Source organism: Amblyomma mixtum, chromosome 2, assembly GCF_055824585.1.
Source record: "Amblyomma mixtum isolate Tamu chromosome 2, ASM5582458v1, whole genome shotgun sequence".
NCBI lineage: Eukaryota > Metazoa > Arthropoda > Arachnida > Ixodida > Ixodidae > Amblyomma > Amblyomma mixtum.
In genome coordinates, this window is record NC_143013.1 from 302,858,412 (window position 1) to 303,142,407 (window position 283,996).

Below are 283,996 nucleotides of genomic sequence, written 5' to 3' on the forward strand. Positions count from 1 at the left end.
AATGTATATCAGAGTGGTGAAGAGAGGATTTCGCAATTTTTACGGCTTTATAATTACTACCGCAAGCTACTTTTTTTATAACGTTATTTACTACCTTAGGGTAAAAGGGAGTTGGGAAGGTAAGAAGAACAAAAAAGTTACTTTTCTTCAGTTTGGTGGCCGAGGCACAATAAAACCGGTACTAATTTTTCTTCCGCCGCCAAGTCATCTTTTCTCACCTTGAAGTGAACAACAGACGTATTTTTAATGACTTATGGCAACCTGCACGGAGTGCCTTTATTCATCGCTGCAGGTTCCCGCAGGTCGACCGTGATTATAAGAAGGCCAAGGAAACCCCTTCACTCCCGCTTCATCGTCGCTCGTAGTACCTTTTGTTGTTTGCGCTTGGGATTGAGCCTGACAGGTAAACCCAGCGAGGTAACCACTGGTTGCTCCGGTGCTCCGCTAAGCACTTTCCCAGTCTTCAGCTATACTCCGCCCCTACACCTCCTGCACGGCGTTTTTCAGGGTGCCTAGACATTGTTCATTGCGCGTTATGCTCATTAGAGCATTATTATGAGGTTGCCTGCATTTTGCGGGCCCTTGCTGTTAACTGGTGAAATCGTCGGTGGCAATGCCAGCTTTGGGCAGTATCGGTAGTAATGAAATTCGCGATTCTCGCTCGACTTGCTTTTTGTCATCATCAGCAGCAGCCTAACCGAGCCCACTGCAGGACAAAGTCCTCTCCCATATCTCTCCAGTTAACCCTGCCCTGTACAGCTGAGGCCGCCTTATCTCAGCAAACATTTAACTCAGCCTCCTGCCGCCCCTTTCCTTTTTCCCTCCAATCCCCATTTCCTGGAATCCAGTCCGTTACCCTCAACAACCACTGGTTACCTTGGCTTCGCATTACATGCCCTACCCATGCCCATTCCTTTTTCTTGATTGCGGCTAGGATATAATCACTCGCCTTTGTTCCTTGATCAATTCTGCTCTCTTCCTGTAGCTTAACGTTGTTGTTGAAGTTGCCTTGGTCGCATGGCACATACCCACGACGGGAGATAGGCCAGGGTTCAGTGAGGAGAGCCAAAAGAAGGTGAAGCTTAACGTTAAATCTATCATTTTGCTTTCCGTAGCTCACTTCTTTGTCCTCAGTCTGTCAACCCTTCTTGTTAACCTCCACATTATTGCCCCTTAGGTGAGTACGGGTAAGATACAGCTTTTATATACTTTCCTCGTGAGGGATGCTGATAAAATGGCGTTCATGATTTGAGAATTCGTGCCAAATGTAATATCCACCCCAGTTTTATTCACCTAGTTATTTCACTATTCTAGGTATCTTGGTGAGTGAGTGTGCGAGTTTTGTTTTTTAATAGGGGAGATAAGTTTCCCCCGTTTAACCGCGTCTGAGACAATTCTATACCGCCGGGACCCGACCCCGTCATCGCGCACGCTACCGAACGCACGCCGACAATTTGCCCTGAGGTATCAAAGGAACGACACTCTGGCTGACACAAGGCATGTATTGCGACAACAATAACGCCAGATAGCAATGTCAGCTAGCTACGTTTGCGATGGTTCGACCTCATGCCTCTTTTTTTTTTTTTATGGAATTGTGGGTGCATGTTCCACGGGATGGGTGAGACTGACTGTCTGTCGCTCGTAGATGATCATGAACGTCAGCTGTCTCCTTGATTTTGCGGAGCACTTTATGCCAACGTCTGGTGAAACGCTAGTGGTTTCTCTTATTCCCCAGCTTTAGGTGCACTTGAGAGAGCACGGCCGAGATGTTTAATAGGGCCTTAGTGACCTTTTCTCTCTCTTTAGTCCTTCCTTTGGCGCATGTGCCCAACGAAGATGGCACCAACTCGACTTTAGCCACAGGTGCACTTGAACTAAATTAGGGCTTCTTTGCGTGTTCAGCATCGGAGTTTCTCCTGCATATTTGTTTCGTTGAGATCTAGGGTTCCTGGATGCTCAGAATCACCCTTTAAGGGTCGAGATAATAACGGTATTTTGTTCCGGAAAATACTGCACCCCCCCAGAATTTCGTAATGCCGCATGTCTAGAGCTAACTTCCACGAAGCTATGCAGTTCTCCTGCCCCGAAGAGTAATCTTAAGTGGACATTTAGACGTTTCATGTCTGCAGCAGTGGTCCATGTAATTTTAGTGCTCCAAGTTTGCGTATACCAACCGGACATTCTCTGTCAGCACCCTGAAAAGCAGCACTGGTGAGGAAACCCTACATGAGGATGATTGGGCCCCCTAGGAGCAGGGAGAAGCAGCGCCACCTTGTGATAACGCGGGTAGTGCTGATAACCACTGATAACAGCATGAGTTTTGTTTCCAATGGCGTGGGAGGGAGGCGGTGTAGGCGAAGCACAGAGGTAGAGGGAGAGAGAACATTCGCAGCGCCGCGTGTCCTGTGTATGTGCAGGTGCCTCTTGTTCACGCTTTGTCCGCGCTGTTCTCCATCAAAAATCTCAGTACATCACTGTCGTGCCGACGCCTTCTTTGGGCTCGCATTGGTGAGAATAAAATCATCCATTCATTCTTGAGGTCACCTTGTGCCATCCTTGCTGACTTTCCGACGCTTATCCTGCCTGATGGCTTAGCAGTTCGGCTGTTCTGTTTCTAAAATCAGGCGTGTTAACTACAGTCGTCGTCGGATATTTTCAGTGAATCGCACTTGAACAAAGATTTTCAAAAGCAGCGTTAAGATTAACGAGGAAGAGAGAAGGTCAAACGACGTTACAGGATGGCCAGTAATGTTATGTAGTGCGAAACAAATATTCAAAATTTTATGCTTTCTCATCTGAATGCAGTGTAATGGCTTACCAGACATTTGCCGATGCGCGATCTTGTGTTCTGCGCATGCGCAACGGTACAGTGCACGAACTTACGGTAACACCTCCCAGCTCGTCTCTCAAGCTTTTTTAAGGCTGAATTTAGCTCCAGAACATCTCAGAACGCAACCTGAAAGGTAACACACATTCCCAATGCAATGGTGCATAATTTTCGTGCAGGTAATTGTTGTTTAAATGGCAACTCCGAGGGTTTCTTTCAACATTTTGAGTTAATGATCGGATTGCATTCTTCGGAGTCCCCTGTCTCCGGCACAGGAAACCGTCTTTCAATATACCAAGTAGCCGCCGCGGTGGCTGAGTGGTTATGACTCGGCTGCTGACCTGAAGAAGCCGGGTTCGATCCCAGCCGCAGAGGTCGCACTTCGATGGAGACGAAATGCTAGAGGCCCGTCTACTGTGCGATGTCACAACCACACGTGGTCGAAACTTTCCGCAGCCCTTCACTGCGGTGTTCCTCTTAGCCTGAGTCGCTATGGGACGTTAAATCCCCTAAATCTAATACGCCAAGCGGAACCATTTAAAAACAAAATCAAACAAATATTGTTCGTGGCCGGAACGGTGCTCTTATTGACGCAGTGATGACGCCGTGTACAATCTTACAAGGATACGCATATACACGTTGAATGGCTGAAGCAGCGACTGGAAACGAAGAAACAGTTCGTAAAATGCCTAAAAAAACTTAATGCAAGCCTCAAACTTTCTTCATGCGAGGAACCGAAGGAGCGGGTAATAACGTAATGTTTGACTTCGCAAACGCAGTGTCGCCCGCAGAAATCAGTTGAACTGAAGCCACAGTAAAGGCCAACCTCAAAATCGATTAACGCATAGATGGATTGCCGCACAGCTGCAAAACTTGGCGGAAATAATCAGGACGTGGAGGAAAAGCCCCCGTCTCCGAGGAATAGAAGACGGGGGCGGGGAGCGCAAAATTTATATTGAGTGGGTGGATTAAGCAGTGATTTTGGCTCAAAAACATTTCATACTGCAACATAATAAATACGCACCCCAGGGATGAGTACTAAATAAGTTGCGTGCTGTTAATGCTTCGTAAAAAAATAAAAAGAAAGCAAGGAAAGGTACATCAGTACATTCCGTACTCTGACCACCACTGTCCTGCGTGTTCAAAAACGCAACACCGATCCATTGCGCCACGACTTTTTTTGCCTGTGCGCAGTACAGCAGACCGCGCACTGGAAGAGTACCTCGTCAATGGCTTGTAGGAAAAATTGATGTTGGCATGTAGTTGAGATTCTAAGGTGGATTTATTTATCTGTGTTTCATGTCTCACCAATATTGGGCACAATTGTGAAGGTCACAGCTGGAGTCGGCAGATCAAGGGCTGTGCTCAATTTTAGTAATTGCCAATTTAATTTTTAATAGTGAAACGAATGCAAAGCTAGAACAAGAATTTGATACAAAACGCTTTCGCTCATCAGAACGGCCTGTGATATGCCGCTGTGCTAACTGCAGCACGTTAGGCTATCGCAAGTGCCAAGGCCTCTGGTGCAAGCCAACCACTAACAGTTTTAAAACCCGGAACTTTTCATGTTCGCTTACACGAGTTCCCGTTGAAACAAACTAGTGGACGCACGCTCGCAACGGGGGCCCGTGAACGCAGTAGCCGTTCATAGGCGACAGGGGGTTAACGAAGCGTCGCATTGAGTTGTGAAGCTCCAGCCTTTAGACCGCCTTGATAAAAAAAATAGAAAACAAGGCAAAGTATGTAAGTACATTCCGGAACCACTTAGAGCGGAGTCATCTAAGAATTCCCCTCTATGCTAATCTGCCGATGAGCCCAGCATGAGCCAGTCTGTCCCCGCTATCGGGCTGGAATGCGGCGCGGATATGCTGAGGATGGTGTGCTTAGACTGTCAGTAGACTACAGTATTACGAGCGAGAGTTGCGTCTGTTCCCTCTCATCGAATGTGATGCCGCCGCGGTGGCTCAGTGGTGCTTGGCTGCTGACCCGAAAGACGCGGGTTCGATCCCGGCCGCGGCGGCCGAATTTCTTTGGAGGAGAAATTCTAGAGGCCCGTGTACTGTGCGATGTCAGGGCACGTTAAAGAACCACAGGTGGCAGAAATTTCCGGAGCTCTTCACTACGGCGTCTCTCATGGCCTGAGTCGCTTTGGGACGTTAAACCCCATAAAACAAAACCAAATCATCGAATGGGATCACTGATCACCAATGACAGTGCCTGTAAAGCGTGCATTGCTTCAACAACTGGGCGTAATGAGAAGAAGCCAAATAAGAGTTCTCATCTTAACACAGCACGAAACACGTCACAGAGCTGCTTCAGGGCGCTGCGCTGTTAAGAGCTGTGTAGTGTACGTGTGGCATTAACGCAGCAAGCTGCTAGCGTCCCGCCTTCTCGAATCGGACTGGTTTGTACGCATTTACTGATGTGCGCTTCATTTCTGGCTCACGCTAATCTTACACGATTCGAAGTTCCGAGCGCGAGTACTCAGGGCTCACGCGAAGTTATCAGATGCGCTCGCTACACTGAAACTGTAGCCTTGCAGAAACGTATAGTATTTTCCGAAGTCACCTTGGTAGAATGTCTGATGTCGAGGGCAAGCGCTACAGATACCATGGTGCTCTTCCAATTACAAAGACTCACAAGTACAACAGTGAAGAATGAGGTTTCAAGCGAAGGTAAACATTAATCAAAAACCGAGCAAGAGTCATGTTTTCGGTCAGGACATCAAGCCATCTGCATCTGGGTGTCTATGTTAAGATTTCAAAGATTGGTCTCCGCAGGCGAAAGCTGCATTTAAAACTAAGGCGTTTTGCGCAGCTAAATACGTTAGAAGCATTTTTACATACTTTGCTCCTCAATGTCGTAAACTGAATGTGGGCACCGGTTCCGCATAGTTTTTCCTTCAACTAACAGACTAAAGTGCAATACACGCATAGCATATCTGACATGCGTTGAACATAGGTTTCACTTAATTAAGTGCAGTGGTATCTGATGTGAAAGCAGCCGGCCAAAAATGCATCATGTGTCTCACACGTTCACGACATGAGTGATTCCAGTGATGTCAGCGCACACAGGAGGGCATAGCGATGATTCCAGGTGACCGTTAAGCTTGCAGATTATTCTTGCGTCGCCTCATTGACATGTCCTTGCTCACAGTGGCACTATCTTCAGCAACCTTGGAGCCCGCAACGCCCTCCTCTTTCACGCGGGCGTCGGTAGACCTTTCATCGACTGTTGGTATGGCCGGGATAATGTGCGGAGTTTCTTGGGCAGCGCTGGTGGCCCCTTCCTTTGGCGTCTCTATGCTTTGTGTCTTGTTGGCTTGCTCGACAGCTGAGACCGCTGTATCCGGTGACCTGGCCCTGGACACCCTGGAACGGTTGTTCCTTGGTCCCCTTGAGCCGTCCTTGTCAGCTTTTGCTCTGCCTACCTTTCTTCTTGCGTCGACGTCCCTATCCACGCTGGCGATGCCTCCTCTTCCCGAGTCTCTGGAAGCAACCTTGGAGCGCTTTGGCTTGGCGCGCTTCTGGCGCCTCCGCTGCGGCTTGACTCCTGGAACTCCGGGGGCGTCGTCCTTGGAAGATGGTGAAGACGGCGTCTGCAAGCCCACCGCTACGTTCTGCTCTTCAGGCGCCCGGGAAGATGACGACCTGGTATCGCTCTCGATTTCCGCGAACTCTGGCCCGAACAACGCTTCGACGGTTTCGATCTCTAGAGGTGCCAGTTCCTTCCGCACGCTGCTTACGTCCGAGTGAGTCGTGGGACCTGTGAGACTCGAATGACTCGGGAAGATGGTCACCAGATTGCCCCCTTTCACGATGGTCCTGGCGGCACCTCTCGAGTTGACGGTTTCCACAGTGTGTCAGTCGTAGTGGCCTCCGGGCACGAGGTCGACCGTGCGCTGCGCGTCACCCACCGTTGACCTCTGGTCGCACGGCGTCACGAAGCATCGCCAGACGTCGAGGTGCTCGGGAATGAGCTTGAACCGGAACGCGGCAGCTGCCAGCGCCGACGTCACTACTGCGGTGAACAGGCTGAACAACATGCACAGCGTGCGGAACGGGAACTGCTGGCCCCGCTGGCTGTCGTAGAGAGGAAGGCGGATCGTCACCGGCACGTTCACGTTGGGCTCACCGCAGAGGGCGCGCAGTACGATGCCGGCCACGAAGCCTGCATCAAGACAGACAGAAGTTGATTCGCCGGCTACGTTTTCAAAAGCGGAGCTGATCAAAGGCAAAAATGCAGAGGAATAGATAGAGATAAGAAACATTAAAAAAATATACATTGTAACGGATGTCATTTTTTTTTGTTTGGGTCGATGGGGCTGAAGATCCTGAAATTTTCAGTACAAGGCAGTACCATACTTAGGTTGGGGCGGAGCTCACCTAGCTCATTTATGTTATAGCATGGTACGGGATGTTTGTGTATGGCGTGGTAAGGTATGGTACGGCACTGTATGGTATGGTATGGTATGGTATGGTATGGTATGGTATGGTATGGTATGGTATGGTATGGTATGGTATGGTATGGTATGGTATGGTATGGTATGGTATGGTATGGTATGGTATGGTATGGTATGGTATGGTATGGTATCAGGCACGTTGCCAGTTTTTTTCCGGTGTCCTTCTGCCTTTTGAATCAAGAGCGAAGGAGCGCAAAACCATCCCTGGGCGCTGGACGGGTGCGACATCACAGGCGTGTTCGCCAGAAGAAAGAAGCATAATGAGCGAACTTACCGACGAAAGCGCCGTACGCGTTGCTCTCGTTTCTGAGGAAGAACAGGGAGACGAATTGCGGGAAGAGCAGCACATAGACCAGGTCCGAGGACAGAGTCCACAGCGAGAACACGGAGTCCACTCTCAGCGCCGTGACTGTCGACACGGCGCTCACGAGGCAGAGTGTGAAGGGCAGCACCGCTGCTACCTCTCCGTCAGACGCCTGCGGCCGAAAGCCCCAAGGGGAATCCTCGCTTTTTAGCGATGTCGGTTAACTTTAAACAGCGAAAACTAAATAAGTGCTATGTGCAGCTCAAAGAAATTTTGCGCACAGCGAAATATGCAGGTGCCATACATGTGCAAATGGGCATGTGTTCTGGGAATTAAAACGGTAAGCTACTAGGCCTCTCATATGCATCATTTCTGTTATATTCCTTTCTTCTTTATAGTGCCGGTTCTTAATAACTAGCCACTGGAGCCTAAAACCGTTGCGAACATGCCTACATTAACTTTTCATTCAAGCGCTGCAGACGCAGCCCTCTTTTTGGAGCAATAGTTTTTCGGAAACACCGCACGCAAGTAGGAAAGTGGAACAAAAATTTGAGACAAATGTTCGAGGGAATCCCCTAAAGTGGAGTAGGTTTGTAATAAGGGAGTAATTACAGTATATATTTCCTTTGTAACCGTATGGATGTGCTTGGGTGGACGTCATTGAGTAATTACTCCCTTATTACGGGCAAAAACTACTGTTTTATGCACAACGTTGTTTGTTCATTGTGCTCGTACGAACAATTCTATTAACAACACATACCTGTGAGACATTATTATTAAATTATTGCTGAATTACTACTGGAAGAAGATGAGAAAATAAAAAATAAGCAGATAAATTTAGAACAGGATTTATGTCGAACAGCCCCCTCCACATGTGGCACAACTCGACACAAAGCCATCCAGGAAAGCGTTGACCAAACGGGACAGCCTGAGGAAGCATTCCTAGGCACTTGAGATCGTTGTGAGGGGAGGGGAAGTACTTAAACAAAGGCACAGAGAGCGAAAAGAAAAAAAGGAAGTAATGCCGCCAGGGAAGTGGCTGCGGAGGATAGGGTGTGGAAGAAGGAAATGAGTGAACGAAAAGGAGGCTGAAAAGGATTGTGAGAAAGGAAAAGGTGAGAAGCAGACGAAAAGCATGAAAACTTAGGCATGACGGCTGGCTAGGTTCGTAGAAAGCGACGTATCCCTGTCTGAGAATGATGGAGATAAGTCTGACGTAGTAGAGTATAGCAGGAATAGCTTGAAAGGTTTCAGTTATACCTCTGGTGAGGCGTTTTCTGCTTTTCCTGAACTCGAAGACTTTTTAAAGAGCGGCAAGTCACCGTAGTCCCAACATTGATCATCATCATCAGCCTGGCTACACACACTGCAGGGCAAAGGCTTCTGCCATGCCTCTCCATTTAACCCAGTCCTTTGCAAGCTGCAGCCAACGCATCCTCGCGAACTTTTTGTCTTCTTCGCCGAGCTGGCTGGCTGTCTGCCGACCCCTGCTACGCTTGCCTTCTCTTGGAATCCACTCCGTTACCCTTAAGGACCACCGGTGGTTATCTTGCCTATGCATTACATATCCTGCCCAAGCCCATTTCTTCCTCTTGATTTCGACTAGGATGTTATTAATCTGAATTTGTTCCCTCACCCACTCTGCCCGCTTATGGTCTCTTATTCGTCCAACACGAGTGTCCTTACCGTGGGCCTCAATATGAAGTGGTAGATGTTGCGGGTGATGAGAGACGACGCGCTGAGCATGGACGAGTCCACGGACGACATGACAGCGGCGATTATGGCTGTCATCCCGAGGGTAGAGACCGAAGGCGGCGTCAAGTACTGGATTGCGGTGGCCAGGACGTCCTTGCGGTGCTCCCGGTGCAAGTTGTACGGGCCGGGATAGCCAGCCGCTGTGAAGTCTGCGGGAAGGACGCGAGCATAGGACACGTCCCTCCTATAGTGTCTTAAACAAATGACGGAATTCATTTGGAAAGTCTTTGTGGCGATAACTTGGGGTCGCAAGTTATTTTTCTTTTTGTGATCATGTTGAGCGCACGCAACAGCTCACAGAAAGGCACTCGCACAGGTGATCCAGCAACGATGTAAAAGCCATTGTACAAAGCGATGTTCATTTTTTATAGCCACAGCTGTTAAGCGCCCGTTATTGGGTTTCGGGTCGTAGTAGTAGAAGTATGCTGTAGTAGCCGGCGTAACCAGGGAGTGCGTTGCCATGGGAACCACTCGGATGGTGGTGATCATGGAAGGAGGATGGTATGAGGTCAGTGGAGGAACCTGTAACCGGCCGGTGGTTCAAAATGGTTCAAGATGAGAACACGTCACCAGCGGACCTCGCCTTTGCGCTGAGCGTCCTTTTGAGTTGCATTTTTGTGGAGGAAAAAAAAAACACTGAATAAACTTGCGGTGTAGGGCTTTACAGTATGGCATTTTGCGTCCATAGGCTCAGCTTGTTTCAAAAAGTGGTATGGCATCGTCTTGTTCGTTGGTACTGACTCACCATTGGCCCTAACCATCAGACTGTGGTAATCAAAAAGTATTTGTACTGCTTTTAGCTGCTTAGTTAGTATGATAGTATAATAACTGACGTCCGCCGCAGCTGAGTAGGAACTCAGCCACAGAAAGCATGTGCAGCGATCGCACTATGTGCGAAGGATCGCGATAGCTGCACACGCTTCCTGTGGCGCTCAATCGTATATGCAATTATGCGTGGCTGCCGATAAGGGCGATTTGGCCGGGCGCTGTACGTGAAATGTTCTGTGAAATTTGAGTCGCTGAAAGTTGGATAAGCGTTGCGAATTAGCATTAAGGCTTTTCATGCGGGGAGCGTGTAAAACAATAGTGTAACAACACATATATTACTAGTAGTCTTGGCAATGGCTCCAATGACGACGGGTGGCACCGCAAGCAACAGGCAACCGATGGCGGCCAAGTAGGAGAGCACCTGGGCGCTGAAGACGGTTTCAGAGCCAAGCACTCGCTGGAAGTACACCTGCGTCCAGTTCGAAGCCACTGCTGAATAAACCTACTTGACCAGGAAACTTTAAGTGTTGCTTCGGCGTTGCCCCAACAATAACCGCTGTTCTAAGACGTCCAGGAATTCGCATATGCACCGCTTCAACGGACTATAGTTTAAATTTAGTTGCAGATTAAACATTGACAGAATTCTATCACGACGTGCATTGAGTGTGGTATGCGTATATCAGTGCACGTTAAAGATCCCCAGGTGGTCGAAATTATTCCGGAGGCCCCCACCATGGCACCTTTTTCTTCCCTTCTCTCAATCCCCCCTTCCTCCCTTCCCTTACGGCGCGGTTCAGGTGTCCACTGAGATATGTGAGACAGATACTGCGCCATTTCCTTTCCCCAAAACCAATTCTCTCTATCAAACATCTTTTTTTTCCTACAAAAGTTGTCTTGTTCCAAAAGTGCAGAGGATGATTCAATGAAAGCCTTGTGTTTGTTCTGGAACGTATGAATGAAGAAGCCGTGATGAACTGATCGAGAAAGGAAATATTGTGACTCTTTTGCTAACATTTTCTTCTTTCTCTGCAGTTTACAGTGTCATTTTATTATTTCTCTCCGCGTACATAACCGCCGCAAACGCAACGCAAAAAATTAGTTTTGATCGCAGTTCGCGCAAATTGTTTTTGAAGGCACGAATCGTTCTGTAAGAGTGCGTGCATCATCAAAGCGATTGGGCAGCGTTATGACTGCACCATAGCACTGCATTTTAGCCAGCTGCGCACTGTGGCCCGTATACGTACCTGCCACGGAATGCCCCCGAAGATGGTCATGCACAGCTGATCGACAATCTGGATGAAGTCCATATTATCGATGACGCCAATCCAGTCGCCCTTCGGAGGCTTGATTTGTCCTACCGCGCTGTTCGTCAGGCAATAGGGCATGCAGGCCCACTGTATGGGCAGAGCCAGGAAATTAAAGTTTCAATCCTTTGCCTTAAATGTCCCTAATGATCGCCAAGGCTTGACGAGAATCTATGTATCAAAACACTGACGCTTATAACACGTGTTGAGATTATAAATAGGTGACGGGAAGTAAACGGTAAAAGTCCATGTCTTGCGGGTGGTATTATATAAGGCGGGAAAAGTTGTTGCAGCAATCAACGAACAGAAGAAACAGGTAGCGCTCAAGTGGTACAGGACCCGTTGGTAATGAAGTATTAAAATACGCACTTGCTGCAGAAACACGGTTAAGAAAACACTACACACAAAAGGGGCATGACTGAAGCGGGCAAAAAGCAAACGCTCAGCTATTTGCTATATTTAAATGGTGTGCATTTTAAATAAGGCGATACCCTTCATGACATCGAATTGTATGCAGCAAGAATTTAACGTTAAGGGAGTTAGTTAGGACCGGTTAGGTTGATTACGTCAAGCCCTGTTCGTGTACCGCGTCATCAGATGATGACACGCGTAGTTCAAGTAGAGCTAAATAAAATTAGATTGAATTGACTGGAAGAATCCTTGCTGCTTTTGCATGAAGTGGACTAGAATCGGCAGATGATGAGCGAGGCGACGGTAATGAAATAAAGTTATCGTTCTGCATGAAGACGAGCGGGATTCAATGAAGCCAATGAGCGAAGTCAGGGAGACGACTTGATGGCAACGAAACTGATCTGCAATCACGTGCGGAAATGAGCTGGAATGTATGATTCAAATGGCCTTGAGAGAGAGTGGGTGCTTCACTGTTTCCCCTACTCAGGTTTCTTGAGTTAATTTATGAATGGGAAATGGAGATGTTGCCTCATTCAGATAATAACCTACGTTGCAACTATGCTGATTTTAAGAGCGAGATCAAGCGTAGTCCGGAAACACTATTTCAAAAATCTTCGCAGGTAGCAATCGCTATAGTCATGTTCGTGCTTAAGGGCGGCCTATAGTCTACAGTCGTTGCCAACCATTTCTCTTCAGTGATGCATTTTTATTTCTCCATGATTTTCCAGGATAAAAAAAAAGCCAATATCCTATAGCTTAAATGGCTTTTGGGAAGATGTAGAAAATGTCGTCGAAGAAACAATTTTGCAAATGGCCGCTGAGTGTCCTTTTTACCGGCCACTTCAAATGCCAGCGTAAAGTGCGCTTTCTTCAGTAATGTCCATTTCGTACCGCATTTAATTTCAAGTGCTCCAAAACGCTAGCGCCGTTCTCGTTGCGCGTATGCATACCCAAAACAATATGTGTAGCTAAAAAAAATCAGGAGAAAATTAATTCTGAAATAAATGTGAGGAGCATAATGGCGTCAATCATTTGAATATTGGATTTTTCTTGATTCTTCCTCAATCTACGGCGTAATAGCTTCCAGATTAACTTTCTTGGTTCAGAGATGAGCTTGTGGTATATGCTCCATACCGCAGAAAAAAAATAATGTAGGACCTTCCCTTGTGCTCCCACGGCTACGTGAAAGATTGCAGGTTGTCGCCGTTTTCTAAGGCGCCTACTCACCAGGCCAATGAAAGTGCTCATCAGCTGGAACGCGTCCGTGTAGACGACAGAGTAGTACCCGCCTAGCAATGTATATAACAGGACGAGCGACGCGGACACAATGATGCTTACAGCGCTGTTCACCTCAATCAGTGACTGCGCCGTGTCGCCTGCGAGAAGCAATTCATTGAGGTCAGTGCTTTTTCTGTGCTCTCGAAAAGCACAAGCACCAACGCGAGCACACTTTGAGGAAAGGGCTTTGAGGGTTAGCGCTTATAAATGTTCACAGAAGGAAATGAAGTTCATAACAGAGAGTCGAAAGTCAATTTTTTGTTGTTGTTAAATATCATCTTGTGCCACATCGAGACATGGTATGAATCCTGAGACCATGCGGTATCGTAAAACCCAAGAAAACAACGATTCGACTTGCGTAAGTTCAGACGCCGAACAGGGCAAGACGTTACGTCAAAGAACAATGTTTAGAGTGTCACCTGCGTGTGGATTCAGTGACAGGGGGGCATTATTAGAGCCGTGCACAATTCTGGTCTGAATGACCACGTCGCAAGAACTAAGCATTGAGAATTTGTGTTCCTCCTTTCCTCCTCTGCGCATACGGCAATCAGACACTGCCAAGAGCCTCAAAAGCAATCAAGTGTACAGGTAGGAAGAGTATAAACTTCGCTCTGTCAACTACTAGCATTATTCGAAACAACAGCAGTGTACGGAGCACAGGAAACTGTCTTTATATAATTTTTTTTACGATTGAAGCTGTTCCTGGTATAAAGTGCTACTCTGCTTCGCATTATATACGGACTCCTCCAAATCAAAACGCAAAGGCTGACTTCCGCGCCGCGTTGATCCTCACCTAGAGCGGCCAGAATGGAGGCCATCCACAAGACCTCTCCGCAGACGGCGGGCAGGCAGAGCATGACGGCTATCCAGGGCCCGTAGTGCTGCTGGAATGGGTCCAGCATAGTCAGTGCCCTGCTGAACCGCATCTTGCCGGCGAAGAAGCGTCCCCCTGCAAGTGCGAGCACAAGGCTTGCGTCAGAGGAGGGTGAGGGGTGGAGGGGAGAGAGAGAGAGAGAAAGAGTACATGATTTCCGTTTAGCAATGAGTGATTGCTTGCAAGTCCATCAGTGGTTGCGCAGGATACTGTTTCTATGAAACAAAGTTCCCGCGGAGCGATCAAGTGGTGGCACAAGCATAATTTCACGGCAGTAAAGCATCCGCGCAGCGAAGCACTCACCAATGAACAGGCTGATCGCGTAGCCAAGCGGTGCGTGGCACCAAAGGATGCCATAGTTGAAAACTGCTTCCGCGCTTCCGTTGAGGTAGCCACCTCCTACCCAGGTAGCTGCGCGATGGAAGCAAACGGGTTTTCCATTTTAGAAAGCTCGTAATGCCGCAATGACAACTGGAGATCACTAAAAAAGATCCTAGATCAAGAGTCCACTGCAATCATTTTGAATTAGCGGCTGAAATATGAAGACCAACGCAGCGGTGCACTTTCCATTTCTCGCAGCTCTCGTCTTTGCCTCGTTGTATGGTAGAACACCAGAAAAAGGTTAAGTGCCACGCAGTGGTGCGTTTGAGTTTTGAGATATTTGGATCCAGTCTACAAAGTGTACTGCGCACACAAAAACAAGGACGGGAAGGTACACACAACAAGCGCAGACTCGCGACTGAATTCATATTAAAGGAAACACATATGCCTTCAAGCGTCATATCTAGGACAATGCGCAGTTCAGATATCTGCCTTCTTTTTGACAAAGGTTAATCGAACGGTCACTTACACAATCATCCCCACGCTCGCCGATAAAAAACGCCTCGGCAAGTTCACGTGCCGCCGCGGTGGCTCAGTAGTTATGGTGCTCGGCTGCTGACCCGAAAGACGCGGGTTCGATCCCGGCCGCGGCGGTTGAATTTCTTTGGAGGAGAAATTCTAGAGGCCCGTGTACTGTGCGATGTCAGTGCACGTTAAAGAACCCCAGGCGGTCGAAATTACCGGAGCCCTCCACTACGGCGTCTCTCATAGCCTTAGTCGCTTTGGGACGTTAAACCCTATAAACCAAACCACCAAACCAGTTCACGTGCGACCTGATCTCTGCTTATCTTTAAAATTTTCGTTAGCAAAGGTAGGCACGTCTTGTCGCGTGTAGCCTCCGGGCAAGCGCCGGAGTGCAGGGCTAAATTCCGTCTGACCGATGCAGCCCTGCACTGAGGCGCTTGCTCGGAGGCTACACGCGACAAGCCATGCCTACCTTTGCTAACGAAAATTTAAAAGAGAAGCAGAGATCAGGTCGCACGTGAACTTACCGAGACGTTTTTCATCAGTAAGCGTGGGGATGATTGTGTAAGTGACCGTTCGATTGACCTTTATCGAAAAGAAGGCAGGTATCTGAACTGCGCATGGTCCTAGATATGACGCTTGAAGGCATATTATGTGCTCCTTTTAATATGAGTGCAGTCGCAAGTCTGTGCTTGTTGTGTGCACCTTCGCGTCCTTGTTTTTGTGTGCGCAGTATACTTTGAAGATATGTCTGACCGACTCGACCAACAACGCACTCTTTTAAACTTTGTATCTAGTGTTTTCTTTGAGCTAAACTTCGTCGACGTTTAACGGCTGGCCGGTGATAACGTTATCCAAGAGCGTCTCTTCATCCTTGCAGGACAGAACTCTTGATGGCAGAAGCCGCAGAAAACACATGCGATCGATATTACCAAACTCGAGTAGTCTTAAAAAAGCTGCTATGGAACTGCACCAGCACCCGGAACTGAAGCCTATAAGTTGCAGGTAAATGAGAACAGCCCCTAAGTATACGTCATTGAATGTGTCAACGGACCGTGGGCTAGACACTTAACCCGCTTAAGGCATGGAGCTCTGGCAAGCGCTTCTATATACAGAACATCTACTACAAAAAAGATCCACTACGCGCCGCAGGTGGTATCATAGCCTGATGAAGAGGATATACCACCGCAGAGTCAAAGGATGGCCCTTGATCTCCCCAATTCACTCCCTTTCTTAAACAGCTGCACCTCAATGTTCGTTCTGCTCCAGGCATGAGTACTGATGGGCGGAAGCAGGAGCAGATGAGCTCCGACACCAACCTGTCATTGATATTGCGCTCATGAACAGCGGAACGCTTCGGTTGGCGACGAACAGCTCGACGAGGTAGCCGGAACCCTCTGCCTCTCTGAGTATGCTGGTCGAGAGGCCGGACCTGGTCTGCCAGAGCTCGGAGCGGCTGGAGTGCACCTTGCGTCCTGCCCTGATGCCGAGGTAGACGACGGTCAGGTAGTAGGTGACCACGGTGAGCGCTCCCAGCAAATTCAAGGCCATGTCCCCAGAGCTGCTCCTTCGGCAACTGCCTAGAACTCCGGCTTGCACGCTCTACGCCAGCTGAAGATGATGATGATATCCTCAGGCTTAATGGAAGCTCGTGAAGCGCGGAGCATGAGCAGGAGCTTCGTCTTCTTCTACCATGATGCAGCTCTGTGATTCGAAACTTCGTTTGAAAACCTCTTACAACTACACCTTGCTCATCTTGCAGTGTAGATGCGATAATTAGCATAAATAAATATTGGTCTATAGACTAAGCTGGCGCAAAAGTCTCTCGCTGACTGGTTTAGTGGTGATGAGGTCTCCCGAAACTCAATGATTGCAAACTTGCTACTTGAAGATTTACCATGTGGCATAACGTGAAGTTGGATGTTAATTGAGTGAATAAGTGTATAGTACTACTTTCTGCGGAGACAACTCAAAGTCTCTCGATACGATGGTTTGTCAAGTGCCTATGACCTGTATTCGACTGGTGCGTGACGGCGAAATCTTGTGGAGAGTTTTCTCGGCTTCGTTTATGGGTAGAATCGAACTATAGATAAGAATCATCCACACTTCAGAGATGGAAACGCAGGCAGGCAGGCAAATTTGTCGTGAAGGAAAACGATAAACGCTGGTTGCTTAAATTAGCGCAGGCATAAAGGCATGCAACCATATGCCTTTTTAATTATTATTAGAAAGATCTGACAGTGACTACTGCGTTGTGGTCGGAATCAACTGCTGGCATGGAAGAAATTACGCATCGTCGCTTGATACTCAGCTGAAGCTGCCAGGCGCGATTCATGTACGTAAAAATGTAAACCACGTACATAAAAATTAAAGGTCAAATACGCTGTATACGAAAATCTGGACATAGCTATGAGTTTCAGTTTGGTTCTTTCTGATCCTAACTATTTCTGTCTTGCATTTCTGCCCGTGTGCCCGTTTTGAAGGGCATGCCAGGGTTCGGTATATGTTTTTGTTCTCACGGCCCAGTTAATTCGCGCTTCCATCTGCTGTTAATAATTATATTCCGCGCACTTCTTTATCGTCTCAGATATTAGAGTCACAAATTAATTGTATTCGCTGCTGGCGAAAAAAAAATCGAGTAAATAAAAAGAGCGCTACATTGTGGAGCACATCATAGGAGAATGGAATTAATACACTAACCAAGAAAGTTTCACTCAAGCGATTTTCTGCCGCCTTCACACTGGGAACACTCACCTTACACACAGCTTTATTCTCGCAGAGCAAGAGCAAACTGCACGCGAGCACGCATCTGGTCATGAACCAAACTCGAGAAACTAAGGAAAAATCATTTCTCACGGTTTTATGTCCGAAGCATCCTTTCTTACCCTAGCCTGTTACTTCTCGGAGAAAGTGCATTTGTTGACAATTCCTTTCTTTTACATTTTCAAAGGAAGCAAACTTTTTAAGGAGCTATAACATTAAAAAAAAAATCATTATACATTTAGCCGTGCGTTTGGCGCATGATAGCCTTAGTCGCTTATGCGCCATAAAACACAACACACGGCACATAAAAGAAACGCTGAGACCGTTATAGGAAAGTACTTCTCTAAAGAATTCGCTTGTTTATTTTGTTCGATTCAAAACCAACAAAATTAGCGCGTTATTATCAGAACCGTTATTGCACTAACACGGTGACTTGATTACTTTCCACTTTTTTTTTTATTTCATTCTTGTCACTGAACGATTTTCCAGTTATGCTCGTGCCGACGTAAGCTTGTAGCGTAAATAGACGATCACCTGGCTTAAAGACGGACGTGAGTGATCATTGTCTGCGCAAGTAAAATTCGTGGGGTACAGTGTTACGGCAGTTATTTTAAACATTGTCACCATTTCTACCGTACAAGCAACGCTCGCTGTCGTACAAAAACAAAATAGAAAATAGCGCGAGAATTAATAAACAGCTTTACGTGTCCAGCATGGCGCATATTTTCATGACAACGTAATGTGGATTGTGTCAAACCATGTGTCAAACGAGGTTGAATTCAAATTTGTAAAGCGCGCCAAAAGTTTAGTACAGACATTGATCAATAATGTTCGTCTTGAATTGTTAACACATGCTAATATAGAGGTAGTTATTTCCGCGCGCCGTTAAACTTTATTTACTCTGCAGAAAAAGAAACACCAGGTTGGCGTGCGATGAACGGCAACGCCAATAAAACGATGTTGCTAGTTCCGAGCTCCGCCGAGCACGAGCGGCGGCGCGGCAGTTCCGCAATCACTAGCAGCGCCGTGTCGCGGGGCTCTTCGCCGCTCGCTGGCTTTGCGTTGTCGGACGATCATTATCCTCCCGTCACAGCCCTTCCTGCTGCGATGGAGGAGAGGTCGATTACCGAGTACCTCAGTTCTTATTCGAATGTGAACAGCCCCGATAGTCCGGAGGACGGGGTTCAGCACCGCAATGGTCACCAAGGAGAGCGCACCATCGACCCGGAGGACGTGGAAGCGGAAGTTTTCGACTGGGTGCTCACCCACCTCGAGCCCAGGTAAATAGACGAGCGCGCCTCTCCGATCTCTTCGATGCAGCAACAACGCCGGCGGCGCGCAACACGGGCGTTCTGCAGCTGTCAAATCGCCGTGCGTGCGGCGACACACACGCGTGTATATACACACAACAAACTGCGTGCCGGCTCAGCACGCACTTCGCTAGTTTTTGTCTCGCGGCCTTTGTGCCGGCCCCGGTTCGGTTTGCTTTGAAGCGGCTGCTTTGCCGGCGCGATAAAAAGCGAGGGAACGATTAGCTCTTTCCCGCCAGGTCTAAACTCAAGTGGGCTGGATGTAAGCGAAAGAAAGTTTTGATACGCTACACAGTCTGTTAACGTTACCACTACTCTTTTTCAGCTGAAAGGATTGTGGTTGGGGCATGTGTTGCAAAGTTTTGTTTATGTGGATGTTATGAATAGTGTCGCGTTTTCTGCAGGCAATGATACTGCGGTAAGAAAGGTGTTAATGTATTGCAGTGCTTAGTTGCTGCATGTGGCTAGGCATGTGCGCCGTTTGTGCTGCTGTATGGCTTACCGTCGTCAATCACGTAAAACCCTGCTTGGAGCAGTCCTGCTGGTCCCACCTAAGTAATTTCGTCTGTGCAGTGAGTGACATGGGGCGTGGCTTGGGAAAGTCTTCAGCTGCTTTTGTTTCCGACACATTCGTTGCTCGTTTTACTGATGCATTGCGAGCAACCGGTTCTCGCAGACCCTTCGTGGCCATGAAAAGCCTTTTGGTAATTATACTCTGCTCCGCTTGATTCGCGATGTGTAACGCCAGTTCGTGCAAGTCAGTCAGTTCTTGTGGTACCTTTTCACAGCCAGCTACGGTGCTGCCGCTAGCACTCCATTCAATTCACGGTAACAGCAGGAATGCCGCTGTATTTAAATGTCTGGCTTTCGGGGAGCGGTCCCTTGCCACGCCTTAATTTAAAAGCCACTCGTTCTGCAGCTCTTCCTCGAATTTTTTTTTTTCGTTTACCTCGCCGACGTTGCTGGTTGCTTCGAACAGCTTCCCTGCACAACTGCTTCGTTGATTGCGTGTAACTGAAGTTGTTTTGGGGTCTTTCTTTGCCTGCTTCTTTTTTCAGTAGGGAGCTCGGAAAATGCGGAAATGACTAGATGCCTGCCGCAACACCTATCCAGTGAGGCGTCACTTAAGAGATAAAAAGCCTTCCTGACGCCTCCTCCTTGCCGCTTTTCGTCTTTATCTGCCTAGCCGCGCATTATTCGGGCGCCCGTCTGTGTAATATGCTTTTTCTTTCCCTTGTGGCGTTTCTCCCCTCTAGCCCCTTGCCAATCTCAGCGTGACCGGTCGTTATCCTTTCTGTTAGTGGTGCGGTTCTTTTCTTTTCTTTTTTTCCTCCGTTCGTGTTGGCGTCGCTGTGCCTCGCGCGGCCTGTCAGGTGCGTAGTAGGGAGTGGCGGGCACGGCTCGGCCGGCCATCCCGCTTGGCTTCTTGCTTCCCGGTTCGAGTAGACACGTCCCGCCGGTCAGCCGGGCCAGCTCGAGCTGAACACTGGCAGCAGCAAAACCGGCCTGATGCTGCTGCTGCTTCAGTCCGTGCCTCTCTTAACAGTGCCACTCTTCTTCGCGGCCTCTTGCGGAGGCACGCAACCTCTCATCAATGCTGTGCTCGCCGGGATGTTCCTTGTATTTTTCTTAAATCCTCGTCTTTCGCCCCCCTTTCAGCCCGCTGTTGATGCGTTCACGCGCTGGATCCGAGCGGCCGGTTGCTGTTGCTGCTGCTGCTGTTTCCGCGCTACGCTGACCACGCCGCCCGTCTTCTTGTGCTCCTGATCTTAGTAGCTCCGCTTGTTTTTCTTTATTTTTTTTTGGATACGCTGCGCGAACTTCTTCGCCGCTTTTCCTTTTCTTCTTAGCTGGCGGGTAGGCTAGATAGTGCGGAGCGTTCTCCCTGAATGCGGTCTATTGTCGGCCGGTTCGACATTGTTGCGCATCGGGCGCCGATCAAGTTTGGTGGGAGGCGGTGGCACATAACGCGGGGCCGCATCTTCGCCGCTCGGACGTTTTCTGGAGAGGAGCCTCGATCGGCGTGCGATCTCGGCGCTTATAAATCTTGTATAAGCGGCGCGGCCGCCTGGCCCAGCCGGAGCAGTTTACACATCCGGGCGTGGGTCTCCTTGCAGAGGCTGCTCGCTCGCTCGTCATCTTTCGTGGTTGTGTAGTTCTTTTCCGTCGTTTTCTGTTAGCTGCACCTTTTTTTTTTTGCGTTTAACGCTGTGTTCTTTATTCTTCTCCTGGGACCTTTCCTCCTCCTCCGCCTCGGAATTTTGCTGAGCGTACGCTCCCTCCGGAACGTGCGGAGGCGACTCTGGAGGGAGTGCTCGCTGCTGGGGACGGGAGGTTTTTTATAGCTTCGCTGTCTCCCCGAGCTCTCCCTCCTCCTTGCGGGGCGGCGCGATCTTGGGCCGACGTCGGCCGCTGTAGCGCCTCCTCGGGATGACTTGGCGGCCCGTCGCGTGCGTCTCTTACGTAATCGTTGCAAGGGCAAGCTTAAGTTTGCGCGATCGCGCTGTCTACGCGCCGAAAGCGGGATTTGGGGAGAAGGTTTAGAGCATTACAGAAAACCCTTTCCATTCTGATGTTACGGAAATTGCGACCAAGGACTACGGTCGCATTACTTTGTGTGCAGAAGTTAGCCTGGACGGTGTGCGGAATCTGACCTGCGATTTTGTGTATGTGCGTGCGTGTTAGGATTATATTCATACTTTAGCAAGCCTGTGGCGGCCTCTTTGGGCGTATCTTTGGTCTGGCCGTAAGCGTTGGTCTTATGTTGCGCAGTTTCGCTTGGAAGCAACTCTAGGTGCGCGCATGCTGTGGAGGCTTCTGCTTCGAACATCGCATCAGTCGTCAGTGGCATGGTTCATGCATAAAATCATCTTACCGTCGGCAGCATTAGAACGGCGCCACGGGCGTAATGTTCTTGATGCCTCGATCACCTAGGTATTGTCTAAAAAGTTTCAGCAAAATTTGCGTTCGAAGCGGGCGTTTTTTTTTTTTTTTTATGGACGGCATCTCTTTACGTCGCTGCTAGTTGTGCAGCTCACTCTCTAACCGCCCTTGTTAAGCGTTTAGATTGCATTGCTTGTTAGTATACCGGAATGTCGCCATCCAAGCACCGTTTCAAAGCTAAAATGTTTTTACGCCATTGCGCACCACTGTTTTACGGTCCATACTATGTGTCATGTAGGTATGCATCGCCTTTTGCTCTCGACTTTGACTGCTTGTTGAGCTTGAACATAGTTTAGTTTTTCAAACGATTGGTACGTTTCAGTGAAAAATGAATCGTGAATCCATATCGCTTCGTCAGTGACAGTCGGTCAAGGGCTTTGTGGAATTCAGATGTATTCTCGCAGGAGTGACGGCGTTTCGGCCTAAACTGCGTGCATAAATTAGGCTGCTCCTGCTTGCGAAAAACATGGGAGGCAGTCTGCGCCATGTCCCTCGTGTGTGGATGCCCCGAAACAAGATTTATGGCGACAAATTTGTATTTGCGACTCCGACAAATATGAACGGTAGAAGACAAATGTAACGACACTTAGTTGTCTCTCTTCGTTCCATGCTTCCGGGGTCTGCTGTATGACTAGCGTAAAGTGCCAACTAATTTAGATACATCCCGCTGATACATCCCGCTTTAGCCTAGACTAGCCTTGTCACTGTTCTGTTAGCAAAGAGCTGCGAAAGATTAAAAATGCTACAAGGACGCCAATTAGCTTTGAGGACCTCAATACCCTGAAATCATCCGTAATTTGCCCCGTCCAGGTGTAGGGAATAGTTCTCAATCTCCTGTCGGTGCCGAGGGCCGGATCCGCCCGTCTCGCCTTGGCGTCGGTTATTTGGCGCATGTACACCCTCCGTCAAAAGTACGCAGCCCAAGGTGTTTGCTTGGAAGGCTTGCCGTGCCTCGTTATGCACCCCCAGCGACCGTAATCTCTCCAAAGAGGAATGAATGACTTGGATTCCTCTCTCTCCGAGCTTGGGACTGCTAAATGAACTAGGGAGAGCTACTGAATAGAAGCAAACCACTTGGGCTGTATACTTTCGACGGGGGCTGTACGTACTGTCTCGCGCTCTTGCTGTCCAAGTTTGCTAGATTCGCGGTCACTACCGTTTGCGGTGACATGCAGCTTGCTTCTTGTTGACGCGGCCAAAGCCGAAATATCAGCGGTTGGCGGAACGATAATCAGTTAGCTAAGTGAAGTGTGTTCGTGGAAGCGGTGGCGAAAGAAGGCGCTGCGAATGACACTGACGGAATGACTTGGTGGGCCTTGCTCTACACTTGACGTGGTTTCGATCCCGGCCGCGGAGGTCGAATTACGATGGAGGCGAAATTCTAGAGGCCCGTGTACTGCGCGATGTCGGTGCACGTTAAAGAAACCCCATGGGTGGTCGAAATTTCCGGAGCCCTCCACTACGGCGTTCCTCATAGCCTGAGTCGCTCTGAGACGTCAAACCCCTATAAACCATAAACCTTATTCTACACACAGTCTCAAGCCGTCTATTTTGTTTGTTTGTTTTTCTTGACACGGACTTCAAAACAAGCTTGTACCGAGATATCGGTGCACCCTGAATGAGCCAGCAGTGGTCGAGATTGGTAGGAATCTAATTGCAAGTCGTAGCCCGGGCCTGGGGCAGCAGGTTCGGCGCTCAAAGGCGTTTTGGCTGCTTTATCGGAGGCTTATAGCGGCGGCGTGGCCGCATCCAAGTACCGCCGCCGGCGACGTCGTCGACCGCGTGGTTCTGTTTTGGCCGTCGTCGCAGTGCACCTTTTGTGCCTCTTCCGCGGCGGTGGGGACGACGACGCGTGTCGGCCGGGGACGGGAGGGCTGCTATTTTCAAACCGGCGGCGGCGGCGGCTTTTGTTTTGCCTTAATTGCTGGAGACGACGCCCGCGCGCACGCCTGCGCAGCTGTTGCGCCGCACGCTGCGCGCGTTATGTGAGCTGCGTGTGTGTGTTCGTGTGGCTGTGGCCTCCTGCGGGGTGGATCGCGGGCTCTCGTGCTCTAGCTCCCCCTCCCTCCTTCACCGCGCATGTCTCTCGGCAGCCTGCGAAGAGGATCGCGGTGTGTTGTTCACTGGCTTCGTTGTGGTCGCTCGGCTCCGTCTCTTCTGGAGTGCGAAGATTGTAATCTGATGGCAAGGAGTCACCCCCCCCCCCCCCCTCACCTTCGCGGGTCGCGATCGCTGGCTCTCCGAATGCGAGGAGCGGTTTGTACGGGATGTGCGTTGCGTGTGGCCGGCAAAATTCGGCGTTTATGCCTTGCCGCGACTGGCTCCCTGTCTTTTGACGTTCAACTGCTGAGAAGGGCTGCTTCGGGTCGATACCGGCCGCAGCGGCCGCGTTTCATTCGAGTGGAAGTGATTTTGCTGTTATTTCATTTTCCATTCGCCTACAATATTGCTCGAACATTAGACAACCCGAACCTTCAAGCTTAACCCGGTGCTTTTAAAAGCGCGTTGTTAGATCGGACAGCGCCTCGGCATATGTGCGTTGTGTTCACTTCGTTTCAGGGGCATCGTTTAACCTGGCGCTCTACACAGCAGAGTGGATTTTAGTGAGCGTGGGGAGCTTCAATTGGCACGAAAAAGTGTTCTATTTTTAGTTGTACGTAAGTTCTAAATCATGGCTCTCGTTTCTGTGAAATGTTTATGCTTACGTCGGCGGGCCTCCTCGCTGAATTTACCAGATCTCTGCTCTTGAGTTCAGGATAGCGGTGCTGCGATCCAGGATATCAGTGGTAGTCAGAACTTTATCGCTGAACAACATGAAGCACTGACAGCTAGCAGGCCACTCGGTCTCTTATTGCTTGCAAACCCCTGTCACTACTAGTATTAGAGCCAATCGAGGCCATACATCTAAATTTGTTCTTTCCGCAGGCATCCGTTTCCTGTCATCTCCCCCTTTCAGAGGAGCTGTATCCAGTTTGCCGTCATCGAAAGTCGCTACACATCGATTTTTTAATGCTTATGCTGACATTCCGTACACAGTAGCGAGCAGTCGGAAACCCTGCCTCAGCTTGGACGCTGAGATTTAGCACTGAATTCACAATAGCGACTCGCTTTCTTTTCAACCCTTTGCCGCGTGCTGTCAACCGCGGGACCTTCATTCATTGTTTTTTTGTTTTTCCACGCCGAGCAGATGTTTTGGGGCAACGGCGGCGGATAGTAGTAGCGCGTGGTCGCCGTGTTGTTGCGTCCCTGTTTTCATTTTTTCACTCTCGGGGCAGACAGAGGGCGTTGGCGCGTCGCGTGTGAGTCACGGGTCGTGTGTGTCGTAGGCCTCTCTCCGGGAGACGAATGCGTGTGTCGTAGGGAAAGCCCGGATCGTTCCGTCGCTTGCCGCTGCTTCTGCGGCCTCATCCTTGGCCGTCTCTCTCTCTCTCTCTCTCTCTCTCTCTCCTGTTCCTCTCTCCCTTTCGTCTCCTCGATTCTCGCTCGCCGCTGTGACTCACGCCGCCGTCGAGCGCGACGTCAGCTTGCATCAGCGTTTCAGCTGCATTAGCTGCCGCTGTTGCGCGAATAAATGCGCGAAGCCTTTTCGGGGTAGGCCCTTGCTTATTTTCATTTTTGTTTTTTTGTCGATCGCCGGACTGCGTTCCCGAACCATTTGGCCGCGCACGCCACTCTGGGCGCTTACTGTTTCTTGCTACTTCTCCGCTCCCACTTTGTTTTTTTCTGTTCTTATTTTTTACGAGTTGGTATTTTTTTTTTTCTTTTCGCTGGTCAGCGCCCGGTGACTCGGATGTGCTTATGGCGCGGGGAATAATTGCGAGCTCGGCGCGCTGCGTTGGCGCCTCAGTTACTATTTATTGCGGGTCAGTTTTGCCGCCGGCTCGGCGCTTCTTGCGTATGGTGGGAAGCAACGTTGCATAGTTTCCCGCGTAGCTTTCAGTGGACGTTCGGCGTGGCCTTTCAAGTTTGTTTTTTCGGTACTCCTGCAACGTTGGCGTTGTTTTACTTGTGTGTGGGAAGGAGAGGGGGGGGGGGGGGGGGGCGCACGATACTTCCTCGGTAGCTTGGCTTTGTTCTATTTCTTGAACGCGCTTCACCATTATCCCATAGACGATGTATCTGCAAGGTTCCATTGCTTGCAGGGTGTCGGAGCAAAGCGTGGCTGCGCTGATGTTGACCGCGTTAATAACCAGCTTTCTGGGTCTTTTTTTTTTTTTTTTTACTGTAGTACTACCGTCAAGTCGTTGGGAAATTCCTTGCGGCGCTTCGTAGGTGGCGTTGCCGTTTCGGGGCCGCCGTTGTACTAGACTCAAGAACTGTGTGAGGAATGCGTGAGTTCTTTGACTTAGTATAGAGTGTATCTTTGTCATTTTCTTTTTATTTTGCTTTCCTTCGTTGCGTGTGCGTTATCCGACCCCGCACTGCTGGCGTAGATAAGAATACTGGGTCAGCGCGCCGAGTGTTCCGCTTCAAAAATAGCAGCTGCTGTTTCTTTTTCTGTTTTCGTTGGTGTCGATATCGCCGACAGGCCCATTGGACGTCAGTTGCTTCGAGCCATGCAACCGCAGATTCGTTGAGTTTAAGTGTCACTCGCGCTGCCTAACCGGACGCGTGATGAACCAGTTCAGGGGCTTAGTTTCGTTTTTTTAACTGGCCACTTCCGCTGAAAGCGCTTTCGATACCCAGTGCCAAACACGCTACCGCTTGGATCATTGTGTAGCATGTTCAGACCTCGACATTTTTCTCCGCGTTTAAATGATTGCCACATGCACACAATTATGTTCACTTTTGACAAGCGTGTGTATAGTCTGTAGCTTTATTACCGGCTTGCGCGGCTGGCTTTGTCGAGCATATTCCATTCGCTCGTTACCGTTACATATACGCACTTTTCTTTTCTTTTGAGAAGGAAGCTGGTCACACACGGAAGGCAGGTATGCTTCTGTCTTTCATTTCCGCTCGCGTTACTGTGAAGCATAGCCACTGGAGCTCGATTAGCACACGTGCACGAGAAAAACTGTTTTCGTGTCGTGGTGTCGCCTCGTTCACTGTTCGTAACCCAGTGTTTGTTTTGGTTTTCTTGCTCACTTCCATGCAACGTGTACTCTCTTAAGGCGTAGGCCAGCGGTGCTGACCTCGCAGGTCACGAGTGCGACAATACGTATGTGCTGCAGCTGTGTCCGAGGCTTCGGAAGAACTGCGCCCTAATTCCACTATATATATATATTTTTTTGCTGCTGGTTACTCCCGTTGCTCGTATTCAACTTCGCCAGTTTTAGTTGAATATAGACCTTGGTTTGCTGCTTGCACATAATTTCCATAATTAGTCTGGCCTTGTGCAGCTGTCATTTCTTAGTGTATTTTTTTTTTCCATAGCGGTATAGTCTAACTGGAAGGCGATTCGCATCATCCCTCAGCTCTGAGGTTTTTATTTTTAATGCGAGAGCATTGTATGGCTCTGTCGCGTCAGCAAAAAAGTGTCCGCAAATCTGTCCGCACAATTACGTCGTTCTCTGAAGATAAATGTGTGAGTGTGATTGTGACAGATAGTGTGTGATAAAATGTTACCGTGGAGAATATTTGGTTGATGAGGTATAATTAGTAATTAATTAAACCTGAAAAAATACTTAGACGTCAAAATAGTCATGGACGTCGATATAGTACACGGACGTGAGAACAGCTACGGACGTCGATATAGTATGTGGACGTTTTGGTTTCGCATTGTTCCCGTGTGGGTCGCCGCAGTGATCTCAAAAAAAAGTTTGTTTCTCTGGTATATCTCTCGTCTCTTGGGGCGTCCTCTTGCCAATATAACCAGTTCATTCGTGGTGCATGAACTTCAAAAGTAGGGTTGGGGAGAGATAGCCGTACGCCCAGTGCCGTCAGCCAGCCCTTCCCGCGGCCTGGCGCCCCATCTTCGTGCGCCCTTCGGTGAAAAGGGCGTCTCGGCGTTTCCGGCTGCGGGTCGGCAGCGGATCGCAAACACGCTTTGTGCCCGTCACTCGGCGGCGACAGTGTCGCCCAAGATCTCGCCACATGGCCCACCCTCTCGTCTGCTTCTTTTTGCGGCCGCGTCTCGCAGATAGGCCGCACCCCGCGGCGATCTCTTTGCGAGCACTGTCCCGAGGCCACGTGTGGGCCGCTAAATGCTTCATATGGGCTGCTGCGCGCGAGTGCTGCCATCTTGTGGGTGCTGTCGGCTCCGCTCATGAGCCCGATGGCTCGTTAGGTGAAGTTTGGTCAAGGTTCGAGACGTTTGTGGCTGTTGACGGGAGGCTCGTTAGCGCGCCACTCGGTTTGTGTAGCTGACGCGCCGTGGAATAAGCTTATGCAAATTGCGGGCGTAATGAGCTCGAGGCGCGCGCGACTATCGCGATGAGAGTTAATTCACGAGCTCCTGTTCGCCAGGGGCTACGCTTGAAAAGTGTGGAAAAAATATCTAGTTATATAACAGTCACGAATTTTGCAAAATTTGGACGTCGTCTGTGGGCAATTAATGCGCTGGAAGACCTACTAGGTAGTTCACCGGACTGTAACTGATAGTTCTTCGTCTGTGTGCACTAGTCTGCGCGCGGCATTTTGAGCTTTTGTGCCTTGGAGAAATTTCGTGACAGATATGAGGAAGTTCCAATCCTAACGACATCAGGACGAATGTGGCTTTTGCATTGGAGAAGGAACGTAGCGCCACACAGGTTTGCTTTAGTGGATGCGAGGTTGACGTTTTGGTGGTTTGGTTCAGCGCGTGCAGCTAGCAACGTATGCGCAACCCCGCTGGTATATATAGAAGTACAATACCTGTCTGGATATGTTCTGATCCTTCGTTTTGCTTCCTTATTTTGTTTTTATTTAAATAATTTTATTTTTCTTTGTCACGCCCTAGCGAGGCGCGAGCTGACCACTCAAAGAGATACAGAACAGCGCACTTATAATTTGATTGTGAGGAGGTTTGGGACCCTTTCTTTCTCGAGCTCGCTAACAAAGTATGTGAGTACGTGCCGCTGAAGCTGTCCTCCGTGTTGTTTTGTTTTGTTCGCTGGCTTTGTCACGTCTGGTTTCGTAGAAGATGGCGTGCGTCAGTCTCGGTGGGGGGAAATCCTCGTAGTGACGCAATATATGGCTTGGCGCGCGTGTGATCTCTCGCCTTTGTCATTTTCGAAATTGCCAGGAAGCGCTTTTTTCCGTGCTTTTCAGAGAACATTGAGTGGAAGCATAACTGGCAGGAGCAAAGCACGGAGGACTTAGTGCAGTAGTCACGTTGTAGAGTTGAAGATTATATGCGTTTTTGCGAAGGTGCGGAAAACTCGGCTGTTTTTAATTTTTCTGATTATCTACTCTGCCATGCAACCACTCATTGACGAGGTTAGCTTTCAGAGACGTAAAGAATCGCGATTCCCTATCCGTTCTGCTTGATTACTAGAGGCTGGATTTTTAGGCACTAAAAAGGACGTTTTAGGCGCCATAAGTAGGCGGCTAAAATTGCAGTTTAGGCACCTAACGGAGAAAAGTAGGCACTATAAACTTTATCAACAGTGCACACAGTTCCGAACTTCAGCGCGCAATATCTGCCGTAAAATTAAATAAAAACACAGCAGGAAAGATTTGGGACCTTAAGCAAGGTGCTAATATTTGAAGCCGTTTTTTTAAGGCTGTCGCGCAACTTTTCATACAATACAAATGCTTCAGCAGAGCAAAAGGCACGGTTACCAACCCTTTTAAAACACTTTGGTGTACCTCGAAACAAACAATTCGCTTCTCGTGTACAAACGTAGAAACAATGGACACCTTAACAGGAGGCCGTGTATTTAGAAATTGATAGAAACATTGTCAAATCAAAGCATCTGACAAATGAGTTCAGTCTTCGCTCACACAGGAATTGAACTTATTTATTGCAGGCATACACGATGCTTCAACATTAACAAATATGTTGTCATTTGAGTAAACATGCAGTGTTTTATAGTTTGTGGCTTCACGTATCAGGAGCCACGCGGCTATCAAATGGTGCTTGCCATTAGAAGGGCCTGGAAACCATAAATACGAGATACTAGAAAATGTTACACACAGTGCTGCGTGATGCTGAATATGCCAAAAAGGAATCATAGTTCAGCACGGGCCTACGTACATCCACGAGGATCCATGGTAAAATAAACATCGTCCATCTAGAAATCACTGTTAAAGCTATGGAACAGTAGCAGACAAGCACCATCTCCAAGTTGATAGACTCAAATCTATGCCGCTTATCAGTAAGAACGCTGAAAAGGAACGCCCAGCATCAACGGATGTTACAGGAGCGTGCTTGTACTTAGGAACATTTGATGGCTTTACACTGTTCGTTATCATAGAATGTTCACCGGTAAGTACTCCTCAAATTTGCTTGAGGACTGAGAACCACTCGTTTTTGTCCAAGATGGACTGCAACTTTGCGCGGATTTTCTCGGCAACTTCTCCGCGAGGATGCGCAGCGATTCGTTGCTGCACACTCTCAAGTATTCCAATGTTGGTAGTGAGCATTACACCCCCACATTCCATTTTTTATTTATAGTGCTCGCAAGAAAAGTGAAGTTAGCGCACAAGTACGCGAGGTAGTCTTGGAGGTTGTCCTGAGAGAAGGCAGCTTGAGCCCTCCTTACTATAGCACTCTCTTCACCTGAGAAACTGTTTATGACGGTCTTTCAGGTCAGAAAGGTGGTCAGCCAGCCGACGAGGTCATCTAATTTGCCACGTGTCTGTTCTACTCAAAACCGAAATGGATTCGAAAGCAAACAGAATCTGAAAGCAAAACGACGGCGTATTTGTGGCCCGTTTTCTGTAAAATAGGGCCTTTTTAGGCACCGGCGTCGTAAATAGGCATTTATAGGCACTGACACCCAAAATAGGCATTTATAGGCACTATAAAAAGAGTATTAAACATATTGTCAACACCTAATTCGTGCTCATAATGTAAAAATGGTGCGCTTACGAAGCGTTGAAAAAAATAGGCATTTGCCTAAAATCCGATCTCTATTGATTACTTTCGGCTTCCACTCAGCAGCTCAAGATTTAGGGAACAGTCCCTTACTCCCGTGCTGTGCTATATATGTGTGTACTTCATTCGTTGTCGCAAAGCGTGGATTGCGGAGTAACTATCGATCTGAAGTCCTGTGCTGGCTTGTAGAATGCTCGGGTGTCAAGCTGCTGCAAGATGTAGCATTTTTATAATCAAATTGTTCCTGTTCGATGAAGTGTAAGGGAGAGTGGGGGTGTCGGAATTAGGCGCTTTGCCACAGCGAGAATGATGCAGGTGTGCCAATGTTCTGCATTTTCTATCCGCAAAACTTCGCTATCGTGATCACTTAGTGCCTTTTCCGCACAAATCGCGTCCTATATTCATAGTTCTTACCACACGGTCGAGCTGCTAACAAATGCATACCAGACGAATCCTGCACTGAACATAGTCTTCACAAGCCCCCTCACTTCTCATTACATCCGGGCCGCCGCGGTGGCTCAGCGGTTATGGTGCTCGGCTGCTGACCCGAAAGACGCGGGTTCGATCCCGGCCGCGGCGGCTGGAATTTCTTTGGAGGAGAAATTCTAGAGGCCCGTGTACTGTGCGATGTCAGTGCACGTTAAAGAACCCCAGGTGGTCGAAATTTCCGGAGCCCTTCACTAAGGCGTCTCTCATAGCCTCAGTCGCTTTGGGACGTTAAACCCCATAAACCAAACCAAACCATCATTACATCCGGAATAGATAACGTAGAATGAACAAGCTCGTGTGAAGTGTGATGCTGCAGCTTATTCAGACAGCTGAGCCATATCTGGGTGCCGCGGTGCATGTCGCGAATGTCTACGAGGATCAAGGAGTCCCGCAATGTGCATTGACTGGTGAGAGCTTTTAACTTTGGATACGGTTCTCTCTGTTAGTTGACGGGGCATGAGGCAACACCAGCAGCCGTGTCACGTTTGTCACAGTGGTGACCGAAACGATATCCTGGCTCATTGTCGGGGTGCTCCCTCAGTAAGATACATTTTTACAAAATTTACCGGTTGGCTGACCAGGACGGCTGACTGGCCTTCCATCGACAGCCCGAATCTTGTTTCCAGAGCTCAAGGGGGACCATGTAGTCCTAGCAGCTTGTTTGTCACGCCGTCTAGCATTACAATAGAAGTATCCAGGCATGGTGCTTATGACCTCACCTACTTTTTTTCACTTTCTTTGAGCATCGACACACAACGACGTTCAGTGGCAAGTGCAGTGGACCAGGAATTCGTTCACGTAGTGTTTTGTATTTATTTCCAAAGCGCTGCGCTAGAGAGGAAGGAACCTTGGAAGGATGACCCAGCCTGTCCAGGACAGCCGACCTCCTGGAAGTTGTAGACCGCCTCTGACCACGGGCGAATAGTTAGCCGCAGCGGCCCGTCTGACAGCTTCCGCCACCGGAGTGGCCTGCCGCCGGGCGGACACAGTCGTCCGCCCTGCCTGCGTGGCGCTCGACTCGTCCCTCTCGCCCGCACTGCGCTTTTCGGCGGCGGTCGTTGTCCACCCTGAGCGCCGGTCATTGTCTGCCCGTCTGGCTGGCCGGACTGGGCCGGACCGCGTAGCCGCCGCCGGCCGCGCTCCGAGCGTTGCCCCCTCGCTTCTGCTGGCGCTGACGAGCCGGCGTCTTCCTTTGTGCGGCTCGTCCGTCGCGCGCTTTGGCCCTTCGCGTGCGATTTCGGGAGGCCGAGCGAGAGGACTTCTCGCGTCCCTCCTCTCCTTTTCGCAGCGGCCACGCAGTCCATAGCGATCCGTGCCCTCCGGCGGAGAAGCGGTGGGAGGCGTGACATTGTCTCACTTAGGACTCCTCGCCCCTCTTCCTTTCTTCGCACCGCCGATGCCCCTGGCGCCAGGAATGCGTTTGTGGCGGCGGTGGCGTGGACGACGTCCGCGACCAAGCCGAGCCCGGGCCACGCCCCCTTCCTATTTATTTCGTTGTTTGTTGGCCCCTCTTGCGCGGGTTTGCGTGTGGTTGCGTCTGCATTGTCTCCGTTGTCCGCTGGACTGCGGCCGTCCGCGGAAGGCCTCTGTGGTGGGCCGCGGCTGGTCACCGGCAGGTTTGGTTATAGTAGTTAAGCGCCGGACAGCCCAGCCGTGAGGAACGATGAGGTCTGGACGGTGGGCGGTCTTAAGAAACAGCTGTCAACCGTCTGGTGTTCTCTTTTTGGGGACGTCGTCTTTATTCTTTGGTTTTACATTTCTCAGCAGAACCAGTCTTTCCGCCAGAAGAAAGGTCAGCTGTAGACCGCTGTCATCTACAGGCCTGTCATGATGCTTAATGGGGTTCCATTGCGAGCCGCTTCTTTGCTTGAAGGGCGCAGTGCAAGGGCGGCAGCAAAATTCCGTCGGTTTATCGGGTTCGCCCTGCTGTCTTATCTTCTGCGCTGCGCTTATCTTTCGCGGGAAAACATTAGTGAGGGTTGGACTGCCACGACTCTAACGGTCAACGGCACTAAATCCTCGCCTCTGCAGCGACGGCGATATCACGCAGCACAGCTGCAGTTTTCGTGGGCAAAACGTAAGCAGTTGGTTATTAACGTTGGTTCAGGGTAAATGTAGTGACTACTGATATCGATCCGGTTTATGTCGTGGTGCAACTTTGGTGGCGGCCGGTTCTGCATGCAGTGTCGTTTGTTGTGCTGGTTCCCGTTCTCAGCTGTACAGAGTAGGTGTCACTCACATCCAGAACTTGCATCGCTTTGGCTCTCTAGGTTGTGTATAGTTAAGATAGGAAATGGTTGTGAAGCTGAGCCGTGGATTTTATCGCGTGTAGAGTGCGGACGCCGTTCATGTTTAAGCCCTGTACAAGGTTTGCAGCTAGTTAAGTGCGCGGTTACAGGCGGGACGCGCGGCTAGTTGATGAACGTGTCGTGCCCCCTCTCGTTGCGAGTCTTGAGGCAGCAGCACTTGTAGAGGATGATCTCGACGAGGAATCCTAGCCAGGCGCAGCCCTGCGACACGAGCATCATGTAGAAGATGGCCGCGAAGTCCTTGAAGTTGAGTGGCTGGTAGTCGTGCAGGTGGTCCGGGTGGAACCGCGTCCAGCACGGACCCGGGTCGGGCACCAGGTCTTCGTGCCAGTACAGGTTGAGGCCCGTGTCCATGATCCAGCGCACTCGCCGGAATATCTCCTCCTGCATCATCATCATGCGTATTTTTTTTAAACGTGACGTCTGGAGGTATGGTTTAGCTCTGGAACCGCTTTTGGTTTACCGGCGTCCGCCGTCAACAACCTGCGGTTCTCCCTATTCAGACGCCCAGATCAAACCACGCGTTACAGTATATTACACTAATGTGAGTCGTTTTTTTTTCATCGTGTGAGCGAGGATCAAATTCTTACATCATTATGCAAGTCACACTCACTCTTTTTCCCTCAGGAACTGTGGCCATTTATAGGGGTTTTCATCTTATTTGCTAATGAGCATGGCATCAAACCTAACAAGTATACTAAAGGAAAAATCGCTTCTTCAGCATAGTTCTGTCATGGCCTACCACTGACAAAGTATGCCATTAGATGGCTAGCTTCAAGGAGTAAATGTGACTGCGAGGCTGCATAAAAACTCTCTGCTAAATTTTAGTTGCATGTGTTAATTCCGTTATTTAATTTTCGCCTTCGTGCGCAATGTCATGCTTGAGCATTTTGCTTTAAACCTAGGCGGGGACCTAAACCGCTGGATTCTAATTGACCAGATTAATTCTTGAACTCGAATTTCTGCATTTTTAATCAGCTCGAACCACTACCGGCTAGTTTCCTAGAGCCCGGAACTTTCATCCCCATTCTTCGTGGTCTGCGCAGTACAGGGTTATTACTTACACCTGAACTACGGTGAGCTCTTCATTGCCTGACTACTGCATAGTTTTTTCCTTTGATTGCAGATCACCTGTCTTTCGCACTTGTGGTTGCTCTGTTCTGCACTAAGCGACACAGCAGCTGTTTGTTTTGAATGTGTTTTGAATTAGAAATAAAAATAAAATTGACAATCTCCAAGTGCTTGCGGCTAACAATTTTTCATTTCGTTCTGACGCGTAGCGTTATCGCTAGTTTCCGCTTGAAATGCACTCGCAGCATCGAATTTGTCGGAGGCGACGATGTAATTTATTTACGTGATACATAGGTAAATGTACAGGTGCCGTCAAAAGTAAATGGAAGGCAATATTAACGAAAAAATTTAATCATTGCCCGCTCAATTCATGCATCCTTGAATACATATGTGCAGACTAATTGTGATTGTGCGAATTGCACTGTGCACCAACAAACATGGACCGTTGTACTTTAGATTTAAAGAAATTAAATTTTTTTGACAAAGTCGCCTTCCATTTACTTTTGACGGCGACTGTACACTATCTCGTACACTCGTGCAGCGTTATGGTATAGAGAGACTCAAACATCTTGCAATACAACTTACTGAAAACAGGGAAGGAAACATGCAGCATGAGACAAGGCCGTAAGATTGCCTGTTTAGGTTATATTGCAAGGATCGCAACAAATGCTGTCAATCTATAGAGCCGCTCGTAAGCCGCTATCACTCTGTTCGACGACCGCTGACGGCGGATGTCAGCGCGACGCCGCTGTTGAAGTTTTATGTCCTCCTGCCTGGGGCACTGAACAGGTCGTGTATCGGTGTGCATAACCGCGTAGACACCTTTCGCTACTTAGCCCGTCTCGTAATGGCCGGAGTCCCGCGCTGACGTGCCGCGCGTAGACGGGGGCCTAGCTCTGGCGGGCGCTGTCATATTTACGGATCGCGCGGTTCGAAACAGCTGCGCCGCGTCTCGAGGGGGGCTCGCGGCGGCGCAAAAATAGCGCGTTGTGAGTTGGGTCAAGCGAAGCAAATAAATCTGGTAGCTTGGGACGCAACGTATAGGGCGCCGTATGCACGCAACTTCGTAAAGGTGGCGTATGACTCATCAGAGTTAACTGTCCTATATGTCGCATATGTCTACATAATGTACACTTTGCGTTTGTCATTGTGCTGGGCTGTCTGGCGGTTGGAAGGTATGTGCTCCCTCGTGACGTGTCGGAGGGGACGGGGGAGTGTGTGTGTGTGTGTGGGGGGGGGGGGGGGGGGTAGGGAGGAGGGATGGGTGCGTACACCTATCGTTTTCACCTCTCCAGTAGGGGGCGGAAATTTCAGTTTTTTCTTTCTGAATTTTAAATCGTTCAAAAACCAGACGTCTTCACCGAGGCCAGTTTTTGTCTCGACAGTGCCGTCTAGCACCCAGTAGTAGCGTGCGGTGGAAGCGTTCCCACATTACTGCGTCATGGGAATGCAGTCAGCTCCTGCGTCGTGTGAGGCGTCTCCTGGTGTTTATCTTTTTTTTTTTTTTTATCTACATGGTTAGAATGCCTGCTGCCTCCTCAGGGAGTTCAAGCCGCCAGCTGCAGCGGTCTTCGCATATACACGGTTGGAGCTGCTATGTGCGCCGCGTTCCAGCGCTCGTTCGTTGCGAGGACCACCTCGAGGAAGTTGATGCTGCAGACGCGTACTCCGCGATTTAAATACTGGCACGGAAGCGAGGAAAACGCCCGAGCGGACTACCGTTTCCCAGGGACAGTGCAAATTGCTCCCGCCGACTGCACTTTTGGCGCTGTTTTGAGGCGGCTGGCTGGCGCCATACTTATGCAAAACGTGGCGCGTATTGTGTATACCACTGCAGGCCCGCGCGTTCTCGCAATTAGTGCCTCCTGCGGTCTCTTTTTTTTTCCCACCGCGGTACCCGAGTGCCGGCCGCGAGTGGCGTTGGTGGTTACGCACTAACGCCGTTTCCTAGCTGAATGAGTCCCGGATGGGCACCTCATTTTTTTTTTTTTTCGCGTTTAGTCCTGTAGCGGTGGTGTTGCTTTAGTCGCGCGCGCATCTTCAAGGCTGCCCGTGCCGCGTTGCATCAGCACGCCGCGCGTGGAGATTGCCATCTTGCGTGCTTTGATGCGCCGCTGCGCGGGCCTGTAAGGTGCTGTTGTAGGAACCCTTTGTTTTTTCCTTTGCAACTGTTTCTCCTCTTGCCCGATTGCCGGCTCGTGTTCGAATATGGCCCGGTTGAAGGAGGAAGTCTTAAATTTTTCGTGACTGGTTGTCAGCTGGGAATGGGGGTTGTACTTGATGTCTGCGGCGAATTCATTGTTAGCGCCAGCAAGATTACGTGGCTGGCGTGACGGTGATTCATTGAGACGGTTCGATTTTAAACGTCTCTCGACGTCAAGAGATCTGCACATCTTTCTGTGGGTGCGGCGAGCGATTGTTTTCGAAGTGGCTTCTGTTATCTTCCGCGGAAACCATGCTTGACTGTAACGCACTGCCTGATGCGCGTGCACGATTCAGATCCGCTCATAGTTTCTAACGGTTTCTGACTACGTAAACTAGGTGCATAGTGAAGCTGTTTTTGTTTTTTCCTCAACCGCCGCGGTTACTTGGTCCCTTGTTTCCAACGTCTCAAAACTTATCATACAGCGGCCTTCGTATTCCCAGGTGAGCAGTGTCTGCACGTCGTAACGTGTTGCTATCTAGAGCCGTTTATGACAGTGTAGCCGGGGCTTCGCGGCGCCCTGCGATATACAAATTCGTTATCTGGTCAAGTACTTAAGCAAACTGCGTGATAAGACGTGTCCCCTCTGAAATCTCCGGGAAGTAATTTATCTCAGAGTTATGGCAAGAGCTATTACGGCTTCGATGGGTCGAAGCCACAGCAGGCCGTGGTTCTACTTATTCTACTTACGCACCTCATAGGTTACCGCGGCACGACTTCGACGAACGAAGTAATATGGGCGCCGCTAAAATGTATCATTACGCTCTTGTGAATGTTTGTTGCAGTGTGCGGGAAAGTGCAAGAAAGCGCACTGTCGATGTCCGGTAATTGCGATTGGACTGTGGTTTTGAGGGAAAGGAATTGGGGCAGTTATCGTCTCTCATCTCTGTGGACTCTTGAAACGGGGCGGAAGGTGGGAGGAAGGGGTAGGGAGGAAGGTAGGAGTGAAAGAAGAGAGAAAGAGGTGCCGTAGTGGAGGGCTCCGGAATAATTTAGACCACCCGGGGGATTTTTAACGTGCACTGGCATCGCACAGCACACCGCTCCACCGGAACGCGGCCGCTGCGGTCAGGTTCGAACCCGGAAACTCCGGCTCAGTAGCCGAGCGCCCTAACCACTGAGCCACCGCGGCGGGTCACTGGCTCCTGCCATGCATTTGGCGCCAACGCCGCCTACCTGCAGCTTGGGCTCCAGGGTTTTCCGCACGTAGAAGACCATCTTGATCTGCAGGATGCGCTCCCTGCCCAAGTGGAACAGGCCCTGCCCCTTGAGTTCCACGTCGTAGCAGTGCTGTGACACCCTGGCGAGCAGCGAGATGCGCTCCATGAGGATGGCCGCCTCTCGCCGGAGCACCATGAGCAGGTAGGGGGGCGTGAACAGCTCCTCGCCATGCACCTCCTCCTCGGCCTCTCCCTCGCTGAACTCCTTGATGGCCTGCAGCACCTTCTCGAACGCGTAGCCCTCCGCCTCCTGCGAGGGCCACGGTTTGATCCCATGCATCGTGCGGTTACAAAGCACATACAAGATGGCAATCCTCACGCGCGGCGTGCTGAAGCGACGTGGCACGGGCACAGCGTTGAAGGTACGCGCTCAATTAATGGCACGATTTCGTTATCAGTCTTTGTCAAAAGTATACACACACGAAGGGTTCTACTTCTGAGCCCCGCAGCGCGGCTCGTCTTGCTCGCTCGGGGACCCTAAACTCGCGAAGGCTGGAGGAACTTAAGTCCTCAACCCTCCTGTCAAATGTGCTAAAGAGTCCTGCTACACGGCGCAGAAGCAGACAACTTTGGCTGTATATTTTTGAGACTACATGCATCTGGGCAATGTCTCTGTGTTACGCTATCAGCCGAACAGAAATCAGTAGTCGAACTCACGCAGTGCACCTCTGCTCAATTTTGCCTTGTGTTGCTTCGGCTGAATGGCCTTGCACTGGCACTCGAGTCCAGTAACGTTCCTTACTGGACCTGAGTGTGCCGGTGCACACTTACAAAAACTTTCCAGACAGTCTATAGACTATCTATAGACTTCTGTCTATATAGTCTGTGGACAAATCCTAGATTAGTCTATAGGCAGTACAAATCCTATAGTCTATAGTCAATCTATAGGTTTATGGCGACACGCTTTTAGTAGACTTGTCTCTATAGTTTATAGACAATGAAGAGACTAGTGGAAATATCTATAGGAAGGCAGTAGTCTATAAGAAGGCTATAGACCAGTTTTATAAAGGCAAGGTAATCGAATTCGTTACTGCATCTGAGTGTATCAGTGCAAGCTCATCGGAGCATTCGGTCACAGAAACGTAAGGGTTTACGCAGTGCTGGGTGAGCGAATAAAGTCAGCAGAGATATCTGTGTTAAACACTGAGCATCCCTAGTGTGGACTGGCCACGTAGCGCGTAATCGCCGCACAGGTTACCTCGATGATCTTGAGGAATCCGGCGGCCTCGAAGACCATGGGCCGCACCTTGGGGCTGAGCGCCAGCTGCTCGATGGTGTCCAGGCGGTCGGTCTCCTCCTTGAGCATGAGCGAGGACTCCATGTAGCCCACGAAGGTGTTCATGAGGATGACCAGCATGAGGAACCAGCTGCCGAACAGCACGCGCTGGGAGTGGCTCATGAAGCGGAACGTCGAGCTCTCCAGGAACATGGACGCCATGTAGACCCAGAAGATGCGCGACAGACGTTGTCGCTGCTGGCGCAGGTTCAGCCTTGTGTCGGGGAGCTGCGGGTGTGTACGGTTGTGGTGGATAAGGCTGTGTTTGTTTATTTAACAAATACTGCAGGCCCTAGCAGGAAGGGCGAAAAGAATAGTGTTGTGGATATGAATTCATCGCAAGAACACGACACTAGTAAAATACAATGAGACATGTTCAACTCTAACAAGCAAACACACAATACGAAGCACGACTATAAAAAAGACTCGAACCATCTGTCAATAGAATCAGGGGACATGATCGTATCAGAAGGCAGCTTGTTCCATTCCTCAATAGCACGCGAATAGTAAAAATACTTAAAGGCATTAAAAGGTTTTACGATTCGCCATTTCTAAATTTCGTCTGTTATTACTAGGTTGTACGAACTTTTTTTGTCGTCTACACCACCGATCACTTTCCGCATTTTGCAAAACTCCTCAGAAAACTTTTCCTATACCTTGTGCTTGGCGCATGATGGCCTTGGCTACCTATGTGCCAATAAACCCAATAAAATGCAATACGTAAAGACATTAAGGTTTGCTTGATAGAGAGTAAAAGAATGTGCATGATGTCTTTTGGGCCTTGTAAGGGTCGCAAGGTTAGGTTCAGAATTGGTGGAAAGTTTGTTTTTCAGCAAAGGTAGAAGCTTTAGTCTCTGGATTTGGTGGGCATACACCAAATACTTGTTCTACAACGTTAGGCTCGGTGCTTAAATCGTTCCCACTCCCTGCCGGCCTCGCATGGCATTGCTTCGCTGGCCGAAAGAGAGGGAGGGGGCATAGGCCAGCTGTTGGCGAAGCTGCCGTTTGTTTGCCTCAGCTGCCGACACGGGGCCAGATTGAAGTACGCACCACTATTTCGGCGATCGCTGCTACGCCAGCGACGACAACCAGGAAGCAGAGGAGCACCATCCACACTTGCAGGTCGAATGCCCGGATGTATCCGTACACGTTTGACTTGTGCTCCTTCTCGACGCCGCTCAGAATGACCATGTCCTCGTCGGTGTACGCCGGTGACGGGTTCGCCACCATCGCCTCCTTTTCGGTGAGCACGAATGGACCCAGCGCCAGGTCCGCCTCCTGCGCACGCAGAGTTCGCTTGGCCTGCACCAGCTCTGTACTGGTCCGCGTTAGATTCACGCCCACGAACTGCGCCTTCGGCTGAGTCGAAAGCAGAAGCGTTCTCTCGGCGTGAAGCCCCCTTGCCTATAGCTTGTTAATCTCAATCTCTGAGGCTGCAACGAGGTATACTTGGAGTAATGAATGACCTGTCATCAGCCCGCTTGCATTCAGTACACGAGGAACAACTCTGGCAGTGATCTCCAGTTTGCTCTGCCCTGCGCCATCCACGACCGATGTAATCCAGCAGTTGTCCTAATCTGTCCTCAGATTTTGACTTTTTGCCGGTACCGACTGTTGTACTGTTAGCCCCGATGGACATTAACGTAGCCGTCACTTGTGCTCACAGTATAACTCCCTGAACATCCCCGCAGGAGGAGTGAAAGCTGCCTTATTTCAACCTTTTCGCTAAGCGGCGCACAGTGGCGGCCCTCACCTCTCGTTGCAGTTGGCCCATCATTCCCGTCCACCTTCCGTCCGGTCTCAGCTCTCCCCATTCGTTGTCCAGCGGCTCGACCAGTTCGTACCTGCGCGCACAACCGGTGGCAAGCAAAGTGTGTGTGCCTTCAGTCTTCAATGGCCGTATTGAGTGCTATGTAGCTATAAGCAACCCCTCGGAATGTATAGCTTTCACTTCGAACGTTTCGGCGTCAATTTTCTCGCTTCCCTGCGCACATGGTAGCTCTGGCAAAGACTTCGTTTCTGTCCACGCAGAACCGATCGTTTCAGCGCGGCTTCGCGCACACTGTACACCAAGCTGAGGTGGTTGTCCGTCTCCAACAATGGGCCGCTTTTGTTTCTCAATCCGCCGTAGCTCCCATCGGGGCAAAACGCGGCGCTCAGAGCGCGATTCGCCACCGTAATCGCCGTCGGTTGCGCGTGCCGTACAGCGCGTGCATGTACCGCGTCTCACTCCCGTTAAAAAAAAAAATCCGCGTGGAATGAACGCGAGAGAGTCGGCGATTCTGCGAAGGCACGCGCAGCGAGCTCGTATACGCCAGCGGTACGCTCTGCGGGAGTCTCGTTGCGACACAACCCCCCCCCCCCCCCCCCCCTCCATCGCTTCTGCAGTTCCTGTTGTGCGACTGGGGGGTTGGAGGGTGGGTGGGGGGGGGGGGGGGGGGCAGGGAGGGTATGAGAGGAATGTTGCCTAGATGTTGCCGGCTGTTTTGCTGCACTAATGTGATCGCCGCTGCAGTGCCGTAATACGCGTGCAGAACCGCTGCCGCCAGTGCTGGGCGTTGTGCGTGTGCGCGCGCGGCTTACTTGATACCCATGGACTTGATGATGTAGTCGATCATTGAACCGGTGATGCCCTTGAGCTGGAAGCCGCCGCCTGGCTCGTTCACCATGAACACGTAGGGGTACCACTGCGCAATAAGTGCAGTGGATGAGGGATTGGAGGGTGTGCGCAGTGAGACCTGTTCGTCGTTTGGGTTAGCCGCGGCCGGTGTCTCTCAGCACTCGATCCGTGCCAGACGCAGTGTGGCCGTTCGTAGTACTTTTTTTTTCTTATATTCATAAGCATTTCTAACCACGCCGGTGTCCTCCGCCTCATGTTGCACCCCTGCGTACTTGTTTCGCAGGCACTTGTTTGCTGTCTATGTGCTACCCTATCTCTTCATTTGGAGCGAGAACGATAAGATTTCGTATCGGTTTTGATCAGAGTATTTGTTATTGTCGTGTGAGCATCTGGGTTGCTAGCATTCCTGCTAGTAAATTAAATTCACTGCGACAGCACCAATGTCATAATGCGAAAATGCCGGCGTCTTTCTGTATGCAGCCACGGAGAGCGAAACCTCCTCCCCCCAGAAGCACCACCCATCTCTCCAAACCCCACCACCTAGCGAGGAGGCTGTACATCCACACACCGCCACCCTTGGCCCACCTTCAGCCTTCACAGAAAAATTCTTCCCGTGTGTAAAGCCTCGGCTTAAAGTAAAAACATGCGTTATACGGTAAAAACATGAAAGTAATCTTCGTCGGTAAATGCTTTCGCAGTATCGTCGCATCCGATGTCTCATCGTCCCGTAATTTTTTTTTTCTTATTGTGTGAGCTTTTTCAGCTCCGTTACTTCTTGGATCTTGAGCAGCGAAGATGCATCTCGACATCCCGATTGGCATGCGGTCCATTTGAAGGCATGCGAGCTTCACCATTTGACGCCACTGGCTGAAGTTTGGACAAAAATACGAGCTCTTCGAAGTTTGTTCGTTAAATGCACAGTATCGCTGATACCAGCGTGTATAAGTGTATACTCACGCCGACGTTGCTGAGTCTTAGCGTGAGGTTTCGATGCGAGAAGGGCATCCTGCGGCTTGTTTGTGTCCCGGTGCCGTTGGCAGCCGGGCCTTGACGAAGCTTCTTCGATGATGCTCCGACTCAGACTTGCTGCTCGACACCACCGCAGCCCCCGACTTGGCTTTTGACACTGGCGTTCAGGTTCGGTCCGATCGCTTCTCGTTTACCGCTCGTCCTTCGTCTTACGCGTTCGGTACTTTCCACGAATCTCCGTGTGACCTGCTCATAGCGGCGCTGGCTGTCTTTGCGTGCTGAGCGAAGGAGTGTTTGTCTTCTCCGCGGTCTTCGAAGCTTGTTTCATGTAGCACGGATGTTTTTTTTGTTTTTTTCCCGGACTCGTTTCAGAGATGTAAGCCTTATACCCTTCGCGTGTTTCGTGCCCGTTGATTCTGCTCCGCATGTCGGAGACTTCGCGATCAGTTTAGGGCGGAGAGCAGAGCCCATACAGGGGTGGTGCCTTCCTGGGAGCACGCGTGCGGGGCACCCTTATTTCGCTGTTTGTTCTTTCTCTGCGATCTAAGGTCGGGTCTCCTCGGAGCGTGCGCCATTGCAATGTATACTTAGCATTCCACTATGCTCTATCAACTTCGTCTGTTCTGTTCTTACATCGTCCTTCCTTCTTCTGGCCTTTGCAGATTTTGCGTATGCGCATGTGGTCTGACCACCGCGCTTTGTGTGCCGGGTGCTATTTGGCCTCGTAAGGGAGTGCGTCTTCGAAACGATGGGGGTCTTGTCATGACCCGTCTTCAGCGGTGGCACGGTCATTGGGGCGAAGCTATAAGCTGCGTACTGTGGCTGCCGCGATGATTGGTATGTAGGGTTTGCTCGGCATGCGGTGAACGAGACGCGGCTTGTAGTTCACGTTCTTGGGTAGGCACCTACACTGTTGAGACCCGGAAGAGAGAAAGACGCTCACCACATGAACTGACTTCCAGGTCAGTTCTCGCGGAGCATTCCAATCCCAGATGTCCGTGTTTGTTTTCGCCATTGTGATGGTCGAGGTGAACGACGCCGTCCAGTGACGTTAACCAGCAGTATACGATGGGGCTGAAACGCTAACCAGTCAAGGATCAGTTTAAGCGTACAGGGTTTTCCACTTCTGGAGGGAACAAATATGCGCTGTAATTGGATACCTGCGAACTTACGAGCAATCTGAAAGAGGAACTGCCGGATCTTTACAAAGTTCTACACTGTGTGGTCTCGTTTAATGCGTCTTAATACAAAGCATTTCGTATCGCTCCATCCAAATTTCACCGAAAGCAATCTAGTATAACAAAAGCAATCTGATAAAAATAAGCATTTTCTTGGCGTTCTCTGGCCGAAGTCGTCATTGCGCCGACAAGCTCCAAACTATGGGTAGTTGCCACGTTTCCCACGTTCCTCGCACGTGGGCGTTAATGGGGTTGCATAACCGAGGAGATCATAGGGGAGTGTGTTCGTCCAAATTTTTTTGGAAACATTTTCGTAAGATTCCTCTGTACTTTCTCCGGTCACAGTGTTAGTTGGCTTCTTTCATACGTTTTATCGTAGTGGGCTCCTCACGTCCCTACCGGTGCTTTCTGCGGAGCTGTGATTAAACTCCGTCGCGCACTCCTTTGTGTTAACCTTAGTAATGGGCGACCAAGACGGCATTGCAAGTCGTGCGACGCCTCATCTGTGGCCCATCTGGTCTCATTGGAGCGCTTTTCCGCAGCTCCCTCCTTCCCCTTTCCCTTCCCCCTTCTCTTCATAATCCTCCCTGCAGGCGCGCTGCGCGGTTCGCTGCGTGGCACCTTTCCGTCGGTCGGTCCGTTGGTCGGCGCCGCCGTTGTTTAGTGCTCGGCGCCACGTGCCCCCGTCCGCCCGCGTGCGACCGCGGCGTGAATACGAGGCCATGCCGTCTCCTTCCCTCTCCCTCGTATGGCCGTTGTTCCACCGGTGGTGTGTGTGTGTGACTCATACTGGGCCTGGCTGGCTGGCAGGCAGTCGTTTGTGACTGCCTGCAATCAACCTGCCTGGCTGGCAGAAAGTGTTCCGTAGTCGTGCGCTCGTGGCCACGCCTGACCGAACAGCACGATGCGTCTGCGCGTGTGCGCTTTGCGTCATCGTCCTGTTGTTGTTGTTGTTCGTGGTGTGCTCGCCCGGTCGTCTGTCTCCCTTATGGGCGTCGACAAGCGGCGGAGATTACCGGCCGTGTTTGCTGGTGCGCCGATCTCTCAAGTGCGCCAGATTTCGAGGTCCGCGGTAAATTTAGCTTGTTTCGGGCGCTCGGCTAATCTGTTCAATCTGTCTGGTTCCTTCTGCGACGCTCAAGAAGCCCTGTGCGCAAGCACTGTGCCCGTTTCCGGTGGTGTCGTATGACTTGTTCGATTCAAGACGACTCGCCTTATTAGCGAATCAGTTACGCATTGGCACCTCGTATGCTGCGAGGCCTGTTAGTTCAACCAGTCTTCGAAGTTGGTATTGTCAAAGCCGACGTAGACGTCAGAGGGACGGTTCAACGGGTATGGGCGTAACGCTTAATTGTGCGTGACGCTTATTACGGCGCGGCGTCAGCGATCGCTATTCAGGCACAAAGAATGTCGGAACACGAAAACCTAAGTACCCGTACGCACTCTCCGCCGTATATATTTCTCGGAACGAAGCCGCGCGTGCTCGAGTACATTCTCTTTTCTTGCTGAGCCTTGAGCAACAAGCGCTCGCCATTGCTCCCGGGATGCCGTCCCCTCATTCCAGAAAAATAAGAAATGCAAGAACAAGAACCTACAAGCTGAGACGTTTTTAGCGCTCTGTGGGCGGAACCTGGAACCAGTTACGGTCACGCGATCAGTACCGTGCGCTGAAACAAGGGCACTAGTCTCTCTTCATGCGCACGCAGAGGAAAGCGGTGGTGTCTCCCTCTATTCTTAGCTGCGGCGCTCGCTGCCTGCTCTGTTCGGCGCGCTTCAATTGCAAAGTTCACAATTAAGATGCCAGTGTAACGAGCAGTCAGCGTTCAGCCTGTAGTGCCGACGAATGCGTGCCGATTTTTGCGGCTGTTCCATTCGATAAAACGACAGTGCTGCCGCGGTGTGGCGGAGCACGCGTCACTGTGTGCGTGTGGCTTTGCTCTGTGTGTGTGTGCTCAGCGGCCGGCTGCGCTCTGGTTTTGCCTGCAACACACGCGCGCGCCGCTCTCGTGCAAGTGGCGACGGGGCGTTGGGCCGTCCAGTCTGGCTTTCAGTTTCGGTTCGCTGCCTTTCTTCTTCCCTTTTTATACTTTTGTATTTGGGATCGTGTTGCCCTCTTTAACGTGCGTGCGGATCTTTTGAATTGGCTTTAGGTTATTTTTTGGTCGCTTTTTTTTTTCTCTCGTTTGTCTGGAGGAAGTCCTTCTGTCTGTGTCCGCTTCGCTCCTGTGCTCGCGTGTCCTGTCTGTCGTCGTCCGCGGCTTTCCCTCGCCCGTCTGGCTCTTTTGTTCCAGCATGGACGTGGTGGCCGGTTCTGTTCCTTTTTTGTTGGGGAGTGGAAGAGGTGAGCGGCGTCGCGCTCATTGCCTGCGCGTGCGCCTCCCACCTTAGTTATCGCCTCGCCCTTATTACTATTCCTCGTTCCTTTTTCCTCTTTCCTTCATCCGTATTCGCGCCGTTTTCGTCGGCCTTTTGTTCGCTCGTTCTCTCCCCGCTGCCTTTCTGTCCTCGGTGTGTGTGTGTGTTCTTCTGGAGCGAGAGTTGTCACTCGCTGGTCGTCCCGATGCTGTCGAACCCGATTTCTCGTGCGGTCTTTCGGAGAGGCCGGCCTTTTTGTTCGCAGGCAACTTGTCGGGGTTCAGGTTTCTGCCGAAGTGTTCGTTTATTTGTTCTTAGCGCTTGTATGCGTGTGGCGTAGCGCTTAGCCGTTTCGCCAGGTTGCCTGGTCAACTTTCCTTGAGATTGAGAGCTGTGGGAAACTACAGTCGCGACTCGAGACGTTTTTGTGGTGAGAAAATGGCGTGATTCAGACGTACTTCAGTCGAAACATGTTAGTTGACTAACAAATAGAAGAGAGAGGGGGGGAGGGGGGGGATAGTTGAACCGAGGCAGTGTGCGGAACATATTTTGTGTTGTCACGTGGTCGGGCTGATATTGATGGTGCCCGAAACAGCCAGTCTAGAAGTATCTCCTTTCTCTTTCTCTACCGTTTCTTAATTGTAGCTGGTACTACGAGGGGACGTGCTTTGTTTTTAGAAGACAGTCTTCCCAGCGTGCTTCTCGCTGAAGCTGGAGTAGCATGCTATAGGCTTATAACCAGGCAGACCGCTCCTGTTTTCATTAAAGTATCTCTCTCTCTCTCTCTCTCATCTGAAGAGCATCACCGTGCATTTAGTGCTGCGAGATAGTTGAGAGCAACCACTCAGCTGTCGATGTTCTTTGATAGCGCTCGGAAACAGTTTTCGCTCTAAGCGTTAGCGCCTGGGTGTCGTTTGCGCCTCCTGGCGAAACTGATTGTTTCTGGGGAACTTTGCGCACGTCGGCTGTGGCGCTCAGGCCTGCAACGGCGACCCTGAATCAGCCTCGCGTTTTAACCAGCCAGCCAGCCAGCCGGGTCGTTAGAAATGACCTGCTCTCTGCAGTTAGCGCCGACCTTGGCGCACATCGTGGGAGGTCACACGTTTTCACATGTTTTCTTCCATGCGTGCTGTTGCGTATAAGTGCATATGCTAGCTATGGTACCGGTGATTGCCCGCCATTTTTGTATTTTTTTTTAGTCAAAGGCGAGCAGAGCAAGCATTGCATTTTTTTTTTTTTCTGGGTAAAGGGGGTGATTTTTCTTTTTTCCCTCGCAGCACACTGACATTTGCAGCAGACATGCGCTAGCCGCCTGTGACTATCCGGCTCGTGTAGGAGTTTTGTCTAGGGCTGTCTTCCCGCTTGGAGGGACGACATTACGCATGCGTGGTTTCCCCGTCACGCGTCATCGGAAGTCGCCGGAGGTAGAGATCGGCCCAACCGTACTGTCTCGCAGTTTGCTGGTACTGCTGCGCTTACAGCCGCGGCGCCAGGAAATCCAGGGGGACTAATTCTCGAGGATGTTTACGCGTTTGAATGGTGCGTGATTTGTCTGAGGTGTTTCGAGGTTTCCCCCTGCCTATGACCCGGCTAACGGGTGCTGTTGCTTTTCCATTCTTGCACGTGCTAGTGTGACATCGCATGAGGCTGGCAAGTGCGAAGGTATTATCCATAAACCGGATTAATGGCAACGTCGTGACAATCGGTCGATGCAGAGTGGACTGGAGGGCCTCCTTTGCCGGACATTTACCGCTTCGTTGTTGAGTTGTGTCCGACAGTGGGGGCCGCACCATTGGACAGTCTTGACGCCCACCCTCTCCTGACCAGTAATGGAGTCAGACATATTCGAAGGATCAGAGCAAAAACTTGCGGTCCCCCTTCCCATCTACACTCCCATAAGCTATATCCTTACAACCAGTTAACCCACCCGTATTGCCAATCCGTATCCGCTACTTCCCTGGGGAGATCAGGGGAGTCCCCCTAGGCCCGCTTCCCCGGCTGTGGGTCGCTATAGTAGCTTTTCCCTATTGATTTATTTACACCTTCGGGTGTTCAAACCACTTATTGCCTTTGGGCGCCATCTTTTGTTATAATTGAGTTAAGCCTTTTGTGCTCGAGAGCGGTGCAGGCAGGCCACTGTTTTTTCATTTATTTTTATCTCGCCCAATCTAGCCAATGTGGTACTAAGAAATCGTTAGAGGAAGGGATGGGTCCGAACATTCGTGCTGCGACGGGGGCCGCCGGGCGGTGTTTTTGCGTGGAAAATTCTGGAGGCGCAGTGCGAGAGCGAAAGGAACGGAAGATGCTTGGCCTCCGGTTCGAATAGGAGGCAACACTTTGCGGGGGTGTTTCAGCCGCGTGCGGCGTCCCCTGTCATTGCCTCGCTCGCTCGCTCGCTCGAGGCTCTCCGGTGCGGTGCTCTCGGAGGCTATTTTGGACGCCGTCGGTGGACCCTGTTGACGTTGGCCACTGCTGCCTCGCCTTGGGCGGGGGGAGCCCTCCGTCGACGGCTGGGGTCGTCTCCGCGCTCCCCTTCGCTGTCAAAACACGCTCCCTCGGGGTAGCCTCGGCGAGAGCTTTTTGGCCGCCTCCGCGCGTCGCCCCCATGGCTTCTTTGCCGACAGCGCGTGCAATCGGCGACCCATTGCTGCTGAGGCGCGTGCGTGTCTCGTGTAGGTGCGGAGGGCTCGAATTAGCCGCGGAAGCGGCGTGACCAGCAACGACGCCGCGGTTGCTTTCGGATTCTAGCCCCGCGCGTGTCCTACAGACGCGGCAGCGAACCACCACGAGGAGGAAGAAGCGGGCCTCGCATCCTGTATGCAAATAGCAGCTGGACGCGTGACGCATATCCCGCCGCCCTGTGTGTGCGTGTGGCGGAGGAGGTGCCGAGAGCCCTCTCACTTGCGCGCCCGTTTTTTTCTTCGGCCTCTTTGGGTGCTCTTTCCCTTTCATTGAAACAGGTGCTTCGTCACGACGAGGCGTATAGTCTAGCAAGCGTGAAGTAAAGCCTTGGACTCGGCGGCGTCGCCGTTCGTTTATTTCGTTTCGGTCGTCTGTAACGCGAATGCGAATAGGCTCCAGTGTCGGTGACGGGTTCTATTTGGGTATCGTTTCTGTACTACTCTCCGCTGTAGCTTTCTCCTCAACCATATTCTTCTGCAAGTTTCTTGTTTTGCCAGTTCATTGCGCTTCCGTGTACAGAGCCCGTCGTGAAATTTGGAGGCTAGAGCGCCACCTATGTTTGCTGGCGGAAGGCGCCTTCAACCTTCCGGCTCTAGTTGTAGCGCCTGTGGCAAAAAGTTCGCCGCTCGCTCGCGTCAAGTGACTTTCTTCTTTATTTTCTCACGATGGCTTTCATGACGTCGTTCACACGAATTGCTGTCTCCCACAACTTAAAGGTTTGTTGTTTTGTTTGTTTGTTTTTGTTTATGGTTTTTAACGTCCCAAAGCGACTAAGGCTATGAGAGACGCCGTAGTGGAGGGCTTCGGAAATTTCGACCACCTGGGGTTCTTTTACGTGCACTGACATCGCACAGTACATGGGTCTCTAGAATTTCTCCTCGAAAGAAATTCAGCCGCCGCGGCCGGGATCGAACCCGCATCTTTCGGGTCAGCAGCCGAGCACCATAACCACTGAGCCACCGCGCCGGCTACAACAGCTTAAAGAAGTTGTGCGGAAGGGGATGCTAGCGCCAGGCGGCGGCTTCCACGAGGGTGCTGTTCTCACGCATTCGAGAGTTAGCTATGTGTTCTCAATAAATAAGGAGACCAGCGGTAATGTAAAAAAGTTAAATACTCAATACTAGTTAGCCAAACCTACTAGTTATCACGTCTTAGCTCTATTTTTAAAAATTGCAGAACATCTCAGGGTGCTCAGGCTGGCAAACTTCATTGAGTATAAGGGTGAGGGATTGAAGCAAGTTAAAGGCATCAGGCAAGAGTTCTGAAGGAGGCTTATGGACTTTGCACGCCCAAATCATACTGTCGAAGTTGTCCTTCTCACCACAAAAGCGGCAGAAAGGATCCATGTCCTCTTTTTTTATGAACCTTGATATGTAGTTTGCGTTGGGGAGGGTCCTCTTTAGTTGTCTCCTCATGACCGGTTGCTGTCTCCTCATGACCTCTCCTCATGACCGGTTGCTGTCTCCTCATGACCTCTCCTCATGACCTGTTGTCTTGTTACTGTTTTATGGGTGATCAGAGTGAAACATCCGGTACACCTGATGGATTACCTTAAACGGCGCCGCCTTATTTTCACCTTTTCATTGTTTCCAAAAATTAACTCTCTCTCCCCTCAAAGGTGTCTTCCTGGCCGTTGACATCGACGTCATTCCTTACAACATTTCGAGACTGCCCGTAGACCGCCCAATAAAAATTTTGCCAGGGATAGGCGTAAAGCGAATCGCGTTTCTTCGTCGCTGAGTTGCGAGCGTCTTCTTAGTTGAGGTCGCCGCCTCCTCTGCGACAACAGCAGCGTCTAGCCCCTTCAGACCTAGCCGCGCAGATCGCAGCGTCGCTTTTTAAATTTTTTTCTCCCGATCCGGCTTCTTCCGGCGGGCATTCATTAGCATAATGTGCGCGTGCGACGCGTGAGAAATGATTTCCCGGACTCTCAGTCGTCGTCCCCTATAGCTGCCAGCTCGGTTCGCCTCGCGCATTTGTATAAATACTTCGCTAATGAAACTAAAAGCGAAACGCATTAAAACCAAACACCACCGTCCGGCGTCGCTTCGCCGTCGTCTCTTGACAGCCGTGCTGCATGGAGTCGTACCCCGTGGCGCCTCCGTAGATGAATATTTTGGTTTTACTATAGAGAGGGAGGGGGGGGGGGGGGTGTATTTTTTTTTAACTGGCTAAAGTTGCATTTGAAATTCGCTCCCTGCAGTCACGTTGTGTGTGTCCTCCGCAGAATTACCGCCGAGGGGCGTTCCCACCCTCTTTCCCCTCTCCCTCTTCCCCCTGGGCGCCCCGAGCAGTTCCTGGCTTGGGCGTACGTGCGCGCCTTCGAGACGTGCGCGAGACGTCGTGTGCGCGACGTGTATTTCGTGCGGTTTGTCTCTGCGGCTGTTGCTTTATCTTTGCCTATTTTTTTTTTTCGCGTCGCCGCGCTGTGTACGTCGCATGCTGGATTAACTACTGCTACTTCTTTCATAGCTTCGTGTATACGGCCCTGTTTGTCGGGATTTCCTGCTGCGCGAAGGAGCTGGTTCTTCATACGTGGAAGGCCGCGTACATACCGCTTATCGTTTTTTCTCCCCGCGCGTGTGGTCCGCCGCTGTACTGGTTTGGCCCGGTTTTGGTCGGTTCCATCCCCTCGTATACAGTCGTGCGCAGATGTCAATGCTATACTTTTTGTGTCGCGGCAGCCGAAGGCGACGTTTCTTGCGTGCCCCCCCCCCCCCCCCCCCCCCCCCCCCTCTCGTTTTGTTAGCTGGAAGGAACTTTAATTTACGCTTCAGTAATTCGAGCGCGCGCTGCAACGGTTTCCCGTCGAGTAAGAGCTGCCCACGGGAAGGCTTTTGTTCCTATCAAAATAAGGGCGCCCTGTAGATGCTGGACGGTGTTGCTCAAGCGTAATAGTCTCGATTTACATTTGAGGACGCGGCGTATGACTCACTGGGCTTTACGCCAGGTTGACTCGGACTTGGGGGCTGGACTGCGAACGCAAAGCCTTTCTTTCGGTCTGGCAGTGGTCACTTGCTTTTGCCGTATACCAACTCGGCGCGCTTTGTTAGTTCACCCCCCCTCCCCCACCCTCTTTTTTCATTTTCGTTTTGAGTCACTCGGTCTTAAAAGGGTCAGGTGACTCATACTGCGTGCGTTGTCCCGGACGGAAAGCGTGGTCGCGGCACTTATCCCGTCAAGTCTGCAAAGTTGCGCTTGTTATTTTTCCTCTTTGGATACGAGTTGCCGCTAGCTATGCTCTGCAGTGCTGCGCGTAACGCCTTCCTCCTCACCCGACGTCGCAATGTATGTATCGCGCGCATATAGGCGAACAAACGGCGAAGCGGTTCCCGCGGTTTTTTTCGTCTCGAGGCGCTTTCGGCGCGTGCCGTCCTTGGGAAGGCGTTCAGGATGGTCGCGAGGCCGCATCTTCGTATCCCCCCGCCGTTCTAATCTCGACGACCCGGAAAATTATTGCGCACGCCTCGCCGTTATGCTAACACGCGGCGCGCGACCGCGTCGCATCTGTTGTGACGTCCTTTGTTGTTGCGGCGGCGCCGGCGATGACCCGCTGTAGGAGGTCCCTGCGCCCAATGGGTGCTGGTTTATAGAAGCTGTCATAGCCCCGCGGAGCCCGCAATTATTCCTCAGATTGAACGAGGGTAGAGACTTGGGCGATGGATTCTTCCTTTTTTTTTTTCTCGCGCATTGTTGCGTTCTTCGTTAGCGTGAAGGTTGGTCCGTACTGTAATTCTAGCGAATATGAATGAAGTAGGGTGAAAAACAAGAAGCTTGACTGCGGCGGCTTGTGTTGCTTGAATGCGCAGCCTTGGCCCGTTCTGCCTTTGTCTCGGTGTTGTTTGTCTGGTGTCCTTCTCTAACCGGTAGCGTTATAGTCGTGCTTGAATGTATAACTTCGGTTTCAGGAATAATGGTGCTGTCATCATCAGCCTGACTACTCCCACTGCAGGGTAAAGGCCTTTCCCATGTCTCTGCAATTAACCCTGTCCTCTGCCAGTCGCGGCCAGCGTATCCCCGCAAAGTTCTTAATATCATCCGCCCACCTAACTTTCTGCCCTCCCCTGCTACGTTTGCCTTCTCTTGGAATCCACTCCGTTACCTCTAAGGAGCATCGATTATCTTGCCTTCGCATTATATGCCCTGCGCAAGCTCATTCCTTCCTCTTGATTTCGACTAGGATGTCATTAACCCGCGTTTGTTCTCCCACCCACTCCGCCCGCTTCCGATCTCTTAACGTTACACCTATCATTTTTCTTTCCGTAGCTCGCTGCGTTGTCCTTAAGCAGAACCCTCTTTGTTAGCCTCCACGTTTCTACCCCATAATGCTGCAAGCGCCATTTATTCTTTTGCTTAACAAACCTTGGTTCCGCCTCCCGAGACGTTTAGCAGTGTCATAGACCATGAGGAAGCATGGCTGCATCGTGTTCTAGAAGTTTCGCCATAAAAGCGGAGTGGTTTGCCATGGCTTGTTTTGAATGATTTTCCCCATTATGAAGGTTGAGTTTTACGTTGTCGAAGGAAGCGTTGGTTGAAAAGCGATCGAACGAATTTACTCGTGTTATGATCGTGACCAGATTCTCTGCACATTCAGCAACTAGCGCCACCTTTTGGCCGCCAGCGGCGAACACCGCGCAACTGAGGGGTATATTGAGCTAGTAGTTTTGAGAGAACTAGTCCCGAGATATTCTGCGCATACATTGTGATTGTTATCGATAAAATCTGATCTATAAAATCTGATCTATAAAATCTGATCTATAAAATCTGATCTATAAAATCTGATCTATAAAATCTGATCTATAAAATCTGATCTATAAAATCTGATCTATAAAATCTGATCTATAAAATCTGATCTATAAAATCTGATCTATAAAATCTGATCTATAAAATCTGATCTATAAAATCTGATCTATAAAATCTGATCTATAAAATCTGATCTATAAAATCTGATCTATAAAATCTGATCTATAAAATCTGATCTATAAAATCTGATCTATAAAATCTGATCTATAAAATCTGATCTATAAAATCTGATCTATAAAATCTGATCTATAAAATCTGATCTATAAAATCTGATCTATAAAATCTGATCTATAAAATCTGATCTATAAAATCTGATCTATAAAATCTGATCTATAAAATCTGATCTATAAAACACTTAGGAGGCGCAGAACAGGTTTTGTGCGATTTTGTAATCCAACTTCTATACCCGAGCTCAACCTGCCGTTCATCTTGCTCCTCCGCCGCCGCGATGGCTCAGTGGTTATGTTGTTCGGCTGCTGACCCGAAGGACGCACGTTCGATCCCGACCGCGGCGGCCGAATTTCGGTGGAGGCGAAATTCTAGAGGCCCGTGTACTGTGCGATGTCAGTACACGTTAAAGAACCCCAGGCGGTCGAAATTTCCGGAGCCCTTCACTACGGCGTCCCTCATAGCCCGAGTCGCTTTGGACGATAGACCCCCGTAAGGCCATAAAACCAATCACCCTGCTCCTCCTCCGCAGCCGTTGTGGTGAAAGTATTAAGGGCAGCCGGCGGACAAGCTGCTTACTTGAGGTACGCAGAAGCGTTAGGTTGTATCAGCTAGCAAGCGTGCGTGAACTGTTGGGTCTTCTGTGCTGACTGCACGCCTTACTGGCATATCGCCGGGGCGGCCATGTAGGCGCACACGTACATACAGCGCCTGCAGCCAGCTGTCGTGGGAACCGGAGCGCCGGCGTGAGCACGCAATCTATACAGCCTTTGCAAAACGCGGACGCCGTGTGACTGCAACGCCTTCGCTGCGGTGACGGCCGGCTCTACGGCGATAGGGGCCGCTCCAGCGTATTGTGCCTCTTCCGGTAGACAGACAGTGCTTGTACGCGTCTTCGTCCTTGATGATTTTATCATAACTACCCCCTTTTTTTATCGTTCTTCCGGCCTTTATCAGCCCGATTCCTCGCGACAAACGCGCTGCACGCGGTTTGCGCGTATATTCGATAGGTACGACCGGCGGCCTTCGGGCAACGTTCACGCTACTCCCTGCAGCTTTTCTTACCGTGCACGGAGGTCGCTACGTGTCCTAGCTACTTTATGAGTGCACGTATCGGAGCTGGTCGCGATGCTGGTGAGTACGCCTCCAGTGAATGGAGAAAATTGGCAGAGTTGGCGTTTCGCCTTTTGAAGCATTTGCACCAGCGTAAAGGACGAAGACTTAGAAGCAGACAAGACACTTGCAGTCCTATCGACAAGTGTCTTCGTGCCTTGTCCGCCTGGCGTCACCGTGATTGCGGACCGCGGATAGTATCTGCTGTGCGTATCAGAGCAGAGTCCGAAGAGCGAATTTAAATTAGCGCGCGTATTGCCGCCGTGATCCTGTTCCGCCAACGTGGCGGCCTCTGCAAGGTCGGCGCAAATCCAACAGTAGTTTAGGGCTCGCTCTTTTGCCGCCTTCGGAACTGCGTTTGTCGGTTTTTAGTCGAACACGGCTGGAATCGTCGGGCGCGCCGTGAAGGTCGACGTTCATCTCTTGGCGCGGCGCCCGTTTGTTCGTCTTTGGCGGCTTGTGAGGGCACTACAAGGAGCCGGCAGCTCGTTGCGCTCTGACCACCACCGCCACCACCACTAGCGCCGCCGCCTCTCTCCTCCTTGCTAGCGGGCGCGCTCCGAGGAGGCCAGTGACCGGTCGGGCGTTTATGGGCGTCCGATCATGCGTGCCGTCTGTCAGCGCGCCGCGCCGCCGCCGCCTCTCGCGCATAACGTGCCTCGGAAGCGCGGCTGTGCGAATCCGTGGGCGAACGAGAGCCGTGTTCTTTCGCCCGGCGGCGCTGCGCGGAGTCCTCGAGAAGATTGCCTCGATTTTGCACGCACCTGCTGTTTGTATGGAAGCCGGAAGGAAGAGTTGTCAGTGTCGTCTCATTTGCTCTGCCTGTATACATTATTGCGTCCGTGGGCGCGCGTCACTCACCCGGGCTCCTGCAGCATGACGGGACGTCGGAAGTCCGAGAAGTGCAGTCATGCCGGGGCAGTGAAGCAAGCTTTAAGCGGACGTCTCGTTGTTTAAAACCAGTCCCATCGGTAGGCAATGCTCCCAGAGGTGGCTTGCTCTTAACGTTACGGGTGCCATGGTTATACACGTGCCTTTATACGTGTGCCATGTGCATGCGCCTTTCACCAAGCTTCTACCGTGTAGGTGGCTGTTGGTGGGTGTGTCGCCGGAATGGCGGTCATTGTTACGTCGACGGGCGCCGTCTATATTTATTTTTAACGATCAAGGTGCTCAAGTGACCGATCGAAGCAGATTGATCTGTATAAGTGTAATACACGAGTCACCTTTCGGTCCGTAGACATCGAGTCAGAAGTGGCGTTGACCGCAGCGTTGGCCTAGTGGTTTGGGTATCCGCTTCGAGTACGCAGGAGGTACGGGGTTCGATCCCCAGTGCCGCCGGGTGCACCGGTCTTCGTGGCGGGTATATGACACACCTCGTGCAGACCAAAAAACGTTAGCCAAGGTGAATTGCTTGGGCGAGGTGCCCTTGAGCCGCTAAAGTCAAGCAATTATTTGAAAATTCATGTAGCTTGGTTGCGATGATTCATATAGTTGAGCTGACGCAATTATTGTTCAGCCGCGCCGGGCGACACCGCTGCCTGCTAGTGTCTCCCACCCGGAAACGCTCGCTTTTTAATTGCTCGAAGATAGGCGGTAATATCGTGGGTATATCGCCAGCGTGACTGTCCGAAAAAAACGTCCCCCGAGGAAGCGGAACTACAACGGTCGTAAGCATAATCATTAGGAGTGTAGTAATCGCTTCCATTCCCCGTCGGAATGACTTCCTAATCGTGGAACGAGCGTTTAAGTTCGATGACCGCGGCGCGACGTCTCGCTTGGTTATTAAGTGCGAGCGAAAACACCAAACGAAGGCTAAAAACGAATGGCTGCTTGCGCAGTTTCCTACGAAAAACTGGTTGATTCGCTTTGGTGGCTTGCTTCTCGCGTTGTATATTAACCCCGAGGCGTTTGTTTACTTCGCGGGCAAGTCCGCCGCTCAGAAACTGGTTTTTGCTAAGGCCGTTGGCGGTTTCTTTGGTTAAGCTAGTCGCTGTCCGGTTAGTGTGTACTGTACGTGGCTTTACGATTTCGACGTGTCTTGCTTTTCTCGGTTTCGCTCCCGTGCAACAGCGCTGTGTAAGTGCACTGTACAGTCATCCACACAGTTGTCGAGAGCGCTCTGACGGCTGGATATGTTGTGCCTTTTACAATCGCCGCTGTCTGGCAGCACAGCCTTTAAAGACAGTGGTCCATTGGAATGTATATGAACAACAAGGTAAGGTTTAGAGCCCTGGGTCACTCGTAAATGACAAGTTTACTCCCCCGGTGAATTGTACGAGCGCTTTAGACAACTGTGTGTGGACGGCAGTACTAGGGCACAGTGTACGAGGTACAAGAGTGCGCATTCCCCGAAAGGGAGACAGAAGTGGCTCGTGTCTGACCGCCAGCAAGCCACGCCACGCTTTGTGCAGTTGTCCTAAGGGACGGATTAATCAGTGCTGGTGCAGTCCGAATGGGGTGGAGCGCATATGGCAGATTCTCTGAGATCATGAATGGCAGTTTGCCAATATCCCTCAAGAGAAAAGTATACAACAGCTGTATCTTACCGGTACTCACCTATGGAGCAGAAACGTGGAAGCTGAACATATAGGGTTCAGCTTAAGTTAAAGACAACGCAGCGAGCTATGGAAAGAAAAATGTTAGGTGTAACGTTAAGAGATCGGAAGAGGGCGGAGTGAGTAGGGGAACAAACGCGGGTTAATGACATCCTATAGTTGAAATCAAGAGGAAGAAATGGGCTTGGGCAGGGCATGTAATGCGAAGGCAAGATAATCGCTGGTCCTTAAGGGTAACGGAGTGGATTCCAAGAGAAGGCAAACGTAGCAGGGGACGGCAGAAAGTTAGGTGGGCGGATGAAATAAAGAAGTTTGCGGGGATACGGTGGCCGCAACTGGTAAAGGACAGGGTTAAGTGGAGACACATGGGAGAGGCCTTTGCCCTGCAGTGGGTGTAGTCAAGCTGCTGCTGATGACAATGATGATGATGCAGCCTGACCGGAATTGGTGGTGGCACCCAGAAACTCGCTTTCGCTGAATATAAAATCGCGCTGCTTGTTCTAGACACTCGGCGCGTGTAGTTTTGCGAGTGAACTTTACGAAGCGCCATTATGTATTCGTCGCGCCGGGTCGGCTGAGTAAACGTCCGTGCTGTCGGTGCAGAACACCTGCCAGGGAATTAACTCCCTTCGTAGCGCTTCCAGGTCGGCGGACGCAATTACTAACCAACCTAAAGGGTGGACACTCCCATCTAACCGGCGGCTGTCGAGGTTCTGAGGGCGTTAAACAGTACGGCTGCGAATATTGTGCGCAATTTTAACCTGGCTAATTTTTTTTTTTTTAACTTTTTAGCCGCTCTCACGTCGCATTAATAATGCTACTATCCTACTTGCTAAAACCTGCGCGTCTGCAGCCTCAGATGGCTTGGCCGGCCGGGCATCGGTGCAGCAGGCTTCTATTAACAGTATGGCGATTAGCGCTATAGTGGGTCGCGATATACGTTCTTTCATACTTTGCGACGCGAAATACACGTGGGATGGCTTACTTGTAAAAACTGCGAGTAGGAACGCTTCCACTCTCACGGTTACCAACGTTTCTAATACGCGTATGTACTGAGGGGCAGGGCTTTCGGAAGCAGGTATTCAGTGTATTATTGTTTAGCGTGCAAGAATGAGGCCTTTGTGTAGTTTCTTTCTTGGCTTTTTCGTTGTTTAGTACTGTGGCGCATCTTCTCGCAGCCCCTGTTACCCGGTGCTCCGAACTCGCACGGAGTCCACCACTGCGGTGGATCGCGAAGTCATGCTCAGAGCCCTTAGGCCTTTTATTGCTTTTATTATCTATTAGCTCCTCTTATCTCGCATGGCGCAAGCGTCCGCATCAACTCAGGCCGAGAATAGGTAAAATGCGATCCTCGCGACGTGCACTTAGTGCGTGGGAAGGCTATCTCTGGCTGATTTCCTCTGCACTTAGTTTCTGCAGGCTTGCTCCGAGGAGATCTTGTTAGTGTCAGTGCAGTTGTTTCCGAAGCGACTAACCTCTGTGGTACTTGTAAACTCTAAACACATAGGCCTATATAGTTGTAAAAAGTTAGTAAGCTGTCCTCTAGTGCACTCTTTTATAAAAGGGTGTGCGCTAGAGGACATATTATATTACGACTAAAAAGAAAAACAAACAAAAAAAGTGTCCCAGCCTGCACTGCGCTAGACGACAGCTTACATGCTTTTTACTCCTTTCTGTTTCGAGTGTTACCCATTCGTGTGGTTTACAGCGTACTCTTGGTATGCTATGTCCGCAAGCCGCCGCAGCGGCTCAGTGATTATGGTGCTCCGCTGCTGACCCGAAAGACGAAGCTTTTCGATGGAGGCGAAACGCTAGAGGCCCGTGTACTGTGCGTTGTCAGTGCACGTTAAACTCCAGGGAGTTGAAATTTCCGGACCCCTTCAGTACGGTGCCCCTCATAGCCTCGGTTGCTTTGGGACGTTAAACCTCTACAAACCAGGTATATTCAAGGCACTGCCCACCGCGGCGCTTCGTGTAAAGCTGATCACGCAGCTCGACTTTTTCAAAGTGAGCGCCTGCTCCGGCAGCCTCCGGTCGCAAACGCCTTGAGGCGAGGCAATTAAAGCATCGGAGACTAATTGACTGGAAGCTGGTTTCACAGCGGCTCGTTAACAAAAAAAGCTGTAACGCCAGTTGAGTACACGCATTTTCTGGCGTTGCATTCTCTCGTTCCACGAGGCCAGCCAGAGCTGCAGTAACACTTCCTGTTCCTCTCAGGCTGCCTCTATTCTTGTCTCCGGGAGGAGTTTCCGCACCTTACGAAACCCCCTTCCCTCTTTAATTTTTTTTTGTTAACCTGCCTTGAACTTGGCGTGCTGCATGGGCCATCTCGAGAGATGGCCGCGGACGTAAGAACTCGCGAGAAAAACAAAGGTAAAAGAAATTTTGTCGTGCCTGGCGCGCTGCACAGCTTTCTTCACCTTCCGTCGTCCTTTTCTTTGTTTTTCCGATCCCTAAGTGTTGGCAGCAGGTTCTGCATAGAACCACATCTTCTCATTGTAACACGGCGCCCTCTTCCGGGGCTCTGTTTAAACAGCTTTGCATCAGTGAGCTTCCGTCTGGCTGAGCACGTAGTTCACACAACGGTGCGTTGGACTAATAATAATAAACACATGGTTCAAATGGGACCGCGTCCCCCTCGACCCCACGCACTTCAGCCCCCCCTTTCCTCTGACCTTCTGCCTAGTTCGCCTATGTATATTAATCGATTACTTGTCTTGCGCTTATGAGAACAAGCAGCCTCGTTCCATGGCTGGCTTACAAGATGTTTGTCTGGTTCGTTGGCAAGTGTTGTCTGCTCGAATGCGCGCAGGCACAGTTTCCTGCAGTTTTTCGTTTCGAGACTTTCTTCGCTCGCTTTTGTCACGAGTAATAATGCAAATGCCCTCTGCTTCTTAGCCTTTTTGGAATACGGGTCGGTAATTTCTCGCTCTGCTAACCCCCTGAACAGTGCAACGGTCTGCTGCTTGACGCGAGGCCGCGCGTTCAATTACTAGCCACGGTGACGAAACTTACAAGGTCGCCGCTGCGTCAAGGTTTTTCCAAACACTCGCAAAAGACCTGTGCCGTTCGAGACTAACCGCCGGGCCTTCTGGCTGCCGCGCCTCTCGGTGCTGTAGTGCTGTATCGGCCGGGGTGTGGTGTCCAAATGGTGACTCACCTTCGTTAATCCCCTTCAGGTGACAGCGGCGGTATGAGGAGGGTTCAAGTAAGGGGTCCATTTAGCAAGCTCAGAGCTCGGGCAGTCTTGACGCAGATTTACAAGGTCAACAGCAATTATCGGAGCAGTGCTTACATTTTCTTAACGTCATGAAAGTTTATGATATTGGGTTCAAACAAATGATCGCAAGCTGATCAGTGCTTCGCGAATGTGCCTCCGAAGCTGCACTTCAATGTGCAGGTCTTCTCGCCGCCTGTTCTTGTTTTCAAGGTGTTTGAGGTTTTTCAGAGCGAACTAATTCTCCAGTAGGCGTTACTTCGAAATATTACTAAGCGTTTCACAATTTGTTTTTGTAGCCAAGGCCGCACGCTGCACGTATTCTGGAGAGCAGTGTGCGGACCTGCGCATCGCCTTCATTATCAGCTGGCTGTCGTTTGATCATCTCTCGGAAGCCACAACTCCAGATCTGCCGCGCTTGCTCAACTTAGTCCCGCTATTGATATGACTCTGCTTTGTTTTGACGCCACGTCAGGGTCACGGACGCGTGTTTTGCCCAGTTCCTTGCACTGGCCGAAGCAAGTCGTTCCGAAACAACGGGTGCGATTCCGGCGCATCGTCGAACTCGTTTCCTTCGACTGAGCGCGCGCGCTCGCCTTCCTTTCTCTGCAATCTCCTTCCTGCCTCGATAAACCTGCGCAGTTTGCCTATTCTGGCGAAACAGAGGAACAGCAACAACTACAAAAAAATAACTGCAACGTGCGCCGTTCCGTGCTTCCGCCACTCAGTGAAAAGGCGTGCGCCCGTCGTCGTGTGTCTGCGGTGGAGAGGGGGGGGGAGCGAGAAGACCATGTGTGTGTGGGGAGGAGGAGGAAGGGGGTGGGAGGAGGGCGCAGCTATATCGAGACATTATTCATGTACACGAAAAGGTGGAGCGTGATGCTTTCAAGGTGAAGTCTCTCCCATCTTCTTTTTTCGCACCTGCGGCAAGACTTCTTCGCTCGGAGCACCTGTGTGTGGGAGACGATTTGCGAGTGCTGGGCGCGCCGGTGTGGCGACTACGCGTTGGGTATGCAGCGAGCGGCTCGTCCCACGCGAAGAGCCGCGGGTATGTGATGAGTGTATACCGGCCGTGATTGCCCAAACTCGCGCTGGTTGCACCGGCGTTGCGATCGCCGTGATGAAACGCGCGGCTTGTCATATCGAGGGGTTTTGAGCAAACAGTTCGCGCACCGTTTCACTCACGTTCCGAGGTACATGTTGGAGGGGCGATAAAAAGTCGGCAGTCGCAACGCTGTCTTGCGTTATCTGGGTTTCGCTTCGTGTGGGAAAAAACTCGCTACGCACTGACTCGACGGGATGTGACATTTTTCCGACGGGTTGAGTGGCGTGCTCGGTAAATAGACGGCACATTTCTGAGAGGAATTTTGGAAACTGATCCGAAACCCTGCGCTACGGCGTTCCTCGTAAGCCAAGGTGTACAACGCCTCCGGACGTACTGAGCTATAGAAGACTCACGATATGACTAACAATTAGTCTTTTAATTTCGTTTCGCATGTGAGAAAAAAAATTCAGTTTAAGGTTGCGCGAGTGCTGCCCGGAGAAGTTCATGCACCGTGGAACTGTTCTACTGCAAGCCTGTCTAGTCGCATACGACCAATGTCTCCGAAGCTTGGCCTACGTTCATTACTTCCACCCATTGCTCCTTCTTTGTGCTTAAGTATTCTGTTAAGGCTTCTCGTATTACCTCGTCGAACACAATATTTTTTAAGTGTACGCTGAATCACCCGGTATAATTTGTATTGCTGTAGAAACCAGCCTCCCCCCCCCCCCCCCCCCCCTTCCCTTCTCCCTACCTTGTAAAAAAGCGCCCTGGTCTTTTGTAGCAGCTTTTCCTGATCGTCGCGAGCAGCGTTCATATAGGTGGCCTATATGGAGAGCAATTAAGCTTGAAGAGGCGGCGTTCCGATAATCGATTCCTTCGACTCGGCTGTTTTCTTCAAAACGCGACTACTCACTGAAACTTAAGGTCCCGGCTGCTTCAAGCGAAGGCAAGTGGTTGCATCGTTTTCGACGGGCCTGCTATCGTGGTGGCTGGCTCGGTTCTTTTGTCGCGTTGACGACGTCGTCGTCTTCGTGTCGGGCCAGACGGCCTCGCGTTCCGCGAGGCTCGCTCTTTACGTTGTACTTTTTAGCACCGGCACTGCACTTTAGACTAGGCGCGACACGACTGACGACTCTGTAGGTCCGGGCAGCTCCAGACTTCTTCCCGACCGCGTTGTCTTGCTTTCTTCTTGGTCTGGTCTGCGCGCGCTGTCGGTAGTGCGCGACGCCGCGTCTCGCGTCGCGAACCTCAAAACTCGACTCAGCCGGCAAGGGAAAAAGGAAAACGAATCGCGGAAGCGTTGTACTTCACACTAACCAAACAAAGAAGAGAAGGGCGTGATAACGTTGCGGAGACAATCGCCTTAACCGCAGCTGCTGTCGGTCTGTTCTCTGTTGAATGGTATATAAAATGGACAGGGCGAGCTGGGAAATAATGGGCACGTAGAATACGTCCTTAAATAGGGTGCGGTGCACCGCGGCGCCGAAAAGGGGTAAAGCATAGATATCGAAAACTGCTCTCGCGTATCGTCTCGGCGGCGCCTGTAATCTCGAGGAACTGCGGGAAGTCGCGAGAATGAGTAAGTCTCCTGCGGCACGCCTTCCGCCGCCGCTTCGTGTTAGCCCGCTTGCAGACTCGTGACGCAGTTGGAGCAGGGTATCCTATACGCCATGCACCGTCGTATCACTGTACATTCATGATGGGTTCTGGGCGTGGTCCGCGAGTGCACTGCACTTTTTCGATCGCCATCCAGGTGTAATATGCGCCGACGTGCGTGTTGAGGGGGTGACATGAATTCGCTGCGCGCGCTCATTTCTCGAGTACGTTACTCGCGTACACGTTTCCATTGGAAAAGGCACACTGCTCTACCACCGTCTTCTTGGGGCGTGTGCCACGCCGCCAAATCCTCGACTCTCCTCCAGAACAGGAGCAGTGTGCTACCGTTGTGCCCGGGAGCCAGCAGTGCGTGCCTTGCACGCTTCTTTTGAGCGCTTGCCTCAATGTGCACCGTGCCGAAGGCGGAGAGGAGGGGGCGCGGTGGGGGTAGGTGTAATTTCACAGTCTGGTTCGTCTCGCCTCGTGCCGCACGAGGACCGTGTGTGTACGTCCTTGTGCGTTCATAGCGGGAACAGTGTGCTATGCTGCTTCCTTGGGATTTTTTTTTTCTTTGCGTATCGCAGTATAGTTCCGGGCTTCTGCGCCCAGGGATTTGGCTCCGAGATAAGGTGTGCTCGCCGCACTGACGAAGAAAAGTGGTACGTATATGCAGAAACCGTAGACTCGAGGGGGGTGTACGACCAGACGGGGCAGGAGAAACCTTAATCGCGGAGTAGATCTGTCGGAAGCGCTGCTTCGATGGAATAGCCGCCTTTTTTTGCGGCGCAGTGTTCCGCGTGCTGTTCAGGTTCGGAGGAGCTTTTTTTTTTCCCGGTTTTCTTCCGTCCCCAAACGCGGCGGGAAAGGTGTACCTATTCTTTTTGCGGGCGCCGCCACTTCTCGGGCTTTGAAAGAACGGGTTTCGGATCTTTCGTCCTGTGGCAGCATTGACGCTGGCGTCGTCGTCGTCCGAAGTGCTGTCGACAGGCCTTACTCTTCGCCGCCTGTGGGCGTCTCGTCGGACTCGCTGGGCAGTGCATTCCTCGCTGCATTGTTATTGGGGCCGGTCATCCTTGCGTGTGTGACAGCTGCGCATATCTGGTTCTTTGGACGCCTCGTCCCCTCTCTCGTGCTTGCTCCAGTTGTCGTTGCTGTGGCCCATGGTGAAGCGTCCAGGCTTGTGCGTGTGACGTTTTGAGGTTGGCTTTTGGCTTTCTGAGCGGGCAGTGCCGGAAGTCGGCGGGCGACAATAACTGTCCACAGTCGGTGGCTGTCGCTGCAGAAGGTGAAGCTTGCGCGCGATGGCGGTGTCTCCGCGAAGTACAGGGCGTTAACGACCGGTTCACAAGTGGTGACAGCGTTCCAGATGGGACAGCAGATGTGATAATGACTGTACCTCAGGTTCCTGGTTCAGCGTGGCTGTCTCCGTCCTGCGTTGGTTCAAGTCTAGTAGCGAAATTCCTGGGAATAAAACCAAACTAGTGCACTCTGCCTTCAAGAAGGGACCTTTGTAGTACGAGAGGCTTGAAAGACAGTGTGTTGGCGTATCCAGCACAGCAGACTTAAGCAGTCGCACTAGAAACATATTTACTGCAAGAAGAGAGTTCAGGCGCTCTAGTATTTGCGAAGTCTGTTCAGACGACCGGAACGCAGTGCGCCTGCAAATTGTCACTACAGTCCCCCCACCCCTCAATAGCGGCAGTGTGGTTGGTAGGGGTAGTGTAGTTCCCATGTGCTTCACCGCGGCAGTGTTGCACAAGCCTTATACAGCTCCGTAATGTTAACTTTCTTTAGGTAATACCTCGAATCTCGGAGTTATAGCAGTGGGTGCTCAGGTTCATTCACATGTTCCGAGAGCTTCTGCATTTCGAGCTTCAGACGCGTTTAACGCAGGCAGTGGTTCCAACGGCAGCACTCCTTTCGTTGTGTTCTCGAGAATGCCGCCGTCACGTTCAATTCGTGCTATGGTTACTCGGACAGCCAGAATGACGGGACCCAGGATGACATCGATGCTGCATTGTGTTATGACGGGCCCCGTTCTATTGAGACTCCCACTAATTGCGTTCAGGGACGCGGGCCGTCCGGCTCCGAGGCCCTTAACCCACCCCTCTGGTTCGATATCTCATTCCACAAATTGCGTTAATAAACCTCAAATTAACGCTCTCTCTCGCTCGGGCTTCCGTTGTGGAAGAGGGAGGGCGTTCGAGCGTCTCCGGCAGCGCTCGACGTTTGACGGCGGCTTCGGCGTACGGAGCGCGCGCGGCGCCGGCCGGCGTGCATACGCTGGTGCTTTCGCGTTTGTTTTATCTTCGACCCTAATGAGCCCTTCGCGTCGGGTCGACGAAACATGAATCATTTCTCTAACGATGCACCCTCCCCGACTCTCTCTGGAAGCTCCTTTGTCGGCCGCGGCCCCGCGGTGCTGTTTAACCGCATTCAATTTAGGGCCTTAGCCCCGCGCTCGTTTGTGCACGCGCGCGCACCAAGCTGCGGTGGCCTCATCATTGGCGCGTTCTGCTGCTGCTCTGTCTGTCCTCATCATAAGTGCATGGCTCTGTGTGTGTGCTACGCGGGATGCGCGTGTCCAATTGCTTATTTATATTGTCTCGGCGGGCGCGGGACCTCTTCTCGCTGGTGGAACAGGCTGTTCCCAATGGTTTTATACACAGGTGGTTAAACAGAATCGAGCCGCCCTTTGTCGGTTCACGAGCGTGTTACGCGTGGCTGGTTATTACGCGCCCTTGGCGCGTGTGTGTGCGTTTTCTATTGGGTCTGGTCCCTTTCTTTATTCACGCGGACCACCCACGGAGCCCGACAGGGGCTGCGGCTTTTTGATTGCCTCATGTGGTTCGCTGACCACCCGCCGCCTCATTTGCGGATATTATAAGGCCCGCGGTGTGTGTGCGTGTTTCACTTTCTTGCGAGCGAAGTCTCGTACGTGCTCGCTTTGGTAAATAGGCGAAATGAAAGTTCGCTTTGCTTCGATCGAGGCGCATTGCTCGCAGAGTCCTGTGTGGCCACCAGCGGTGTTTCCCAAACCGCGCCCTTGTTGTAGGTCGCAGTTTTGTAGGACGCCGCGTTTTGCGTATTAATGCGTATCGATAGATCATTTTCTGCTTTGGTGGCTGATATTCAGTGCACGGGTTTGCACGGCTATTGTCGAGCTGACGTCTTGTCTTCAAGTTTTTCTCTAAAGGTTTGGAACATGGGTAGGTGTATAGCCTCTGTTCTTACTCTTCACGCTACACATTATATAGTTTGTGACAGTCTTCACACTCTCTATCCTGTGTCCTTTATGTGGTTCTTCTCAGTGACTTTTTAGAAACTGCCATCGTTACGCTACGGTTCCTTAGACTCCTTGCGTAAGCTTCACCTCCATGTACAGGCTTATCGGGGCTAGGTTCATTTCCACTCAGTTTCTATCCAGTTTTGCTGCCTGACGTCTTTATTGAGCAGAGTAAAATTCATCTTTCTTTTCTTGCAGTTCTGCGGCATGCAACCCGATCTAGCTGGCGCGAAATTGCTGGTTACATATACTTGCGCTCAGTATAACCTGCAACGCTTGGCCAGCGATGCTTTGTGGCAATTGAATGCGTCTTGCCGTACGGCACCAGCCGTCTGGGAACACTGCGGTGAGCCTTACGGGCTCCTTGTTGATGGCTCAACGTTTTGGGCATCCAAAGCTATCCGGCTCGTCACTCGTACGCAATGTAACCTGCGGCCACACCCTGTGTGCGGCAGCTCGTACTGAGTGCGGTTGTGCGTGCACGCTCCTATGCGTCATGCGTCGAGACGCAGCATGCACACCTAATCGGTGTGCGCATAATATTGAATGTCGGGAACGAAACCACGAATCTGATATGCCACCTCGTCGGGATGCGGTTTCTCGGGCTTACGCGAAACCTGACTTACCTCTTTTACTGTGCGTGGGGTTTTTGGATGTTTCGTGTTTTTTTTTTTTTTTACTGCTCAGTTATGCGCAGCGCAGTACTCGGGACGATACCGCTGGCGGCATGCATCGAAGCTGTCGGGAATCGGTCGAACATGTGCCTACACTTCCTTCTTTCACCCCTCCATCTCTTTCTCTCTCAGGACGTGGTTCAGGCGTCCATTCTGACCAAGTTATTCCGCCTTACCTTTCCTCGTTACTCTCTTCCTACCCTTGTGTATTTAAATGTGCGTGTATAGTTAGGCACATTTTGCGTTTCGCCTCCACCTATGTGTCGTGCAATGTTCGTGCACGTTAACCGTTTAACCTCCAAATTCCCGGAAAACGTGAGCAAAATCAGCAAATTTTTTTCATCTAGTTTAAATTGCTTCTCGTTAATCTGATTATGAAAGCATATTACTTCATTGGTTTTTATTAAGAGGGTTCAATCCCGGCCGCGGCAGTCGCATTTCGATGGAGGCAAAATTCTAGAGGGCCGTGTACTGTGCGATGTCAGTGCACGTTAAAGAACCCCAGGTGGTCGAAATTTCCGGAGCCCTTCACTACGGCGTCACTTATAGCCTGAGTTGCCGCTTTGGGACGTTAAACCCCCCCCCCCCCCCCCCCATAAATCTAAATCTAATATAATATAAAGAAAAAGCTGCTTTGAAGGTGGCTTTCCCTCGGTGCATGCCATAGTAATGGTTACAACGTACTGAAATGCGCCGTACTTATTATGTGATCCGATACGCTGTAACGCACTGCAAAGTGTATAGTCGTTGCTTCGTCTTAACACAAGGTTTAATCATTAGTAGTTAACGTGCACTACCCAGCGCGTCATCGTTGTCGTCGTCACATTGATCTCATCATCTGAAGCCGTTTCCTGCTCGGAAACGAAGTCAGTCGCTGTCGTAAGCATTCTAAATTGTCAGCAACGCTACTGTCAGAATTGCTCCAAGCAGCAGCTCTTTTAATCGGGAGATCGCCACCACCGACATTCATGTCTTACACCATTATGTAATGACTGTTTTTAGACTTGAAACACGCTCTTAAAGGGCCACTGACCAGGGTCCGGATATTTTTGAAAAACAAGCCCACTGCATAGATGAGGCATCGAAGATAACCTCTGAAAAATACTAGAGCCATGCGCGCCCCGAAAAGCTGCGAAAATTCAAATCAAAGCCCGTTCGTTCTTTCCTTCCTTCAAAAACGGGCCCGGCCCACTACTCTGCACCCCGCTGACGTCAAGGGGGGCTACTTTCGCTAAAGGCACTCCATTGGTGCATCGTTCTGACTGACGGGAGAAGGCTGGGCGTAGCCTTGGCGTCGCGTCGTCTGCACGAGGCTTTCCGCAGCGCCTTCTGTTCTGGCTCATGCCTACAAACCCGCATGAAGGAACAAAAAAAAAAAACTGCGGAGGGAGCGTGCGGCGACAGCCTTGAACCCTAGCCATAAAAAGTAAAAAAATAGTAAAACGGAGGGAGTTGGTTCCCCCCCCCCCCCCCCCCCCCCGCCGTGATCACGTCACGAGACGCTCTGCGTGCGCGCTCCCTTCTCAGTTTCTTTTCTTCTATGCGAGCCCCCCAAAACAAGGTTTTAATTAGTAGTGCAGCAGAGCCTTTCCCTCGCTCGCCCACTTGGCCGCTCCGCACACACACCGCTTATCTTTCGTGCATCTTGCGTACGCCTTGACTCCAATGAATGACATATGCTTTGGAGCGGAGAAAAGACACAAACACACAGAACACAAACACGCATGGAGAAAAGCAAACGGGCGGTTGCCGGGTCCGCGCTTCGCCGTGTGTTTCGAACACAACCGACTTCCGCCCCTCCGCTCGTGAAACGGTGGGGAGGCCTAAAAGAAAATGAAAAGGTGGCTCGTTAACTGGGAATGACAAACAGATGTATGAAAGGATGCGCTCGATAACAAGTCTAGGTGGTCGAGCCGATCGCGCCTCTCGATCGTTCAGTGTGCGGAGAAAATGCAAAAACCAAGAAAAGAATTCTATTGAAGGCGGGGCCATGACGTCGCCCTGTGACGCACTCCACAGACACCACGCCTCCGGCTTACACCGGAGAAGGAAGGGGTGATTTTGCCTTGCCGAGCCTACTCGACGAGGAGCGGGAGAGAAGAATTTCGAGGAGGGAATGGAAGGAGAGGAGGCTCGTTTCATGGGTAACTACCGCCCTCCAGTGTTGGAAAATTGCAAGCAACGCATTCAAAGGCCGTAACTCTTCTTTGGCTGTGGGAGCAGCGCAACATCGCGCCGGACGAGTCAGACTCGTCATTGGCGATATTGGTAAAGTCTCCCATGACTAGTACATTTCAGGGTTGGTGGTTAAAGGGTTAAAGGTTATTGTTCCGGAGCCCTCCACTACGGTACCCCTTTCTCCTTATTTCACACCCTCCATCTCTTCGCTTGCTCTTCCCCTGCAATCAACTTTTTTTTTCTCCATTTAGCTCGACCTTGGCTAACTGTGTGTTCTCAGCATCGCTACAATTTGGCCGTGGCCTTGGCGCCGCTGTACGTCCTGAGTGGAATGCCCGGTACGTGGAGGCAAGGAGGATCCGAAACAATGTAGAGGCTTTTTGAGCGAGCCGCCCCGGAACTCGTCCGGCTTGTCGGGCCCTGTGAGTGCTTATCGTCGGTAAGAAACGCTCGTAAAACCGGCGATTTGTAACCCCCTGAACTACCGATCCTTATCCCCCGGCATGCCAGCGCACGCGGTGCTTGCGCTAGTCTCCTTGAACGCTTTGTCGTCGTTACGCAGCGTGTCTTCTTGCTTCTAACCGGCGCTCGTGTACCCGACCGCTCCATGCGTGGTGCGTCCACGCTGTTCGAGTCACGCTCGAAACAATCGCTGCGCTCATCTTGCTCATCGGTCTACAGGCCTCGACTTATGTGGGGAAGCAAACCTCGCTGTGTGGTCGCTTATACTGCGGAAGCTTCGGTCGGTGCAGTCCAGTAGTGGGCGCTCGAGTTCTAAACTCGAGGAGGGTCTTGCCGAAGTAACGGAGGTCCGTATGTCCGTGGTTTGAGTCTCAGCGTTGCATGGGAGCATCTTCATTTCTTTCTTTCTTTCCTTCCTTGTTTTGTTTTTAAAGAGTGTCCTTTTCCCACTATACAAGGTAGCTGGAAAGGGGGATTAATATTCAGAGGTCGAGATTCTCGGTAACAGTGGCCCGGAGGAGGTACAGTCTTGGTCAAAAGCCTTAAAGCCAAATGTTTTTAGCTTCAGCTGCATAACAGATCGATGATGGTACTATTAAATGCTTGAAGGTTTCTTCTTGGGGAAGCTTTCTGCTTCACTTGTTTTGGATGATCCACTGCACGGAGCATTCTAGGAACATTCATTTCGCTGCTGCTGAACGCTGTGGCCTTGAGACTTTTGACCACTACTGTCCGTCTTGTGAAGAAAAACTTTTTTTTTTTTTTGCTTTTGACTGCCTACGCATGCGGAGCATGTGATGCCGACAACAGATAACAGAACCATGGTCAGTGTGATGTGTGAGACGTTAAGGAAGTTGCCGTTTAGTCAGGCGTGTTATCACCTTTCAGTTAACACCCTTGTCAACTGCTGTAGTCAGAATAAAAGCTCCATTTCAGCGCATCTAGGCTATCGGAGTGCACTGAAAGAGAAGCCAAGCGTTGCATAAGTACGTGGTCTGGCGGGCTGCATGGTTCGGGATGGGCAGGTGGTCTTAACTGGAGTTCGCTGGAAGAGTCATTTGCCCTACATCAGACTCGTCTGTTGACGATACGCCTGTTGTAGAAACGTACTGTAGAAGCCCATCTTGCGCTTCCAAGTTTTGAGTACGCGCACATAACCTGGCGTCTAGGAAATGATGCTGAATTGCAGCATGCGGCTCCCAACAGTTTTCTTATTCCTATACTGCTGCTCCTTGTACTTTTGCTTTGGTACAGCGTTGCCCGGTCTTGTCAAGCTCCACACGGTTACAAAGTGAGCAGAAGCTGCCTTCTGTCATGCCGCCTGCCAGCTGAAAGTCGGTTCCAAACTGCAACAACCCACATTAGCAACAACCCCCGCAATTTCTGGCGAATTGTGCCGCGGTCTATACCGTGCGATGCTGCCGAAGCCAGCGCGCGCATTCGCGCTGGCAACTTTTGGGACCGGTGCTTACAGAACTTCACCAATAGCAAGTCTGTATGTGGAAACGAATGAACCTTCCTTAGAAGATCGAAGAACTGCACTAACTAGTACATACATCCTCAAAATCCTTTCTCAGCCCAAACATATCTGTTACCCAATTGTGACGAAATGCCCATCCCGAATACTCTTCAACAACAAGCCTCACGCAATTAAGCCGTTGCTCTTGCGCTTCGAAGAAAAATGCCAAGCTCTGAACATACTAAACGAAATTAAAAATATTGCCCCAAGACACGAAGCGCTACCACCGTGGTACACTCTCCCCACAGTGTGTAACGTCACACTAACACGCCTCAGTAAAACCTGTACGCCACACAACCATATAATACAGGAATATCTAGCACTACAAGAAAAATACAGAAATTACACTGCATTTTATACTGACGGGTCAAAAACTCATGCTCATGTAGGAAGCGCAGTAATACAAGGAAAAAATGAAAATGCAGTACGACTGCCCTCATGTGCTACAGTTTTCACCGCGGAGTGTTATGCTATTAGTGTTGCGGTACAGAAAATAACAAATGAAAACATCAAAAACAGCATCATTTATACAGATTCACCGAGCGTCCTTACAGCATTAAACTCCAAAAATGCCACGGAGCCAATGATTGGAAGCATCATACACAACATAGTAAAGATCACAACACAAAAACATGTTATAAAATTATGCTGGGTTCCCAGTCACGTTGGCATTAGGGATAATGAGAGAGCCGACATGTGTGCTGCACAAGCCGGAACCATGGAAATAAAACATGCGAATTTGCCTCCTAGGGATTACATGAAGTTAGTGCATAGCAGACTAAGAGCCAAGTGGCAAGCTTCTTGGGATAATGAAGGACACAACAAGCTGCATACCATAAAGCCCATTATAAAAGAATGGAAATCATACCGCCATAAAGAGCGTTTTATCGAAGTAATTTTATGTCGTTTACGCATAGGTCACACACACATCACCCATAACTTCTTATTAACAAAAAAAAGACAAACCTCTGTGTGAAATGTGTGGTGAGGAGCTCACAGTAAATCACATTTTAATTTCTTGTTCGCATCTCGAAGAACTTAGAAAAAAAATTTTTACGGTATTTTACAATGAACACATTCCATTTCATCCCGCATTGCTTTTAGGCGAGCAAACACTTGTCGAGTTTTCACTTGTTTGTAAGTTTCTAAGGAAAGCCAATGTTTTAAATCTATTATAATGTAACCTCTGTACACTTGACATAACATCATCTAACCTTGTGTTTGGCGCATGATAGCCATAGTTGCTTATGCGCCATAAAACCCCATATAACTAACTAACTTTTGGGACCAACCAGTAATTCGCACGAGTGTAGAGACCGTAAACGACGGTGGAATTAGGGGGAAAATAATTACCAACAATGGCCCGACCGCCTTGACGATGCATGTTTCTTCCGTTGCGACGGTGTGCAAGTACGGTTATTTCGCAGTGTCGTGGACACTTCGTTTCTCACCTTCCCACGTTTTCGCACTATGTCCCTCACCGAGGCCTCGAGAAAACAGAATGTGTGCGGCGGGTATGAAGTGTTGAAACGAAGTAATGAAAAGGAGGAGCAACTCTTGATCATTATGTTCGCGCGAATGCGGTACTACGTGGATTCCTTTCCCCAGCTGCCTTGCGAGAAACTCCGCCGGCTCTCTACTGCACGCGCGCGGTTTCCCTTGTCAACCTCTCGGAAGTTATCTTCATGCGCCCCCTCCTCCCTCTAACCCTCTCGGGACCCTGGGGCTAAATGCGGCAGCCCCATGTCTTATTCCTTTGTCTGCATGGCGAGTCGTAAATGACGTTTCGTGGGCCTCGCGTCTCTTATTTTACCGCCGGCGCGACTCCGCCCGCGCCGCGCTGCTCGACGCTTATTGGATTATGCGTCTGCTCGCCTGTGTGGCTTCCTTATCGCCTCTTCGTCTGTCCTTCTCCCTTCCTTCGTGGAACATTTGGCGAATGTATGGCCTGGCGTAGAATGACTTTGCCACGACGACCGTGCACCCCTGAATATGCCCGCAGTATAGGCACTTCGGAGGATAGCATTGCGCTAAGAATTGATCCCTTTGTCGTGCTTTCTTCTTGTTTTTTTTTTTCTTGGGCGTGGAACATACTCCTTATTTGATGAATAGGATGACTTTTTACGCTTCGCACCCGTGCATGTGGGGGTGTATGCAGGTCCATAGGGAGTAACCATTGGTGACAACCATTGGTGAGACTGTTGGTGATACTACACAAGTGACGCGATCGGAAGCCTACAGCTCTCCATCATACAGAGTGAGCAACCACCCCTTTCCTTCACTGCTAACCGCTTGCTCGGCGTCGTATACGAATTTAGACATCAATATTTGGTGGTAGACATCGGTTGAGTATTTTTCTTTAAATTGTTTCTGGAATTTGCTCTGTCTAACTTTAAGCGGTGCACTTAGATTTCTGACCTCACATTTGTGCACTCCGGTTTCGGCCTCAGCGGAGTACGCTGCCTTGCTTCACGACCGGCATTGTTATTGTTGACGCTCCGCGGTGCAGCGTTGAGCTGCTCGGTTTGCGCGCGCCAGTCTAAACATTACGTCACCCGCGTCGGAAAAACCTAGCGCGCTGGAGGCCCCCGCTCAGTCTTCGTCTGTGCGTTAAACACGCCCGTATGTACGCTCGCAGAAGGAAGGTCCGCGCATGCTCAGTCGAAATCTCCAAGCGACCATCCGACGGTGATCTGAAAACGATGCCCTCGCGGGGTGCATGAAATTTCTGGGTGGGGTGGCGTTCGCCTTTTGTGACGAACGCGCGTCGCAGACTCGTAATTGTTTAGAGTCGTGTCTCCCTCTACTTCATCCCCCCCCCCCCCCCCCCTCTTCTTTGTGCTTTCTGTTCCCGCGTCGCATCGCTGTCGCGAGCAGTTCTTTCTATTCGTGACGGCATAAAGCCGAGAGTTGAATCATGGAAGGAACCCGGAGTGCGAGTGACGATTTGTCAGCCCCGTTTTACGGCGACGTTTATGCCCGCTCTCCACTCTGGTCGTCCGCCGTCCTCTAGCGCCGTCAGCTGTGCGCGACTTGTGTGCAGGCTGTTGCTGCTGCGGTGCTGAAGTTGATTGGCTGCTTCTCCGGTTCTCGAACAAGAGCGTTTGTCGATCCGTTGGGTCGCTTCTGCTTCTGCTGGGTCGGCGACACACAAAGCTCGGGACGACGATCGCGTCGCGTAGTCGTCGCCCCCTCTTCTGGCTTTAATGGCTTCGCGAGTGACATCACCGTGCCTCGTCCCTTTCCTGCTCCTCCTCCTCCGTTGTTCTCCATTTTCCCCGCGTCGGTGGGCCTTGAGGAGAGTGTTGCGCCGAAGAAGGGGGCTCCGTTTCATTCCCCGCCCTTCCGTTTCGGAGTCGCCGGGGAAAGGAGGAGGGGGGGTTGCGATTAATGCCCGGTCCCATCGCGTGGTCCGTCGTCCCGTCTGCCGCTGCCGGGACGGTTCGCTCGGGAGGGGCTCGCTATTCCGCTGACTCAGCGGCGTCGTCTTCTGGGACGGGGAAGAAAAGGGGGGCACGATGCGGAGGAGATGCGCGGGCCCTTCATCTCGATCCGTTTCTTTTTCTTGGGTTGCTTTCTCCCCTCCCTCATCTGTTGTTCTTGCGGGTCCTTTTGTCTGCCGTGCCTTCTCGGTGTAGCGAGAGTAGTGTGCTTCGGAGTTTGGCGCAGGCGCCTCCCGTTGACCCGCGTGCGATTTAATTCGGCCCGCGATGCGGTCTCCGTTCTGCGCTGGATATTTGATTTGCTTGAGTGCAGACGAATTTGATTTGGTTGATTGAAAGAGGAGGGAATGAATGACGAGGGAGGGAGGGGAGAGAGGGGTCATGAGGCCAGCGATTGAGGTGCTGTAGTGTTCGATATCGGGAGTGGCTTTTCGCGTGACCGATATTTTCGAGTAAGGCACGTAAACGTAACGGGAATTGTATTTTCTTTGTTGTTGACGCGTCATTTATTTTTCGTATTATTGGGCGACGACCGTACTCTTCCTTCAAATTTTATCAAAGTACATTGTGAAACCGGATGAGCCAGGCCGCTTTTAGTTGCGTGGTGGCGAACAGATGCAGCTCAACTGCTTCTTTTTGAAGTCTATTAATAATTTCGCTAAGTGCCAAACGCAAAGCTGTTTAATCAACGTCTAACATCTCGCGGGTATTGAGTTGCAAGCAGTGCAAGACTATGCGATCATTCGACTACTCGCGAAAAGTCTGATGTTCACGCCCTCGCCCATTGGAATAGCCATTGAGTACCGCAGAGATTACGCAAGCATCCTGAACCCCCCCCCCCCCCCCCCCTTCGCGCCTCTTACCCACCTCTTCCCCTCTTCATCCTGGGTAGATGGAGCGACACTCTGCCCTTGGAAATGTTATTCGCTCGCTCTCGGCAGGCTCACGTAAGCAGTGCTGAAAGAACAAAAATGATGCGTAGATCGACTCGCGGTGTGAATCGGCGCGATTGTGTGCCTATTGCACCGTGACCTCGTTGTGCGAGCCCTGCGCGACATTCCGTAGAGAAGGGGGGGAGCCGCTGTTATGGCCCGCTCTTTCGCTTGGCCGACGGCGATGCCTGGCACACGTCGCACGTGGCAGCGCCCTTTGGCTTGGCCGCCGCGCACGGCCCGGGCCGTTGACCCTGGCATGTATAAAGGCGGAGGCAGGCTTTTGTTCCGCCGCGAACCCCCTCCTCACCCTCGGCGGGGCCTGCTTCGCGGGCGCCGCGGCGATTACGAGAGTCGGCCTGCGTCCCCCCCCCGCCGCTGCGGCTTCCTACCCCCACTGCGCGATAAACTTCCTGGTCCTGCCTTCTGCGCGCACGCTCCTCGGCATGCGAGGAGTGACCGGTGCAGGTTGTTTGCGTGAGGAGGCTCCCATAGCATGCATGCCTCTCGCCGGACCAGTGGAGCAGCCTCTCTGGCGAGGTGCGATCACGTCCACCCGGGCGGCGTCCGCGCACGAAAGCGGGTTAGCGCGCTCGGTCTTGGCGTGGCGAGCGGCCCAGCGTTGCTCTGGTCCGAGACTGACGTAGGTTGGTTTCGTCATAGGCAGTGAATGCTGTATGCTAGTCACATGTTGATGGCAGGGAGAGGTAACTAAACATATTTGACGGATAAACTGAGCGTAAACTGAATAGAGCAGATGCAGACTTTACGTAGCTGATCCTGACCTGTCATCTTGCCGGCGGTCTTGCCGCTCACGACTTGGTCGGCAGGAAGACTGCGGTTTAGAGTGCCCCGAAGTTTTCGCGTCACCTATGACACTAAAATCCGCAGTGACCTCTCACAGGCATCTTCTACGAGGTCACCGTCACTGTTTTCATGGCGACGAATAAAAAATATATACAGTATAGGAAAGAACGCATGTACCGAATGGTCGCACAGTTTCTACATGGTAAAGAGCTCCTCACACGCCTCGGGGACATGAGGATAAGTCCCAGGGGCAAACTGTCAGAGGAATTCTCTGAATCCTTTACATTATTAAGCGTGGTCACCTCACTGTTATAAACTGGAACTGTCTCTGCGATCGATTTTAGCTAGTAATCGGGGACAGCACCTGGAAATTCGTGGTGAGGTTGCGCGGAGAACAAGTGTCGGGGAGGGAGGAGTCTTTTTTTGGCAGGCATGATGCTTCCGTATTTGTGGCGTTGCGCCTCACAAAGACGAAAACAGAACCAAGCGGCGAGAGCTTTAGCACGCGCTCTTACCAGTGAAGCGGGGCCCGGTACAAAAGCCCTCCCATTCAGGGTGTGAAGGAAGAGCGTGACGAGTGTTGCCATGTCGGGCTGTTATCGGGGCCTCGGCGCCACTCACGGTCGTCAGAGGATGCTTGCGAAGACTCACTGCAATCGCCGCCTCTGCGCCTTAGATTGCAGTGTGCGCTTCGAAACGAAGTGGAAACACGGAAGCGCACAGGGCAACGCCGGTTTCACCTGTATTAGCAGAAACGACCGCAGCGGTGGCCTAGTTGCTTGAGCATCCGCCTTGCATGCGGGAGGGGCGGGGTTCGATTCCCAGTGCCGTCGGATACCCACCGATGATATACAATGGGTACAAGCCTTCCCCTGCCTGGTCCTCCGCTTCTATAGAAGGTGAAATGCTTGGGAAATGGGTCTTTGACCGCACCTTGAGTAGAAAGAAAAAAACCTTGCGCCTTGGCGCTCTTTGGCCGCAGATTGCATTGCGCTATAAAAATACATCATGTATTAGCAGAAACGGAAGGCGGATATTTGTATGCGACAATTGAGGGATCAAAAAAATAAATACAGCAGGATCGGTTCTTGTGAATATGCTTGCTATTTTCTTTTTCCTTACGGCGATGGAGAACTGACGCGCGCTGGCCTCTATTCTGCTGTGCTAGCCCAGTGTCAATCTTCGCGATGACCGCCGAGTAAGACGGAGGAGCGAACTTTAAGGCGCCTGCAGACAGGTACTCTACTCTGTCCTGCAATCATAAAACATTACGATCCTAACACGGATGGGCGATGCCCGCACTGTGGGGAGACCTGTGATATCTTCCACATGGTGTGGGCATGTACTAAAAATCCCCACCTCCCCCCTTCCCCTATCCATTCCAGAGAGGCATGGGAGACTGCCCTCCTCAACTGCTCCTCGCTTGAGTCCCAAAGGGCTCTGGTGAAACGGGCGAGAGACGGGGCCTTGTCATGCGGTGTCCCGGACTAGGGACGCCGACTATGTAGCGGGGCCACTCGGTGGCTCCCAAACTCTATCACCAAAAAAAAGTTTTCACCACCACCACCCCTTGAATTCGATGACTTTTAACTCATACGCAGCCGCATTCCTCAGTGAACATTAATAGTCAACGTGGTCGTGTGTGTCTTGTTGACTCCGTCCCGTTACCTCGGCCCAGTTCAGTTATGTCCTCTGGCTTATACAGCGGGTTCCGTACTGTGCCGTTGATGTCGCACTTAGCATCCTGATGGTACTTTTCTCTCAATGGACCTTGTCATTGGCGTAATGAGGCGAACGCCAGGTGCTGCTTTTGCCCCTACGCGAGTGCAGGTTTCTCATATTTAACGAGTGAATCTGACGCTTAATTTAGATTTCTACACTCCCAGCATGACATCTCTGGTATTCGAGTTGGGTCATGCGTTGGCAATTCGGGACGTTCTACGTAGCCAGGCAAGCATATCGCGAGACGAACTTTACGTGACCGTTGCGTTGGCTTCCGGACACGCACCTTTGTTATGCGGTGAAAACATATTCCGCATGAGAAAGCAGTTCGTATGGATCGCTGTCCTCTCGCGTTATTCAGATCATGCCGATAGTGTATAGTCAACATAGCCCCTGCCATCAGGTGCAGATCTCATTCGAACAGGTTCAGCGGTTTCGGCTGAAGGGAAGTGTCCTATTGGCGGGAGCTGCTTACTTCAGAAAGGCAATCGCTTCTATTTATTTTTTTTTGTTCCTCTGCAGAATCTTGCTCTCTAGATCGTATGAAAGGTCGGGGCTGGAAAATGTCACTATCGCCTTAAGGCATTCTCGGGCGGGGTGATGAAATCTCTAGCATGCGTTCGCCGCCGGCGTAATCGCTGTTCCCGGCATGAATGGAATGCGAGCCGGGTCTCTCTACGATTCTGCGAGATAGGCTTTCGTTGGTTTCACGTGGTTACCTTACGAAGTCGCGCAAGCACCGAGGGAATGGTTCATTCACCTCTTTCCCGCTCTCTTGTTTGTTCTCTCGCTCCTCTTCCACCCTGAAAAGCAAACTCCTTGAGTCGTCCCCTCCTGCCGTTCGTTTGTCACCTTTGTCTTTTTGTCTGTTCTCTCTTTTGCATGATGTCCTCAGTGCCGAGACATTAATCAGCGCGCGCAATCTCGCCATCCAACAATGATACCCTCTCGAACAAGCACGCTCTTGCTCGCTCGCTTCGAAGTCATCCGCGATTCGAGCCGACGTCGTCTTCGCGCGGCGCGCATTCCTGCTTCTTCCGAGCTGGCGAGGGAGCAGGGGACGGCCGGCGCAGCTAAATTTCCGCCGAACTGTCGCTGCTCGCGCAGCAGTTAGTTCCCGCTCGGGGCATCCGTCACATTCGTTACAGGCGCTCTCTCTTCTTCGTTCTATGCCCCGTAGCCTCCCCACTTTTTTTTTTTTTGCCTTTATTTTTTCTTTCTCCTCATATTTTACCTTGCTCGTCAGGCTTCCAGCAAGCATTCGCACTAGCGGCAGAGAGCTAGGCATCCGGCGTACTTTTCTGCCGCTGCTTCTTATTCCTTCTCTGGGCGGCGCGTCGGGGTCCCGAACCGGCCTGGCTAAACTTGGACCGACAGTGTGCCCGCGCCGCGATCCCCTCCTCCCCGCTTTGGTCCTGGTGCTGCTGCTGTTACACACATGCAAAAAGGACCCTTCGTTCCGACGCCCCGCATCTCCTCCCCTTCTTCTCTCTGGAAGGAGGAAGGAGCTCGCCTCTCTTCCGCCCTCTTCGTCGTTGTCGTCGGACATCAAACGTCGTCGCCGTTGCTGCTGTTGCTGCTTCTATTGCGCGTGTCAGCTCTGTCCCCTCCCCTCTCGGATGCGGTCGCGAGAGAGCCGCGGCAGCGACTGGATGGTTCGCAAGCTGAAACTTAGCGCCGCCGCCGAGCTGTTTGCTATTTTGTTTCTGCGCGGTTTTCTGTTCTTCGCGTTCTCTGGGCCGTGTTGTTTATTTCCCTTGTCCGCCACTGCCCACGTCTCCTCCTCTTTCCTCGGAACTGGCTGTGCGCGACTCCCGCTGTGTGATCTGCGACTCTGGTCACGGTGTGTACCGCGCCCGCCGCGTAGTCTTGCTTTCCTTCGACTCGCAGTCGGGCTCTCCCGTCACAGACCGAGGGCTCGGTGCGGTGTTGCGACATGTCGCGTGCTGACTGGAATGTCGCATTTGAGGGACCCCCTTACGCTGGCTAGTGACTCGACGTCGATCGTGTAGAGGTGAAACGGGAAAGCCTTGTCCTGCTCTTTGTTTTTTTTTTTTGTTGCAACAGCATTAAGTCTCAGTGGGAAAAAAATGGCGTCGGTCATTAAATTCGCCCATTCGTTGGAGGGGAGTGACGTCATCAGAGCGGGTAATTCGAATTGGCTGGAGGAAGTGATGTCACCACAGGAAGTCGCATCACCAGATCGAATTCCCACTGGCTGGGTGGATGTGACGTCACTTCCTGTAAAGGCATCGACATAGTCTAATGCTATCGCATTGCCCAACACATAAGGTAAATATGAGTCCCTGTGAATTTTTTTTCTCCACGGATAACCACAGCGGAGTACCCAACTTGTACCTCTCGGTGCAAGACCTCAGTGCTCGGGTGCTGCGAGGCAAAGCAGCCTTGCCGTCGGCAGTAAACGGTTTGCGTTACTCAACGGAATGCGAATTGAATCCGCCAGTGCTTCACCCCTTTCGAAAAAATTTCTTTCGCCACTTGTGGACATGCAGTACACACCTCTGGGAGGAATGCGTGCGCTTTCTGTGCCCGTTTAAATGCTCTTTCATGCGGGCGCTGCTTTTTGGCATTCACAGTTGTATAACCCCCCCCCCCCCCCCCCCCCCCCTGTTACCATTCAGCATGCGGCGCCGAGTGACGCGTGCAAGCCAGGCAAGCCCTCCCCCTCCCGTCCTCTCTCACATTTCAGCGCCCTTCTTTCTTCGCGTGTTTATTTAGCTGTCGTGTTTTCGTTCCTTGGGTCCTGCGTGGCCCGTTGCCTCTTTTTTCCACGTATTCGTCGAGGCGCTGGCGCAAAAGCAAGTTCGCTCCTCTCCCCCTCCACATCTTCTTTACTCGCTCTAAGGCTGGCGTTCCTGCGCCGTGACTCACGCCGTTTTGCTGCGGGCAGCCTCTGGGCCATTCCTCACACCTTCGCCTCTTCGCGTGGCGTTGATAATGGCTTCCCACATTCCGCTTCGCCTTGAATCGAGCCCTGCGTGGCCTTCGGCCCCTTTTGTTCTACCCCGTCTCGCGGTATGATATCCTTGCTTGGCGCGCAAGGTCTCGGTGACGCCTTTCCTCCCTCTACCTGTTTTCCGCGGGTGACCCAAGCAAAACTGTTTTTCTGCAGAGTTCGGAATGTCGCCCGCGAGACCTTGCCCGTTGTACCATGTGAAACCGCGCGCAGCAAAGACAAGGTGACCGCACGCGTGATATAAGCGGCAAGTACAATGGAGCCGCTGTCGTGAATTGCTTTCGTCTTCGTTCAACTGCTAGAAAGAAAAGGACATCCGCAAGTCGGCGCTAACTAGCTCCTGCGGAAACTATTACATAAATATTCTTTTGTTCTCGCGGTATGTTTTTTTTTTTTTTTACGTCTCTAGTCTTGAAACGTTACGCGTATACAAACCCTGTTGCCGGAAAACCCAGATAATTGCAACGCTTGCCGCCAACCAGCCGGATGCGTAGCCAATAGTAGTCGGGGTCTGTAGTCAGCGCAAGCCATCGTGTATAGCGACCTGTGCGACGAGTTATTTCGGTATCTGCTCGTGAGGGAGCCTTTTCATGCGTGCGATCACTGGAAGCTCTGCACAATAGGGATACGGCACGGTGCGCCTGCATTATCACTGTTCGATACGGCGCGCTTCTTCTGAATGGCCATTTGTGGAGGGTGAATCCTGGTCCGAGATAGCGTCCACGCATTCTTTATTTTTCCTTCCTGCTTCGCAGGATCCGTATTGCTGCATGTTCGACATTCGCGCCTTACGCAAGCCGTGACCGTGCGGTGCTCGCTGTAGGTAGATAAAGCAGAGACTGCAGGGGTGCTTCTCTCGAAAACGAGGCCTTGGCGCCCGGCCATTACGGCAGCGGGAGCTTCGCCGTTCCCTGAAAACTGGTTCGCCTGGAAAGGCCGCCTCATTACTGGGTGCCGCTCCGTAATCCTCCTTTGCATGTAGATGAACCATCGCGAGAGAGGGCGCCGCGTGCTGTGTGCACTTCCCGTGATAGAGGGATGAGCTATAGGCGCTGGTTTGTGTCTTTTGCCTCGATTGATCTAGGCTGTAGCGGCGACGACGGCACAGCTTGCCTGTGCGCTTACCAACAGCGCGCACTTCGCGGACGTGAAGTGGAGGCGAGCGTCGTCTCCCCGCGGCATCGTTCATGATGGGCTTCGTGGGCGGAGCCCCGCACAGATGGCGAAATATCCTTCGTGGTCGTCGTCTCCTTCGTCGGCCCCGTAGCCTGCTCTTCCTTGTTTTGTACGCTGCCCCACTGCTCCGTGGCGCCGCGCAAGGTATAGCTAGCTGGACGAGCGAGCGCGTAATGGGAGCTTATGCGCGCGTAACTGCTTATTTCCGGGACGTGGGAAAGTCCCGTGCTCGCGCGGGAGACGGAAGCTGTGCCGCCGTCGCCGCCTTCTCTCCTTGGGCCCTTGCGGCTGTGGTCCAGCTGCGCCTTATCGTGCTGGCTCTTGTTTCTTTACGTTTTTTTTATGCCCCGGATTCTCCTTATTTTTGGCGCTGCTGTTGATGTTGGCCTTCGTATACACGCGCGGCTCGAGTCCGAGCTTAAAAGCGAATGGGGAAAAAAAAAATAGCGCTGCTTCATTCGCGTCGAGTGTTCGGTAGAAATGAGTCGGATTTTTATGTGGGTTCACCGTCGATTAAGCCAGTGTCCGACGATAGGGAGGATGGGCTCGTGCGGTAACTTCGGACGGTGGAGGCTTTCCCGCAGAACGAGCAGGAATTTTTTTTTTTTTCGGAATGTGTAGAAGCAGTGCTGTGATAATAGGGAGGAATTAGGCGATCACATTCGTCCGCCATGCGTTCATGTATATGTACATGCATGCACGTGTAATAAATTTGCACAGCCTACAGAGAGGCGGATTTTAATTCTTTTAATTCTTCTTGATGTGAATACCTCTACAGATTTTGCAGTACGCTGGACGCAATTAAATTCATCCGTTCAATTTGGTTTGCCATTGGAGACCGCGTATCTCCACTCTAGCGCACACACTGCATAACCGCGTCATCTCCTGACTGGGATGACGACGCTGGGTGTTGTGCCTCGACCTCTGGCTCTTGAGACTAATCACCGGCTTAGTTTCTTTAATTCCACTAGCCCTGAAACGTGTAACATCTCTGTATTAGCGCCTTTTGGCTTTCGGCAGCCCTGGTGTCGTACACCCTGAAATTCACTCTTTCCTTCAGACTCATTTCTCTGCTCGAAACGCCGTGCTTCCACCCCCGTGGGCGGGCCTCCGCTGTGCCCCGGTGCTCCTCCGAGGCCTCGCGCGGCCACTGCGCTGGGTGTGGACACGCCGCGCCCGACGACGCGCCAGCGTAAGCGCCGCACCCGCTTCGAACACCCCCGCCTCGCTGGCGCGCTCCGTTGCGAACGCGAACCGACTCGTCGGCAGCGCGCTGGGGTCCAGTTCGACGAACTGTCTCTCACCCGCCGCCGCAACTATTTAAGTCGTGGAGTGCATAAATGCATAAAGATTGCGACGCCGCCGTGCAGAGAAGGCAGGGAGGGCGCCCCGAGAAAGAAGCCCGCCGCCGCCGGCGGTCGTCGTCGTCTTAGCCCTCCTCTCAGCCCGTAGTACGTTTTCTTCCGCTGCACCCGGCGATCCGCCGCCGCGGTCTTGTGCCAAGCCTCCCGCCGCGAAGGCTGTCGGCGAGATGAGAGCGGCTCCGGCGAGAGATGCTGGCTGCTGCTCTTTCTTGTGCCGGAGCGTCGACTGGAGGCTCTTTCTGTTCTGCGCGGCCTCGGCAAAGCGCGCACTTCCTGCCGGACGCCACTGCGAAGGCGTTGCGGTCAAGCCGCCTTCCGGGGTAGGCAGCTTGGCAGTATTGAAAGCTGTGGTCAAGCCCATTTAACCATATCGTTGCATAGCCAGTACTGGTCTTCTGTTTAAAAGTTGATGGCTTGTGAAACGCTCCACAAGTCTGACGAACTGCTGAAGCCGGGAGGTTGACGGCGGTGACTTCCGGATTTTTCAGTGCCCGGCTAAATTGGGTGCAATATGATGCCCTCGCCACTGCCATATCCGCACTGTGGCCGAGCTTGACCTCACTTTACGTGTCACGGCGTTTTCCTGCGGAGATGACCGTAGCTGTATAAGAGACTGAGCGATGCTGGATGGCGCTCCAAAGATGGCGGCGGTGGGTTGCGTCCGCGCTTTAGCGGGGAGGCTGTGGCGGCAGGGGCCCCCCTTTTCCGGAACGGAAGGAGGCGAGAGCTGGGCGCCGCTTTCGTCTTGTGGGCTGCGGGGGAAAAAGAGGAGCCCGTGCGCTGCGGCGCTTTTCTCTCCGGCGCCGTTGATGCGTCTGCTGTCGCCCCGGAGGCCGCAGGAGAGAGAGCGGCCGGCGCTGGGCTGGCGCCCATAATCCGGTCACTGGCTCTGGCGGTAATGGGGCACGCTCCTTTTTTCTCCGCGCCTCGCGTGTGCGGTGGCCGCGTCGGCAGCTGTCGCCTTCGTCGGCGAACGCGCACCGCCCGATCCCATCCGTCCAAGCGTGGGCGACCACCGCGCATCATGTGCACCAGGGCCGTGCCCCTGCGCCGAGCTCCGGCTGTGCAGGACTGGCGTGCGCGCCAACGCTTGCGTCCAGGCCTCTTTGTGTGCGTCGGTATACGCGATTCGATGCTCGCTTGTTTGGTGTTTGCACGATTGCTTGCATCGGTGTTTCGCCAGTGCGCGAAGTTTCGCACGGTGTGTAAACCAGCCCGTGAACGTGTTTGCCGGCGCTGCGGCAAGTCTAGGCGCCGGGACTTGGAAGTTGATACCTCTCCGGCATCCCGTGCCAGTGTTTACACTGGCAGCGCCCGTGATGTTTGCCTTGTGCGAACGGCGTGGGACGCCGTGTGTTTCCCGCTGAGACAGTTTTGGGAACTGAAGCGAGCTGAAAATGCGAGCCAGTGCAGTAGCGGTGTTTCTCCAACGTGCGAATGACGCAAAGGCGGTTTATTTTGTCAGAACTATCGGTAGTCGCCGCAGCGGTGGCGTAGAGCATCCGCTGGGTATAGTACTATGCTTGTCTGGGGCTAAATGTTTTGACGGTTGCCCCCCGCTTCTTGTGAATCGATCATGTCAGCCATGGTGCTGAGGTCGAGTTTTCCTTGTGCCATTAAATCAGCTATCGGCGATCGCCCTGGGCTGACCTCTAAAACGGGGAACATCCTTTATTAAAGAGGTTAAGACAATCGTGCGTTACTCTCACGGCCTCTACCATCGTGTTCTTGGGCACTTTTTAAATGCTATAACGTTAAGGGCCTTCTTGACCCAGAACAGCCGCCCACCGGGTTGTGAGCAAACTGCCCACCGTGGAGGGTAGCAATTAAATTGATTGGTTGCGAGAAGTTGCTCAGGAAGAGTAACCTGTCTTGCAAACCTCACCGTTGGCAGCACCTGAAGCCACCGCAGGGCATCATCCGCAGCGCCATCCGCAGCGCCATCCGCTATCCGCATCCGCAGCGCCAGGAGTGGAATGAGGACACCAGCAATCTATCGTGTCATAGCCTTCAGGCGGAGCCTAAATGTCCCCTCGTATTTTTTTTTCTCACCGCCTGCTGCTTTAAACGTTCGAGTGTTTTCTACAAACTCGACGTAAACTTCCGTCGCTGATTTCGAAACTTTGCTAGTTCCGAAATAGGAAAATTAGTCGCTGTAGCTCGCGAAACGGCGCAGCGGAGCCAAGCGTTATGCGATTGGAGTTTTTAAAGCGGCGAACGTTTCGCGAAGCTGTGCATCTTGCACGCGTCTCGTGTTTGGTTGCTGTTCATTGCGAGGCGGTGCCGACAGGCGCGCTTATCTGGGCAGCGCGTGCGGTTCGCTTACCTCCGGTCGTAAATTCTCAGCCAACACGTCTCGCATAACTCGCGCGGCCGACGAAGAGCGGCCGGCCTTCTTATCGCGCGGCGCAACGAAAGCTGCTCCTTCTCGCCCCGGCTGGCAGACCGGGTATGCTTGCGCCTGGAAGGGTGCGGCTGTGTACACGCTCGAACCCCTTTGTCAGCAGAGTAACGGAAGTGTACGAATCGATTCCTTTCAGTAAAGGTACGCTGAGTGCTCGAAAGGTATAATGCGTACGAAAAACAACGCAGCAGAGCCGGGTGTTATGCGCGTGGCGTTTTAAAGCGGCGAACGTTTTTAGATGTAAAATTTGCATGCACATTATTGCAGCGGCTATTATTGCCTTCATTTTTGGCTCTAACAGTATCTATTGCCGGACTAGAACAGTCTATTGCAGGACTAGAACAGTCTATTGCCGGACTAGAACAGTCTATTGCCGGACTAGAACAGTCTATTGCCGGACTAGAACAGTCTATTGCCGGACTAGAACAGTCTATTGCCGGACTAGAACAGTCTATTGCCGGACTAGAACAGTCTATTGCCGGACTAGAACAGTCTTGCTTAAAACGTTCCGATTGAGCTTGTGGCATGCACAAGCCGAACATCCTTCTCTCCACCCCCATCCGAAATGCCTTTCAGCGCACGGCTCCTGTGTCTGGTTTCTGTGGCACGCTGATTGGTCCGGAAATTTGAAACGTATTGCACGTACCGCACCTGCGATTTGGTACAATTCAACCAATTGCCGTAGTGGAATTAGCTCGCGCAAAAAAAAAAAAAAAGGTGCTGGCCTCGCTGTCGTACGCAACGTGTTTTGCCGTTAACGGGGTGTAGGTTTCGTCACTGCCTCTACGTGTAATTCTCATTGAAGAATCAAGTGCGTGTGCTACTCTGCGCGAAGCATTGCTTCTCGCCTGCGTTACAGTGCATCTGCACCGCACAGCTAGTTATCTTGGTACGCTTGACCGTGTCTGCTTCGCGCCTCGTCGGTGCAGTCCCACTGCCACTGTCACGCGACCAGTGCGAGCAGTCCATTTGATGGAACTGCTGGAGGCGGTCCCATTTATCCATTTCGATCAGTGTGTGGGCAGACATTATTCATGTCCTCGCTACTGTCCAGTCGGTGTCGGAGCTCGTTCTACGCCATCTGCATCTGAAATCGGATTAGGGATGCCCTTCCTAGTGGCTGTGGCCTGCGCTCCGGAACGCAATCGGCCTTGCACCGCCGTCGGGCTTTCACACAGCGGGCGACTGTCCTGGGCGTCGTGGACACTGCGCTAGCAGCGCCGTCTGGAGGGGCACTCCGTCATAATCATCCTTCCTAGCCCTGACTCTGTCCAACCGCTCGGTTGCTCCTTGCATTCAGTGCCCTATCCCTTTTTCTTTTTCTTGCACGGTGTCCCCGACTCTTGTTCGCTCACTGGGCGTGCATACCTGCATGGCAGCCACACACCGCACTGCCCACTGCACCCGTCTCGTTTCCGACCGAGCACACCCGAACACGCATTTAACGTCGAGGTTGTTTTTTTTTTTTTTAACCTGTTCATTTTCTCCGCTGTTCTTTACGCGCGCTCTTCTTGTTAGGGATGTCCGTGCGGTTCTCACGTTTATACCCCGGAACAGCCAGTCTTATTTGTCTTCATCATCTTTTTTTGTTCCCACCGCGCGTAGCCTCTTGCTTGTGTCCCGTGAAGGGACTGTCTTGGCTGTTACGAGTACGTGCCCACGCGTTGGTTCTTGCCTTCTATACGACGGTACTACGTGAGCCGGTTCGTCTCTTCCTCCTTCATTCGTCCCGTCGTTGCTACCCATAGCGAGACGGAACACGCAATTTACCCGCCTACGTGTCATGGCTTTAATTAAGTGCAGTGTTATTGTTTTTTCCCCTTAATTTTTCCCGCACGAACGTGCTCGCGCGCTTCTTTTTGATGCTGGGAGTTTAGTTTCTTACTTTCCCCGCTATACGCCTTCGCCGCTCTTAGATTTGACGTAATCTCTTCTCCGTTTGAAAGCCTGCCTTAGCCGGGGGATGCCTGTGAGACGGAGGGGAGGAGGGCAGCTTTCCTTGTGTTGCTCCGAGCTGCTGCCTCTACCGGGCGGGTGATGTAGCGACCGCGAGTCGTCGCTGGCAGGCAGGAGTTGAACGAGCTTGGGGTTCTTTTTCTTTTTTTAAGCGTTGTGTTGAGCAAAAGTGGTGCGCCTTGTAGACTGAAGAGGGCGGTGGAAGTCTGAGATTGCTCGATGCGCGATGGGAAAAATTAGACGTCAAGAGGAGGTGGGGAGGGGGGGGGGGGGAGGGAAGGGGGTGAACAGGGAGGCAGGAGGGTGAAGGAAAACGTCTAGCGTAGTTGGTATTACATCATTTCTTTGTGCTCTTGTTAAGTGTTAATGGGCGAGGAGGGATGGGGGCAAGAGGATGCGCATAGTTTGGCTCACCTCTAAATTTTGCGTAGGCTGTAGAGAACGAACGACGACCGAAAAGAAGAGGAAAAGGAAACGCGCGCACGAGTGACGCTAGGAAAATAAGCACGAATTTCTTTCGGCGCGCGCTCACTCACACCAGTCAAGTGTGGCGGCGGGGCTGCTCGAGCGTGCTTCGCCGATGACTGGTTTCCGTGGCCGTCTCCCCCGTCCGTCGCTTCCTTTTTTTTTTACATATATATATTTTCTTCCTGCTCCGTGCCTCGGCGTGCGGATGAGCGAGTTTGCCACGAGGTCGTCTCGTTGGTGTGTTTCGGCAAGGCGCAGTTTCTTGCGTCGTCGTCTTCAGCGTCGTCAGCGCTCTAGCGCGTTCTGTGAAGTGAAGTTTTAAAAATATATAAGCGGGCGAGAGAGAGAGAAAAGGGGGTTGTCGGACGGGAGGGGGGAGGGGCGAGGCCTTGGGAAGAAAGTCCGCTGTCTCGTACTTGGGACCGAAACCTTTCTTTTCTGATTTTCCTCGCTTCTAAGTTTTTCTTTTTCTTCAGCGAGTTTCGGAAATTTGCCTTTTCTTCCTTTTCCGGTATTTGTTTTCTCTTTTTGTGGGTGTTACGTTCGTGCAGTTACGAGCGTGACGCAACGACGAGTGTCGTGCCTCCTCCGGCCGCTCCATTCCCGCTGTTTTTCAGTTCTTTCCGTCGTTTCAAAGCCTTTCCCTTTCCCTCTTCCGCACGCACCGAGTCGGCTGTCGTCGTTCCCGCGGGCGGCTCGGCGGAAATCCCGCCGCCTAATGGTGCGCGGCCGTGCACCGAAAGTGCAAGCCCGATTGTTGTGCCTGCCCCGGCGCGGAGCAGCGGGTTCAGTGGCACAGCGCTTGTCTGGCGTCGCTTGCGCGACGAGTGGTACGGTCTCTGCGTGTGTGGCGCTTGTACTGACGGGGGGCCAGGCGCACCTCGTATGTGGACGCAGTGAACGTTTAGCCTGAGAGCGCTATGTTGGTTCCTCGCTGACATTGGCCGGCATTGGAATCGCGAAATTCTTGCTGGGAAGGCTGCAAGTTAGGGTGCGCTGAAATGAATGCGCCGGGAAGTAAATTCTGAGATTCCTTTTATCCAAAATTGCTTGAAGGCACCGAAGGATAGGGCAGATATTTCTTCGCGTTGTCATCGTGTAACTGTTTTTAGGTACAATGCGGGTCGTAAGTCGGTTTAAACTGCTGTTTTTATGCAAGCCGATGACTGACCCGTGTTGCGGGAATACGGACATTCAGGGACGTTTTGTGTATGGCTTCACTATATGGACAGACTTACGGGTCACTCTTGATTGGGTCGGGAGCAGGGGGGAGAAAGAAAGGGAGATAGAGAGGAAGGGGACGGTGAGGGGTGGTTTCGTATGACCCATGCATTTCTTGGGTCTTCTCCGTCGAAAAAAAAATGGAGTTCAGCATCCTGCCCATACATCTGCTCTGGGCTTCACCCCAGTGAACTGCTACGTCCCGTTTGTGTGGCGTGGACGTGCACTTATACGGTCTGCTCACTCTGCAGCTTCCACCGCGTTGAATTTGGTTTTGTGGTCACGGTATGTTCGATGGGGTTAGACGACGTGCGTATATAGCTTTTTCGTTTCGTCTTCGCTTCTCGTGTTGTCTATTCGGACTTGGACTGCGCAAGGAGGCTTCGCAAGAACCGAGCGACCTCGCGTCTCCTGTGGCTGCCGGCTCTGGAGAAGGACGACTGCCTCGCGGGGGAAGCGAGTCATCGGCTAGGCACGCTCGAGCAGTCCCGCCGCCGCCTCACTTGACTGGCGCGAGTCGGCGAGTGCGTGCGAGCGAGCCGCTGAGTATGCGCGTATTTTTGTTGCTTCAGCCGGACTCCTCCTCTCCTGCGTCCGCATTTTCCCGTCTCGATGTTGTGCAGTCCACGGAGGTGCGCGAAACGCGATGTTCCCATCGGTGCATGTTTTTAAAGTACGCGTTTTCCCTTGCTGAGGGAGAGGCCTCGCCTGTATTTCCGACCTTTGGTGCAATGACTCTGTCGCCTTGAGGCTTGAGTCCTTGCCAGAAGTCTATACCGGCGTCGATGCTGTGTGGTGTCCTCTTCCTCGGGTTTGAAGTCGACGCGAGGTCCGATAATAAAAGACCGCGCCGTGTCTCGCGCAGATTCCACTGCGGCGGTAGGTTAGGTCGGGAAGAAACTAACGGCGTGGTAACCGATCTCTGAAATAAACAACACTGTTAGGGAAGTACGAAGAGGGTGAAACATAGAACCGCACACACCTGTCACGTGTGGTCGAGGGCGTGCGTGGATCGTGCTTATTCAATAGGCTTGAAGGAAAAGCTTTCCTTCTCTTTTTAGCAGCGTCTGGTTTCGAAGTGCAATCGAAGACGCCTAATCTCATTTCAATGTCACGCCACCTGTCGGCCGCACAGTTACCTTTATTTTTTTATCGGCTAAACCCGCTTCATTTGCTTCCCTGGTGGCGTATACTATAGGAGCCGGGGGGAAACGGTGCATAATCGAGCGGTGAACCTCGCACAGTCCACTCCCGTTCGGCCGACCGGCGTGCATACCTCGTTGAATCGACGGCCGCGATGTGGCATGTATTACGCCGCCGTCGTCCGGCTAGCCACTCGCTGCTGCTCTCGCCGCTGTTGCGTGATCGAGCAAGCGCGATCGTGCGTGCGTGCCTCTCTCGCGCGCTCCGTTCGCCTTTTTCTCGCCCGCACGCGGACCGCCGCTCCGTCGTAGCCGTCGTCTCCTCAAGCAGCTGGACCTGGAACGGGCCGGCTGGAGCGAGCCTTGGGGGTGATTATGAAACCGGAGAGCCGGGCCGGCATCATCATCACGCGGGGAGGAGAGCAGCCCGTCAGACGGTTGACGTTCTCAAAAGCTGTCCACGCTCTTGGGGCGGCGGCGGCGGCGAACCTCCGGCCGACGTTGTATAATGTGTGCACCCCCCCCCCCCCCCCCTTTCCGACTTCCTCCTTACCCCCCCCCCCCCCCCACCCTTCTCCGCGTCTGCTGTCCTCATTGCGGAGCGGACAGAGCGCCGGCGTTGTGTTGCTCCAAAGCACTGCATCAGCGTTTGAGCTGTCTGCCCGCGCGCTCGAAGCGCACAATGGCCCGGCAATAGACTCGTCTCGCCTCCCCCGAGGTCTTCGGACACCGCCGCCTGAAGCTGACCTGGCTCGGTCAAATGGGCCCTTCTCGTATGGGGGGCTACATAACTGCGCCCGCCTCGTGACGTGGTCGAGCAGCCGCAAAGGGCGGCTTGCTGCGTGGTGGAACGTTGGGGGCTACGGTGGGGCCGTGCCGTGCACCTGTATTCTCCTTCGGGGTGCAAGGGCGCGTTTATCCTTTGATCAACGGGGCTATTAGCTGAAGCGGGTCGTCCGCCGTGAATCTCCTCCTGCGCCTGGCGCTTTCTATTTTGCCGGCCTCTATCGCCGCGCTTCGCGTTAGCGGGTGAATAGGCGTGTTAACTTTTCAGAAGCCGCGCGTTATGGTCGCCGCCGCCCCAACGAATTGGGAGTGCGTTGAGAGGGCCGCTGTGGCCTGGTATTGTCTCGAATGGCGAGTAGAATAGCCCAACCTGCAAAGCTTCCACGTTACTTGTTGCGGCGCTGGCCTCTCAAAGGCCGTTGGTTTCCGCTGTGGAGACACCGTGAAAAGTGGCTACAGTGAGAGGAGTTTCGGAATGGTGGCCATTAAAGAAGTGCGAATTCGACAGCTGTGCGCCGACGAAGCAGGCCTTCCCTCTTCTATAGTTCGTTATAGAAATGTTGGAGGGGGGGGGGGGGGGGGGGGGGGCTGTTACGATAAAATATTTTGTTTTTTTGACGCCACAAGGGCTTTTCGAAAGGCGGACGCATGTTTTCTGGATAAAAGAGATGTTGCTAGATTGCATACCTTCATACCTCCTTTTCCCAGACATTGTAGGAGTACGCTTGCTACGTCCGTCATCGCGAGCTGCCACTTCACCGTGCGCGCTCTGCCATGCACGATTCTTTCAGACAGTAGCTCGACCCCAGTGTCCAGCTGCGCCGCCACTTCCTATCGCGTTTTTTCGCTTCCGGCCTACGCGCCGATTATTCGTATTTACACAGCCCCAGGACAGCCTACGCCACCGTCGAAGCCGCACGCTGCACTGCTTACTACGGTGCATGTTTACACTGGTCGAGTGTACACTACGCTGAATGAACAGATTACTGGCCTCCCCTTTCCCTCCCTTCCTTTTGCTCGCCGGGCTAGGCCTGCAGCCGCTGTGGCGTCTGGGGGCGTCCTGCAATCGCTCGCCGGCCGTACGCATCTTCAATGCCGCGTAAATGCCCGCTTACTCTTCCCTCTTTGCTGGCTTAACGAGAACCGGCTCCAGCTGGACGCTCAACGCAGTGTTGTCTGCATGCTGGGCTGCGGGCATAGGTGTGTGTATACTTCCTGCGGAGAGAGACAGGAGAGGGTTTTGTTTTATTCTCACGCCTCTGTAGTCCGGCGGCACCACCTTTTCTCCTCGCCACCGGACAGGACGGACTGTTCCCCCGCGCCTTGTTCCCTTGTCGTACTCACCGTTGGACAAATACGAACACACACGCGCGCGCATGAACACATTCGTTTTGTGTTCGAGAGCGTTGCAGCTGCGACGTTGTTTCGCACGCCATGTCCGTTCCTTCGCCGACGGCGGCGACCGCTAGGGAGGGGGGGTCCATGAATTGCGAGGCTTTTCGTTTAAGTGTTCGTGCCTTGAGTGTGTGTGCCTGCTACGCGCGTAGCCCGCTGTGACCGCGGTGTGAACGCGGGCCTGCCGGAACCGGTAGCGGTGCCGATTGAACTGTGGGGCGCGCGGCCTTTTCGGCGCTTCCCGAGGGAGGAGTGCGTCTTGTCTGGCGCCGTGGTAGCCGCCGCTCGAATACGTGTGCGGCCCTTTTGACCGTGGAGGTGGCCGGCGCGCCGAGCTTTTATCGTGGTCTTTGGCACCGTTTGGTTGTACCGCTGTTCTTGCTTTGCCTCCCGTGTCGGCCGTTCATTTTGCGCCGGCCGCGTTTGACGGCGCTCCGCCTCCCTCGAAGATGGAGGCCTCTGAGTTAGTGCTCTTGGTCGTGTTGCCCAAGAGAGAAGAGCTGGTTTTTTTTTCTTTCTCCAGGCTACCAGATTAGCACCGGGTTCATAGGTCGTCTGCTGACTTGCGGTAACCAGCGGGACTGGTTGGGTGTGAGTCGCTTGTTTTGGAAGGTAGTATATATGTATACTAGTCGTTTCTAATACTCAGTTCTCGCTGCGTTTCCTCGTCTTCCTGTGTTTGACTTCGCTCCTTCTGACCATACCTCTTGAAGCGTGGCAGATCAGGTTGCCAGTCAGCACGCAATGTCTGCGTAGTTGTATGTGAGTGCGCAGCGCTTGCGTGTGCCATTCGTGCGCTAGCAGAAGCCCCTACTGAAGCTGCCCGGACAATGCACCTGCCTCCGGCTCAGCTTTGTACTCGTGCCCGTACGTTGGTCGCCTTGCTGTTTCTGCAGAGGTGGGCATTGAATTAAGTCAGAGGACAAACATATCCTCTAACCTCGCTGCTGAGCTGTCTGAAGGCAGCGACAACAAATGAGCGTGCAATGCCGGCCCGTGCAGCACCTCAGAAATGCTTCTCTCGGCGTGAAGTAAGAACATACTGGTTCTGGCCCCGGCACCACACTGCTGGTTTTGGCGCTGGGGCAAGTTGACATTGGTCCAGCGCAGTGCCCGTGACGTGCTCCTTCGGTGAAGCATACCAGGCATTTTTCCTTGGAACGCGTTTCATTGGCTTCCGGCACGCATCGCTCGCATGTTACTAGGCCGCGAATTTGGAGTCTTGCTTGAATCCCCCTTTGCTCTATTCTTGTGGTTAGGAGGCAGTCACTTACGTGTAGTCAATGAGAGTCCGAACAGTGAAGACTCTTCCTCTCCGCCTGCCTTGTCGACTGGCCGCTTCTCTTTAGTTTACAGTTCGTGTTCGGGAGGAGTTTGTTCCAGGCCAAACGGAACGTCGATCCTGCATGCATGCATACATGCCCTTGTGGGGCCAATCGCGACGTGCTCTGTATTGAATTAACATTGCTTGCGTGTGTGTAATCTGCTCACGCCAGCGCTTCTGATGCTGAGGCAGTCAGCCACTCCACGCTGGGCCCACGTATACGTGAGTTCCTTCCCGTTGCACACAGCATGCTGGCGCGCAGTATGTAGAGTGGAAATCCTTTTTTTTACCTCTTGCGCTTGTTACCGCCGACTGAGCACGTCGTTCCGGAGTGGCCGCTTCGCTTGGCGTTCACCAAGATCCGTTATGCGCGCACGCATTTTTTTTCTTCGTTTCGCGTACAGGCCCCTTGTTGCTTGCTCGTCGCAACTTTGCTTGGCTGCTGCACACCCGCCGAAACGTGGTGTGCTGGAGCTCTCAATCTGTTTGCAGACTCGTTTCGATCGGCCTGGCCGCGTTCGCTACGGATCCGTGCGCCTGGCCAGAGAGAGCTATACGACAGGCTTCTCTGAATCGGTAGCCCTTCGCTACTCGTGTTTCCTGTGCGCGGTAACTGGCGCGCGACACTTGCTGGGTGGTTGGTTCACTAAAATTCTGATCGATCGATCGATCGATCGATCGGTGAGTCATTCGAGATTTTCTTTTAACGTGTAGGGTTGTTAGTCGCGTGAGCCGATTGAATATGGAGCGCCCTATTAAAATAAACCTGCATGCTGTGGCAGCTTAGGGTCTGCACTCTTGCCTCCTGCTCACCGTCAAGGTTGCTGTCCCATTCATAACTTTTTTTTTCGTTTTTGTTTTTCAACTTGATCCATTGGCGTGTCCAAAGTAATGGCTTTGGCGACGAAGTTTACTACGTAACCGCACTGGCGGCTTCAAAGGCCACTTCGGAGCGTGCCTTTGCCCGAGGTGTCCATAATAGCAGTAACTTCAAGCGGGGATCAGCGACGAATTGCAATCGTAGATGCTTGTCATTTTGTTTTACCGTATTCCCGCCATCGCGTCTAGGTCGCATCCAAAATACAGGCCAACGCGATGTCAGGGCGTAACGGAAAGCGCTGTTTAGGGTATCAGTTAGTTGGAACTTCTGTTCTGGCGACATGCATGATCAGAATAGGCCACAAATACAATACATTAATTAGGCCAGAACATGCTAAAAGCTAGAAAACGGCTTGGAGCGCGCACACGAGCTCGAGTTCCTACGAAAGAGCTCCAGGTGCGCATGCGGTTTATGGAGTCCTCTCACATTAGGCCGACTAGTGTGCCAGAATCGAATCTCTGTATACTTAATTAACTGCAGTCGTAATGTCATTCCGGATAGAGCGAGACAAATCCTGCGCTCACACGGGCACATCAGACGTGAGTCGGCGGCAGTTTGATTGCCGGTCTCGTTCCACTGATCAGCGAATTTTTCATTTTTTCTTCCCCCTCTCCAGCCTCGTTTCTTCGAGGCAGGCGCGTGCTTCGCCTTCTTGAAGAGGCCCGGTGAGGCGTTTGCTTTTGTTCTCCCCAGAGCGGCGAGCGACGCCTGGACAACGCCTGACTTTTGGCGCCGCTACGTTGTGCCATTGTCGGGGCGGCCGAAATATGAGCATAATGCCGGAGAGGAGTAAGGCGCGAGCGTCGTGATGCGCCCCCGAGTCCCCCCTTTTTTCGATGCACACTGTGCGCGTTCAGCGGGAGAGGTCGAGCCGCCCCCGGCCGCACCTGCCTCTTTTGTCTTCGATTTCGCGTTATAGATTACTTCCGCCCCCTATCACGCATGCGTATACGCCACAAAGGGCAGAAGAGGGAGGTGCTGCGCAATCGGTTCTTGCCAACATCCCCCCTCCCTCCCCCGGCTCCCTCCTGTTGCTCCAGTTGTGGAGCGTAACTTGGCGGACCTTTTGTTGCGCGCGTTGTTCGAGCTGACGCGGCGGCCTCTTTTCTCCGCCGCCGCCGTAGTCTTCGCCGTGAGGGCCTTCCGTCATAGCGCTGCTTATTACGGCCCTATTGGCGAGTTCGGTTCGGGCGTGCACCCGCACCGTCGCTGGACGCAAGTGCGTGCCCCCTGTGTGTTCTGATGAGAGGGCGAGGTGTGTTCGTTGAGTTAGGGGGGGGGGGGGGGGGGGGGGGAGGTATATCTACGTGTGCTCGCTCGCTCTTCACTTCTTGTGGTGTGGCAGGAGGCGGGCCGGGCCAGCGACTCGGGGCGTTTGTTGTTGCTCTGCCTTGGCCCTGCGTTTCGTGCGCGTTGGCGGGCCGTGTTTTGGGGCCGACCTGTCAGAGGCGCTCGCGGACCGATCTTGTTCTCAGGCTGGCTGCTGCTTGTAAAACAAAATGGGGGAATGAGGAGGAGGGTGCTGTGGGAGAGGAGGGAGGATCGGATACGCCGCGCCTCTTATCTCGGGAACGCGCTCAGCACAACGGTGCGCGCTGTCGTGTCAGCCTCGTTGCCTTATTTTCCCGTCCAGTCTCCTCCCCATCTTTTCCCTCTTCCTGTTTGTCTGTTTCTCCTGTCGAGCATTTTGTAGGCTTCCTTCTATAACTGTACGTGCCGCTGACCTTCCTGAGCTACAAAGCCGAGCACAGCTAGGCTGTTCACTATTGCCCTCCGTTCCTTTCAATCTCTCGTGCGATTCGATACGTGTCGCTGGCGCGCGTTTATTGGGTTTGTGCATTTTTTCTTTTCTGCTCAGGCGTGACGCCCCACTTCGATTCGTTCGCTATTCTTCGAGGTGTGTGCGTGCCTTGTAGCTGCGTTGTCTCATTTTGGGCAGTCCCGCGCGACATCAGTCTAGTTCGCCTGCGCGCGTATACGGGTTGAAACATTGTTGAAAAAAATGGGTCCGGCTGCAATTTCTGCGCTTTTGTGCCGCGCGCAATGTGGCGCTGCATTGAGTCGCGCGCGGCCGAGTGCTCGCACAGGTGTTTCCGGTTTTGTGCCAACGTTGCGACTGCGTTTTCCCCGTCAACACACACATTGAGGAACGTGATGTTGATGTCTGAATGCAGGGGTGCCCAAAAGATCTGTTTTATTTCTTGCAGAGCGGCACGTAATGTTTACGATGGGGCGCGCGCGTGGCCCGTTTTGTTTGCGAGTCTGCTGCACTCTTGTTTGATGCCAGTTCATTCCTGGTACAGCCCGGAACTGGGCAGGACGGAGCCTTTGTTTCGCAGTGAACGCAACCAGAACTCGCGTTGGCAGCCAGGAAAATGGCAGGTCGTTGGGCAGGCACTGAAGGGCCCACAAACCATCGCGCACCGTTTTTCTTTGCTGCAACTTCAGCGCAGTCTTTTAAAGTGATATGTACTCCACGAGTCGGTACCGTCGAGCCCGGATGTACCGAACCGGGATATTTCTTATTATTGACTATAATGAAAATGCAAGTTATCTCTTGAACATCCTGGTTAAAATTAATCCGAAAGTCTCGCTGTATATCGAACTGCAATTTCGCCGGTCGTTCGGTGTATCGAACTGCGCGCCGGACCCCTGCAAGTCTCGCTTCTCCTAATGGCACTGTTCAGTAACTTTCCGCGCACGGAGACCGGTACGCTGCGTGGCCTTGGGCACCTGTTCGCAGCGCTAGCGTTCTGAAACCACGTGATGAGCTCAACATGGCTTGAGGGTTGTCTTCGGTCTCTTTGTACTACTTTTCCACGCCACACCGCTGTTATGCAGTGAAGCCAACTTAACAAAAGCCTAGCGAAGACCCTCGCGTGGAGCGCTTCGTTACTGAAGGCGTTGTGGTAACTTGATTTTTATGAGCTATTATTCTATTTGTAGTGTACTGGTAGCATGGCTAGACATCTTATGATAAGTCCCGAATCACCGTCCACAGCAGCTTCGAGATCAAGCAGGTTAGGCATAGCAATGCCTTGCGAGCGCGGTGCGCTCCCAGCATGCCCCGGGCGACACGTCGCTGCAAGAAGCGTCACTGGCGTGGGGACAATGTATTCTCGCTCCCAGATTGCAGATTAGCATCTTTAGCGCCATTTTTATATACCGATACATCGTTAGAATTATTTTGCGATCCGCTTCGAGTTCGCTCTATCTGGGCGATCTTCAGCGTTTCGCTGTACTGGCAGGTACGTCATTTGAAAAGCACGTCACGGGATTTTCACGTGGACTGTGAACTAGCGTGCTCCTCGGCCTTTCAGTCTAAAGTTCCAGTGAATTGCAGTCTCGGATATATATATATATATATATATTCGATATCCCTTTTAAACTCACCATCGGTCTCCGGCACGCGTTTTGCATAAGCGTTTCGTTTTCCGTTGTGCTAGCTGGCTGCCGACGCGAGCGATACTCGCCGGCGCCACGGTGACAGCGCATATACGTATGCGGCCTTCGCAAAAGGGGAGACCCCGCCCGACCGGCAGCTGCCGAACAAACATTAGGACGTGCACCCCCCGCCTCCATGCGGCGCCTATTTCCCTGCCCCCCGCCTCTGTCTCGGCGCTCTTTTCATCCCCTGTGCCTTTTTCCTGTCGCCACTTTTCTTTTTATGAGCACGCTTACGTTGTTTCAAATTAGCCTCCTCTCTTCCTTCCACTGTCGCCGTTCGCATCTGGGCACCTGGTGCACCCGGCGAGCGACCGCCCCCTCCTCCTCTCATATGTATATCCCCTCGTTTTAGGATTCCTCCCCCTGTTTTCCCCCTCTTTCCACTAGTGTCTTTGACATATATAGCAACGTCCCGGCACCCCTCCCGTTCTTGACTCCCCGCCGCGGGGTCGCGGTTGCGCGTCGGTAGGTGGGAGGCCGGTTTTTTCAGCCTCCGTGATCTTCGCACTTAGCCGCGCACTCTCCGCGTGTACGCGGCAGTCCTTGTGCTGTACTAATCGTTTGTTCCTGTCCAGGCCTGTGGCCTTCCAGCTGCTTGCAGGCAGTGTGTCTCTGTGGTGGTTCGTCTTTATCTCTCTCCATGAAATTACCTGCCTCATTGCTCTGTCTCCTGCGATGGCTTTTTTTCTGACAGACGTGCATTTAAGCGTGGTGTGTGTTAAAGGCCATTGTCTTTGCCTCTCTCGTGCCATTGTCTTTGAGCGCCCGAGTGGAACGTTTTTCTTGTTCCGAATGCGTCCAAAGCTCTGTCGCAAAAGTGCTGGGAAGTGTTTTGGCGCTTTACCTTGTGTGGTAAACTGCCTTGATACAGCACACATTGGGGGTCCCTGTGACAGTGGAATGTCGCATGTGGATTGTCGCTCGAGGTTAAAATAAACCCATGGTGGCGCACTGGCTGCCACTGCAGTCAAGCAGCATAAAATATTGGATCTTAAGAGGGGCTGGAATGGCCTTGAATCTTGCTACTGGTCATTTGTTGTACGTGCCTGGCTACATATGTGTGCAGCTACTGTTTACAGCTTTCATAAATCTGCAGGATTTGCACATTTTCATATTGCGCACTAATGTCTCACTTAATAAATCCACTAGATTTTACATTTCTGCTATGTATATGGGCAAATAATGACCAAATCCTTAGTGTCCAGAGACTTTATCCAAGATTGTCATTTTGTGGACTTTGCAGGATCAAAAAAAAAACGAGGTGGGCTCTGCTGAAGTCATTTATGTCTGCCTGCTTGCAGGCTGGTGACCTTTGTGCTAAAGGCATGTCTTTTTGTGCTGTGCAGGCAATGGCCCCTCAGTCTGAGCACTGTCTTGGCAAAGACCGTGGCACACCAGATGAACGCATCCCTGAAGCTGAAGGCTGGGGGTTACACAGAAGAAGGTGCGCTGTCTCTTTCGAGCCTCTCACTTCAATCAGCAGTGCTGTCAATAGTGCAGTTATGAGATGCATATCTAGCTTCTTCTGTGTGCCTTTGCCTGAGATCTGCTGTCATTTTCAGGAAATGAGTGGGCAGTCCTTGCATTGAGGGTAGTTGTTCCCAAAAAACCCCAGGTGGTCGAAATTTCCGGAGCCCTTCACTACGGCGTCCCTCATAGTCTGAGTTGCTTCGGGACGTTAAACCCCAATAAACCAAACCTTTTGCTGCTCTTGCAGACTTGGCTGTTGGAAGACTTCGGACAGTTGCGTTGGAGGCACTGGCTGAGCAGTGCACCCTATGGAGAGAGCGGCCCGAACTGGCTCAGGAGCTGCCGCACACCCCCGCGGCATCCCTGCCTGTATCAGCTCATGGAGTTCGCAACAATCGGCGCAAGATGGAGGACCGCCACCTGGCACTACCAGACCTCAACTTTGCACTTGGTCTCCAGGTGAGATGATAGCTTAACTGGGAACAACTTATTGGTTTAGGTTAGTTGCACGTGCACTGCAGGTGCTAGTGTCACTCGCGGTCTGCCACTATTCTCCAGGATGCTGCATTTATATTCAGCTGTTGCCAATGATTCCACTTTGCAAATACAGGGCTCATTAGTGTTGCTGGTGACAGTCAAAATTCACTTTCACTTCAGAAGTCTTCCTAAACATTACTCTGATGCTCTCTGATGCTCTCTGATGACTGTTGTAACGAGTGAAGTGCTTTACTCGCAAGCATTTTTGTGTTTCACTTGCCTTCGCTGGCTTTGCTGACAGCTTTCCATGCACTGTTCCTCGTAGGAGAAGGTAACCACCTTTCAAACATGCTTCCAATGTGCAAAAACAGTTGCTGGAAGTGTCTCATTAGCGAGGTTGTCACAATGGAATTAAAAGAGGTCAAAACTTAGTTGGGGTGCAGCATAGCCAGGCCTGCCATGTCAGGAATAGGGGTATAATATAGTAGACAGTGCTGAATGGCAACAGAACAAGATAAAAGGTTCTGTTCCAAATTAGCATCGTGTTCCAGGCAATTGGCAGATGGGGCTTAGCCTAGTCCTGTCTGCATATGTGGTGCCGATAGACCTTCAGTAAGACAGTTTGATTTCTCTGCTGCCTGGATTGGCAGGCCTGCTTCAAAGCTTATGGATGTCTTGTTGCTTGCTTGAAGTACTGTTGTGGTTTTAAAGCTCATGGTTGTTTTTTACACTTGCTGCATGCAGGGACTTCCTCAGTGCAGCTACTATGCAGTCTTTGACGGCCATGCTGGCGTGGAGGCAGCTGACTATGCCACTGCGCACCTTCATCGAAACATCGCTGCCCAACCAGACTTTGTGACTGACCCAGTGAATGCCATGCGTGAAGGCTTCAAACTGACAGATCGCAACTTCCTGCAAAGATCTTCAAAAGAGGTAAAAAGCTTGGCTGCACAGTTATTTCTTTTGTTTGTGTATGTGTGGATGTAGCCATCCTGCATCTAACTTGCGGAGAAGGCTTTTGTGTAGCAAATGTGTCATGACCATGCAGTATAGGTGGCCTGTAACCATTGCAGATGTGCATGAGCTGTTCTGCAGAGTTATGGCTTTACATTTTTAGTAACTTAATTGTAATGCACAGTGCAGTGCTCTGAGATGGTGAAAATATATTTCATGTGTCTTCAGTTGCTGTTGGTTTCTGTACTTGTCTTGAACTCAAAAGTTTAGTTTAGGTATTTTGAATAAAGATTATACAAATTTTCTGTTCAAACATTAATTTTCTCTAATTGTGGCTGCCCAAAGTTTAAGGGTGGTGAGAACAGCATTGTGAAGGTTTGCACTAACAACATAACACTGCTAAATATGTTTTGCCTATCCCATGGCACTGTTCTGCACGCAGCGGTCGTAACTATCTGGAATTTGTCCCAGGGTCTCAAGAGTGGCTGCACAGCTGTGTGCTGCCTGGTGCGCGAGCAGAGACAGCTGGTTGTGGGCTGGCTGGGTGACTCTCAAGCTATCCTGGTCCGGAAGGGGGTGCCAATGCAGTTGGTCATTCCACACAAGCCTGAAAGAGAGGCAAGTTTTCTTACTGTGCATACAAAGCAACCAGACTGCTTCATTGGCAGTCAATTTACAAAACCCTAGGTCCATGTACAGTTGCTAGACATTGGCAAATGCATTATGAAGTATGTTACGTTAGAAGTGCATTTGTGGACTTTACGCATATAAGAAGTAACTGAACTGCCGTTTTGGCCACACAGAAAACAAAATTGAAGGTGAGCCGTAACTTTTCTTGGCCTGCATTACCGTACCCGTGTAATGAACCCACCGCCTCACTTTTGTTGCTGAGAATTTACTTTTTTTTTTTAGGAATTGACTTTTCTTTGCATGTTACTCAGTTTTGTGCCATCTGCAGTGCAGACTTTGGCTGCATGTTAAGATGCTGCATGCCAATAACATCACAGTGCGTTTATCTTTTGAGGAGAGCTCGGCAGGGGTGGTGCTGTCAGTGAACTCAGCACAGTGCCAAGGCGCTGTGCCCTACTGTCGGATACATCTAAAGAAACGGCAAGTACCCCTCAAAGGAGCCCGTCTAGCGGATTCTCCCCATTGACCGATCCCCTTGGGCCTGGTGGCATGAAATTGCAAGGGATGGCAGATGAATGGGAATAACCACGGCGTCATAAAAATGGGTCGGCACCATTGGCTAGAGGGCTTCCTTTGAGGGGCATGTGCTGCTTTGTTCTTGAGTTGTATCCGACTATGGTGCGCTCTTGACAGGAGCGCTGGCAACAGTGGCTTGCTCAACGCGCTGTTGCGTGCCCGGCTGCACCAGTGTACACTTAGCTGGCAAGCACTCGAGCATCGGAGGGGAGCGTAGCAGTTTAAACCAGAACGCTATAAAACATCTACACCGAGATGATATGAAGGAAGCAGGACCTTCAGACTCCCAAGCGATTTGGTGAGCTCAAGATTGGGAGCGATAACGCCTAACCCCTCACCCCACAGCTAACTGTTAAACATTTGCATTACATACTCGTGACCGTCCTGCGAGTTTTTTAAAATCTTGTAAATGGGGCAACTGCATTAAAAAAGACTGACAATAGAAGTGGACAGGACTCACGTGGTTGGTCCTGTCCATTTTTTTTGTTGTCAGTGTTTTTTAGTGCAGTTCCTCCATTTGCCAGATAAATATTCACCAACCAGCCCAGCTTGCCGCTCTTACTATAGTGAATTTCTTTAACCTTTCTTAAACACACGCCTGACCTTTAGGGGCTGACGTTAAGTATGTTCACTTTATCTTTCCACAATTGGCTGGCGCTGTCGATTACCACAAAATCGTCCGATTGGGCCGTGATGCAGCCAACAATTGACTCTAAACACTCGCGACACATGTGCAGCTGACCGCATGCTTTTGTTGATAGGTGCATGGGCAGTATGACAGGCGGGCGGGCGGGCCCATGTATATAAAGTGTTGACTCATGCAAGAAAATCTGCGGTCAAATGCTAGAGGCCAGTGTACTGTGCGATGTCTGTGCACATTAAAGTGCACCAGGTAGTCGAAATTGTCCGGAACCCTCCACTGCGGTGTTCCTCATAGCCTGAGTCGCTTTGGGATGTTAAAACCCCACAAAAACCAAACCAACGAAAGCTGTCAAATTTTTTTCCTCCCCCATAATGTGCCCTTCCCCAAATTGATGTCAACTTTTCTGGAAAAAAGTGGATACATTGCGGGAGTAAATAAGGTATATTAGCTGTGCATCCATACACCAATGGAGGAATTTCTGGTATTTTCCTCTTCCTGTCATTCCTTTTCATCGCATGAATGTTGGCAGTGGCCAACTACAGTGGTAAGTGCAGTGCCCGAGTAACTGAGCTGTGTAGCTCTCTCCCTACTTCTTATTTCTTTTCAAAACCTATCCAAACAGTGGGTAAAGTAACAGTTGTAAAACCTGCAAGCAGATTCTATTTTCAACCGAAGATGACCCAAATCTTGCAGGTATTTTTTTCTTTCAAAATGATTCAACTCTGCTGGGAAACTCCTCGTATAGGCCGGATTTTTTCTTTGCTTCACATTCCTTGCTGCACCACTGATGGACGATGTGATGACTTGCTGATTGCAGTGTTGTTTCTTCCAGGATGAAAGAAAGAGGATAGAGGAACTAGGAGGGCTCGTGCTGCTGATGGGCATCTGGAGAGTGAACGGTACTCTTGGTGTCTCGAGAGCAATCGGTGCGTAGTTTGTTGCATCCAAATATAAGAATATACATTTACTGTTTCATCACACTTCTTAAGGCTTGCTTAAATGAGTACCTAAAATGACCCAGAGTTAAACTCCATACTATTTTTGTCTCTAGTAAAAAATCGATAGCAAACTTATTGCTGTGAAAATTGCATTAAAAAATGCAGCTGTTTTCTTTCCTGTCACTCTTTTCGAACACATGTCAAGACCAAAGAACTGTTATGATTGAAACAGCGCAAGGCCGAAGACCAAAAAAAGAGAGCAGAGGAAAGGAGGAAAAGGACAACACAGCGCTGATCAGCGCTGTGTTGTCCTTTTCCTCCTTTCCTCTGCTCTCTTTTTTTGGCCTTCGGCCTTGCGCTGTTTCAATCATATCATGTACAACCAACTCGCCCATCAGCTCGTGCTTTAAAGAACTGTTGTGATCACAGTTTAGAAGTGAATATGGCAGTGTATCCTAGCCTTCGAAATCTGCGTTGTAATTTACTAGTCATGACTTAATCGCTGCTTCCTTGTGAAATTGACTGCTGGCAGCAATTGCACTTCATTTTTTTGGCCTTTTCTGTCTGGCTTATAAAAGCTCCAACTTGTAATTACAATGTGATAATTTGTAGATAATGGCAGACTTCAATTTTTCCTCAGCATACCTTTAATTCTTGATGCATACAGTGTCTATTGAATTGTGGTTGTTGCCAGTTCAGTGTTTATATCTGGTGCTTGATCAATGCAGGCATTATCAGCAATTGCACTTCATTTTTTTGGCCTTTTCTGTCTGGCTTATAAAAGCTCCAACTTGTAATTACAATGTGATAATTTGTAGATAATGGCAGACTTCAATTTTTCCTCAGCATACCTTTAATTCTTGATGCATACAGTGTCTATTGAATTGTGGTTGTTGCCAGTTCAGTGTTTATATCTGGTGCTTGATCAATGCAGGCATTATCTGCCCAGAGTTCTCATTTCTTATGGTCCTCACTAGAAGACTGTACGCTGTATTCAAGCCTACTTTGTGTTTCTTTCCGCTGACTCATTGCAGGAGATGCTGAACACAAGCCGTATGTGACAAGCGACCCAGATGTGATCAGCCTGGACCTTGATGGCACAGAGGACTTCCTTGTCTTAGGTTGTGATGGGCTCTGGGACCAGCTGAGCCCTCAGGATGTGGCTGCGAGGGTTTACCACGCAGTCCTTGACGACCCCGAGAGTGCGCCGTATGTGTCCCACACACTCGTGCAAGGAGCCAGAGACCTCGGCTCTTCCGACAACATTACAGCCGTAGTGGTCTTCCTGCGTGATCCCCGCGACTTTGATCCCTCGGTCATTGACATCACAGCAGCCTTGGCTCCAGAGAAGACTGCAGCAAGTGAACTTCCTACCCCTCCGATTGGAGACGTAAAGGAAGCATTCAGTGGCAGCGAATTCGATGCTGCCAAGTTTAACAGCAATGGATTTGGAGACCATGTGTTCAATGCTGATGCTGTGAACTCGCACATTTACGATCACGGCAATGAAAACGAAATTGTTCAGGTGGCTTCTGGTGTCGTGCGTGAAACAATCGAGACAGCTCTGCACCGGGTCAATGAGGACGTCATCACTGCGGGCCAGATTGTCGATCAAGTGCACCTTCTCCACACTGAGAAGGAAGGTAGCAAGTTTCCAGATTTGGCCGAACAGTTTCATGGTGCTGTCCCAGCCGATGATGGCCTTGAGGTCAAGTTTGACCAACCAGATGGGATGCCTCTTTCTGCCAATGGGTATGGTGATGGCGTACCAGAACAACACCATAGTGGGCGCCAGAACCCATTTGATGATGAGGGTTACGGCCACGATCTTGAAACTTCTGAGTATCTCCAGAGCTCTCCAACGAATGTCATGGCGGCCCATGAACAAGGCAGTGCTGACTGTGCTGATCATTTACCTTCTTTCTCTGAAGTCGACAACACTGGCAGCAGCCATGCTGAGCAGCTGATGCATGAGCAGACATTTTTAACTGCAACAGATGTAACACCCAAGCCTGACGATTTTAGTGTCAGCTCAGACCAGGAGTTGGACCTCGGACAGCAGTCGCCTGCCAGCCCATGTGTGGAACCGGAAAAGCCATTGCCGGCTACTCCTGAACAGCTTGATGCTGCTGAACCGGAAGTAGTGAAGGAAGTTGAACTTCCAGATGAAGGAGTTGACTTGTCGACCCTGCCCGAAGATGTCCAGGAGCTCGAAGCTGCTTCTCAAGCAAAGGAGCAGCCTGTCACACAGTCAGTTTGCCATGAGAAGGAGCTTGCTGCTGTGCTGGAAGACCAGCAGGATTTGCAGGTCCCGGAACCCTCTATCCCATCGTTAGGTTCATCAGAGGTTGCTGAGACTGAGCCTGAAATCACAACATATGACAATGTAGCACTGCATGCAGATCAGCAGGATCATCTCGATCAGCAGGATCATCTCGATCAGCAGGATCATCTCGATCAGCAGGATCATCTCGATCAGCAGCATCACCTAGATCAGCAGGATCTCCTTCATGAAGAAATCCAGCCAGTGCATGTTGAGCCTGAGTTTGCTACACACGATAATGCCGCATTGCTTGCTGAACAGAAGGAACACCTTCATGAAGATGTTCAGCCAGCACAGCTTGCCCAGCTGGAGTACCTCTCAGCTGACCGCTTCAAGGACGGTGTCAGTGATGAACCAGAGGCTTTGGCCACCAGTCTTGGCTTTGGCCAGCCCCTCAGTGTCCAGTCAGATGACCTTGTTTCAATTGACCTCAATAGCTCAGCGGTGCAGTCTTTGGCTGAAACAAGTGTGCCCCACTTTGCACATGATGAAAGTTCAACACTCATCAGTGGCCATGCTCCGGAGTCTTGCGAAGAAACTAGCACAGGATTTCATGAAAGAGATGCAGAAGATGTTGCCCTGCATCATGACCAGCCTGTAGGAGAGGCACTGGAGAGCCTTGGCACAGATGATGCTGAAGACAACTCCATGGGCGGCTCCGCAGAGTCAGTTGTAGAGAAGGTGGCTGCAGAACCTGAGCAACAGGGCAGTGCTGTCATCTTCTGCGAGCTCAAAGAAGCCCCACCCCTTGACAATCTTGAGACTGCTCTTGAAGACCAGCTGGTCAGCTTCACTGAACAACATGTTGATGGCCTTGGCTACAACATTCCCGTTGAGCAGCAAGAGCAAGGCTCAGTACTGGAAACGGAGCATTCGATATCTGATGCTGCGGATTTACCTGAGAAGGTGGAGCTGGACAACAGTCTTTCCCAGTCCTTGGTTGAGGAACCCTGTGCTATTCCGGTAGTTGCTGAAAGCCTGCCAACTTGTGAAGAAACTGTGTGCCAAGAGCCTTCCTTGCTCTCTGTAGATGCTGAACTGCAGAACGAGCTCCAAGCGTCTGGAGACACTGCTGCATCTCCAGTTGACATAAGCAAGCCCTGTGAAGAGTCGCACCAGGCTATCTCTGACACTGTTGGGGATTCGTGCCTCCACCCCCAACAGGGCCCAGTGATTGACGAACTCCTGGGGCAGAGCTCTGCTGCTCTGATGGATGTGCAGCGTGTGAGTGACAATGTGAAGGCAGCAGTTGACGAAAGTCCTGCTCCAGTGGTTGACATTGGTGCTATTCCAGAGAACATTCCAGAGGCTGATGGAGTCACAGAAGACTCGGACTCTGAAAAGGACAGTGGGTGGCGGTTTGTGAAACCTGTAGAGCCAGAAATTTCACCATCTTCCGGCGTGCTGACAAAAGAGGAGCCTGGTGCTGTTTTCAACCTTGGTGTGCATGCTGATGAGAAAACTATTCACTTGGCACCAAAGGAGGCATCGTCCCCCGAGCAGCTAGCAAGTCCTGTCCTAGATGTAGTCAGTGCCTCTGAACAAAAGGCTGACATCATTACTGATCTGGTGCCGGTCTCATTACCGGAGACAAAAGTTGAGGTTGCCACAGAGCAGAAGCCTGAGCAGAAAGTCGGCGCACCAAAAGCAGCTGCTTCTGCAAAACCCTCGCCAGCTGCTCAAAAAACCAAGCCAGCTGGCAGAGCATCCCCCGCCCTGAAACCAAAAGCATCTCCTGTTGACAAGCTGCCGTCAAAGACTGGTGCGAGGACTGAAGTCTCTGCTAAGACTGCCGCCGCCACCACCACCACCGCAAGGTCTCCAGTGAAAAAGCAGCCCATCGCTAGCAAGCCTGCATCAGCAGCTTCTACACCAAAAGCAAGTGGTACGCCAAGCACAGTGGCAAAGAAGGAAACCGGTACAACCCGTAGGTCTGAGCCCTTCAAGCCCAGAACTGCTGCTTCCCCTGTTGAGCCACCAACCAAAAAACCAGTTTCAGCATCAAGACCCACTGCCACTTCTACAAGGCCTCCCTCTGCTGCTTCTAAGCCAGTGGACAAGAATGCAATGCCACTGACAAAGACGAAAGCACCAGTGACAACCGCAACGTCCACAGTGCCTCGGACACGAGCACCTGGAACCACATCTGCACCTAAGCCAGACCCTGCAGCGGCTGAAAAGAAGCCTCCTTCCAAGCCGGCACCAGCAAAGCCAGCTCTGTCCAGGACTGCAGCCAAACCTGCTCCACCTGCAAGCAGCTCTGTGTCAAAGGTAGGGTCAAGTGCACCAGCAAGTCGCCCAGCTGCAACAACCACCAGGCCCACAGCAACGCAGAGACCCGGTAGCACCTCTACCGCTGCCAAGAAGGCTGGCCCTGCTCCTGCAAAGACAGCGATGGCCACCAGAGCCCCAGCTGCACGAGACGCAAAGCTCAGCAAGGACAGCACCAACATGCAACTGGCTGGTGCCAGGAAAGTGGATGTAACGCAAAGAACCGCGGCCAGTAAGTCTGCTGCTGGAAGCGGTGCGAAACCGGCAGCTGGAGCGAAGCCAGCGCCAACAAGCAAGTACTCTGCCGTTCGAGCTGTCCCGAAAGTTGGCGCTGCAAAGAAGGCCGCTGCCGCTGAAGAGAAAAGCAGTAGCGAGCCGGCTGCCAACCACAATGGGACACCTGAAGAGAAAGGCACCCTGGAAGAAAAGGACAACAAGGAAGCCTCTGCAGTCGAGTCTGTTACCACAAGCAATGGAAGCCATGTCGAATGTGACGAGGCCTCCGCTAAATCTGCTGCTGTTGCCGCCGATGATCTGCCTGCTGCCGCTCCTGTTGTGGATGCGTAGTTTCACTATCTGGACTTTCTACTAGTCATTCTGCTCTGTCCTGTGCTGCTTTTTTTTATTTTTTGAGATGCGCACCAGTACTTTCTACAGCTGTTCTACAACAAAGAAGATGCGCAGGAGTAAAAAATAAAAAATGCATGCATGCTTCAGGATTAGGTAAAAGGTCACTCTGAATACGGGGGAAGTCTTTGGTACACATTTGATAGGGTGCAGGTACTGGCTGCCGTTGTTGTGCCAGGAGTCTTCACATCCTTTTTATTTCCACCTATTTTAGCTAGCGTAATGCGCGTAGGCTGCCACATCCTGTTCTGAAGTTTGTAGTTTCCTCTGTCTCTCGGCTGGAAGAGAAGAGGTGTTGTGCCCCAGTGCGAGTTGTGAGTGAATACCAAAGACTGCTCAGATGCCTTGCAAGCCTTTTCAACGCTTGCAAGCCAAGCTCCCTCACAGCAGTTGTGAATTTGGGGCAGCATTTGGAATGCAGCAAGACAGCTCTCGCTTGTTGGAAGCCAGTGTTATTTATTTTTGCATCAAGTGTCCTTACAACAGATTTGGGGCTTGCCTTGTTTATGCTTGCGTGTTTGAAGACTTGAGGACTCGGCTGAAATGCAATGTGTTGATCGAAAGGAGCAAGAGGAGACGTTTTGATGCATTTACTTGGTGGCGTCAAATTTTTCCTGGTGGCTCATATATGTTGGTTTATATGCCGCGGAAAAGCAATCTTGCTGGTTTTTTATGTCTTAAGTGCTTTTTTTTCTGCTTTTACTTGCCTGTACTGTGCTGCATCCTCTACAGAAGCATTGTAGTTCTCTACGCGAAAGCTCCACAGTTTCTTTTAGTTATGTGTTCAGCTTGCATGTTTTCTATGCAACATTTATAAGTGGGGCACTTTCAAGTGTACCAACCCAATAACTATTTGATAACTTTTTCGTGGGCGAGTGTCCCTTGCCTGTCACTTGGGCAACTTCATATGTTGACTTCTGACCTATTTAAAACATGTATTGCATCTTCTTTTAGGGACCTTTTTCTTCTGCGATACTTTTTACACATACTTTGCAGAAATAAAAAAATTTTATGAATACCTGTGTTCCTATTTTTTCCTGTAGTATATCGGCATAAAGTAAAGCAGCGTTGTGGCCTGCTGCATGAGATGTGCTTACATTCCCCCATCCCGGCTTTCTAGGGACTTTCACAGTTTGGAGTTTACTAATGCCAAATTCTAGCCAGCCAACAGAATTTTGTTCATCATTAAGCTACTTAGCTAATAACCTCTCCTTGTGCACAGAGCTGCATATTGGGCTGTATGAGCTTGACTCCCATAGAAGTCCCAGATTTGCATGCCTATCCCTACCGAGAAGACTGAAGAGAAAGGAAATGGTCACTGTGTTACTTTGAAGGCTGAATAGTTGGACTGCCCTTTTAAGTTTTTTTTTGTTCCTGCTACTGCAGAAATGAGCTTTGTCCAGAGGGCTGCTTAAATTTAATGAACACAAACTGGACAGGAGTTGGTGGCATGTGCCTGCCTAGTTACTTAAGGAAGGTGGCGGGTCTCCAATGCACCATTCCAGCCATATGCCATTCAAAAATAGGAGTGGCATTGGTTTCTGAGGCTCGAAAGCTATAGCACAGAACAGAATCCCAATATCCGGTTTTGCCTTCTTGCTCTAATTGCAGCTTCCTACATTTTGGCTCTTAAGTCATTTTAATATCCAACATAAAAGGCAATACACACACTCGCAGTTGACTAAATTATTTGTGCGCTGTTAATTCAAAAGGCATGAAGGTTACTTTGAGCGAGGAGAAATGAAGTCTATGGGAAGACCTTATGGGAATGAAGTTTTGAATCAATAGCTTCACACTGCAAGGTAAAGCTGGGTATTGCCTTGTGTGCAACACACACAGCCTGCCAACCAGATGAGCAAACTGCCCACCGTGGCAGGCGGTATTTAATTCAATGACTGGTTGCCCGGGAACAGCTACCTGAGTTGCACAAGGCCCACCACTGGGAGCACCTGCAATGCGCCTGGAGGGGTATGACAACTCCCAAGGATATGAATGTAAAATAGAGAATGACCTTCTGCATATATGGGAATTCACCGATCATACCCTTAAGTAGGAGCTTCAGTGTGACCTACATTTTTTATTGTTCCTATCTATTCTAATAAACTTTAGGTGGCGCTGCTTAACCGGAAATAAAGAAGGGAAAAATGATCAGCGTCCTGGCTGTGCCACCACCAGTTTCTAAGGGTACGCTCTCAACATGTATCCATCCGTCAATGTTGGTATACCTTCAAGAAAACCGATTTGCGTAAAGTGGTATGTATTACCTTTCGGTGCTGAAAGATAGGGTGCAAATGGCACCTAAATGCATCTTTCTGCTTGCAGTCAAGCCCTCCAGTGCAATGCGCACTCTCTCTGCAAGAGTTTTCTTCCAGAGAATGCTCCTCTCCTGGTACTGTGAACTGGCAGAAATCTACACGGCTGTGCTTGCAATTGGCTAAACTGTGCCACAAACTTCAAGCTATGTTTTTGATTGTACACTCCACTCTGCTAGTAAAAGAAGCCTAGCCATTTCTGCGATGGATTCCTTTTCACTGATGGAACATAAGCCTTCTTTGAGCAAATTAAGCCTTGGAGGATGACTAGCGATTAAAAGAAAATGCCCTATTTACTTCCGCAATTTGCGCACATCTTTTCTTTAAGGCTCTGAAAAAGGGGTACACAAATTACATGAAAATTTAGAGAACACGTCCTAAAAAACTCGCACCCCTCACTGGCCAAAATAAAGGCTCCAAATATGAGAGGTATACCACATCCCCCGCACCGCCCCACTTTATGCAGTTCTCCGTGGGAAGGCATGATGGCGCGTGCACAGCTCAAAGCAAAAAACGTGCAACGTAACAGTTGCGAAGCCAGCAGTCGGAGGCAAATGGCGATACCAGGCAATAAAACAGTGCCCTCGCGTGCGGCCCGGTGTCTAGCAGCACACAAAACAGCTCGGATTCCAGCGCGTGCGGGGGAACTGTTCGTCCCGGAAAGCGACCGCCAGCGCAAGCGACGCAATTCGTCCCCTTGCCACTCTCATTTTCACAGCTGCACTCAGCAACGTGGCCGCACAGATCTTTCCTAGCCTGCCTTGAGTGCACCTGTGTGCATGCTGATGGTCTGACACAGCAGGTAATGCAAACTGTGTGAGTAGAAGTTTTTTTATAAACCCGGGTAGTAATAAATAAGTAGTGCGCAGACTACACGAGTAAATGCGGTACAAGAGAATGGTCAGAGAACATGTCAGGGGAAGCACAAAATTGTCTCCATGACCAAAACAAACCTAAAGTGAAATCTTGAGTTTTCTATGGTGGAAATTTGAAGCAGGACAGGGAAAACTGTGTACAAGCGGAACATGAACGAGTGTGCGCTGGCTGTCTACCTGGAAGTTTCCTTGTCAAACCGACATCACACAGTACACGGGCCTCTAGAATTTCGCCTCCAATTTGATGTGGATCAAGAACTTTCTTAGTGCTTCCTATACACATTAGCATTAAACAGTGCACCACAGGCGAGATTATCACAGGTCTATTCAGAAAATCAAAATGGTAAAAAAAAAAACCCTGCACACTTCATCTTCATGCAAGCAAGGGGGAAGCCACAAAACTTGCTTGCTTCAGGCACTTGCTTCAGGCACTTGCTTCCGGCACTGAAATGCTACTTCACTTCTTACAGGCATGCTTTCTGATGTACACATATTTAAAGCAACCATTATTAGGTCTCCAACTGAAGTGTGCAGAATTTTCGCCTAGTGTGTTATGAGACTGGATTAGAAAGCCTCGTTTCACTGCAACAGGAGCAAGATGAATAGTAGCCAACTGTTCAACTGCGCTGGGTAAGTTGGCGACCTGCTCTGTCATTGAAACGCCATGCACAAACTAACTGCAAGCAACAAAGTCAATTCATGTAAGAAACCAAAATTTATTTTTCTAGTTTTTCAGAAACATTTACAGTGTGTTGAATGCTGCACATAAGGTAACGGGATTGTTTTAACAAGGACAGCAGTTTGTGCTCACACTGACTGTTGTGAGGCTTGTGACATTTTCCACCAGAGGTAACATTTTGAGACCCGCCACACAATGGCTCTCCATTATGATACAACAACCAGCCCCTAATCGCACACACATACCTAAAAAAACTTGTAATTGAGCAGGGCATCTCATAAACGTTGTATAAGTTTCTGTTCCCTCAAGCAGGAAGTTCCTTGTAAAAGATTCAATGAATTCTCCACTCACACGTGAAAACAAAGACAATCGCACAGACAGCCAGGCACTCGGATTTCATTTTCAACTCCAATTTCTTTGATTGGAAAAGTATGTGAACATGCGACGAAATCCATGAAGTGAACTGCAAAAAATTTCATTCAATAAAAAGCTCTCAGTACAAACTTCACATGGCACACAAAAGTTTGGGTAGTGGTAGCGTGAAGGTGGCTTGAAACTATGCAGGGCACTGTCAACACATCACTGGTAAATCACTCCAGTTGGGGCATGCTTTGAAATCCGCTTGAAGCACTGGACACACTGCTGCCTTTCTTCCGACTGAATAAGGGGCGCAGCACGTCCAACACGCGGTTTTTGTTCCCTGCCGTTTTGGTGACGCCAGCCTGACTGACTCCCACGGGAGTCATTGGCTCCACGGGCCGTGGCTTCTTCTCAGGTTTCGGACGCGGCGACGGGACAAACACTGAGTCGCTGCACCGGACGGATGCAATAAGCTTATTCCAACCCCACTCGGCTACCGTGTCATCACAGAGGCTGATCTTGGAGATCATGCATGTCGTGCCATCCAGCTTACACGGCTTGATGATGACGGGAATTAACTTTTGTTGCATTTTCTCTGCACAGGAAAAACAATGGAACTGCGCGTGAACAAATGTGAAGGTTGCACACACTTCCTCATTTGATAAATTTCAAGTAACATGAAATTCAGTGTCTTAAGGGGTCCTAAAACGCTTCTGCCAGCACTTTGCTGCATTTCTTTCAGCCTCAAGCCATTTTTCACGGTTCCTGTGGCACCTTGATGGCGTCTATTTCTGTTACATTAGTGAAAATAAAATGCCTCTAAATTGTCCAGAAATGACACTGGTTTCGGCTAGACGGCTGCTGACATCAATGCAACATAAAAGAGCACAAATACAAACAATGCTGGGATGAGCAAAAGCACTGAAAAATAAAATGTCCCTGCTTGTACCACCAGGTACAACAGACTCAAACAACCGTGACAGGAAGAAATGCAGACAACAAAACAGGCGCTGTAACCTTAGTGCTTGTTGTGTCTTCTGTTTCTTCCTGCCACGATCAACTGTGTTCCAGCTGATTTTATGTCCTTCATAAGCAGTGTTTACTTGTAATCCAGGACAACTTTCTCAGGCAATGGAGCAGAAAGTATGGAGCCGAAACAGGCCCTTCCCTCCTGCCCAGCAGAATAAAATCCCCAGAGGAAAATTGAAAACTGGTTCTTGAGGAAAGGAAATGGCGCAGTAACTTTCTCACTTCTCAGTGGACATCCAAACCGCACCATAAGGGAAGGGATAAAGCAGGGAAAGAAGAAAGGGAGAAAGAGGTGCCATAGTGAAGGGCTCTGGAATAATTTCGACCACCTGGGGATCTTCAACTAGCACGATATCGCACAGCACATGGGCGCCTTTTGCATTTTGCATCCATCGAAACACGGCCACCGCGGCCAGGTTATTAGTTTTTTCTTAAGACACAGTACATCGTCATTGCATATTTCTGACAGACCTGCAAACTTTAAAAGTTACAGGGTCATGAAAAATGCAGTTTCTTTGATTACAATAACATGTTAGGCGTGTCCAGTTTCAAGAAGCTTCCATAGCTGGTGTTAGCTGCTCCAGCCACAGAGCAAAAAACCAAGAATCAGGCAGCATGCAGAGTGGCCATCATGCGGCGGCCGAACTATTGGTGGAGTGACATGGTAACAAAGCCTTCGCCCCTGTACCTTTCCTTTCATTGCCAGGAAAAGTTGTTGTCGAATATAGCCACAAATATACCCATCAACAGCCTTATTCAAAATGATGGGCTTTGGTCCTGTCAGTATGAAGTGCATTAAAAATGCTCCCCTTAATTCACACTTCGTGAAATTCAAACTAATCCTCAGACCCCTTCAAGTTCGCATTATTGAGAGTTGCCTGTATTTTAACACCTTCATTGCGGCATGGGTCACCGGTGGGTCATGTCTTGCATTCATACTGTGCTACAATGAATACTGTGTAGTGCGATGAAGTCGGGGGACAGCTCACATTTTTCAGAGAGCCAGCAAAAAGAACACATGCCAAGTCGCTACTGCTTTTTTTTTGGTAGTTCCAAGAAGTTGGCTTCGCCTAGGCTCCCACCGCATTTTCCCCTGGGCATTGCTGCAACGCACCCTACAAAATTAAAGGTGACCCAGAGGTGGGCCACGAAGCATAGGGAATGGGGTCCGAAAACTGCTGCCGCAGTGAACGTGTTAAGCTCGCAACAGATGTGTTAGCATCTCACAGGAATTTGAATGCTCTGAACTCGGCACCTAAAAAGATAATGTCCCTGATGCTCATAGTGCTTGACTCACCAAGGTTTATGCTTTCAATTAACCTCTTCTGCACAACGCACTCTTCTGATTGCAGAAATTCTGGAGAAAATACAATGATGGTTTTCCTGCACCTGAAGGAATAAAATAAATTGAAGAATGAAAATCAAATCCAATTGGTAACAAACACAACTGGAACAAATCAGCCAAACAAAACCAATTATATTGTGCAAGTAGAACTGAAGAACGTGGCAGCAATGAATGTGAACGGGCTGCTTTCAAGTCTTGTAATTTCAATTCACATGCAAATTGTTTTATCGATCACAATTATCAACTTTTGTGAAATGACAGTGCATCATTGAAACCAGTAAAATACTAGGAATAAAGTGGTGTTAGTTGAGCTGCATTCACAAACTCTTCAAGCTGGAACTGGCAGTGGTCGACACCAGTACTTCTTGCAAGCGATTTGCGCATGGTTGATGCTACATTTACGAATAATTCTGCTAAAGCTGGCAACCATGTACCTGCCATGAAGACTTACACTCGCACAATGCATCTACAATGTCCCCACAGTACTGGCCACAGAAAGGAAATTTAAGAATGTCAGAGCACGAACTTCAGTCCGCTAACCGAAGTTTCGACAAGAGGACTTGTCTTCAAATGGGCAAGTGCAGTCATCATTGGCAGGGGTTGAAAGGGGCCTTGCCTCCGAGCAGGCAGGAAAGACTAGTGAGGAGGGAGAGGGCGTGGAGTCCAGAGGATTGCGAGGTGACAAACGTGAACTTGAAAAGGGCGTTGTAATGGAATGGATGCTGCGACAGGTGGTATGGGAAGAGGAAGTTGGGTTGACCTTCATATCACCTCTTTCTCATTTCTTTCATCTTTTTTTTCCTTTTCATTTTGATCTACTTCTACCTTCTACTCAGCACCCACTGCTATCACTTTTTAGTGACCCTTTTCTTCCCCACTCTGCCCATCCACACTTTTTATTTCTTCTGGCATTCTCTGAAATGAAACCAATCCTTAATAAGGGAGTAATTACTCTGACATCCACCCGAGCGCTGCCATTCGGCTACAAAAGAAAGCTATACAGCTTTCTCAGAAACTTCGTAGTCAAAGAAAAATTCGTGCTGGTCCAGGGCTCGAACCCAGGACCACCGCTTCACTGGAGCAATCGCTCTACCAACTGAGCTAACCGGGATGGCAAGCTTACGGTAGGGCAAGAGCGAATTGATCAATAACTCGAAGTGGGAACTCTGTTAGTCAAATGTTTAGGGGAATCCCCCAAGGTGGAGTAGATTTGTAATAAGGGAGTAATTACTCATTGACATCCACCCGAGCACTGCCATACGGCTACAAAGGAAAGCTATACAGCTTTCTCAGAATCTCTGTCCCGTTCTTGTGTGGTGTGTGAGCTGTCCGCTGTGTATCTTTTTGTCAGCCGTTTTCAGGTCAACCCAACTTCCCTTTTTCCATGAGAGTCGTCGCAGCTTCTATGACTGGAGAACATCTTTTTTCTAGTTCTTTCTATCGCCCTCTCCATTGGACGCTTTAACCTCCCTCGCTAGTCTTTCCTCTTCACTTTTCGTCCTGAGCAGGAAGGCCGTACTTAATTCCTGCCCTCACTTGCCCAGATGAAGACAAGTTCCTCTGTTACAACTTTGGCTAGCAGACTGAGGCTCCCCCTTTTGACTTTAGTTGATTTTGTTTTGTATTGTCATGTATCCCATCTTCCTAACTTCTGGTAGTGATTTAACCCCAACAAACCAGACAGATCTTCATAAATTTGCTACATGAAAAGAAACTTCTACTAGCAAGCCTTTTGAAACAATCAATAAGAATTTTGAGAATTACGACAGCAGAAAACCTTTCTTCTTTCCTCACGAAAAAAGACTTACTTGTAACCTGACTACATCTGAGTGTATGTGAAGCTCTGTAAGAAACACAACTGTAACTAGTAGTACTTACATGCACTACGACATGAAAAGTGTGATGGCAGAAAGAACAAACAATAGAACAGAAGTGATAACAATGCAAATGACGATTCACATCAGCTCTCTAACTGAATGCCAGATGTCCAATTGACAGGTACATAGGGGTGCTGATAAGTCGAGCTTTGCTTTCATCTGAATGAGCAATGACAACTTTAAATGTTTCTCTAGAAAACCTATCATCTTAGAAAAATCTGGGCCTAATTTCATCCCGCTAAACCAGATTTTTCTATTTTTTTTTTTTTGGCAATGAACTGAAGTAGTTGGCAATCACAACAGGCTCCACGCCAAAGGGGTGCCTGGTGTAATGAATTTTTTATCAGCAGCAGACCTAAAGAAAAAGCCCTTATCAGCAGGCATGTCGCTCGGCTCGTTTTAATGTTTCGTGCTTTAGCTCGCCAAAATGCCGCAGTTTCCCGTTGCTCCGGCACCCACCCTGTGGAGCATACTACTTTTGTCCTCGATAGTACCTTCGATGAATACGTTGAAGAACTGGCAAGTTTCATTCCTGTACTGCCAATTTTTCTCAGTAAAGCTTAAGACTTGTCAGCACCCCCTCATACATTACACCTCTGTTAACAAGAAAAATTAAAAGGTTCAAGCTCTGGTAGCTCGGAATGCAATGAACCACTCTTCATTGCACACTAAACATGCTAAGAAATATGACTACTCAATGCAGACATCTGCAAATAAGTGTCACAATGTTCAAATGATCTATCTTACCGTGCTAAAACTTGGATTATCAAGAGATGCGATGAATTCTGAACGCACATTTACCCATTGCAAGTTCATTTGTGTAAAATATTGTTCTCTATAAACACATAAAGCCTAAGCCAGCTCACACAAAAGCCTATTTACCAGTTCTTCATGAGTTCATAGAATGTGGAGTACTGAAGTACGCCCGCCTTTAGGTCCCTGTTGGGTAAGAAGAGGCGGAAGCCTTCGGATTCCAGTCGGTAAACCAGCTCCTCAACAGCTGGCCAGTCCTCCGAAGTGTAGCAGACAAATGCATCATATATGGGTATCCCTGGGTTTGAAGTTTACAGGTGTTAGAGCCATAACATGTTCAGTGGGGACATTGACAAACTTTGCCCACTTATACAATAGCTTTACTTACTCACTGATGACCTGGTCATGGACTTCTGGGTGACACCTGGAAATCAAATTTTGAGCAAGTTATGCCTCATTTTCCTTGGTAAACAAATGATAGCAAAAAGCAAAAACCATGTTTAACAGAACAACATCGAACAACCTAGTATATTTTTAGTAAACTGAAAACTACAGTGACAATTAAAACACGCAGAGAACAAAGTTAAATGGTTTCTTCAACTAGCGGCGCTGCTCTCCCAAGAAATATCCAACTGAGAAAAGCTCATTTTTTTGTTTCACAAGAGTAGTCAATAAAACACGAAAGCGCAGTAATCATTGAATCAAGCATAATACCGTAACGAAAGCACTAACAAGATGCAAAACAACATCTAATTTCTGATATTAAATCAACATGAAAGGAAATTTCAAGTTAAAGTTCCCATAATAATATATAATACTCTAAATGATATACAGCTAAAAAAGCATAAAAATATCTGTCCCCAAACCTGAACGTTCACCTGACTGTTTTTTTCGGTAGAATTCGATGTCTTGCCCTGAAAAGAGCCATGAGATAACAACACTAATTAACATCATGAAAACAAGCTATCCAGGCACTTTTAGTAAAATCCGAAGCTCCAAAAAGCAACGCAAGTTCACTCAACCAAGAATGGGTTCAAGGATTCTTGTAGGCTACCCCTACAAAACATATGTTGTCCACAGTTCCAGCAACCATTCTTAATTAAGCAATACCTAAATTAACCATTTGCGGCAAGGCATCTACAATCGTCCACGCGAATTTTAAAATCTTTTTCAAACTGTCTAGCACAGTTTTCACGGAGTCAGTGATGCTAATTGCATTTCAAATCACTGCTGGAAAGAATAGCAGGAATTATTCACGTCTAGAAAAATGAATTGCTTTTCCAAAACAAGAAATAAAAATGCACGTCACAAAGCCTTACGGTGCACTTACAGAGTGCTGTTTGGTGCTGTAATTTTTTTTCTCTCATGCGAAGTATTGTTTTACTAAAGGACACTGAAACCGAGTCTTCGTTGCGGAAGTAGCTTCGGATGATAAAAAAAAATAATTAATTGGGCATAAATGTGTTTTTCTGAAGAATGGAACTGTTATTCCATGAGCATAGAAGTGTGCACCGTGCGTGATTTCCCAAAGTTTCTGAGCCATTCAAGTTATTTTTGCGAAACAGGGAATCCCAAGCATGCATAAATTTTAAATTCTTTTTCCATAGTAGAACATGATAGATGTCAGAAAAGGTTAAAGGAGTATAGACACCTAACTTTTGGGTGCATGTTTTCTTCTCTGTAATGAGGCGTAGGGCATTATTATACATGAATTACCCTGCGGTACTCTCCTACGGCTGCTAAATAGTTTATAATCAAAATTTCTTTCTCGTGCTGTTTTGGTTTCGGTTTCAACAACTGAACGATGGCTGTGACATCAAAGAGAGGTAATAGGTCACGTGAGGCATGAAAAACTGAAATACAATCGGTGCTTCTGCATTCACTATCATTCCAGCTCTTGAGGAAGGCTGGCCTCAGTACTGTAGTGAATTAAAATGATGAAGCAGCGATTATATGGCAGTTTTTCCATGCCTCACATGACCTCCTACCTCTCTTTGACGTCACAGCCATCGTTCAGTTGTTGAACGATGGCTGTGACGATCAAGAGTCACTTGAAAAGACTGGAATTTCAGCACAGTCAGCCCAGACTGTAACCAAACACATGCCAGAACATATAAGGAGAAATTCTTTTTGCAGTTTTCTTGACTCCTATAACTTAATTACTTTGAATATTTTTGTCTGCCCCAAGCCACACAGTGATGCTAATGCAGGTAAACCTACCAATCCCAATTTTACCGCAAGCCCTTGCAGCTGCACAAAATCGTACAACTCGTATTTACATTACAGTTGCTCCTCAACAACCATAATTTCTTCCAATGAAGGTAAACATTAAATCTTTCAATATTTACTTACGCTGTTAATATTTTGTTTTCAGCCTATTCTGTGATAATCACAGTGCTGATCTAGTTTAGAAGGGTCACCTATTGTTTCCGCTTATGTTTTTGTCATTTTACGGTAGCATTCACTTCAACTTTGATGTTTCCCCTGTTGCTCAACAATAACTTTCCTTCTATAGCTGTACTAGCAAGGACAGAAATTACCTTCCTGATGCTTCCACCAATTCTTCCACATTTAAGAACAGCAATGCCAAAATTTCCTGTCAGCACTCACCTGTGAAAGGCTTTAAGGATATAAAAATGAGCAAGCATAAAAAAATAAGTAAGTGCACAAAATGATGCCAGCATTTGTCTCTTACGAAGCTCTGCGCTGGTATCGTCGAGAACATCGTATCTCTCCAGGCACATCAGGTGCTGCACAAGCCGTCCAACAGTTGCCGTATGCTGGCTTGATCGCATCTCCCACTGGTCCAGAAGAGATGCCGTAGGGCTCTTCCCTTGCTCCCTCAGGAGCTCCACCTCATCACTGCTGAACCGTGCCAATAACGCCAACCCTCGCCAATCCCGATGGCCTGACGGTCCTAGAAGCAGCTGAGGTACGTCCAGGCGCATGGCAAGTATGGACCGGCACTTGAGGCCCACTGCACTTAACGGGACATCCTGGCAGCTGTCTGGTGTCAGCTCTGTGGCATCTTGCCCCGTGAGCCTTGGGTAAGCCATGATTGGCCTGTCAGGCATCAACGCAGCGATGTGAATGGCACCCCTCTAACAGAAAAACATGATGCTGAGCCAATTTTGTGGCAACATCTGCCTTATGTATAGCCCACTCTGTTGACTATGTAATAGTGCCCCTGAAAAAGAAAAGGAGAGGGTGTACACACATCCACCAAGTATGCCTCAGATAAAACAGCGAGAACTATAGTAAGCCAATGCATCAAAGCATTTATCTCACTTGCTCAAAGTGTTTATGCACCTATTTATATGGTTTTGCTATGCACTCATATCATATATGGGCAATGATGAGGCATCCTAACGAAATTGAAGTGAACAACGAACACACGCGATACTATGAGACGTTTCTCTGTGAAAACACCTGAGCAGTATGATTAGACACTGTGAGGTACCTCATTTATTTACGCCCTAATATTTCACTTCATAAAACAAAACTAATGCGAGCAACGTACATGACGCTTTTCCCCGAGAAGATACCTGAGCACTACGGATAGACACAGTGAGCCCGCCCTGGCCGCACGAGCTCGACTTAGTGGTGCGTGACCTAGTTGTGCTGGGTAAATCCTGGGTAAATCCTTCAGTAAGCCGGATGTTCCTCAACAGCCGCAGCAATGAACAGCTGGCTCATAGGCCAGTTCTGTGAAACAGCTGACAATAATTTTTACATCACAGTAGCCTTAAAGGCTAAATCACTAAGGAATCTCACTGTCAATGCGTCCCATGAGCATACTGCTGCTCGAAACTCTGCCTGCTGCTCGATTTGGTTTAACCAGAGTTAAAAGCGGTAAACTCAACCGATAGAACCAATTGCTGCTCAAAGTGCTCGGCCCGTGCGGAAACATAACAGACTGCCAATGCCGCGTAGACAAGAATGTGTGCACATAGCGGTTCACAACTTATCGCTATGCACAAAACTGACAGTGAACACGGGCCGTCCCAAAACGGAAGGCGCGATGCGCTCTTTGACCAATCGATGTGTACGGCACAAGTAGAAAAGTAATCGATAGGTAGTTACAAAACAGCGCATACCTGGTGTCAGTGGAAGTAAACGCTCATGGAACCGCTACAGCTTCATTAAAAAAAACGTGGAAATCACCGAACGAACTTATGAGAAAAGAAGCAACAGGTGCCCAACTGCGCGACAACGATGCGGAAATTCCGTCACTTGTCTCAGTTCGACAGAGCTCAGACTATACCAGTTGGGAAACCCCACTTCAAAAAGAATGACTAATCTCGGTCGCCATTTTCTGGGGCTTACAGATGTCTGCGCCGTCTGGAAGTGGTCAATAAAAGCTTTCGTATGGTGTCTTCGGCTGACACGCACTGCCTCCGTGCCGGTGAGCAGGAAGTGACGTCAAATACTACACGAGTGGCACGTCTTCTTGCACATCAGCTGAATGTGCGAAACACTCGCAGAGTGCCGTTTCTCTTTCTGCCGTCTGTTAACCGAGGCCTCCGAGACCTGCGATGATCTCAGAGGCTATTCCTACGAGCGGCCGACGCCAACGAGCGCAGTCAACACAGCCTCTTCAGAACAGTGCTCAGTACCGCGCTTGTAACAGGCGTTGATAGAATCGGCGGGAAACGCGGGACCTACGAGCCTGCTCGTGAGATACTGCGATTAATTATGGGGGCGCAGGTTTGTAAGACACCACACCAAGGCGTTATGCTTGCCGGTTTCGATGCATACGCCTTTGCAGCTTCTTTTGAAAATATCAGCAGGTGATTCTCAATCCACTAAGCGCCCCACATTGTCGCTTTATTGATATCCTTTAACTTGTGCATACGTTGGCAAAAAGTACGATGTTATAAAGTGCAGACATGCCGGATGAACAGAATATGCCGTTCGCTGCAAGAGCTAAGGCAGAACTTGCAAGACAAAAAATATTGACAAACCTTTAATTTTCTCATAAGGGAAGGCACATGGCTCGCCGGCCGGTGGCTGCGTGATTGCAGCGCGAATAAATGCATTGCAGCCGCTATAATATTCAACATTTCTATAAAATGTGCCCACTTGTAATGCTTCGTCCGTTTTTCCTCTTCGTCGATGCTGCGTCAACTTACGAGCGTGAACAGCGTCGTCTGCTAACGCGCGCTGCACGACGGGATTGCACTGCGCTCCATCGTCGGTCTCCACGGTGGCGCGCACGCGTGTCGTGCTCGTCCCACCCGAATGTACGGCACTGCACGAGTGGCACCCAGCCGAACGTGGGGCACCGCACGAGTGCGTAGAAAACTCCACTAGTGCCGTCAGCCGAAGACACCAGTAGTTTGTCGTCATTACCTTCTGAAAAACGTTTTTTTTTTTGGGTTTTCCTTCTCTTACTCTTGACTTACCTGACAGAAGCCAACAGCCACAGAAACCAAGGGGCACAGGGGATTTTTTTAAATTAATTTATTTATTTTGTGGTGTTGATCAATTTAGATTATTACTTAATGTGTCATCGCTTAAAGCTAATTGATTAGAAAAGCAGAAGAAAAAACAACCACATGCCGCCGGTGGGATCCGAACCCACGACCTCCGAATTACGCGTCCGGTGCTCTACCTCTGAGCTACGGCGACGGCTGTCAAACCTTCTGCTTTCGGGGGTATTTATGTTTACAAGTAACCTAACCTTGAGAGTGTTCATCAGCGCCACCCACGTTCATAAGCGGCGGACGTAGAACGTCCTGATTTACCGCAGGTGTGACGTAGAACGTCATCGAACAGAGAGGGTGGAAGCTGTGTGAGAACCCTCTTATGCTTCCTATGGCATCAAGGCTGCCAGAATCGAGGCCCTCGCTAAGCAATTAAGCAAACAAGGAAGGGGAATGAGGGGCTCGTTGTAAATATGACAGAAGCCAACAGCCACAGAAACCAAGGGGCACAGGGGATTTTTTTTTAATTAATTTATTTATTTTGTGGTGTTGATCAATTTAGATTATTACTTAATGTGTCATCGCTTAAAGCTAATTGATTAGAAAAGCAGAAGAAAAAACAACCACATGCCGCCGGTGGGATCCGAACCCACGACCTCCGAATTACGCGTCCGGTGCTCTACCTCTGAGCTACGGCGACGGCTGTCAAACCTTCTGCTTTCGGGGGTATTTATGTTTACAAGTAACCTAACCTTGAGAGTGTTCATCAGCGCCACCCACGTTCATAAGCGGCGGACGTAGAACGTCCTGATTTACCGCAGGTGTGACGTAGAACGTCATCGAACAGAGAGGGTGGAAGCTGTGTGAGAACCCTCTTATGCTTCCTATGGCATCAAGGCTGCCAGAATCGAGGCCCTCGCTAAGCAATTAAGCAAACAAGGAAGGGGAATGAGGGGCTCGTTGTAAATATGACAGAAGCCAACAGCCACAGAAACCAAGGGGCACAGGGGATTTTTTTTAAATTAATTTATTTATTTTGTGGTGTTGATCAATTTAGATTATTACTTAATGTGTCATCGCTTAAAGCTAATTAATTAGAAAAGCAGAAGAAAAAACAACCACATGCCGCCGGTGGGATCCGAACCCACGACCTCCGAATTACGCGTCCGGTGCTGTCCGACTGGTATATTAAAGAAATTTTCATGAATATGTTTCACTGATTTTGTTATTAGGCCTTTGTGCGCTCATCAACAATCTCGACGTTCGCAGTTCACAATACTGACCGCGGGCATCGCGGCAATCCGTAAACACCAAAATTTTGGCCGATTCGGCTCATAATTTTTTATTCATGGACTCTTTTAGAAGTTCCGCTACTGGTATGTCATTGCTATGTCAGCATACATGCAAGTCTTCCTCAAAAACGCATGTATATCTACTGCTCTACTGAAGCTGCGTACCACAGTTGCACAATGCCTTACAAAGTGAGGTTTGTTTATTAGGTGATGATGATGTTCTAAACTTTATTTTCTTCCAGATAAGGAGACCCCCTACTCCCCGTCCTCGGCATGCAGGCCTTGGTTATGTTGGCTATACCTTGGTGACGGGGGCCGGGACCTCCGCAGGTGAAAAGGTCTTGACTCTATAGTGTACTGTCTTGACTCCTCGCGGCTTCTTCCGCCAGGTGGATGGCTTGTTGCTGTGGAGCAGGGGCCTCGCTCCGCAGCAGGGCTTCCCAGGTTTCTCTACAATTTATATCTGCTTTAGCCCTGGGGAGCTAGCGCATTCCCAGATTATGTGGTCGAGGATCCCTTTCGCCCCACAGTGCTAGCACTTATCGTTTTGTTGCTCGAAGTTCCCAGCTTGGAGGCGCCGCCATGCGATAGACTTTTATCCGGTGGTGGCACTAGTCTCCTTTGTAACCTATAATTTTCAACAATCTCCGTATAATTTTGCACACGCTCGTCCATGTTCCGGCAGTCGGGCAGCTCCACAGCTACCCTGAAGTAGAGAGTTCGGTAAGACAAAGTGTACGTGTAAACAACGTTACTAGGAGTTTGTTCTAGTAACGTTGCCTGTAAAGCCACTGCGTTCGCGGCGCTGCCATCGTGGTGCAGAGAGGTGGGAAATTTGAGTGTAGTACATTCAATTTGCAGAAATTATTTTCTTCATTTCTCCTCTGTTCATTCCTCGAACAGACGGGCTTGACGTCCCGCCTGTTCTCCGCCAGTTAGTTACGTGCAGTGACCGAACGCTCAGCGTGTGCTACCTTGGACGACGATCAGCTGGACGCCCCACTCCAGCTGTTCTGTGCATTGTGTAGTGCGCGTGTGCGTGTACTGTACTCAACCAGACTATCACGCGCGTGCGACCCGCACATTTGTTAATATGTTAATATGCAGATAGACTTATTACAGTGTACCTTTCCCCGTGTCCTTTCTACTATCCCCTCCCTACCAGCTCAGGTGCTTCCAGCAGCGATAGCAGATGCCGGGGAAGCAAAAATCTTTCTTCCATTTATTATTTCATTAAAACCATTTATATACTGCTACTACTTTCTAGGTTTCTCCATATAGTAATTATTATGAGAAGGCAGTTATTGCATTAGTTCTTTTATTATAGTTATGTTCGCTGAGCTTACCTGAATGAAGAATAAGCTTTAACTATGTACTTTCCTTCTACGTGCGGTCATATTGTGGTCATATTTGCGCACTGCATTACTGGGATTTTCCGCGCCGAAAAATTGGAGTTCGTATGGTCTTCCCACTGAAAATTTCTCGCTTCGAGGAGAGAGGGGTGACCGCCCCCTTCCTTTAACTTCGCCACTACAACTGGACGTTCCATTCATAGGTGTTTTAAGTTTGAAAGCATGAGTTCTTAAGTTGTTGGTGCTGTAGGAGATGCGGAGGCGTGACATGGGAGCGCCTGAAACTTCGAAACGGGATGGAGAGAAGAAAGTTGCGACGCTAAACGCGCTCCGTAAATTGCTTCTCTCGCTTAAACCGCTGGCTTATTCGCGCTAGAATTTGACAGAGAGATGGCATTTCACGGAGTCTTGCTTTTAAGATACTAAGTCTAGGTCCAGGTCCAGATTTGATCAGAACTAATTATAAATCCGCGTCGTCTGCAGTATTGGCGACCCGCAAAACAAGCAGTTTTCGCATAGTGCGCGTTTAGCTCTGCAGCAGTCAGTCAGTAGAGTGGCCGCCGTTGCGAAAATTCTTTTTTCGTTGTCCTGTCCATGAGGACGTATATGCAAAGTGCCACCGAATATACGGCGATCACTGCGTTCGACCATCTGGTTTGCTGATATCGCCCTATCCGTGAAAAAGCCCTTTTAGTGCACTGATATGGGACGAGACATAATCGTCATTTAAGTCAGCAGCCATAGCACACAGCGTTCTAGCCAAACAGAGAGATGTGGGCAGCAATGTGGGGGAAACAGGCAAGTTCACATTACAGAACAGCTAGACAGCCTGACCGTCCACATCCAGGACTCGCAAACAGTCTTGTACATTTTACAGAAAACCAGTAACCGATTACAATTACGGCTACTTCATCTGAAGTCTAATATATTTCTGTGGTTATTTGCAACCCATGTAAAGTAATTGGTCAGTTATGGAGATGTAATAAACTGCTATTACATTATTTTTCACCTGCCTTTTATTAGCATACAGTACAAGTATACATGGACGAGAATGAGCAGTTTCACCTGCAGCTGTGTTCCGGATTTCGGTATTTTTTACACGCTTCTTTGTGAAAACATGAGTAGCGACAGTGACCAGTACCTTGCGACACTGATCAGAGAGCCATGCAAAGCGGCGCACTTCGCTGTTGTTTGTGATCTAAAGGGACAAAGCCCCAGCTCACAAACCATGGCATTCCGTTGTACGGGGTTAATCAAATCCAGGCCGCTCGGGCTTGAATGTGCGGACATCCTCGCGCGCGCTTCTCCGCAGATTAAACTGTGTCGCTCTAATTTCTCTAGCGCGACGGAATTCCACGATACACTAGTGTTTGCTACCTAGGTCGTTGCCGATGCTGTACCATTGGTTGCAACTAGTTTTTTTGGAAGAAAAAGTAACAGATTACTAGTAATCGATTTCTGACAAAAAAAAAAGGATTATCGAGAGAAGCTCACCTTACAAAAAGTAATCAATAGATTACAAAATTCGAAGAAAATGTAATTTATTAGAAGCAATCAATTGTTTCTAACTCGTTTTGTAGAAGTCTGCAAACAGACGACGCCGACCGAAATCTTTTGTTCAGAAGTAAACAGTTCATGTGCACGTGCGTACGGTACGCCTCCATCTCTCTCAATCCTGCGACTCGGTGAAGTCAAGGTTATGTCTGGACATAAATCTGGACATGGACTCCTTCCCGGGTGTTGTGTGCGCAGAACAAGGTGCATTATCTGCACGGCCGGACTGGAGCGGTGGTGTACTATCTGTTCGATTTTTCAAGCTAGGCAGCACGTACGGGTGCAGCGGAAAGATGGGAAAGATAAAGGGACAAACAAAGAGGCGAATAACAGTCGACGCACTCGTCGAGTTGCGGATATGCGTGCTGTCTCTCATCGGTGCTCAGAGAGTCCACAGCTCGGATGCGCTTGTACTTAGAAGAGCTACAGAAGGGGTAACTAGTGTGGTTACCTTCGTATACGGTAGGAGGACTACCTTCTGTGGCGAGTGTTTTTCATATCCGTGGTTCGGCTCATGGGGTTTTATTTTCCAGAACGACCCAGGCTGTGAGGGTCGCCGTAGTGGAGGGCTCCGGATAATTTCGACTACCTGGGGTTCTTTAACGTGCACTGACATCGCACAGTCATATCGCACAATCACACCGTTTCGCGTTCATCGAAATGCGACCGCCGCGACCGCGACCGAGCTCGTGTGTTCCGAGGCTTCCCTCGCGGCCAGCCATCCATTCGGGGCAGGAAAGTAGAAACTTCACTTTAAATATGCGGTTTACTCGCACGTCGAGATGCTGCGGCATGCTCACCGCACCTCCAGGGGTTATAGTAGTCAGTCCGCGCATCGGCAAGTCGAGCCTTGGTGCGATCAGTCAAGTGTCCCAGAGAAAGCCGCCGCTGTGGCTCAGTGGTTATGGTGCTCGGCTGTTGACCCGAAAGACGCGGGTTCGATCCCGGCCGCGGCGGTCGAATTCCGATGGAGGCGAAATTCTAGAGGTCCGTGTACTGTGCGATGTCAATGCACATTAAAGAACCACAGAAGTGCTTTCCATTTCACGATGCGAAAGACGCCCTTTGTGGACTCGTGGTAACATGAGACCATTGCGGCTTCACTTCGCTGTCAGCTGCGGGGAATTTGTCTAGAAGCACCACATTGAGAGCTTCCTTCTCTTGCTCTCTGCGTATGTTTCGACTCTTTGATGCGCCGCAGAATGACAGTCTCGTGTTGACAGGGAGGAGAAATCGAAACGAAAAGAAATGGCTTCGACATAATTTTATTACTTGAAGTGCACAGTTATCTGCATGCTCAGACGCAATTTAGGATGCAGACGACTTTTCAATCGTAAAAAAAAAATTGCCGATACTCGCCATTGCTCCAATGAAAATTGCAGAAAGTACACACTGACATTTTTACCTTCTTACGCCTTATAGTTGCCAAGCTCAGTCAGTAAATTATTGCGGCATTATGCTGGCGCCACATTGTTTGCGTTCCGCACTGTCAGTAACAGCACTTTGACCGCCTCATAGCTCTATTTCTGGCAACTGCCTAAAAATAATAGCCTCACACATGGCTTTCCTTTGTGAACAGCTACAGCTCGTGCCTGCAAATGGTTCGTGAAGGTTTTACAAGGTTTTGTCGAGGGAGAAAAGCTGGTTTGTTAGCCTAGTTATAGAACTGACAAAGTATTTAGACGTGAGTCTTGGGCATTATAGACTCAAAGCAATTGTAGTTGCGAGTCTCAATCCGTGACATATTAAAGATGTTTTCATGCTTTACCCTTCTTTGCCGAGTCATTTCCGTTCTTGTCATGTCTGTAATAGTAATATATTAGCGGACACTGCAGTGTTTTCACAGAACGCTGTACCGTCGGCTTTTTGCGTATGTTGAGGAACGTTTCTATGTCATCGTATATTAGCGGTGGCGAAACGTACATGATTCGAGTACAACGCTGACTCAAGGGGTTGGGCTTGGCAATGCACCGACTGGTTTCAGAACACAGTGGTGAGCTAGCTAGAGTTGTGAAGAAGGAACAGACAGATGAAGTGCAGGTGAAACTCGATTGCAGCGCCCTCGCTACGATTAACACCGTAATTAACGCTGTGAGTGACTAAAAGCTGCGCTTGTTTATAAAGGCTCATCTCCATGGGCACATCCGAGGCGCGCACGATCGCAGCGCCTACGCGCCCAGCGCCGCGCCGCGACAAGCGTCGGAAACGCAACTCGATGGCCTGTACAAGATGCCGAAAGAAGCGCGTTCTCTGATTGGTCACATCGACGGAAAACCAGTGAGCCACTTCCGGCCAGCTCGCGTCTGCGCCTCGCGCATGCGCAGATCGGCTCCGGCACGTACGCGTAGGCGCTGCGCTCGTGCGCCTCGGATGGCCCCATGGAGATGCGCCTTAGCGTTCAGAGCATCCACTGCAAACCGCGAACGTTCAGAACCGAGCGATGTCACAGAGTTGCAGCACATACATCCGTAGGAAATTGATAGGTAATTGTTTTGGCTGTACAGCGGGCGTCCGGAACATACATTTAGTTCATTGAGCGAAAATAAAGCCTATGAGTAGTATATTTTGTAACTTTTCGCCTAAAGTGTGCCCACATATCTTGACCCCGTAAGCTCACCGCAGAAGTATTAGCACAGTCGGCCAGACGCAGATTTTGTCTGTTAGGTAGCGCTATAGCCTCCGCTCATATTACCAGTAAAATTTTAGTTTTCTATAGGGCCAGTTGAAAACAACGAGCAAAATTTCACAAAAAAAATGTGCGAAAAAAAGAACAGTCCATGTTTCCTGCACTTAAAAAACGTCGTGCCGCAAAAGGCCTCTTAAAAAAAAAACACACATTTCAGATTGTTGCTATTCTCTCCTGTAGATGTCTATTAAGTGGATGTTCCTCGGACATACATGTCCATACAGTTTTGTTATCTGTTAATTTTATCGTTTCACTCGTTATAATTATTACACTGTTGGCGTGAGGACACCTACAAATTAGTTTCTCCTCCACATGAAGTACTTCAGATGTCCACGAAGAATATCTCCGACACCGATTCGCAGGCATCTACTCTGCACCTGGAAATTGATATTGAGGACGTGTGGACGTGCAGCATGAAAGTCCGCACGAGCGAAAGGTTTAATTTGAGGCGTTCGTTCTGTAGATATTCGGGCACATGCATATTCGGTACGTGAAGAACAATGTTTCTGTGTCACTCAGTGAAATTTGGGACTTGTGGCTTAATAATACAGATTTATGTTCACTGAGTCGAGTTAGTCTGCCGAGGAATTTTTTCTCGCTTCAGCAATGCAATAATGTACTGTGCACAGCGGTACCCAATTAAAGTGATAAAAAGAATACCACGTCGTGTGACAGTTGCTGTTGCCATGAAGAGAAAAGAGTGCCAGCGGTTGTAAACCTGTAAAAGCGACTTGTTATGTCCCTGCAGTGAAACTGTTAACCATTCAGTAAGCGGAATCGGTTCAAGCCGTGCGCAGACCAACCCAGTCGTCGCGTCGAGGTCGCTTCTCGTAGATTTCGTCGGGCACAAGTCCGGGTGTTGTAGCTCTTAACATTTTGTACACCTTGTGCGCGACATAAATCACTGCGCGATAGAAATCGCTTCGGTCAGGTACTTGAGGCCGTAGTTTAAGCGCGGTTAATGCGCTACTAGGACGCGCAAGGTGCCATTGAAACGTTGCCAGCCTTCGCCAGAAGCGTGGAATTCCCCATCTCGGCCCAAGCTGGGAAGGTTGAAAGGCCGAAAGTCCACTCTCCCAAAGTGTTGATGGCGATCATTTCGATGACGATACAGGCGATGTTCATCACAATTCCAGCCTTTACCTGAAAAAGCATAAAAAGGGAAAGTCAGGGGCCGTTAATGAAATGATTATTTTCATGGTAATTCATTTTTTTTCCTGACGTCATGGCCTAAGGAGACGCCTGTGACGTCTCCGCTGGCTATCGTATCAAAGCCATGCTTAATAAGTGGCAAAGGGGAAGAAGAGGAGAACGTAAAAATAAAAACACAGAAAATGCAGCCCCAGGAGCGAAAACTTTACATGGATATCATTCCTTGAAGAAATTTTCTCGACAGCACTATAAAGCTGGTAACCCGAATTTCATAACGATACATACGATATTAGAAGTGACGCATAAGAAACTGGGAGGAATGAGGACGCGAAACCATTCCTCTTTCCAGAAATTACGCTCGCCGAGGATGCATTCCAAGCCACGCTGCAGGCCTCGCAAGACTACCCTTTAGGGTGTATACTTTTGACGGTGTTGTACGTGTAAAACAGAATATGTGTTGTGAAAAAAAATATGCGCAGGAGTGAAAATCCTTGTGGAGCCTCCAAAAGCCGCCATTTTTTGCAAAGCATGGAAATTCGTTATGTGAGAAAAAATTAATCCTGCCGATATGCAAGTCAATTTAAAATTATCTTTGGTGTTCGCTGGCTGAATAATTCGTTTAAATCCTAAAAATGTAACTCCTAAAAGTGTTTTACATGAAGTATAGACATGCAGATTTTTTTTCCGGTCGGTTGTTGGCCAAAGAGGTGCAATGACAACAAATGGTTGGCTCGAGAAGCCCGGCGTCTTTCTGATCCGGCAGAATATATGCCAGTTGGCTTACCATTTCTTTGAGCTTCATGTTGCCGTGCTCGTAAACCATGGCGTTGGGAGGCGTCGCGACGGGCAGCATGAAGGCGAACGACGCCGACACGGTGACGGGTATCATGAGGAAGAACGGGTGAATCCTCAAGGCTTGCGCCTGAAAAGTTAACAAAAATTTAATGCGCCACGGGTACAGAAGGAACCAGACCACATGTTCCTTACTTCTGTTGCGAAAGCAACACTACGTGAGTCGCTGAGCCATTTCGCGGAGCTGACGAAAGGCCACACTGCGCATGCGCGAGGAGCAGTGACGTCACACGGCGAACAGCTGGCGCGCCGCCGCTGCGCGGGTGACTAAGTGCCGCCGCACTCGCCAGTTGCGCATGCGCAGTAGCGGCGCATAGCTAGCGTGCCGGGGCCGCCGCCGCTGCCGCGCGCTCTCCATCGCCTCTCTCTCTCTCCTCGTTGCTTTTGCAATCATCCAGGTTTAACCAGAGCTAAACCACTGCCAATTTTTTTCATTTTCTTTTCATCGCCACAGATCTAGATTCTCACACTGAACAGACATACCGCACGTTGTCTCTCACTTTATGGCGAAATGTTCCCGTGTCTAATGCTAGTTTCGAACTTTATAAAAAGACAATATATTACTTTAGACATCTTTGTCCGAAAATCCCAGATCGATCATTCTAGTATATCGTGCGTCATAACGTCTCCTCTTTGCTCACGATGTGCAGAAGACAGAAGAGGGGAATTTAAACAAAGTAGAAGCAATGCAAGGCGGAACTTACGCCCTGAACGAACATCCAGGTAACCCCTAGCCTGTGCTAACCTTCAAACCAGGAATCATCGGCGTTAAATGAAATGCAAGCAGCATAATAGAAACACAAATGCAAAAATACAAAGTATAAGTTGCTAAAGAAAAATGCTGGAAAGGTCCTTTAACATTTCCACATAGTGAATTTCGCGATATCGAAATGTAAATCCAGCTCGCTAGGATTAAGTCTTCATGAAATAAAATCTTCTCGTTTTGCTATCCCATTTCCATAGTCTTGTTCACGTTTCACTTGGCGCTGACAGTAGATTTTTTTCTCGTCATCAGGCTCCAAACTTTGTGCGCTTGTTATGAAATATCTCTACTAGTGCCCTTTCAGAAGCAGGACGGCGTCTAAAGCAATCTAGGTATCCACATTACGGCGCTTGAAGCGGCGATTAAAGCCCTGAAGTGTCGCTTTAGGAGGGAGAGAGGAAGATAGAGATACAGGCAGAACTTATTGACAGTTAAAGCAGACAGGTCGACCGAGGCAAGCGTGCTGTAGCCATGTCACGTGCTGGGGGAAAATGGGGAAGAAGGGAGGCATGCACTCCTTCTTGCCTCTTTCCCAGAGCAATGTGACATATAGTTCCTCTTCTTTTTCCGCAATTTTTGTTTCGATACTCTTTCACTGTATCGTCTGAACGACAATAAGTCCGTCTGCAAAACGCTAAGCTGGCCATGGCTCCTTATGAACACCAACTTTCTCAGCTTAATTGTCACCCTTACAGCCAAGATGTGTTTCACAAGGCTCTGTTTAACAAGGCTGAGACTTACGAGGTAGCTTGTGATGGGCAGGAGCACGCTGGCGGTCGCCGTGTTGCTGGCGATCTCGGTGACCGTGGTGGTGAAGATGCACAGAACGGCCACCAGCAATACCGGGTGCAGCACGTCCAGTCCCGTCAGGTACTGACCCAGCATTTTGGAGAGACCAGATTTCTGCAATGAGGCGCGGCGTGATTTCGCGTGCTTGGATTCGATGCACTTGGAGGATAACTGAACACCGACGTTCACGAAAACGATGTTTACCCCTTCCTTAACACGCCTCGGTGACTCAGTGGTTATGGCGCTCTACTGTTGACCCGAAAGAGGCGGGTTCGATCCCGGCTGCGACGATCTAGTTTCGATGGAGGTGAAACTCTAAAGGCCCGGGCATTGTGCGATGTCAGTGCTCGTTAAAGATTCCCAGGTGGTCGAAATTACCGGAGCCATTCACTACGGCGTCCCACATAGCCCGAGTCGCTTTGAGACTTCAAACCCCCATAAACCATTACCACCTTCCTTAACATTCCTTAAGCCGTAACAGATCCAGGACCGGACTAACAAACTGCAACTGTATTATGTGTTCTAAACCATCCCGAAGCAGCTCTCGGTCAGCTGACCACACTTGCTGCATTCGCTCACGCTAAGGAGGAGTAAGAGGAAGCACGTCGTTAAGGTTTAGATCTACCTTGGAACGTGTATGACGGGCAGGTGATGGACAATGTCAAGGTTAGCGAGAACAAAAACATGCGTAACGGTACTTAAGACGACTATTAAGATTTTTACGCTTTTGAAGACTTTCACCTGTGTTAGGATGAGGCATTTATAGAAAAAATAATGAATGCACATAAGGAGCGGATTATTGCTAAAGTTACATGGTTTCATAAAAGTCAATGTTCGGACGACTCCCAACATAGCGTCTGTGATAGCTATGGTAATCACTCGACGCTTTACTTCTTTAGCTGCTTCTACACAGCCACGGCGTGCAACTGATCAGATCCCCCCCCCCCCCCCCCTTACCCGTTTACCCCCAAAAATAAAAAAAAAATTGGAGGGGACACTTAAGCTTCGCCTTAAGGGTATGACGCGATAACGTTAGTGGGTTAATGACCATATATGCAGAATTGGTCATTGCCTATACTTCACATTTATAGATCGGGGCGAGTCCACATACCACTACCAGCTCTGTGGCGCAGCGGTTAAGTAATGCTTAACTGCACTGCGATGACAGGTGCTGCCATAGGTGAGGCTTGTGTGACCCTACCGATGTACGGGCAACCTCTCGAGACCAATCATTAATTTAACTGCCACCTGCCACGGTGAGCAGTTTGCTCACAATCCGGTGGGTTGTAATTACGCCACAAGGTCACGTGACTTACATGGCCCACCTTCCTCCTAGGTTGCTTCTCTGGGGATTTTTCGCTAAGGGTCAACGATGTCGACGACGGCGACGCCGGATTTTCCGCGGCACGAGTTCCTTAACGCTATCGCGTTAAAAAGAAAAGGCTGAACAAAAAGTTGTAGCATATATTACAGCCACACGAAACTATCCTGGACGCCATGCTCAACCGATAGGTGATAATAACGTACAAAATAGCAGAATCGTTGTGATGGTTCCGAAGTCTTCAATATGACTGTGCATAAATAGCAGAGCTTAGATCATCAGTCCCAGTAGCTTCGATCTTCGACATATCGGCGCGAGTAGAGTATGGTCGAAAAGCTCGCGGAAATTGCTTCCAGCGCTCTGCATTTCACCGTACCAAGCTCTGCTATTGTCCCACCAGGGCTAATTCGGGCTACCGAAGTTCGTTGAGCGCCCCGAGGAAGACGACGTACCTTGGACGCCTCTGCCATGGAGAAGCTTCCACCCATGAGAAGGAGTACGCCCCAGGGGATTTTCCGCTGCACCACGTTCCACTCGAGCAGCGCCGGGCCCTGAGGATCGGCCACCGGCCGCGCCGGAACCAGGAACAGCACGCTCACGAACAGCATAGCTGGCGTCGCGTCCTTGATTTTCCTGCACTTCGCCACGACGCACTGTGCATTGTCGCATTCGCGAGGGAAACAAGTGTCACTGCACTTTGTGCTCTGCGCTCTCCAGAAACAGCCTACTGGAAAGCGTCAGACACCGATATGCCGTAGAGGCCCGAGCTGCCGCTATGATCAGCTATATTAGAGGAACGATCCCTGAAGAGAACCACGTAGATGTACCAGTTAGAACCACACAGAACAACGTATAACCACGTGGAACCACGTGGACGTAGCCGAACACGGTAGCAACACTTTCGAAGGCTTGTGATGAAGTGTGAAATTACATCGAAGCTACTTTTCTCTACGACGTTCTCTCTGTGAATCGCATTGTACCATCATAGGGGGCTTCATATGACCCGACGAATTAAGAACTTCGAGAACTCACTTGCCAAGTGCGAAAAAGGAAGACCAGCCGGTGACAACATAGGGGTCCCGGAAGAACCACAGCAATACGATGATGACGAAGATGAACAACACGGCTCCTTCGTGGAACCTAGAAAAATCGGCGCCGCTTAGTTAATTCGTGCTCCCGAACAAAAAAAGTTATGAACGCGAAAAGAGCATTAATGCTGTCAAGGCATCTGTGCTCAGATTCCGAGCGAAAATTGACGTGGTAAAAGACCAAATCGTCGTACCGAAATTACATTAGCTGCTTGAGGTGCTAGGTGATTGCCACAGCCTACAGGAATACGATTAATATCATCATACATGGCGGATCTATCAATGATGTATTGATTTCTACGAGGCCCATGCGCTACCAGATCATGCTCTATACAAGCAAACTGATCAACAAGTGATATGAGCACTATTAGCGCACTATGCTCTGAATATACACAGGGAAAAATTTGCTATTCATGACTTATACAAGAAAAAATTATGGTGGTGTTTCGTGCCAAAAATTCCAGGCGGTCGACTTGAAGGGGCCCCAAAACCCTACAAGAACAGCACGAGCAGCATTTAATACGCATTTCTCGCGCTCGCCTTTATGAAAAGTGCGAATAGGAAGAAGTAGTAACACCTTACCTTTAGCCTGAAGAAATAGAATGCAATATCTTTAGCGAAAGGTTGGAAATATACACTAATCTAAAAGCCAAAGTAGCTACTCCAAAATAGCTTTGTCTTCTAATTAATGCTTAATTTCAGTGCAATACAGCTGCAAGTCTGCGGTCTTCGCTAAAAGTGCCAGTTAAGAATCTGTCGCCAATATTTTCAGCTGTTTTAAGAGCGAATGGTGCCCGTCTTCCGATGCCGCGTTTCTGTATGGCTTTTCCGGGCAGTATTAACCACACAGGGATCATACTCACGATAATGCTCCGAGATCATTGTAGCGTTTCTTGATAGCAGCTCGAACGCTTTCCGGGCTCAGATCTTGTCCGCGTAACCTAAAACGTTGAATGCAGTAATTTAGGCAAGCTGTAGCACGAAACAAAGCCCGTTTTAGCGCTGAATGTGGTTTTAGATTCACACTTTGGATTCAGCTTGATTGCTACGAGCAACTTGAAAAGCGTTCAAATAAGACTGTGGCTTGACGTAAAACCTCGGAGTGCACGTTAGAGTCAAGTGCGATTAAGATGCAAGAATTTCTCAAAGCTTCACCACAAAATAATGATGAGTCGTCAGATGTGTATTCTCTTATTTAAGATGATCAAAATATCTTTGCTTGACGTTAATCGAATTTTACCTGGCATCTGTTCGCCGGCACAGTAAACTTCAAAAGGTGCCAGACCATATAAAGAGAATTTATTCAAGCCGATGATTCCGTGAGACACTTAGTGAAACTATGATGACCGGTTGATTATGTGGCAGAGAGCTCGCACAAAAAGATTCAAGGCGTTACGTACCACGTGTGAAATATGCTCGGACTAACTGAATCCCAGATTAGGTAGGAGTACAGACGTTTTAAATGCCTGGACAAATCGCACAGACACTGCCGATACCTAGACCAACTCGGGCACAAAGTGCCAATACAGAACCCAGGAAAAATCGTACAGCAGACATAAACATGCACCAAAAAACAACGTACATGGTCCTGAATCCGCACATGTGTCACTTCAAAGAGTGGAACCATCTGTGACCAAACCGGCGGAGCTTCTGCAAGGCACTTGCAGCTATGGAGACTTGAGACAGCTATGATTCTCTTACTGTTTAAATCCTTTAGAGCCCCTGTAACGCCATATTAGCCCTACTACACATCTCCTAATACTGTTGTTCCCGTAACATGTGAAGTCGTCGGGAACTTTTAAAATGCGCTGTACTCTGCAAGATCTGAGGCTGACACATTTTTCGTGAAGTTCCATGGGACCTCACGTAAGCCATGGAGCCGCACAAGTGAGGTTACATGTCAGAATACGCTGATGGCAGAGAAGGGTACTGGTATGTAGCACGGTATGTGGGATTTAACGTCCCGAAGCGGCTCAGGCTATGATGAACCCCATAGTGGAGGGCTCCGGATTAATCTAGACCACCTGGCGATCTTTAAATCTTTAACGTGCACTGACATTGCACATCCCACATGCGCCCTTTGCTTTTGTGTTTCACTTTCATTGAAACGTGGACCAGCATTGAACCCGGGCCCTGCCGCGTGCAGTGAGCACTGACTCATCCCAGCTCTTCTGGCTCGGAGACTAACCAGCCGCTGCTGCGATTCAAGGAAATTATAACGCATTATAGCGACATCCACCGCCTTTTCCCGGCCCCTGCAAAGGGGTTGAGTAAGACGGAGGAGCGAACTTTAAGGCGCCTGCAGACAGGTACTCTACTCTGTCCTGCAATCTTAAAGCATTACGATCCTAACACGGATGGGCGATGCCCACACTGTGGGGAGACCTGTGATATCTTCCACATGGTGTGGGCGTGTACTCAAAATCCCCACCTCCCCCCTTCCCCTACCCCTTCCAGAGAGGCATGGGAGACTGCCCTTCTCAACTGCTCCTCGCTTGAGTCCCAAAGGGCTCTGGTGAAACGGGCGAGAGACGGGGCATTGTCATGCGGTGTCCCGGACTAGGGACGCCGACCATGTAGCGCGGCCACTCTGTGGCTCCCAAACTCTATTTCAGAAATTAAAAGTTTTCACCACCACCACCTTTTGGGCACGAACTGGAAGTAGAGATAGAGCCAGGCGAAGACCACGCACACGATCATGGTCGGCACGTTGTAAATCATCCAGGTGGCGAAGCTCAGGCTGCCGGACTTGGGGTACAGTCTGCAGCGCAGAATCGAAGTGACACCACATATATAATACATGACGAAAAGATGCGATAGCCATTGCATAAGGCCATTTTTAAATTATTAACAAAAAAAATTGTTTTTGAGGAAATGAACGGCGCAGTAACTGTCTCGCTCCTCGGTGGACACCTCAACCACGCCGTGAGGGTAGGCAGGAAGGAGGTGGTGAAAGAAGAAAGAAATAGGTGCAGTAGTAGATGTAAAACAAAAAAAATGGGAGGAAGAGAGGAGAAATAAGCGAAATAAGAAGCGTTTGGGGAGAGGGCGAGGCACGTGCGAGCAAGACGCACTTCGTCCTTATGTTCGCCACTGCGTAGAGGTCCTTGACTGCTTCATACGCCATACGGGGCCCTGTGGATCGACGCACGAGCTTTGCGGGGAGCCCGAGGGAGCGAACGCCGGGGAACAGCCTTCGTCGGAATGAACGGAAGCTCTGAGATCGCGAATATGTAGCTTGTGCAACCGTGGATAGAACAGAGTGCGAATGCCGGCGTCAGGCGGCAATGGATGCAGCGGAGAAGAAACTTTCGGTATGCAGCACGTCAGCAGGAGGCCAAGCAGCAAAACCCGCTAACGTGCAGCGGTAGGCATAGAGGAGGAACACGCTGAGAACGCTGGCCGCAAACGCGCCGTTCGTCGGCCCATTTTTCTTCATATTTTGTACGAACAACCAAGGATTGGAATTACCTTTCTACTGCTGCTATCTTCTATTGGCATGAAGTGGCACGACCACTTCAAGCGCTTCATTGAACAACTCATCTATAATTAGACGCCTACCAGTCATGCAAAACTCTTTACAGGAGCATTAATATAACAAAAATACAGCATTGTGTGTCACCGAAGCAATCGCTGATATTGGCTTCACAGGTGACAACCTAGCTCACCAATCCACCTTATTAAGGTGACAACCATCCGGTGAGTATTTTTTTTTGTTATTTAGAAACGTGTTTTAACTTATAATGTGCTTAACAAAAGCCGCACTGAGAGCAAGAACGTGCACAAAACAAAGCGATGGTAGTAAAACCGTTTTAAAACACCACCGTTAAGGCGGAAAACCGCAACCTTTCTAATTATCTGAAGCTCTTTTTGGTGTGTGCTTGTCTACGGCATTGACAGGCACAGTTTCCTTACGCGCGCTGCCATTTTTGACATAGTTTAATAACTGCCTCAGAAGAACATGAGATACCGCAGGCCGGAAAGCAGTAGCCTCTTGACTTCCGCACACGTGCCCTTAATGACACACACAGAAACAAGTGCTCCTGGTGGAATTTATGAAGATACGTCTGTAAGCGTCTTTAAGCATCTGTACGCGTGCACTAGAGTTTCTGCAGACTGTGGGCTAAAGCGAAAGAGGCGGACCGGCAACGAATACATTCGTGAGGAGTACGCGTCCTGTTTCGTGAACGGAACACGGCGCATCTTGCGCAGCGAAACATAATTATGCCTTTAACGCGGTCCAACAGTCTAGTCGCCACGTCGGTCCAGCCTGTGAGACGGCGACATGTCACCCCTCCCCATCCGAGCACTCACTCCTCGACGAGACCCATGACGACCAGGTTGGGAGCCGTACCGATGACCGAGCCTGTGCCTCCGATGTTGGACGCGTACGCGATGCCCAACAGCATGGCGTGCCGGTACTTCTCGTAGCTCGACGTCCTGCGTGATAGCGGCACATTAATTCAGAACTGCATGAAAAAAAAAACGGCGATCACAGCACACCATTAAAAGCTGGCGCATTACCAGCAGTTACGTAGTACTCAGTACAATACGAGGGGGGACCCAAAAGAAACCGGACTGAGAGCGCGCTGCCATTCGTAGACGTAGTAGAGAGTTCTACCGCTAGATGGGGTTAGTAGAGACCTTCACGAAACAACTGTGCAGACGGCATAAATTTTCAGGCAAAAATACGAGCGTAGTGTTGTGTTTCGCTTGCAGTTATTTTGTTCCGCCTGCGAAATCTTTATGGCAAATTTAAAAGAACAGAGAGTGTGTTTGAAGTTTTGTTTCCTGGTTGAAAAATCGGCAACGGAAGCTTACCAAATGTTGCAACACGCTTTTAAAGAGGATGCTATGAGCCGCACACAAGTTTTCGAGTGGTTTAGGCGCTTGAAATGTGGTGAGATGAGTGTCTAAGACCATGCTCGTTCTGGGCGTCCTTCAACGTCTCGAAACGATGAAAACGTTGCAAATTCTGTCAAAAAATGAACAAAGATCGTCGTTTCACAATCGACCAGATTTCAAAAGAGACAGGGGTGAGTTGGAGCTCCCGTCAGCGAATTTTGACTGAGCAGTTGCAAATGAGACGTGTTTCCGCTAAATTTCTTCCTCGCATTCTCAGACAGGATCAAAAGAACATTCGATTAAATTTGAGTAGGGATTTAAAAAAAGTGATTGAAAGTGATCCAAACTTCTTGACTAAAGTAATTACAGGTGATGAGAGTTGGTGTTAGGGGTATGACCCAGAAACTAAGCAAGCGTCAAGCCAGTGGAAGTCTCCCAACTCTCCGAGACCAAAAAAAAAAAAAGCAAGGCAGTTTAAGTCGAATGTGAAGGCAATGATCATGTCTTTTGTGATGTTCGTGAAATTGTGCACCAAGAATTTGTTCCCCCTGGCCAGACTGTTAACCAGCACTTTTATTTCGAAGCTTTAAGACGTCTGCGAGAGGATGTGGGGAGGAAACGCAAGGAACGTTGGTGATCAGGTGACTGGTTCCTTCATCACGACAACGCCCCCGCACACACAGCCTTACGAGTGACCCACTATTTGGCCTCTCGTGGATCGACTGTCGTTCCGCACCCTCCCTATTCACGAGACCTAGCCCCGTGCGACTTTTTCTCTTTCCGAGAATGAAGAAAAGTCTAAAAGGGAAGCGTTTTGGTGATGTGGAGGCCGTACAAACAGCTTCGCAAAGGGCACTGGACGATATCAGCGTTGAAGAGTTCCAGAGATGCTTCAAACAGTGGGAAAAAAGACTTGACAAGTACATCGCATTTCATGGAGAGTACTTTGAAGGTGACTGAAGGAATTTTGTGCAAGAGTTAATAAATAACGTTTTTATACAAAATATCCGGTTTCTTTTGGGTCCCCCCTCGTAGTGAGAACATATGGCGAAATGCCGCTGAAAGCTACCAGTAAGAGCTTCCAGCGCCATACCTTGCGTAAGTTTTGTATACAGTAGATATATAGGTCCATTTGCTTTGCGCACATGCACAAAATTTCCCGGATTAGGTCTTTGGATTCAAAATAAATCAGTAGTTATACTATTATTGCTGTCAATCATTATATGTGTATAAACATGGATTCATTTTGCGCGGAATAGCAGCAAGTAACGCTCCATTGACACCACTTCACACATCAAATGACCCGCCACCTTCTCTTCTTCCGCAAGATACGTTCTTTACCCATTTGTCCTAATCACAAGTCAACGCTTCCTTCACGCAATATATCACTACTCCTCAAAGATTCGCTTGCGGGCAGCTTGAGTAAAAGTCATTTTGTCCGCCTCAGAATAGGTCCCGATTGTCTATAGCGCCTAGTGAAAAGGAAGCAGCGGACTCTAGTAAAAAAAATAGGCTTAAGACATGCATTAAAAACCATGAATGCAATTTCACGAAAGAATACTTTACTGAAACCGTTGAGACGTTATGCCTGATGTGTCTGGTACCGGTCATTATGACAGAAAGCAACCATTGGGTACTCACTTAATGCTTGCTCCCCAATTTGAGTTTCAGAGCGCTTTGAATGCCTGCTAAATGTTTGCTTCCTGCTGAAGATATGATACTTATCTCGGAACAGCGCAAAGGGCGAGAAATGGGACAGAGGGGTCTACATAAGCGCTGTCGCATTGTGATTTATGTACAGCAACGAGTAATATAAATGGGAACAGAAAAAGAAGTAACCTAACAGCACGGTGTGTATGGTGCGCACGGTCACGTGACAGTGTCATGTGTCCTCCTTCGCGATGCTCGAAAAAGACAAGCCAGCCAAGCCGAACATCATACACTGTTGAGGACGAGTCATGTGGTACGTAATATAAACGGTGATGTCATGAAGGCATCGACTGTTCATTTATAGTTGACGTTCCTTGTTGTTTTAAAACTTCACTGTACTTGAGCCTTTTCGATGCGTCATTTTCGGCTGAATCATTAATTAGTAGTCTTTAGAAACCACAGACTAAAGGAATTGTTGATGACAGTTCAGCATTCAAATAAGGCACATCAGTGTTGAGCATCGCCAAAGCAGTCAGCCTTTCTAGCTAAGTTGCTCAACACTACACAATTTCATGTATAGTAACTGCTCCGTGAAGATAATAGAAAACTGAGGTCACACAAGGACATTTCCTCAATTACTGGTGAGTTACACTAATACATTATGTCATTAATTTTCAAAGGCGCCATACCACTGCGCGTAGATAATTATTATGAATTCTTATAATTTTTTATTGGTGGTCAGAAAGACACCATCAGGTAAGAAAGCAAGTATACAGTGAACCATCTTCTTGTGGAAGATGGCTCACTATACTTGCTTTCTGACCCGATTGTGCAAAAAATTTGCCTTACTTTGCGTTCACAATTTAATCTGAGACCCCCACCTGCGTTCTTAGGCACTGGCGTAGCTTTGTTAGTTTGTCAAAATAACTTTAAGAGAAGTGTTGCGAAACCAGGATCAACCTGCTGCCTCTTAAAAACCAAAAAGGGACAAACACGACAGAAACGAATGGCATAGACATTTTCTCATACTTTTGGGCATCTTCTTTGGTCTGCATCTCGAAACTTTCGACAGAGGCGTCAGCGTTGTCTGCGGGAAAAGCTTCGTTGGTGTAGCCACTTTCTGGGGAGCCTGCGTTTTTGGTTACACAGATCAAAGTACGTTTTACGCAATCACAGAGTGATTGTGCTTGAGTTCTGTGGTACTTGCTGCTAATTAGCGCTTTCTTCTTCCAACCTCAAAGCAACACATACCTATCTCTTGATTCGTTTCCTGTGCCTAAAGCGTCTCGCGAGCTGCGCACGCGTGCTTAGGGCTGCCGCGCATACTGCGTACGCTTAACTCTTGCTCACCCTTATCTCATGACTTCCTCTTAGGAATACATATACAGGGTGTTTCACCTAAGACTTTCTGCAATTTTTAAAAATAAGCTATTTGAATTAGATGCGCGCTTTTTCTGGCATAGCATTGTCAGTGATGTAGTACATCATAATGCAGCTAAGACGTGCTAACTAGCAGGTTTGTTAACCAATATTTAATAGTTAACTTTTAAACTATTACCGTTGGGCTCCTTAATTATTGAGAGGCATGTAGCCCACCGTAAGTAATGTCCATATCCATTTTTAGAATTTCGAGAACGCGATTATCCTCGGCGCTGTGGCCCAACAAATTTTGGCTATCTCGATGAGTTAGGTTCACTAGAGAGGTTGCTTTGCCTGCAAGCTTCTCAAACCGCATGTATTTTGGCGCGATGTAGGCGAAATTTGTTGGGCCACAGCGCCGAGGATAATCGCGTTCTCGAAATTCTAAAAACGGATATGGACATTACTTACGGTGGGCTACATGCCTCTCAATAATTAAGGAGCCCAACGGTAATAGTTTAAAAGTTAACTATTAAATATTAAATATTGGTTAATAAGCCTGCTAGTTAGCACGTCTTAGCTGCATTATGATGCACTACACCACTGACAATGCTATGCCAGAAAAAGCGCGCATCTAATTCAAATAGCTTATTTTTAAAAATTGCAGAAAGTCTTAGGTGAAACACCCTGTATATGGTCTGCTTTCACTAGCTCAGTCTAGGAAAGGTGTACTTAGAAACGCAGGCGAACAACGGTAAAGATGGCTGCTCCTTAGAGTTAGCTTATTTCTTTATTCCTTGTATCTCTCTGCCATTCTTTAGATGCGGTCTTTCAATCCGTGATCTGCCTCCTCACGTATGCAGTCCGAATTTCTTCGTTTTGTTTTTATTCATGGCGATTTGAAACATTCCCAAGAAGTGGACACGGCCTCTCCTCATCGTACAGAGGTATTCAGAAGCACGATGTCATTTCTACCGTAACGTTTGAATCAAAGTGGCGATTTTAGTCAACGCGGGATTTTTGCTATTGCACGCCGTAACACACAGATAGGAAGAATTAAGGTTAGACAAAAATATTTCGTGCTGCTCACCGCTCCTGAGATTCTGTTCAGAGTTTTTCTTGCAAATCTCGTTGACGACAGCGTCTACGATGGGCAGCACCATGAGCGTGGTCGCCATGTTGCTCAGCCACATCGACAGGAACATCGAGGTGATCATGAAGCCCAGAAGGAGCCTGCGGAAGTGGAAGAACACAGAATACTGATGAACGTGCGAACAACGTTAGGCAAACTGACAGACCAAATGTACTGACTGCAGGCGTTGTAAAAAAAGGCGTACGGAAAATTAGCAGGTCCGTAAATGCAATTTGCTGAGGCATATCGAATGTCCTCCTCCTTTATTCAGAAGGGAGGTTGGTTGGTTGGTTGGTTGCGACTGAGAGGAGGATGAAAAGGAAAGTGCACGGCCTGCCTACTGGCTCGAGCCGAGCCACCACCGCTGCCACGTGCAGATAGAAAAGAGTTGAAAGATAAGAAGAAAGAGTGAAAGAGAGAAAAGACGCACGTCGCAACAACCGCGTCCGCCGGAGCGGACGCTGGCTGAAAAAAACAGATAAACGGCCGTGGCTCCAGGGGCCACAACCACCGCCCTCTCCTAGCGACAAGGGAGCTGTAAAAGAAGCGTTTCTTAAAACGTATCCACAGCGCGAACGAGGTGACAAAAATCTTTCCATTTTCTGCAAGAGGAATTGAATACTGTCTCCGCTACCACAGCAAGCCTCATGGAAAGGACGGTCTTTAATGCACCGAGCTATAAATTCACGATACGCCTACTTTCTGAGTCCCCGGTCTGGATTCTATCTCGTTCTACGGCTATGACGTCCAGAAATTGTTGTCCTGCCTTAGGTTAATTACAGGCGCTCGGACAACTTGGTTCCACCGTGGTTGCTATATTAATCTCTCGCCAAGCATTCCTCTAATACTCGCACAATCTGATAATTTTAATGGTCCCAAATGAGCTCAGTGGCGGCGGCGTCGCGCTACCATGCATCTGAAACTCACCACAGCGTTTTAGTGCCGATGATGAGCAGAATGCGGAGAGCAATCCTGTAGTGAAGGTTGCAGTTTTCTACGGCTGCTGCGATGATCATCCCCGCCAGGTACATCATGATGACATCCTGCGGGCATCAACGTACTTGATTACCGTATTAATCTACTCTTTATGGTGACGTGACCGACGATGTAACCACGAATGTCACCTTGTGAATCAGTAGACCTTTAAGCATATGCCTATGTACAGTTATCTACACTTATCAGCATGTACCCACAGAGTGTAGAGCAGCAGCATTGAAATAATTCGTGATCGTATCAACCCCCCCTCCCCCTTTTTCTAAAAAAAAAAAATCTGCAAAACCTTGATTCTCACTAATTTCATTGCCTCCCATTTAAAATTAACATGGGCAAAGAATACCATTTTCGTTGCAGTTAAACAATTCTTTGAATATCTGGTGCTCTTGATGCAGAGCGAGATCTTTCAATTAGGTATGTTGAGTTGAGTTGAGTTTAATGGCGCATAAGCAACTAAGGCTATCATGCGCCAAGCTCAGGGTATAAAAAATTGTTTTATATAGATGTTATACAAAAGTCTAAATGAACGGCGGTGTAAAGGGCCTAAAAAGTTAATTCATGCAACCTAGTAAAAACGTAAGACAAAATTTTAGAAGTGACTTATGGTAAAAGCTTTAAAGAGGGTCGGCAACCTCAGCAGCCATCATTGGCTGGGCAAGGATCTCGAGGTTCCCACCCGATGGAATAGGGACCTCAGCCGTCTTCTCACGACGGAGAAGGTGGATGAGGTGTGTCAATAAATTGTAAAGCACGGGGTAGGAATTCACAGTTTTTCAAGTACATTGGCTTCTTTTAAAAAGTTAAAAACGCTTGACTTATCAATAAGAGCTTCTTCACCTAAAATCAATGACGGATGAAGAGGGATGTGTTGGTTGTAAAACGGGGTAAAAAACTTGTTTCTCAATGTTTCAAGTTCTCTGCACGAGATTAAGATGTGAGTTACTATGAGTTCATCTCCGCATTTTTCACAGGTAGGTTTGTCTTGTTTTGTTAGTTTCAAATAGGTATAGCTATTTGACTGTAGGTCTCACCGATTTCTTGGTCCTCCCATTTGCATTGGCTCGCTAATCATAACCTACCAAAACTATTATCTATGCAAGGTAGGTTCAAACGTATCAGCGGATGTGCACTACGCTGCTATCATAACCTACCCAAACTATTATCTATGCAAGGTAGGTTCAAACTTGTTATCGGATGTGCACTACGCTGCTATCGCACCTTCATGTAAGGCGCTGTCGCGCTGGCCGTGTCCAGAACACCGAAAAGCGGGAACAGGCAGACAGGCAGTAGTGACGTCACAGAAAGGTGGACAACTTCGAACATCCAGTAAACTGCCATGAGCAGGATGACGTAGGCACATCGCGTCTCCTGAAAAGTAAGAAAAATACAGCATTTAGCCAAGCCCAGCTTCCCAGCAAAACCATTTGAACTATCCGATGTCGCACCCCAGTGCTCCAGCAAGAGCGAAGGTCAAGCCACATGTGTGTTGTAACTCTCCCAAACTGCATGAACCGCATAAAGTTGAAGGAATTTCGCTCATGCCCCGGGAGTGCGTTAAACTTTATGTCACAGTTAAGGAAATTCTGAACAAAGAAGCAAGCAAAGTTAGTATAACAAAGGAGGGTAGGAATTTTATTTAGGCCTCGTAAAAACGGGAGCGATTGCCGCGCTAAGGCTTACTTGTGATCCGCCGACTGCAAATGAAGCCAAACACTCTGGAAGGAAGTGCGAAGGTATGGGAACGGGGAGATAATCACAGCGATACATGTGCACAAAACTGATAACATGTTGACAAAATAAACTGTTTCTCACCAGTGATCAACGAGCAGTGCGCGACAAGCACGCACCATTCGACCCCACTTAGTTTATTTACGAGGCGTTTATCGTAAACCTGGGAGTATCAACTGCATACCGTCAGTTCACTCAAGCTCGAGCGAGCAAAATACGTTGCTCCAAGACAAATCCATCGTAAATGAAAGCAACAGAACTTTACCGTCTAAGTGAAATAACGCACCAGTAAGGCAGTGCGGAAGCCAACTTTGAGTTAAAAGAACAATGTGTCCTGGACAGTTATAAATAAGTTTCGAACAGGCTGGGATCCTTTAACGAGCATATGAAGCCCGCGCACTCATGTGCATTCGTGTACAGCCTGTGCGAGATGTCCACGTCGTACTGTTGAATAGCAGATATCCTTGACAGCTAATTATCCTAACTGTAGCAGATGGCACAGAAGGGTCACTTGGCTTTAACATGCGAAGTCAGACACCTGTCTGTGTGTATTAGAAGTACACGCCGAAAAGAAATAGGAACTGTGTGCTGTCTTCATTGGAGCAGAGGAACTGGTTTACGTGGAATATTTTAGTCTGCAGCTGCCACCAAGATCGCTAGTAATAAAAAATTTTCGCGCTGTAGTCGGTCACAAAAGTGCATGACGCGTTTGCGACAGCTGCAGGGCGATGCCTGACTCGCTATAGGAGTGACGACGCCTCTGGTTGACACGAGTGAATTTACTGTCACGACGGCAGTCTGTACTGTCGCCCATTGGCCTTTGGCGTAACCACGCTTCTTGTGCTACTCTCTTGAAGTATATTTAGATGCTTTACAAGCATACTTCCCACCAACCTACGTTGTAAGACACTAATATATTTATCCTAGCATAGAGACGAGAACGGAGTACAAACCTGACATTATAGGTGCGTCTCATGTCGGTCGCTATGCGGAACTGTTATGGCCCATACGCGCTATTCGATGTTGCCTTTCGCGGGACACTTCCGGGAGACTTTTATAACGTTTCTTGGAGAAGTTTAGTTCAAGGCGCGATATTGAGTCGCATCCCTACCATGTTACAGTACAAGAGCGTGAAAGCGTACACTATGTAACCAGTCAGCGTTTTTTTTTTTAAATTAGGCGCGTCAATTTAAACAGCGACACAACCCTCACCTTGGTGTCCTGGAAGATGAGCAGTGGAGAGAGTATTACGGGCGCCAGGAGCGCCAGGATGCGCCGCCAATGGCAACGCATGAACCAGAGGACCCGCTTTGTTGCCGCAAGGCCTTCGCCGCTCGGAGACGCCATGCTGTCGGTATGTGGTGGTGGTGGTAACGTTCCCCTCGGAGGAGATTCAGAGGCGTCTTCGATCGAGTCGTCGGGGTGGTGGCGATTTCGAGCACGAACAACCTGCACCGGTCCTCCTGGAGTCACTGGGGATAGCCTCAGGCACTCTCCAGCGACACCACACACTGGAGTGTTCGTCGGGTCGGCTTCATCATCCTGTCTCGCCGGACTGTACCAAGGCTGGCTGCTGCGGAGACGGCGCTGCACGTAGGACAACATGGAGACGCTTTCTTGACCGAAACAATGCTCTCGTCGCGGTCTTCGCTAACCCGAGACGTTCATCATGACAGCGGTATTTCCGGGGAACGTCTACATGCACAGACTAAACGTCCATGCGTCTTTCCTGACGCGAAGTGACGCCAGCGAGCTTCGCTGTGTGACTTCACCTTTTGACACAAAGCGAAGACGGATAGCGTCGGCCTGACGGTTTTTGCAGAAAAGGCGCTAGGTATGCTGCAGTCGTTCAGGAACTGTGCACAAAGGTAGCAAGCACCGTAGCCCAGAAAGTAGCTGATGTTTCTTCTCTGACAAGGAACTGGCTGCGTCGAGCGCAAACGTACGGACGCAGCAGACGCACCGGGCGGCCCTGATGAAAGTAAACTTGCTGTACCCAGCCCTCTCGCTCGTGAAGCGGGCGCTGTGTATACGACAGCGTTCAAGCAGCACAGATCCAGGCAACTGGGCTTCCTCGGGGGCACCCGTCTAGGCAAGGCGAGCAACTGCACTCGTCGCGTCTCTACGCACATTCCGTTCACGTTTCTAAGCAATCGGCGACGTCGGGTACGCGTGGAAGCGAGGCGGTTGCCCTCGACGGTGCAGTGGCGAGCGGGACTTCCTCGATAGATTACTCCGCCCATGAATCGTAATTGCCGCGTCTAAGCCCGGCCTCCGTCCGTTTTCTGATTGTTTTTATTTCCTTTTGATTCTTCGGTCGCGTGTTTCGCTGTCGCAAGATCACAATCAGAACACGTAAATATAATAAAAAAAATTCAATCGTCGCATTTGCGAAACGTGCAATCAACGTCAGTAACAAACCTCAACGAGAATTCTTTCGTTTGCACAAATTATCAGTTACAAAGCACTCCGAACACCGCAGACACGCGTGAGAGAGTAACTTCTTGTCATATGAACGAAACAGCGCTGTAATTACAAACATGGGTGGCTCGGAGAACACAAACAGACAGAGAGAGAGAAGCTGTTGAAGCACACAAATATCGTAACTGCAATGTTTATGTGTCTAACGCAGTATTGTGCACCTTAATCTGACCAAGAAAGGTGGTCGATGAACAGTTTTGTTCGTGGTGGTCGATGAAGAATGGATAATGCTTCTCAATAAACGCCCCGGCGTCGGTTTCAATGAAAAAAAAAAAAAAAGCGCAACGAATAAATTTCCGGATCTCCGAGCTCAAGTAACAAGTCATCCAGAGAGAACAGACGAATATTTGAAACAAAATATGTTGCTCTGGTGAGGAAAAAGAAACAGTAAGAGGTGTAAACTGCTGATCGTCTGTATAAGACTGCCAGTAGACGGAGGGAGTGGGGGAGGGGACGAAGTGGGTGTTGCTAATTCAGGTGTACCGACAAGGAAAGCAGTTTAATTTCTTTCTCTCCCCCACGTATGTGCCGTCTGCGTGGGCTTTCGCAATTGGAAAATTCTAAAAGGCTTGCGTCCAGGTGATTTACATTTTGATTTTCTCGAAACTATGGAGGAACTGCAAGCTATTATTGTGTAGGGATTTCATTCTGTGCGGTTCGGTGGCTTAGCATAGACGTGACGTGAATGGTCACGAAACCAAAAGGAGAGGAGAAAGTCGCGAGTGGCAGGTAAGGAGGAAAGTGTGAACAGATGCTGGGACCGACCGAGAGGGTGTGCTGCGGCTGTCGTTCTCTCAATGCCAGTGAGGGAAAGCTCCTCGGGGAGGATCCAGAGGGCTAAATGGTTCAGCGAACAGAATGTCGATTGAGACATTGGCAAAACAAGGTCGGCGCATCGGGCTAGGTGAGAGCAGACACCAGGCTTCCCTTTATGTCGCCGCTCAACGCCAAGCTACATGGGGATGTGAAATGTCTGCGGGACTTTGTTGCTGGCTCAGTCAAGTTCAGAGTGAAGTTTAACATATATTCGTTAAACGAGTTAAGCGGCGCATAGTTCAAAGCATGATGTACGAATTACATAACCCGGCTTTATAAAAATGTAAAAATGGCCGGGAATAAACATTCTATTCTATTCGAGTGTAAGAAAGTTTATAGTTTACTCGATGTTGCGTACGCACTGAGGGTACATACTACAAAGTTTCTCGATGTCCTCCTACAGGAACATGAAAAATAAGCACAGCGGAGCTGTGAGACTAGCGCTTGTCCAATTAATTTCAGTGACTCCTTTATATTTTCTTAACGATGTTTTATTGTTTGGACAATTTTCATGCTACACATAAAAATAAGCCACACGTTTTTCCATAAGCTAAAGCGGGGTGACATTTTTCCCATTTGCATTAAGATCAACGCAATAACTATTGCTCATATTTATAGCCTCTTCATCGCCGTAGTGCTCAGCATATCTACAAAGGGTCTTTCGAATTCGAACACGTGTATCGAATATCCCGTGTGCTGCGTCAGAATAATGGAAGCCCTCTTTTTCCGACGAGTAAACTAACAATATCTATGTGTCTTGTTCGAACCTTGGAGCCTGCGCATAAAATGAAACATTTCTTTAACGGTCGTTAAATTATCTGAGTGCTTGCGCGTCACCTTCCAAAAGGAGGGGACTTAAGTTTATGCCGAATATGTGAAACCTTGTCGCCCCAACAAAACCCAAGTGTTCGAGAGGAACAAGCAACCTGACCGTGCTGTTGATACGCAATGTTTTTGCTGATATAATGCGGATCTAGGCTCAGCATCTGCGGATGCAGTGCAGATGTTGGGGCTATAACTGCATTTTCTTGTTGTTTTTTTTAGTTTTCTAACAGAATCAGATTGTTTGATAACTTTCCCTTTACTTTTTATACTGACCGCGGTGAGTCAGTGGCTTCAGTCCCCCACCAATCAGCACAAGTGCGCGGTTTCGATCCGGTCTGTGGGGGCTGCATTTAAGTGGTTTATGGTTTAGGGGGTTTAACGTCCCAAAGCGACTCAGGCTATTAGGGACGTCGTAGTGAAGGGCTCGGGAAATTTCGACCAACTGGAGTTCTTTAACGTGCACTGACATCGCGCAGTACTTGGGCCTCTAGAATTTCGCCTCCATCGAAATTCCCCCGCTGCGGCTGGGATCGAACCCGGGTCTTTCGAGGCAGCAGCAGAGAGCCATAACCCCTGAGCCACCGCGGCGGCGCATTTAAATGGAAGAGAAGTGGCAAAACTCTCGCCATACCAAGAATGCGGACACGTTTAAGGAACCCCTTGGGTACGAAATTAACAAGCCCTACTGCGATCCCTACTGCGATCATGGAGCCAATTGTTGCCGTGACACATTAAACACATCGCACATTTAGCAACTGGTGTTTAACCCCTATGAGGCACTGTAATTTCGGTAAGCTCGCTAGCCTTATCATCGTGTATGAAACCACGAAGTCAAACTATGGATATGACTGCACTCGCCTTGCGTCGTTTCTGTTCTTCTGCCGAGAAAACAAATTGTGCCCCTTGGAATCTGACTTGAAGACGGGAGGCGGTAAGCAGTGCGCACCTGAGCGCGAAACATTCAACACAACTCGGTCTGACCCAGCATCCAACTGAGAGGTTTGAATGAGAATGCCTGCAGTAGTATCTAAAACACACGCCTAGTGTCGGGCCATTGTGTCTCGTATGCACCTTGACGGTATTTTCGCTGCCTCGCACATCTTATCTCCGAAGCCACTCACCTCGTGATTCCGCAATAACCGTCTGCCTCGGGCAGTAGCGTAAGCACGTGGGCGCGATGACCATAACGAGCGCAAGCCCAGATACCGGTCTTGTGACTCAATGGCGTGTCTGGCACATGTTGCACGTCTACCCGGTTGGCGAGCAGGTATACGATACGCGCAGTGGCGCTTTTATTACAGCTGATTCTCAGTCAGAAGTTATCGTAAATGATTGGAGTAAAGCTTTCGCAAGCACCGTGACAAAGCAAGACACTCGTATGCACCATGGGAGAATTGGTTATCGCGGAAACGTGGACGTGTGCGGCGTTAGATAGATTTTTAATACCCAGAAGGTCAGGTTAACAAACTGTTACCTGCTGACGTAGTGCTCTGGGCTATTAGGTACAACGTGGAGTATATGGCTAGATTGGGGGCACTCTAACCAGGGACTGAATTATCAATAGATTATCATTTCTTCATTTCACCCTCATTGGTTTGGCATTAGATTGATATTTAGTAAACAGGAGGTCAGTTTAATGAATCGTTACCTGCCGAGGTAGTGCTGTGGGCTACTAGGTACGGTGTTGTGTACATGGCTGCATTGGGGGTACTCTAACCAGCGACACAATCCGCAGTACATTATCATTTCTGCCCCGCCGCGGTGGATGAGTGGTTATGGCGCTCGGCTGCTGACCCGAAAGACAAGGCTTCGATCCCGGCCGCGGCGGCTGAATTTCGATGGAGGCGAAATTCTAGAGGCCCGTGTGCTGTGCGATGTCAGTGCGCGTTAAAGAACCCCAGGTGGTCGAAATTTCCGGAGCCCTCCACTACGGCGTCCCTCATAGCCTGAGTTGCTTCGGGACATTAACCCTCAATAAACCAATAGACATAATTTCTCCACTTCGCTTCCATCGAATTGGAGTCACCTCGAACGTGGTCTAACCTGAAAGCTCTTGCTCAACAGCTGAACGCCGACGGCAGCGAGCCGCCGCTAGGGATATCTGTGGGGCGCAACCACTTAACTAATAAGGCTGACAGAGCGTCTGATTATCTATTATGGGAGACAATATACAGAAGCTCTGCGTTTTTCCGAACGGCAGATGTATGGGCGTCATCTCTCGAAATCGTGTCGTCTGTCGTCGTCGAGTGGCCGTCGTCCACGTATGGCCCCTCCAACTTGACTATTTACTGTAAACCAGCCTACTCCAACGCTCACAGCAAAGTGCATTTACAGAAGCTTTCTGGCGCTAATGCGAATGTAGCGGCATAAACGCTACAGGCATCCCCACACCCAAGGCCACTAAACACTCCGACTAAAATCAAAATTTCGCGCCAACTTGACTGCGTCTACAATTCGCGTTGCAAGAAGTATGATCGTCCGGTCAATTTTTTAGAAGTTTTTAACATTTCGGTATCATGTTCCCTTATATTGCTTCTGCAAACTTGTCAGCCACTAGAAGCGCATCTTGTAATCAGTCGTGCTCTATATGGAACCCTCAGTTCAGATACTACTTGTAGGAAAGCCGAAAAGTCCGCAATGATCCCGTTGAGATAAAGAGGACTTGTATCTATGGGAACTCTAAATGCACGTACGGGTGTTATGCCAGCCGTACATTATCACAACGTACGATAAGAATGGAACGAATAGCACAGAACGCCTTATGTCCACAGTGCCAAGCCTACTTAGATACAACGCTGGGGGGAGATCGAAGAGAATGAGGTGAGTATGCTTGCCAGCTTCTCACACAATGAAAGAGTATTGCAGCTGCTGTAGCGCTCGACTACACTGCGCAACGCCTCAATGTATACCTGAGCCAATACTCGCTCGGCGTTACCTGGTCAGCACAGGCAATTAGGACGACAGTGTGCGAAGCAACCTCCCGGTTTCAAAGTAATCTCTCATTGCTAAAACCAAACAGAGCAAAGCTGTCTTCCACTCCTACAAGATATTTCGTTCATTTCGAGACGCAGATGAAATTTACACAAGTAAACAAGTTGAGCATCAAAAGCATAAAGTGCGTCATAATGCAACTTGGCGCTGTACCCGACCTGACGCAGATCAGGACAAGTTTTTGGTGCCCGATGCCAGTATATTATTTATTTATTTATTTATTTATTTACTTAGTTACTCATAATTCAAAGGCTCCTTTAAGAGGTATTACATGAGGAGTGGGCGTGGAGTATGGCAATAGAGGTGATTTTACAGGAGATTTTCGATGGCGGTCTTTCACTGATAATGTTCTGTTAACAAGGCTATCATTCCATCACGAACCGTTGAGCATCCGTTGTGGCAAGTGTCAAACTTCGATGCTATCCACCAGCGAGTTTTCAGTGACATTCCAAAGGAACAGAAATTGTATTCTTTTCTTGCATGCTTTGGCGCATGCCACAAATTCTCCGGAGCGCAAGTTGACGCTACATGCCTTTATAGATTATGTACGGAAAGCGCAGCTCCAGCCCTTCATTTAATCTCGTCGCCCTACCAGCAAGCTGCAAGACATGAGGAATTGAGGCGTATATTATCACTGAATGGCTTAATAAATTTATTCTAACAAAAAGAACAGCAAGCAGAGGCGCATATTTCAGTTAATCTGTACCGCTAATATTTGGCTGCGCAGGTTCCGCTTCTATCAACGGTCCGTAGGCACCAGCATCAAGTACCATGCAGTCGCCAATTAATGTGTCAATAATCTAAGCGCTCCTGGAACTATTTGGAAGTTTACAACAACGGCGGCAGCTCTCTACTGTCTAGGCCACCAGGACGCCGCAGGCGCTGCAGGGACAAGTCTTGAAGACAACTCTGGTCAGAGCTTTGAGGACTTTTTAAAGACAGTACAAACTTGTTTTTGCTCCCGTCCGACTGACGTGTGGTTGAAGCTAATAGTAATATTGAGCGGTAATATGCTTAGCAGTCTGAGGCGAGTGAAAAAGCTAAGACCAAAGTGTCTCCAGGAGCACAGTCCTTCAGTATCAGAAGCGCTGCGCGTACTCACAAATATTTTTTTCTTGTTCGGAAGGTATACGACGACACACAGAGGGCACTGTTTCAGTGCATTAACTAGTTCCCTTCCTGATACACAGACATTCTTCTGAGAGTATCCCAGACACGTTTCTCCTCAGCGCTGAAATGTTTCGGCGGTTATAGATTCTGTACCGTAGCACGAACCGCGACTACGCAACTTGAACATTGACGCTACACTGCGATTCTAAACCACGCCTGGACTCTACTGCTACGTTCTACTTATTCTCTCAGCTATTTGCAGACTTCTCTAGCGAGCGCAAAATGCAAAGCTGCCGTCTGGAGTCAGTGTTGCTTTCGTCACTGCGACGAGACATTTTTCCTTTCGCAGTTGCTCTGAAGACAATGCGAAGAAAACCCCGCTTGTCACACCTCGGAACGCCGGAAGAGATCAGAAGCATTTGTTTCTCTGTAGCATCGTCTCTCGTTGCTCTGCACTCTGCAGCAAAGTGGCAGGCTTTGTTCACCAAGTCATCAATCACCTTGAAGTTGCACTTGCCCGTAAGGCGGAGCTTGGAGGGCCAGAGTCAGCAGACAGTCTCTCTACGCTTGACTGATTCTGCCGGCAATATATCCCTCCCCGTTGCGGCAGAGCCTCGGCTCAAACGTCTCCATTAATTTTCTCCTTTTTCTATAACTTATTTTTTCAGCTTTTTTTCCGATCCCTACACAGGAATAGGTCCGGCTGCTGAAATGCCAGAAGGAAGAGACGGATGCCACGCTTTCTAGCTTACCTAAAAAGAAATCTTTCAAAGGCCTAAACTAACAACCACTTCATATCAGTGATAAGCTTGCGGCAGCAGCAATGCTTTGGCTCGGCTATATAATATATTCGGATCCACGGCTGAACGTGGCATCATGGCACGCTGACGGCCGATGCAGATTGTTCCGCCATGCCAGTTCCTGAAGGCTAGCGATGTGCATGCATTAAACGTTTTTTTACAGTGCAGACGTCCGTCTCAAAGTTGAGACACTCGTCCAGCTGATCCTAGCCAATGCGTGTTCGTATGAATATAGAGAATTTGATACGTAGATGTTTCGTTCTTCTGCTACAGAAGGCTCAGTGGTGCTCGTTCACACTAGCGCGTGTTCAGACGTAGCCTTTAAGTTGGCGTTAAATTTTTACATTTTTAACTCAACATTCGGAGCAAAATTATTATCGGAGAAAAAGTAAGTTTTAATTCACCGCCAAATGCATGATGGTGATTCTGGCGGGCAGCTGGCTTTCAAACTGCATCTTTGAATTCGATTCCGCCGTCGGTTATTCGTTCGGCTGCACCGTTAGGTTCTGGAGGGTGGGAGAGTCCTTGTGAAGGGTAGAGTTAGGTGGGTTGATGGTGGGTGGTGCAAAATAATGTTGTCATGTCGCAGAGATACACCATTGCCTATGACGAAAAATCACACCCAGTAGACCTCGCAATACAAATAGCGTGATGGTATCGTTATGTACAAGATAGTGCATGCTCGTTCCATTGTGCCAAAAAACAGTCGCTTTCGCAGGATCAGAACGCAGAGCTTACCGAGAGGCGCTCTGTTTGAAACCGCACCTGACAGCTCTTTGCGCTGCTGTGAAGCGTGATACACAAGACGCCTACTGTCACGACGTTGCAAGTCACACTTAGGATTGTAACTGTTGGCGTGGAAATTGCGTCATTTGGATTTCCTTAAAATGCATTCAAGTTTTCGGCACACAGATGTATTTGCATTCTGTCAGCTTGAGCGTCACAAACTTGAACAAGGGAGGGAGGGAACCTTTCATGTTCGTGCTAACACAATAATTTTCTCTGACATCTGCTACTGTGCACCTCCATCCTTATGTGATAGCCCTTGATGTTGAACCTCACGACCTGAAAACGCTTTAGGCGATGGTCACTGTCATAGATAAGGGTGAAAATTGTGGCGATGACGCATTTTTATGGAGCACAACGTATGCTGAGAGAGCCGAAAATGTCACCATGTACCACATGAAAACAGACCTCAAATAGTAGTCGTTATGGCGACTTCAATTCAACATAAATCTGGGGCAAAGCAGCAGACAGGACTTCGCTACAGCAAACACGCTCTGAGATAAGACAGGCGCCGAGCTAGCGGCCAGAAATGTGTTTTCCGTTGCCAAGCGGACCTCACATAGCTACAGCTATCAGTGCTCTGCACGGCACTCTAAGCCTATAGATATGTGAATAAATGTGAATAAATGTGAATAGATGCATTTTTTGTGAATAAATGCATTCGACGTTTAGGAAGACGACTATAGCTTCCAGATACATTATCCGTTACGATTGCATGAATGAAAGAACGACTTGAGAAAAAGAAAAACAATATAGGAGTGCTGAGACTTCAATTCTTTAGCGGTTGTCAGCCACTAGTGCAACCCACTTATTTCTATCGGCCATGCTTCTTTCCACAGCCAGGCGAAAACAGATACGGGAGCGCGCGTTGGAAAAGCCAGAGAAAGATAGGCGCTGTAGCATAACCTCAGCAGAAACGACGACGAAAAGGACGCGTCCGCAGCTCGCAGCTCTTTTGCCTCCGAATGCTCTCACTCGGGTTTCCCCGCCCATGTCCTACCGCCTACGTCCCCCTCGAGAAATTGCACAGGCGTAGAAAGAATCTTGATGCGGTAAATATGACACCTCAGCTTTCCTCCAAGCGGAAGAAACGCAAAATAGAGTCTATGTAGATGTGCGTCGCTAGTACCAACACGACGATGCGCTGTCGCCTTGCCTGTCTGAGCCGGGTTGCTTCTCATTTATTTTTCTTCTTAAGTCTCCCGACTAGATGCTAACGCATGAATAAGTTGGCAAGTGAATGAGAACGTAAGTTTGTTGTTTACTTAGGGAAAAGTGTTGACTTCAAAGCGCATATGTTAGAGATTCGGCTAAAATAAAAATTAAAAAACTGTTAACCTTGCTGATTTGCAGGAAAACAAAAAAGTAAGAACTACGAGGCTTCGAGGGCACTCACGAAACTTCCTGCAACGCTTGTCGCTCAGGCGGAGCCAAAACACAGTTTATGGTCCGTGTAACTATTTCTCTGGAATTTCAGACAACTCTGGCCACATGTCTGCGTCGGTACCTTGAAGTAATGATTCACTCGCTAATAGCCACCCGCTAACGACGAGATTGCGAATACATGTCTGTACCGACATGTCGTTGCTTAGAAACGACAGCAGGAAAGGAAATGTTTTTGACGAAGGCAATCAAACATAGCCGAAGCTTCCTTCTCACGCTTGCAACAACCTGTTTTCAGACCAGTAGCAATATCCACTGCATGAGCTGTCACTTGAGCCTCTGAAAAAAACCATAGTTGCTTACACTGCATAATGTGTACGTTGCAGGTCGATGTTGCGCGCTGGCAGTGGACGCACACGCTCCTTGCTAAAGTACGCACAGCGCTCTGGGTTTTAGCAGGAAGCCAGTTGCTTCAGTATCGCACGGCCAACTTTTATGTCTCAAAGCTTTTTAGCGTATGCGTCTAGTGTAATAATGGGAATATGGGGGAAGACAGTGAACAGTTAACATAAGACCAGCTGTAGCCCAATACTCGCGCCTCGACCTCGTTCTCTTCTGCTTGCAGAGCAGCGGGACGTAACAATATTCACATGCCGCCATCTGGCAACATGGAAGCTCGCCGATGGCAGCCAGAGTTATTTGATCTTACCAGCTGCGAAAGTTCCTCATAGATCCATATACCCTTCTCGTTGTCTCGGTGGTTAGGGCACTCGGCCACTGAGCTGGAGTATTCGGGTTCATTCCAGGCCGCGACTGCCGCGTTTCGATGGAGGCGAAACCCAAAGGCGCCAGTGTGCTGTGCGATGTAAGCGCCCGCTAAAGAACCCCATGTGGTATAAACTGATCTGTAGCCATCCACTACGGCGTTAAAGCCCATAACTCACAATTAATGGAGTCCATGCATTAAAAACGATGGGCTGATTGGGTCAAAACTTGCGGGGTTTACTGATAGTCGCGGCGCTGGTGGTCGATAACGTAAAATCTGTCCGAGTCACAAACTTCGAGATTGTTGATAAATGTAGAACAACCTGGCAGCAATAACAGCTAAGCAAGTGCAGTAATAATGGATAAAACAGCCCTAGAGATAAAGTAGGAGGCAAAAAAATAGAGCTCTTCGGAACTTAATGGCCGTACTCCCCGCCCACCCCTCATGTAATACCCCTTAAATGGGGCCTTTGAGGACTTAATAAATGAATGAATGAATGAATGAATGAATGAATGAATGAATGAATGAATGAATGAATGAATGAATGAATGAATGAATGAATGAAATGAATGGAGGCAAATGTCGACAGCTTTTTTGGCAAGATGGCGCCGTCATGCGCAAGCCACCGCAAAGTGGCCACTGTAGGGCTAGTTACCTTTAACACGACAACATTAAGGCTCCCGTTCTGAGCGAACGAAAAATCAGGTGGCCCACCTGCCACCTAGGTCACGTGATGTTGTGGCGTCATCAGAACGTGCCTCCCCCCCCCCTCCCCCCCTTCCCCCCCCCCCCCTGGCAGGTGGCAACCTACACATCGGATTGTGAGCAGACTGCCCACCGTGGCAGGTGGCAATTAATGAATGGTCGCGAAAGGTTGCTCGGGAAGAGCAACCTGGATCAACAGGCCTCACCGGTGGCTATGTTTGAAACAGCCATCTGTAAGGGCAGTGGCCCATCGCTTAATCGCTGCACCTCTGCTCCAGGAGCGGTATGAGGACTTCCTGCGATCTATGAGTGTAAGTAAAGCTGCAAATGGGCCTAGTTTGTTTTTTCATGCTTAATTTCATTAGGGCGCTACTCATGAGAACAAACAACACTGTACGCAAAAACCATACATACAGGCCCTGTCTGTATGTGTGGTTTTTTCGACCAGTGTTGTTCGTTCCCACGAGTACCGCACTAATGAAATTAAACTATGAGTGTAAAGTAGAGAATGACTAATTTCGTGTATATGGGCATGCAGGCAGACCTAGGTGACAGGAAAGGAGCACTTGCACGGCAGGGATCTCTCGTGTTTTAGCATTGTACTCGTAAGGGTAGGTTAAGCCTTATGTGATGGTGATATATAGAAAGAATAGTGTTTGCGTCTGCGAAGTGATACACAAATAGGACCCCAGGACGTTGAAGGGACCCATTAACGCTATCGCATCGTACCCTTAAGACGGAGCGTAAGTGTCCGCTAAAGTTTTTTGAAGCGGATTTTCCCAACTAATATGATTTAATAGCTACAGGGATTAATTAGGGAAGACGACAGCTACAGGGATTAATTGAAACGACTAGCACAATTGATGCAGCACAGAGGCGCCAAAAGAGGAATGTTTATTGAAGAAACGTTGCTTCTGCGGGAAGAGGCAAATTGCGCCAAGGTAAAATGCAGGCTGCGATGCATGTACTGAAAAAAAAAAAAGAAACATTACGCTAACCCTTGAAACAAGCTTAAGGAACGTTCGGTCATTAATGTAAGATACGACTGGAAAAACGGCCATTCGGTCATCTTGTCTTATCCAAGGACGACAGCCTGGTTGCTGAGCCAAAAGAAAGTGCCAGACTCTACCGTGCTTTCCTTTGTGCATCGCAGACGTTTGCGGCTCCAGGCAGCTTTATTGCACATACTGCACACAGTTTAGATAAGTTTCGCCCTCTTTCTACGTCCCAGTTCTTGGAAGTGTCCCCTTGCACTACGGTCAGCGCAAATGCTGTAGCGTACGTATTGCTATCACCGATCTCTTATGAAATAGGGATTTATCACAGATTCTTATTCAGTGTCGTCAGAGTGTTACGACCGTCACGCACGTAGTGTCAAAGGGTCGTTGAGCTGTCTACAGAGCATTGTGGGGTGTAATAGCGGAGATGTCAGGCGAATTCTTAGGAGTAGTTTGCGTCATGATGGCGAAGACGTTTTTGTAGTATGTATAAAACACTACAGTGTACCACATGGGTTTATCTATATACGATTTTCACATCACTGAACCATTTACACAATTCGTCATCGGCTTATAACACGTCCAAACTACTTTGCAAAAGCCTAGATGCTTTCACATAGACGCGGCACTAAGTAATTAGGGTTAGAACTCATAGGGTCGAATTATAATTGCGCGCGCAAAGACTTATTCCGATGGCCATTCCTACTTAAAGTGGGCGCAGTTATATCGTAGTTACCATACGGCTCATTGAAAAGCTCACGAATGTTGTAGTGAATTCATGTAAGCATGTCGCGTTACTGTATAGTTGTACCGGAATCGCCGTGTATGCATTACAGCTGAGTTGCGAATTTTTTCGCGCTAGTATTTTGCTTTTCTGGGCTTTGATCACAATGCGTTGCAGAAAATTTTCCGCCAAAAACTTTGCACGAGCCCGTTTCACCCTCCCTCTTGTCGCCTTGGAATTATAGCAATACAGTTAGGCCTGAATAATCGGCGCAGATAGAATTCAGATTATAGCAGCACAGTTAGGCCTGAATAATCGGTGCAGATAGAATTCAAGTAGTTCGCCCTTTTGAAGTTTACTTTTAGGCTGTATGCGACCGCGAACGGCAATGCAACATCTTCCGGCTACTCGCAGGTTTCAGATAGGCTTCCATAGTCGGATACAACTCAACTATGCAGTGGAGCTCCGCCCACATTCAGAACCGCCACACAGATTTCCCCCGCGACAAGAAAGTGGTCCGTTTAAGCTTTTCTTGCTGGTTAAACAAGATTTAATCCAAAGACGAAATTATAAGCTCAGTAACTTCGAGGCCTCTGGCTTCCTTGATAAAGTTAAAGATTAAAAAGCTGACTTCGTCTACTATTGCGGCTTGTCAGCGGAGTAATACAGGACGCCGTGCACCATGGTCCATTGTTACCAGCTGCTGATTTTATGCGAAGCATATTACTAGAGTTACACTACAGCCCTTCGCCGTGGTTACGCGCCGTGCACACCACGTGGTACAGTGACGTCACACCACGTGACATACCACGTGACACATGACGTCACGACAGAGGAAGACGGGGGTCCACCTCGCGCCGTCGCTGTGGTTGCACGCCGTGCACACCACGTGGTACAGTGACGTCACACCACGTGACACATGACGTCACGACAGAGGAAGACGGGGGTCCACCTCGCGCCGTCGCTGTGGTTGCGCGCCGTGCAGACCACGTGGTACAGTGACGTCACACCACGTGACATACCACGTGACACATGACGTCACGACAGAGGAAGACGGGTGTCCACCTCGCGCCGTCGCTGTGGTTGCACGCCGTGCAGACCACGTGGTATGGTGACGTCACACCACGTGACACAATGACGTCACGACAGATCGCCGTCACGCGCTGGGAGAAGGAGAACGATGCCATCGCACAGACGCCGGAATGTCCTCGAGCGGCATTCCCGCGCATTTCGAACGCGCGTTCACACTCGGTGTAGGTGAACGCTCGCTCCACCGGGCAGACGGACGCGGCTTCCGTGGCAATCCAGGCGCTCACCCAAAGCGCGTCTCGGGGTTAGTCGGCGTTCCGCTGTAGCCATGCCGTTGTCTTCCCCCACGACGAAGGCTTCTAGTGGTTGTATTAAAATGACCAAGTATTCAACCAAGGAAAGCCATGTATTACCAAGCCTAGCCATCAATATGCTTCGCATCTGACTAGGCTTAACCTTAGCTAAGCCTCAGCCATTTTTTAAGTTGTATTTTACTACAGATGTTTTGTACCACGTTTGGTCGGGAACTAACGCGAAGCTCGCTCACAAGATGACACGACTGCTGAATTTTGCAAATCCCATTCTATGTCATTAATCCTAAGAGAGGATTCTGCGTCGTGCTCAGAGGTCGCCCGACGTCAATGCGCACTTGCCGACGCAGTTAATAAAGGAATGCCTTCCATTACTATCGTTCATGGGCGTCGTCTGCTGTCGCACCTGCTATAGAGCGCACGGCTGTCGACTGCTGTAATCAGACAGCTGGCTTTCTCTGTCAGTGCCTCTAGGCTGTAATTTCACACGCGACCTGACATACAGCTGTGCAGTCGTCTGTGTTTTCAATACGTAGGACGTCGGGTTTGTGTGCGTCTGAGTATTTAACATTGCTGAAGGTAAAACACTGATAGGGAATCAGACATCAGCGGTTCAATGTGGGAGTGACAAATGTGGCGCCCACATTAGCCCTAAACGCTTCTGACGAATCTCTTCCGCTGGCCGCAGAGGTGTTGAGTCTGCGGTGATGAGCGGGAGTAGGAGATCTTTAAAAATAGACGGACGAGTATCGAGTAAACGTGATAAAGTATCGAGATATATCGAGACATCGAGTAGACGTGAACTGATAGAAGCCAAGTAGCTCTGATTCAAATTGACTTGGCGAAGGCGTTTGATAAAGTTCGGCACGATTTCTTGTTCGCGGTCATGGAGTATGCAAATATTGGGGACGTCTTGCTCAAAGGCATAAGGCTGTGCTATAAGAACTCCTATACAAGGGTTATTGTTAATCAGGGGCTAACGAAACCAATACCACTAGAAGCACCTGTTCGTCAAGGATGTCCACTGTCTCCATTGTTGTTTGCCCTATATCTGGAACCCCTCTGTCTCAGTATAATTAACAGCGCAGCTATCCGTGGTTTCTCTCTGGCTCAATGTGAAGTTAAAGTTTTAGCCTACGCTGATGATGTCGCCCTCTTTTGTTCTGACAAAAATAGTGTACTTGAGGCTCTAAACTTGACTAAACAGTTCTGCGATGTATCAGGCGCGGCTCTTAATTTAGAGAAATCCAGAGGCTTTTGGTTGGGTTATTGGGGAACTAGGCCAAGCCAGTTCGGTGGCATATGCTGGGACTGTAGCCCTCTTGAGTACCTAGGCGTTCCGCTGCACCAAGTTCGCAACAGTACAGCCTACTGGGATTCACAAATTATAACTCTACGGCGGCAAACACAGGCTTGGATGGGTAGGGAACTCTCAGTGTTTGCGAGGGCACAGGTCTGTAACATATTTTTGTTTGCAAAGCTCGCGTATGTCCTTCAAGTCCTGCATTGTGCAAGGAGGAAGGTGCAAGCAATACACAGAATATTTGCAAAATTCGTGTGGCGCTCTCAATGGGAGCCCATGAGGCGTGACAACTTGTTCCTTCCCTTAGAGGGTGGTGGAGTGGGCCTTGTTCACCTGTTCGTGCATCAACTTGTTTCCCGTTTTTTCTTTTTCAAATCGGCAAACCACCCGTTTCTGGTAGCTGTGCTCATTAGGCGGCTTAGTTTTCATTTGCCTTACTTATTCGCACCGACTGTGCAGGCTCGTGAGGGGACTTTATGGGGATTCCTTAAGAAGGTTGCTGACACTTTCAATTTCCTCACTGTGCGCTTCTCTTTAGATTACCTGTATAGCCTCTCGAGAAAACAGATGACCCAGGCTCTCAGTGAGTCTTTGTTCCCTACACCATTGTATCGGCAGCCTTATCTGGGGTCTTTGGACATCAGTGTTCTCAAGCGTGTTAGGCTGATGTGCATTCAGGCAGCCGCTAAAACGTTTTTTTTTTTTTAAACTACACTCAGCGACGCTGCCTGTCAAGACATTTCTTAATGACAAGGGGATGTTTGTACACTGGAATGTGAATTGCCGTCTGTGTAACGTGCCTGAGACAATTGATCAATGCTTCATCCTGCGCCGTGATGCCATGTTCTTTTGGGACATACTACAACGAAATCTTAAGAAGGACATTGAAATTACACCATACACTATTAGATTTCTGCCTGTTGACAAAAACTCTGTTGTGCCTTATGATCTGTTTGTGTTGATGGGACTATTCAGTCTTTGGAAAAGCTGTATGATGGACAGACATGCCGAGCCACCAAGATCGTCCAAATCTGTGTTTCGTGAACAGTGTGCTTTGGTGAGGAGTGTATATGCTGCACGCGAAGAACCTCCAAGCTGGCTGCCGTGCCTAGATGCATGTGTGTGCCTCCCTGAATTTTGATGTTTTGATGGGGATGCAGTGTTGAGTTAGGGCTATGGCGGGCTCCTATTAAGCAGCCCGGTAACTTGAGACGCGAACCAGTCTGATTGAATTTTTCCTCCTTTCTACGGAAGTTCTTCCATGCAATAAAGAAAAATAGAGGCAAGAGTGAAGCTCGAGAATAGGCTGATCCTAAAGGAGGAGGAGGAGGAGGTAGAAGAGGAAAGGCAGGGAGGTTAACCGAAAGAATAATCGGTTTGTTACCCTAAACGGGGGGAAGGGGGTGAGGGAATAAAAAAAAATGCAAGCGAAAGGAGAGTACCAGGAAATTGAAGTTAGCATTCGTGAAGTCACAGCCTGTCATGCAGGCCAGAAGTCCGCAAGAAGCGGAGCAGTGCCTTTGAGGCCTTCACCGCCGACGATCGTCGCGGCCAGTGGCCGAGGATCTTCATTTCCGTCAGTGGGCTTGGATTGCTTTTTTTTTTTCAGTCTTTACGGCTTAATTTTCTCCTTTCTCCTGGAGCTTCCAAATGTCCGGCATGACCCCCAGAAAACAAAAAAGAAGCGTCATAATCCGATATATTTAGCGTAAAATCCCCAAGATGCTCCATCTGGGAAATTTACTCTAAATAAAATGTTCTAGCACCATTCGCACTACTAGCTTTTACTCAATTCGGCCTCGCCGTGCTATCCGCTATCGGCCATGGTTAGCAGAGCTGGTAGAGGGGCTTCTTCGTACAGGCGGCATTCCCGGGTTCTATTCCCGGACCGGGACGAATTTTTCTTCAATTTTGAATCCTCCGAGAAAGCTGTATAGCTGTATAAAAACAAGCAAAGATCAAACCTTGTGTTGATCTGTTAGATCTTTTCCAAATTTGCGAGCTCCTCACTTTCATGAAAACCAGATATTCTACGCTTTGCGAGCAAATCACATCAAATATGTATGCTTCAAGATGGAGAAATGCCTGAAACGTCCCGTGCAACGCGCATTCTTCTAATTAGTCCTTTCATTGCCTCTTGGAGGCCTTAATGGATGAGGCCTTTTCGAAACAAAGGCTTCTGCGCCGTGATTGATCAAGCCGATGTGCGTCCAGCATGGTGAGACTCTAATCCCCAGTCGTCCGACTTGCAAAGTGTCTGCAGCTGTGCGACTGCTTGCAGCTTGTTACTTTCTTTTTGTTGAGCGCTGACAAATAGTAGCGCAGCGATCGATAAAACTATTTTCTCTTTCCTTTTTCTGGTTTTTTTTTTGTCGCCGCAGAACATGCCATCCTATAGCGTGCAGCTGCAAAGACACACTCACCAGATTTGAGCACACCTGTTTGCACAGAGTGTGAGCTACAGCAGCTGCAACGCGACCCGCGAATTACCGCCGTTGCAAACAGCCGGTGGGGGGATGCGTGTTATGGCGAAGCAGTGAGCTTGCGGCACCATTGCGTAGTTCAAGTTCACAGTGGAAAACAGGAAAAAACTAATTTTCAGCTACTACAGACTTTCACGTCTGGCTTATGGCTCTCATCGCATTTATCTTGCACCTAGTTGCATTCTGCCTGATCGCACTTACACAGCTGGCGAGCAGAGCCAAGCCGTCACAGCGCAGTCTTTATGTTGCTAGATTCACGACTGCTCTTGTGAAAAGAGAAACAAGGCACTTGATTTTTGGGATGCCTTATGACTTGTGTAATGTAGCTATGGAAACCAATTGGCGAGTACTGCATTGTTATGAGGTGCAGTAAATGCAACGCCGGCTCCGGCCACTTCTCCCACCGCGCCTCGCAAACCTTTGGCCGCTTATTCCTCTTGCCTTACGACTTATGACATGTTGCAATACTCAGGCAAGCCAGGAATAGTCATAACGGCATAACTAAAGACGTGCGTATTCAAATGGATGGTAACCTGTCGAGAACTTGCACGCTCGGCATGCGTAAGAAACGCAAGTAAGTTTGGTTCCGTTATATATCTGTTATACATACTTTTTATATGACTATGTATTGCGGTAACTTCTAATGCCGCTGCATGCCGGGCTGGGATATGGGAAAAACAGGATGCGCTCAAGCGGGAAAGAGGAATAAGTGGCCTGTGTTGCCAGGCGCGGTTGGAAGTGGCCGAAGGTGGGGTCGCATTTACTGCACCTCATAACAATGTAGCACTCGCTAGCCAGTTTCCATCACTACATTATACTATTGATAGTGAAATATAGTGGTACGTACGCCACATGTAACATTTTCGCTGTCACAGAGCACAAGTCTATAGTTATTTGTGCTTAATTGACATGGTTTTTAATGCAGCATAATGCAATGAAAACTGACATAATAGCTAACGATTGACAGATGTATGTTTACGCTTCGAAAAATAGGCGAAAAGTGCCTACCATCATCTATTTTATCCAAAATTTCACGCACCACCTTTGAGAGCAAGAATCCTCTGTATGATACGTTGTGTAAGTATAAAACAACGTCTACGAACACACACTGAATTGCAGCAATAAACTTATTCTGCGCTGAGCTCGATTGCGCTTAGAAAGCTTTAGATTTTCTCAAGAGGCATGTACCACATGAGTCATAACCTTTTGTCTGAATAATTTGAGGAAAGCAGGCCACTTTGTTACGTACGTAACTGCCTCTGAGTTCAAGCAAGTAAGATTTTTGGTACTGGCACTCATAAATATAGGAGGTATTTGTGTGACGTCATCCGCAAGGGGCGCTAGCGGCTGGCGGGGCATTACCCGTGTCTGCGGTCGCTTACCGCGGCGTTGCAGCCAGCCGCTGCATTTGACTCCGTGATCTGCGAACTGTGAGTGTCTTCCGCGTCTCGTCGTAGGTAATTTCTGTCCTATCTTTAAAATCGTGTGCCTGAGTGGATACGCCGTGAGCTGCGCGAAATAAACGGCGGACACTCTGAAAAGCTTCGCTTTGAGAAAACATCGACCTTGTACGACTTCGGAGGCGCTGGTGTGAAGTACAGGACAGCTGCAGTGCGTTGAATTAACCGATGTGCAACTATGGAAGCGTGCAGTTGTTTGACAAGCGGGCGAGCCCAGGAACCGTGCGTGAGGGTGCCGACGTAGGTGTATCATTGAAAGGAAGAAAAAAATCTAAACTAAAAAATTATCGCTTTCGCCTTCAAAGCATTTAAATAGTCTTAAGTGCCCGCCGTAATTTCCTGCTGTCGAGTCGCGGCCCCGAGATAGGGTGGCAGTCTAACTACAATACCGACAGCGCGGTTATACCACGGCACAGAATAGTTGTGCACGCTTCAAACTTTATGCACGTAGAGCGTTCCACAGAGAATCGTGGGCACTGGCACATTTAAACGTGCACGAACGTAATGGATCACTAACGTCATAGAGCGCTAGCCGCGACGACACTCGTGGCGTCTGGTAGCGCGGCCTCATTGAATACCTCCTGTACCTTACAGGTGCTGAACAATAACTGGCGTAAACGCGCAACATAAAAAAAGGCTTTGACCATGTCTTAATAATGACAACAGGTGGAGGAATTGCGCCCTACAACAAGTTAACGTATACTACGTCAAAAATAGACAGATGATGCCACACTCTCTTACCGACTTCTCACGTTGCCTTCGAGTGTAAAATCTGCGCTGTCGTCGTTGTCTGGCACACTTTGTACGTCTATCTCCAGTTGAACTATAGACGCGTTATCCCAGATATCCTGCCGTTTGGCGGCGAAAGGTCGTGCGGAACAGATCCTCGCTCACCCTAGGCGATCGGAGGTTCCGAATATCTGCAGAGCGCAGCGTCTGGCACTCGTCACGGCTTTGCGGTTTTTGACGCCGATAAAGGAACGCGCGCGGCCAAAAGTCGCGCCCTTCCCAGCCGAAGAGGTGGAGGCGGTGGGGGCAAGGCACGCGCGCTTTGAGCATCGCTAGTAGGGTGCCTCGATGCGCGCGCTCCTCCCGCCGCATCGAGGCACCCTAATCGCTAGGGACAAAGAGCGCCCTCTTTGAGAGCGTTAGAAAACGAGTACGAGAGGCCGCTTTCCCGGAACGGTTGCGAAGTCCATGCGCGCAGGCTGTGTTGGTGAACAGTGGGCGTTAAATAATAGGGAGGTGCATAGTTTTATGAAAAGGATTACATATACTTGATTAGTAAATCAAGTAGAAACGTAATCAAGTAGTAGAAACGTGGAGGCTAACAAAGAGGGTTCAGCTTAAGTTAAGGACAACGCAGCGAGCTATGGAAAGGAAAATGATAGGTGTAACGTTAAGAGATCGGAAGCGGGCGGAGTGGGTGAGGGAACAAACGCGGGTTAATGACATCTTAGTTGAAATCAAGAGGAAGAAATGGGCTTGGTCAGGGCATGTAATGCGAAGGCAAGATAACGGCTGGTCATTAAGGGTAACGGAGTGGATTCCAAGAGAAAGCAAACGTAGCAGGGGACGGCAGAAAGTTAGGTGGGCGGATGAGATTAAGAAGTTTGCGGGGATACAGTGGCGGCATCTGACAAAGGACAGGGTTAGTTGGAGAGACATGGGAGAGGCCTTTGCCCTGCAGTGGGTGTAGTCAGGCTGATGATGATGATGATTAGTAAATAGCGTCGGGCCTTCGGATCTAATCGCATCTTGGGGTCTCCTCTTGCAACGAACTCTTGAGGCTCAGGTCGAAGAGGAAGATTGGGAGAAAAGCTTTAGTAAACACCTTAGATACAAGAAGCTTGGATTGAGATGGCGGGATGCGGCTGGAAGTCGGGGGCAATTGGCGGCGATTTTCCGCCACATCGGTGAAAACGTTGGCCGCTTAACGTTGAGCAGAGAGTAGCAAGTATCGGCCCATACGTCCAAATGATAAGGGATGCGGCGGGGAGAAGTTTTCGTAGGAGGTGGTCGAGCCTGGATATATCGAAGTCGGATATTTCCAATTATTCGCTATTTCGTACACACAATTCATCTATTTGAAAATGTGTGAAATGCACATAGTATATAGAGCTCCGATTTTGCCGGATGTTCGATATATTTGTTCGATGTTCGATATATGTCCGATAATTTAGAGTCGCTATACTGCAAGTGGTGCTTATCCAATCAGCGCTCCTAGATCAATTTTCGCGCGTGTAGACAGATCAGCTGCGTGGTTTTGGGAATCTGCTGACAGCGCTAGCGATTTCAAGCCACATGACGAGAGGAACGTGCAGCGTTCTTGAGGGTTGCTCATATTAAGGAAAGTATATACAGCGCAAAAAACAGGGACAGCAGAGAAGACACAACCAACTGGACTGGCGCTGAGGGTTGCCTTCGGTCGCATGTACCCACTCATTTTCCACGCTACATCACTGTAATGCGGTGAAGCCAGCCTAACTCGCGTTGCGTGCTTCACTCGCTTCGTTGCAAAGGTGTTGCGGAGAGTAGCTGTACCTTAATATAATCAGCGATTAATCAATTGTATACTAGTAACACTGATAGAATTGTAGCGATAAGCAGTGGCTAGCTTGAAAGTACTGTCCACTGCGGCTTCGATGCGAAGCGTGTTAGGCCTATAGTAACACCTCGCGAGCGCTCTTCTGCCAGTACGCCCTGCTCATAGCTTACATGTCAAATTTTCGTGAACCGAGTTCTGCGTATAGGCACTGCACAGCTCGCCGGACTAATTAGAACCAAACTGGATAGCGGTAAAGACCACCCATGTGTTCATACGCACACACCATTCATGACTGCGCAGGAAGGGGATGCTTAATTCATGTGATCCAGGTGAGCAGTAACAATCGCAAGAATTGGCAGACAAAGAAGATACCATCAATAGAGTACACGGGACGCGCCCAGAGTTTCGCAGTTGTATCTGCAGATTTCATTTCACTAGCATTATTGCATCCATCCACGGATTTCGCCGGAGTCTGTCCGAAGCCGCGCCGTGACCTTGAAGCGCGAAAGAAAAGCAGGTGACGACGAGCACGTCACGTGGCTTAGCCAATGAGGAGACGGCGTGGTCGCACGGCTGCAGCCAATCAGAGAGCGGTTGTATCACTGCTGCAGCATTGTCCCGCTGATGGTGTGGCATTCTGGCAGGGGGCTCCGGACGGCGCGGACGTGTGTTGCTACATACGGCGCAGTGTGCCATACCGAGTGACCGGGGATGGGCGCAGCGAAACGCTTTTTTTTTGCTGCGGTGACGACAAATCGGCTACAGAAACTGAATAAAACGGCTTAGTAGGTGTCGCAATGATTTTCATGTTTTCGTACTCATTTCTGCACTCTCGCAGCGGACGAACTCATTTTAGAAAAATTCATATCAAACTCACCCCGACTCGGTTTTGCCTGAAAGCCGGAAACGCCACATGACCAGGACGTGTCCTACCAACCCTGAAATGTAAGAGTAAGGTAAGGTCTCCAAATTAAGTAAGTTAAGTAAATAAGGTCTCCAAAGCTCTGGGGTCGCAGGGAAACCGTTCTCGGGGCTAATGGCTGACACACTGCTGTATTCGTTTATTATGCCACTCAAAAAAAAGCCATTGCTAAGCGCGCTGAGATTCCCACTTTTACTACATAGTCTGCTGACAAAGTCGTAGCAACTTTGTTTCGGGATCTTCACGGGTTACTGTTTGTCGACTTCATGGATCCTGCGGCCACAATAAACGCTGACAGGTACTGTGTGACATTTAAACAACTCAGACGGGCGATTCAGAACCGGAGAAGAGGAATGTTGAGGAAGGGCGTAAGACTTCTTCCCGACAGACGAGGTCAGCGAAGGAAAAACATGACACATACAACTGCGCTTACTTTTAATAACACAGCTTACTTGCGCCAGAAGGTCGGGAACAAATTTGAACAGGATGGGCTTTAGTTTTTTCGTCCTGCGACCTTAACGAGCGGCAAGTACCAGAAGACAACCTGGTTCTGTTGACACAATATTGACAACTTTTTTGAGCTCTTCGTACCGCACATGAGCGCACTTTGCCGTCACTGGAATGTGCCCGCAGAGGTGAAGCTTTTTACTTCGTCTAAGTCGCCGAGCCATACCACAACATGCACCTTACCTTACCCTAATTGTTTTAACACTCGCCGTGTGCCTTGCACTCTGGACCTTAGCGATTTGTAAACCGAATCTTAAAACCGAGTCATAAAAGCGCGTGCGAACAAGAACTGGCCTGACTGAGTTTTGTGGAGTCGAGTTCGATGGTAGAGTTGATGTTCAGGGCGTAGGCGTATCGCAGGCAGCGTATACAACTCTACTTACCGGCTGCAGCTGCCTATGCGAGCTGCCCATGCAGCGTCATTCATCACGTGAACATGTTTTTGGCGCGACAGTTAGTGACCACTACGACTGTAGTGCACGCTTAGCCTCGCCGCTTTTAGTGGTCTCATGTTTGTGCCGCTGCTTCGTGTGGAAGCATGGGAACCCAAGAGAGGTCGTTAGGAAAACAGACACGAGTTCTTGTTCTTATTCAGAATAATAGTTCAAGGCAGAGCACGGTGAACGCTGTGTCCTGCCCCGACAAGCCACTTTTATCGCCACATTGGAGTACAACAAGGAAATCATCAACCAGTTCAACTTCCTAAGTGTAAGGCTGTGAAACTTTATATGGGGCGGAATTTCCTTGGGTTTAATGGTCAAATTAGCGTCAATAACAATTACTGTTCAAAAAAGTAGATGCCATCTTACGTTTCTTTATAGTCTATTACAAAGAATCAAAGTTGTCGTGGTACGCATTGGTTCACTAAATCCTAATAAGAATAAGATGGCCCCGTAGAAGCCCTACCAGAGAAACATTCTGTCCTGAGCTCAAAAAAAAAAAAATTGTGATTAGTGATTGCTGCATGCTTTAGATGCTGCGAGGACACAATAAAGACAGCCCTGGGCCGTGAGACTTGTTCTGCGATGTCAGTTCAATTAATATACATCTCAGATTCGCATACCATCTTGCATAACTCTACTGTAAGGTTTATGGTGAAGCTTAAATTTTTTGGGCTTCTTATTTGGAGCTAGCAAGGGTGCCTTTCATTAACGTTCTTAAAAGCTACTTCATGGCACCATCTTTTTCATGTGACATGGTTCCTTTTCTATTAATATCCTACTTTCGTGTCGTTATGTCCTCACGTATAGTATCTTTTGAAAAGCTGTTACTATGCATCTTACCAACGAGTTCGATACCATGTACGTGCATGTTTTCTTAAGAACTGCGATATACGTCGAGTTAACGTGAGTAACTTATAGAGCAGTACCTCCACTAGGTGCCGTTCTGCCGCAGCAACAAAAAAAAAGTGGAGGGAGAAAGCACTAGAGATGGTTTGTAAGAAGCGCGGTAGTGGCGCAGCAATATAACTGCCTTCATGTTTATATATCATGATGATATGATGTTACCCGTTGATTGACACTAATGAGAGATCATAGCAGTTAACTGCATGCTGCGAATAATCTGGCACTTGTCATTAGATAAAACGCGTGACAAAGCACAATCGTCCGCATGCCAGTGCACTCTTGACGATCCCACTCTTAAATACGTGGGGATCGTCTGTTAATTATCTGTGCATGTAAACTATGCTAAAATAGATTTATAAGAAGAGGAATTCTGTTCTGTAGGATACAAAGCTGAAGAGCATAACTGCGCCCAAAGGTTTCGATGGCAGCGCATTAGACGACGCACAACAGCCCACACCCGTACATTTCGAAAGCCAGCCCGTGCTCCCTAAAACGGAAGTAGGCAACGCATGTGACTTCCTCGTCTCTCCTCTCCTTTGTACATTGTCTTCTTCGTCTCCTCCTCGGATAATCGTCAAAGTCCCGCTTCACAACAGCAGCACATTGTCCATCAATAGTGAGTCAGTGTGTGAGAAGAGTAGCGGTACGCGTTCAATGCCCGCCGACATCCAGCGTCCCATTCAGCATGGCCAGGAGCGTCCCGTTGCCGTCCATGTCTTCTGCCCAGGTGGGAAAGCTGTTCAGGTCGAAGATGACTATGCCGATCGTGTTGATGCTGACCAGCATTATGCAGATGCAGATGCACTTGACCACCAGACCGGGTAGGATCTGTGACAGAGGTTTGCAGAGTGTGTGTAAGCGCAATAACTCAATGGTTGAAACAGACCAAGATATCAGCCAGATACTTCGCCGTTTAGGTCATCATTTGAGTGCAAAGAGATGAGCTCATTGCGAGGCTTGCTATCGCACTAATCAATTGTATCGAATCTATATCCTTTCAAGGCGTAAATTCCCGGAACTATCCCGAGTCGTGATAAACAAGAAAGACTGGCCAACGAACTAATGTTGCAATACGCGAGATAAGTGCCGCATTTTCTGTGCAGTACGACACTACATCGTCACATTCTTGTCATTGCCGCTCAGGAAGCACTCAAAGCGGTTTCAGTGCTTCAGTTTACACAAATAGCTACAGGTTCACTAGCGTGAGACAAGCACGATGTTCCATCAGACAAACCGCGGAGCACCTCACCATTTCTGCCGGAAAGATGTTGGCGTGGCTGGAGACAATGGCGTTGGCGGGTGTGCCGACGGGTAGCATGAAGGCGAATGAGCACGACAGCGCCACGGGCACGATGATCATCAGCGGGTTCATGTGGAGGTCAGTTGCCTGCGTGGAAGGCAGACGAACTTTCAGGAAAGTACATGAGATGCCTCCACACAACTCAGCCGCTGCTCTGTGTCGATGGCACGTTAGAGCCTCTACACGGACGACATGAGAAATGTCTGCTGTGCGCGCTGTTCTCCTCGGGAAGTGACGAAAAGACCACCAGCTTACAGAAGATGAAACAAATGCGCGCATATTTCTGCCGGTGCTTTTTCTTGCATTTTCGTGATACGCGCAACCACTATCCCCTTAGTAAAATAAACGTTCTTCGTTCAAACAAATAAAAAAAAAACAAGTAAAATACTATGCCTTTTTCGAAAAAGAAAAACAGTACTGTTTCTCTGCAAATCTGAGGTCACTATTGGGGCGTAGATGCAAAAATTATAAGGGCCCACCACGAACCCAATACCAATGCCACAGAAATAAGCTGAAAAGAGCTCCGAAACGTCTGGCCGATAACTACGTATTCTGTAGCAGCGATGATGAGTTCTTTGAGATGGGTGAAGACGTTTCAGACAAGTTAAAAGTCGAGCATGCGGGCTGTCTTTATGAACCCGTACCAGTTGGGCCATGATGGGCAAGAAGATTGTGGCTGTGGCCGAGTTGGAGACCACTTCAGTAATAAAGGCCACGATGACGGACACGACGAATATGATGCACTGCGGCGACATGAAGCCGAACGAGGAGAGCTGATGGCCCATCCACCGCGAAAGGCCGGACACCTGCAATCGATGACGAGTACTTTGAGTCGCTCACGGCAACCCCAGAAAGAAGATTTTGCGTTATGCTAGACACAGAAGTCGCTTAAATCAGAGTCTGTTTGTAGATTGACAAGCAAGTCACGAGTGCCTTTCAGGGAGTAATTTCTCATAAAAATCGACCTGAGCGAAATTATAAACAGTCATCTCTTCAACAGCGAAGATTCTGAGAAAACTCTGTGTATATTTCATTAAAACTTCCTGTTGGGCGAGTTCTAATTCAATATAACTCTGTGTATAGTTTTCCTGCGTAGGCGCGTGACTGCATGTGTTCATGTGAACGGTAACGAGTAATTACTCCTTAACTTAATATTGCTGCTTCTTGGGGGATTCCTAAAAACATATTGGTCGCTGTACCACTTACGAAATCATTGTGACTTATACCCTGAGTGCACTCCACAAATACCTGAATGAGACGTTTTGTCGGAGACGAACACTACACCGTAAGAGCGGAAAATCTCATCCTAAGAATAATAGGACATCATTGCGAATATGAATTAAATCGGTAGGTAATTCATCTAAGTGGAATGCAAACTTCAATAAACCTGAACGCAGCCACACGGCTGCAGAGGAAAGTTACACAGTTTCCTCAGAAATTTTATAATCTTGTTTACGTGTTTAACTAAAATTATCTACTCAGGTTAAGTAGTCACTGGAGTCAGCCGCACAGGGTCGGATGAATTCTTCTTCAACTACAAAGTTTCCGAAAAAGCTGCTTAACTTTTCTCTGCGGCCGTATGACTGCAGTCAGGTAGACACTAACGACTAATTCCTCTTTTAGTCTAAATCGCTACATGGTTATAAAATATCAAAATACAGCAAGAGTCTGGCATGGTTGAAAAGCGAAGGAGGGATTCAATGAACAGGGGCAAAATGAGCACGAACTAATGGGCAGGGCTAAAATACTAATCAGGGACACTGCAGTGGTTATCGATATCATTTTTTCTTCATAGTAAATCTCGACAAAGAATTCACCGTTAGTGACGACTGTTCCATACGCATGCTGGTGCAGCTACAGTGCCGGCCACAACAGGGCTATGTACTGAGCGTTTTCTTAGCCAAATAGAACAGCACCATCACAAGGTAACCACAGTGTGCCACAGAGTAAAGTGTGCGGTGCCTGCAGATGGTGCACACACAATGTGGAGTGGTCTCACGCTCACGTTTGTGGCCTCGGCCATGGCGAACCCGCCTCCGCGGAGCAGGACGACCCCCCACGGCAGCCTTTTCTGGACCACGTCCCAGGTGAGCAGCGTCGGGCTGGTGCCCACTTTGCGCGGGTCCGACGGGATCACGAACAGGAAGAACACCACGAACAGCGCCGCTGTGGCGTCCTTTGGCTTGCTGCGAGTGCGAAGCGTTAAATTTTAGTAAAAAAAAAAAAAATCCGCGCCCAAGAAGTTCCTAGCTAACCACAACACAGGAACCTCTTCGCACATGCAGAAAATGCAGGAAGAAATGAATTCGATAGAGTTTGAAGATTAAGTCTCAGTTCGAATTAAAAAGGCTTAGGTGTGTACAATCTGCAGCATTTTATTAGGATCAGAGCTCTGTGCACGCTTTAAAACACGACGCAAACAGAACGAAACTGTCACGTTATCCTCGGTGCATGACAACGACTTGGAGACTGCGTATAGCGATCGACTCCCTCATTTTTTGTTCATATGAAAAAAGGAAAGCTTGTTTCTGGAACTAGCGACACTTCGTGGTAGCATCAGGCAACCACGACTGATTTGCGAACCTGCTCACAGACACGTTAGTGGATTTGTGTAGAACAGAAAAGGACGTTGGCTATTGCGCTTAGTCAGTCTTTTCGCTTATTCAGCAGACAGACTGGCCCGCAATAAATAGTCTTTAGGAGCGAAACGCCTGTGGTTGGTCCGTTTATGGGTTGATGTTAGTTACAGCTTCGCAGTGCTGGTCGGGTGAAGTAGACAAGGAAAATAGAAGGAGAAATAAATGCGAGGAGGTGGCTGCTATGCAGCGGGAAAAGAGAGAGATTGCAAAAGAGAAAGGTCGAGTGAGGCGCACTGCAGACGTGAGGTGCGTGAGCGGACAGATAGGGGGAACTCATCCACCATAGTGGGACTCTGTTTCTTCTAAGAGGCAAGAAATGGAAAGGTCACACCGGAGGTCTTTAGCGCGACCAAATTATGCGAAATTGAGTTTTAGAACGGTAACACACTGCTCACGTCGTCATAATTCCTTCTATGGAGCATAATGCCCTCTGTCTTTGATATGAGTTCAGTTTTACGTACTTATTTTCTTTCTTTAGAAAAGGCACTTAGTTTTTTCTCTCGATGATTTTGAATTAAAATAAAAAGCTTTAGATCCAGCTACAGCCGCCAACTTACAGGTCGCCGAAAAAAGTGGCCCAGCCCCTCGCGAAGTGCGGGTCCCGGAACATCCACATGAGGACCAGTGTCGCCAACATCACCAGCACGGCAAACTCGTGGAAGCTGCGAGTGCGAATACAGAGAGAGCGCGTCGGAAAAATTATGAAAAGAAAACAATGATGAAAGAACTTGAGGCCACTGGGTAAGTGATGCAAACACTCAGGAAACAAAGCCGAGGATGCATAGGTCGTGTTCATTTGATATGAGTATTATTTTACTTCGCATGCTGCCACATCGCGTCTTTACTTCAGTTTATTGAAATGGCGCACAACGAAACAAAGTCGAAAGTAAAAGTTTAGTGGTGCCAACCATGAAACCAAGTTATCTTAGCACATGATCATAGCCGTGCGCAGTGGGGAGGTGAGTAATAATCTGCGAGGGGGGTGGGGGAGATATTTCATTTCATACTGTGCTCTGCTAGACAGAGGACATTAACGGGTGCTACCATGAACTTTGGTCCCCCTTACGGAAAGACTTGAGACGAAAAACCTTCTGACCCGATTTCCCAGCAATGGTCATCCATGGACGCAGCAACAAAGAAGAAACTTACCTCATAGGGCCCAGTTCGTCATACTTCTTGTTTATGACTTTCTTTGCTGCATGCCCTTTCCTGTCGAGGCCAATGGCCCTGCGGAGGACAGAGATCTGTCTTTTAACCTTCGTCTTAGGGACGCCCAAGTTTCCTGCTTGTACATGCAGTCACATATTTATTAAGAGAAAAAATACACCGGCTCCGTGAAGTCTGAATGTTTTGTATCGAGGCGTTTTCAGAAAAAATACAACAGCATTCGATAATTAACGATGAGGTGACACGTTTCAGCACACTCATGATATACGCATCTGGCCTACATTGCGGCCTGCCATGCATTTTACGGAGATAAGTGTAACTGATAAACGCTTACCCTGTGTTCCGGTATAGAAGCTGGAAGGCAGCCCAGACAACGAAGACGCTAATGACCACGCCAGGAGTTGAGAACACCAGCCAGCTCGCATAGTCGATAGGGGGCAGCCCACCGTAAAACCTGAAATTTTAAGCAAAAAAAGAAAGAGAGCAAAAAGAAAGCATTTATGTGCAACTGATGTTTCCTGCAGTAGTAACGCTATTCACTCCGAGGTTGTGATGGTTATATCTCTAATTTGTGTTTTCATCGGGGATGAACTGAAATCTGCTTCAGAAGGGACGAATATATCCATTAGAACAAGGGGAAGCTTTGGGCCAGTTGGTCAGACATGTTGGGGAGGAGGAATAACCGCAAACTTGACAGGACTGAAGATCGAGAAGAGGACAGGACGAGCGGTACCGCTCGTCCTGTCCTCTTCTCGATCTTCAGTCCTGTCAAGTTTGTGTTTATTCCTCCTCCCCAACATATCCATTAGAACTAGGCTCCTCAGTGTTTTACTCGTTGTTTTGCTGTGCTCATCAGCCACTGAGCAGCCGCTGCGGAGTACTGGACAGAACTATATACCCCTTTCCGCAGCGACAGCGACTATGTTATAAATGCATGCCAAGGCTGCCCTAGAGAAACACGCCTTGTCGTCCATAAACGCAAATGGCCCTCATTACATTTGATTGCCGCCTTGCGTGCGCCCCCCCCCCCCCCTCCCCCACCCATCACTCGTCCCACTTCTTTTCTCAGTGCGTCTGCACTGCACATAAAAGCTCAAGGTAACCCTTTGCACTTGTGCTAGCTGACCTGCAATAGGTTGCTGCAAAAAGAGGACAAAAGAATAAGTCGACAGAGCGCCTGTCACCGACGTGTTTTGGCTGCGGTACACTTTGGTGACCCATCACTGGGCCTGTGTACTTATGTCGGCCGCGGAATTCCTTTACTGCACTGAAAATTGCCTTCTCTGCTGAACCATGCCCAAATAGCTCAGCTCTACGTTCTGAATACTCTAGCCGAGCTGTCTCTTTCCTAAATCACTGCATTTCTGACAAGAGGTTGCGACTACACCATGTGGCTATTTTTTTTTTTTTTTTTTGCAGCTTGATAAGTTGAGAGCTTGGTGGAAATCCTGCGCTCCTCAGTTCAACTCACGAGCAGATCAGTTACACACTGGTTCGTGCGCTTAAAGATTGTCTTTGAGAAGGACCACTTTTGTGAAACATGCCACCAACTGCCCGTTCACTTCATGGCATTCTTCTGATGCCACTAGGTAGGTCGTGAACTGAAGAAAGCGTCGGTGAAATTAACTTGCTTTGATTTATTAATTTAGGATCAGCAGTTGCCTAAATCTTCACCATCCATATACCACATATGAAATACTCCAGTATAAATGTAAATAAATACGGTAAAAAAATTTGAAATTGAATAATAACAAAAAGTCAAAGAAAATTAAGCCAGGAGGTAGAAGCTACGAGGAAGACCGAAATAAACAGATTGCATGTGTGTCCATTATGCATGCTGATACTGGCGTTCAGACAGAGATGTTGGCTTCTTTCTTTACAGTTCGTATGCACTGTATTGATCTAGAGCGTTAACAGCTTCTGGTAGTCGGAATATGTGTTCGCATTGTTAGGTTTCAGGTGACCTGGAGAAGTTGACAGTGAACAAGCTCGTTTTGTGCGTGTTGTGTATGGTACGATGTGTGTCATATACAGGACTGCGCGTGCGCGTGCACTCCAAATCTACACGTCTCTTTCACAAAATAAAAAAAGGGCATTTATGGTTTAGGGGTACTCACTCTTCGACAACGAACTTGAGGATCAGGTTTGGCCCTGCGCTGGTGAGCGTCGCCGTGCCGCCGATGTTGGCCGCGAAGGCTACACTCAAGTAGAGGCTCTTACTCAACGTCCTCTGGGCTTTCTGCTTGGCAACGTCCTCGCTACGCACGCTACACGAACGGCTGGGCGGAGGAACTGACCTGCGTATTCCCAACACATGTTTCACATCCTCCCCTCCATATGCCAACTCGCGACTAAAGAGGTCTGTCAGGCCAATATTACGGCGTAGAGAACTTCAGACGACTGTATTTCCTAACGTGGCGGTGGACTACGAGGCCAAGCCATGCACAATATTTTTAGCTGCAGCACAGACAAAGGCTTTATCTACAGCTGACGTTAAAGGAAAGCGGCTTTCAAGACTACGAAGCGGAGCATCGAGACTTTTATTGGTACTCTTACGCAGTGCGAAAGGAAAAATTAAAGCGAAACATCCTGTTCTCAAACAGACTCATGCCGGCTCACCTCATGACCTGAAAGCAATCTGAAAATGGTGGGTGAGGCGAATGAATACCGGTCTAGGACGAAAAAACTCGAAACGTTTGAGAACCTCTTCGATTCAGTAAAAGAAAGATTGGCTTCGCACGTTGAAATTCGCAGCTGTGCGAACAAAAACGTTATCGAAATTTATCGACTTAGCTCTGACGTTTGTCAGGCTTCAGAGACTACTCAGTGCAGCCTTGGAGAAGCAAGGGCGCTGGAAGAGAAATGAGCGATAACCTTCCAGTGTTAATAATAAGGGGCGATAAGCAATATCGGCTAATAAGATGCAAGCCTTCTTCACTAGCGAGAATTCACAACGTCTTTGGCATTGTAACCAGAAAGCATGACCTCTGCGTGACTTCTGATATCTACTTTAAAGAGGAGTGAACTCTAAGGAAGTAGTGTTTTTTTTTTTTTCATTCATAGGTAAACACTCTCAACATGAGAGTATGTAATAGGCGTACTTACTTCTCTTTCTTTCCTGAGCTTTCTCCGCCGGTGGTGCGGTTGGCTGGCTTTTGACCGTCTGGAAAAGAAAGCACGCACGCGCAGAAGACGTCACAACAAACATCAATTACTGCGAGGCAGGTTAGTGCAGTTACAGATAGATGTAATTAGACGTGCTTTATACTGACCAATTTCCTTTTTAACCGTACCATTTCAGCAGGCTGGAACAATTAGGTCAGCGATAAATTTAGTTTTCTGAAGCACACGGGCAAGCTGCTCGTAGAGGGCATTGATTAGGATAAATTTACTTAGAATTGGAGGAGACAGCTGGTAAAAGCACAACGGGGCCTCTCCGGAGCTAAATTACTGTTCGCTTTCTTAAATAACAGTAAAAAGTTTTTAGAGAAATGATTTTACGTTCACTTATAAAATCCCGCAGCAAACCTGGTATTGTTTCATATCATAATGGAGTGTTCACGGCAGTCCATTCATCGTAAATCTTGCTCTTGCTGACGTTGTCGCAGGCAGTCGAAAATCAGTAAGTACCTCTGTATGGCTTCCATATGCTACAACACTGATTCCATATGCTACAACACATAACACTGATTGTTATGTTAACATTTCGCACTGATTTATAGTCATCATTTCAGTTTTATTGATCACTTCGCATTGATTTAGCGTACAGGCGCGGCCATAAGTAAACGGAGCGCGCTATTGTGTTCGAAGTGCAATCACGCTTTCTCCATTCGTAATGAAGAAGCGTTGTTTGTCTACAAGGAAGCCCACCAACTTCCGCTACCAGCATGCGCGTACCACTGCTGGAAATTTCAATTAGGTGACGCGTGAAAAATATTCGAAGACAGTTGCGTGCTTCGTTTACTTTTGTCCGCGCCTGTACATGAGTAGGTTATCGGCTCCTGTACAACTCTTTTTCGCTCAGAAACCATGGACCTCGATAAACAAAGATATCGGGTGTCGAATTCACAGAAAGGGACAAAAATAAACAAAACCTCAAGTGAAATCACAAATTAATGTAGGAAAGAAGCTCTTTGAGGGTAAAAGAAAAATCACGTCAGGCTACAGGTGGCTCTCCAGGGGAAATGCAGTGAGAGTGGGCCAAAGTGGTCAAAAAATTGTTCGCCGAACAAAACGAGTGACCACAGAAGCCCACTCTGTATCTGGAGAGGCAACACCAGGCGGACTTCACAGAAGCAAATATTTTTCGAACGCACCGTCGGATGCAAGAGCGGCGCTTCGTTCGCAACGGCGGCAGTCTCCAGATTGCTCGGGCGTCTTTATCGACTGGTGAACAAAAAGACGTGGCTCGTAGTTTTTGTTCATCGGTCGGCAAAGACGGCGTAGCATTCTGCACTGTTCCAGCCGCGCTGCTGCGATACTAGGGCCGCTGGCATCGCGTGCTTCGGCTCTGAAAATGTAGAGATGGAACAAGTGCAAGCTCACTGCCCTGCGAAGATTAGGGCGTTTTCGTGCACGAAACTCTTCGAGAAATAACAAAGTGCAAAATGCTGAGGTAGCGTATGAGTATCGAGCATTAGCAATATCGAACGAGCATTGCGTCATTAACCATCTTTGCTCTATACGGTACAAATCTTGTATTATATCCGGATATTTACTTTTTTGATGCGAAAGTATACGGCACAAGAAGACAAATCATTTGACAGCACTTTGAATGTATTACGTTAATTAGTTTGACCGTAATGGACGTTTGAAGTTTGACGTTTGAAGTTTCAAGGAGTCACTGTTTGGGGAAACCAAAGGTCGTCGGTGCGAATCCTTCTAATATGCTACGTTTTGAGTCGACTAGTAATTTAACACTCCGTAACGCGGTGACTCGTTTGATACCACTCCGAACATTCTACGCCAATTAGGTGGTACACAATCTGGTTACCAATGGTACCACCCACTGGTCCCACTTGAATGACCTTGTGTTTAATGCTAACGCGAACTTGATAATGCGAGTATTAGAGCTAACGCTCTGAAAAATACTTCATGCTATCATGTATCATGACACAAGCTCAGCTCGTTAGGCTCTTATTAGGCTGCATGTACTAACCACCATGAAAAAAGAGCAGGTTTTAGGTTGCAACCTTCTCATTCAACACTGGTAGCTTTCTGTTCAGACATACCGACTTCGTCGAGACGTGAATACTACAGAACTTAACGCTAATGCTTCACATGCTAATTGCAGCTACCAAAAATATGTCTGACTGCCCTTTCCAGAGGGCCAGTTCTCGACGAAGTGCTTCTTGGAACCAGGACCACTGTCCGACACACACGTCCATCTTCCACGCCGCACACACGAACACGAAGCGCGCAGATCACCTTTTTCTACGTCGTAGGCACCTCCGACCTCAGCGAGCATGAGAGGATCGTATTCAGCTTCGATGACTTCGGCCAGGACGGCGTCCACAATCGGCATCATCATGGCGGTCGTGGCCGTGTTGCAAATCCACGTCGACATGAACATGGTGGTCAGCATGAAACCCAACATGATCCTGCAGCAATCGCACGCGTGACCCTGACTGTACCTTACGGGCACAGCGATGCGAGTCAACCTGAAATAGCCCTATATAGAACCTCTTACGAAAATAAGGGGTATGCAAAGCAAGACAAAGAGCATCTTGGCAAGCGTTGCGTTGAAAAGTAATTCAATATGGTTAACCACTATTAAACATATGGCTCGAAAATTGCAGCACTGGTGCGGAGAGAATTATTCGGGCTCGCCTGGAAGACGACTGCTGCGCACAAAAAACAGGCCTGACCAGAAGTAGGCCAATGCAAAGTGTGCAACGGTAATGTTAACTGTACATCTTGTCTTCTGACTGCAAAAATCCCGGCAGTGCTGAGAAAACTGAGGATAGTTAAGATCAGTGAATTGTTTTTTTTTATTTATTCAAATAGCGCCCTTAGTTTACAGACGCTTTAGGGCGCCAGAAAAGAATACCGTTTTAACTCCACATCATTACTTAAGCATATTTTCAGTATGAGATTGGTGTTCCAAGAAAACAGCATGTGAACTTACCACCTGGGATTAGTTCCAACACAGAGCATCACCCTCAAGGCTATCCTCTTGTGGACGTTGCAGTGTTCGATCGCCATTGCCATGATAAGGCTACCGATGAACAGCATGTTTGTTTCCTGCAGGGGACATGCGGAGCAGGATATTAGTACTCGCATCCAAAATATGGCACTATAACGGGAACATAAAAGGGAGCCATCAAATATAGGAAGTGTTTTATGACCTGATGCCTGCAGCGTAATGTGATACAATAAACGATATAAAATGGTCCCGTGAACTTTCCCTCGAAACAGTTCCCTTTGAAAACGAATACATTTTGTCCGATACATAATTTGCCAAAAAGTGGGCGCTTCGTCAATTTATTTTTAATCCTGCATTTTTTTTCGCTTGAAAATCAAGCAGAAATCTTGATTATCAAGACAATGTCGCATAGTTTGCTGCTATTTATTTCGGTCATTCTGACAGAAAAAAAAGGGTCTATGACCGTTTATTTACTGAGGGACATGAAATCCTTTATTTATTTTTATAATGAGCTGAAGGTGCTCAAAAGAACTTCCATCTGAAGTGTTTTATGTTTTTGTTAATCTTGGGCTACCTTTCTTTTTCAGCAGATCATCTGCATAGGTATGTCAATCTTTTCATATTTATTAGTTCAGCAGAAGTTTTTCAGCCCCGCTCAACGTTTTGCAGAGTATGTGAACAAAGGAACGCAAGTACCGAATCTTTCCCCGCCTATGGTCGACTCTCCCTTACGCACTATCCAAGCTGTGTTCAATTTAGGAAAGTCATCATCTATTCGCATCGTTATAGAATTTTCGACAAAACTCTTCTTCATCAGAAGATCAGCACAAAAAACTCAGCTCCTACGTCGTCACCTAAGCCGCTCATGTCGAACTGTGGCACTTGTCCTTATATGGATGACTCCATTACTGATGTCCGAGAAGCCAAACGGAAATTCTTGGATTCTGTTTTTCGATTCTGATTTTTGTTTTTCAACTTCCGGTGGTTTTCACAGCTTTTTTACTGGCTTTTATAGGAGAAGCTCTTGCGGCTCACGAACAGTCGTAGACGATTAACAAATGATTAAATAAAAAAGCAGTACTCCCGACTGTGAGCCACACCGTAGCGGAGGGCTATAGATTTGCTTTAACCACCTGGAGCTAATGTTTAGATTGAGCCCAGATACGCTCGAGCTTGTGCTCAGCAACCGAGCTCCGTAGGCACCGAGTCACTGCGACGGGTGTGTTTCGTTAATGATGTGTCCAGTTCCCTTGACGGACAGCTAAGCAGTCAGTCACGCCGACGGAAGCCTTCTCAAGAGCGTCCCATTTCCAAAGCTGATCGGAAAAGAGACAGCTGAACAAGATACGACGCGCAGTCCTTGTTTTTAAACCGACGCCTAAGTTACTATCATATCAAAAACTGTATTCAGACTGAAATCCCATATTTAATTTATTTCGAGCAGCCTCAATTCCGGGCCAAGACGCTGCAGAGAGAATGAGTAGTAAAACGAATAAGAAACAAATTCATTACAAAAAGCACTAAAAAGATTATAATGAACGAATCAGTGAAGGAAAAAATTATGTTGTGAAATACGAGAAGATATTTATAAAACAAGAAAAAGAGTGACAAACTACAGGAAGAAAAGATCGCGAAAGAACAGCAAAATATGCTGCAAACATGAACAAAGGCAAAAATACAACATTGGCTGCTTCAAGTGTTTAAAAAAAATGCAGGAACTAAAACAAAATCAATTAGGACAATTTTAATTAAAAGAGTGGTTAATTACTTGCTGAGAAGCACCATTAAGCGCTAATTAAGCGTTTCGTACAGACCTCTATACAGACCTCTCGAATGTGTGAAACCTGCAGGTAAAGCATGCGAAGTCCTTTTGGGCTAACACTTGAAATAGTGAAGTAATCGCAGATTAAAATCCGGATGCCCTTCAAGCTTCTCCGCAGCGCACAACGCCAAGTGGGGGGCGCACGATGACGTCATAGAAGGTAGCGGCACATTTCCAACACACAAACGCCTGCTCTGAAGAAAAAAAAAAACTAACGCCACCGAAGGGGAACCCTGCCAAGAGTTGTTTGGCAGCGTCTAACGAGTCAGGGCAGGGTGTGGCTGACGACAGCGGTAATTTAAAATCGTACCTTCCATGACGTCACAATGAGTTTTCCTGCACTCCTCCAGTGCATTGAGGAGAAGCGCAAAATTCAGTCGTCGATTACGTCACTATTCTAAATCCTAGTGCGAAAACACTTGGCATGCTTTACCTACAGCCTATATAGATTTGAATGCTTGAATATCGCGAAATTTTCAAAAAAGTGCTGCAGTTGCCCTTTAAGACAATCCTCTGCATATCCTCACCTGGAGATACGGGTAGCATGCCTCGTCCGTGGGCAGCACGCCGAGGAGCGGGAACAGGACGACCGGAAGCAGCGCCGTGACTGGCAGGGGAACGGCGTTGGTCATCCAGAAAGAGGACATGAGGCAGACGACGTAGGCGCATCTCGACTCCTGCGCCCGATATAATGGGATGATTCATGTACAGTGCTGACCTGGCGGCGAAGGATGCGTTTTTTTTTTTTGATGCTGCACAACTTTGCTGTTTCCATTCTGACTTAACAGCGTGAAAGGAGGACAGAGAAGAAGGTGGAAAGATACGACAGCCTCCCTTAGAGCTGTTCCGTGATGTTCAGTGGGAATACACGACAAACTATGTTTTCAGCTCGTGGTGTCAGCATTCGCATTTCACTTTTCTGGGACATCTGTGCTACATGGCATGCTTATCGACATCGACCCGGATGCGGCAGGTCGTCTTGTAAAGGCTAATAACGCTCAGCCCGTTTTGAAGTTCGACAGGATCGACAACTGAAAGCATGTAATGAATGTCCTTGGTATATTGTAGTGAATGATATTGTAACGAATAACCGGTTCTCAGTTGTACTACGTTTTAAAAGAGAGGACTTACAGTTAACCACTCAAAATTTTCAGTGTGCAGCCTAAGGTCAGGATTCCGGTGTTCTGTAAGATTAAGGTGAAGTTAGAAAGCCCGTTTAGCCTGGAAGCGAGAAAGAGAGGCTCTTTAATAAAGAACATGTATTTTAGTGGCCGCTGTATGGCCGCTGTGGCCAGGATTAAACCAGAGTCCTTGGGGTGAGCAGCAGAACGCGAAAGCCGCTGAACCCCTCTGACGGGTCCAAAAGCAAACAAAAAAACAGCCCTGGACTTGACACTATTTCCCTCTCCTGTACCACTCATGTCCACAAATGAATCCTTGTCTTATCTAAGTTCATGTTGTGCACTTCAAGCCCTCTTCTTGCAGTCAATCGCTCATTTGTATCACATAATTTAAGTTGCTTTTTAATTTTACAGGAAATTTTCCATTTTCAATTAAATGTTTTAGGGTTTGCTTTTCAAAGTTTATGACGTCACCTTGTCATTAGTGTCTGCGAATATCAGAAATTTCCGAATAGCGAATCTAGTATCATCCTATTCAAACCGCTCAACGAAAAATATAGTGCAGGCTCAAAATTATTCAAAACTGTTAGAAGTTCTCATGTTTTTGTGCAGTTTTCGAATAAATGGTGTGCATAAGCACCATAGTTTTTTTCGACACTGTTTCGAAAATAGGGCCCACCTCGAGCGCCGCACAGCACTTTGTTGCAGTCGGTCTGCTCGGGAAAGAGGGTTCCATTCGTGCGGCGGTGTTCATGATACATGACTGCCACCATTGGGCGCGTTGTCTCATATCTCGCGCCACTTTAATCTACCACGATTTTGCGCTAATAGTTAATTCGCTGTAATCATCAGTAGCAAAAGTTAATTTTTCCGCGCGCATGACACGATGGCGTTGCCTATACGCCTAGTGGAGATGTGTTACGTGTTTTTACAGTTCTAGCTACAAATCTAAGTTAAAGCACCGTGGCAAAGCTCTGCCGCTTCCACTTCGCTCGTTCTCGTTTGCGCACCACAGCCCACAAATAGTCGCCGATATAGCGAATATTCATACAAATATTCGATATCTACTCGAATCGGTTCTTCCAGTATTCGATTCGTATTCGATTTGGTAATCCTTGGGCAATCACCGTCCGTGGGTGTCTGCCATTTCCAGTTTGAGAACAGCCCCGAGACAAGTATCTCCACTCGATTTAGAGGACGTTTATGAGTTTGAGCGCGTTCTCAACAAAACCAAAAACTTTTCTTCAATATTTCTAAAAGGTAATCCAAGACGCACGTGGGAAAATAGTGCCAGGCTCAGATACTTTCTCTGATATCGAAACAAACACTGTGAAAAATTTCTCCCGCGGCGTAGCGGAAGTTAACCGCAGTCTAGGCAAAAGCGAGCAGAGATAAGACACGTGTTACACGAGCATCGTTTACTGCAAAGACACTGCACCGGTGAGGAGAGAGACCCGTCAGGGCGCATACACACAATGACCTCGTTTATGACCTGGCAACGCTGCTTGCGTCGCCGAAAAATTTCCACCTCGAAAACAGCCTCGCGGAGATAAAAGCTATCTTCGCATAGTGGCTATCTTCCTTCTTTATTTTTCTGGGCAACCTGTCGCAAGCGGCCATACGCCCTTGAGCAATGGTTTATTTTTCGCTCATGGCCGGTTGTCATGGCAACTCAAATGCCGCTACGCTGAGCTAAGAGAGCAGGTCACTGACCAGGACTTCTTGGACAGCTTACAAAACACGGGAAAGCTTTCCCACGTCACATCGTCAGTGCAACTATCACCGAACAGACACGGCTGCGTGAGGGTGGTGAGGAAGCGCTTAATAATGGCTGCAGAGCCACCAGCAATGCGTTCGCAGAAGTCAAGGGGCAAGACAGAAACGAGCCCTGCCCCCAAACGCTACAAGCTTTGACGATTCGGATCTTGGCTACTAGTGCCTTAACACCCCTTTTTGGGCTTCTTGGTGCATACTTGATTTTGTGAAAAATAGAGCCAAACAAGAAAGAACTAAGACGTGACATTTTTTCATCAATTCGAAGTGCTAATTGTAACTCCTTACTGAGTGGCAGGAAATTCTGAGACAAGAGCATATTCTACTTATTGGCATCCACCCGAGCGCAGCCATACGGCTACAAAGGAAAGCTATACAGCTTTCTCAGAAACTTCGCAGTTAAAGAAAAATTCGTCCTGGTCCGGGCTTCGAACCCAGGACCACCGCTTGGGGGATTCCCTTAAACATCTGAACAAAACAGTTCCCACTTCGAGTTATTGATCAATTCGCCCTCGCCCTACCATAAGCTTGCCGTCCTGGTTAGCTCAATTGGTAGAGCGACTGCTCCGGTGAAGCGGTGGTCCTGGGTTCGAACCCCGGACCAGGACGAATTTTTTCTTTAACTACGAAGTTTCTGAGAAAGCTGTATAGCTTTCCTTTGTAGCCGTATGGCTGCGCTTGGGTGGATGCCAATGAGTAATTACTCCCTTATTACAACTCTACTCCACCTTGGGGGATTCCCCTAAACATTTGAACAAAACAGTTCCCACTTCGAGTTATTAATTCGCTCTCACCCTACCATAAGCTTGCCGTCCTGGTTAGCTGAATTGGTAGAGCGACTGCTCCGGTAAAGCGGTGGTCCTGGGTTTGAACTCCGGACGAGGACGAATTTTTCTTTACCTACGAAGTTTCTGAGAAAGCTCTATAGCTTTCTTTTGTAGCCGTATGGCTGCGCTCGGGTGGATGCCAATGAGTAATTACTCCCTTATTACAAATCTACTCCACCTTGGGGGATTCCCCTAAACATTTGAACAAGAGCATATTCTGCTGCCGCCAACGTAAGCCCGCTCCCCCATCCTAGACAACGCGTCCCATTAGTGAATTGTGGAGGTGGACCTTCTCATCACCAAAGACATCGGCTTCGAAGGATACGTTGACTTCTTACCCATGGGTGCTCCCCCCCCCCCCCTTTCCCATATACACACGCACCAACGCAGCCTCTACGCATATGCACCCACAGGAACATGAGGACTTTTTAGACAATACAAGATACTCGGAGCTAGATACACGAAGCCACTCGTACTGTCGGGAGCAAGAGTGGAGTACAGGCCGATTCCGATCTGTGACGTATAGGCAAGATGGGGTGGCACTGCTGTCGCCGAGTGGGGTTGCTGGCTGTGCTCGGGGTCCATAGAATTACATGTACACGAAAGTTTTCGAAGAAGTTTTCTGATTTCACCGTGCCCCTGTGATGTTGTCCCTTCGTTAACAAAGACGAGGGCATCCCACAACAAAATGTTAAAAACAAAACGTCATTTAGATGCCGATGTATTTTTAAAACAGCAAAAGATGTTCGTGTCGGAGCTGCGGACAATGTACACGTGCCGTCAAAAGTAAATGGAAAGCAATATTAACGAAAAAATTAAATCATTGCCTGCTCAATTCATGCATCCTTGAATACATATGTGCAGACTAATTGTGTTTGTGCGAATTGCACTGTGCACCAACAAACATGGACCATTATGCTTTAGATATAAAAAAATTAAATTTTTTGACAAAGTCGCCTTCCATTTACTTTTGACGGCGACTGTACAATAGCCTACACGGATGCCGCCTTCGTGGCTCCTCGAGGTTCATGCGGCTACGCCCTGCACCATCCCAGTCTCCCCGCTCCTGAAACACACACCAGCGGGCTGTATCTATGCTCTCCAGACGCATTGTTCCTCGAGGTCCTCGCCATTGCGCATGCCCTCCAGTCATTTGCCCTCCTTCCCTCTCTTCCAGAGCACAGTCTCTTCAGACTCACAAACCGTTATACACCAACTACAGAACCGCATCCTAACCTCTTCTCTCCAACAGGAGGTCGAACGAGCAGTCTGCGCACTGCAGCTTTCCATCGTTTTCCTCCGCTGGGTCCCTGGCCATTCAGGGATTGACGGCAATGAGCTGGTCCACCAGCTCGCCCGCGACACACTTATCCCGGCACCGTTGTTCCCTTGGCCCAAGCCCTCGGAGGACGCTGAGAGGCTCACCCTTCGCCGCACCATAAAAGAGGTCTACCTCGAGCTCCGCCTCGACAAACGCCTTTACCCTCCCCCTCATCCATCACTCATGGTGCCAGAGGCTCGCCTTCTTTGGCATATCCAAATGAATGCAGTCATCACCCCGTCCCTCCTCTTTCTCTATCGCTATCGATCGAACCCCTCCTGTCCCAACTGCCCCTGTATCTATGCGGGCCTGGCCCGTTGCCTCTTCTATTGCCCGGTTGCTCACCAGTCGGGTTCCTACCCTCCACCTTCTTTATCCATCACCACCTGGCTCGACTGGCTTGGCGCTGAAGGGGAGGCAGAACCGCGAGTTCTGGTGGCCCAGGCGGTCTACATGCTGGGTCTGTAAATTATAGCCGAATAAAGGTCTACTACTACTACTACAGTGTACAAGTAATCTATTTACACTATAGGCTGTAGGTTAGATTTTTTCAGACGACAGGCGGCTTCCATGGCCGCCTTCAGTATGCGGCATATTTCCGGCCGGTCGGGAAGCTCCGCTCTTGACCGTGGGGCCGGCGGAGGAGCACCGGCCTTTCAGCATGCAAAAAAGTGACGAGAGGAGGGCGAATGGCGCGAGTATGGTGAAATTCAAACTTGGAGTACAGATAACTCAACTTCTACAAAGCGCATAAAAAAAAAATTCTTGCTGGAGGACATTCGTCAAGCGGCGCCCTTTAATATCCCAGGCATACTGCAATTTCATCAGCGCCCCTTTAAGAGCACTCTAAAGCCTCTCAGGGGTGGGAGGGGCTAGTCTTCCACTCGTAATCTCGACATTTTTCTGATGGACGCGGAAGGCAAAAGGCGCCCGAGTGCTGTGCGATGTCAGTGCACGTTAAAGATCCCCATCTAGTAGAAATTATTCCGGAGTCCTCTTTCTCTCTTTCGTCTTTCAGTTCCATCTTCCTCCCCTCATTTACGGCGCGGTTCAGGTGTCCACCGAGATATGACAGACAATTACTGCGCCATTTCCTTTCCACAAAAACTAATTTACAATTTTAATTTTTCTGTCCAGAAAACGGCCTTGTCCTGTATTTGTACATAGTGTATACTGCCGCTCTACCCCTATCCTTTCTTCTATCGCTCTCCCTTTCTTTCCTTCTCCCTGTCCTCTCCCTGTCTTTTTATTCCCGCTAGCCGCAGCTCAGATGCTTCAGGTTTCGATGGCAGATGCCGCGGCTGGCAACATCTGTTCCTTCAATTTTTATTTTTTATTACCAACAAAGAGCCACTAACAGCAACAACAACCCCATTTCATCGACGAGAATGTGGAAGAAATGCATGGTGCACACACAGACACAAAAAAAAAAACTCATCTCACCCCACTCCAAGAGAGGCCCATAAATCTGGCCCTTCTGCCTCCGCGACCACAGATCGCTTTATGGCATCCTCTGCGAGAGCGGGCATAATCTCGGAGGATTAAGAAGATTCGCATCAGCCTTTGATTGTGCCCGTCGTGTTTCGCAACTCTCGGTGACGCTCGGCTGTGCCATTGGATACCGCGCCGGGATGGCGGAGTCACATGGACCCAAACTGACATCGCGACCGAAAAACAGTCGCTCCAGAAGATGCTGGCATAATGTTGACTCCAACTGCCCCCCCACCCCCCCTCTTTTTTCCATCCTCCCCCGCTGCCAACCCGTGTCCGCGTTCCTCCGTTGTGCCTAGACGATGCTGCCAGACTCCGCTATCTATGACGCCCTTTACACCGCTTACGTCATTTTCAGCGGGCGTCCAGTCCGAGAGGTTAATTAATCTCACCACTATGGCGCCTGGGGTCGCTATCTGCTCATCTTGCAGCACGGGCCGGCGCCAGTTCGTATTTGTTGACTTCACTCGTCGTTGTTTGTACGTATATTACTACGGCACGCGCTACAGACGACGGCGAAGAAAGAGAGCTAAGACAATAAAATATGTGCGGAGGTCCAATGCAAGCCTGCGCTGTCCATGTACGCCCAAATAATTGCAAAAGTGGACCTACGCATGACCCCCCCCCCCCCCCCCCCCCCCCCCCCCCCCAAAGCGAACTATTTCGAACTGTCCATGTTTGTCTGAAAACAATGCCCTCTTTGGCGCTGCGCCGATTTTGTTTGTTTCGGCAATTCGGCGCATGTGGCTTTAGGCACAAAAAAGAAATTTGTTTACCTCACCAATATTCAACTGCTATTTAAACCCTGCCTTTCTGTGCGTTACGGCGAAACTATTTAGTAGAAGCAATTTAGGGGTGCAACGGCAGCCGTGTAACGCGTTGACGCGATTGACGTCTCCACTAATCCAGCGAGCCACTTATGCGCCTTTCCTAAGACAAAACTGAGAACTAGACTACCTCGTTATAACGAAGTTGAAGGGGCCCGACGATTACTTCGTTATAGCCGTAGCTTCGTTGTAGCCCACGTTGACCGAGTCTCCGAGGGGAATCGTCATTCCTTCGTTGCATCCACTTTTTCGTTATAACAAGGTTCGACTGTATTTGCTTCCGGAAAGCGGGCCCTGGAGTCTGTAAAGTGTGCCGGGAACGCGATCGAACAGAAGTACGCGCAGTCGCCTGTGAAACGTGAAAATACGCCTGCAACTCCTAGCCTTTCGGCCGCTAATGCCACTCATCTTTCTCTGATTAATGCGCGTAGCTGGTAAGCTTAGATCTAATGATTTTTTTTTACGTTTGGCTGAAGAAAATGATTTACTTGTCTTCTCATGTAACATTGCGTTGCCCATGTGGACGCGACAATTTTTTTCCAAAAGCTAGATTTAAAAATTATCGTCTACCCATTTAATGTACACTTGCGAAAACTCCCACTATTGTGGTGTGAATTTTTGTCAAACATTTTTGTCTTGGCTTTTGAACTCGTCTTCTCTTAACCAGCGGAGGTTGCTCATTTGGCGTCCTCAGCTGTGGAACCTATATTTATGATGTAGCTCGAAGTTGAAGTCATAGCGATTTCCACGATAAAAATTACAAATCTTCATAGTGTCGGAAGAAGACGTGATTTCCATGCTGTCTTGCAAATTTTTTACTGCAAAGCACGGGTTGCGGAATGCAGTAAGAATCCTCGACTAGCTCCGGCGCTTAGCCATTGCGTATTTGTCTCTCCGTACTGTGAGCTCTGCAGCGATGATCCCCTCATTGGTATCGTCCTTCCCTTATGTTTATTTATTTCCATAATACTGTGGGCCTAACATGGTCTACACAGCAAAGACAGAGCCCAAAAAACAGGGTTTCTTTTCGCTTTCATGTTAACAGAGCAGACAAGCAAGCAATGCAAACAAATTTCCCGGTGTTGTACAGTACCTTAATAATAGGATTAACGGGATACAAAAGAGCGTCGCATCAGGTCACTGGATAAAGACATCGAACTGCTAAACTGTGCTGCTTAATGATTTCTAAAAAAGAAACATACAAATGCAACGAGAATAATAGTACTAATTTCTGCCGCAATTAGCTTCGTTTTTTTTTATTTCTGTGTTTTCATATCTCCGTCTTCGACTGGTTTCCACAGCTCACTCTCTCACCTGCGGGCCCTCGCTTCAGCATACTCGAGCTTGTCTCCTTACGGCGCCGCCTTATCACGTTCGAGGCCTGGTTGTTCTAAGCTCAGCGCACGTGAACAGCAGCAATCCGTGGCGCCGCAAGAGCCTTGCACTCCCCCTCTGCGGATGGAGTCCTCACTTTACGCGGTTCCACCATATGTGAGAGCGGGCCCACGTACACTAAGATACAACCGCGAGGCCGCCGTTTGGTCGGAGAGCCATCCCCGTGCTTCGGTCAGAAGGCAGTCACGTGAGCCATGACGTCACAGAGTTGTTATGCACGGAAGGCAACCCCGAACCTATGCAAGCCACGAAGCGCGCTATCGCTCAAATATGCAGACCACTGCGAGCCTCATACCGGGGCTGTGTACTGATTGTGAGGCAAATTCCCCACGACACTCTTGAGCGCTCCGAAGCTGCAGATGGCATGGAGAACTGCGCTTCTTATTTTTTGAAGCTCGCAGACCTAGCAGTCTCTTGGTTACAGCCCGTGAGCGACGAAAACTATATTACTAGCTCGACTTGGAAATGCTACTGCGATAAGACTGCTTGTTTTAGGTCGAAAGCCTTATACTGCCTAGTAGCAACGAAACCCGGCGTCGTTATAGGCGTCCTGGAAACGTGGTCCACGACACTCCAGTGACGTCATCAGCAAAGAAAAAAAATTCATCTGAAGGTGCGGGGCATTGAACTAAGGGCGTTCATGTTGCGATGCGCGCAAGCAACCGATAGGTTATAAAACCGCGTTGCTTTTTGGAGAATGAAGGTGAACCTGCTGTACGCGTTGCCTTAAGAATGTATGCTGATGAATAGGTGCGATTAGAAAGGAAGAAAAAATATTAATTAAAAAATTAATACTTTCGCCTTCAAAGCACCTGAAGTAGTCTTAGTGCCGTCCGTAATAATTTTTATGTTTTGTATAGAAACAATTTCTAGGATCTTTTTTTAAGACATGACTGGGGCTTGCAGCTCGTCTGACTAGCCTGATGTCGAAAACTTTGGACTCATGGCCGCAAACACAGTCTTGTTTATTTTGTTCTTTTCATGAACAGAAGCCGATACGTATTATATATGAACTGCAGTGTAATCAGCGAACATGACGCGTACTCTGATGAGCCTTATGAGTACTCGTGTCAGAGGAGTGGAGTGTGACGCACGAAAGAGATTGCGTCATGCCGGAGATATTGCTGTCAGAGTACGAGTACCAGTTCGAAGGAGCTTCGCTCTGACGGGTAGATACAAAATGTAGGATTGGGCAGCGAAGCTCGAAAATTTATAAACTGCGGCCTATTTATGCGCATTTATCAGACATCAGGTCTGGCCGTAAACTTCACTTTCAGAGGAACGCGGAAAAATAGAGAGATCTGTTGTATGCTCCTCTTCGGGCAATTTCCAACACTGTCGATAAGGTGTAAGTGTGCCTTGTTACCAACCGTTGTCGGAGCGTGTCGTATATTAATTGACCTCAGCGCACGGTGATAAGCATGGAGGTGAGGTTCCTCGGCGCTCTTACTCCTACTCGCCGGATCGCAGAGAAGGACCCGCGCGGAGAAAATGCGAATAATAAGCAAAGCGACAGGTACATGTGCAGAATGACACAGGTACTTTCCACAGCCATTAGAAACAATGGTTTACGGCATGCACTCCAACAAAGCCTCTCCTTGCACTGTGTCTAGCTTAGTCGGCCTTGTCAAGCTCCGCTCCCTCTACCCTGGGCCAAAGAAGGCCAAACTTTTTCTTAACTCTCGGGATTTACTTCCCACCTCAACCGAGTGTTTGCATGTTCGCTTTCTGCACAACCTTTGCTGATAAATCAGGTTAAAGCGGTCAGCGTCGCTGCACTGACCAGTCAGGAAGGGAGAGTTGACTCACGCGCAATGGTGTTCAAAGAAAAAGCAGACTAGACACATCTCCACCTTGTTGCCAAAGGCAATGTCAGCTACAGATTTGCAGAAATTATCGAAGCTTTCAAGAATCTCGGGCAGCTGGCTTTTGGGCTGTAAAACAACGCACGACGGCAGCTTTGTAACTGAATTCTTTCCTCTGTTAGAGCAGCTGTTCGCAGATGTCTCCCACAGCCCGGTGTTCAATATGGAGGCGCATCTCGAACTATAATCTTGAAAATATTTCGTGAAGGTATAGTCTCCATAGTGGAAGCACGACGCCACATACAAATTGAGGGCAAGACGGATGGCATGTCTTAAAAAGGTGCCCCTTTTGTACCGAGTATCTTTTTTTTTATTTTTTTGCGACGATAGCCACACAAAAGGCCTCGACGTCGTGAAATGAAGAAGTCCAGACATCTCCGGCCAGCAAGTCAAACGTCATCCAGCTTGAGCTGTACACAACTCATATAAGTCTCAGTGCGGCCGCTTTCGTGGAAGAAATTATAGCTATCCCTGTCATTTCTTCACGCTGCACGGATGTTCTGCACTGTTGTTTAGTCAGCCAACGATTAGTTAGCCATCGAGTTTTAGCCCTGGATGTGGCAAAAAGTCATGAATGTTCCAACTAGCTCGACAGCGGAACCGTCTGCCGCGGTTTCCACTTTCCTGAGCCCGTTGTCAAGTTCCAGAAGCTTCTAGTGATTTTTTTCCAGAACGGGGCCGACCAGCTTTATGCGTTTACAGAATGCGAAGCAGTGATCCGATGGCTTCAAAGCAACTCTCTTCAGTTTTCTAAGCCGCACAACCACCAAATATGTACTTAATGTTCTAAGAAGGCGCGTTTTTAATAAATCATTGTCAGTCTATTGGGCCCAACAAGCAATTCGATTGGTGCAGGCCTCTCAGGGCGTATACATTCTATAGTCATATATCGTGCAGCTTTTCAGCGTGGAAGCATTTTGTCGCTTCTCTTATGGAACAGGGCGTCAAAGATGCGCGTCTCGTAAAACAGTGAACTCGGCTGACGCCATCCTGTGTCCTCTTCGTGGGTCCGTAGAAAGCGTATTCACAAAACGTAACTGCGGCTAGCCGGCGCCTATCACGTTGGCTGCTGTTGTTGGAGCTGTCGTATAGCTGGATGTCATGAGAGGCCGGCTCTCACACACCAGCCGGTCGTTCATTGTTCTTAGAGACATTGCCTGAATGCGACCTAAGGGCTTCACGCACTAGACTCCGACATTTGGCAAGACATATGCGGGCTCTGAACAGCGATGGTTAAACCTTGGCCAGTCTTCCTGAGTAGAGGTTTAACCTTTGTCCGCACCATTACCCCAATCTATTGCATGGTTCAAGAGGCGAGGAGTAAGCATGAACACTTATGCCACAGTCAAACACTGCTGTCATTCAAAAAGTTTGTGAAGAATGCAAAAAAAAAAGTTTTTCTTTCTGTGGCAAACGTCGCAATTCATTCACGCTAAAAGCTCCTGTAAACTATATAAGAGCATAGCTTCTCTGTCAGTAATAAGCACTTGCAAACGCATAAACTGAAGGCTTTGTCCGAAAATATTGCTCCTGCGTCAATACTGCCTTACTCTGCAAGCACTCGCACTCAGTTACTCGGAAGGGACGCAGCAACAGCTATGTAAGAATATGTATTGGCACAAAAGCTACGAGAGGTATGGCTGTTTTTTTTATGCCGTTTTTTTGCCGCATAAATTACGCTTTATACAATTACTAAAAATAGGTCACGCTACACAGTTCAGCCTTGGGACCCTTTCTGTATACCACGTACCTAGGCACTATGTATTTCTTTCGGCGGATATATTTATGATGTAAGTTTTCTAACACGTCATCGAAGCCAGTAAAGAAGGTATAATAACGCCTAAGTATAGAGCTAATCAAGATGACTGCTTTTTTAACTGATCCACCCGTTCCGTATCACTGCAAGCATCATATTTGTATTAGAGCTACTGTTTTTTGTGGTCGTGAGAATGACATTTACCACGAAATCCTCAAACTGCCAAACGTTACGCACAGCTTTCTAGGAGAAGTCCCACCAGGCAGGCCACAAACCATGTTTTCCTACGCTTGTGAAGTAAATGAATAGAGAATGAGAAGTAGCCCAGCCGTACAATTGGCCTCTGTCAAACGCACGCAGTCAGTGATATCTCTTAAGAAACATAACTTTTCACCACTGATGTTGGAGCATTATGTCACCGTTTTCAATGTGGTCATGAATGCAACAGGTTGGTGGACAGCGCAAAGACAAGAAGATCATCAGGTTCAAGCCAACTCAGCTGGTAAGTCAATGGAAGATCGATGTCATACCGGTAGAAATACGCGCTAACCTTGGTGTCGATGTACAGCACGAGAGGCAGGAAGAAGAGTGGGACGAGGATGAGCACCGCCAACTTCCAGAAGCTGGAGACGGCGGCGACGATCCTGGACACTAGGATGTGGGACATGGCTCTAGGGTCGCTCCGGGCTATCCTGAGGGTGCAATGTGCACAGCTGCTGCTGGTGCGGCCGGAATGCGACGCCGTGCGAAGCCATCGAACGAAAGCAGGTGCGCTGCAAATCACCCTATATATTCCTGGCGGGCCCTCCTCCACGACGCATGCACTTTCCCACGGTCGCTTGTAAAACCCGGCCAACCGTTGGTGGCAGCCTATCGCGCGCGCGCTCTGGCTGCGCTGGCCGATAGGGAGGTTAGCCCCGGCGCAGCGGGCAGTCATTAGAAGTAGAGAGGGGCTGAAGGAGGACACTTAACAACCCCCCTTTCTACCCCCACACTACCATTGCCCCCCTCTCACACTCTCTGTGTTGTGCTTTGGCTGAAAAACAGCGGTGTCCGCCGAGAAAGGTAGTTGCCCCGTGTTTGCCAAAAGAGCCAAGAGTTCGTCACCTCACTGTTTATAGAGAGATGGGCTTGACCATTTATGCGTCAACGAATTCCAACCCCGCTCCTTTCAGTGGTGTGCTTTTTTTATCGCTAGTTGGTCTTGCTGGAAAAGCGAGTCGTAGCACTGCACGAAGAAGTCTGTCACACAGAGACCGTCATATTTAGACATTTGGCACTCTCTAGATAATGCAAATTCTGCTAAGGCGCGACAGAGGAAGAGAGCAGAAGAATAAAGTGAGATAAAGCTTTCAGAGTTATTACAGCATTTTAAGATTAATATGGCTGTAGGGCGCCAGTCACAAGCATCCATACGGAACACACGCGGTGGCTCAGTGGCGGTGACTTCCGACCGCTGAGGAATGAAGTCGCGGGATCGAATCTCAACCGCAGCGGCCACATTTCGGCGGAGATGAAGTGCAAGAACGTCCATGTGGTTTGTGATGTCATTGCACTGTAAATAAGCGCAAATGGTCGAAATTAATCCGGAGCCCTCTGCTTGGCGACTTTTTCTGCCTGTCGTCTTTCATACCTTCCTTGATACCTTCCCCCGTGAGACAACGCGAATTTCCCTGATTCATGGAGAATTCACATTTTTGAAGCACTATAACTATAGGAAGGTTATCCCCAATTCGTGTCGATTGTGGGTCGTCGTCACCTTCAAGCGTCCGCGAACCCTGAACAAAGGCACTGAGTTTGGAGAAAGAAGACCGAGAAGAAATTTCTTTCCACCGAGGCGACAGGGGATGGACTGTTACGACTCGGCTTGAGACCCGAAATGATCACGGTGGCGGATTTAACAGCGGAAATTTCGAAAGGTCGTTTGACCCCACGATGACCCCACCGAAAAGGATGACTTTCTGGGAAGTGGTCGATGAGGCTCTGCCCACGCTCGGCTCGGTGCGAACGACCTTCCCTTCTAGAAGCGACCGACGATGGACCGACGACAAGGGAAGAAAGGATTCACCTCGTCTGAGAGGAACCGGAACGAATCGGAGGAAGCCGGCGCAGATGCGGCCACGGCGCCAGCATGTCTACGACACACCTGTATTCGACCGACACGTGCTGCTTGCAGTGATGTTGCACCGCAGTGCGAAGGAGTCGCAGACTGGCGTTTCCCCTCGCCAAATTCCCACGTGTGGAATCTGCAACAGGTGCCTCCGTTTGCTGTGTTGTGTTGTGCCGATCTGTGCGTCGTGTTGAATTGCCACCTGGTGAAGGGGGCGGAGCCTTAGGGTACTTAACCAGCGCCCTAAGTGAGAACGGACGCTCTGGGCCTTGGGTAAAAGGCTCATCCAGTCGCTCGACGTTATGAACTCTTGAAATATTTCTTGATTCTTTGCTCTTTTGCATTTCAGTATGTAAATAGTTTCTTGCCATTAAACCCTCTTGTTTTCGTTTCCCAAACTCCGAAGTTTCCGACTTTCCTCAGCCCGACGACGCAACACGCTACCAAATGGAGCCCGGGTTCGAGCTTTCCTGTGCGCCACAATAGGACAAAAAAGTGGCAGAGTTTTAACGTAGTTAAACCAAGCAGACGTGCGAAAACACGTGTTCAGCCTGCTTCACACATTGCTGAGTCATGGGCATGTCTGGCGACGGACGATATTAGACTGTTGCCACGCTAGGTTTGGCCAAGGTCACTCTCCAGGTCGCCCTCCCATTGGCTACAGCTGGCGCGACGCTCCTCCGAACTTACACGAGCTTCTCTCATTGGCTGCAGCTGGCGCAACACCCTCCTCCCATTGGCTACAGCTGGCGCGACGCTCCTCCGAACTTACTCGAGTTACTCCGAGGCTTCACACAAGATTCTTGGTTGGAACCGTGTTAAATAATGCTTTCGCACTAAAAGTGGAGAAAATCCACAGCAGATGTCGTCGTCGAGAGCATATGTAAGCATGAAATGCGTCGTAGAAACGGCGTAGCGCATTCTAGGAAGCCTCAGAGATTGTGGTAGACGTACTGGAGTTCTGGAACCTCCGTCATCATCCACCTTTATGAGCTTTACATGGCGATTGACAGTGCGCTCGGACTGATTCGTCGCTTTTGGTGCATGGAGACCCGCGTGACTAGCGCCGGGATCCAAACTGGAGAAGGTGGCGTTGCGGACGGTGTACGCGAGAGCCTCGGCCTTTATGCTCGATGAGATAGCTGCCGGTATGACCATGGCATGGCCTGAACGTGCAGTGGCTCCCATGTCGCCTCCATGATCTGCTTATAAACGACTTTCTTACCCAGGCGAAAGTGCTGGCTCTCAGCGAGGTCTGTACGGACGAGCGTGTTGGTCTTGACAGATCTGTCTGTGTTGATTTCTTTAAATGTCACAACGTCCGAGCTGGCGACGTCGCCATTTACGAAGGGCGCACGGAAAACATGCCTTGTGGACAGAACATCATTGCTGTTGAAAGAACTGGCCTCACGTCGAGAGACATGTGTGCCGTCAAATGCGACGTAAGCGGAAGAGACGTGGTGATAGCCTGCGCATACATTTCATGCAACACCACCCAGAAAGACATAAAAGATTTCATGGTCACGGCCTTTATGCACTACGCTGACGTCGACACTTGCATCGCAGGGAAATTGGACGTTCCCGTTGTCATTTGCGAGTACTTTAACGTCCACGCTAAGCAGTCGTGGTGTTTACCGGAGTTAATTCACAAACATCTAGGCGTCACGATTGAAAAGTAGCGGTTTGAAAAGTAAAAGTAACCACAAACATACCTTAGGGGATAAGAAAGTGCAGCTATCTAATCGCGAGTGTTGGCGGCCTCGTAAAGTACGTGGTTAGGGTACAGTATTTTTACGGGCAATTGTACCCCGCCTATTGCAGCTAAAATGATCCTTTTAGTTGGGTGCATTTCGCAGCAATTCAGCCCCGGTTTCAGAAGCGAGTCCGCCTCCAGTAGAACCAGTATTTTTTTCCAAAATTGTGCATCACTTTAAACGCGCAGCAATAACTATCTTAGTTACCTTATCTTATTATCTGGATTTATAACTATCTTAGTTATATGGTAGAGAGAGGGTGTGGTTGATGGTCCTTTGCGATCACAAAAATGAACAAGGGAGGGGAAAACCTCAGGTTGCTTGAGCCAACGTTTCGACAAGGGGACTTGTCTTCGTCTGGGCAAAGCGTTCATCATTGGCAGGGATCAAATAGGGCCTTCGCTCCGAGGAGGAAGGCCCCGGGGGTGGGGAAGGAAAGTGGTGTGAGAGGGGATGCGTGTCAGGAAGGGGAGGGAGGTGAACCTTGATTCATTACGCTGCAATAGTGGAAAAACTTATATCCGGGGGGTCTGTAATGAACAAAGGCTTTGAAGGGGCTGCGACGGGGGGAGGCGCTGTAGGACCTGAAAAACTCAGATAAGAGGATTAGTCAGCGTGGTACAGGGAAATGAGAAGAAGGCAACCAACATAGGCTGGCACTGGAAGGCGGGGCATTTCCAAGGGAGGGGGGGGGGGGGGGGGGGAATGGCTCGAGTTCAGAGAAAGCCAAAAAGGTGGGGCGGAGGGGGTAACAGGAACGTCATGGTTTCCGAGAACTGATAGTAGGGGATCAGGAAAAAAAAAAGGGGGGGGGGGGGGGGGGGGGTTGAGTCACAGGGAGACGGTGAGAAGGCCGGAAATGTGGTGGAAGATATGACGTGGGAAGGGTGCAAAGAGCGATAGTATACTCGGAAGTACTTGTATTTGGCCGTGTTGGTTCATAACTTTTCAGGAGGACACAGGGGCGCAACAAAAGACCCGGACATAGAAGCAGACAGGGACAAGCCCTTGTCCCTGTCTACCTCCACGCCCGTGCCCCCCATCCCGCCCCTGTGTCCTCCTGAAAAGATAATATACTTATGCGAGGTTCTAGGAAATGGTCTGAGCACGTGCAAGACATTTGTTAATTTAAAATTATGCTAACCCTGGAATGTACCTGAGAGATTCCAGGTTTCCTCTAGACATGTTAATCCCTGTTGGTTGCAGTGTTTTAAATTTGTGGATTAGGAATGCTTCTCTGTATTTTCTGTCCCTAGTCGATTTGAAGCCTGACTGAAGAATGAACAATTTGAGTTCGTCGAATTTGTGATGGCGTTGATTAAAATGGGTCGACACTGCCTTCTGTTCATTACGTGTTGTGTCAGCCCGGTGCCCGTTTAATCTGGCACTCATTGTTTGCCCGGTTTCCCCGATATATTGTTTCTGGCAGAAGGAGCACTGGAGCATGTAGATAATATTGGACGATGTGCAGTCAAAACTAGTCTTTATATCGAAACTGAAATCGTTTGCCGTACTTTTAACCGTAGTGTCCCTTTGTAAATGTTTGCATGTCTTGCATCTAGGTCGAGAGCATGAAGTTACTGTCGGTGGTGGTTTCTTACCGATCCTAGCATGCACCAGGATGCCCTTCAGGTTTGTGTTGCGTCTGTATGTTACCCTTGGTGCGTCGGGAAATATTTTCTTGAGACGGTCGTTACCAGTTAAAATGGGGTGGTATTTCCGCAGGATATTGTTTATGTTTGGAAGCGCGTTTGAGTATTTCGTTATAAGTGCAGGAGGTCGTTGACTGTTAGCTTTTGTTCGTTTTTTAAGAACTACATCTCGTTTCAAATTGCTTGCTCGTTGGAACGCATTATTGAGGGTTGTCTGTGGATGGTTTCTGGTGATTAGTGTGTTTTTTTAGCGAGTGTAGGTGTTTCAGGTAGTCGTCGTCGTCGCTACATATTCTTCTTAGTCTCGTTGCCTGCCCTACGAATATACCTTGTTTGCAGTGTCTTGGATGATGGCTAGTGAAATCTAAGTATTGCTGTCGGTCAGTGGGCTTCCTGTAAAGTGTGGTTTTGAGCTTGCTATTTTCTAAACGGACAGTGGTGTCAAGGAAATTGACTTGCGTTTTCGAGGAGTTGAAGGTGAATTTAATGCTAGAGTGGCATGAATTTAAATGTGTGACGAATGTCCTTAGGGTCTCAGCCCCATGCTCCCATATCATGAAAATGTCGTCTATGTAACGCAGGTATATAAGTGGTTTTTTTAGAAATGAATTTAGAAGTTGAGATTCTAGTAGCCCCATAAAAATGTTCGCGTAAGTGGGTGCGAAGGGAGTGCCCATGCTTGTTCCAAATACTTGAAGGTAGTAAGAAGAATCGAATTCAAAGTAGTTGAGTGTTAGTACCAATTCAAGTAGCGTGAGGTACACTTCAGTTTCGTGCGGGTGAGGACTTTGAGTTAGAATTTTGGAGAGTGCGTCGATACCTTCATTTATGGGAATATTTGTGTACAAAGCGGCGACGTCCAGTGTGACAAGTATGCTATCTGCTGGGATAATGGAAGCCTGATTCAGAGACTCTATTATGCGGAGAAAGTGCGGTGTATCCTCGACAAAGGAAGGGAGGTGGGTAGGAATATCTGCAAGATAGTTGTTCAGGAAAATTGATAAGTTCTCTGTGGGCGTGTTATTGTTTGAAACGATAGGTCTGCCGGGGATATCTGCGGTAAACAAGTCTTCTGCGGAAACCTTATGGATTTTGGGAAGTAGGTAAAAGCGTCCTGCCTGTTTGTTTAGCGGATTTAAGAAGTGGTAGTCGGACTGCGTGATTAGTTCCCGTGATAATAAGTTTGCCAGTTTGTTCAGAATCAATTTGCAGAACTCCGCAGTGGGATCTGAATCTAATTTCTTATAATGACAAGGGTTTTTGAGTTGCCTAAAAGCTTCTTTTTTGTATTTTTCGGCCGGCAGGATAATTATGCTACCTCCTTTGTCTGCAGGCTTAATGACTATATCGGTTCTTAGTTATAGCTATTTCTGCGCGCTAACATTCCATTTCTTTGCACTACAATGCAAATAAATTGAATGTTAGCCTGTTGCTACTGGCACGGTGCTCATGAGAACAAATTACTCCCTAGCATCCACCCAAGCGCAGTCATATGGCTACAGACGAAAGCTATACAGCTTCCACACAAACTTCGTAGTTAAAGAAAAGTTCGTCCTGGTCCGCGGTTCGAACTCGATAAAAACGCTTCACCAGGGCAGTCGTTATACCAACTCAGCTAAACGGCACGGATAGCATGTGGTAGGGCGAGAGCGAATATATCAGTAACTCTAAGTGGGAACAGTGTTGTTCAAACGTTTAGGGTGAAGCGCCCAAGGTGGAGTAAATGTGGTTTATTATAATGTCGTGGTGTAATCCTTCAAACGAACAAGAAAGGAAGTGTTACCATCCAGGATAAGCTAAAAAGCTTTTTTTCTTGGCAATAACTTCTAACTTTTTGCTGTTGCACTCCTATCGTACAGCGGCGTACGCTGGTGCGCCTTTTTTTTTTTTTTTTTCCTTTTAAAGCTCAGAAAATTTGCGCGATAGCTCAACATAAGCAGATGTCATTATAGTCGGGCGCAACTCAAGAACGAAGTGGCAAACGCCTCTCAAAGGTGGCCCTCCATCCAATGACGCTGACCGGTTTTCATGACGTCGCGATTAATCGCTGATTGATCCCCTGCCATGCTACCGTTACAGTGCGTTAACTACGGATCAGCCATGACGTCACGAAAATCGATCGACGCCATTTTTGCTAGAGGGCGTTCTTTGAAGGACATTTGAGCCTTCATTCTTGAGTTTTATCCGATTATAGTGAAACAAGCCAAATGGCACATTTTGCTTCTCACATCTAGTGTTTTTTTTTATTGCAAATGGTGGCATATACAATTTAACAATATCGAGTGTGCATAGATGCATATGAACCAGGGTAAAAAATTAATTCTTTCCGTATACGAGATTTAGAGTTTAAAGGTTTCGAAGCTTCACAATAAACGCCAAGCAGCCAAATTTGGAAAAGAAAGAGTACCTTTTTTCTTTGTGCATTTCTCAATATTTGCACCAAGCACGCGAAAATTCCTAGGGACTCTAGACACCGCTCTCTTCTGTGCGCTAGTAAAGACTGCGGCTGCATATCCACCTGGATGGCGGTCAGAAAATGCCCAATAAAATGAGCAAAACTTTGAAAGCGAACGATCACCCCCGAAGCATTTTGAAGTTCACGCACATGACTGTATTGCAATGACTAGAATGACGCCATCTAGGGTGTCTCACTCTGCAACATGCCATTTGCAATTTTTTTTAGTACTTCCACCGCTTAAGGATATAACTCATCGTAGCCCGACACGGTGGCTAAGTAGCTATGGTCCATTTCTAAACTTCGTTTCAGGCCAAGTGTAAAATCATGTACGCATGCATGGGGGAAGGAAACGACATAGGAAAGGCCCTAACGTCACCGTTTTTGAAACCGGAAGTGAGGGCTCCACCACGTTATTGGGCCTAACAACGACTAGACTTTCAAGGAAGTCGTGCTCTTTTCGTGATTTTATGATGTGGAGGCAGGTGCGCGAAATATCGACTCGTATTGAAAGCTGGAGCACTACCGCTGGTCACGTGTTGCGCGTTGTTATCTAGAGGCGGCCGTGGCAGGCGGAGACGCGAGTTGACAGGTCTGACAGGCGGAGGCAAGAGATAAGAAAAGCGGGCTATCGGCAAAGCCGCGTTCGCAGATTCATCCACACCCCAGCTATACGCCAATCTTAAGTACTGGAGCAGAGTTGGCTGCGCTTCTTGCGGCAGTACAGTATATCTCACAACAATCACCTCAAAAATGGGCTGTTTTCTGTGATTCAAAAGCTGCCCTACAATGTCTTCAATCTTCCTTGAGACATAGCGACCATGAGCAACTTACAGCGGAGATACGATATCTGCACCACCAGGCAATCGAACAAGATCATGAAATCATCTTCCAGTGGGTACCAGGCCATAGCGGCATTGTTGGTAACGCCTTAGCTGACGATGCTGCTCGATCGGCTCACGATACAACCAACACTGTCCGCATACCACTGACAAGAGCTGACGCAGCAAGGCACCTTCAACTGCTCGCCCGAAACCTGACTGTAACGTCGTGGTCTGCCCCTGGAGGTTGGTCACCCCGCTCGCATCACTTCAACCTCTTGCTCCAACATCACATACCATTCGGCCTCCCCCGCGGTGATACTACGCTGTTGTGCCGCCTGTGGCTGGGAGTGGCGTTCACAAACGCCTATTCCCATCTGATCACAATGGCTGACTCTCCTGCGTGTGACCAGTGCGGTTGTGACGAAACGATCAGCCACCTCCTCTGTGACTGCCCTCGTTTTGAGCGAGAGCGCGGTGTCCTAAGTGTTTCTCTGCTCCGCTTGGACTCGCGTCCTTTAACAGAGTATAACGTTCTGGGGCCTTGGGCTCAACCTTCCAGACAACGGAAAGCGGTGAAAGCGCTCCTGACTTTCTTAAGGGACTCGGGGTTGCATTCCCGCCTATAATCTTTAAGTTTTCAGTGCGCGCCCTCTGTCCCTGTGACATGGTGGTCGCTGGACACTTAGAAAACTCATTTCCTTGCCGCTCTTTTTCCTTTTTTCCCCTTTGTTCCCCTCCCCAAGTGTAGGGTAGCCAACTGGGCATCGCCTGGTTAACCTCCCTGCCTTTCCGTCCTTTTCTCTCTCTCTCTTTAAGTACAGAAATTCGTGTGCACTTCCCTTTTTGTGCGCGTGGCAGAGACGCACACCCACCTCTACCTCGTGACTTCACGGAGCGAGCTCTACGGCTTTGAAAGTCTATTCAATGTTGGTCGGCCACGTCTCTTCTCAAGCACTCTCTCAGCGCGCTGGCGCATGCTGTGCGAAGCAGGCTTTCAACGCTGATCGAAACGACTGCACAACGCCAAAAACATGCTAAAAGAGAATCGCGAAACTGCAGCGCCCGAAACAACCAGTTCACGCAAAGACGGCATGCTGAGTGAACTAAACTACACTGAGGACTAACCCTGGCAGATGGCCTCCAAAGTTTGTGGCACCCCGCGAAACACAACGATTATATGACTGCCAATTTCAAACCGGTTGCGCTTGTCGATACGCGCGATGCAGACGCCATTGCTATGAGTACTTTGTGATTTGCCATAGAATACCATACTTCCTGGCACAAAACCACGTGACTTCCGGCTCATATTTCGTAATGTAGCTGGGACAGCTGGGGCGCCTGCTATGTTTTCCTTCTTCTCTGTACGCACGGGTAGACAAACTAACAAAATTCTTTGTAAAACCAGCTCTCGCCTCTTTCGCATTTTTCCAACGGCAGTGAACCGGTGCATCCGTCATCTTGGAAGGTGCGCACAGGCGCACACACCTGTACGCGATCTTCACGTGACCTCGAGTGTCCGTGCAGTCGAAGGACTGTGGTCGCGAACCCCACCGTAGAAGCACTAACATTTAGCGCTGAAAACAAAATCATCGGGAGTTTACAAAAACCACTACGTGTATCAACGACAGCTGTGGTTCATTGGGGCGTTCTAACATCGTCATCAGCCTGACTGCGTACACTGCAGGGCAAATGCCTTTCCAATATCCCTCCAACTGACCCCGTGGTATGCCAGCCACAGCTGCGTTATTCCCGTATATTACACAAGCGCTTCGCTCCATATCATACTTTCGGTCGCCCTCGACTGCCTTCTGTCCATGTCGAATTCTTTTTAATTTCGTCTAAAATATCCTCAACTCGCGTTTGATATCTAATCTAGGCTGCTTTCTGTTGCCGGGATATGTTTTATTTCCATAAAGGATACATAACAGGTATCGCATGGTGAGCAAGGATAAGGAGTTTTTAATCGTATATAAGAGAGCTACTAATATACTCCAGAAGCCTGGCGACATCAGTCAACGCAGCTCCGTGTGATCGCTCGCGGGCCTGTTGCTGCGCCAGCTGGCGTTCATCCGACGGGCTGCGAGCCATACGACGCCTACTGATGGGGTTTGAGCTGCGCTCTTACTGGTTTTAAGTGGTGATGCGAATTGGTAAGAGCCGTGCTGACCATGGAACCAGCATTCATGACCTGGGATTTTGCGGTGGATGCCAAGGGATGCCATTGCGGTGGATGCCAAGGGAAGTTCTACTAAATCATATCCCTGCAAGAGGCAGTACTCTTTGAAAGCATCAACACTATATAATTGTGGTTAAGCCTCGATGGTAAAACGCCTACATGTGTGCGTTATGCTCGCGTCACGTTTTGGGGCTGTTCTTCGGATCCCGCTGGTCATGGCCAGAAGTTTGATTATCGGCCGACATCATTGTAGCCGTCTCAGCCACATTCGCTTGATCTAATCGCATTTCATTTTATACTTGGGAGCATATTAGCTCTAGCCAAACAGCCCTCCTTCTTCAAAATTTTTTAGGCCGAAATGCGTTGTCGGTGATAAAATTCGCCCATTGGCTGAAGGGAAGCGACGTCGCGAGACCAGAGCATTCCCATTGGCGGAAGGGAAGTGATGTCACCAGACGGGAGCATTCCCATTGGATAGAGGGAAGTGGCGTCAAGAGACCAGAGTATTCCCATTGGCGGAAGGAAAGTGATGTCACCAGACGGGAGCATTCCCATTGGCCAGAGAGAAGTTACGTCACCAGACCACAAGTGACGGCCTTTCGGGCAAAGTTCCTGCAGAAACAGCTGTTAACACTATCGAATTTACAACACGTAATGAAATTAGGCATACCTGTGAGTGTTTTGTGAACGCTCGGAGATAAACTAAGCAGAAAGGTGGGCGAGTTGATGATGGTGGAGCACCGCACCGGCGTAAAGAAAGGATGACATGGAAGGAGGCAAGCCCAGCGATTGGTTTTGAATGTTGGTTCTACGTATGTCTCCGTCCTTTACTCCGGCGCATCTTTCAAGAACTATTACCATTATGGGAAACTGTATTATCTTAGTAAAGCACGTTTCTACCAGACCAGAAACCAAACGGACTGATGTAGGTCTCAAGTAGTAGTCGGTCTCATTGTCAGAACATTACGTCGCCATGCGTTCATACTGATGTGACGTATCGAATAATTTCATTCATCACGCGTAGCTATCCAATTTTTAGAGCGTTCTAAACTCCATTCGTCAAAGGTGCCGTGGTGCCGCTTATATTTATGCCTTCGTATCGCCTCCGAGAATGCATGCAGGGAGCCCCAAAGACACAGGAAAAGCTAACAAGAATGGTTCAGGGCAATTTCAAACCTCTTTTGCACCGTGTCCTCTGATTATCTGTGAATACCTGCTCGCACACTTCTCGGCGAATGGCAGTGCATTTCGTGGGAGTTGGGGTCCTTGATTCGCGTTTTATAGACAGGGGCTGTTCTTAGCTTTCGTGCTACAGTTTCGAGTGCACAGCAGTGTCCCATCCAAAGTGCAGGCCTGCAAGTCACTTACTAGGCTGAATTGCAACGCGATAAAATTTCGCCACTGATAGGAGACAGTTGCCGAGTATGTCTTAATTTCATACTAGGATTATCGCTGTCGTAAAATCCCTCGCGTCAGCAAGATACTCAGAGAAATCAAATGAAAGCCCTTACAGCTTTGCGGTTTCTGCTCGACGGCTATAAACTTTCGTAAAACTTGACGCAGGTTTAGGAGATGAGAAACGTCAAGTTAGGCGACGGTGAGGTGGATGATATCACTCACGAAAAGAGCATGCAAGTGAGAGAGGCGGGTTTACTGCATGTGTTTCTTCACCGCTATACCTACAGCAGAGAAAGCATAAACACGGCTGTAGACGCTTGCCACAGCAATCGCGTGTTTTTCCAAGGTAAGATGGGCACTGTCTATCTGAATGTAGGGCCCAAGAGGGGCGAGGGATACGCTCCGCCTAAAAACAGTTGTCGTTGCTCAATGCTATAAGGTTTACGACGAGATGTAGTTTCACCCCAGAGCAAATACAGGGTGTGCTCTTAGCGCAGACGCTACGTGCCTTCTTACGTATACGCACGGTTCGCCGTGAAAAGGAGCATATTAGCGACGTTGTCTTGGTTGAAGGTAAAACAACTCGTGGTTTTAATCTGTTGTTACCGCCTGAGGTTAGCGCAGTGAGGTAGGAGACATTGTTTCGGATTCTTGTGCCGGCTCTATAGCTTTGGTCGATTTTTGGCGAAATTGAAGTTGAAGTTGAAAGTTTATTAAGGAATTCAAACCAAGTTACAAGCGTATACTGTGAGAGGTCCCATGGTACAAGACCGCAGGCTGGACCTCCCATGAAAATAAATTTCAATAAGGTCGGTCGGTCGGTCGGTCGGTCGGTCGGTCGGTCGGTCGGTCGGTCGGTCGGTCGGTCGGTCGGTCGGTCGGTCGGTCGGTCGGTCGGTCGGTCGGTCGGTCGGTCGGTCGGTCGGTCGGTCGGTCGGTCGGTCGGTCGGTCGGTCGGTCGGTCGGTCGGTCGGTCGGTCGGTCGGTCGGTCGGTCGGTCGGTCGGTCGGTCGGTCGGTCGGTCGGTCGGTCGGTCGGTCGGTCGGTCGGTCGGTCGGTCGGTCGGTCGGTCGGTCGGTCGGTCGGTCGGTCGGTTGGGTTTAACGTCCCAAAGCGACTAAGGCTATGAGAGACGCCGTAGTGGAGGGCTCCGGAAATTTCGACCACCTGGGGTTCTTTAACGTGCACTGACATCGCACAGTACACGAGCCTCTAGAATTTCTCCTCCAAAGAAATTCAACCGCCGCGGCCGGGTTCGAACCCGCGTTTTTCGGGTCAGCAGCCGAGCACCATAACCACTGAGCCACCGCGGCAATAAGCAACGAAATACAAAATGCACAATACATTAACTAGCGACGCAGAGAATAAATATAGGTACAAAGAGTAATATGAGTTAGTGAAATATTTAAATACAAACAATATAATGCAGGAGAATGTACAATAAAACACTCACAGGTGCCGCGATACATGGGATCAATAACAAAAAAATCACACATTAAGAAGGAAAAGCTTTAATTTGACCTTGAACAACGAAAGCGTATTAGTTTGATTGATGCCTAAGTTCAGAGAGTCCCAAAATGATATGGATGAAAAATGAAGGCATTGTTTCCCGTAGTTAGTTCGTACCTTAGGTAATAAGAAGTTATTACGCAGCGCAAAACGTGTGACGATGTTGCTTATGATCGTGCCGGGAGAAAATATGCTTAGCGGGAGCTGATGATTAAGAATCTTAAAGCATAGGATACCAATGTTGTAAAAATAAAGGGCCGGGATAGGTAGAACGTTTAAATCTATGAACAGAATGCGTAAAGGTGATATTCGAGGGGTATAGGTTATGATGCGCATGGCTTGCTTTTGCAGTTTTATTAAAGGCCAGAGATGAATATGATAGGCGTTACCCCAAGATGAGATACCGTAGTTTAAGTGGCTGTGGATAGATGCGTAGTAGAGAGATAATGAAATAGCTTGGGGCTTTAATTTGATTTGATTTATTTGTTTCCTTTCTGATACAGAAAGAGGAGCAAGAGCAAAAGGCGGAACGCCTGACGATGGCTCTTGCCCGGCATACAGTTTGGCACAAACAGTCATTTAACATAGATTTACGCGAAAAGTTTCACACCAAGGTCTTCGGGGGAAAATAAGAAAAAGTCACAGCACTGAGGGAAAGAAAGGGTAAATAAATTATGCGACAAAAAAAAAACGCGTATGCAAACAATAGACCGTACATGCCAACACAGAATACTTAGTACAAAGAAGCACAAGCAAGTACACAATTCTGAACATGGTTGTTGCAAGTTTAGCAACATGATAGCAACATCATAATAGCAACACACAACAGCCAGCAAGGTTCAAAACGATAATGCATTCCCAGAAAATAAAACTATGGACACAAACATCGCAGATTAATTGAATTCTAAGTTATTTTCGAGCAGCAGAGCTTTAAGCGTGTTCTTAGAGACATTAGCACTCAGATCTGTTCATTCTTGTAATTCTTGTATTGTAGTACGCGTAACCCACAAGAAATTTTCTTGCATGTTTCTGCTACATGATGATGGAATTTTAAGTGAGGGTCAATGATAACACCCAGAAAAGAAACTCGATCTTTCGACGAAATAGCAGCAGAATTGAGGTATAGTAGTGGTGTAATGGGCAGTGGCTTCTGAGGGGTATGGAAAATCTGAAAACAAGTCTTCGTGACGTTCACGGACAGGCAGTCTATGTGGCACCAGCGCTCAAGAGAATTAAGGTCATTCTGTAGGTTAAGTATGAGCTGATTAATGTCCTGGTGCGATGACATCATGGTAGAGTCATCTGCGTATAGTATACTATTGCAATTATTTAAACAGGATGATAAATCATTAATGTAGAGTAAAAACAATACAGGGCCCAGAATTGAGCCTTGCGCAACACCGTTGATAATTAAAGTTATGTTAGATGCGTGGTCATTAATAGAGACTATGTGCTCTCGGTCACAGAGAAAGCTCTTCAAGAGCATTAGGGGAGTTCCAGTGACACCATAGGATACGAGTTTGTGAAACGAGATGGAGTGATAAATGGAATCAAATGCTTTGCTAAAATCTATGGAAACTGCTCCTGAGAACATTCTTTTATCAATTGCCAGCCTAACGTAATATATGAGAGACGCTATTGCAGTATCTGTAGACAGTCCCCGCCGAAAGCCTTGTTGACTATCTGTCATTATGTTAAATTTTTCAATATAACTTGACAACCTTATTTCGATTAATTTTTTCTAAACTTTTGTCAGAAAAGGGAAGAATTGCAATCGGTCGATAATTGTTTGGTTGAGCTGGATCCCCTTTTTTGAAGACCGGTATTATTTTCGCTATCTTGAGCTGCTTGGGATAACTGCCACATTTAAAAACGAGATTACAGATGTGTATGAGGACTGGTGCAAGCAATGATCGGATACTTTTCACATGCTTTCCATGCGTATTGTCAACACCGGGGCCGGTCGTCTTTAAATTAGCAATTGCTGATAGAACTTCGTCTGGACACGTGGGGGTAAGAAAAAAGGAGTGAGGGCAGCGCTCAAGAGAAGGTGTGCACAACGAAGAGAAAGGATAATTAGATGAATTAAAAAAAATAATTGCTAAATGTATTCGCCACTTCCTTGGGATCGGATAAAGTAACACCACCATGAAAAAGAGATTTAACAACATTAGGTGACTTACGAATATTCAGTAATTCGTCAAGCAGCTGCCATTTTCGTTTAGAACTGTTAGTATGTCTGGATAACTGGTTTTCATAATTTAGCTTTCTTTAGAAGCGATGTTAGTACACTGGAATACCTTTTATATCTCAATTTAAGACGCAGATTGAACGGCTGGTGTTTAGTTTTCTTATACATCTGGACGTATCGTGTTCATTTCATCGAGTTTCGGCTGCCTTTGAGCAAGATGCAACAGGATTCCGAAAGAATATTCCAAACATCGCTGAGACAGGCGCAGCTGGAATCGCACCTGACAGCCACCATTGTGGCCCAGTAACTATGGCATTCTGCTATTCATCATGGGATGAACAGCTAAACCTAACCTGGTCGGAAGCATTTCAATAGAGGCAAAATGCACTGATTCGTCGATGGAACACCACGTAATCAAAAAACGAATCCAGAGACTTCCACTGCGCGCGCCTCATAACACTTGTGTAGCTTTGGCCCCTAAGAATAAAATTAATAGCCAATTCTGCAATTCAAAATGACCGCCGCCGTGAACTGCGTCTGTAAGAAATTAAGTGCGTATGTGATAATTATCTTTACAACTGCGCGTAAGCACTGCAAATACCTTGCACAGCCTGACATTACCGTGTCTTTAGGAGTAGAACAGAGAGCTCTAGCGTCCCATCATCATCACCATCATTCAGTATTTGAATTAGCGTTGCAGCAACTGTCACAAGGTGCGGCTATACGGTGACAATAGGTGCGCAAGCGACAATTGCAGGAAAAGCGCAGCGCATCGCAGAACGGCCCATAGACGGCGATAGCCGCACATTGGTACAGACAGTAGCTTTTGGCTGCAGAAAGCACCCGTTTCTTCTCCCTTTTCTGTTCTTCCAGCTAGGTAGACAGCTCACACTGTCTGTCTGGATGCTTTCGCGCCTTGAGGATACTATTCATCCCAAGCCGGTTTCATTAGCTGCAGACAGCATCTTTGCCTTCTTTCACCGCTTTTGATGCTTTACGCGCCTCTGCTCAGCGCCTGCCGCTGCTTTCGCTTCTTGACGCGCCATAGCACTCTCCCGTTCTCATCGGTCTCAGCGACACTTTCAGCCGCCCTGGCCGCCTTCTCACCTTCGTGTGCGGCTGCATAGAACTGCATGCCATTAGTGACATAAGCGGGTCCTCCGATCTCTCGACTCAACCGGCTCAATTACACGGCCTTGCGGCAACGGTGGAAGCACTGAAAGAACGGATGAAATGGAGGAGAGAGTTAAGGGGGGAAGGCAGGGGTAGAGAAGTGCGCCCGCAGTTTCGTGTTGATCCATGCAGAGTTTCCGGATCTGAGATAAACCGTCGCGTGGCCTGCCGATGGGAGCACGACGGCGTGCGTGCGCGCACGGCAGGCAATAGCACCGCCGCATGAGGCCACCGCAGATAACAGCCGCCAAGGGGCGGGTGGCACCGGGCCTATGCGAAATTACTCGGGTGGCAGCTAGGAAGCCGCCCCAGCGCCATTCACCGCATGACGTGACTCTCCGCGCGCAAACAAGCAACTATTTGGTCCCCAAGCGTAGATGCGTGAACAAGTGGGTTGCCTCTTTGTGTGCATAACCGCGGTGTTTGCGGTTACACCTAGAAGGCCCCGGCAGTTTACTGGTTTATTATCCGGGGGCCAGGCCGTCACAACAATTGAGGCCTTCGAGTTCAACGACACCCGCAATCGGCACATATTCTGCTTTTCTACTTTTTTTTGCCTTTTTCCCCATGCGACTCTCAGCACAAAAACGATTCCATCGTACAACGCATGGAGCCTCCTACTTAGAGAAATGCACTAGAGTTGCAGCTATACGTTTCCGGATAAGCTGATATGCGCTTCCCGACGCCATGTCTTGCGTTATGTCGGCCACTTGACTGCGGCAGAACCATGCAGCTACTGCGTTCGTGGTGTGCTTTCGTCCTCATTGGGTGTGTCATAAACGCAGGCTATTTCACTTTACCCAGAGCAGACCCTGTCATTCTTATCGTTTGGCCTTCCACCTGACAAATACGTTACCGTTTCCCTGAGTTCATCTTCCACTTGCACTTCACACTGACTACTCAGTGCACTCGTCAATGTGCAGGCGCTGCGAGCGGTAATCAGCGGACATCCGCCATATGTTGTGGGCCTGTCCTCTAAACAATACTGTATCATCCATCCTCGCACGTCTCACACCCTCTAGCTGCCTTTACTATACGGATGAAGGCTGGTCTATTGGCATCGCTGTAATCACAAGAAGGAAGCTTACGAGCCTGCAGTGTGAACGTGACATTTAACCACACCGACTGTAATGGCGGCGTACATCATAGCTGTTTAACCAGCTTTAACACCAGAGGGCAACTAATGCAAGCATTTTTGAGAATCATGAATTGGCCGTAGCCACGTAGCAGCCGATACGCTGAAAAAAAAAATAGACGAATAGAGAACCAAGCGCCCATCATGACGGAACCCGGCGAGAAGTTTCCATAACTTGCCGGTGGTGGTGGTGAAAACTTTTAATTACTGAAATAGAGTTTGGGAGCCACAGAGTGGCCCCGCTACATGGTCGGCGTCCCTAGTCCGGGACACCGCATGACAATGCCCCGTCTCTCGCCCGTTTCACCAGAGCCCTTTGGGACTCAAGCGAGGAGCAGTTGAGGAGGGCAGTCTCCCATGCCTCTCTGGAAGGGGTAGGGGAAGGGGGGAGGTGGGAATTTTGAGTACATGCCCACACCATGTGGAAGATATCACAGGTCTCCCCACAGTGCGGGCATCGCCCATCCGTGTTTGGATCGTAATGCTTTAAGATTGCAGGACAGAGTAGAGTACCTGTCTGCAGGCGCCTTAAAGTTCGCTCCTCCGTCTTACTCAGCCCCTTTGCAGGGGCCGGGAAAAGGCGGTGGATGTCGCTATAATGCGTTATAATTTCCCTGAATCGCAGCAGCGGCTGGTTAGTCTCCGAGCCAGAAGAGCTGGGATGAGGAGCCCGGTGAGTAAGCGCTCGGGCAGCCGCGTCAGCGGCCTCATTACCTCGTAAGCCCTGGTGGCCAGGAGCCCAAATGATTCTTTTGAGTGTTGGATCAGTGGCAGTCCATCGTAGAATACAAGCAGCTAAGGGGGAGATCTCCCCTGCCAAGTAATGATCACATGCTTTTCGGGAGTCCGTAATGATGATTCTCGAATTGGCGTGGGCGGCAGCAAGCGCTATCGCTACTTCCTCGCCTCGCATTGAATTCGGGGCTCGAAAAGAGAGTCCATCAACGTGCATTTCCTGGTGAACGACAGCGGCCGTGTAAAATCCCGTGGGCGATGGCCCTGCTACGTCTACATAATATACACCGGGTCGGGAGCCGTGTTGCCTCTCAAGAGCCCGAGCCCGCGCTTGTCGCCTGTTTACGTGCATGTCGGTGTCCATGTTACGGGGGAGCGGGGAGACCCAGAGCATATGGAGCCACAGTACTGGGATACGCTCCGCCCCCTCTGGAGTGCAGCCGTGTTGGATGTGTAAGCGGTTTAGCAGGCGGCGCCCAGGGGCCGTCTGCATGAGCCGTGTGTATTGGTTCACGAGGTGGGCCTCCCGCAGCTCCTGGTAGGAGTTTAGCACCCCCAGTGCCTTGAGTTTGGCATTAGAGGTAGCCACCGGGAGATCCAGGGCTCGGTTAGTTGCCTTGCGGATGATGGCGTCTATTCGCGCCTCGTCTTGCTTAGTAGTGCGGAGATATGACACGGCGTAGAGGATCCGGCTAGTCACGAAGGCATAGACGAGCCGAAGCGCATCCCTGCCCCGCAGACCGCCCCGCTTGTTGGAAACGCGGCGGATCATGCGCCCTCTGTTCGCCTACTCTCTTGAGTTGCACAATGGTGGAGTCCGGTCTGAGTCTGTGGTGAATGAAAAGGCCCAGAATACGGAGCTCCTCCACCTCTCTAATAGGACCTCCTGACAGAGAGATGTGAATTGCTGTCCTATCCTTTGGGTTCGCTCTGACATGCAGAAGCTCTGATTTCGCTGGAGCACATTGGAGCCCACAGTCAATAGCATACGCATCGACTATGGAAGCGGCCTGCTGAAGGCGGGCCTCCATGTCCCCAAGGCTCCCCTCAGTGGTCCAAATTGTAATTTCATCTGCATATAACGCGTGTTGAATGCCTTCCACCCGGGCCAGTTGGCTTGGGAGGCGCATCATAGCTATGTTGAACAGGAGCGGTGATGACACCGCTCCCTGAGGGGTACCCCGTGTTCCCATCATGTAAGGGCCGTTTAGAGGCTGGGGCTTTCAGCTGCTAAGACCAAGGACGCGAAATTGAATCCCGGCCGCGGCAGCCGCATTTCATTGGAGAGATAGGTACTGCGCCATTTCCTGTCCTCAAAAATCAATTTTTCCAATTGCAAAAAGGCGCCTGTGTACTGTGCGCTGTCGATGAACGCTGTGGTTGAATTAATTAATCCAGAGCCCTTCACTATGGCGTCTCTTATAGCCAAAGTTCAAGTTTTATAAAGGCCAAATACTATACCCCGTTTGCTAGCGAGGTGGCTAACCTTTGGCGATTATTCCGCTCCTTCTTGCTGCGACCGCGTGCTTATAAATGTGTCGGATGGTAATGTCCAGCTGCAAAAAATCGTGCTTTAGCGCAATATTTTGTTTTTAGCAATGCTTAACCACCAGTAATTTTTCACGAAATTTTCAGAGGCTAAATTCATCCCTGGTGAGGATGGCGATGGGACACCATTTACCCCTATAGCTGCCGTCTTGTCTGTAATGTTTCTGCAAGAAAATTTGTTTATTGTGCCTTTCTTCACGCGGATCAAGAGCATTTCACGGATGCTGGCGTTCAAGAACTGAAATTGAGAGAAATAATTCATATGACGTCTATGGACACGGAACAACACGGTGGTCTAATGCGCAGCAGGTCGCATCGCGTCGCGTCGCGACCGCAGGAGTAGCTACGGCTCGCCCATGCCTTCGTGACCAGCCGGATCCTCTACGCCGTGCCGTACCTACGCACCACCAAACAACAAGAGGAGCGCATTGACGCCATCATCAGGAAGGCAACAAAGCGAGCACTGGACCTCCCGGTGGCTACCTCCAACGCCAAAGTGAAGGCGTTGGGAGTGGTAAACTCCTATCAGGAGTTGCGGGAGGCCCACCTCGTGAACCAATATACGCGGCTATCGCAGACGGTTCCTGGGCGCCGCCTGCTAAACCGCTTACACGTCCAACACACATGCATACCAGACGGGACGGAGAACATCCCGGTGCTGTGGCGCCACATGCTCTGTGTCGCTCCGCTCCCGCGTAACATGGACATGGCTTCACATGAAGGCAGACGACAAGCGCGGGTTCGCACGCTTGAGAGGCAATATGGATATAAAGAGGGCGTCTACTACGTGGACATCACAGGGCCGTCGCCCGCGGGATTCTTCACGGCTGCCGTAGTCCACCGGGGAATGAATGTCGATGGGCTATCTTTTCGGGCCCCAAATTCAACACGAGCGGAGGAAGTCGCAATAGCTCTCGCTGCCGCCGATCCAAAATTGAGAACGGTTATCTCAGACTCTCGCCGGGCCTGTGAACATTATCTTGCAGGCGAAATATCACCTCTTGCCTCCCAAATTCTAAGACGCGCTCGAGCCGATCCAACGCGCACAAAAGTGATGTGGGCTCCTGGCCACCAGGGTCTACGAAGCAATGAGGCCGCTGATGCGGCCGCCCGAGCGCTCACACACCGGGCTCCTCATCCTAGCTTTCCTGGCTCAGAAGCTCATAAACCGCTACTGCGGTTCCGCGAAATCCTAATTCATTATTGCGACAGCCACGGTCTCTACCCGGCACCTGCCAAGGGGCTGAGTAAGGCGGAGGAGCGAACTCTGCGGCGCCTGCAGAACTCTTCTCTGTCCTGCCATAGCAAAACACTTCGATCCGAACACAGATGGGCGCTGCCCGCACTGTGGAGAGATCTGCGATATCTTTCACATGGTGTGGGCATGTACTCAGAATCCTCACCTTCCCCCTTCCCCCACCCCCACTCGAGAGGCATGGGAGACCGCCCTCCTCAACTGCTCCTCACTGGGGTCCCAAAGGGCTCTAGTCAAGCGGGCGCGAGACGGGGTCTCATCGTGCTATGTCCCGGACTAAGGATGCCGACCATGCAGCAGGGTTTTCTGACCCTCAAACTCTCTTTGAGTATTAAAGTTTTTCACCACCACCACCACCAGGAGTAAGGGTAATCCCATGGTCCGGAGTAATCTGATAATCAGAGCCCGCACCTAGGTGTTGGGAAGGGGACAAAGTCGATATTAGCGCCCGCCGGATCATGTCTGTTGGGAACCAAGGTAGTGTACGGAACAAAACTTTTCACTCCCGTCAGCTTCTCCGCCCCCTGCCTCATGCTGGTGCAGCATCTTTTGGACAGCGTGCAGCTCGGAGAAAGGGGAATCTTCCGCTTGAAAGCCTGCCCCGCAGTTCGAGCTTTTAGTTGCGACTACTCCAACAATATGGCACTTGCCGTGATAAAGTACCGCCACGCAGGAGCCCCCTGCCACCAGCCAAATGTGGGGACGAGTGATCTCTATACCGTGTCCTTGAAGGTAACCGCTGCTCACATTCAAAATCGAAATATATGGCGGGAAAGCCGTGTGTGGTAAGCTCAAAAATAAGAATACACCGAGGCAAAGCAAGGCAAGCATAGCTCAGGTACTTTTTTTCTAACGTTTACATATTTTTATTTTAAAAACAGCAAAATGTACTTGATGCGGCCTGTGCAGTTGGATTCTACAGCAAGGCGGACCTATGTGAAGGATAGAGCTTAAGCAAAAAGACTATTAATTAATTGAAATTATAACTAATCAACTTTTAAATTTTGGTTTCAGGGCACAAGATTATATTACGAAATTAAAGACGGCCAAATGGAGGCAGACCAAATTTTTAAATTTTCTGAATCGGCGTTGTGCCCCGAAATATCGAGCGTTAAAAATAAGCTATTATATACTCGCTGAGTTGGCTTACCCACATTGCAAATTTACAAAATGGTCTCGCTCGCATTTTTAATGCACTAAATGCAGACTCAGCTGGAGTATTTTATGATGTAAAAGAATAAAACGTGATTTCAGCGATAATACCACACGAAGCGACGCCATTTTGTAAAAGTGAAATGTGGGAAAGCCAATTCATTGAGCTTACAAAAGCACATTTTTTAAAGCTTGATATTTCAAACCACAATGCCGATTAAGAAACTAAAAAAGTGGGCCCCCCCTTCGACATTGACGGAATTCAATTTATCAACATAATCTTGAATCCTAAAAAAGTTGATTAGTAAATTTAGTTAATTAATCGCTTTTTCGTTGAACTCTGCAACGTACATAATGTCCGCCTTGCTGTACAGCACAAGTGCACAAACCGCACCAAGGTATCTCTCATTGGTTTAAAAATAAAAGTCTGTAAACGTTAGCAAAATCCCGCGATATAAGGACGCAGTATGAAAAAGACTGATGCGGATACACTCCAGGCGCACCCTATGCGCATATACTGCATGCTCCAACGGGTTGTTCATACTACTACTGATGTTATTAGAATTGTTTACACAATTATTATCATGACTCCAAGAGCAGGGATGTACGGCATGGAGGTTCGTCACTGGAGGTTTCACGGCATACTTGGAGTCACAATAATAATAATAATAAAACTAGAAGAGGATGACTTGCCAACTAAAATGTTAATGTTAAGTATGTCTTTCAAACCCCATAGACGGGATAACACGTCAAGAAAATTTTTCACGATGTCCACCTGATCAACACTTTTCGAAGTAACAATTCATAAACTTCAATTTTCATGCAGGCGTCATTAGCGTTCTGCTCATAGGCACTCAAAGAGAAGCGGTTTTTCTTTCTAGCGCTGAACTATTCTTCTGCTACACAAAACGCATAACAAAATGACTGACTTTTGCCAACAATACGTTTTGTCACACAGAATTAGAAGTGAGGTTGTGCTGTTTTCGTCACTGCTGCATTCTTATGGTCATGCACTGAAGCAGAGCAGTGACAGAAGAAAGTGAGTCTGTTGGGAGGCGCGTGGGGCCCCGGATGACAGCTGACGGCTTTCTCCCGCACGATGGAAAGTGTGAGCGCAGAAAGGCGCGCAGTACAATAAAAGGAGGCACTAAGAACGGGGGCACAATAAAAAGCAGGGCCAGAAAATGCGCCTCGCACATTTCCCAGATAGCTAATCTCTTCGTGAGAGATGAGTTATCCGCCAAAACAGTTACTCGCATATCTTCACTTTTCTTCACAAGCTATCTCAAGAAAACAAAACTTCTCTAGCAAAACCAACAAATAAACAAACGAAGCTCTCATACGAAACTTCGCAAGCAATTACGACGATGTTTGCTTTTCGAGGATTATTCCTTTTGGGCTACGACTGCCAGATAGTATTCCAGCTTGCATTTCGCGCAGTGAAGACAAACACGCGGTTTATTAATGTCCGTCTATCTGTCAGTCCGTATCGTCGTGACTGTTCTCCACTTTCAAGGGAATGAGTGCCCACCAGAGCAACTTCGTATACCAGCCACAGCATCAATTTATAATGCTCACAATCTTGCCTGTTGGCTCGAGCCTACCAGTGGCGTAGCCAGAAATGTTTTTCAGGGGGTGTTATACGCTGCCGGTAAAAAAGTATAAAGAACGACTGCCTGCGCCCAAACAACATCTTAGTCATTCTTGTGTTTTAATCAAGCCGAAGGGTTAATTAGTTGTTTTATTCATTAAAATTGGTAAATTGGTTTCTGAGGAAAGGGAATGGCGCAGTATTTCTCTTACATTTCGGTAGACACTTGAACCGCGCCATAAGGGAGAGGAAGAAAGTGGGAGTGAAAGAAAGAAATAAAGAGAGAGAGAGAAAGTAAGAAAGAGAGAGAGAAGGAAAGAAAAAGGAAGAAAGAAAAAAAGAAGGAAAGAAGAGAAAGGAAGAGAGAGGGAGAGAGAGAGAAAGAGAGAAAGAAAGAAAGAAAGAAAGAAAGAAAGAAAGAAAGAAAGAAAGAAAGAAAGAAAGAAAGAAAGAAAGAAAGAAAGAAAGAAAGAAAGAAAGAAAGAAAGAAATAAAGAAAGAAAGAAAGAAAGAAAGAAAGAAAGAAAGAAAGAAAGAAAGAAAGAAAGAAAGAAAGAAAGAAAGAGGTGCCGTAGTGGAGGTCTCCGGAATAATTTCGACCACCTGGGGATCTTTAACGTGCACTGACATCGTGCAGCACTGCACGGGCTCGGGCCAGCCCGAAAGCCCGGTCCCGGTTCGGCCCGCGGGCCGGGCCGGGCCTGGACATGATCTGCTTTGCCGGGCCCGGGCCTGAAGTTGCGGGCCCGGGCCGGGCTCGGGCTTAAAGCTGCGGACCCCAGCCCGGCTTGGGTCCGTACAGAAAGCGCTGGTGTCTGACTATTCATTCACTATTCCAGAGTGGAGTACACAACTGCGGCATTGGAGCAGCGACACGGATGAGCTATGGGTTATAGTACGCGCTGACAAAAAAACAGCTTCATTCATTGACTTATTTACTTCCTTATTTCCACGCCGCGGTGGCTTAGTGGTCAAGGCGCTTGATTACTGAGCCGTGGAACCAGAGTTTGCTCCTAGCCTCGGCGGCCGCATTTCTATTTCGGTGGCAAGCATGACAGCCATGTACTTTGTAGTATCATTGCTCGTTGAAGAAACCCAGGTGGTCGAATTGATCCGGAGCCCTCTGCTTCGGTGTCTCTCACAGCCTGGCTCCCCTTGGGCCCTTATACCCCAAAACATAATATTTTTCTCATGCGAGAAAATTCAGGAACTAAAGCACGTTTGGTTTTCTTTTTCATCAGCTGACCCGAACGTCTCGTAAATGAGATAGCCACAAAAGCTCGCGAGAGTTTGTAAATTTCATCTCATAACCACATCTATCCCTCCTCGCTTCTTCATCCTGGTTGTCATGACAAGTGTTTTGCCCTGCAAGTTATCACGTGGTTCGCGCGTTATCTTCTGCTCCACCAGTAAGAGTAAAACTCAACCGGTCTTAATTGGCCATTGATCGTTCGTCATCCCTAAACATACCTATACACTATTAGAAATGCATTCGGGAAGAACATGTTAGTTCAGGGCGCTTATAGTCTTCAAAACACACACCGTGAAATACTCAAGCCTTTTAGCTTTTCGTTTCTGTTGAAAGGCGACCAGTTCGACTATGAGTTCAACCTGTGAGACCGCGTTCACTGAAAAAATGTCATCCCACTGCTTGCTAGGCAGCTTTAATGTTTATACTTCCGGGCGGCAAAATATAACTGATTAAAATCATGGGGGAATGCAAAGTAGTCTATTACGCGCGTATGCAGCCCTTTTTATCTGGCTCTCGGAACTTCGGAGTTTATCTTTGCGCACCTACACGAGATCACTGTCCACAAGACAGGCCTGGCGAGCACTACTCTTAATGACTTGCTTCTCGGTTAAAAAGAACCAACTTTCTGCAAGCCAAACTGTGGTTTCAGAACCTTTATCAGCCAGTTTCTGATCGTCAGAGTGAGCAGTATACCTCAAGCGTTACTGTGAAACGGGCCGGGCCGGGCCGGGCTCGCTAGAGCGATAATTTAGCGGGCCCGGGCCGGACTCGGGCTTCAGGTCTCGGGCTCGGGCCGGGCTTGGGCCTCAGATTGAGGCCCGTGCAGTGCTCTATCGTGCAGACTAATATCTACATAAAATACGAGCGCACACAGGACTTCGAGGACTTGATTCGTAAAGAATATTTATTTTCTCACACAAAAGAAAACACTCGTACGAAATCGCCGCTGTTCACAATAAGGTACCCATGTGGGCTAGTTGGTGTACATCAGACATAACTTCACCAGCGAAAGAATGAGACACGAGGAGAAGAACACAGGACAACGCTGGACACATGGAAACTTGGTAACCGGAAGACCCAACACATAGAAAGTTGCCCACAGAAGAAGAAATAAACTGTTCTGTGTTCTTCTTCTTCTTCTCGTGTCTCGTTCTTTCGCTGGTGAAGTTATGTCTGTTCACAATATATTCACATAATATAAAACACACAAGCTTCTGTTTTGTAAACAAACCGACACTCCTCTTATTTTAGTTTTAACTTTTTAATATATCGATGTGGTGTGTAAATAGCATGGGCGAGAAAGAGGTCGAAAAGAGGAGGGAGGGCTCCCCCCCCCCCCCCCCTTCCCCCGTTGCTTAACTATGCAGATACTAGCACGTTTCTTCCGACCTTTCTTTGGGGTCGCGGGGCCTCGAGCTTCATTTGTTCGCTGACAGTACTTTTCAGCTGGACAGACTCTTTGCCATACGCATAAAGTAGCACCTCATTAGGCGCTTTAAAAGCATCAACCAAGCACATAATAAAAACAGTTTTCTTTCCAACAATGCTCGCTCAATTCCAGTGATGTGGAACGGATTAGAGTAATACTTTGTGCCAGGCGACTTGGTCTATTTTCCTACTGGGAATGCATGTAGCGCGACAGAAAGGACAAAGGGCCGCACAAGGGAACAAGCGCTTCCCGTTCATCTGCTGGATTGCATTTCCCAACTTGAACACACCTTGGCTTGCTCGACATTGGGACTTCCGGAAGCGTTTCGTCTTTTGCAGACATTTGGAGACGACGTCAGACAACGGCTTGCAGCGTTTGTTCGTGGATCAGTGCATAAACTTAGATCAACTGATATTTCCATATCCGAAAAAGACCGATGACTCTTCCCAGAGCGTAAACTAAGCTTGACTATAAGAAGAGAACTTGCTGCAGGACTGTTGAGCCTTGTTAGCCCATTATGCATGCATACCATCCGCCTCACTTAGTCTGAGTTTTTTCCTTGCTCCTCGCATGCACTTTCAAGTTCAAGCATTTCCCACAGCCGCCATACACGGCCAAACGCGCAAAAACCCAGCAATTAGACGTTCTCGGCCCAAAGAAATGAGTCATAAAAGGCACTCTCTTCCCACGTGCGCGTTGCATGAAGACTTCGCTTGACGTCGGCTCCCCGCATAAGAACTGACGCTATCAGCACAGGGTCTTTTGTGTGAGTGTGTATGAAGCAACGCCCCATTTTGTCATACATCTGCGGATAAGTGAAGGAGCAAGTGAGTTTCCTTAAAGGGCTCTAAAAGGGGCTCTCAATAAAGTTGCGGTATGCCTGAGATGTCAGAGGACACCGCTTCACGAACATTCCCAGTCAAGAATTTTTGAAATGCGTTTGTTAGAAGCTGAGTTAGCTGCAGTCAAAATTTGAATTTCAGCGTTTGCGCGCCTTTTCCTCTCCGCAAGTCACTTTTTGTATGTTGAAATATCGGTACTCCTCCGCCGGCTCCACCCACTCAGTCCCATCACCGGCTGCTGATGCGAGCGGAAATTCCTGGGGGAGGGGGGGGGGGGGGGGGGGGGGGGGGTGTAAAACATTTATTTATACTATTTACAAAAGAGGTATTTCGTGAGGCGCGGTGCTTCCTGACCCGCTGGAGCGACGCGGATGACTGAGCGTGATCACTGTAGCTTGTTGACGTCTGAAAGAATCTCTAATAGTCATTTCTTGGCCGACATACGCGGCAGCGTAAAACGGAGGAGGGGAGGGCGCGAGTCCGAAAGTGCTCGGACTCCTCCGTAATCAAGCTTACTCCCTCCCCCTCCCTTCCCCCTCCTCACCGACCAACAGTACAAGCCTTCCTCACCCCTATTCGGTACGAACAAAACGCTGAGGCAGCGTATGAGTATCGAGCCTTCGCAATATCGAACGAATATTGCGTCATTAGTCATCTTCGCTATATCCGGTACAAATTTCTCGTTATAGCCGCATATCTAATTTTTTTAGGCCAACGTATACAGCGCAAGAAGAAGACAAATCGTTTGACACCACTTCGAATGTCCTACGTCAATTAGTTTGGCCGTAACGGACGTTTTAAGTTTCAAGGAGTAAAGGTTTGGGGAACCAAAGGTTGTCGGTGCGAATCCCTATGATACTACGTTCTGATTCAACTAGTAACAGTATGCTCCGTATAGCACTGAATCGTTTGATACCACTCCGAACATCCTACGCCAATTAGGTTGTCCTCAATCTGTGTACCAATGGCACCACCCACTGGTGTTCCATTTGAATGACCGTGTGTTTCATACTAACGCGACCCTGGGTAATGTGAGTATTAGAGCTGACTCTAAAAAATTACCTAGAGCCCCCCCCCCCCCCCCCCCCTCAATATAACATATAAAGAGAGCATTGGGTAGTCTGGCGCCTGGCAAACAGCATTTTTTACCTAATATTTCTTCTCCGACAAGCGACGAAGTGCGCCGTAAAAGATACTCCGAAACGCTGACAACAATAGCTTCTTAAAGAGATTTTGCAACACGCTGTGAAATGGTAAATGAATCGGCTCAATCTTTAGACCCTGATGCTGCACCTGCATGAACCACATGCCGCCCGACTGTACCCTGAAAAAATGAAAATAAAAATACTGCGGAAGCGGTGATAATTACAACTCTTGCGCACTCGGGGACCACCTTCTGTGCATGCTGTGTGTCAAAAGCTACGAGTAGAAGGCGACGGCGTCCAAAAGTCTGCTCTTTCCAAACGCTCCGAGCCAGCCGTGCACGCAGGCTTAGTCGTTGCTTCTAGTCTGTAGCCACAGGAAGTTCTTCGGAAGGAAGTTAGTGAATTAATGAGAGAGAGATAAACTAAACGAAAAAAACTGGAGAGGTCACTTAAGCTCCTCCTTAAGGCGAAAACACGACACGACAGAGTTAATGAGTTCATGCCCACACATGTGGAATTGGTCGTTCTCAACTTTACATTAATAGGTTCTTGGGAGTCCTCACACCACCCCTTCCACAATGGTGCAGTGGTTAATGGATGCATCACTGCCCAGCGATGGCAGGCACTGCCGCCGGTGGGGCTTCTGCGACCCAATTTGCTCTTCCCGAACAACCTCTCGCAATCAATCAATTCTTTAACAGCCACCGGCAACGGTGTACAGTTTGCTCAGAATCTGGTGGGCAGGCTGTGATGACGTAACAAGGTCACGTGGCCTAGGTGGCCTACCTAGATAGGTTGCTCTGGGGTCTGGGGTCACCCTACGACACCCTATTATTCGCTCCCGAAACCGACAAAGGCGACGCCGGATTTTCTGGTGACGGGGCCCTTAATGCATTTATAAGCAGGAAACTGAGAAGTTTTTTAGTGTATCAATATATTCTTCTACTTGGTAAAGTTGTGGGGTTCTTTTTGAGATTGAGTGGCTGATAATGGATGCCAACATGTTGAGTCAACACAATGGATTATTAGGGGTGACGTACGTAGTAGAGAGGCACAGATTACTTTCGACCTCCTGGGATTTTACAACGTGCAGGGAGGTGCAGATTTATGGGTCACGCTTGGAGGGGGCAGTTGGGGGAGGGGGTAATTGGAAACTAGTATTTCCTGCACCTTCTTCGTCGAAGAAATGGTGTTCAGCGCGGTTGTTAAATGTTGATGGTACAGAGAAGGTAGGCAGGTGGGTTCTTGACACTCACAAAGTAAACAAGGGAGGGGAAAGCCTGGGGGTACTTGCTCATGTTTCGACAAGAGGACTTGTCTTTGTCTGGGCAAAGCGTTCATGATTGGCGAATTTAAATATAGGGCCTTGACTCCGAAGAGGAAGGCCCGGTGGGGGGCAGGATAGCGTGAAGTAGGAAGCGTGTTAGAAAAAAGAAAATTCAACAAATGCATCGTGCAAATAGCGCCGTTCCAAAAACGTACTAGTAAGAGTTCCCCATAAATCCGCCCCTGTCATGTGGAGCAACATACATATATAGCGTCTGCAAGCAAACAGCTTCGATCACGATCGACGAAACCTATCTGGACCTCGCCGGTGAGGATATCAGTAGGACAACACTTCAAATTCATTATTTAACAACAAAAAACGTGTAAAAAGCGAAATACCTCAACACGCCATTTTTTTTCCCCGAGCAAAACCATTTAACGAATTTCAAGTAACGCGTTTCGCTAGATTGTCCTTCTAAATATAACACGAACCAATTAATACCGTGCAGCGCAGAGAAGTGGGGCGGCAGTATTAAATGATGTCATCACCGCTGTCAGGCTGAGACTCCAGCCCCTCCAGCTTTCAGGCGGTGGGAAGCGAGATAACGCAATGGTCCTTTTTTTGTTCGTCGCGTCCACCGGCTGGATCCGGCCATAGTGACGGCACGGTGGCGAAATTAAGACCACAAAGATAAGAGAAAAGGAGCGAATTCGGAAAAGAGACACAAGAAAGATATTTTCTCCCCGTCCAGGTGTGAGCCCAGGAATGTCCACAGGTGTACTTGTCACTCCACCGTTACTCTAACATGCTGCAGTGGCGTGTTACGCATTAGAGCGATAGTTCGTCCAAACGCGAGCTCTGAATTGTGAGAGCTTTCACAGGCAGCAGCTAGGTGCGGCGGTTTTAGAAATATTCATTCTGCAATGAGGCGACTCGCACAATTAGTGTGGACGGCCAGTCTTTGTTCGAGCGGTGCTGTTTAGCTGGCCAGCGTTGTTGTTGTTCACCTTCTAGAATGGCGCATACCCACACAGCGAGATCGGCCCGCAAGCGCGCACCCGAGCTTCGTCTTCCTTCTTCTTCCCCTCCTTCGTCGTCGCTAGCCGCTGGGGCAGCAAACCCCAACTCTCTTTCTTACAATTCAAATAACTTTCTGCTCATTTCTGTTTCAAAAGAGTGTTCCTTCACCAGAAATTCTTTGTTCACTATCACTTGAAGTCTGCGGTGAAGCTCCCCCCACATGCAGGACCGCTGCACAGAATCCCTCCATAACAAAAAGTAGTCCGCTGCATCTTTCTTTGTTTCCAAAGCAAGAAGCTAATCGCAAGAAAAAAGTACGCTCTGTAATTTAGTCACCTAGTCAAACATTAAAAAGCTGACTTCATTTAGTGTTGTCATTGATTAGCGGGGTAATACAAGCCGGCGCGGAGCGTGGCCCAGTGTTACCAACTGCTGTTTTTTTTTAAGTTATGTCTACAGCACCGTGGTCTACAGTGAACTATAGTCGGATACAACTTAAGTCTGCAGTGAAGCTCCGCCCACATTCAGCCTCCGCGCACAGAATTCCTCCACGATGAAAAAGTAATCCGCTGCTTAAACGTTTTTGTGACCAAAACAAGAAGCTCATCACAAGAAAAAGATTATAAGCTCTAGGATTTTGACGTGTGGATTGTTTGATATAGTCAAGCATTAAAAAGCTGATTTCGTTTACAGTTGCGGTTGGCCAGCGGAGTAATACAGGACGCCGCGAACCGCAGCCCAGTGTTAGCAACTGCTGTTTTTTTAAGTTGTATCCTACTATAGCAGAGTTGACTGTAGTTGTGTCCTACTGTAACTACAACAAACCTCGTTTTATTCTGTGCATTAAACGCCTTTCTCACTCACTCATGCACAGCCACTTGAACTTAAAGGCGAATATTGCAGGTTATTATCCTAGCTTTATCTATATTTATAGAAATGGCCACGAAAATTGATTTTATAACAGCTTGCAACAGCAGCGCTACCTTTGTAAAACCTTTGCTGTCTTCGGTGTCTTCTGGCCGTTTCTGATTTAAAGCCCGGCAACAGTGTTAAACCAATATGGCTGCGCTCATGAGTTGTTAAAAGTATAGTGTACTAGATTAGGTGCACTAGTTAAAAGATCTGTTGCATCTCGTAGTTTCCTGCAAGATGTTTTGCAAACATTTGTGAGGGTTGTTGATGGTGCTACTTGACCAGCCTGAGATGAAGTCATGAGCATAAAAAAGCCTGCCATTTGTTTATACATGGAGCGTGCTGTGACGCATCTTGTGCTCAGAAGTGAACTTCAGGATGGCTGCGGGGTTTCAAAAAGCGTATGATCGCCTGCTGGCTGGATGCGCTTGTGAAATAAAACAAGACCTGATTTCTTGGATAAACCGTGACCTTAACGACTTATTCGGTAGGAAATACGTATTTGTAGTTATGCGAGTATATCCTGTTGGCAGGGCTATCATGACACGTTGGATTTTAACCGTTTTACAGGCAGCACTTTGCAACGGGAAGACTCACTCCTTGGCTTGACAGCCTTGCATGCAGTGTTCGAAGCGGCGCGCAAGTCATTACAAAAGAAGGCAATATGTCCTGTCATCCAGGAAGTGGTAACCGCTCTCTCACAAAAAGAAACCGCGCAGAACTTGGTAAGGCTGCCGTTTTATTGCCTGCATGCAGGGCTGCAGCAAGTCCGTAAACAGCATCACTCGTACCAAGCAACAGTTTTCATTGTCGCTATATTTTTCTTACGTGCTGAGGAACTGCAAATTGTAAGGCTGATTTTAGAGTGCAAAAATGTGGAATGTCACGTGGGAAATCATTTTTTTTTTTTTTTCTGGGAGTTGCTTATGATACGAACGCATTGTCTGATTGCTCTTTGGAGGGTCGCTATGGTCTAGTACTGATAAAAAGTGGTCCAGTCTGCAGCTGCTTTACTTGCTTGAAATGCAATACAAGTCCTTCCTCTGTTTATTTGGTTCAACTTATACAGCTTACAGTATCTGTTTGCCTACTGACAGGCATGCATGTACAGCTTTGGTCAAAAGTCTTAAGGCCAAAGGCTTTTCGCTTCAGCCACTTAACAGAGACATTACGGCACTATTAAAGACTGGGTGACATTGAACTGCTATCAGGTCTCTTCCTGCGGTAGAGAAGCTTCCTGCTTGACTTGTGTTTTGAATGATCCACTACACAGAGCATTCTAGGAGCATTCATTTCGGTGCAGCTGAATGCTGTGGCCTAATACTTTTGACCAAGACTGTACATACGTGAACACATAATTCTACCTTGTTCAGTACACTTTTACACCTGCGAGTATTGCAGAATGGCTACTGCTATCTCTGTGCACCAGTGCAGATACTTGGTGAAAACATGCGCGGCTGATGCAGGATCACATGTCTCTCTTGGTGAAATAGCTGCCCTTATTTGCTCGCTCTATAAAGAAAGTAACAGGAAATCACTTTGCCATTTTTAGTTATAAAGCTAACGAGTGGCAGCAATTAATAATATCTTGTGGTACTGCCCTAGGCACCTTTTGTTGATGAGTGCATTGGCCTGGGAACTTTTGTGATGCATGGTACATATTCTCTGCATTGATTAATTATCATCTGTGCTGTGCAGATAAACTTGCAGCTAGTGACTGCTGACAAGTTCACGGCCCATTGCTGCCTGGTCACCCTAAATTCCCTGGCAAGATGCAGCATGGATTTGCAGCAGCATTTCTTCAGCGCTCTTGACAAGCACCTTGACAGACTTACCATGGCAAGGAATGAGGAGAAAACACGATGCTGCCAGTTGATCACTTTCCTGATGACAGCAGATACCGGGAGCTGCCATCCAGAAGAAACGAACATCAACAGTTGTCCTGTGCTCACAGTGTCTACAATGCAAACAGCCAACCTGCATGGTACTACGCTCGTTCACCTGCGAGTAGCATTCATATTTCTTGAAGCTGCATCATTTTAGTTACAGACAAATGCTTGTAACTTGGGTACACAATCACTGTCATATTTAAAACTATTTATTCTTTGCTGACTTGAATACTACCTTTAGTACTGCCAGAATGCTGTACTGTGTTGTTGGCACATCACACCATATTAGCTATACATTGCATCAAACTGCCTACACACAACACATTGCCTGAAGCACATGACTGCAATACTGTCTTTGTGAAATATTGAAGAAATTATCAATGGCAAACAGACCAGGCAGAAAGACTTTTGAAGCTTCGAATGTGGATAGACCAGCTAAACTGGCTTGGTAGGAAGACAGCGCAAAAAACGATAACCACAGGGGAGGACAAGACACAAAACAACGCTCTTCTTTTGTGTCTTGTCCTCCCCTGTGGTTGTCGTTTTTGCGCTGTTTTCCTGCCAAGTATGAATAACCAACTAGCCCAGCACCATGTTTTATTGCAGCTAAACTGCCAGCAGCATCATACATTGTTACCTTAACACACATTAATAAATAATCACAATGGACTTGGAAAGTTAGTAAATTACAAGCTCTCCAGTGTTTTACACTATATTCTGTGACCTCGCTCATTTCATGGTAGTGCTGGCATCGCACCTGCTTTGACTAAGGAAACAATTCGTTTTTTTGCAGAACTCTCCACCGCCATCTTGTCGGCAGCTGTGAAGTGTCTGCACATTATGTTGCCACTTGTTCAGGAGGGTGCATCACATGACATTTTGTACCCTTCACTTAGCCTGTGGCTCAGACTGGTGCACAGCCATTCCAGCATGGACATACTGGGTGGCTCGCTGCCTCAACGTCTAATACAGTCGTCCATGGGAGAAGACCCCTCAGTGGCAAACATGGCACTAGAAATACTGGATCGGGTAAGCCAAAGAAAACACTGCTGTCTTGCATGTATATTCATGCTCATTATAGCTTGCAACTGTTAAGCCATCATTGTCGCCTTCTTCATGAAGCAATGGGAGCTTGGCAGTTGTTCAGTTATGCGCCTAGCTACTAATCGAAAGAGTACAGGTTTTTGCTGTGTGATCATTATGCACTCAACATCTGTAATGTAAAAAATCCACGATAATTGCCACTGCCATATTGCAGGCTATAATGAGTGCCATATTACCAGGCTATCAGCTGTAATGACCTGATACCGTCGTCAACTTATTTTTTGTTTCTGTTTCACTACTAAATTTAATTGCAAGAAAAAAGAATTCTCTGCAGCAGACTTGTGTTGCTAAAATTTGAACCAATTTTAAGGAGCACTAAAGACAACATCCATATTTTGTTCTTTGTAAAAATCTATGGCTCTTTCTGACTGTGTTGGTGTTTGTTCAGCAGCAGCAGATGCATTTATTGTTGAGAAAATTAGTTTTAGAAAGGGAAAATTATTTTGCTGCCACTTGATTCAAACCCATGACACCCAGACCGAACAGGACTTTGTGATCACTAGTTGAAAGTGGATGGTTGTGGTCTATTCTCGGGCTGCAGAAAAGCTGTCTCGACATCACTGAAGTTTACCTGCGAAAATGACTTCTTTTTCATTAGAATGTGGTAATCTATGGATACAGATCAACCTCAGTGTCTCCTCTGTGTCCCAAGTTCGCGCAGTAATGTTTATAAGGAGAAATGTGTGCGTTACATCAACTCTGAGCAGCTGGTCAGCAATGATCCTTCAGAGTCGGTTCAAAATTCCAATTCTGTGAAATAATATGCTTAATTGTCTCTCAGGGGCTTCACCCAGTGACGGCAGAAGCACAGTTCTCCAAAGTTCCATCGTGGGTGCCTTCGATTGGACAGCAAGTGATCGATGCCGTGCAGCAAGGCTGGTTTTACAAACTTTGCTGTCGAACTGGTTTTTGTGGATTTGCAGGGACACGTAAGGAACCGAGCATCAAGTGTTCAGAGTGAGTTTTTCTGCTTGCATCCAAATTCATGATGTGAGCTGGCTCACTTGCACAAGTTTTCTGAATTCAAATCTGACTTGGGACCCCTCTGCCGCTGTGTTGTTGATCCCTCAGACAGGGTGTTGCTGTGCCTCAGGGAGATAGCAGAATGATTCGACGGGCAATGCTTGTTTTACTGAAGTCTTCTGCAGCATGTTTACAACAAGGTTTGTACGCTGTTTTGCTGGTTAGTGAAGTTTTTCTATGAGATCATAGCATTTGAATGAACCACAAAAATCCGTCGAGAAGTAATTTTTTGAGAAAGGCTTCTTTTTCCACAATATTAATGTTTTTTTGCTTATGGGCTCATAACAAAGAGCAATGCACTAGTACTGCATGCTGTATTGTGCAATTTCAGTGCTGTAAATTTTGTTCTTACTTTGTATATAACTGATGTGGCAATACCACAAACACTTGCTCTGTAGCGCCATGCAGTTACTGCACTAGCACTTAGTTCTGCACGCGCAGTAATAATGTGCTATTTAGCATGGTGTGTTCAGTGCGCTTAACTTCTGGGCCCCTTTCCTTCTGCGTTTCTTTTTTCCCAAGTCAGGGAAATAAGATTTATACTGGTTTATTGAGGTTTAATGTTCCAAAGCGACTCAGGCTATGAGGGACGCTGTAATGAAGGGCTCCGGAAATTTCAACCACCTGGGGTTCTTTAATGCGCACTGACATCGCACAATACACGGGCCTCTAGAATTTCGCCTCCATTAAAATTCAGTCGCCGCGGCTGGGATCGAACCCGCGTCTTTTGGGCCAGCAGCCGAGCGCCGTAACCACCGAGCCACCGCGGCGAGAAATCAGAACCAGGCACAGTTTATTAAGTTGAAGAGTGGGCAGGCATCAGGATTAAAAAAAAAAAAATGAAACCTTCCTCCATTTTTATGTTCAATATATCAGTTAAGCTGGAAGATGTTGATTTGAAATGCTAGTACAGTAGAATATTGATCCTACGAATCTCATGGGCATCACGAGAAATATCCATATGATCCAAAATTCATATAATTTAAAATGAACAAAATTTGTGTGCAGAATTTACACAGATCTGTTTTCGGCTCACGGGGTTTACATATGGCTGCGCGCCACCGCTGACGTGCAATCGTGTGCTCGTATCATCTGCAGCGGGGAGGGGCATTGTTCATAACATGCGAATTTCTGTCCATTTGCACACAATGCACTCAGGCCATTGTGTCTCCAAGATTCTACTGTACCAGGATTGTATTATTGATATTCTAGTGTAGGTCCATTTTGTGTGACAAATTGAATTTTGAAAAAAAAAAAACACCTTCCCGAGACCTTTCATGTTCAACAATTGACGTTAAATATGGAAATGTGCTATGAAAATGCTACTGACTCCACCTTGTGTGCAGGACTGCAGGAAGGCCTGCCACAGGCCCTGGAGGCTGGATTAGCGTGGCTTCGGTCAAAAACGCCTACAACAGTTGGCACGTCTGATGTGGACCATCTCTTGCATTTATTCCTTGAGCAAGATGACCAGCTAATGGAGTGTCTGCTGAGCATGCTACTGTTACATCTTCACAGGTGAGGAGGAGCCACTCTTGTGGTGGGTGGTGGCTCTCAGTATAGTTTATGAACTGCTGTGGACGTCGTGACAAGTTTTAACACTAAGTGTACTGCCCCTAAGCATGTCGTGCTTACATTCCAGACCTGCTAGTTGGACACCCTCCATGCCTGCTCTCAACCCACACACGATGTTTCTGAAGTTCCTTGGCTCCCTTGGAAACGATCATGTCACTTTGATAGACTTTGTGACGTCCCAGGAAACCTGTGCCTTGCTCTACTTTGTGCGCTACCTCAAGTTGGTGCTGTCTGATTGGGATGCCTTTGTGAGGTGCCACAGTGAACTGGATGGGAGCCCTGAAGCGCAGGACGGGTCCAATCCAGAGACGCATGCTCGACTTGATGTCACAATGGCAACACTTGTTAGGACCCGGATCAAGCTGGAGAAGATGTCACAGAGACGTGATCTGCTACCGTTTAGTGTGGCTCCCCTAGTTAGGCTCATTGAGCAATGTGAAATTATTTATGAAAATGGCTAGAATGATCTGAGTTCTTAGTCACATTCAAGCAGAGAAAGAGAATGGGTGGTGCTTATGATCCTTTTATACAAACTTATACACTGCGATTGGAACTTAACGTCTATAGCGGTACCGCTTGAAATGGAACCACAACTGAAATATGTTGTTGTGGAACTGGCAGCGAAATCCACGCTTGTAGGAGTACTCCCATTCACGATTTACAATCTTGAAGGCAATGTCCTGTAAAGAGAGAACAAAATGGCAAAATATTTTGTGGCATTTATTTGAAAATGAGTAAGCTCACTACTAATTTCAGTAGTCAGTCTACAAGAACAAACTGCTCCCCAACTTACTTCATAGGGGGGCCCAGCATGGAACCGCAAGATGGAGAAGTCTTTGTTGCCTTCAATGGGAGTCTGAAACCAGCAACAATGCGTGCTGCAGCTTTACAAATTACATGCCAAACAAAAGGCACAAAACGCAACGAGAATAGTGTGGCTGATATTTGTGGGCTTTATTTTTTTTCCCGCTAACAGTTAAGCTTTATTTGTGTGTCAGGCCCTTTTCTAACTTCCTTAAATTGGTTGTGAGTGAATGTGTGACTTAAGAGTGCGCATTGTTGGCCTGCCAAGCATTTAAAGAGAAACTGGCGACAACTACATTCAATCCTTGCTCTTGGTAAAATTCGACAGTTTGCCTCTTTGTGGGCTACGCTGACATTTGTTTGGCAGTAAAAGGTGCATTTATTACCAAGAGAATTAGACTAAAAAATCTCACAATTTTTTTCCTCGCCACTCCACTCACGATCACCATTTTGAAGTTAACAGCGATGAGGTCTAGCCTCAAAGACCCATGCACGAAGATCAATTTTTGAAGCCATCGCAATTCGCTTGTGAAAACGGCTGGTGGAGGCAACACCTGCAGTTCATTTTTTTACCTTTTCTGTCTCATAAACAAACTATTTGCAGTGCACATAGGCTATTTGTAGCCAGGATGTGGTAATCTGACACAGGGGTTCTCAAACGGTGTTCCGTGGAACCCCGGGGTTCCTTGAAGTGGTTTATGCTTGCTAAGCACCTAAATTATACTTGCATGCCTCAACCCCCGCCTTCCCTTCCAGCTGCTTTATTTTGAGACTGATCATCACTAAGTGCTTACAGTAGACTGTTCCGCTGTACAGCGAGTAATTATTACCACATATTACTGCACATAAGATTGCTTCAAATGTAAGTCATATAAGTCAACATCCCCCCCCCCCCTCAACTTGGAGTCTTGCTGTTCAAAACGCGTTTACTCCAACATAAGTAGATGGTCCTCCTCTTCACTAGCCAAGTGGGGATGCATGTCGACAGCGCACTCTTTGTGATAGTTTCCAGCGGGATGGCATCGCGGCATGCACGCAACTCAAAGCAACTGACATGTAACGATGCAACATAGCTCAAAGGCGCTAAAATGGCACGCCTTCCACAGTCGAGTGTGGCCCGGCTGACTCCGAACTGCCAGCGGTCCTGTAGTTTTGGATTTCATTCCAATGCATGCTCTGGAGGTTACCAAAAGGAACCAATGCACTTACACTGCCTACTGGCCTTCCGTGAAAAAGACTGCCAGCATGATCGGGCTGGATAAACGGAACACAGTTTGAATTTTCATTACCAGAACTCGCCTGTGAATTCCCTATTTCTGCATCCTACTGGAAATGGAAACCGGTGCAGGACGTGCGCCACCCATGGCGTGGCCGGAACTACCTTAGGCTCTGCAATTAGTTTGGTTCTGCGTATAGACCGATCCCGTACTTTCCAATCTTCATTTCTGGAGTTATCCGGGCCGATGTACAGTAATTTAATCTGGGTATTTCATGAAGTGCCATGTGTCTGCATGCTTTTTTCTGCAAGCATGTCGTGCAGGAAGGGACGAAAGCCAAGGCGAGGTTCTCAGTAACTATTGAAGCCTGTTGGCTAAAAGATTTGAGAGCCCCTGATCTAAAGGTACAGGCCAAATTCAATTTTTGCTCAGTGTCCCTTTAAGTTCCTTGGATAGGGAGTTTGTGCGGCTGCTTTGCTTTTATGCACTGACGTGTGGACAAAACATAAAGAACTTACCAAAAAGTATTCTGGTGTCTGGTTTTTGTCAATTAGATCAGGATAAAAAATCTGCAAGGAAAAATGGGGTGCGTTTGTCACGGGTGGCACACTATGGCTTTTCAGTGCGCACCATGTAAGGATGCGGCAGGCAGTAATGTCTAAAAATGGGCAACGAAGACAGACTCTCCAAAAAAACCAGAAAATGAGAGATTACGAAAACAAAAATATCTATTTAGAGCATCACACAATTTAGCAAGGATAATGCTAGATTCAGTGCTAGCCATTCGATGAAGCAACTATGCTCAAGCTTGCCATATAAACATGAACATGAGACATTTTCAACAGACCTAATTATGAAGGTGAACAAGAAATGGTAAACACTATTGGGTAATGAGAATATGGCAGACTCTCTTCAAGCCGTACTGGGTTAAGACAAGTTCTCGGACAAGCTGAACAACTAGTTAAGAAACTGTTTCTTGGTTTTCCTCATATTCAATGCATTAAAAATTCAGTATAAACCCAGCGGACTTAGGCGTGCAAAGTAATGCGTAGTCTTACATTGAACTTGTAGCCCTGGACGATCTTGGGTGGTGGGTTGTCCATGTCGTAGTGGGTCTGGTTGTACTTGTTCCACTCAAAGCCCTGGCCAAGAAAGCAGAGTAGAACAGACATCAGTTGTAGTAGGGGTTCAATGAGGCACCATCTAGGACCTGTAGAAGTCCTGAGACATCATTTTGTGAGCAAGAGCACTACACAGGTCCCAGGACATCATTTTGTGAACAAGAGATCCATGTGGGTCCCGAAATATACCTAATTTCTTAGTTTTTGTATTAGTTTCATCCCCTTCGTAAATTTTCATTACCTTCGCAGAAACATAAGCTGTACTTTCTCAAAGAGAATGAAGTGACTGCGATGCGACATAGCAACCAAAAACAATGCAAATACTACATGCTTAAGGGGGGACACTGGTCTTGAAAAAAAAATTTTTATTAATGAAGTCACAGTTACGAAATCTTCAGGGAATATGTATTTTTGTGTGCTGATTCTAAATATGTCATTTAATTTCATGTAAAACAATTTCTTGAGCACTTATGCACTTTTTATGCTAGTATTTTGCGGAGAGTTTTGAAGAAAATTTGCTGCGGGAAACTCGCTGATATGTATGCCATTGGGTTCTCTTGACACCAAGGAATACAATAAGGGTGAAATTGTCTTCCTGCCTATCATAGAACTTAAGTTATAGAGCTTTGAAGTTGTCGCTTCAGAAATGAGAAGGAAAGTGTGTATTCCTGTTTCTGAAGTGGCAGCTTCAGTACCCTATTGCTCAAGTTCTATGAGAGCCAGGATGATAATTTTACCCTTATTGTATTCCTTGGTCTCAAGAGAAGCCAATGGCATGCATTTCAGCGAGTTTCCCGCAGCAAATTTTCTTCAAAACTCTCCGCAAAATACTAGCATAAAAAGTGCATAAGTGCTCAAGGAATTGTTTTACATGAAATTAAATGACATATCTAGAATCAGCACACCAAAAATACACGCGCCCTGAAAATTTCATAACTATGACTAAATTAATAATATTTTCTTTTCAAGACCAGTGTCCCCCCTTAAATACAAGACAGAGTCAAGCTCTCAAGGTTATCGAGTCCAGAAACTAGAGGTTCACTGAAGGTTGGCAGCAAGAAGATAGTAGAGCACCACACGTAATGCATTTACGCCTCCTGCAAGACACCAGAAAGCTCAAAAAACTTTCCCACATCCAAATGCTCAGAGCTACTATTAGGTCTGAAAAGGCAAAGCACTTTTTAAAAATTTTACTGTATGCACAGTACCAGGAATGTACAAGGCCTGACATGCTAAAAAAAAAAAAGGCTTTTTTCTCTTCAACTATGGCTCGCTTGCTTCACAAGATATCTTGTATGAAAGGCATGTTCAATACGATGAACAAGATTCTTGATTGCTTGCCATGTCATGACACCAGAGCAGTGCATGACACTTTCTGCACCTTAAAACAAAGGTATTCCAGTTTTCACTATAATGCAGACTCCACGTGCGATGGAGAGGAGTCAAAGACAGCTCAGTGTTGGCTTACCGTGTGCACGCGGTTGAAGTATCGGGGCTTGCGTGGCCGGTACTTGTCTGACCAGAGGTACGTCTTGTCCTGAAGCGGCGACTCTACGCTGAATGAGGCTTCATCGGCATTCATTCCTCGCCTGGCCTCATGCTCGAACACTCGCTCAGCTTCGGTGCAATCCAGGTTCTGCAGTTCCATTTGAACTTGATTCACTTTATTACAGCAAGACACCCCACACAAGTTCATGGGCTAAGATCTAAATTAAGAGCATGATTTTGCAGCAATTAACAGCGTGACTGCAAATGCTAAGCCATTCGATACCAACATAAGATGATAAAAAGTTAGTCCAAAGCTCTGAAAAAAAAACAAAAAAACACGCAGCCGCTGATTTCTCAGAATACCTAGTAAAAGACCTAGCGAGAAAAGAGCTCATCAGTACATGTTTCGCACAAAAGATTTAATGGTAGTTTAGTGGTTAAAACAACAGGGCAGAAAAGTAGATATTTTGTTCCACCAAAAAGAGGACCATATGTACTAAGTGGCAGAAAGAGCTATCCTTTCATTGATGCACACAGGTGATTCAACGAAAGCAGCATAAGCATTGGCATTGCAACGGCCTATCAAGTGCATTTTACTGCAAGCATGAAACGCACAGCTCCAATCAGGCACAGAGCAGTGGGCTAGAAGTAACAGCAACTGCATGGATACTTAGCGCTACGTGTTCGTATTGGGGTGTCTCACTACACCCACATGTGAGAACCAAAAGAAACCAACTGACTGATCCAAGCGTACTGCTGCACACAAAACATGAGGATGTCTGATAAAAATACCAATAATGCCTACAATGTGGCTTGTCACAGCACATCTCTTGCACCTGCTGCACACAACATCATAATGATGGAGCAACAGAGGGCTGCTTTCGTCATGGTCCTCATGCAAAGTAGTACAGTAAAACCTCGTTAATTAGAACTCAGTTTATTCGAAATCCCGCGTAATTCGAAGGTTTTCGGCGGTCCCAGCAGTTTCTATGCAAAATTTTCCGGGTAATTTGAACAGCCAGCGCGCCCCGATCCGGATAATACGTAGGTTTAAACCGTGGCCTCCATGATTCGCGATAAGAAAAATGTGCTGCCAGTCTCTGAGGCCAGTATAATTGAGTTGCCGGAGTGGCAGCCAGGCGGCACTGTAAATCAATTTTCGGTTTCCGGTGGTTTGTTGTGCCTCAGCGATCTGCACAGTCGACTACTAGTCTCGGAGGCTAGCTTTAGTTGACAAAGCAACAACCAGGTGCCACTAGGTCACAATTTTTCTGGCTCCGTTTCCGTTGTTTGTGTAGCTCGTGGCAGGCGCTGCTCGTAGTGTTTGGATTGTTCTGTGCCGCGATCAAACGTGTTCTGTGTTCAGGCGCGTTTATACTCCGACGTAGCGCGCGCGCGCGACACGGCGATCACCGCGGACGTGTTCGCCTGCTTCGGCGCACTCTGACCGTACCGTGGAGCATGTCTCTATTTCGCGCCGAGCGCGCTGAAGCCGCCCACCCAGAATGCACTGCGCACGCCTCCCGTGCCACTCCTCCCCTCTACCCCCTTCGCCACTCGCCTCCTCTCCCAGGCAGCGTGTCAAACGAAGAACGTTCTGCGCTCGCGTCGGAGTTCCGCTCCAGGCAGTGCCCCCAATCAAAGGGTGGCAGAAGAGCGAGCGTACCCCCCCCCCCCCCCCTCCCGTAGCCACAAGTAGTAGTCGCGTCTGGCGTAGCGTCGCCGATCTGACGTATCCGACCACTACCGGCTCTCGCCCGCGCGCCGAGAAGCAGTCGCGCATCAATGACTACTTCAAATGACCGTTTTTCAGGCAGAATAAAGGTGCAGTGTTGATGCAGCCATGTTTCGTACGTTTATTTCTCATTTTTCGTCGATTTTTGATAATTCGAAAACCCGGTTAATTCGATGATTTTTCGCGGTCCGACGGACTTCGAATTAACGAGGTTCTACTGTATGTGCATGAGTGGCTAGTGTGGCCAAACTCAAGTTCCGTTGAATTGGCTGTAAATTTGTGTATGTGCAGCAACTCCACCATGCTGGCAGGCTTCAGGGAGTGATAGCAAGCGGTACTATGTATATACGAATAGTAGTAAACATTCCGATTGTTGGAAGGCTGGCCTTGCCCAATGTCTAAATAATGTTGCACACAGAATCAATGCCTAGCGGTGCTGAATGCAATGGCAGAGCAGCTTACCAGATGTGCTTTGGAGGTGTTGGTGTGTGGTTAAATTAAAAGCATTAATTAAATGCCTCACAGCGGCCATTAAAATCCAAAAAAAGAATCACTGGGACAGCGGTCTCCCACTAAATGCTGCTTGTGTGCCAATGGCTGGCAGCATTCACCACTTGAAGCATCTGGGACATCGGTGACACCATGTAATATGTCGCGATGCTGTGTCAAAGGAACTAATGCTTGCCTGGATGCGTCCCGTGCCCATCAGCTGCTGTCTGGCGAACTCCAGTCGCTGTTCGTCGTCATCACCATCGATGAGCAGCGTGCCTGGCTCGAGCTCTTCGGGTCGCAGCAGCCGTGGGCTGTAGCTTCCTGCCCGATACTCTTCCTCACTCTTGGCAATGGGGTCCCTGGAGGGGGAAGATGCAACAAGGCATCAAGCACCATCAGCATGACACTGTGGTCCCTTCATTAAATGGTTCTATACAAACTTACTCGCAGGCGTAAGCTTCCTCTCGTGCTTTTTCTGTTCTACGTACCAAGTTGTCCGCTTAGTGGCTGTGAATGGGTTTGGCTTAAGTGACAGCCCAAAAGAGCTGAGGCAAATGTGAGCACAACAGGTTAACCAAATATACAGTCTTTGTCAAAAGTTTAGAGCCCAGGGGGTTTACTTCTTAGCCTTGCAGCAGGACTCCTGAAGCATTCTGGGAAGTCCTACTCATTGAAGGAGGCAGAAGCAGAAATCTCCTTACCCAGAGCAAATTTGGAGCGCTGGAGATGCATCACGAACCATACAGTGAGGCTCAGAAGCAAACCTCCTGGGCTCCAAACTTTTGACAAAGGCTGTACACTTAGCAACGGCCTTTCAGCAGATATACCACAAATGCAAAGACACCTTTGAGCCAAACTAAATGAAGTTTGTTGCCGGCAGCAGCAAAACAAGGCAAGACATATTATACAGTGCACAATAATCCAAACAGCATTGCCCCTTATATTTACTGCAAGCCTTATTTGACTAATTTTCTAATTAAGGTGGGAGAGGCTACTGGATACTTAGAAATTAAAACAAAAAAAAAAACGCTCAATAACAGTGCTGCATACTACAGAACAAATCCACCGGAAAAGAAGCTGGGAAAAAAATTATTTCACAAGAAATAATCTAGCTGCTGTATTTATGCCACGAAAAACAAACTGTGACATGCTCTTCCATCAGGCGCATATAAAATGAGAGACCACAAGAACCCATGTAAGACCTTTTTCTATTTGTAAACGGTCCTGGCAGATGATGTTGACAAGAGATCCCCAAAGTGCTTCCAGCAGAACAACTTCAGAAACCATTGGCATGGTCTTTGCATTAATGCCGGTAGCGTTTGTGGCTCCTCTTTTTCCGACAATCAATACTTACGCTGAATGAATATATTGAGTCAAATTTGGAGGTGGTAGTGGGACTGCAGACGGACCTGAAATCTTCCACCGTGCAAGCAACTGCAGTCAACAGAAGCACGAAATACTAGTGAGGAACTGGTCCCTGGTTTTACTGAGAGTGTGAGCATCGCTGCCTGTTTCACAGAAAGTGCAACTGTAGCCTTGCAGGCTACTTTCATTCTGCAAGTGGCTGTCATGCACTGCAAGCTGAACCTTTTCTTTTCGGTGGGCTGAGTCTGGCCCTTAGTGTCCTTGGTCAAACGTTTTAGGGAAATCCCGCAAGGTGGAGTAAATTTGTAATAAGTAATTTGTACATTTGACCAACACTGTTCCCACTTCGAGTTATTGATCAATTCGCTCTCGCCCTACCATAAGCTTGCCGTCCCGGTTAGCTCAGTTGGTAGAGCGACTGCTCCAGTGAAGCGGTGGTCTCGGGTTCGAACCCCGGACCAGGACAAATTTCTCTTTAACTACGAAGTTTCTGAGAAAGCTGTATAGCTTTCCTTTGTAGCCGTATGGCTGCGCTTGGGTGGATGCCAATGAGTAATTACTCCCTTATTACCTTAGTGTCTTTGTACATGTCATTCGAGCTGTTTTGCAAGCATGAACAATCAACTAGCCTGCGCTTCTATCCTTGTGACTATTATGCTTTCCATTCACCAATAATAAGACCCGGCCATAGTCAACTGAAACTAGCGCCTAGCTTGGCACACAAGATATTGCAACAAAAAACAACGTTACATTAGTAGCCATGTTTTTCTTCCGAAAACATAAGCTACATGCATGCAGCGGGGTTGTGTGCTAGACAGAGAAGTGAATGCAGCATGCATTTCAAATCTACCTAAAGGAACATTTGCGGCTTTCTTGGCCAAAGCTAGCTGGCGAACAAAAAGGACATGCCAAAGGCCTTTTGCAATTTGTACAGCAAGCACCTCACTTGCAGGATGCTGCTATGCTCACTTGTTATACCCGACTTCAAACGCCCCACACTATCGGAAGCAGGACGATCGCACATTGCATGTTTTCAGAACCACAAAAGCAATACTCTGCTGCTTTTTAAAAAATGTAACTGCAACTTTTGAAAGAACTGACGTTGCGTCAAATGCTGCTACTTGGATTGAATGAGGTAAGGAGAGCCTGCAGTTACTGCCACCGGACGGCTGGAACGGACCTCTCCAGCCAATCTCTCCAATTAGTTCGAGGACACTTTGGCCAGCATTGCTGATGAATGTGTCAGTCACAGATTAAAAAAATGCAGACTACTGAATGCACTCGAACGTACTGATGACAAGTTTCGATGGAAAGATATCTCTTAAAAGGGATTCTCATGAAAGATGAAATGCTGTGGAAATACAGCCGATACTTTTGGTGAGCTTTCCTTACATTATATGCGGATGAAATCTTTTTTTCCACTTTTGCTATCTCCAAATTATATGTAGTTATGCATGGTTCGGTATTATATGTGGGTTTTTGTGGTAATTTGGAACCCTCTAAGAGCAGTTCATACAATCCTTTACCACATGAAGAAGAGAATCTTGAATGTAAGAAATGTCGGAAAGTATGCCACACAGGAATAAGCCAGTCGCCTGCAACTCAAAAATAGGTAAGGAAGGGGTATGGACACAGGGAAAAGCAGTGAGATTAGGTGGTGATGATTTGGTTGAATTACATTCTCATAGGCCAGAGTGTGAATGAGCAAGCTTTCAGTAATGACACGCTACAACAGCAATAATAGGCGCTGTGAACTCCAGAGAACACTCATGATACAGTTACACTGTGAAATCACACCAAGGGGAGTGAAGCATTTTACGTGAATTCTCTGCAACGAAACAGCAAAGATTCCAGGAATTTCTTTTCCTTTTCCTGTTACTTAATAACTCTTTACGAAACAGTAAGTGTGCATAGGAATCTTACTCGGGCACTGGTTCTGCAGGCTGGTCGTCAGATCCTGCGGCATCCTCTTCCCCTTCCTCCTCCTCCTCCTTCTTCATAGCGGGTTCACCGCTGCTCTCTGCAGCAGCAGCAGAGGTGCTGGGCTGTGGCTCAGGGGACTCTGCCTTGACTTCTTCGGCAGGTTCAGTCTTCACACACGGGAAGAGTGGTCCGCTTTCCACACCTTGCTGCAACAGCCACAAGTGTCAGTCACTCAGTCAGCAACCTCAATTGGAAGCCACCTTCCTGATGTCTCTGAAATCATTTCATGGTACTGCCGCACTCATCTAGATCCTGCTTTTTTCCCCTACCGAACCCGACAGTCATTCTTCATCCAAATTTTTCTCTCTTTAAAAAGGCCAAGAAGCCATCCTCCGTTAATCAAGACTGATTAATCAGCTGCTTCTCTCTCTCATTAATTCACTCATTCAGCCATTCACTTGCCACTTCATTCATTGATTGAGTCATTCAGTTATTCATGTGAGATGTAAAACTACGCTTCAGAACACTTGGTTGCCAGTTGTAGCAGCTGGTTTTCAGAAAGTGGCAGATGCATGCTTGCAATATGTACAACTTCTGGTATAAGTTGCTGGCACCTGCTATCAGTTTCACAGTAGTTGCATTAAGAACTCCACATTTCAAACCATTTAGGACACCATCCTTCAGAACATGGGACTTCTGGGAAAAAGTAACAAGCGCTACCATTAAGCAGCTTTGCTTGCAGGTGACTTCAATAATTTGTCTCTTTCTCTTCACATGATTAACATAAGATGTAGTCCTGAGAACTGAGCACAAGTGTTTCATACTCGGGCCTTGCTGCATGCAATGAGGGCCTGCTGCTAAGATGACACACTCTTTCTGAACCACTGCCTGCACCTGCGTAGGCTGGCCAGCATACACACCTCTTGTTTGAGCTGGAAAAGCTTGCGCCTGAGGTTCTCCTGGTGCCGCTCCCGTAGCCGTGCCCGTGCCATGTATGCTTTCAGGCGGGATAGCAGTGTTTCCCAGTAGGCTAAAGAATAATAAAAAAGAAAAGGTCGTATCAAGTGCACAGATCTCTTTAAATGACAGCAAAAAGGCCACTGCCTGTCCAAAAGAGATAGATCAAGTTGACAAAGGAGCCATACTAGCAGGGGTTATTTAGGCTTAAGGAACTCGAATTGATTTCAAAAGGTGCTGTGGAACCCCGTATGCTCTGGCTTCTGTTCGTTCCTGCCTCACATGCATGCATAAAAGATCATGTTGATGCACGCCCTCTTAAAAAGTGTTCAGATTTAATTGCTTAATAATAAGGACTGGCTGTAGTGTGAAACAGCCTGCCGTAAGCAACTGCAGTACGATTAGTCCCAAAATAAAAGCTGCAAGGAAAGATGGGGATTGAAACATGCATGGATTTAGGTGCTCGGGAAATACAAAAGGTACTTCAATGTACCGGAGGGTTTCACGGAACCTAGTTCGAGAGCTTGTGCCCCATAGTATAATGTTTCACTGTCTTGTGAATCCAATTTAGTTGTATGATGGCCATTGAAATGAACAAATGCTGTAGAGAGCTGCTACAAGTATACATTACAGTACTAAACTGGCCAACAAAGGAGTGCACCAACAGAAACCTAGTGATTTGAGTGTCAAACAGTATGGAGACTACACGTTGATAGCCAGCCATGTCGGTCAGAGCATGCTGTCGTGCATAGGATTTGATGGCTTTCATAGCCACCTTGCACATCCTTGTGCAAGAGATATAATTAAAGCTGTGAGGCACCAGTATAATTAAGTCTACATGACAAGCTGGGCAAACTATGCAACTTTGTTTAGGTTATAAACCAAAACAAAGCTGTAAAAACAAAAAAGAAACTTTTTCCAAATTTCATTACTGCCCACTGGTGGGTTCTACATTGTGACCACTGTTAACTACTGTAAAAGTGCACTGTAAATGAATGAAGTATTGTAAATGCAGCCACGAAAGAAAAGCAAAGTCAACTTTCAGATAACTTCACTTTGCAAACCATCGCAAGGAATGAGCGGTGATCAGTGTCAAAATCACTCTGGAAATTTTTCGAGGAGACCGGCCTTATGGATTAGTGGTAGGGACACAATCATTCAAATCAGTGACTAAGGCAGATTAACTGCCGACAGGCCACTACAGTAGACTTCCTTTAAGACGAACTCCAAGGGACCATGAAGACTGTTCATCTTATCAGAAGTTCATCTAATTAGGAGTGCTTCTTAAAATGATGAGCCATGAAATAGTCTTTTAGGAAAAAAATAATTGCAACATAAGCATTTATTGCACTGCTAGTGCAGTGCATCAGGCACTGTTGAGTGTTGCCCAGTCTGTTATTTTTTTTGTGTCTGTCGAGAAAATCGTCTGCTTGCTACAAGCGTAGGCATATCACTTAACCTTCCAAGAAATCCTTCAGTGCCCTCACAGGGGAGGAGCAGCGACAGTTCTGCTTTCACAGAATCGCCCTTTCAACGGAGACGTGGTTAGGTCTCTGTGCCTCCCCGCGTTGCATGGATCGTCGGCGGTGCAAAAAAGCTTTCAATTTTTTAGCTTTTTTTTCTTTCCTTTCGCTAAAATACTGCTCGAATGGTCGAGTAAAGCTGCATGGCTTGGGCACGGCTGGTCGTGAAAGTTCATCTTAACCAATTAGCACGTGTGCAGTGTACATCTTAAGCAGATTTTTTTTGCATTGACTCTATGGGAAACCAAACAAATGACCACCACTGTTCATCTTAACCAAGGGTTCATCTTAAGCGAGTTCGTCTTAACGGGAGTCTACTGTATAAGGCTAACCCTGCCAGTACAATACCACCACCAATGAAAGACTCAAGCCATGTGGCGATGGCCTAAGACTGACTGCTAGCAGAGCTGACCAGACGGTGCAAAGCTTAACAGGCTTTCCAATCACTCACGGACATCGAGTCCCTCCTCCTTGGAGTGGATTCTCCGCTCGATTTGCTCGTACAGTGCCTGAAGCTGGCCTGGGGTCTTGCCCTTGAACACTTCCACAACATCTTGGCTGACGGCTGCGTTGATGCCTTCTCGTCGCTCCCCGACCAGGGCATCCACTGCGATGCACACGCCATGTCACAATATCAGAGCTGGCAATCAAACATGCATGAAGACTAAAAAATAAACACAAGAAAAAAAGTTGCAGAACATTAAAAAATTTAAATATAATGAGCATGTTTTTAACTAGCACTAGTGAGTTAGGAGCTGAAATTCTCACAATAACAAGGGAACCATGCAAGAGTGAGTGTAAATGTGCTAGTTTACAAATTTCACAGCTCAGTGAACAATTATGACTAAGATTTCTTTCATGCGCACAGATAGGCGACATAATAAGACAAGGTAGACAGGATGGAGCGCTACCTTGTCTTATTGTGTCTACCTTGTCTTATTGTGTCGTCTATCTGTGCGCATAAAAGAAATCTGAGTATGAACCAACTAGCCCCACAACGCATATTACTGAATTATGACTAGGGGTGTGTGAATATCAAATTTTTTGAATACGAATCGAATACGAATACTTGGTTCTGAATATCGAATCGAATATCGAATAATCAAGGACAGACGCATTTAACCACTACAAAACATTTATTTGAGCACCCAAGAACATCACAGTCCAACTATCAATGATGAAATGAGCACAGAAGGTGTGTGTGGCTGCACAAAAAGTATCAAAGTCTCGAACATTGTTTTTAGAAGAGTGGAAATATCAGAGAAGATGGCTGGTACACAGCATTGATCAAGGCTAGCTTGCCATAAGCACAAAAGCGCGTTGCTGGGATGAACATAAAAGGTTGTCGTGAAGGAAAACCGGCTGCTCCACATGGTCAGGCAGAAGTAGTTCCCTTCTAGCTGAAACGACTTCTCCCGCCACAGAAAATGCCCTCTCAATTGGCACTGAACTGGCTCGTATTGCGAGGTATTTCGTGCACAGCTCTGACTATACCAGCTTCACAGGTATAGCCACAAAGAATATCACCAGTGCGGTCAGCTACTGCATGGCCCAACGTTACGCATTGCTCTGGGCGCCGCCATGTTGTTATGTGTCTGTCGATAGGACTTGCTTACCAAAATGAACGCCGGTGCTCGCAATAGAATATTCGGCTAGATACGAATATTCGCGTCGTGTCGAATATTCGAAACAACACGAATACTTGGACTTCGAATCGAATACGAATACTAAAAATATAATATTCTAATTATATTCGAAAATTTCGAATATTCACACACCCCTAACTATGACTAGTCGGTGGACACAGGTACAGCCCAATGTCTGCCCAGTTTCCCTTGCGCGCTCAGAACACAGGCCACGTTGTGTTCGTCTGTCTAAATGTTAATGACTAAGTAACACAAATTCGTGAAGATATAATCTTCAGTGTAAGGTGCAACTTCTCAAAGAGTTCAAAAGTTCAAAAGGAATGTTGACAACAGAGCACACTGACTACACTAAAACGTTACTACGGTGCAAAAGCTAATTCCAAGTGTGAGTGCTAGAAGTGTTTTCAGTAGTGTGTTTAAATCAAAGTACCCAAACACTTGGAAGCTGGCTGGCTAATATAAATAGTTGTGCATCACCCTATTAATTTTGTCAGCAGCAGCAGGAGCAGCATACACTTCGCATTTTTCATTAAACAGGTATAGCAACTAGCACTGCACTATGAGTTGTACATACCATCCCTCTTGCAAGTAAGCGGCCATGGCGCAGCAGTGAAATGAGCTAGCTAAAAGACCACATTAGAAGCAAGGCAACATGTATCTAATACAGCGGTACTGACAGGTGAGGCTCGCAGGCTAAAGGTATTTCTCTATTCGAGTGAGGTCACTTGATTTCCAGAAATGATGTCCATAACAGATGGGTTTAGTGAAGATAGCTTTCAGCCAAGTAGGACAGGGACTTCAAAAGGCCCAGACAATCACCAGAGGAAGCATCCAGGCGTCGAAGCTTGCGCAGTTCTTCCTCAACTATTATCTGCACATCTCGCCAGTAGCTCAGGTTGCGGCTGTTCTCCAACTCCATGTAGACCTTGATGTCTTCCTGCAGATCCTCCAGGTCTTCCATTGTAAGGCCCTGTGAGGAATGAAAAAGAATGCCTTAGCTCAACTAATCAAAGGTATATAGATGCCGCCTTTCAATGCCAAGATACAGAAGCATGCGTGTGCATGCACGCACACTGATTACAAAAATCTTAAATTCAAATGGTTAAAACAAATTTCTGTTCACATCATCGCTGCCCTGTGCTATCCTGGCCCTCCTGCACACCTGTCTGCCAGTTTTATGTGAGGACCCATCATGCTACTGGTGGGTCATGCTACTGAATAAACTGCATGGGTTTTCATTCCGCTAAGTATTGCAAGCATCCTGAGGATACACTAGAACAAAGAAGAGTTAAGACATAAAACTCATAGCCTATCAATGGTCACAAGCATGTCTGTTCAAGATTCTGCTTGTGCGTTGTGTGCCGCTGACAAGAATGGCTGTTTCATCTTGGGAATCGTCACTGATGGCTATCAGGTGTTACTGCCAATGATAAGGGGTGGCAAAAGCTCTAGTGAACTGTCTTGTTTCGTAGAAGCTCACGATTGAAAGGGACACTAAGGACAGCTCCATCCAAATTTTGTTCTAAGTAAAAATGAATTGCGCAGGTCTTTGCAGACATGTTGCTGACGTTCGTTCGGCAGCAAGAGACATATTTATTGCCGAGCAAGTTAGATTAAAAGGGGCACATTTTTTTCCCCATCGCTCGATTCAAACTTGTGACATCATTTTTTTAAGGAAACAGGGAAGCACAAAAATAAGACAGACCACAAAGAAGGGGACAACTACAACTGATACTAACAACTGTGGTTTGTCTTATGCTTGTGCTCACCTGTTTCCATAAAAATCATGCACCAATAGCTTAAAGCAAAGTCTTAGTATTGTGGTATCAACACAGAAAAGTATTCCATGATCACCATCTGGAAGTGAATGGCTGTAGAGCCTAGCCTCCGAGATCTGCACCCAAGAAATTTTTTGACATCATCACAGTTTGCACGTGAAAATGGACAGTGACGGCAATACCTGTACTTCATCCATTGGCCTTTTCTAGCTTATATGTAAAAGCTCTGTTTTCAGTGAGAGCAGCCTTTTTAACATCAGAGTGAGGTAATTTGTTGATACAGACCAACGCCAATTTGTCCTCGGAGTCCTTTTAAGTGGCCACCGTACATGATGCAGACACTAGCAAAATTCAAATCAAAGTTCGCGTCAACCATTTCAATATTTAGCACCACGTTTGTGTGTTTCTTACATCCTTCAATTCTCCAGCTTAAACGTTTTATTAATTTATTTATTGATCTATTAATGTTTATCGGCATGATTCTACTGCAGCATTAATTGAATGCAGCATGACAATGCTGACTACACTTGTCAGGCATATCCATGACATGTTCTCCGTCCAAACATTTTTAAGACATGTAATTTTAACAGCATTCCAGCAGGAAGACAGAACACGCCGTCCATTGCAAGCTTTGTTGCTTCACCTATTAAGAGAAACATGCGGCCTACTCACATTGAGGTAGATGTAAGGCTCGAGCATTTCCACTCCAAAGTCCTCTTCCTCGGCACTGATGTATCGGGCCAGCAGATCAATGGGCTTGGCTGGGTGGGGGGGTAAAGTAATAGGACATTAGATTAATCAGTGCTCCCTGCTCACTCGTCTTCGAGGCCACTTACCTCTCCCATCTTCAATGCGTATCTTGGACCGCAAGATGGCTTGCTGCAAGTGGAACTGAAGGGAAAGGTGCGCACATGTGAGGAAAATGGCCCGAGTTACCCATCTGCTTAACATTCTAACAATAGTACGGTTAAATCTCGTTCATGGGGCCTAATGTCCCAAAGCATCACATGGGTTATGAGGGACGCCGTAGTGGGACTGCGGGTCAATTTTGACCACCTGGTGTTCTTTAACACGCACTGACATAGCACAGCAAAGGGGCGCCTTTTCCACCTCAGCTCCATCAAAACGCGACCGCTGCAGCTGGGATTCAATCCTCCGACCTGGGGATTAGAAACCGAATGCCAAAGCCACTGAGGCACTGCGGCGAGTAAAAAAAAATTTTAAGCAATTTTTCATTTCCCCAGCAAAACTGATTTGGTTTTGCGCACATAGCACTGAACATGTATGAGATGCACTCATATTTTGCGCATTTCTCTTCTTAACAGAACTGTGTAGGTTTGCTTCTGGTAGATGCACTTTTTGCAAGGGCCAATGGAAGTAATCCAACCTGAACTAGGCTGAAACAAGCACAACTATCCTGCAGTAAATATTTGCACGCAGCCTCATTAAACAGCTGTTTGGTTATTATAGGCCAACAAGGAAAGAAAGCCGGACGAAGTCAACTCACAATGTCCTCCTGCTTCTCCCATTCCTGGAACTGAGCTGCCTCCTTGTCCCTCTGGATGCGTGTCTGCAACGAGGCAAGGATTGTGGCACCAGACTCGCAGGCTATAGTGCCAAGGAGGCACTACAGCTAGTTTTTCTAGACATACCATTTCATCCTCTCGCTCTTCCTGTTCCCTCTCTCGTTCCAGCCGTCTTTGCTTCACCTTCTCAAGTTCTCTCTGCGCAGGTGGAAGAAAAAAAAGAGACATAGTCACACACTGAGCCAAAACTGCCTGCACACGCTGTATTCCTCCTCGTCTCCACTTATCCTGCCTCCTCATTCACCTGCATAACAAGTGTCACACACGCACACTGAAGCCTCTGTATCTGGGAACAACTTTACAAAAAACCTTGAGCTTCTACTGCAGCCTGTATCTTCATGCATCTGCATGCATTTTTCTTGCTTTGGCTACCCTGAGTGCAGTACCGAGTCAACTTATACGCAGCAATATACGGAAATCATAGCTGCCAAAAGCATCCGCACCGCCAAGCACTGCTAGTATATATGGACTAATGGGGAACTTGCAGTTACTGCCGCCGTATGGCTGAACGGCCTCTCCCTCTCCTGTAGCTCTGTAGTTGGATTGCACCCTCTTGGGCCAGCATTCCTGAGGAGCTCATTGGTTATGCTTTCAAGAACTGTGGGATATCGAATGTGCTCGAAGGTACCCAAAGTGAGTTTCTATGGAAAGATACATATCTGACAACGAGCACTTGGAAAACAGTACCCCCAACGAAGATCATTATAATATGAAATGCAGTACAAATAGAAAGGCTTTTGGTGAGCTTTCCTCACTCGCATTTTACGAGGATGAAAACTTTTATTTTTTGTTCTTGCTACCCCTAAATTAAACCTCGTATTAGGTACATGTGAGTCTGTATTATAAGTGGGTTTTTGCGACAGTTTTGAGTGGACTAAGGCACACTTGAACAGCTAGCTGTTCTCACCCTGTTCTCCTCCAGCTTCAGCCGGTTCCTGCGCTCAAGCTCTTCCTCGGAGACATTCTTGAGTCCCTCCCGCTCGTACTTCTTCTCCCACTTGAACGACTTGAGCAGGTTGGCATCACCAAATGGGTTGTCAGTGTTGGTGTAACCCTGCAATGCAACAGCCGGGAGTGAGTGCAGCTGCTTCACAGTGCATTATCGCACTTCTGGAGTAGGCAATGATACAGCACAGTGCTTGGATTCACAGCTCGCGGGGGGGACAAGAAAGGAGCATGCTACCATGCACATCAATCCCAAGCTCACACAGAAAAAAGAAATGAGAAGCTGATGCCGCTACAATAAAGCATAATCTTGATGATACTAACCTTGCGGGCAGCGAAAAATATTTGTATCATCCGAAATTTCGTACCATCCGAAATGAACAAAACCTGTCTGAAGAAGCATGGGAAATGCATTCACACAGATCCGTTTATGCCTGATGGGATTTAGTTACAGTCGCACAGCTGCAGCTCACTACTCGCAGTGGATACACCGCGATCAGTAATCGTAATGTCAGCAATATACGGCCCCTGCCAATTCTCACTCGCAAAGTCAACGATGTGCGGGCCATGTGTGTGGTGCTACCTCTGTGCCAAGATAACAATGAAACGTGCTACCTTTGCAAGGCTTGCAGGCTGTGTATGTTTCGGGATGTGTCCCCTGAGCATAAACAATGTCAACGACTGCCTTGCAGTACCTTTGCAAGCCATATCTGACAAGTTCAATTGGAAGAAATTTTTACTGCATTTTTTTTTTCAATTTAAAAAGGACGGTTCACTGTGCCTACAAATATAGCTGTTGAATAAAGTTACACGTCAGAAATAATACAGCAACGCAAACAACATAACAGCGTCCCACAGACTTCACACATCTGATGCCTGCTATGAACATTTTAAATTACGGTGTGTTCTGCTGGGAGCACATCTCAGGCAGACGTTGTAACGGAGGCTTTCGGAAAGTTTTAACGCTGCAGTTAGGCAATTCCTGCACACAGCAATGGCTCCTGCCCATTTACTTACCAGGTATTCTTCATCCCAGCCCATCTCTGCTTTTCTTTTACGCTCCTTGGCCTCCTGGAAAGAAAAGTGTGTAGGTCCCCAATAAGCAAAAATTTTAGACACGTGCAATGACCAGTCTGCAACATTTTCTCCCTAAATACAATTGTACAGTACATAATACAAAAGCCTACATTAATAAACTTAGGGGCTCAATAAAGAAATAAGTTTTCTTGTGAATGTTAAGGGGCCCACATATTCTGTGACCAACGAGCTACAGTTATTACAGAATGCCTGTGCCAACTGTGTGAAAGGTGTGGTACTTCTGCACCACTTTTTGCGACATTAAGACTTCAGAGCAATAAATAGAAGAAAACCAACAAACCGGCCAGTGAAAGGAATGCCTTCCATATAAGTGAAGTGAAATAAGGAAGCACAATAGCTTCAGAGCACAGAAAAATAAAAAACTGTCCAGAATAAACAGTGTGGTATGCATCTTGCATGCAACAAATGCATGAAATGTTGAAAGTATGTTGTGCATAAGAAAGAAAACAATAAAAATACAATCAAAACGTACAAGTTGAGACAAAACTGAAAAACTCTTTTTCTTGGAGTTGTTTTTATCATGAACACAGCCAGACTTATCCTCGAAGCTGGTTGTGACGATGACAGAGTCCACTGTGTGTAGTTAGGCTCAACCGGTTCGATATAGACAACTTATATCAAAAACCACTACCACTCATATGTTAATGAGTGAATGAGAATGCACAAACTGAAAGCAAGAGCCCCCATTTTGAGCGAGCAAGCACATTGAAGAATGCAGCGGTGATGGCGAATTTAGTACAAAATGCGTAAGCAAGGCACCATCAACCTGCCAATTCCATACATGCGAGCTACGCGAGAACCACAATGCAAACTCTTAAAAATATGTATGTCAACTGTAAGGCTTTCTGTTGTATAATGCACATGTGTACTGTAGACGTGTAAAGTTCTTGCACATGCTAAAATGCAATAAAAGTGCAGGGACACCTGCATCTTCTTTGGGTTCACAGCTTCAACTAGTGTGCATGAAAAGCAGGATGATATAAAATGATAAGATGCCATTACCATTATTACACTACACTCATTATCCATAAGTAATTCCCAGCCATGCCAAAAAGAGCTAACAAATTGGAATAACAAATAATGAATGGCAAAGACCATACACAAGAAAGGTATTGATGATGTGCACAGTTGATTGGTAGAAGTGCTGTGAATCAAGAGAAAGAAAAAGACGTACACCAAATCTATAGTACAGGACAGCTTCAAAAGTACACTGAAGTGAACATCAAAACCTTTCTTTGCTCAACAACTGCTCGACAAAAATCTGTGGAGAAACTGTGGAGAAAAAAGTTTACCTTTTTGGCCAGTCGCCGTAGACGTTTCTGCTCAGGTGTTTCAGCTGCTTTCATTGCTTCCTTGGCTTTCCTAGAGAACATAACAGGCACAGAAAAGAAGGCTTTACATTCCCGCAACGTGTGAGTGGACGGCCAAGTACCTCTGGAATTACATTTCATTTCAACACGAGAGAAAAATGTAACAAACAACTGCGGTCAGCTACGGCACATAAAACAGATTACTTCCAGATTTCTGCTCACGAGAGTCTCGTATTTCGAACCTGAAGGATGACCCTTACTTTTTCTCCAGCTTGAGGCGTTGCCGCTCCTTTTCCAGTTCTTCAATGAGGGGAATGACCGCGTTCTTTCTGGATTTGTCCTCTCTGCTGCTCGACGAACTCGACGTGCTGCTGCTGCTGCTCGATGAACGTCGACGCTCGCGGTGCTTTCGGCTTCTCCGCTCATCGCTGTCCGCATGTCTGCTCCGAGAACGCTTTTTATCCTTCGACCGCTTGCGCGAAACAGGTGACCGGCTTGGTATGAGAAAAAAAAAGTAAACAAACATGCGCATATGAACAGAAGAGGCAGGTATTCACAATACCACATCGAAACCTCGAGGAACCACAAATGACACGGCGCTGTGGACCACGTCGTAAGAGCTGTGGACACTTGGGCGTCACCACACATCAACACCACTGCTTTAAAACAGCTACGACAGAGTAGCCGATCCGCCGCATGATGAACTGCGCAGCATGATTACAGGCTCCCGAAACGTTCTGGGATTCTAGTTCCTGTCAACTACACAGTCAAGTTGCTCGGTCAGTCATCATTGCTAGTTAACAGATTCACAACCTAAGGCAATGTTCGGTGAATTCGTGTTTGTGTTTCAGTTTCCAGACTTGGTGACGCGGTCCTCATAAGAACATAACAGCTCAACAAGACCATGAGGCAATACTCAGTAAACTCACGTCGGCTCTCTGCAACAACAACAACTAGTTTCAAGGCCAGCTTCGCTTACAGTGATCAGACACATCAAAAGGAGTGTGATCGCGATCTGGCTGCGCACTGCAGGCAGTTAGGGCGAATGAGGCGCGGCACACTTACTGTTTCTGCTTTTTCCGTTCACTTCGATGTCGCGACCGAGATTGGGATCGCGATCTGTGCCTGCTTCTTGAACTATCCATTTCACTGTGCTTGAGGCGTACGTTATGTAAGTACGTTTTCACATCGCACAGGAAGCGGCCATCTTTTCAACAGCAACAGCTAACGCCTTGATGATGATAGCTGATGGTGTTGTCTGTGTTCGTGTCTTGTTAAGGATAGGACTGTTATTTAGTTTCAAACTAATTTGTAATAGTTAGTACTATTTTTGCTTGCTTATAATTTATGCTGGCTATTGGGTTTTGTAGGTTGGGTTTGTTGTGCATGGTAGTTCGCAGCAGCAGAAGGTGGCGCTCTCGTGCGTCACCAGCGCGCCACGTTCAAAGTGTTCAAACATTGAAAGCCGTACTACTAGCTAATATCGTCGATACTCGAATAATTTGTTGTTTCATGAAAGGTAACGCTCTGCATTACTGAATAGAAGCGATGATAAGTCGGCTTCAGTGCCTCTTACTGTGCACTATGCTGCACTACTACTACATTGTATGATGCGAGCCAGGGGCGTTTGCAATTTGCAGGCTTGGTGTGTTGCAACATCACTGCATCACGGACCCAGCACATCTTGGTTGAACCCGCTATCGCTACATGAGTAAAAATTGCGTTCAACGACGACAAGGGCGGCGATGACTACGGCAGCAACAAAGTGCCCTAGACTGCTGCGACTATAGTTGGGCTGATACCTGGGAAGCGGGAGATCATGGAGTGTGGGGTACTGAATGCCCATAGGCACCTTGCTGTCTACCACTTTGATTAAAAAAAATATTCCCAAACATACTGCATACGTAAGCTATGACGAGCACACATTGAATGCGCCCAGTGAACAAGCCAAAAACCTTTAATGATGTTAAGGATCTGCTATAAAATAAGAGCTAAATTTTACCTCTTTTTTTTTTCACATTAGCGCGCCGCCATGCACGTCAGCCCAACGCGTCAGCCATACTTACTGAATACACAGGTACATACGTCCGAGGTTGTCCTGAGCAATATTTTGCTGACTACTTAGGATACACGAAAAGGAGTGAAAGTAACAGGCATTGATCTCCTTTGAAAAGTCATGCTGGAAGTAGCTCGCATCTCGCCTACGCTATTCGCATTCTTTTTTTTTTTTTTCGTTTAAACATCAAATCGAACCGAGCTCGGCCAGTACAGTCCTGTATTATAGGGTAGGGTGTGAACACGGCACCGGTGGTCACCATGTCTCTCCTGCGTGGTCACTTATGCGGTCGTCGCCCTGGTGTTTGAAATTCTCACGGGAGGGCGGCGTTCAGCGCAAGGAGCCGCGCAACACACCCCGAAGCTATAGCGCTATCATGTCTGAGGGAAGCTTATCAGCCCAATGACCGCTATCAGCGACGCAGGAGAGCCGCGCTCCTCGAAGAAGTCGCGCCGTCGTCTGAGCGCCCGTGCACCTTGCAGCGAACATGTCCCGCGACTCCTGCACCTTTCTCCAAGGTTGGCCAATGTCTCAATTTCCTATGCTGATCGCGGATGAAGTGCGCTTGATGTGAGCATAGGTTATAACGGCGGCAGATGCCGATGTGTGATCCTTATGCATTATTTTCACTCAGTTTGCCAGTGTTTAGTCAGGTCGCAATGAAACGCAAACGCGCATAGGCCGTTCTTTTTTATTTAGCAGCGACACACTTTCCGTTACAACCGGTTTATGAATATATGCTTTGATAGGCCATTTACCCAGAAACAAGAATCAGATAGTTGTTTACCGCAGATGAAAGGACACAGGTGAAATACTTGTTTTGAGCGCAAGCGGGGTCGCGTTTCATTCAGCCTGAATGCATGTATACTTGCATATTCAGTGTAGAACGCTTTTGGGGTCTGTCCTTTTGCTGTTGTTTGTACCAAGGTGTACTTTTGGGCTTGTTGGTGTTAAGTCAACATGATAAGGACTGCGCCATGAAAGAAGACGAGAGGAAAGAAGTCGTTAGTTGTTTGTCAGTTGTTGGTCTGCCTATTCTGCCATCGTCTTCTTTTCTTCCTTCCATTGTTCATTACAGCAGTTCACAGAATGTTGTGTTTCCACCTTTTCCACCTTTTAGTTTCTTCAGTACGCATTGTTCCCCTGTGCTGCTCCTGCCTCATGTGCCATCCTTCCGCTTTTCTCACTGTTTTTACATCCTTTCTGTCCCCATATCTCGTTACTGTTAAGTAGGTGTTTTCTTTTAGGAGGTCCTTCCTCCTGCAGCCTGTTCCTCTCTTTTTTGTGTCTGTCCACTCTCAGCATCAAATAAGTAAAAAGACACCATCTATGGTCATCGATAACGAACGTTTGTCTGCTATTCTCGAGTGTGCTACGAGAAGTCCAGGGACGTAATTCCAGAAGTTCACGTTATATAGGCACATAAGCATGAATCGAAAAAAGAAAAGAAAAATGTACTAATAATGCCAGAGCTAAATGGGGTAGCACCGCTGGGCGAGCTCTGTGAGCGCCAGTTATATTTGAAGGGTCACGGAGTTAAAGGAGTGGCTGCACTATGCGGCTGCTTAAATACAGAGCCTGCAAGGGTTCGATTCGCTGTCGGAGCAGCGTCTAGATTTCAGTGTGAATAAATACATTGTAAACACTAATACACCTATATGGTAGTTAAAATGGGAGTAAACTATACTTTAGCGAACACCCTTTTATAAAAGGGTGTGCAGTTTACTCCCTTTTTACTTTTTTCTGTTTAGAGGGTAGGAACGTCTACCGGCAGATGCAAACTTATTAGGTGAGTTCTTCGTGCTCATTGCGGCGTTGCGACAGTGCGGATTCCTCTAAACACGTATTTATAACCTCAGCTGAATATCTTCTTATAACCTGCTTTGAATTTAGAGATACCAAGGGAGAAATTATAGACTATGTCTTGAAGATATTTATCTTATTGTGTTAAATGCTTTTAACTGCTTACGCAGCAAACACTAAAATAATTAGTAAACAGAAAACTATCAGGTGCTGGCAGATAGAAATCATTTTTTTTCTCTTCCCTACATTGGCGGCGATCAGCGGACTTTTATCAAAGCAATACAAAAAAAAATTTCTTGACATTGTGTAGTAACTTTTTTTAGATGAGGCATAACAAATTCCACAGCGCTCTTGCGCCGACAGCTAGTAATCAATTACATTCAGGTCTTTAGCGGAAGCGAAGTCATGAATATTTTGGGAAAAGCGAAAAGCCGCCAGGTTTAAAATTTCTAGGGCGCGGGGACCTACGTGCTCATTCATTTAATTATCGTTCTTTTCTTTCTTCTTGTTCCGTTCTTCCATCGGCAACGCGCTTCACTGTCTTTGGTTGTCTTTTTCCGCTCGCTACTGAGTGGAATGCTGACCAATTCGCTGCAGTGCGCGAACTTTAGATGTGGGTTCCTAATGGACATGCAGGATCGATCTTCGTGCGTAGTACAGCGTGTCAGATGTCCAACTTCCCAAAAAGATAAAAGGAGTTTTTTGGAGCTTTCTGTCTTTTTCTAACTGCCAATGACAGAAAAAGAATAAAAACCTTGCTGTCTCTTCATCATGTTGTATTTAAGGAAAACTGTATGATGGGCCCTATATTCCGCTCACCTATAAGGACGTGTAGTACATTTACATTATAATAACGGGAACTCCTACTGAAACCCATGATTTTTACCGAAATTATAATTGTGCCGCCGCAGCGGCTCAGTGGTTATGGCCCTCGGCTCGGCTGCTGACCCAGAAGACGCGGGTTCGATCCCGGCCGCGGAGGTCGAATTTCGATGAAGGCGAAACTCTAAAGGCCCGTGTACTGTGCGATGTCAGAGCACGTTAAGAACCCCGGGTGGTCGAAATTTCCGGAGCCCTTCACTACAGCGTCTCTCATAGCCTGAGTCGCTTTGGGACGTTAAACTCCCATAAACCAAACCCGAAGTTTCAACTACTTCTTCCTCTTATTTTGAGGGAGAGATAGAGAGGGGGAAATTAAGAGTGTCTAGCCGCCGAGGGTGGTCTTCTAATTACAGAAGCATAGAGCTCGCTACGATGTCCCGCATGACGGACTAGCAGAAGCTGCGGGCAGGATGAGAGGAGGGAAACTTCAGATCACGTATTCTACCACGCATGCTTCGTCTGACTCCACCCTTTCTTTAGTCTTCTCTTTCAAGGCCCGGTTAAATGACATCGTATTGTACCTTCGTCTTCTTAGAAGTACACATGGAATGTTGAATAAGAGAATACGGGCATCACAGCCGCCTCAGTCGAGTGCTCCCTCAGATCAAAGCTCGCGCCCACGGCCACGTTCAGAGGCACGCTATTAACGGGCGGGCTACACTGGACACGGAAAAGTGCTAAGGCTGCCTCTATAAGTACTTTGCGCTTAAAGAAAAGCTATAATGCGGTGCGCTTCGCTGAGTGTTGCTGTGCAGGCTTCGACAATGTCAGTCTTGCAAGTGCGACACCGGTCTGTGACCTGCGTTCATAACTATCCCTCTAAAGCTTGCAACGAAGTCAACGGCAGCGCTTGTTGGAGGAACCTTCAGCAGCGAAGGCATGGCGACGACGAGTACATACCTCAGAAGGGTTGTCCGGCTCACATCTGGGCCCATGGATGCTTAGCGTAAACTTCATGTAATCTCAATGGGAGAAATGGAATATACAGTTACTGTCACCCTTTCTTTGAGTATCGAGAGCGCAGTGTGAAGATGGCAACGCCTAGTCACTGTTAATGGTCAGCGTCCATATCTTTTATGTAGGTTCCATAGCGTTTCTTTCAATGAACGAGTTGCTGGTACGGTACTTGGCCCTCTTTGTGCCGTGCGCGGGTACGCAGCTGGCGGTGGTCTGGGCAACCAGCCGTCGGGCCACGGCCACGTCCACGGAGGCCCCGGGGGCCACACGCACGAGCTGATGGACGGGCCGGGCAGCTTCACGCACCGCGAGGCCCTTCGCACCAGGGACGACTGGGACCAGCGGGCCTTCACCGTCGGGGTGGGCGGACCCGTGGGTTCAGGGAAGACTGCACTCATGCTGGCCCTCTGCCGCAAGCTGCGCGAACAGCACAGTGTCTGCGCCGTCACCAACGACATTTTCACCAAGTGGGTCCACTTTTTACAGCATCGCACAGGCGCCTGCTTTTCATTCGTTGCAAGGAACAGTACATGCAATAAGGTGTTGGGGACAAAGAGTTTAGATGGAGCCAAGGAGTGCTCATATTACAGACTCAAGATTTCTAGAGCATTTTGCTTGTTTTATCAAGTTGGAACTTGTGGGCTGACGAGTGCGGCACAGATTGCGTTAGTAACTTACCCTAAATGTTCGCTATAGCTGTCATGCAACAAAAAGCTCTTACAGTAAGCATTGTACCAGTCGGTGTGAAATGTTTTCTTTTTGACACTCCAGGGAAGACTGGGAGTTCCTGTGCCGCAACGAGGCGTTGCCTGAGGAGCGCATGCGCGCCATCGAGACTGGGGGATGCCCGCACGCCGCCATCCGTGAGGTACGTGCTCGGTCGGTCAGCTTAGTCTGCACAGAGCTGGCTTCCCTGTGTGCTCCATTGCGTGCATGCATGTGCGTACAGTGATGTGGTATAGTGCCAGTATACGGGTGAGCCACAAGATGCGAAAACGACGGTAAGACAGGCTCGTTACCAGTTGTGTGGAGAAAGTTGTAGTGCTGTAACTCTGGGGCAGTGTAGGTGGTTCGCTGAAAATGAAGAGTTATATTTTAAACCTTTGTAAATAGCACAAAATTGCCAGTCATAATGTCGTTATGCACAAAAAGCAAGCAAAGAAGCAAAAACAGACATAAATAAGCAAACAGATGACAAACATTTTGCCACGGTAAACGGTCCGTACGAAGCCTGCGAGGAGCAAAGGATTGCGCCCACCCGCAATCGTTAATAGCAACAGCAGCTGCGTGAATATGGGCGCTATTAGTCATCGCCTAATGCAGCAGCGCTGCCTGGGTGCTCTGGTCGGCATTCTGCCTTTCTCTTTGTTGCCACTTTGTGTCGTTACTTGATCAGGGTGCATGTATGCACATATGAAGTTGCGCCTGTTCAAAACGAAGCATTAGCATGTGCGCTAAATGAGTGCCGTCGAAGCTGCCAGCTGTTTTTTTTTTTTTACTATACCTTTTGGGCCGAAAGGAAGCGTTACAAACATATATGGTTGTAACACGCAAGAATAGGCTACAGATTGTGAGCATTGGCTAATCCTCTTCCTTCTTGATGATAGAAGACTTTCTAATCGAAGCTTCAACTCATCTTTAACGGTTCAAAATTAGATGAATTGATTCTACCTTGTTATTATGCGGACACCAAGAAAAAATGATCCTTTCTTTTTTATCTTAGCCAGCAATAGCCACTAAGCTTCACATCCACAAGAAGTTGCAGTTTCATTTCAAAATTACCTAGGCTCGTATATTGTAAGACACCCTGCCCATATTATAGTCGCTGTCCAAACTGTCTTGTTCAGCAGCCAGGTGTAGAAAGCGGTTACTGCCAATGCCACGCCGAGTTACAGCGCGAGTTTTTTGCTTACTGTAGGAAAAAATCTACAGAATTCCACATGTTTGTTGCAGTGACTTGTGCAGAAAACTGCGTGCATAGTTCAAAGACCCTCTGGTCCTCTTGCTCCTAGGAGAGCTACGCAGAACGCATATAACTGGCGCTGCAGGAGGCAGCATGGTCGATAGAAGAGCTTGACGCTTCCTTTCGACCCAAGTGGTATATAGTGAAAATCAGGTGGCACCTCCTACGGCGCTCATTTCGCGCACATGCCAATGCTTCGCTTTGGAAAGGTGCAGCTTCATATGTGCATACATGCACCCTGATCAAGCAACGACACAAAGCAACAACAAAGAGAAACGCAGAAATGCCGACCAGAGCATTGCATATCCGATTTGTTATCATATATGACACGTCGCCAGAGTAAGAGAAAAGCGTGTGCCAGGCTTCATTATTACGAATAGAGCGTACAGGACGAGGAACGAGCCACGGACGAGCGCTGACTTACAACCAAAATGTTATTGCTTGAACCACGAGAGTACATACGTCTGGCTCCAAACAACAAAGGGAAAGAGAATACGAATCACAACACGGACATGTCCCCAATCAAAACATTCTGACTACATTGTATTTGTTAACAGCGTGTTTGTACTGGGGTATATTCGTGTCATCATTCGTCGTCTTTCTTCTCTTGTTGTGAGGAGCCAGACGTACTTATTTCCGCGGTTCAAGCCATAAAATTTTACTCGCAAATGACAGATCGTATAGAGGGGCTTCTTCTTATTGCCCCGTCCTGTTCGCGCTGTTCATCATCACAGTGTCGTACAAACTCGGCCAAACCTTTGTTCGAGATGCTGCAGTTTACAGTCAGCTGGCCTCTGCATTCGCCTGTGACAGTTTAGTCTGACGGGAGCGAATTGAGTTTTTTGTCCTTTATTCCGTGGTGCCATTCGCCTATCTCTCATCTCCCACTTTTACGTATGTATGACGCCTGCAGAGTAGCCGGAATGTATACGCGCTCACCATTGTGTTTTGTATTGAGGGAGACGTTGTTATCGCCTTGTGTTATAGCCTTTCAATGGGACCTTTGAGACACAATAGTTGGATACCATGACCAGAAAAAAAAAACACGGCTTTTCCCCTTCAAAGGGTCCCTTTCTAGCTAATTGCGTCGGCCGATTCTCGTTGAATCTGGTAGCATGAGTAGCGTTACAATGCAGGATGGGGGCTTTTCGACGGGAAAAAGCCGCTTTTTGTAACCGACTTTTGTATCGACTTGTATCCGATTGTAAATAAGTAAGTAAATAAGTACATAAATAAATAAATAAATAAATAAATACCTTCACCACGCAGGACTACTCGGCCAACATGGACTGCGTGCGTCAGCTGACGCGCCGCTTTCGGCCCGAGATCGTGCTGCTCGAGAGCGGCGGCGACAACCTAGCGGCCAACTTTAGCCGTGAACTGGCCGACTTCATCATCTACGTCATCGACGTGGCCGGAGGAGACAAGATCCCTCGCAAGGGCGGCCCGGGCATCACGCAGAGCGACCTGCTCGTCATCAACAAGACGGACCTGGCCGAGGCGGTGGGCGCCGACCTAGCCGTCATGGAGCGAGACGCGGCGCGCATGCGCCAAGGGGGACCCACCCTCTTCACGCAGGCGAAGCACGGCGTCGGTGTCGACCAGGTGGTCAAGATGGTGCTCGACTCGGCAACGCAGCTCGGGGCACCGCTGAGGCATGCGCCTTAAGTTTGCAATAAAGATAAGCGCTTCCTTTGCCGTTGTTTTTTAAATAAAGAACAACAATAGCAAAAAAATAATTTTGTTCGCAGTGATGTGTACAAGGCCGGTGTCTGATCGTCGACTAGACGATGCACGCATTCCATGACATCCTCTTCAGTGGCTCGGCGGCTATGACATTCGGCTGGTGAGCTCAGTGATGTGGGAGAGAGGGGTAGGGGAGAGAGAGTGTAGTGGTGCCTCAACGTGCCAGTAGAGGCGCTGGCATCGAGGCACCCTACACTTTAAACAGAAAGAAGTAAAAAGGAGGTGTGCTAGAGGATAGCTTCCTATTTGCTCCCATATAGGCGTATTCTTTTTAGAGTGTATATCTTCACCCTACAGAAACTGCCTGTTACAAGGACGGAAGCGTACAGCACACTCAGGGACAAGGGCACAAGAAAGGAAGACACATGGGACACACGAGCGCTGACTTACAACAGTTTATTTCGATCCTCGGGAAGGAATATACAGGAAGAGCATGGACGGCCTCGTCCCTTAATGCGCTGTACGCTTCTGCCTTGACAAACCAACAGGCCCAGACTGCCGCATAAGTTACAAAGAATAGATTGTACCCCCAAAGCTGCAGAATTCAATATCTTCCTTTGAGGCCACATTTTAAAATGGCGAAGAGCACAAAAAAGTAGGTGCGTTGTGATTTGTCAGTGCACATTAAAGAACACTGCGGATAATATTTTAGCTCAAGTGAACCTTCGGGACATTAGAGCCTGAATAACGTAGCGTACAAGGTGCGTCAAAAGTTCCCAGGTTATAGATCCTGCTTTTCAGCAGTATATTCTGACACTTTAGAGGCTTATGAAGCTACCAAGGTTATCAGGAGTGAGAAAGATACTTCTGCCCCCTACAGAGATTCTGAGGTTCGGGGGTGTCGTAAACGGCACACTACACGGTTCAAAAGCACGCCATGTAGCCTATAAACTTTTGACGCACCCTGAACATTCAAAAATGAAAGCTCATGAACAGCACGATCGACAAGCGATATATGAGCGTGACACTGATACAGAAAAAGACTCACTTTAGATAAGACTCTCAAGAAGTGACGATAAGCAGTAAATAAACTTCATTAATGCATTGGAGAATGGCTGTTCATAAGAAAAACAATGCATTCTGGAAAGGGAGCGAGGGATGCATCGGGCGACGCGTGTTGTGTGCTGTACCAATGCTCGGCCCGATTTTGGGTGCAACTGTTTTGCCCGGTGAACTCGTGGCGACGACAGAGGCACCGGAAAAAGGTGTTCAAGACTTTACATCGTGGACAGAATTACATTACTATAACAGCCTAGCCCAGAAACATGATCGAACAAGACACTTTCGTTGAGACAAGGACAAAAGCTATGCTGGGAAAGAGAAAAATAAAATAAAATAAAATATCTGAGCTCTTGCGTCGAGAGACAAAGAAAGACAGAAAGAGTTAAAACATTTTATTTCCCAGGCCCAATACGGCACCACGTATCCACTGTTCCTACTCCGCACGCCATCGACGTGCTGTACTAGTGGCTTTGTTGGCGATGCAAGCCAGGTTCCGGAGAGAAAGAGCGCATGTTTTGTGCATGGTTCTTTGCGGTGGTCAATATTAGTGGTCTTGAGTAAAGGTACTCCCACATCGGTCGTACGTTCGATGCCCAGCCCACACATTGTATAGGTGCCAGAAAAAAGTCTTTTAGAACTTAAGGCAAACATGTACGTGCTCTGGCCCTGCCCACGTGTTTTCGAGGTTTTAGGAAATAAACTTGTCTCGCTAGTTCAGAGAAACACTTAACCAAGGGGCCTCTCATCTTTTCATCAAAAGGGCTCACACTTCCCGGACAGGATTCGAGGTCCCTTGTGACGTTTACATGTTTGATCACACGTAAGAAACCGCTTTACGTACTTCCATACAAAGTCCAAGTATCCAGTAACTTGACGCATCTTTAATATCTGCCGTGGTGACAGTTTTATCAACAAATTTCCCACTCACTCACAAGCGTGGGCTGATTCCCGCAACTAAGGATTTGAATTTTCTTATGTTATGATACTAGATAATATGTGAGAGGACTTAACGGAAAATAATTGCGCAAAGAACCAGAGATTCCCGGTTAATGCGTTTCTAGGTCTGAAAGCGATAAAATATGTGTACTGGGTGTCATTAACGTTTGAGTTTTCGTGTAGCGTAATAATATACCTTCTTCTTCACGCACGAAGGTTAAAGGCGGAGATTTAGAAAGAGTAGAGTAGGATGGGGCGAGTTGTTAATCGCTTATGTTTCAAATAGCCTCAAATATAGTATAGGAAGTTTTTATAGCGGTAAAGAATATCCATGCTCATTATTTTAGTACTCCTATGCCCAAGCTCATTCAGAGAAGCGATAGATACTTGGGCTGTTTTCAGACAGGCCATCTTTCTAGATTTTTTTTTTCTGTTCTCTTGCTTCTTAAACTCCTCGCGTTCTGCAGAATCAGAAATTTTTCACGTTGCTTCGCCTGCTTATAGCATTCCAGCTTCCGCTAGCATCAACTCTAAACTGCTCATCTAGCTTGTAAAAGGGTATACCGGATCATGGTTGCTGAGAAACGACACAGAGAATTCGGCAGTTGAAAATAGGGCTGCAAGGGTGTAAAGCGCTTTAGATCATTTTTCAAGATTCCAGCAGCCCAGATCCACCTTTACGAGTGTGAACTACCAGCTAGGTCTTCTTGAGAAGCTTCGCCTACGTTTCGATTCTTAGGTTGTCAATGCTTCTCTTCGTTGCTCCCGTCCACTAGAGTTTTCATTTCACCCTTCTCTTGGGATTGTCTTCATTCTTTTCTTCTCGTATAGCTATACCAGAGCATATAGGTGCTGCGTTTCTTTCATTCAATTTCACTCTGAACTCACAGTGCGGTTTAACGCTGCTGCTTTGAGTAAAAAGAAGAAAAGAGGGAAATAGGAAGAACTTCCTAGCAGCGTCCACATCGGCGCCTTTACAAGAAGCATTCTCCAGCGGAAAACATGCCAACGTTGTCACGAAACAGACAGCTTCGCGATGTGCAAATCCGATTTCGCGCCGCTCTCCGAGGAGAATGTTTGTCAGGGCGGCAGCGAAAGGCTTGATCCCTGCTTGGTAAGTGAAAAGTTTCTCAGAGAGGAAGGGTGCCGGATGAGTGTAATCCGGATCAGTGTTTTGTACAAGGAAGAAGGCCCCGCCGAGAAGACTGCCTAAGCGCCAGTTTTTCTCAAGGGCAAGTCAAGTGGCTGGTTTGGAAGTGTCGCGAAGTCAGGTTACTGTTTGCAGGCTTTGTTCCCATGCATTTTTTCCTTCATACTAATCAATAAATCAATCGGTCAGTCGGTCGGGCGATCAGTCGATCGGTCGGTCGGTCGGATCAATCAATCAATCAATCAATCAATCAATCAATCAATCAATCAATCAATCAATCAATCAATCAATCAATCAATCAATCAATCAATCAATCAATCAACCAACCAACCCTGGAGTAGCATGCTAGGCTGGTAACCAGACAGACCTCTCCCTTATTCATTCAAGTCTCTCTCGTCCAGCAACCCCACTGTCAGCATTTCTTTTGCATATGTTCATCATTGCCGCAATAAATAAAATGAATTTGTAGACATCAGAAGACGTTTGCAGAATGAATAAGGATCAGAAAAGGCAGATGACGGTTTCCCGAGTCCAGGCAACGCAAGATCTGGAGCTGTTTAACAAAGGACCATTTCGTCCGTCTGTTGTCCGTTCTGCGCTTGGGTGCGCTGCTCAAAACCCCTTGCATTCTTATCGCCCTCAAGAGAAGCTGAGATTAAAATGAGGACATTAGCCTTCGCCACTACTTGTCGGTGTAGTTGAAGCAATTAATTCTTTACTCTCGTTTTGGCTGACAACACCTCGAGCCAACTCACGCGTTCACTCACTTAGCTGAGTGTATTCATGTTGGGACCATTGCCCAGATTGATAATGCCGCTACTGGCTTCCTAATCCTCCTGCACTGTCCAGCAGTGCCCGGCCACTTCTGGCTCTACTGAAGGTACTAAAGGTCACTGCTCAAAAAGGATAGCACGAGCACGAGAAACGGGCACACACAGCTCTGTGCGTGTACGGCACTCGTGTTCAAGCTGTCCCTTTCGTGCTGTAACCGACAACATGAACAACGAACTCACCCTTTTTCTTTTCTCTTTCTTTTATGTTTTTTTGTTTACCTCTCTGAGAGGAGCAACAAAAGGGTAAAAGGGGACCAATTGTTCTTGGTGCGCCAGGCTATGACAGTTTGAGCACCTATTATGTACTATGAGTCTGTAAAGGAAAATATATATACATATAATTCTCTTGCGAAAGTGTTGTGTATTAGTTCATTGTTCATTCTTTTGCTTTCTCTTTATCACACTGGTTATTGCCTATATCCGAGAGGTGGGCACAGGATGTGAAGTGGAGAAAGACGAAGGGACGGTGCTGGGGCGACCGGGCGGCAGCATGGAGGGGGGCAGTGGTGCCGGCAGCACCGGAGCCAGCAGCAGTGGCGGCGGCGGCGCGAGCGCCGCTGTGCCGCCCAAGGGCGGCAGCAACTTCCTCGAGGAGTCGGCCGTGCGCCGGGCCGAGCCCGAGGACTGCGCCACCGTGCTGCGCTTCGTGCACGCCCTGGCGCACTTTCACAACATGCCCGACGCCGTCCAGATCACCCTCGAGGAGCTGGAGCACGCGATGTTCAAGGTAGTGCTGCTCGTTATTCGCGCCTCAAGGCTATGTACCGAGCTAGTTGGTCAGACACCCCAGCTGGATGTCGTCTAGGGCATCAGCGAGCCACTTGTGGAGGGAGTACAGTAAGCAGTGCTTCGCTGCCATTAAAGGGACCCTGAAATTATTTAGATGGGCACATTCTAGTAGAGCACCCCTATAGAGGTGGTCTTTGTGGGTATTCGAGTCAAATTTGAAAACTTTGCATGGACCCAATAATTTAGAAATAAGTTTTTATAATCGCTGCCCCAGTAGCTTGCAGCCGATTAGGGCAACACACCTCACCGCGCGTCCCCTACCCTGATGACGTCAGTGGGCAGAAGAGCTAGCCTTCAAGTTCACCGCCTCTGGCCACTGACGTCATCGGGGAAGGGGACGCGCGGTGAGGTGTGTAGCCCTAATCGGTTGACTTACAGACCAGTGGCAGTAAGCGTTAGTTAAGACAGCATTCTCTGGTCGCGTGCGCAGAGCAACCCCCGCGAGATGTGGGCCTTCCTGGCTACCATCCGGCGGCGGGACAACGCCAAGGCATTGGTGGCCGCTGAGGAGGTGCCCGCCGGCATGGTCACTTTCCACTACCGCTACTCGGCCGCGCTGGCTGGCCGCATCCTCTACATCGAGGACTTGTTCGTCAGCGACGAGTGCCGGGGCCGAGGTTTGGGCGTGGCCCTGCTGCGGGCCGCCAGCGAGCAGGCTCTGAGGAACTGCTGCCGCGCCATCCAGTTCAAGGTATATAAATTACCCCTCAGCCCTAGCGGCGGGGCCACAATGTCCAAGGCGCCAGGCTTGAAAGGCCCGGCTTGAAAAAGGCCCGTGTTCTGTGCGATGCCAGTGCCCGTTAAACAACCCCAGGTGGCTGAAATTATCCGGCGTCCCTCATAGCCTGAGATACTCTGGGACGTTAAACCCTATAAAAGCAACGAGCCTTTATGTTGTTTCCAGAGGTAAAATTGAAGTTTTAAAAATGAGCATACCTTGAAACTGCATCGTCTTTGAGCTCCCAAAGCGTGCATACTGGATACAGCTGTGCTAGTCGGTTACTGGAGCGACGAGACATTGACATGAGGCCGAACTGACGGGGCAGAAAGAGAAAGGCGGGAAGGACAAGGATATATAGTAGTGTCTTTATCTTGCCATTCCGTCCGCTTTGGGCTAGATAAGTGCACCTTCTTGCCAAAGCGCGTCGCGAGCTGTGCGCCGGTGACTAACGCATCGCCGGAGCGCAGGTACACAAGGACAACACGGGAGCCAAGCGGCTTTACGTCAAGAATGGCGCGAAGGACCTAAGCGAGGCGGGGGAGGTCCGCCTGTTCCATTTCGACAGGGACAGCCGCTTCCCGCGGCCCGTGGAGAAGGTCAGGTCCCGCTGAAAATTCACCACTGCCCCTCCCACCAGAGTCCCAGATAACCAGCGCTAAACGCAGCGCCCTCGGACGGACACGGCAACGACCTTCCACCAGTGGAACGAAATCAAACTACCATAGAGCCTGAGGAAGAGCGCACTGTAGTTCAGTGTATTTGAGCTATACAAATGTCCTGTTAAATAAAGGAATGCAGAATGGAATTAGCCGCTTCAGTTTGACGGTAAAAAACACTTGGTGCCGATGGTTTAATGAATATTCCAGGCTGAATGGCTCCATAGTAAGACACCTGATGTAAGTTGCAGTCGCCGGCCCAATAATTTAACTCACTCCAATATCAGAAGCATTTCGCAAGCCAAGGGTGTACTGTAAGCACCGTCAAAAAGCTTTTTAAAGCGCGAATTATTTTATTCATGTAATAACTACAAGGAAAGGAGAACCGCAGAAAAGAAGCTTCGATGAGCAGCTTGAGAAAGTGGCTGCCAGTGTCGGTAATTTATTCAAGGCAGAGCTATCAGAAATTGACAGATAAAAAGATGCACTGACACTCAAGCTAGAAGCTGCTTTTACGTGAGACAAAACGTAAGAAATTAACAATAGAACAAGAGGTAGAAAAGGAAGGCAGGAACAAATAGAAACAGAATAACGGAAATGTAGAGAGGGTAGCTAAGCGATGCCCTGTATTCTACCCTGGAAGGTCGGTAATAGAAGGTCAGTTTTGCATGTGACCATAGGTCATTTTTATGACGGTACACAAAGTGCACACAAATTTTGTAGCCTTGAACTCAACCCCGAGTCCTTTGAGAGTTTTAATACCGCCTTAACTGCCGTCCTCTCAGATGAAAATTTATTATCATGCCCCAGAATGTTGCTTTCTCTAAGGGGACGAAGATCCAAGCGGTCGAGCGTTGCAGCCAGGAAGACACGCTCACGCTCACACCGAGGGCAGTCTCAAAGTACGTGCCCAATCGTCTCATCGCACCCGCAGTTCGAGAACACGCTGGTATACGCAAGGTGGACCAGGATTCAGCCAATGTTGTAGCAGAGTTTTGCCCAAAAAATGTTTATTAGTGGTAATCCGGCAAAAAAAAAAAAAGAAAGGTTGCGCATTGCTAGCCGGGGTGGTGGTGATGAGGACATTTTTTGAGACACAGAAAAATTGCGGAAGACGGGTGGGAAAAACAGCAATGATGCTGATGAACGTGAACGTGTGAGCATGTGGTGGTCATCATCGTAGCACCACGCCACTTGCGCAGCGATGGCGCAACCTCGTGGTAGATTACGCGGTCATGCGCACCCTTGCAATTATACGCCAGGGCTTATGCCCATCGTCCTGTCAGTAAATGCAGCCATTACCTCATCGCCCCAGTCCGCCATTTAGGGCGCGAAATTTTCGACTATACAAGAGGCGGATGTTGCATCATCATCATAATCAGCTTGACTGGGCCCAAAAACTGTTTAGAGCGACTGCAGCACAGCCAGAATCTGGGGGGCAAAACACCCATATAAAGAAATATAAAAGTACAAATTGAAAAACTATACAACAACAAAAAGAAATAAATATTTTAGTGAAAATTTTTTAAAATAGGCAGATTATTTTAACAAAACATTATACTAAATTTTGTAATTTTTTGAAACGCTCTTGTTGCGCCCTCTGTTTATGAATGCGTGGCGCATTTGTAGCGCGACTTTGCAGGCCTTGTTTTGGTTTGCGGCCAGTGGCGGGAGCTTACGAAGCGATTCCTTATCGCCAGCTGTCTGGATTGGCGCGTCTGAGAAAACGTGTAAAATAAGCTCGCCGGTCTCGAAATGGCCCCTTTGGGAAGTTTTTGTCGTCCTTGCTCGTCGCTTCTCTGTCACCGTTTGGTAAGATTTGCACCCCGCTGCACCACTGCAGCAGTTGTATTGGTTCTATCGTTTCCTTCGGCGTACGGCCAATGAGAAACCTTTTTCCCGTCGTTGTGTCACGCTTCGTGCTCTTCGTTTGAAGCGCTTAGCTCTTCATTTCAAGATGAACTTGCGGCATGTGAAGAAAGTTTGCTATGTAGCTCATTGCGACAGCGTGGACTGCACCGTTGGTGTCATACTACACCGCTTCCCGCTGGACTTTCATAGGTGAGCTGCTCTAGATAATCTTTTGTCGGGATTTTCGCGCCTGTTTCGTAGCCTTAACCGTTTCATGCGTACTTGGCTTCATGCTATCGGGGATATTTAAGTAAACCTCAAGGCACGCACTTGCAGTCCTAAGTTGTGCAAAAGAGGCCCACCGTTTGTCTTATATATATAGTTTCGTGCAGCCGACTGTCACCAACGGGAACTTGACACCAGGCTCTCAAAAGCAACCCCGTGCCTTCTACTGACCGCAAGGCCAATTTAAAACCAACTGTGCTGCCTAAAGCTCTAAGCATGACATCAATGGGTGCTTCAACACCGTGAAGCCAATTTGAGGATCCCCTCGCAACTGACTGTATCGGATCTTAACCACGTGTATGTGCGTTGCCTTGGCGGTGCCTTAACTGAATTCGGCCAGCAGTAGTTATTGCCGTTCTATACATACACATGACCGTCAATGTAGTTTTAAACACAGTTCACTGCTCCGCTCTCGCCACTCTTTGAGCATAGAAAAGCAGTTAGCCGCGTGGTATCAGGGCGAGCGTAACCGCGCTCTGAGGCGCAGAGACTTGGCGGTACTTTCTACTTTCAGTGTTGTAACGGTTGTATTCTCCCAAGGCTGTTAGGATCATAACTCCTTTCCTCTCGCTATGCACTGTATGTGAGGCTCGTGACAAATTTACAACGTACCGTACAATTAGTTTTGTGCTTCTAGTAAGCTGGTGGCAAAATTTTAGAGGGCAAATGCGGCCGAAGCGAGTTTCTAGGTAACGGGTGCGGCAAAAAGTTCACCGACCATGTGGTGTTGTCTGATGTCTCGGGTTAAAGAAGAAAGGATAATGGAAATGAGATAGTTGGTGGTCTACTCTTGTGATCCGGACCTACGGTCACTACCTGCCCTAAGCAGACGTATTCCATTACCACTTCCAGCACCTCACTACCAAATGTAAACTGCTGTTCCCTTCCGAGACTGTTGAACACTAAAGTTTTCTGCATAATCTTGAACATTCTCGGAAGGGAACAGCATTTTACAATTTGTAGCGAGGTGCTGGCTTTGTCATTGGGCTGCAGAGCCCAGGGACGTGGGATCAAATTCTCACCGCTGTGGTCGCATTTCGATGCAGGCGAAATGCATAATACGCCGGTATGCTATGCTATATCGATGCACATTGAAGAACCCCGGGTGGCCGAAATAAATCCGAACCCGCTATCTGCGGCGTCTCTGATACCTACATGCATGCACTGCATTATGACGTTAAATTCCACATGCCATAACATGCTGAACCTTCAGCGCAAGCCTTCATGCCCATCAGCGTGGGGTACGAAGGATTCCTGCGGGAACTTCCCCTACCAGAAGCTACCGCCTCCACACTTTAAAATGTCTTCAGTACACTAAGCTTCAGCGAAGGTCTTTCATTGATATAAAGAAGTTTACTTAGAATGCAAAATCGAAACATGCCAGATATGGAAGGGCCGAATGGTAACAGAAACAAAGGCTCGCTGTCATCACTACCGTTGTTTACATAAAGCAGTTAGAGGGGTGCTTACTTTACCGTGACGCAGGTGCACACATTGCTTTTGTAGACAAATGCTCATTGCTTATTCCAGTCGGAAATCATGTTGAGGCCTCAATAAAAAAAAGTAAAAATGATTACAGCACATGCGTAAATTCGCGCAGCTGAGGTGTGGGCGCTGCAAAATTTGCAGTTTAATTCACCTTACGACGGATATCCTGCGGTCGGAGGCGAATATCGCGAAAAGGGTTCCCGTAGTGTGGTGAGAGCAAAATGCCATATACTGCGTGTTCGAGTCCCTTGGAGTAAGAGCAGAAGAAGCACCACTCTTACGGCGAAATCGATTCCTCCAGTACCCAGTATGGTCGGGGCGGTGGAACCAGGCTCGGGAAAAGGGGACCCCTGGTCGTGCCTCTGTTAGGAATCCCTGTCTCAGAAAGTTGGAAACCCGGCAAGTGCTTAGTGGTGTTCGGAATCCGTTTGAAGGCAGAGGGCTGCATATTCGGCTTAGAGCGAGTGCTCGCCCTCGAAGGATGCCTGAAAAGGAGCTCGACTCAACAAGGATCATTGAACAAAAGCCCAAGCTGTCTCTCTTCCCATCCCATTTCCCATAACTCTTTTCAACCAACTCTCAACCATTTCCCTAAACCATCAGTTCCTGCTACCCCCAGGGGAGAGAAGGAGTCTCTCTGGGCCCGCTCCCCAGGTTGTGGTGTCGCCAGTATAGAAACCTCTTTTCATTTCCCCATTTTTCGTCTCCGGGCGAGCCAAACAACGTTTTGTCATCCGGGACCAATTCATTTATTTTTACCATTGAATTAAGACTGCAATGCCTAGCGATGCAGGCAGAGGCCTATTATTTTTCATTCCTTTTGTTACCCCAACATGCTCTTTGTCGCCTCACCGCGGCAGAAAATCTGGTCCGCTACTCCATCATCCTGTCGTCTGTTGTGCACCACAAATAAACCTCTTTTCGCCCGTTCTCACCTCTTCTTTCACCAACGCAGCTAACTTAAATGGGGACGCTCGTAGATGAACGAATCAGAAGCGTCGAGTATAGTCACGTGATCTGCGAGCGGGGAAGCGTTTTCATTCTCTCAACGGTACAGCTTCCAAGCTCGACTTCCAAGCAGAGCACGGCCGCTCTCTATGGCGCTAGGAATACGAACGACGATAACGCACTGAGCAAGGTACGACCTCTATTTAAATGTCACCAGAGCACCAAGCCACTCGCTCGTCGGCTCATAATAATAATAATCATCATCATTACCACCATCATCATCATCAGCCTAACTACGTCCACTGCAGGGCAAAGGCCTCTCCGTTATCTTTCCAATTAACTCTGTCCTGTGCGAGCTGCGGCCCCTATCTCCGCAAAATTCTTACTCATCCACCCAGCTTCAAAGACTTCAAAGATGATAGAGTACTTTGAACTCTACCCGCCCTGCGATCGTGTTTCACGGCGCAGGGCTTTGCGCGAATTTGCCTCCCTTAACCATGTCCTGTATCTTTCTGTGCTAAGGGAGTAATTACTCATTGGCATCCACCCAAGCGCAGCCATACGGCTACAAAGGAAAGCTATACAGCTTTCTCTGAAACTTCGTAGTTAAAGAAAAATTCGTCCTGGTCCGGGGTTCGAACCCGGGACACCGCTTCACCGGATCAGTCGCTCTACCAACTGAGCTAACCGGGACGGCAAGCTTATGGTAGGGCGAATTCGAATTCGCGAATTCGCTCCCGGTGGTTTCGCAGCGGTGGTTTAGCCATTTGAGCATCCGCCTTGCATGCGGGAGGTGCAGGGTTCGATCCCCAGTCCCGCCGTGTACCCATCGGTGAAACATTGGGTGCAATCTTTCCATTGCCTGGTGCTCGGCTTCTTTAGGGTGTAATGCTTGGGAAATGGGTCTTTGATCCCACCTTGAGTAGAATAAAAAAACGTTGTGTCATGGCGCTCTTTGGCCGCAGATTCCCTTGCGCCATAAAAAGTCTTCTTCTTCTTCTTTATTTGTTTCTTAGAACGTGTCTTAATGATCGTCATCATTAAGAAGAAGCCGATGGGGAACCTTTTTATTATACCAAGAAATCGGAATCAGCGAAGTTCGACTGCAGTGCTACGCAGCAAAAGACAGCAGTACTGTCAACGCTAAGCACTACAAAAGCAAACTCAAGCGCGTAAGGGTTTACGAAAGCGTCCGGCATTTCCAAAACCCATGACAAGTGGCGCATGCCTCCTCTTCTCGCTCTGGCCGCGAAAAGCAGCGCCCACAAACGTCCACGGCACGTCCACTCGCGGACGCCTTTAGCGAGGTACGAAGGACCTGGTGTATAGAGTCACCAGTTGGCATCGAGTGGCCCCTTTTCGGAGCTGTCCGTGCCGGAGGCTAGTCTTACGAGGAAAAAAAAAAAGCGGGAAGGGCTACCAAAGCTCGGCGGGGTTGATTAGCCGAGATGCCAGGTCGATTGCGCACAAAGAAAGAGCCAAGGGCGTGCGCCGCTCGCGTCCTGGGAACGAGCTGCTGCGGCTGCCGTTGCGGCTTCGATTGGCGCGGACTGCCCCCCTGGGTCCCGCGTGCGGCGGCGAACTCTTGCGACGAGGCCCGCGGCAGAGGCGAGCAATCCGGGCGACCGCGGCCGAGCACTCGGTTGTTTGCGGACATCCGACGGTGCCTGCGGTCGCCTGAGTTGGGAGAAGGAAAGAGGGGGAGAGGTGGCTTCGAGGCCTTATACGACGTTCCCCCTTTAGGGAGACGACAAAGAGAGGCCCCGCGTGCCGATGCCTCCTCCTCATCCCACGGGGGAAATGCCGGAAATATAAGCTTGTCAGGGAATGACCTCCACTCCCGGGCAAACGGGGAGAAATGAGAACGGAGTGCGACGCTAAGAACGCCAAGGGCTGGCGCAAGCGGCCGCGGGACCCTGGCCCAGCCTAGACTGAGGGCATTACGCAGTGCCCGTTTCTGCCTCTGGATGATAGTGGTCGTCCTAGTCTTTGCGCTGTGATGATTAACTTGAAATTTGATTAATTAGAGTCCAAGTTTCAATTTGCCTTTGGGAGCGCAATTTACATTGCTTGAACTCGTCAACTATACAGATGGTACGAAGGATACAAGGCTTATGGAGCGGAAATTCTATGCGAGGGACAAACTCTAGAGCACCACTATTCGAACAAGCTGGATGGTCGGCGACATTACGTTACTTTTGTATTAAATTTCAACAGTCCTGTAATAAAAAAAATGGCTCCGATTACGTCGTTACGTCGTTAGAGATCTGCAACTTTATTCTGTAGGCAAGTCACTAATCAGCTTTCATTCATACCTATGGTGGTTTCTGGGCTAACATCATTCGCAGAATGGAAAGTAGGCGGGAGAGTTAGTGCATGACTCTAGCGAAACAGCGCGAGAAAAACAGGACAGAAAACACAGACACAAGATTAATTGTGAAACTCGGATTAAATTCAAGGCTTATCCTTCACACAACAAAGAAAGGCAAATATAGCGTAATTTCTTCACTTTCTGTCTGCAATAGTTGGCGGCGAGAAACACAGTGTCTTTCCTTGTCAAAGTCGTCGATGGGGAGCTTACACATGTCGCGCCTTTCTTTTCTGTGGTGTAGGCTTCATATAGCTTGCTTGTGCTGATGGTTATATCTCCTCAGAATATTGCAGTTTCGAAGCTGAAGAGTGCAGTCACATTGCTGCATGCGCTTAGCCAACGTGCCGGGTCAGGCGGGTCGTTGCATCAATGGTCGCCTAAAAGAACACAATTTTACAATCGACATGCGATCAGGCAGCAGGCCAGCTAAGCACGGGTCGGAATGTGACTGACCTTCAAATTTTGAACAGTAGAAGAATACTGAAAACTGATAAGGGAGTAATTACTCCTTACCATCCACCCAGGTAAAGCCATAAGGTTACAAAGGAAAGCTATACACGTTCCGCAGGAAGTTCGTAGTTGAACAAAAATTCCTCCTGGTTCGAGGTTCGAGCTCGAGACCATCGCCTCATCGGGGCAGAGCTAATTGATCAACAACTCGAAGTTCTCGACATCTACTCCGCCTTGGGGGTTCCCCTATATTACTATTTGTTCATTAACTTTAATACAGGGTTCTTGTTCAGTCCCAATTTTGGAACCATCATTCCCACATACTTACTAATTCCTATATTTTTATGCGACTTGCTTGCTTATTTTGTTCCTTAATCTTGTTTGTTTTCGTTTAAGAACTCACGTGCAATCCACCACAGTTCTCGCAATGAATTCGGCATGGGGAATTGGACCACTCCACATTTTCTTCGTCCCTGGCTGCTCCGAATGGAGGGCAGACGGTCGGCTTTTCCCCAGGTGCATTCCCTGGGAACTGCATCTATAAGCCGCACTCACCGCGTGAATTGAGTCTGACCATCCCTGAAATAGAGAGAGAGAGAGAAAGATAGAGGAAGAGAGACCGAAGCAGTCGCCGGTGTAGGTGTGGCATTCGCGCGCACACCCTTGCTTACGCAGCTGCAGCGCTTGGTGCGGTCCCTTCGCCAGGAGAGTGCGCAGCGATGGCGATTAGGATGCAAGCAGAAGAACTTTCCAACTCGGCAGATTCCGCGAGAGAGCACGGGCAAACAATCGGCGTGCCGCACCGACTGCTGGCCCTGCTTGCTTCGCGGGTAGCCTAGACCTGCAGCAGGCGGGCTTATTTGCATACAAATTAAGCTCGTGAATCTTCAGCACCGCGCCTG

At 48.5% G+C, this 283,996-nt stretch overlaps 10 protein-coding genes across 15 annotated transcripts; 4 read left to right on the forward strand and 6 right to left on the reverse strand.

Moving 5' to 3' along the window:
- Positions 1 to 5,930: 5,930 nt before the first annotated feature.
- LOC149364733 (high-affinity choline transporter 1-like) lies at positions 5,931 to 16,380 on the reverse strand. Its single transcript, XM_089568749.1, has 10 exons — positions 16,149 to 16,380; positions 14,287 to 14,394; positions 13,903 to 14,058; positions 13,059 to 13,207; positions 11,361 to 11,510; positions 10,456 to 10,585; positions 9,280 to 9,497; positions 7,564 to 7,765; positions 6,740 to 6,997; positions 5,931 to 6,592 (listed from the first exon to the last, which is right to left on the reverse strand). Exons 1-10 carry the CDS (start codon positions 16,378 to 16,380, stop codon positions 5,931 to 5,933), a joined length of 2,265 nt encoding a protein of 754 aa, XP_089424875.1.
- Positions 16,381 to 18,624: 2,244 nt separating this feature from the next.
- LOC149364734 (uncharacterized) lies at positions 18,625 to 111,164 on the forward strand. 3 transcript variants are annotated; one of them, XM_089574666.1, is made up of 8 exons: positions 18,625 to 18,872; positions 100,586 to 100,683; positions 100,957 to 101,168; positions 101,931 to 102,119; positions 102,612 to 102,758; positions 104,822 to 104,915; positions 105,962 to 107,379; positions 107,416 to 111,164. In XM_089574666.1, the coding sequence occupies exons 1-8, from the start codon at positions 18,700 to 18,702 to the stop codon at positions 110,086 to 110,088; spliced, it is 5,004 nt and encodes a 1,667-aa protein (XP_089430792.1). In that variant the 5' UTR covers positions 18,625 to 18,699; the 3' UTR covers positions 110,089 to 111,164. The 3 variants fall into 3 exon arrangements, with proteins under 3 accessions (XP_089430792.1, XP_089430791.1, XP_089430793.1); XM_089574665.1 differs by having other exon boundaries at positions 105,962 to 111,164; XM_089574667.1 differs by lacking the exon at positions 100,586 to 100,683 and having other exon boundaries at positions 18,643 to 18,872; positions 105,962 to 111,164.
- On the reverse strand, positions 32,055 to 42,384 carry LOC149364735 (putative glutamate receptor). Its single transcript, XM_089574664.1, has 6 exons — positions 41,956 to 42,384; positions 41,126 to 41,216; positions 40,423 to 40,650; positions 39,295 to 39,600; positions 38,053 to 38,346; positions 32,055 to 33,986 (listed from the first exon to the last, which is right to left on the reverse strand). The coding sequence occupies exons 1-6, from the start codon at positions 42,039 to 42,041 to the stop codon at positions 33,705 to 33,707; spliced, it is 1,287 nt and encodes a 428-aa protein (XP_089430790.1). The 5' UTR covers positions 42,042 to 42,384; the 3' UTR covers positions 32,055 to 33,704.
- A 2,867-nt stretch (positions 111,165 to 114,031) lies between the features above and the next one.
- LOC149364736 (myeloid differentiation primary response protein MyD88-like) lies at positions 114,032 to 123,627 on the reverse strand. 3 transcript variants are annotated; one of them, XM_089574670.1, is made up of 7 exons: positions 123,476 to 123,627; positions 122,074 to 122,565; positions 120,257 to 120,292; positions 119,767 to 119,802; positions 119,508 to 119,676; positions 116,701 to 116,792; positions 114,032 to 114,969 (listed from the first exon to the last, which is right to left on the reverse strand). In XM_089574670.1, exons 2-7 carry the CDS (start codon positions 122,450 to 122,452, stop codon positions 114,605 to 114,607), a joined length of 1,077 nt encoding a protein of 358 aa, XP_089430796.1. In that variant the 5' UTR covers positions 122,453 to 122,565; positions 123,476 to 123,627; the 3' UTR covers positions 114,032 to 114,604. The 3 variants fall into 3 exon arrangements, with proteins under 3 accessions (XP_089430796.1, XP_089430795.1, XP_089430797.1); XM_089574669.1 differs by having other exon boundaries at positions 120,245 to 120,292; XM_089574671.1 differs by having other exon boundaries at positions 120,245 to 120,292; positions 122,074 to 122,441; positions 123,476 to 123,626.
- Positions 123,628 to 130,251: 6,624 nt separating this feature from the next.
- Positions 130,252 to 171,325, reverse strand: LOC149364737 (Na(+)/citrate cotransporter-like). 2 transcript variants are annotated; one of them, XM_089574673.1, is made up of 14 exons: positions 171,073 to 171,325; positions 150,573 to 150,947; positions 148,851 to 149,000; positions 147,567 to 147,682; positions 146,598 to 146,740; positions 145,178 to 145,277; positions 141,968 to 142,093; positions 140,295 to 140,414; positions 138,517 to 138,594; positions 137,598 to 137,705; positions 137,018 to 137,198; positions 135,197 to 135,358; positions 133,625 to 133,762; positions 130,252 to 132,831 (listed from the first exon to the last, which is right to left on the reverse strand). In XM_089574673.1, exons 2-14 carry the CDS (start codon positions 150,705 to 150,707, stop codon positions 132,658 to 132,660), a joined length of 1,731 nt encoding a protein of 576 aa, XP_089430799.1. In that variant the 5' UTR covers positions 150,708 to 150,947; positions 171,073 to 171,325; the 3' UTR covers positions 130,252 to 132,657. The 2 variants fall into 2 exon arrangements, with proteins under 2 accessions (XP_089430799.1, XP_089430800.1); XM_089574674.1 differs by lacking the exon at positions 171,073 to 171,325 and adding an exon at positions 154,341 to 154,555.
- A 2,894-nt stretch (positions 171,326 to 174,219) lies between these two features.
- On the reverse strand, positions 174,220 to 201,890 carry LOC149364738 (Na(+)/citrate cotransporter-like). Its single transcript, XM_089574672.1, has 13 exons — positions 201,654 to 201,890; positions 189,255 to 189,404; positions 186,888 to 187,003; positions 186,188 to 186,360; positions 183,866 to 183,923; positions 182,878 to 183,057; positions 181,095 to 181,214; positions 180,743 to 180,820; positions 180,151 to 180,255; positions 178,960 to 179,140; positions 177,599 to 177,760; positions 176,904 to 177,041; positions 174,220 to 176,482 (listed from the first exon to the last, which is right to left on the reverse strand). Exons 1-13 carry the CDS (start codon positions 201,768 to 201,770, stop codon positions 176,306 to 176,308), a joined length of 1,755 nt encoding a protein of 584 aa, XP_089430798.1. The 5' UTR covers positions 201,771 to 201,890; the 3' UTR covers positions 174,220 to 176,305.
- Positions 201,891 to 233,817: 31,927 nt separating this feature from the next.
- Positions 233,818 to 239,685, forward strand: lin (protein lines homolog). The gene is made up of 8 exons (XM_089574676.1): positions 233,818 to 234,115; positions 234,199 to 234,353; positions 235,327 to 235,612; positions 236,311 to 236,546; positions 237,403 to 237,578; positions 237,693 to 237,784; positions 238,991 to 239,162; positions 239,287 to 239,685. The coding sequence occupies exons 1-8, from the start codon at positions 234,007 to 234,009 to the stop codon at positions 239,678 to 239,680; spliced, it is 1,620 nt and encodes a 539-aa protein (XP_089430802.1). The 5' UTR covers positions 233,818 to 234,006; the 3' UTR covers positions 239,681 to 239,685.
- A 41-nt stretch (positions 239,686 to 239,726) lies between these two features.
- cactin (cactin, spliceosome C complex subunit) lies at positions 239,727 to 261,427 on the reverse strand. Its single transcript, XM_089574675.1, has 19 exons — positions 261,273 to 261,427; positions 260,468 to 260,701; positions 260,190 to 260,259; positions 258,817 to 258,870; positions 257,762 to 257,908; positions 256,921 to 256,992; positions 256,776 to 256,838; positions 256,105 to 256,159; positions 255,941 to 256,029; positions 254,310 to 254,460; positions 252,296 to 252,451; positions 250,285 to 250,394; positions 249,365 to 249,570; positions 246,270 to 246,435; positions 243,830 to 243,997; positions 242,299 to 242,382; positions 241,759 to 241,809; positions 240,013 to 240,075; positions 239,727 to 239,899 (listed from the first exon to the last, which is right to left on the reverse strand). The coding sequence occupies exons 1-19, from the start codon at positions 261,350 to 261,352 to the stop codon at positions 239,774 to 239,776; spliced, it is 2,145 nt and encodes a 714-aa protein (XP_089430801.1). The 5' UTR covers positions 261,353 to 261,427; the 3' UTR covers positions 239,727 to 239,773.
- A 1,242-nt stretch (positions 261,428 to 262,669) lies between these two features.
- On the forward strand, positions 262,670 to 269,549 carry LOC149364741 (uncharacterized). The gene is made up of 4 exons (XM_089570182.1): positions 262,670 to 262,781; positions 266,108 to 266,372; positions 266,677 to 266,773; positions 269,138 to 269,549. The coding sequence occupies exons 1-4, from the start codon at positions 262,751 to 262,753 to the stop codon at positions 269,534 to 269,536; spliced, it is 792 nt and encodes a 263-aa protein (XP_089426308.1). The 5' UTR covers positions 262,670 to 262,750; the 3' UTR covers positions 269,537 to 269,549.
- A 4,473-nt stretch (positions 269,550 to 274,022) lies between these two features.
- On the forward strand, positions 274,023 to 275,656 carry LOC149364742 (diamine acetyltransferase 1-like). Its single transcript, XM_089570183.1, has 3 exons — positions 274,023 to 274,262; positions 274,755 to 275,015; positions 275,513 to 275,656. Exons 1-3 carry the CDS (start codon positions 274,026 to 274,028, stop codon positions 275,654 to 275,656), a joined length of 642 nt encoding a protein of 213 aa, XP_089426309.1. The 5' UTR covers positions 274,023 to 274,025.
- Positions 275,657 to 283,996: the final 8,340 nt, after the last annotated feature.

Excerpts from the sequence above, each read along its gene's own strand:
- LOC149364736 (XM_089574669.1), bottom strand. The coding sequence starts at position 122,452 with ATGCCTGACAGGCCAATCATGGCTTACCCAAGGCTCACGGGGCAAGAT. Across the intron at positions 119,677-119,766 it reads CATGACCAGGTCATCAGTGA|GGATACCCATATATGATGCA; the intron begins GTAAGTAAAGCT and ends CTTCAAACCCAG. Across the intron at positions 116,793-119,507 it reads TATGAACTCATGAAGAACTG|GTGCAGGAAAACCATCATTG; the intron begins GTAAATAGGCTT and ends TTATTCCTTCAG.
- cactin (XM_089574675.1), bottom strand. The coding sequence starts at position 261,352 with ATGGATAGTTCAAGAAGCAGGCACAGATCGCGATCCCAATCTCGGTCG. Across the intron at positions 260,260-260,467 it reads CGCCTCAAGCTGGAGAAAAA|GAAAGCCAAGGAAGCAATGA; the intron begins GTAAGGGTCATC and ends TATGTTCTCTAG. Across the intron at positions 240,076-241,758 it reads AGACACCAGAATACTTTTTG|ACTCCCATTGAAGGCAACAA; the intron begins GTAAGTTCTTTA and ends TGCTGGTTTCAG.
- LOC149364734 (XM_089574665.1), top strand. The coding sequence starts at position 18,700 with ATGGAGGAGAGGTCGATTACCGAGTACCTCAGTTCTTATTCGAATGTG. Across the intron at positions 101,169-101,930 it reads ACTTTGCACTTGGTCTCCAG|GGACTTCCTCAGTGCAGCTA; the intron begins GTGAGATGATAG and ends TGCTGCATGCAG. Across the intron at positions 102,759-104,821 it reads CACACAAGCCTGAAAGAGAG|GATGAAAGAAAGAGGATAGA; the intron begins GCAAGTTTTCTT and ends TGTTTCTTCCAG.
- lin (XM_089574676.1), top strand. The coding sequence starts at position 234,007 with ATGGCTGCGGGGTTTCAAAAAGCGTATGATCGCCTGCTGGCTGGATGC. Across the intron at positions 234,116-234,198 it reads TGACCTTAACGACTTATTCG|GCAGCACTTTGCAACGGGAA; the intron begins GTAGGAAATACG and ends ACCGTTTTACAG. Across the intron at positions 237,785-238,990 it reads TGCAGCATGTTTACAACAAG|GACTGCAGGAAGGCCTGCCA; the intron begins GTTTGTACGCTG and ends CCTTGTGTGCAG.
- LOC149364741 (XM_089570182.1), top strand. The coding sequence starts at position 262,751 with ATGTCCCGCGACTCCTGCACCTTTCTCCAAG. Across the intron at positions 262,782-266,107 it reads CTCCTGCACCTTTCTCCAAG|CTGGCGGTGGTCTGGGCAAC; the intron begins GTTGGCCAATGT and ends GCGGGTACGCAG. Across the intron at positions 266,774-269,137 it reads CGCACGCCGCCATCCGTGAG|GACTACTCGGCCAACATGGA; the intron begins GTACGTGCTCGG and ends TTCACCACGCAG.
- LOC149364737 (XM_089574673.1), bottom strand. The coding sequence starts at position 150,707 with ATGGCGTCTCCGAGCGGCGAAGGCCTTGCGGCAACAAAGCGGGTCCTC. Across the intron at positions 140,415-141,967 it reads GTCATGGGTCTCGTCGAGGA|ACTGTACCCCAAGTCCGGCA; the intron begins GTGAGTGCTCGG and ends TCTGCGCTGCAG. Across the intron at positions 135,359-137,017 it reads CCATGGCAGAGGCGTCCAAG|AAATCTGGTCTCTCCAAAAT; the intron begins GTACGTCGTCTT and ends GCCTCATTGCAG.
- LOC149364735 (XM_089574664.1), bottom strand. The coding sequence starts at position 42,041 with ATGGTGAACGAGCCAGGCGGCGGCTTCCAGCTCAAGGGCATCACCGGT. Across the intron at positions 41,217-41,955 it reads ATCAAGTCCATGGGTATCAA|GTACGAACTGGTCGAGCCGC; the intron begins GTAAGCCGCGCG and ends TTGTGCGCGCAG. Across the intron at positions 40,651-41,125 it reads TGGGCCAACTGCAACGAGAG|GAGGCGGACCTGGCGCTGGG; the intron begins GTGAGGGCCGCC and ends CTGCGTGCGCAG.
- LOC149364733 (XM_089568749.1), bottom strand. The coding sequence starts at position 16,380 with ATGGCCTTGAATTTGCTGGGAGCGCTCACCGTGGTCACCTACTACCTG. Across the intron at positions 13,208-13,902 it reads CTCCATTCTGGCCGCTCTAG|GCGACACGGCGCAGTCACTG; the intron begins GTGAGGATCAAC and ends TGCTTCTCGCAG. Across the intron at positions 9,498-10,455 it reads AGCCATTGCCAAGACTACTA|ACTTCACAGCGGCTGGCTAT; the intron begins GTAATATATGTG and ends TCCTTCCCGCAG.
- LOC149364738 (XM_089574672.1), bottom strand. The coding sequence starts at position 201,770 with ATGTCCCACATCCTAGTGTCCAGGATCGTCGCCGCCGTCTCCAGCTTC. Across the intron at positions 183,924-186,187 it reads TGCCTACGACGTAGAAAAAG|ACGGTCAAAAGCCAGCCAAC; the intron begins GTGATCTGCGCG and ends TTTCTTTTCCAG. Across the intron at positions 177,761-178,959 it reads CCATGGCCGAGGCCACAAAC|GTGTCCGGCCTTTCGCGGTG; the intron begins GTGAGCGTGAGA and ends CATCGATTGCAG.
- LOC149364742 (XM_089570183.1), top strand. The coding sequence starts at position 274,026 with ATGGAGGGGGGCAGTGGTGCCGGCAGCACCGGAGCCAGCAGCAGTGGC. Across the intron at positions 274,263-274,754 it reads TGGAGCACGCGATGTTCAAG|AGCAACCCCCGCGAGATGTG; the intron begins GTAGTGCTGCTC and ends TCGCGTGCGCAG. Across the intron at positions 275,016-275,512 it reads GCCGCGCCATCCAGTTCAAG|GTACACAAGGACAACACGGG; the intron begins GTATATAAATTA and ends GCCGGAGCGCAG.